This window comes from Vanessa atalanta, chromosome Z (assembly GCF_905147765.1).
Source record: "Vanessa atalanta chromosome Z, ilVanAtal1.2, whole genome shotgun sequence".
Taxonomy (NCBI): domain Eukaryota; kingdom Metazoa; phylum Arthropoda; class Insecta; order Lepidoptera; family Nymphalidae; genus Vanessa; species Vanessa atalanta.
This window is the reverse complement of record NC_061902.1, coordinates 5298160-5522079: the sequence shown is the minus strand read 5'-3', so window position 1 is coordinate 5522079 and position 223920 is coordinate 5298160. Positions and strand designations below refer to the sequence as shown.

General features: G+C 31.7%; 5 protein-coding genes across 18 annotated transcripts; 1 reads left to right on the top strand and 4 right to left on the bottom strand.

The window, feature by feature from the left end:
• Positions 1 to 4984: 4984 nt before the first annotated feature.
• Positions 4985 to 25889, bottom strand: LOC125076071 (arf-GAP with Rho-GAP domain, ANK repeat and PH domain-containing protein 2). The gene is made up of 11 exons (XM_047688017.1): positions 24101 to 25889; positions 23818 to 24013; positions 21455 to 21572; positions 19171 to 19292; positions 17331 to 17454; positions 13743 to 13955; positions 10345 to 10535; positions 7650 to 7886; positions 7028 to 7387; positions 6791 to 6915; positions 4985 to 5842 (listed from the first exon to the last, which is right to left on the bottom strand). The coding sequence occupies exons 1-11, from the start codon at positions 25627 to 25629 to the stop codon at positions 5710 to 5712; spliced, it is 3348 nt and encodes a 1115-aa protein (XP_047543973.1). The 5' UTR covers positions 25630 to 25889; the 3' UTR covers positions 4985 to 5709.
• A 1407-nt stretch (positions 25890 to 27296) lies between these two features.
• Positions 27297 to 92140, bottom strand: LOC125076315 (disco-interacting protein 2). Of its 8 annotated transcripts, none has more exons than XM_047688413.1 (18): positions 91946 to 92140; positions 71373 to 71450; positions 69356 to 69469; positions 45413 to 45541; positions 44952 to 45161; positions 44443 to 44564; positions 43331 to 43631; positions 42502 to 42813; positions 40377 to 40569; positions 34734 to 34946; positions 34286 to 34455; positions 33724 to 33984; positions 33402 to 33623; positions 33030 to 33238; positions 32584 to 32815; positions 32383 to 32492; positions 30691 to 32303; positions 27297 to 30100 (listed from the first exon to the last, which is right to left on the bottom strand). In XM_047688413.1, the coding sequence occupies exons 1-18, from the start codon at positions 92028 to 92030 to the stop codon at positions 29848 to 29850; spliced, it is 4827 nt and encodes a 1608-aa protein (XP_047544369.1). In that variant the 5' UTR covers positions 92031 to 92140; the 3' UTR covers positions 27297 to 29847. The 8 variants fall into 8 exon arrangements, with proteins under 8 accessions (XP_047544369.1, XP_047544372.1, XP_047544371.1 ...); XM_047688416.1 differs by having other exon boundaries at positions 33781 to 33984; XM_047688415.1 differs by having other exon boundaries at positions 43331 to 43592.
• A 2562-nt stretch (positions 92141 to 94702) lies between these two features.
• Positions 94703 to 136347, top strand: LOC125076294 (protein phosphatase 1 regulatory subunit 12A). Of its 7 annotated transcripts, none has more exons than XM_047688387.1 (20): positions 94703 to 95318; positions 108373 to 108503; positions 109674 to 109792; positions 111374 to 111522; positions 113463 to 113618; positions 114326 to 114512; positions 115057 to 115230; positions 115591 to 115669; positions 116222 to 116386; positions 116963 to 117073; positions 118868 to 118966; positions 119462 to 119690; positions 120498 to 120635; positions 122213 to 122390; positions 122516 to 122658; positions 124381 to 124440; positions 131800 to 131955; positions 133253 to 133336; positions 133539 to 133637; positions 135142 to 136347. In XM_047688387.1, exons 1-19 carry the CDS (start codon positions 95076 to 95078, stop codon positions 133635 to 133637), a joined length of 2700 nt encoding a protein of 899 aa, XP_047544343.1. In that variant the 5' UTR covers positions 94703 to 95075; the 3' UTR covers positions 135142 to 136347. The 7 variants fall into 7 exon arrangements, with proteins under 7 accessions (XP_047544343.1, XP_047544342.1, XP_047544347.1 ...); XM_047688386.1 differs by having other exon boundaries at positions 115045 to 115230; XM_047688391.1 differs by lacking the exon at positions 116222 to 116386 and having other exon boundaries at positions 115045 to 115230.
• Positions 136348 to 139627: 3280 nt separating this feature from the next.
• LOC125076097 (sushi, von Willebrand factor type A, EGF and pentraxin domain-containing protein 1) lies at positions 139628 to 195664 on the bottom strand. The gene is made up of 18 exons (XM_047688049.1): positions 195384 to 195664; positions 163232 to 163414; positions 162894 to 163103; positions 153835 to 153930; positions 148706 to 148828; positions 147915 to 148078; positions 146686 to 146812; positions 146048 to 146197; positions 145346 to 145522; positions 144902 to 145200; positions 144519 to 144753; positions 144184 to 144357; positions 143900 to 144079; positions 143474 to 143710; positions 143000 to 143179; positions 142462 to 142647; positions 142077 to 142365; positions 139628 to 141630 (listed from the first exon to the last, which is right to left on the bottom strand). Exons 1-18 carry the CDS (start codon positions 195466 to 195468, stop codon positions 141354 to 141356), a joined length of 3372 nt encoding a protein of 1123 aa, XP_047544005.1. The 5' UTR covers positions 195469 to 195664; the 3' UTR covers positions 139628 to 141353.
• Positions 195665 to 207658: 11994 nt separating this feature from the next.
• LOC125076304 (melatonin receptor type 1B-B-like) lies at positions 207659 to 210280 on the bottom strand. The gene is made up of 3 exons (XM_047688400.1): positions 210094 to 210280; positions 208571 to 208740; positions 207659 to 208385 (listed from the first exon to the last, which is right to left on the bottom strand). The coding sequence occupies exons 1-3, from the start codon at positions 210278 to 210280 to the stop codon at positions 207681 to 207683; spliced, it is 1062 nt and encodes a 353-aa protein (XP_047544356.1). The 3' UTR covers positions 207659 to 207680.
• Between the last annotated feature and the right edge of the window lie 13640 nt (positions 210281 to 223920).

Genomic DNA, 223920 nt, shown 5'->3' with positions numbered 1-223920 from the left:
ACAATTAAAACACTTTGTTTGAATACAGTGAACATTTATTGACCACTTAAGCTGAAATAGTGAATACGAAACAGTATACATATAGAGCTACACGTGAGACAATAATTTATACAAACATCCACATGGAATGTTATTTTGCACTTACAATGCAAGTACCTACATTGGGAAAAAAAACTGAAGGTATAATTATCATACAAACGTATTATTAATATATTGTTAATATATATAAATTCACAACATTTATATTATTAATTATAATAGCAGTAACTGTTTAAACTTTTAATATGTTACACATTCGAAATACAAACATATAAGCTTGAGCTATACATTTTGATTGGGGCGGGGGGGGGGGGGGGTTGATCAGTTGCTTGTCTTCTTATTTGGAATGAACCATCCATTTAGTATATAAAAATGTTGATATGTTCATCAGCTAAAAATGCCAATGCAATACTTATATTAGAACTCTTTAAAAATCACAAATATTTTTTTTAAATGAAAATAATATTTCTCGAGCAACAAACACACTGATCATGTCATCGTAGTCTAAGACACAGTACATATCATTTATATTATTGATCAATAAATACAAATATCTATTCGTAAGCTAAGCGTTCACGCATCGTTCATCGGATTGAGTTGAAACTTTGCAGTTGTTGATAGCACCATCAACGTATATTTCACACTCAGTCGTATCGAATAATTGATTACAAAAAAAATTAATAAGGCATTGCATTGCCTATCGTCAGCCAGTGCCCAGCATATATAAAAATAAGTATTTATAGTAAACAGATGATAATAATAATAATAATAATTGGCAAAATATATTTTTTTAATCATTTAATTGACTTATATTTGTATATTACATATTATTCTTTATAAACACCACAAGACTGGGTAGTTTATTTAAACATGTGACAGGCTTAAAGCGAAACATTTAATTTTATGTTAATAGAATTATAAAAAAATCCATAACCAACATATAATTAAGAAACAGTAATTAACATTTTTTTATAGTTTCAAAGTTCATTGAATAATACTAATCCGATGAACGTAGTCACAACAGTTATAATTATTAATTACTAAATTATGTAGTATATTATTAGACGAATATTTTATGAGATTTAATGGTTACAATGTGAAATGAAGTCGATGAAAGCATACACTATAAAACCCACCAATAAAACTGGGCAGATACAACTTATAGATTGAGTATATTCAATAACAAAATAATTTCAAATGTGAAGAATATGTGAGGAAGTCATGAAGAGCAGTCTATAATTTATATATTATATATTTTAAGCGCAAAGACACTTGGTATAGTGAAGCGCAAGCTAACGACAAATGAGAAATAGTTAAAAAATAAGCAAGGAGAAAGCATGTTGTATGGTTGAAAACAAAATCTGCTTTACTTAATTTTTGAAGGCGCTTTATAAAATTTGAGAAAACATTCATTTCTAATGCTGCTGTGTATAATTTCACATCAAATTGTAACATATTCTTACTTCTACAATATGTACATACTACAGAATCGTTTAGAGTTTAGACAATTCATGCATATAAATACAAAATATAATTTACCATCGATAATATAGTTGTCAAGTTCATATTTATTATAATAATATAAATAAACAATGTTACATACGAAATACGAATTGACACAATTTTAGTACCTACCTACTTAGGCATAGTGGTTTTAGCAAAGCTGTATGAAGATAATAATTATAAACATCTAAAATAATATATAAAATTTTAGCTTTGGTAAGCAGTTTTGTATCACATTTTTCAACCTATAATTGTAGATAATTGATATCTTTGTTACCAACTTTTTAAAAAATAAATTCAGTAGTATCTTGCTTTACTGCTGAATTAAATTGACAATCTTGCTTACGGACACAATTTTATGTTTTGATTTATTTTTTATCAAACTAATTTAGGATTTTTTCCGTATGAAATATACATAACCTAAGCGTACGATTGTACGTGACAACAGTGTCCGTAACAGCTTGTGATAAAATACACAGTAATTGATAATTATTGAAGAATTCACACCACATTTAGTGTAAATTTCACCAATAATCATTGTTACTTTTTACATTATTATAAAAGCCTCAAAAAAGGCGTATATATTAATAAATCTTTACGCACGAATATATAAAAAATATAAATTTGTGTATAATTCTAAAATTTTATCATTATTATTTAATTAAATTGACGTAATTGTTAGGGAGTAAAGAATGGCTATGACTGAATGGTTAAAGATATCAGATTTACATCACATGCTATAAATCTAAATTTACTGTTTGTAAATTTATTTTTAGTTTAATTGTTGTTGTTTTTTAAATTTTGAAAATATCATTCAAAATATTTGTGTTCAATTAGTACAGTATATAGGATACTAAATATTAAAAAGCCATTTAATAAAACTCTCGACTCGACGCACATCTTTATATATGTAAATCTTCTATATGTGTGTAGATTGGTGAACTCTTATATGTTGGACCGATTTCGATGATATTTTGAGTCCCTGTCCTGGTCCCATGATGGTTTAAATTACCGGTGACCCGATGAAGCAGTGATCGTAAATAATATGCTTATTATGACCGGACTACGTCGGGACGAGCACCTAGTGTAGGTATTATTTTTACAACAAATCACCAAAAAGATTTACTTGTTTTTTTTTTTGTTTCTAATAGCATGTGACATGATTTCTTAACATTTGATCAAAGCCGTTACATACTCTACACAAAATGTTTCATAAAGTTTAGACCTACTAGTTAGTGACAAGGCTAATCCCACAGATGGTCAAAACTTGATAAAACACTCGATATACATTACATTAAGGCACATGTGAGTATTAATAGAACATCATCTAAATTTTAAAATAAAATCAAAAAAAATTTAAGGTCCTAAAAAGTTTAATGCTAATTATTTTCCCATGGAGAATTTTGGTATGTTGACGATTAATAAATAGTAAAAAAAGCAGACTCTTCATATTACACGTGTTTTAGAAAAAAAATAGTCAAAATATTGAACGCGAATGTTTTAAATACATATTGTACGATATATGTAAATTAAAATTATCAAATTGTTTTAAATACATAATAATTTATATAAATATAATCCAATACTGATTAGAAAGTATAAATTCATATTGAATCGCACTTTGTTAGTCTAAAAAGTAATTGTTCAAGCAAACAGTTGTAATATTTAAGGAAAAATTGCCTCAAAAAATATGTCGGTGTCATTATTTGAGTTTTTACAAATTAGTTACAATTTATAGAACTGACATGATTTAAATTTATTTAGCATCGAAAAATGCTTGACATAAATATAAATACAAAAAAGCCACTGACAATATAAAAAAACAAACAGTCGGCATATTTTCGGTAGTAAAAAATTACAGAAAGTGATTTTTTTTTCTCTAGACGGACGCATATGTACGGAAATTTTGATGGGTTGTGAAACATTTGTTCACATTTACAAATTCGTTAAAATGCCTCTACGTACATAAATATGAGCCAAAATAAATATAATAAAAACTAATTTTAATAATGCATCGACAATATATAACTACTGATGAGTATTTCAATGCAAGATTTTATGGGCAGAGTCGACTCGCCCCAATAACCAATAAAACATTTCATTTAGCACGTGATTGTTATTTTTTTTTTATATTTTCTATAAATCGAATTCAAATAACCAGTCAATATAACTAATCTAATAAAGAAAATTATATAAATAGGCTTGTTTCCACTAATAATAAATCGGATGGCTTTGAGTTTCTAATGATTAACCATGATAATTAGTAAATAAAAAAACAACTTTTCTACAAAAATAATAAAAGATTAATTATATTTTTGGAAAATAAAATCGACAAAATGAGGCATTTAATCACGTGACATTAAACACCAATCAGAGTTGCGTGACGTCACACCTCGCGAAACAAGCGCGGAACGCTACGTTGTTGCTAATTGCTATCAATTATCATTATGGCAGATAAACTGGGGGTACTACTTGGTTCTGGATCTTTCAAACACTCTGCGATTATTGACAAACTTTGTTTTTTCAACATATATCTTCTTGGCATTCGAACTTCGTTGGTATACAACCTGGTTTCATGCGCACTTGTGTCTTTACCCATAATATGATACTCTGTTTAATTAGTCATATCATTTGGCAACTAAAAAAATAAGAAGAGTTTGAATTATTACATTTTATAAAACGAAAATAATATTTTAACTCAAACAAATCATAAAATCCTATTCTAGTCCTAACATTTTATAGGTTATGTGTGATATATTATATTTGCTAAATTCATTTCTTTTACTATACATTTATAAATAGATATATCAAGTTGTATTTAATACTTACATCGAAATGATCTTCACAGAAATAAATTGTGGAATTAGTAGTTGACAAAATAAGAGCATCTTGCCTCCATGCCATTTTTAACCACTTAATTCGTATTTATTTATTGTTTGGTACGTATATGAATAATTTGTCTGGCGTTTTTATCGTTGTACTTTCACATTAGGGCACCATACAGTATTTATAATACGAGGAATTCATTATTTATTAAAAAACACAATTGACTGTCATACACAAACACGGCTGTTTCGCGAGGTGTGACGTCATTCAAGACGCCATGACAGTCTTGGCCTTTTTCGCGGTCAATTTCAAGTTCATTTCTAAAAACTCAAAATACTAACATAAAAAACCTATTTTTCTTAAAATAGTATATTTTTGGGGTGAAATAGATGCTAAGCTATAGTTTTAAACTAATTTCCAAATTTTGTCAACTAGCCTATTCTATTACTTTTTCGTAACTTTATGCAGTGAAAATATCTATCTATATCTATAAAATTATTTCCTATAAAACTAATATGGTAACTTGATTACAAGTAAAAACAAAAATTAAAAATAATATAAACATTATGCATGAAGCAAATATTAATTTAGTAATAAATTAATTATTCAATAATTATATTTTTTTCAATATAGACTGCTATCATTTTAACTTACTACATAACTTTTGATTAATAAAATATTTTAACGGTAGTGATTGAAATTTTATATGAATAATTAAACTAGAAAATTCTATTCATTATCTTCGCTGGACTTATCGTGGTTTAAAATTTACATGAGTAGTCAGTGTCAAGTCGCACTAAATCGAATTTTTATATAATTACTCCGTTATTAGCTTGTGCGCTTTAAACTATTTACAAAAACTCTAACCCAATACAACCCAGAATTTGAGCCACGTAAAATAAACATAGAAATTAGCAATACAGTTTAAGCTACAAACAAATACTTCTATAAAAATGGAGTTTAATTCAATCTAAATAAGAAACCGGTTTAGTCCGGTTTTAATAAGTCGGTCGTGTTCCATATTTTCATATTTATACATTGAAATCGAACCTAAAACTGCTTTAATGAGTTCCTATTGTTTCACTTTTGTAAAATTTCATTATTATATTTTATTTAGTATATTTTGCCCCATTACGAAAAAGTTCTTGTAGAAAATAAAATCTAATAGATGAAAACGAGAGAAAGGAAAAACTGTTAACATCAATAAAATAAATAAAATCTAAAAATATGACAACTGAAATCAACAATACGTATAGCGGAATCACCATTTGGTTAAGAATATCTTCACATTTCGATATCTAGTAAATTATTATTTCTATCACTGTATAAAATTATGTAAGTCTAAGTTATGACAAGACGTGGAATCGGCAAAATGGTTTTATGTTCGGCGAACGTCATGGCAGTCATCCATTTCAACTGGTCCTCCGTGACTGCGCCTGCTAACGTACATCCAAACCACGGTCGATCTTTACTCCTGTAAAAGGAAACAAATAATATCATTATTTTTATCAAATAAATGTATGTCGAAGTAGGAGAATGCTCATTGGCTGTACTATCTCATGAGTGTTTGTGTCACAATTTAAGTTACTGTAAAGACAAAAACATTACAGAGTATACTTTTACATTTATACATGACAGAGTAGCTTGTCCCGGCTCTAATAATATTTCAAACTAATTTAACATCTCAAAATTCACTAAATAATATTAATTTAATAATCAAACAGTTTTCAATTATTAAAAATAATTAAAACAATAATTTACGGGCTCGTGTTTTTCTTAAATACGTGATTTTCCGCCGACATACATGTTATTTTTCCTACCATAAATAAATAATGCTTTAGATTACCGACTTTTATATAAAACATTTTAATTATCGTGACATAGTCCTCAAGCTACAATATAACATTTATAACTATTCCCAGACGTGAACGATGTCGCAACAAGCATTAGAATTCTAATTCAAATATCATATTTTTGTCATTATGAATAACTGCGATTGATATAATGAATGAAATATTTGCTATAAATCAAAGTTACTGACTTCTTGTTAAACATTCTTTATCAATACAATGATTTTGCGGAGATGTGGATGATCTCCGGAGAAGGGGATGAACAATCCTTAAATTTGCATATAATTTATTTACAATATACACTTATATATACTCTAGACAAACTATAACAGGAAAAATGCCAAATAAACAACATTTGACAGCAAATTGTCGCGATATCATTGGTCGAGAGCATTAATAATATATATTTACTATGGATTTGCGAAAAAAAGGCCGTTTCGAACGTCGACAAAACTGTTACCGGATTTATACTTTATTATTTTTCCTACATATATAAAACTCAGTAATTGTATTATTAGAACTATTTAGTATTCTATGTGCAAATTATTAAAAAGTAAATAGAAATAACTTACCGTTTCGGTTTATTGTTCCTAGGTATAAATGTAATGGACCAACGTGACTGTGGATTTCGCTTGGGTTCATGGCCGACGTACCACAAAATGTCTTTTATATTCCATTCTTCTATTTTATGAGAACCCTAAACATAACGTATTTAATTAAATACTTTTATCTGACAAATTATTTTAAGAGCTATTAGTTACAATAAAATATTCATCACATTATTGTCAATGTAAAAATGTGGAGCTCACCTGTTTATCTTTGAAGTAACATAGCTTCGCGTCATTAAACTCGAACATGTGCAATTTGAACGCTTTCATAGTTTCATTTGCTAATCGCAGCTCACCGCAGACGAGTGAGGTCGAATGTCGTAGCGCTTCTAATTCGTGAAGTATCTTATTTTCCTTTACCACTAAGTAATTATCTTTTCTATCTTCTTCGTCCCAGTAACCCCATCTAAGGACGACGTCTAGAACTACCTCGTCTATATGAACGACTCGACGCATAGAGTCGTTGCATATCACCTCCTCGAGCATAAGCAAATGTGATTCCATTTTACTTTTTTCGCATAATTCTATGCATATATCGGAGCTAGTTTTGTTCGGTGTTAACTAAAAACGTAACGATTAATTGCTTTAGTTCAAAAGTTGTACCAAAAAGAGTATAAGAATAATAATGTGTAGTATTTATATGGTCAAATTTTGGAGTCAACGCTTAGTTAATAATAATTCATTAGTTTGATTTTGTTATTACTTAATATTTAATAATATTTATAAATATTTTATATATGCATGATATATAAATATATAAGAAAGAAGTAAAAAATAATAATAGTATTTGAATCTTTGTTCTTTTATTGTTAAAATTACTCACGGCTACTTGATGGCATGTATTCCTGTCGTGAATGTAAATCCACGCTTTGAGGTCCCCGGCCGCTTTAGGCGGTGAAGGCACTGTGTTACTGAGTACCCGAACTAGCACTCTTCGTATAGCGGCTTCCCGCCTGACTTCAACCTCAGTAGGTTCCCATATGGCCTCGTAGTTGGCGATCAGATCTCTAACCACATACTGTTCCTTGGCCGACCAAGCAGTTTGTAGATTGTGGCTTGTCTGAAACAGGTCTTGGTCATTAAAGGATCAATCATTTTTTTTTTATGTATTAAGCAGGCGGACCGGCAAATAGTACGTAGATATTGGTGCTGTCAAAAATATTATCCATTCCCTATATCCCTTATGCCTGTACACTCTATTCCAACCATAACAGGAAAAAAGCCAAATAAACAACATTTGACATCAAACTGATGATTCGATATCATTGGTCGAGAGCTTTATTAATCTATGATATCACTAATCACTATGGGCTTGCGAAAAAATGCCGTTTTAAACGTCGACGAAACTGTTATCGGAATTTTGGAAGTAAAATTAAGTTGGAAATAAGTAATTCAATGTAATCGTGTTGTATTATAAATAAAGACATATTAATCATAAACTTTTAGTACTAAGTCTAAGGTTTGTTTATCTTTTTTCCTATTTCCAGAAAATTCCAGTAAATCAAACGAAACAACCCTTTTTATGTATTAATACTTTGTTTGTATTTAAAATAATTTATTGCTGAATTATATATAATAAGCAAATTAAAAAAAATAAAAGTAAAACATGTTTTGTGCATAAAATTGGTTTTATAGTTATAGTAAAACGAAACGTTCGAAGAAGTTTAGATAGGTGAGAGGGAAAAGGGAAAAGGGAAAAATGGTTTCAATGGTTATAGACCGGGTGATGATGACACAAAATATTAGGTCATTTGTACCAGTATGGCGGTTCTTCAGGGGTCTAATTACGTAAAGGCAAAAAGGAAAATGATGGTCATAGCGCTCGCACCGGCGGCCCAATCGCGTGGGCGTTAATCGAACGCGTCGGATAAATAACGAGTTTCGAACGATTTGTTCCACAAAAACGCTTGTATTTTCAAAAAAATTTGAAAAAAAAGAAATAGGCGGTAGCGTAATGCCATACTTCTCGGGTGTGACTTACAGCCCGCCATGCCGACGCGAATACATTAATTTAAATAAAACAATTCAACCATTTGTACCAGCCTAATTTTTGCATAGCTAATCATCGTCGAGTAGCCATTCACGAAAATTACCTTGCCATACTTTTCCGAAAGTTCCCAATGGCCGCCATACCACTGCAAAGGAGTAATTTTTTTTTTCGCCAAACGATTTGTACCACCCTGAAACTTTTTAACAGTTTCCTGTATGATCATAAATAGAAGTCTAATAATGCCATACCTGTGGGAGGTGGCGAATGTAAACAATATTTTTTCAAAATCCTAAGATTTTATTCGTAATTCGAACGATGTACCAGTATGGCACTAATTTTTCCTCTAAGTTTTAGGTTTAACGAATATAAATACAAAGTTTCAAACACCTAGGTGGCGGCAATCTTGTCTTATAAGCAGATGTTATGTTGTATAACATTCTTATTTTATTTTTTCGAGTATGGCACCACTTTGGCACTTCACCATAAGTACGGTGTAATTTTCCCAAAGCATAGTTGTTTTTTTTTCAAGTTTGGAAATGATTTAAAATGCCATATTGTTACAATTCGTTCCAATTTTTTTTTCATATCTTGCTCGAGTGTGACAGTCTTCCGCCCTATAGTTATAGTATGGGATTATTTTTTTTAGGTTGAATTTTATCCAAATGAACCGAATACAATGATACCATACTGTAACAAATGATTTTATGTCTTCTAGCTTGAAAACATGTCAAAAAATCAGGTTTTTCAAGTATGGCGCCACTTTTTCCCTCTACTACAAGTATGGCCAATATAATAATGGTCACATTGTATCGTATAATTTCCAAAAATACTAATGCCATACTGGTACAAATCGTCAATTTTTTTTTCCTTTTCACCTTTTAGCTCAAGTCCGACAGTCATCCGCCCCATGTTTACAATCTGTAATAAATTTTTTTACGTACAATTGCATCCAAATGACGAGAATACAATGATGCCATGATGTAAAAAATGATTTTACGTATTTTACAATCGTATTTTTAAAACGTGTCAAATAAATAAGTATTTCAAGTATGATTGCACTTTTCCCCCTGTAAGTCACACCCGAGAAGTACGGCATTACGCTACCGCCTACTTCTTTTTTTTTCGACTATCTGAAAATACAAGCAGTTTTGTGGAACAAATCGTTCGACACTCGTAATCTATCCGACGCGTTCGATTAACGCCCACGCGATTGGGCCGCTGGTGCGAGCGCTTTGACCATCATTGTCCTTTTTGCCTTTACGTAATTAGACCCCTGAAGAACAAATTACCTAGTATTTTGTGTCATCATCTCCCGGTCTATTAATTATAGATAACACTTATCCTTGATTGTGAAAAGCAAATTAAAGATAGATAAGTTCATACTGATATTCGGAGATAGCGATCTATCCGTAAACTTAGATAGGTTATTGAAAACGGCAGTAAGATAGCTAGCCTTCAACCACATCTCAAGCTTTCGTCATGAATACATAACATTTTTTTTTGTATTATAATAACATTTGCAAATTACCAAAGCAGCAGGCATGATAGTGGGAGCCCAGACTGATGCGAGATTCTCAGCGGCCATCTTGTTGGCGTGCGCCATTGTGTGTAGGAAGTGCAAGTGCGCGAACAGTTTGCGTGCTGTGTTGCGAGCTATCGGCGGTAACGACGTCATTGCGGCTCGGTACACAGCGTGACGCGCATTTGTGTCTTTGATTTCTGAAGATAATAAAAAAAAACTAATTGTATTCGTGATTGTTCCTGGTATAAAAAAAAATCAAAATAACAATAACCAACTTAACGAAATTGATAAAATTACTTAGAGTCATATAAATTAATAAAATTATAATATTTAAAATATACGAGTAAATTTTAATACTAGACTCAGCTTTTTTGCCAAAAAGAGTGATATTTCTTTAATAACTTCGGAATCAAAATCAACACGTCTTACATGGGGTTACATTCTTTGACACCTGTCTAATGTCACCATACTTACAAAAAATAAATCCTCCAGTAAGGAGGTGTAACATTAAAAAAATCAACCTAACTATCTTAGTATACCACACGGTCATCCTGCTTATTCATCTGACCCAGATATGTCGAAATCTTGGTCCATCCAACGCTTCATCAAATCAGTATTAATCGGACCCTCACCATGACCAACTTTCTTTACTTCATAAAGGTCATTCTGCTTCTTCTGTACCACTTCATAAGGCCACTAAAATTTAAGGTATAATTTGCTACCCTTGTGTGAAGTGTGTTCTCTTAATGGCAATCAAATCACCGATACCATATTGATTAGCCTTTTTTCTGTTTTTATTGAAACTTCTTCTTTCTTCACGTTCTCATCTTGTATCTTTTGTATAAATTCTTTTGTTTTCCGTCTAAGTTCAGATCTATTCTCACTATAACTTGCAATACTCTCTTCTTCAATTAACTTTAGTATCTCATCATTTTCGTCTTTCATCTTTACTCCAATAATCAATATGCATTCTTTACAGTTATCTATTACTTTTCTAATTTTTCTTTTGAGATATTCAATGAAATATTCTCGGTTAATTAATTCTTCAGTCTTCTCAATAGAAAAATGTCCCTTCTCGTGATTCTTCTTTATAACGTCGTATTGCATATTCTTCGGTACCACCCTTAGTTTTCTACCATTTTTCTCTTTGACAAGTATTCCATTTTCGATAATGTAGTCTTTAAAGGGTTCTTATCTCAGGATTATTTTTAATTGGTCAATCTGGTCGTCTTCTTCTTGTGATTTTTTAATACGAAGAGTAGTTTCAGTAAGTATAAAGCAAACAGGATGTCTGCTCAAAGCATCTGCATGTTGTAACATTAAATTTGGTCTATGTTCAATCACAAAGTCGTACTGTTCAAGTAGTAAAGCCAAACGAGCCACCCGTAGAGGTAAATGCTTTTTCAGCAGCGTCATATTTAATGCGGTACAGTCCATCACGATATTAAAATGTATACCAAGTAAGTAGACACGGAATTTTTTTATAGCTTCCGCTATTCCTTAAAAAACTCTAAGTAACTATGATAATTTTTTTCTATAGGTAAGGTCTTTTTGCTCATAGAGTGTACTGGATGCATTTGATTATCTTCTGGATCTCTTTGTAAGAGTACAGCTCCAAAGCCTTTCTCACTCGCATACCTATGAGATCCGTCTCATAAGTTCGACTGTAGATGGAGAGGACGGTTGAACTACATAATATGTCTTTAAGCTCTATGAACGCTTTCTCGCAGCTTTCATCAAAGTAAAATTCCACATTCTTCTTGAGTAAATCTGTAACTGTCCTGGCTGTTAAAGAGTAGTTTTTTATAAATTTTCTAAAGTAGCCAGTGCGACCAAGAAATAATTGCAATGATTTAATTTAGTTACTTTAAATTTTGAAACAACATTGACTTTCTCCCTTAAACGGTCCAATTGATCTTCTATCAATGGTAGCGGGAATCTTTACTGTATTATCTTCTTATTCTATCTCCTATAATCAATACACAATCGATATTGCCCATTCTTCTTTTTGCCTAAAACAACCGGACTTGCAAAATCGGAATTACTCGGATTAATAATTTTCTGCTCTGTCCATTTTTCTATCTGTTTGTCAACAATTTATTTTTCCAGAGGTGATAATCGACGTTGGTAAATTGGGGTTTCACCGGTAAGTACGATCTTCATTTCAACATTACTTTCTTTCTAAGCTTCATTAATTTTGTATTCTTTAAGAAACTTTTTTTTTTAGAAAACTCCGTCTCCTACATTTAAGTTTTCGCGTACATTATTCTCGTAATTCCATCTGACGAAGAATTAATATTGAGATCGTACAATATTGGATTGCCGAGAATTATGTTAACGGGTATAGTTTCGTCTTTTACTACATGGAGAACTATATCAATAAAACAATCATCTATTTGTAATATAGCTGTGAAGTATCCCTCCGTATTTATTTCCTTTTTTCCAATTCCAGTCAGACATATTTTAGAATTATTCTCGTATTTTGGCTTATCCTCTTCAAATACTTTTAATTGTGTAAACATAATTAGGTTTACGTCACTGCCGGTGTCAATTAATGCAGTCATCTCAATTCCATTAATTATAATCTTCTTAAAAGGAGTCTTTTCTTCTTCTTTATCGTTATGGATGTTTAGAGTTTTCCTCTGTTTTCCTAGGCATTCGGTACCTTTATGGCCATATTCATTGCAGCGAAAACGTTTAACTCCTTTTGTACAAGCTGGTGCAAGGTGATCTATATCGCCGCATTTGAAACATCTATTAATCGTTGATTTACGTCCTGTAACTTTAGCTGACGAACTCGCAGTCGCAGAATTATTCTGTCTAGCACTATTCTTACTATCGATTATTTTCCTTAAATTACTATAGGAATCTAGCTTAGTGCGGAATTTCTTTATGTCTCTAGCGCCGTACAGTATAGCTTTATTCGTTTCAGAATCAAGAATACCATCAATCACATACTCTATTAAAGCATCATCTTCTACACTGGCGTGTAAAGCCAATTCCCTCATATGCAGAAAATATTGTTGGAATGTTTCTTCGTTTTTCTTTTTCGCGAGGCACAAGCTTCTTATGGACTATAGCGCTATTTAACTTGGAACCAAATTCGTCTAAAAGATATTTTTTCAAAGTTTCCCAATCTTTCACACTGCCTAATGACCGTAAAATCAGTCGTGCAGTCCCGCCAAGTAATCTTTTTCCATAAACAAGCTTCTTAATCTTGGACTATTCCATGACTCAAAATCAACACGTCTTACATCGGGTTACATTCTCTGACAGCTGTCTGGTGTCACCATACTTATAAGCAAAAATATAATCCTCTAGTAAGGAGGTGTAACATTAAAAAAAATAACCTAACGATCTTAGTATACCACATATATATATTTAATTATTTAAAAAAAAACTACCTAGAGCGGATGTCATAACGCTGTGTTTATCCTGGAGCACGAGCGACTCGGGAAGATCTCTGAAGAAGCGCTTTAGCACTCCGGCCACATCGTGCTCCGAGTGCCGCCCTGGTGTGAGTTGTACTGACCACGAGTCCCGGCGGAATCGAGCGAGAAGCTCCGAAAGAACCGTCGCACTTCCAGAACGACGGTAGATACCTTCCGATAAACTACCTGAAAAGAAACATACGAATTACTCTTTGATTATTTAAATGTCTAGATAGTGTCCAGCTACGAACGCGTCAAAATAAAGGCCCACGGATGGCCACTAAGTACATGCACATTAGTAAAGTAGCACGTTTGGCGAGTGTCAAGTGTAGCTTTCAGATCATCCATCCTCATGCCCTTAGCACAGTTTTATTTTGACGTCGGCGTAGCATGATTTTTTCTCCCATACTTCTCTGTCTGAAGTCATCTCACTAGTAAAAATATTTCTAGCCATATCGTCCTTTCACACAATCGATACATCGTTTATTTGTTCGTCTTATACTTTCATATTCATCCAAGTCCAAGCTCAAGACCTTCCTCACAACATGGCCCTTCCTCCGCATTATTATGCCGGTTTCCACATAGCTTCTCGGTTACCGGTGCCACTTTCAAACTTCTTCTTATGTACTCATTCCATACTCTAACACACCACACATTCCTCTCAACAATCTCATCTCCGCTACATGCAGATTTCTTTCAATCATCCCTTTTCTAGCCCAACACTGATCTAAATAGAACAGCAAATGTGACCATCTATAAGAATAGATCTTCCCCTTAAGTTCAAGAGGAATATGGGGGTCACAAATTGCCAATTTTCCATAACCTGCCGCCATTTCATCCCACAGGGTGGATGGTGGATAATACTGTGCTGTATTACACACACTGTACACTAATAGAAAGTCGCAGGAAAGGGGCCCGTCAACAATCGCATCTCTCTGGTCTTGAAGCCATTTCAAGACCGAAGAGATCACCGAATTCGCAGAATATGTTTTCAGTCTTCGTTCTGCTGATTTTCAAGCCAATATTCTCTAGTTTCTGTTGCTAATCCTCTAATCTGCTCTGGATCTCAGGTCCATAGTCACCATCCAGAACAATGTCGTCGGCAAACAGCATGCACCAAGGGGCCTCTTCTTGTATGTCCGCCGTCAGGGCTTCCATAATCAGCAGGAAGAGATAAACACTAAGAGCCGACCCTTGACGTAAGCCTACAGCCACATTGAACTGGTCGGTGTTGCCGGCAGACGATATTATAGCACGGACTAACTCCACTTAATTCCCAGGCAAACTTTCTCTTTGATGGCCCACCATAACACTTCACGAGGCACCCTATCATAAGGCTTCCTCGATCAATATACACCATGTCCAAGTTCTTGTGAGCACGTCTGTCTCTCCCGATCTGGCATAAGCCCAAATTGATCTTGGGTAGCATTATCCCTCTATAGTTGTTGCAATCCCCCTTTACGTCCCCTTTGTTTTTGAAGATGCACGGGTACTAGTGAACTACTGCACCATTCTTGTGGGATGGTTTCTTCATGCAATAATTTATTGAAGAATAAAGTCAACCACAATCATCCGTCACTCTTTAGCACCTTCCATACAACTAGTATATGATCTGGCCCTTTGGAGCCTGAAGGGCTGGGCTCAGAAGCATGAAAAATGGGAAGGATTTGTCGGTCCCATTTTTCAAGATTCTGACTGCTGTCATTACCTCGTCCATTTGTCTTACTAATCCCTTATTTATTTGTGTCTTGGAGCATACCATTCCAGTATTCTCTTCATTCATAAGCTATTCAAAATAAGCCTTCCATCGGTCTTTTATTTAATATATATCTCTACATAAAACCTCACCAACCTCATTTTTCATGCACTTGATATGCGTTATATCTCTTTTCTACCGTGTCCCTCTTTCGTACTTTGGAAGAGATCCTTCTGGCCTTTAGGGCTTGTGCAGTGAGTTGTGCACTGTTCTTGGCTCTGGCAACTGCTACTGCCATTCCATTGCTCTTCCATTCATTGTAAACTTCCATTGTTACATCTTTCAGACTTGCATTCTCATTTTATACAAACTGACATTCTTTAAAAGCCACTTTGTTCTCTTTCAGTACATATTGCACTTCTTCTTCTTCCACCACCATGTATCCTTATTTATCAAACCTTTTCCTTTCGACTCTCCAAACACGTCTTTTGCGACCTTCCTTTTGTCTTTGGTATCACCTGACCATTTTATTCCAACATAATTTTATCGATTTGGTCCTAAATCTTCATTCCACATTTTTCATTCTCTAACATACGCCATCTTTTCTTAATCGTTTTGTCTTTGGAGGTGGCCGTGTCTTGCTGTTTTTGGGCGAGACACTTAATTCTACCTCCATGGCCACAAGCCTATGTTGAGCGATTAATGCTTCGCCCAGCAGAACTTTACAGTTTTGACACATCATAGACTCCTCCGCTTCACTAAAAAAGTAGTCTATCTGTGTAGCGTGGTGGCCACTCTTGTAAGTTATCAGGTGGTCCTATTTCTTCTCAAGCCACGTTTTTGCTATCGAAAGTTCGAAAGCACAGGCAGCTTGTAATAGTACCTCGCTGTCAGCCTTCCGGTTTTCAAATCCCCACCCACCATACACTTTTTCATTAGAGAGAGTGATGACTCTCTCCTACATGTTCATTGAAATCACCACCCATGCAGACATCCTCTGTCTTCTGTTCTTCCGCAATCAATTTAATAGCTATCAGTCTATCATTCACTCTTTTTACATCCACCACGCAATCTTTCAATCTACTATTTGAAACTACACCCACACTACTTTTCTTGCCATCACTTCCACAATAAGAGAACTTACATCCTCCTATTTCTAGTTTTAGTCTTTGCACCCTTCCACTGCGTCCCTTGCAGGCAAGTTGCATTTATCCGTCGCCTTTTTAGTACATTGGCTAGCTCTCTTCCTCAGACATCAGACATCGTTCCTACTTTTCTAGTTGCACACCGCAGATTTACCTCTCTTACACATCGAGCTTGCGCCGCACAAGCCCGTTCCGATGCAACAACCCTTGTCCATTTCCCACAGGACCCGGGTGCTATCCCTGCACGTCGCCTGTGGGGTACGCCCTAACCCTATCACTCGTACGATTCTTACTATCCATACTGCTAATGGTTTAGCTTAAATAATGTTATGAAAAACACTTATTTTTAGATAATATATTGAATATTAATAACATGAACATATTAAGTGATTATTCTAAAGGCGTCGTATATAGCCCGGACCAAATAAAATATCTTAAAAATATGTTCTAGATCTAATAAATTAACTATTATATTAAGCGTATTTCAGACAGGGTTTTGTCCGTAAGGTAGCCACAGCAACGAGTGGCCGTGTCTGCTGGTATTACATTATATATTAGATCTATTCAACAGACTAAAAAAATCCTATTATTAATTTTTATCTCTCTCAAACCCTACTTTATTTTAAATGAATACTTTTAATTTGACGGAAATAATGTTAAGCTTATTTTAAGATTTGAAATTGTTATTTTTGGTTGAAATATTCCAATATACATACATACCATGTGCATAAATGAAGCTAAGACATTTGTCTACTATGACTGGGACATCCTCCTTTGTTAACTGTTGGTGGTGGATGTGTGCGCCGTTGTTGTGTGCGGCCAGTTTCACCATGTACTTCCAACCCTGGAAACAATAATAGTAATAAATGTCTTTATGGCCCACATATTTTTTTTTTATGTCAAAAGGTGGCAAACGAGCAGGAGGCTCATCTGATGGAAAGTGACTACCACCGCCCATGGACATCCGCAACACCGGGGGGCTTGCAGGTGCGTTGCCGGCCTTTCAGGAAAGAGTACGCTCTTTTCTTGAAGGTTCCCAAGTCGTATCGGTTCGGAAAAGCCGCCGGCGAAAGCTGGTTCCACAGAGTGGTTGTGCGAGGCAGAAAATGTCTTAAAAATCACGCTGTTGTGGATTTTCGGACATCTAGGTGGTGCGGGTGATATTTGGAATTTTGACGAGATGTCCGAAGTTGAAATTCAGCAGCCGGGATTAATCCGAACAATTCCTCGGAACATTCCCCGTGATAAATTCTGTAGAAGGTGCAGAGCGATCCAACATCTCTACGCAAAGCCAAAGGATCAAGCAGATCGGAAAGGGCTTGATCGTCGATAATTCGAGCCGCTCTACGTTGGATACAGTCAAATGGAAGGAGCTGGTACTGGGGAGCACCCGCCCAGAGGTGAGAGCAGTATTCCATGTGAGGCCGAATTTGCGCCTTGTATAGACTTACCTTGCCTCCTCTTGCTTTGCTGAGCACACCGCTTTTTTGATGCCAATTTGGCTTTGCCTTCCAATTGACGCGGAACTGAACAAGGCTCGAAACATCGACGCCAAGTATTCCGATACTAGCTGTGGCGGCTAACGGAATGTTCTCGAATCGTGGAGATACGACAAATGGTGTTTTTTTAGCAGTTAACGCGCAAACTTGCGTCTTTTTGGAGTTGAAGTGGACTAGGTTTAGCCGACCCCAGTTCGAGACTTTGTTTAATGAAGACTCGATTTCAGACACAAGTTTGTTCCGGTTTTCTTCGACGTTTTCCCGAGAAATATTAGCATGGCCGGTGTATGAGGTGTCTACGGTGCTGTCGTCTGGTATAGCAGTGAATATTATTGATTTGCAACAAGTCATTGATATGCAGAAGAAACAGAGTGGGTGATAGAACGCAGCCTTGTGGAACACCAGCATTGACGAATTTTAAGTCGGAGCATGCACCGTCGACAACGACCTTGATGCTCCGATCTGCCAAAAAACTGGTAATCCAATTGCATAATTTCCCGGGAAGCCCATAGGAAGGAAGCTTCGAAAGAAGCACTTTGTGCCACACGCGATCGAAGGCCTTCGCTATGTCCAGACTGGCTGCTAATGCCTCCCCCTTGCTCTCAACTGCTTTCGCCCATCTATGAGTAAGGTAAACTAGAAGATCACCGGCTGAGCGACCCCGACGGAAACCGTAAAAAGTGGTCTTATCACCGATGTAAAGATTTGATTAAAATTTCATATTTGAGTAATAGAACCATTATTTGTTTATTAAAGTTTTACATCTAAATATTTCCGAGAAATTAGCTAACCTCAGTTATAACAACACTGTCGACGTATTTAAGAAATGAAGTAATACAATACTCGTGAATCATGTCTTATTAGTAAGAAACACTTATGAATAAGAATAAATGTTACTGAACGAGATTTCATCAACTGTTTTAAGCATATTTTATATAGCATTATGAGATCATTAAATTATCTCAATTATAGGACACTCGCATATGTTAAAAAGTGTTTATTATTTGTCGTTGACAATATTTTTAATTAGTGTCTAATAATTGTAAGTATTTTAAACTCACCTTTAGTTCTCTTTCATGTGGAAATCGTAAATATAAAGTAGTTTGTGGGCAATCTAAGAGTAAGTTCGGGCTTCCATCTGAAGGGCATGCCTGTTTAGTCTCGTCGTCTGCGTCTTGTGTAACTAAAAAATACATAAAAGTAATGAGTATACGATTCTGAAGCACATGTTTGTACGAAGAATATATTTATTGACATTTGAATCATCTAAAATACAAAACTCATAGTCTTGTAAAGGTACTATTGAACTTTATAAAGAAAGAGTATTTTTAATTAAAATGACACCTAAGTTATATCAGATTCGATTTTCGAATCGAAAAAAATTGTTTTTGATAATATTGCCACATTGCATCTAATTTAAGCAATACAGGAAAATAACACGTAAATCACGAAATAAACGGTATCCCAGAAGACTTCTTAAAGTTTCGACAAGAGTATGTAATGTATGTTTTTCTAAGCGTGTAAGATATTGGAATTACATGACTGACGTGACAAAATGATGATTCAAATGGTGCTTGTAAATAACTACTTGAATTCAGTATTCTACTTCGAAGTACATTTTATTTCTATTTCATTGTCGTTCATCTTTCTGCGATGTTTATATCATTTAAAGTGATGAGCTGAGTCCTAAACTAACACACGAATAATTCCATCGCTCAGATATTCTTTGATAATGAGATGTATCATTGCTGGAGTATGCGCCGTTTTCTAAATAAACACAACTATATGAAGGCAACGATACCTAGAACCAATGAATCATCAAGTCTCGTCAACTTACAACGGATGATTAATTAGTATCTACTCGAACTAGCATAAAAACTTTTTAATTTCTAATAATTTAATTTTACGTTACAAACTGCGTTGTAAAAAATATATATTTGCTTTTGTATGATAACGTCCTAAAAAATATATCTTTGTTAGCATGATAGGTCGCAAAGTACATGCAATATTTATATTTTGTTTTTATTAATATTTTAAATTTTATATTTGGTTTTGTCATACTCAATTTCAGATTTAACTTTATCTTACTTTGTATTTCCTATGTTTATTGTATAGGTACAACTATGTAAAATTTATTTTTGTTAAAATTCGCTTTAATATATATTTAATATGCTTGATTTGGTCATACGTTTTAAAACACCAAAGCACGATTCAATGTACTCACGAGAATCGTATGTCGGCGATACTAAATAAATAATGAATAAAAACAAATTAAGGGTCCTGTGATTTTAGGCCCATCACTATAAGATAGTTGCATATTGATATCACAAGCGACCCTCACCGGCTTCGCATGGTTGTAATTTATTAATAAAGAAAATTATTTTAAATAAACATTATTGCCGCAAACCGCAATAATGTTGATTTCTACCCGTGATTTCTTTTGTACAATTGGATCAACAGTTACGGAGAATAGCCGCTGCATACAAACAAATAAATTTGACCTCAATGGAACTATACTATAGTTATAGTATAGTTCCATTGAGGAGCTAATATAGTTATATTAGAACAGATAAGAAGTATCATCGATGCAATTATAGTAGTCGTATCGCCATTCATTCCGAGTTAACCTATATTATTTAATTATAAATGCCAAAGTAATCTGTCTCTCTATCTGTTGCTCTTTCGTGGCCTTAACCGACTTTGATGAAATTTGGTATAAAGTTTGCACTCCAAAAACGATAAAGGCTTTCTTGCCTAACACCTCACGACCAACCCCCAAAACGTGGGCGAAACCGTAGGCGACATCTAGTAACTTTATTTATTTACTACTTGCCTAATTTGTCGCTGTGTTATTCATTACGTACGTGGAAAAAAACAAACTAAGCAACGAAAGGTTCAATACGGTAATGAATAATTGCAAATAACTATTGTGATATTGCTCTATCTGCGTGACATTGCTCGTTTCATTGTTATAAAATTACCATATTACTGACGATTCTGATACATAAGTCTGGGATTAATACAAATTGTAAGCCATTATAAAACAGTATAGACTAGAATATAATTCCTATATAGGAACTAGTGACAGATGGGACGTCATCCGTCCGCTTGTATAGCTTTACCGTTACGGACAGAATCATTGTTGAATTGATACACCCGTTTAAAAAAAAACTGTACTTTGACCCCAAGATGTCTTATGACATTAGTTTTGCTGTAAAATAATAAATATATCTCGGACAAAAGGTTTATGGACAATCATTCATAAATGCAAAATTTTCGTTATGATGTATCTATGAATCTATATCTAAAAATGTTATATATGTTTTAAACTGTATACATACGTACCGACACATCTCGTTTTCCTGAGGTCGACGGTGCGTACGTCATCACTGCTGCTGTAATAGGCGAGCACCCGACGGATCAGCATGACCCACGCGCCGCGCCACTCACCAGTGACACCTTCCTGTCAATCAACATATTCCCTTTTGCATTAGATCTCGCCGTTGCGACCTTCTCATATACAACATATACTTTCAACTGCCATAGCAACAGCCAAAACCAAAATCATTACACACATAATATAACTCTAAACCTCTACGTAATAATACATATTTATTGGAAACTCTCAAATAATTATTTAAAAAATGTGGAAGAGTTTCCTTAATTAAATGTATTTTATTCATAATAACAGTTTTAATATCTTTATTAAAGTAGTCGATAAAATAGCTGCACATTTCAAAACAATAAATGATGAAGATTACAAACGTCTTGATTATTTAAGATCAAGATAACGGAATACTAGTTGCTTAATACTTTTGATCACGTTTACTAAAATTAATGTTAAACTTAAACAGCTCCACAAAGAGTACGATAATTGATGAATATTTAACATTACAAATTAAGATCTTGTTTTAAATGTGGATCGGTTAAATTCATTTATAAATAAATATTTTTCAGTATCATTCGATTATCTAACGCGCTCGATTCGTGAGAGATAGCGCGGAAAGAAAAAAAATATATATATATATATATATATATATATATATATATATATATATATATATATATATATATATATATACATAATACAACGTAACGTATCAAAAAACACATTCGCATCGAGCGTTTTTACAATTACATACGAAATGACTATAAACGTTGACTATATTATACGTTGAATTTTATTGCATGATAATGTTTAGACAAAAACCTCATCTGAAATACGCTGAATATAATGGTACAAATTTCATGTCGAAATATTCGGCAGTTTTTGCGTGATGCGCGTGAAAAAAGCAGCGATCTTTTTATAGACATAATATACGATAAGATTAAGTAAGTGAATTAAAAAATGTATTTGATATATTTCATCGTGTATGCATGCAGATAAAGTTCGCTAAATATAAAACACACCATAAAATCAATAAGACTGTGGTACAATCATTCGCATATGCATTTCTCATTCTCACAAAGCAAATATACAACAAAAAAGGGCAATGTAACTTGTATTTCAAAACATGCTATATGTTCTCACATTGCAGAAGTGTATAAATCAGTGTTTTCTTTTTCATTATTATAATTTGAAATACAAGCCAATACTTAAATAAAATCTCAATAAAGTATTTTTAGAAGAATTTGCCGTATTACTAATTAGGTACACAAAATATATATCGTTAAAGTAACTTTAGCTCTTTACCCATACTATTTTATAGATATTAAAGGCCAGTTTCGAATACGATGTGGGGACAATCGCATTGCCTTTGATCCAATATATGTGTCATTATATAAACAGGTCAATTACTTGCATACTGTAGACTGTGTAGGCATGAATCAATTCGAGTGCAGCACATAAAAAATGTATGAATAGTTTTGTATACGTATAAATGTTATTATTATAAATTAAGCTTAATAAATTCATAGAAACAAAAACACATAAATCCTTTATGTGTTTATGTTTCTATGAATTTATATAAAGGGCAAATATTGTTCAAATGCAATAAAATAACTACATCAACTAACAAAGGTAGTACATCGGAGCGATAAGGAATAGAGATAAATATTGTGTAAATGAAATGGAGTATTGTGCTCAATACGCGTGTTATTAATTTATTACGATAAACTTGTACTAATGTTCATCACTCTATATGTTAGTTTCATCTACCTATCTGTTATAACTGGCACCACAAAGATACATTTATTTATTATGAATTTGACAAGTTTTTGAAGCGTTTGTTTATTGAGTATTTTTAGTAAGGATTTTAGAAAGGGTTGAATAAGTAATACAACGACGATATAAAGTACTGGTGCTGATGTGAAGAATGCCGACGTGATTAATGTTTAATCGAAGTATTATACGAATGCCTAACGGTTGCGCGAGTTCATGACTAGCGTATATAATAGTACAACATTGATCCATAAAGGATTCGTTAAAAAATCATTTTACATTGTACATACAGACAAAGCATATTAGTTAGTAATAAAAATATTAATATTAGAGAAATTGAAATATTTATTTCAATTTCTCTAATATTAATATTTTTATTACTAATGTGTATAAAATATTTATTTGAGCCCAAATCTTTAAAAAGCTGTAACATGTGTTGTAATAACATATTATATTATATTAACATATTATTGAGGATAAAATTTGAATTGCTATCAGTAGCAAATATATGTAAATTTTGTAATTTCATAATATACATATACAATACCTTCAGATAGCACCAGCCACAACGAGTGTATTCTGCTGTATATTTTGTGGGAAAACCATTGGTTAGGTGTTCAGCAATTTTTTGAGTCCAATTACGTCTTTCAGAAGCACTCGCACAACTGAATAATATCTTCCGTGGAGTATTACGAACACCAGTCGACACGGTCAGTTCAAAACAGTAAGAGTTGCTTGTGGTGCTGTTGGAAATAAAGAAGTTAAATATCTAAAAAAAAAATATACTATGAAATATAATGATGTTGACAATATTAAATGAGAATTTTTACCTGGAAGAAAGTGGTAAAACAAGTTGCAGACAGTAAATATTTTCAAATGTGTACGCTTCTTTCAAAATAGAGTTTGTTGGATCTGTGTAACACATCAATTTTTGATCTGACAGAACACAATAGCGATTTTGTGAATTTTTAAACAAATCTTCTACTCCTGAAACTACCTTATTTAAAATTCCACTATAATATGGTACAGGTAAATTATTTATAGGAGGTCTTTGTACTATTTCAACTTTTTGTGATGTTTGCTTATTAGACTTGTTTAATACATTGTCAAATTTTAGCATATTAGAGAATCTTTGCATCATGGAATTAGAATGTTTTACATCCCCTTCTGTAGGTACTACTGCTCCTGAATCATTGCTGACATACCAATTAGCATTCTTCTCTTTATCGGTAGTTGGTGAAGATGATGTAGTCTTACACAAAGTTTCTTCTGGTAAGAGACTATCAAATCGTTCAGGTGGAGTGGGTGGATTAAAGTAATCACTCTCACCAATATCATAAACAACATCGTCATTTCCACTATCTGTTGATACAATTGTCCCATATGTATCTCCAATCAGGAATGACTCTAATAGAAGTAACTCATTACTAACCCCTTCATATTTTTGTGCAGAAGTGATACTGCTTGTCAATGGATCAAACTCATAAATAGTACTCTTACTTGGTCTTGGAATTGTTTCCATTACAGCCTTAGAAGAGCTAGGAGATGGATGTGGAAGGGTCCAATTTTCATACAAAGAGTTCTGTCTCATAACTTCAGTAGAACTTTCTCTTTTTTTTCGCCTCTCTGGTATCTCAGGGGCCGACCTAATGCTTACAACACTATTAGGTCTTGATGGCTTCGGAGTATCATAAGCATTTTCACTATCAAAATTCAAACAAGCATCAATACATTCATTTTCTTTACTGTCATGTGAAAAATTACTCACTGTATCTGCATTGGAATCAGAATTGCTAGAAAACAGTGACAGGTCATCAAGATGGGACGAGTTCAGCTGGAGTGGTGACACTTTATTACGATTTAAGCAGTCGTCTTCATTTCTAAATCGCTTCTGTTCTAGTAGTGGTGAGTGAAATTGAATATTGTCAAAAAAACTTACATCAACAGCTGGCATAGAAGTACACCTCTGGTTGTCTAAATTATCAAAGGTTTCTGTTTTCTTAGTCATACGTAATTTTAGGCCTGCAGTTTTCGTACTTTCTATAACGGATTTTGTGACAGAATCCCGAACAGCTTTCGATGTACTTAACGTTTTTTCTAAAGTCCCTTTGGCAAACTTAGATCCATCCAGAATTGACTTTTCAAATTTTTCATTAGCAGACTTAGCCGAGCTACTCACTTTTTGTGCTACATCTTCTGATATTTGTTTGGACACGGAACTGATCGAACGTAATATATTTGTAGCAGTGACCCTGTCTTGAATCACCGGTGCCTTTGTTCGTGGCAGAGGTACGGGTGTTCTTAAATCATTTTGGGGCGGAAATGCGCTCCGAGGTTTAGGTACAGGCGGCGTATCCATGAGGACAGACTTCCACTTTTTACAGATGTGATATACTATGTCAGAAACAATAACATGGTCGAACTAATAACATACTTTACAAACAAAATAATTAAAATGAGTCACATAACGAGGTACACATTTCACTTTGACCTAAATAGTTTTACTAAATTTTAATAGATTTCAAAAACACTCATAAGATAAGGCAAAAAAATATAAATATCAAAATTATCAACAGCAAAATAACAAAAAGAAACGAAGCTATGTATTGTTAGGGCAAAGCCAATAGATTGTATCGAGCGATAGCTCGTACTTCAAAGTAATCGCAGATAATACAATAACTTCAACATCAATTGTCAAATTGGTAATGGACCTGTCAGAGAGCCACAGACCTCACAATATATGTTAAGTGATTTCGGAGATTATAAAGTGAATCAAAACTCTCGTACGGTTTATTTATTATCTGACTATGCATTTGAAAGGTATAAAAAATAATTATTTATATTAATTATTACAAAATTTGTCATTTGATTAAAATATTTGCCTTTTACTACTCTTATCTTAGACTCAAACTGAAACTCCGAATTCTCAATTCTTATGTATATTTTCGCTCAACGCTTAAATTATAACTTTGATGTCAACTAATTATACTTATAACATTTGTTTTCTAAAATTTATAAGTAGATTATTTGTGTTAAAATTTACTTTACAATGTCATAGCAATAAAGATATTAATAGTCAATTGAGCAAAATTTTAGCCTTCTCGCTATATGAAACCTAGATTTAGTGATAAATAAATTCTTGCTTGGAATCAGGTTGTAAGTATGTAAGCGTAAAGTGGCATAAAAAGAGAAGGCTAAACATCAAAGGAATTATAGTCAATAGGTCTTTTAGGACTCAGGGGAAGCAATCTTTATGATAATCGATTTTTAAGAAAAAGGCATCGCTATAACTTGAGTAAAAGAAAGTATAATGGGTGGATTAGAAATTTATTCTATAAACGGCGCTGTCTCATTAGAGTGGTCCTTTAGAAAATCCTATATTTAATAAATGAAAAACTAGTTATCGCTACTGCTTTGTTGATCTAGTAGCTAGCTTTAAAAAGCTGTAGATCTTAATATATCAACAATCTTACTTATCACTAAAATAAAATAAGAAACATCTGCCCCCACAAGATGAAGAAAAGTCTGAACTGATGTAAATAATCTTACTATATTGAAAAATATTAAAAATGGTATTTTCTTAAGGATTTTCCTCAAGAATATCTAATTAATGGCAGTTAACCGCTGTTAAATGGCATATTATTCTTGTGCTTATTTAAAAATGTAGGCATAATATTAAAGTCAGCTCTTAATAGTTTTTGTTAGGGAATAGTTTATTGAGTCTATATAGTCACTAGAGTATTTTATATGAACAAAATTAGGCTGTATAATTATACATGTTATAATTATGTGGCTATGGCATCTAATTAGATGCCATAGCCACTCATTCCCAAACTTAAATAAACTATCAAATTTCGCGACGAGTGTCTATAAGTTAATTATCGTGGTTTATTGAGAAATATTATATCAAAAAACCTATTTTTTAAGTTGCTTTACTCACTTTCTTTTAAATAGATATAGTGGAATTTTTTTCCTAAGTATATGAGCTAGCAATATATTAAAAAAAAGGAGTAAAAAAAAAACATATTCAGGATGCACGTTTATTTACTCATGTATCAGAAAAAAATCACAATTATAAAAGCGGTTACAAAGTCCTAACAGACTATTCTTTGCAATAAAGTAAAACATTAAAAGAGCGAGAATCTTAAAAATTTTTTGATTCCCAAAAAGTTGCCAAAATGTTTACAATTTTGTGCGTTATAAACTTGTAAAGACATTTAACATTATTAATGTCATCATAATAATTAAAATTATTTGTAATTTTAATATCCAATATTACTGAGGTTTGATGATTTAATTATTCTGCAGGACCTCGAACCAATACATTTTGCATTATTATATAAGAATTACAAATAAGATAATGTTCATTAACCCGAGTTACATATCTACTTGTATACTTATTTTGTAACATGACTACGTTTCAAAATATGATAAAAATTATACTTTTATAAAGTAGAGAAGATTAAAGGAATTTTGAATACCGTATTAAATTATATAAATCAATTCATTTCTTATTAATCATCCATTGACATTGTCGTCCAAATATTAAACATAAAAATAAACAACAAAATTATATGTACAATTTAGCAATAAATAATTACAAAATAAAAGAATATCAGTAAATAATAAAATCTAATGTGTAGATGAAAATAAATTTGATTTTTCTTGATATTGTTTATAACATAGGCTAAACTGGAATGGAAATAAAAAATAAAAGAAATGTTATACACTAGCTTAAATCGACTACACTGATTTTCCTAAAGAATGCCTCCGGTTTCTAGCTATGTGGTGCTATGAAAAGTTGTGCTTTTAAATCTGCTGTATGCTTATTTAAAATGGCCGAGCAGTAGACATGGACTAGTACTATTACATATATAAATACTTGTTCTTGCAACTAAATTTATTTGTGATATTAAAATAATAATACAAATTGTGCATTGGGAATATCAAGTAGCACACTATTTTATAATCCAATAAAGACAAAATAAATCTGGCCATAAATTGATAAATATCAAAGTAACAAGTTTATGAAACGGGCCTGAAATAATCTATGTGATTATAAAACATAGATTTCCCTAAAATTAATGTAATTGCAGGATTAACCTAGGTAAAATTAGAACTATTATAATATTTCTATAAAATGCTTTGTTCAGTAATTGTCAAATATGCATAATACATAGATATCGAACAGGATTTCATGGGATCATTACAAACAATCACCGATAATGCTTTACGTAATATTTGAATTGTATTTATATGACACATATTTTAAACAGCTACTATAGCGAGATTATTGGCACAGATATGAAAGTAATGTGCGAAGTTCGTAGTCGAAAGAGACTTGTAGATTATAGCGTTTAGTACTATAATATATTATATTAAAAATTGTGATATAAATACACACAGACTGTCTTACAAGTATTTTAACACCACTCCTCCTCTGTTGTAAATACAGTCTTCAATAAACTACAGACAGGCAATCGGAATGCCAAACTACTTAAAGACAAGCTCACTGACAAACCTACTCGCTACCACATGAAAAGAAAAAATGTTGCATGTTTTAGTAAAGCATTTTTTGTGTAGCATCTCAGAATACCGACCTGTGAAATTTATTGTCAACGATAAAACAAACATGGAACTCAACACATTAAATGCAATACATTTTTGTCTATCCAATAATTACTAAATCTAAATATAATATTACCAGTAGTAATACAATTACATTTACATACTAACTAGCATTAGAAATTACTTTCTTCATAATAATCACAACAATATAATTAGATATTTGACTGATTAAATTCGATAAACAATATTGTGAATGGAGGCACGATTAAACTATTCAGATTGAGATTTCAAATTTTTAAAGTAACGTATTATTACTATTTTATAATGATATTATTATAGAGCGCATTATCTTTGCCTGCGAAAGAGATACTAGGACTACTGATTAACATTTTTACATTTAAATAAATGGGATGTCAAATACCCAATTGTTTACCTTATTAAAACATAATACAACAATTCTGGATGTTCAAAGAAAACAGTAACGCAATCTTTAACTAATTAGATTTCACGTAAATAAAATATTTTAATGAGCGAATTTAGAATCACGTCAGTCTCGTGATTATAAATTATGTAAATTTTTTTAATTAACTATATTAGGTAATTTACATTGCGACAAAACGTATTGGAAATATTAACAAAATATTAAAATTGTAGTTCGACACAATTCAATACATCTGAATAGCCCAAGCCCGTAATGTATTTGCAGTAAATAAACTCCATATAAAGCTTTGCTTTTAAATATTTATCAACAATTAAAGAAATGTTTTATTGCAAGAGACACGTCATGCTCTGATCGAGATACATAAATATGTCACATCGAGTATAATATTAAACATAACACTAGAACAGTCAAATTGGTTAGCTGCATTAAATAAATTTAAAATTCACCGGAAACTTACAATTAACGATGGGACTGCTCATATCACACCATCGGCCGCGTCACTAGAACGTCAACTAGCGTACAAGTACATAGTCAATCGTGCGAAATGATCATAATGTGATTATTGATTTACATGTTATATGCGATATATATTGCATCGATTTGGTCAGAGAGAAAACCGTCCCGGAGGTGCATACGTTGTTTCTCGCCGCGAGAATTGATGGGGACGACTCCAGGGTCGACGACGACCACGACACCCACGATGAGGTGGTGCTCTTCAAGGACAGTATTCGTTACCAGAGGGACCAGGTTCAGGGCTTCGCTGTCGTTTCCGTCAAGTTCCACCACTACCACAAGTAAATTAGTCCACGTAAAGACGGCACTGAAAAAATAAATTTGTTCATCTTAGAAAATTTTATTCTCTCATTTCTAAGCTGTAAACATATGTTTAAATACATTTATTAAGGATAACGTTAAAACAACATAATCTTAACCCAGTTTTTCCATGCATAAAGTGAAATGAGCTTTATTTTATACAGAATTCTAGAAATTACTTGCTATGATGCTGAAAGTAAAATTCAAATAACAGCTATTATAATTTATAGGCAATACCTAGCTTGTGATACGGTTATTCCAATATTCTAAAATTGATAGGAATTTTAACTAATATCAAAATGTTTGAGTTAAAACGGGCAACATAAAATTTTCGGGATGATGAAATTTTTATTGAAGGTTTAATGTAACCTTACATTCGCGTGGAACTGACCATATTACTTACGCACCCATTTTGACACAATTAATTGTTACGATAGTAAGTTAGTAAGGTAACAACAAAAGTGTTAACTTTTACACGATATAATTACTGTTCATGAACTAAGTGGACGTGTTATTTACACTTGTGTAGTTTTCATTAAAATACAAATTTGGATATATTGTAAAATACAATCTAAAAAAAAGTAACAATGTACGCACCATTCTGCAATCTTCTTATGGCACCTCATAACCGAGTTTTCAATGTCAATGGGATGGTATCGCATTCCACGGAGCATAATTGTTTCATCGAGAGCACCCACCACGAACACTGCGTCGTGGGTATCATGAGAATCTGCAGAAGCTAGACCAGACATGCTTGCACAGGCGGAAGCCAACGATTCCGTGTCGCTGTCGCGAGTCATTATAGAGCTGTCATCACCTCCGACACTGGTCGTGCTAATCTCTGTTCTTCTTAAAAATCCTAAGTATCCCGTCCTTGCATAAACTTCCCCCGTATTTCCAGTGACTAGTTGAGCACTGAAATGGTCGGCGTAATCGCTTTCGTCACCGTAGATTGTAAAGTAACCGCTTGCATTATGTGGTGACTGCACCCATATCTCACCCAAATGAGAATCTCCACATTGCCCTTTAGTTTCCGGATTGGCAGTTATCACTTTCACGCCCGGCAACAATTTGCCAGATTCCATCAGACAGAGAGAGTGTGGACTACCACGTTCCACCAGTGACACGCGGTCGTTACGCAAAGCCCTTAGGTCTACATATACCGTGGAAGGCTCTGGACTGGATGCTCCTTGTAGGCATATAGCTATATTGACGCGACATCCGAATGATGTTGACACAGCTCGTGGACTTAAACCAAGAGCCGAGAAAAGTTTCGAAAAGGAATTGGTCAAATTGATCCTTGGTCGTTCTTCAGCGACGACGACGCATGTTCTAACACAAGCTAAATTAATTCCTTTGCTTTTGAGTTGATTGACGGAGCTGCCTAATCCTTTCGTACATAATTCCATTACACCGTACGAACAGAATGTATCGCGGACTTTATACTGGGACACTGCACTTAACCAGAGTGCTGGATTTATTTCAACTTCAGATGGGGGAATAAGAATGGAGTGATGTCCTGAATATATGCTGCTGAGACACCAGAGGGCAAATCCGAGACCGCAATATGGGTCCAAGCACAGAGCTATATGCCGTGAGGGGTAAAGTTCACATGCTATCTTCATAGAGCGGCAGAGCGAAGTAACGGCAGCGTGTGACAATTTGATCCCAGCTAACATTCCCGTAGTTGAAACGCTGAAGTCTAAATATGCGAGCATTTCAGCAGTAGGGGCTCTGTACAAAATAGGTAATTTCTTCTTGGGCATGTCGTCAGTGTCGAGGGTAATAGGCCAAGCTTTGCTATCGAGGACATTACTAGCTTCTTTAGATCTGAGCAGTTTTATCACAGATTGATTGGATAGGACTAGCGTCGCTTTACTGACGTCAACGATCATGCGAACCGTTGGCAACGTGGTGTGTAGGTTTTGAGGATGGGGTGGTCTAATGGTCACCGGAACTGCGCCAACATACAAACAACCGTAGAATGCGCAAATGAGATCAAGTCCCGGAGGAAATATCAGAGCTACGTGGTCCCCTGTATTGACACGACCTTTTTCTAATAATAGATTACCGATTCTCTCTGCTTTCTTATGTAATTCGGCGCATGTGAGCACTTTCGATACAGCACCTTTTGAATTGAGCAATGTAAAAATCACATGGTCGGAAGTACTCTGAGCTCGCCATCTCAATATTTGTGATATGAATTGGTACTGTGAAAAAAATAAAAATATTTAATTGCAAATATTAATTAAAATAAATTCATTTAATAATAAAACACATTGTAAATACCTTTCGTGCCGCATCAGAGTCGTCAGTGTATCCCATATCTCGCCCTTGAGCTGATGCAAGGCGATTGCCTTGGACCAAGTTACCAACTATGACAGAAGCTGGGCCAACATCTGTAAAAAAATATAGTTAGCTGAAAATCATTTCTTTAAATTGATTTCAAATATAATGACGTAATACGAACATACTACTAAGTAAATATACCTGAATGGATTTCTCTCGGTTTGGGTAGATTTGTCACACACGTGTGCGGACACATTAGTACATTGGCTGGATGCAACGTTCCTTCGAGGAATCGCCTCTTACATTCACTGAGGTGTATACCTCCGAGCGGCGTTTTGGGGAGATAATTAGGTTGCACCAGAGCCAGGCAATATATTCCCACTTGGTGGATCGAGTCGACGGCTTGCAACACGCGGGACATCCATTGGAAAGACTGCAGATTAATAAGATTTGTTATTGTGACTTCAAACTATAAACGTCATTGGTAATCCTGAGTATGAATTATAAAAATGGAAAAAACTAAATTGATAAAATAGATGCAATAATTACAAAGCAAAGTAAAAATTATATTTATCGTAACATTGTCATATTGTCATAGCTAACAGCTGATACGATCAAGTCTGCCCGAGCACAATAGTACACTATACCTCTTCCTCTCCACAGTCAGGTCGTTGTTCCGCTACGATGCAGATTCTCTCGTCACGCAACACTCGCACCGAGAACACGGCTATACGTCCCCTGTATATAAATTTCATGGGCTCCACGGCAAGTACTGTCGCTATAATATCGTCCATGTTATGCTTCCTGCCCGTGACAGTCATCAGGCCATCGCGAGATCCACATACGAATACTAAGCCTGTTTGTTAGGAGAAAGATAGTTCTTCATTATTTTCGATTACCAAGTGTTAAGATCACGATGCGCTGTTGATATACAGATAACAAACTTTAAGTGCGATAATGACGAGTTGTATGTCTGATGTTAGTCGTTATAATATGACGAAAAAAAACATTAATTTTACCTCCAGGACCCAGGAATCCGAGTAGACCGCTCCGAACATAGTGTTCTTCTCCGATCGGCTCACCATCAGCGTCGAGAGGCTGAACCCTGAATACCGTATTGGTGAGACCTGGCAGGCCCCAATATCCTGAACCGGTCGCGCCAGAGAGCACACAGATTTCACCAACTTCATCTGTCTTGCAAAGATACGCGAGGCCTTCCATTTTCACAACTACGATGACACCTATTTAAAATAAATATAGTTTGAAGATATATGAAATAGAATAGATTGGCGTAATCAATGTAATTCTTTTATCGCTTTCAGTATTCCACTTAATATTTACGTCTTGTAGAGGTGTTTATTTCCCACGTTTCCAATGACACACCCGACGTCAGCTTACATGAGGGCATGACTTGTCCACAATCCTGCAGCGTGAGTGACGTCAGAGAGTTCTCCGCGTCGACCCTCACGACGCCGTACGAGAGGCCGGACATGGAGAGTACGCCTCGGCCGGCGGACGAGCCCCCGCGACCTGCGCGCCGCACGCACACCGTCAGCGACTCGCTGCTGCACGCGCACGGGCATATCGCGTCGCCGCGAACTCCTGCACGTGAACGTAACATTGTGTATGTCTGTGCCTAGTTTGTGCAAAATATATTTCATTAATATTCATTACAGCATTATAAGATGGAGTTAATAATTCGTGAAAATTTAAATAGAAATATATGATTTATTGGACATAAAGCGTTAACTTACCTAAATTAACCTTAGGTCGATATAATTTATATGAATTAACGTGTGAAAATATAATTGAATGTCAATCAAATACTTAAAATTACTTTAATACAGCCAATCAATAATGGCCGTTGTACCATATAAACGATACCTAATACTTGTAAACTTACCTTTACTCTGGAATACGGAGAGAAATTGATCGCATGAGGACAAAGACCAAGGATTCGCCCCGTCAGCCACCAACAGCATTCTCAAAGAGCTAAGTAAGATCTCTTTGTGGTCACGCGTCGCCAAGAGGCCCCAGTGCAAGTCACGTGACTTAACGATAGCCACCGATGCCCTGGTGAGTGTCACATTTCTTTAATTCATGACTCCGTCTTACTTAAAATGAATCACTCTAAGAGACATTAGTCACATCGCTATTCCGACGTATTGAGTCACTTCTTTGGTTTCATCATCTCGTAATGGTAAATTGGTATTAAATGACCATTCAAATTTAAATTAAATACAATAAAAAATGGCTCTGTGCCTACGCCAAGTGCAGTTTTGTTATAATAGATAAATATTTTGAGATGCATCTATGTAACCAAAAAAAACGATTACTAAAATATATCGAACCTGTATTTTGTGATCATGTGCATCCACGATGCTGGGCTAACTTTCATCAGGGCATATGGAATGAATATAACGTGCATTCCGTTTAGAACACTCGCAAGAACTGCATGCCAGAGCCCCGTCTCCCTCTTGAAGTCCAGAACGCAGACCATGTGCTCTCCCTCCGTGTAGTTGCAGGCCACGGAGAGCATTCGGCAATGAGCCAACATTGACGATCTGTAACCGATTACATATTTTTAATCTATGTTTATGAATAAATATACATTATGTTAACTATTAATGTCATTTTTAATCAATAACTCGTATTAAATTTAATACAAGTCAAGTCCCTATTCTATTATCCCCGTCACAAAAGTAGATGTCGCTGTAATGAATGAAAATTTTTAACCAATAACAGCGACATCTACTCCTGAATACTAATATCAATGCAAACCGAAGTCCGCCCATGGTAACTTATGGAAATTTTATTTAGTATTTTCCGCTAGATGTCAGAAACGCATACTTCCGCCAGGTGGCAACAGTATGAGACCGAATGAATTGAAAACTTTAGATAACAAAGTTAGTCAAATGCGCCGCAGACTCGACAAAGTTTACTTTTTATCGAGTTCATTGTTCTTCGGAATTCTGAATAAACTGTAACTTTCTAATGTTGAAAAATGTCTGTTATATTTAAACGTGAGATTTTTTGCCAATATCATACATATTATTTTTGCTGTAAATACATATACCTACAGCTAAATTATTGCAATAAATTTAAGACATTAAAATATATTCCTATTATTTTCTTGTTACTCTCAGTCGGAATTCACTTTAAATAAAACAATAATTTTACAGGCATCAATTTACCTCTTCCTTTTTATTCTATCAGTGATCAGAACTGTATAACTAGGTGCTGAAAAGTTGCTCTAGTTCTGCAACTAATTTTATGCGAATGAATATAATGTAATTATAATAATAACAAAATTTAAATTTGTAGTAAGTAAGTTACAAAGCAAATGTATTGTTTTTACTTTCAACACCTAAAATGAATATTTTAATCATCAATGTTATAAAATACGAAATCATATTTTTACAGTAAAAGAGAAATATATTTAAAAATACTGCGAGGATTAACGGCATTCCAATTCGAACTGTAAACGGATAATTTCATTCAACTGGTATTACTCAATCGGGTTTACGTGGAAAATGTGAAAATCATCAGACAAAGGTTTCAGAGCAGGCATTGATAGACGTAAAAATAAATTAAAGCAGAATCCGAATGCGCCATTTTTATTTACATAATAATACGAGAAATATAATTACTTGTTGTTGGAGAATTGACTGGATTGGCGATTAAGTCAGAATTAATTTTTCTGAACTTTTATAGATACAAAACATGTAGAACGTTGTTTTATAAAAAATCAGGTGTATTTAGTGTTGGTTTTCAAGGAAGAAATCCTATTATAATATCTAAAATAAGAATTGTAAGAAAATGACTAACGGCCTCCTCTACACGAATATTTTAAATGCGAAAATAACTCCTGTGTTACCTCTTCACGCTTTAACCGCTGAAACGATTTAGATGAAATTTGGTGTGGAAATAGGAAATGGAATGAGGGTCTCGAGGAAGGACAGACGCTACTTTTCACTCATCCCTCGAGGGTGTAAAGTTAAATATCGCGCCACTAAAGCCACTGGTTCAGTTAGTTCTTTATAAAAATGAATTGTTTAAATATAATGTTCATTATTTATTGACTTAAGGGAACTGTAAAGTAAAACTATAGTATTGCTGTTTTTAATAACTACTGCAACGAACCCTAATTTGCATTCTCAATCAAAACTTAATCGAATTAATTTCGCACCGAAAATCATCTAGTACCTACTCTACAATGCAGTAAAGAAAACGCTTGAGAGAACCTGAGAAATATAGCGTGATGTTTCTTTAGAATTTACATAACGATATACAGAGAAATCATTAAAATTGTGAAGGCAAAGTTTAAAAGACAGAAAGGCAAAGAGTGTAAGTTGCACAGAGCAATAGTTTTTTACATGACAACTTAAAAAATAATCAGCCACGCTTGCATCTACGTGAGAAATTTTATAATATGCAAAACTTGGCCTGGCATTAGGTGAACGTTCTTTGTATCTTCAGTTACTGTACGTCTGCCTACCTCTGTTACTCTTTAAAATATTAAACACTATTACTTTTCATTTGAAAATTCCTTAACACTGTTATGTACACTAATTCTAATAAAGAAAGTCATACCTTAATTATTTTTATCAGAAATCTCAGTAATTAATTTTATGTAGATTACTTCGACATAACATGAAGGAAAGTTATAAAATGATGTACATTTTTTGATGTCATAATATCTCGAGATTGTATTTATATAATGATATTTATTTCGAGGGTAATATAAATATTTATTACTAAAGAGATATACAAGAAGTGTTTTTTAACAATTCGTGTATAGCTACGTCATTTTTAAGAATAAAATTCTCACAATTTTATTAAACACTGTGACCTTGAAGACTACAATATCAACTATGTCATTCTAAAGCTGTTTAAATGTTGTATTTAATTAAATAAATTGTGTCTAGATTCAGTGCATTCGTATATTTTTTTAAATAAGCTATAAAGCAAACGTCAAATATTATAATATTCGGAATTAATGATTTCTTTTTTCTTCAAGGTTAATATATTTCCAATCAAATAATTCTAGTATGTCAACTAGAACATTATGTATATATATTATTTAAGATGGGAAGACAAATGGATCAATAGTATGATATACGTTGGCGTCAATGCGCCACCGACTTGCAAACTAACATATTAAGGACATTATAATTTAAGGTTATTTGAAGGTATTTTTGACCTAATGCCTTATAATATTTACACAATATATTATTTTAAGCTACGTATTCTATTTATAAACTTGTAGATTTCTGCGCGATATTTTACGTTCGTTGTTTTTTTTTAATATACTCAGCATAATTATGTTTAATCTATTTTAGAATAAATATTTATAACGAAAGTATAATAATTATTAAGAAAATGTTAACACTTAATTCATTGTCTCTTGACACGCAATATCATAATATAATATAGAAAAATAGTTTCTTTGAATTCGTTTAATAGCTTGACGTATTATTTTAATTAAATACCTTAGATGTTTTCGTTTCTCATCGGATATATTTAAATGTGATTTTCAACGGGTGTGCTATCCGTTTCAATGCCGCCTCGTCGCACGAGATAAAAGAGATGAAAATTGTGTAAGACCCATTTTGCTCAGGTTAACTTTGACTAGAGAATAAAGTAGTTTGACATATTTTTAAGTAAGTCACGGGAAATTTCATTAAGCGAGCACATTTATTTTATGAATATATTATTATAATAAACGATTTGTATGTTTTTACAAATGAAATTCATTTTATATATTGCCGACTCAACTTTACTATTATACTTACTAAAGCATTACTTACATTGTAAATTTGTACAACAGTCAAGTGTTAAGCCTTTCATGATATTTAACTTTAATTTTAATTTTAGGTTAAATTATTTTTAATACATTTGAATTTATTTATGCATGAGTATAAAACTTGTTAAGAAAACGATATGCTGATGTATACGTCATGAGATAGTATTTACTTTTATTGTCGTCTATCGAGTCCACTTCATTTTGAAACGCACCATACTTTCTGCCGCTTTTAATACTTATGTATTTTACGTATAATTCAATGACTATATTTTCTACTATAACAGATATAGCAATTAAATTAAAAAATAATTGTAAATTTACAAAGAGATACGACTGAAAATCATAAACGGAAATTAATACAACGACGAATAATATAAATAAGTCTACGTGTCGGATAAACAAAATTCTTCAATATGGCCGGTCGCTGATAATTGAATTATTTTCGTTACTATGTCTGTGTAATATCAGGACTTATGCCGGTAACCTTGCAGCAACTGCTACTTTATGCAAAACCGTGTTATTATACTAAAAATGTTCTGCGCTTTATTTGGGTCACGCCGCTTATTTTACTTCAAAGAACATATCTGCGATCTTCTCGGCGACAACATTTTTAGCAAACAACATTTAACAATACGATAATTTTATTTGGACTAATACATCGAATTTGTAAACAGATGTAACGATTGTATAATCTTAAGGATATTTTCATTGTGTTAATAAATGAAGCGTGTGTTACCACAACAGTGCACGTGAATGAAAAGATATTATATTACATTTTGAAATTTGGCATATTAAAAAATAATTCGACCTTTGCATTATATAAATTGAACCGAAAGAATATTAACTTATAAAGTTTGTAAAGAAGCTGCGGTTATTTATACTCTACGCGCGTCAGAAACATCACTTCATCGGCGTAATTAAAAATAGTTTTTAATTACATGCATTTAATAATTCATTACAATAAAATAATAATAATCTACTCATTGATAATAACATTATTATGATTATTAGACATTCACAATTTAAATTTGTAATAAAATAAACATTGTAAAATAAAAATTCACAGTTGTGATTTTGTCTACTTCGATCGACTTGACACTTCATTGGCGGTATGTCGAGGTTATTGATTATGTAGTTTTCAAGCCATTGCCTCTGTGCGCTCATTTTAAAAAATCAAGTTTAAGTATAACTTAGAAATGGTTTTAAACTCTAACTAAACCTACGGAACCTTGTGACAGCGCTAGTGTACAGAGATAGGTGTACACCAATGATGCTATGAGTAATCCAATCCATTAGCGATCTGGAAACTTCCGTCGAGACCATCGAGTGTTAATAACAAAAAAACTCTAGAACGTCATAGCCGTTGGTCGAAAGTAGTATTTCGCAAAAAAAAAAAAACAATTAATTTTAGACATCCTATAAGTGAACGATAACCAAGTTTAGGAATTTTAGTTTAGTAAATAATTTAATGAGCCTATAATTACAAATACCTACCATAATAACAAATGAAATAACGTATCACACATAGAAAATAGAAGGAGCGGCAACACCTAATGGTACGTGGTCACCTCCGCCCACAGACATTGGTACTGTAAGAAATATTAACTCTTATCCCTTACGTTACATAGTCAACGCGCCGCCAACCTTGGGAACTAAGCCTGTAGTGACATTTGTGTTACCGCCAAATCAAAAGATCGATCTATAATTCATAGCGTGTTCGGTTGTTTTAAACAAGTTTGTAGCCTCATCGCTGCGAAGAAAGTTAACAGGGATTTTCAAACTAACACACTACCGATATACAAAGTATACCTTTATTTTGCATTTATGGTATAATTGCGCGCTCCATCGAAACAGATCTGCAGAACAATTGAGACTACGGAAGAATTCAGAACATTTTCGGATTAACTTTTTTAATTGGTATTGAACGATATAACTTTTCACGTTTCACTGTTCATGTGTTGGTTGAAATTCTTTCACAGAACTCTCCTGAGCAGAAGAGACGGTCCTTGTTTAATAGACGGACATTAACGGGAAGTTAACTTTGATGTAGTTAATTGAGTTCCCATTTCATTGCGAGACTTTTAGAGATTTGGTTCTATTACTTGGATTATTAACGACGGACGCAACTACTTATTCCATAAACTTCTGTTCTCGGTACATGTAACTGAATGTGAATATCGATGCTTACCTCGTGACAATAACGCCCATAGCGGAACCATCAGCGGCCGATGTATGCTCTATATGCGCCGGACTATCTTCAGCGGGACGGGGCGGAGGGATCCAATCTCGAGGTGGCCTGGGAAGTTTCTCCGTAGACACCCATTGGAGTGATGGCCAGCCTCGGAATGACACCACATCGCCCGATGACGTCTTCGGGAGACCTGCGCAAGTTACCCTTCTAAATGGCAGATATATCATGCTACTCGTAATATTCTAGTCTCGTGAACAAGACATTCGTAGATAATGTCGAAATATCGAGCTCGACCAAATAAAAATAACCATAATAATATAAAATCTTATTCTTACTCGTAATATGTACAAAGAGTTATTTGATTTTTTTTATTTTTTTTTAATCACGCGATAACAATCCGTTTGACATGAAACTTTCATAGGTTGAAGTTTATAAGTTTCAGGATCGCAATAGTTTGTTCAAAGATATTATTACGTCCTTGTAGTCGGAAAGTAATCTGTCAGTCCCGGAGCGTATTCGCTTAATAATAACTCAACTGTATTCGCATATGGATACTGGAAAACTTTGTATGTGATTTTTAGATATCTAAATGGTTTACATATCAGTCCTATATTCCTATATAATTTTCTAAGACATCATACGCCTAAATTTGACAGATACGAAACAAAAATGATTATTTCAAGTTATTTTAAGGGTTTTTCAGTTCAATTTGTCATATGATATCTTTATCAATATAATAAACAATATAATAAAATTTAAATATTTCTTTTCTATTTAGTCTAAGAATTTTAAAAATAATCTATATTACCACAGACACGTTTTAGTCTGTATATACCGAAGAATTTTGTTTGATTCAACGCGCTGTTATAACAAACAACAAATCCGATTTAAAAAAATCGAAAGCCGCCGATATACTCTTCTGTATATCTATTATGTATTGAGTTACGGGCACGAATTAATAAATAACGACGGTAAACTGACCGAGTGAAAAAAATAACAAAGAAAATAACTTAATAACATAGTTATTATATATTTATTAAACTTTTTTTATCAATAATACCTACTCTTATAAAAATATATATATCAAGTGTCGTGAATTTCGAATACGTACAACTATTTCGGTCTAGTCTTTATATATTATTCAGATATCTCATCTATTAAGAAAGACTATATAATTGACATCCCGCGCGACTATAGAGCAGTGATGTTTAATGCGAGCGAAACCGCGCAGAGCAGCTATTATTAGATATTTGAAAACCGCAAAGTAACAAATGACATTCAACTGAAGTAAGATGTAAGCGCTTAGCTCGATACATTGAATAATAACACTTCTTTAATTATTAAAGTAAATAAATACTAAGTCGAAGGGAAGTCTAAGGGAAGGATTATACAAAATCATAGTTATATCGTGAAGTTGTAATTGCGTTTATTTTCGGATTCAGCGAGTAGTACAGTTAATGTATATTGATTTCTTAATTTTAATCGTATTTGAGTGTCATATCATTTTCAATTCTGAAGTCTAAAAACTGTCAATGATGCTTAAATTGAATTTAATAAGCAAATTGAAATCATAAAAATTTTAAGGAAAAATGACTTTTTCGCGACGTTTTATAAACTTGTTTTTGATACTTTTTCGCTTGCAGATTTAAAAAAAAACGTAGCGCTCGGGACGATCTCGCGTCTCGTTATGTTACCTGTGCAAATTTCATATAAAATTAACACTCACCCTTTGCACGCTATAAGCTAAAAGGGTGGACAGCGATACATGCATATGGATACGTACGGTATGGGACGCGGTATACGAGTATATGGTATATGTAATCCGTTTACTGACACGCGGATAAAGGTGTGAATATCGAGCTTGTTTCTAAAGCCTTTCCAGTGACTAACATTTGGACAGAGGTATTTTCATCTCGCTTTTACAATTGTGAAGTTATTTCATCTATGACAATTAAATTTTTGAAGTCTCAAAAATATTTGCCTATTGAAAATAGCGTATACCAAACAAATTGTGCTTTTATATGTTTTTGACTTCATGCTATGTGTGATTGAACCGTGTTGTATATTTTTTCTTAATATATAGTTTCGAATAGCGTCTGTAATATATAATTATGAAACGAACCTTTCAAGCAGGCATCAGATGTGAGGGCATACTGTATGCCGCAGGAGCCCAGCAGGAAACCCACTTGCTGCAGACCAGCGTCGCGTCTGGTCAGCGGCACCTCTATGGGCACGGGGACTATGCCCGCTTGCAGACATCCGTAGAACGCACACATGAAGTTTATAGGATCGTTGTTGGGGTAAACTAGCGCCACCCTGTCGCCTGGCTTAATTGAATTGTCACCAGTGAGCGGGCCGCCGCTACTGCTCTTCGACGTAAACGTTTTGTTCAGTACTGCGTGAGCTATTTTCAATGATCGGCTCAACAGTTTTCCTGTTAAAAACATGTTATTTTTATAGCAACCGCTTCTTTGCTGCATTTTTTTAGTTTGATGCGTATGTATCTTCGGACACAAGGCATTTCGTTTTTATATTTATATTACAAATCCACAAAAGATGTATGTTATGCAATATACTAATGTATAAGTGGTATGTTAACATATATGTATATATATTGAACAAACCACCGCGCTAAGTATAAATAAATATATATCAACTGACTGCAGTAACAATCACGCAGTGGTGTAAATCGAGCAAACATTGTAAGCGATCAACTTGCTTGATGAGATACAAAATCTATGCTAGCTTCAAGCGCTCTTTGGTCTCAAATGTGCCGTGAATATGGCGCCGGCTGGTATTTTTCTAGTTTAAGAAACATCGTCTGAGACGAAAGAAAAGTTTCACATAACATTTGTAACGCTGGATAAATCACTGTACAATCTTTGCTCGGCAATACGATGTAAACTGATGCTATTCGCGATAAACGTTTTTTCTGCCAATATTGTACTCACCATAAGTGAGGGAATTGCTAAGTTTTCCATTAGGGTCGAGTACGGTAGCAACGTTTGCTTTAAATGAAGCCGTGCCGTATCTCTGTAGGGCGGCCTCTAAATTCCTGGGCAGTCCAGCTGGTACGACGAGCTGTTCGCCAACGGCAGGAGTCATGGTCCCACCTTCTGGTTTCGGTGCGTTTGGATCTTTGGGATTAGCGGCGATCTCCAATTCAATGTCGTCATCTTCGTAAAACTCCGGCAGAGGTCGACGTTTGGGTCGCTTTAGAGTATTAAGTAATTGCTGTATTTTGGCTGATACCTACAAAAATCGCAACTCGCTAATAATTCAAATATGTAATTTTGAACAATTTCATTTTATTTTAATCCAAATAAAGTATCGCAAAGTAAAAATAAAAACATAACTTTTTTTTATTTCAGTATAAAAGTTTTATATGTATATAAGAGAAATGTTTTATTTCATTGAATGTAAATAAATAGTACATGTAAATTATTTGAAGTTGCGAGTTTACGTGTAATAGTTGTTTATATACATTTCGCTACATGTTTTTAGCAAATACTAAATACAATGACAGTAGTTTTTTTCTATTTCAAACAGCTTTTATTCTGATGATCGTGTAAGCTTTACGTATGGAATATTTAATTATTACTTTGTTTCTTTGTACACTTTTATTTACCGTAATAAAAAATATAACTTGAATAACTGACATTAGATCATGACATGTCTTGAAACCCCGTATAAGCTATTGTCATAGAGTCAAATAAAATCCGTAGTGTTTTCTTCGTGAAACAGACAAACAGACATATATTTTAATAAGTAATATTATTACAAATATATTATCATTACTCTTTGTGACATCAACAGTCAATAACTCAATTATTTTTATTAGATGTTTTTTTTTCTTTTTAATTTAAATATTTTTGCTGGATTTATTATATATGTATGTATATATATATATATATATATATATAGAATAATATTGTCTGGGTAACTTCTTGTATAATTAAACATAAATAAAGCGAAAAAGTAAAAATATACAAACTAATACACTTGTAGGCTATTAATTTAGTAAAATTTTTGGTTATACAAATAAATTAGAATTGAATTTTACCTTCCACCTGCCAGTGCCGGTGCCGGTGTCCTCTGGCTGCGCGTAGCATTGCACTCGGTCCGCGATGAGAGCGCCGCCGCGACGAGCGCCAGATGTCGTGTGGGTTACGTCCGGTTGAATGTCTGGCGACGGAGACTATTTACTTATTTTTGTTCAACAAGACCGATATTATATCTATTATTTTTTTATTGATTTAAACATTGCCGAGTTATTAAGTGTAAAAGAAACACATGTATGAAAATTAAAGAGTTTTTTTTTAACTCTATTTATACTACGAAATAATTGCGAAAGTAACTCTGGTCTGTCTGTCTGTTGCTCGCTCTTTCATGGCCAATCCACTGAACCGAATTTGGTGAAATTCGATATGAAGTAAACTTGAACCTCAAGAAAGGACGTAGGTTTTTTATGCCTAACACAGACGACCAACCCCTAAAACAAGAGCGAACCCACGATTGACAATTAGATTACTATACTTGTTTTAAATCATTCTGTAACTTCGCCTAACTTACAAGCTGGTAAATGTGTGATGTCAGAGAGATCAATCTCAGTTTTTTCTCGCGGCGCGTGCTTCTTTTCCCGCTGATGATGCAGTTGTGGAAGAGGGGGTGGATGTCCACGGGGATGAGGTGCGGCAGCACGGCGAGCTGGAGGCGAACCTAACTCAGGTGGTGGTGGCAGTTCTGAGTCGCCAGCGCACGAATCCTCATCAGAGCTTGATGCTATTGACAAGATAATTATTTTTCTTCACAACATCATTTGAGTGTTTTGATTGCAAGTTAATTAAAGTATTATCAACCAATCAAATTACTAGGTAAACATCAGCAAGTAGCAGGGAAAGTAAACGAATAATTTTATTATGACATTGAAAACGATTCTACGTATTCATGTAATAAGAAAGCTAAAGAGATTTTTTTCTCTGAACCGGTAGCTCGGATCGGGTTATGTTAAACAGTAGTTTCGTTACACTCACAAAGATCATGTCTTTCTCTGTCAGGACTCTTGGCCATCATAGATGTGCGCTTTGAAGGCATCGGGAGAGACGGTTTTGGCCGGTTCTGCATCTCCGCTAGCGCCTGCTGCACTGCCTCCTGTCTAACTTCTGTAAAGCGACATTTTTATTTAAAACTACATTAACCGGGAAACTTTTATATTAATTGTAATGTAAAGTTTAAAAGATAAAAATGTTTTCAAAATTTTCAAGTTCAAAATTATACCAACATAACATCAAATAAAATCAGAATAAATTTGTGAAAAATGCTACTCGAATCAAGCCATATAAATAAAATAATATGCATTATATATGTCAAAATACTAATACAAAAAAACAAGCTTTGGACACGGTTAATATATATACATATATTTTAATTTACTTAAAAATAGATAATCAAGACAGCGTTATAATACAGAAACAATAATATTATAGATGTTCTAATAATTAATAAGAAGTAACATATGAAGCATAATAAGACGTAAATAAAAATAGGTGACATTAAAACATTCCGTATTATACTACATGAAACTTAGAATTACAGCAGTTTTAATCACGAAGTGAAAAGTACGTACATAAAATAAAATAGGTCACCTAGTGTACATGGTACTTTGATGATTTTAATTGCCATTCATAGAATGCTTTTAAAAGAATTACAAGTCAATTGCTGTATATAAATTCGAAATTATTTCGAGGAAATTATTTCGAATGAAATAATTAATATACACACACTTGTTATAAAAATATCGCTTAGCATAAAGCAATCAAGCTAATTATGTACCATTACAAATGCTCTATGATCTCAAAATTGTGTTAATTCGCATGTCATAGCTTTACGTGAATATAACGCACACAATAATTTATACGTCGACTTACATAATCTAACTAGGATAATAAGACGTGCAGGTTTTAAAACATGCATTATAATTTACGTAATACGCGGAGCGTGTTCACAGAAATAGTGTCAAATTAATAATAGTCGTTTAGCATGCAAAACTCTCGTGTTGTACGTACCATGATTTAAGTTAAGAGCGACAAGTGGTGATGCTTCCAATATTAAGATAGTTTATAACAACTACACGAAGACGTCATCTTGTAAGATACATTAAAAAAACCTATATTTAAAAAATATTTACGTAATTATAATATTACATACATATGCTTATAAATAAAATTCATTCATTTCATTTTTAAACAACGAGAAACAACTTATCTTGACTGAGTTGACTTGACTTATAAGTCGTTTTGAAGTCGCAATAATTATTTAATTTTCAATAATACATATAGATTCAGTATTAATAATAAAGCGTTACTGTGTCGTTATTTTTTCGAGGTAATTACGGTCTTACTATTTATTTATCATGTATTTTATTTAAGATTTAGCCACGATTTAAGAAATGTATAGAAATATCTTATTACTTGCGCCGAATGTAAATCATTACGAGCATTACAAGGTCAGAACTACGCAAGAGTTTTGAATGCACATCCTCGTCATAATTTGTTCCCAGACAGGTTTGTTTATTTATTATGTTAAAGATATAAAACATATACATCTAGTACGAATTTCAAGCGTAAGCTATGTATCTCGTTCGCTTCGATTTAAATTATGAATTTCGTAACCTACCACACGTAGAGTATTCGTTCACAAAGCTTACTAGAGATACGTTATTTTTTTGATTTAAGATTTAATAGACACTTGCTTTTTATATTGAATTATAAATAAACGTAAAGTTTAAAGCAATTAAGATGAAACGGATTATTAATTAACAATACATCAAGCAACCATTTTGTAGTAAATTATTAGGTATTGTATATGTATTGTTTACTTCATATATACATATATATATATATTATTGAGGTTAAGCCATTGTTACATATACATATATGCATTTAGACTTAACTATTATATCTATAATTGAGTACGCGTAACGAGATAGGTTAGATGTGCGAATTATCTGCACAAACGGGTACGTTTTGATACGATCAATGTGTTGACAATTCAATTTACATGTCAATAAGGCAACCCTATAGTCTAGCAGAGAGCAACAAACTTTGGGAACATCTCATTCCGTCCAGCCATTTAAGCCACTTACTATTTAGGTACGTCATTAAGATAGGATAACAAGTTAAAAACTAAATTGTTTACATGGCTCATGCGTCTACATGCTGTTCAAATCACACCAGGCGTATGTTGTTGCTTTTCTAGATACACAATGTTAATGGATATATTCAGGAATTGGAATAAACAGATATATGTATTTAATAATCAATTTAATCAAAAAGTTCAATGATGTAACAAAAACTATAAACGGCATGCTATCTCCTGGTTTACTAGTCTAATCCATAAGAGATTTCTAAGCTATAATGATAATGAAGTTCTCGTGATCAAATATTGGTCAATTCAAATGCGTAGACATTCAATTGCAGACGTGGGAAACACAGGTGATCTCTCTGTGCCCTCAGTTTCATAATCTGATATAACAACAAACCAACACAACCGGCGATATTAAGTTTGAGACGAACTGCTTTATATATTCAAGTATATTATGTATAACCACTAACTCGGGTCAAATACTTACGAAAGATAATTTCTTGGCAGAAAAACCTATTATTGGCTTGACTAGGAAATTGAAACCAGGAACTATGGCTCTGCAACCTTATAAGCTAGTAAAGTCTAAACCAACGAGGCATTCAATTATTCTTAAACATTCTGTTACTTATCAAATGTTTTCTTATTAAAAAGTATTTATTAGTACAAAACCATCTAAATCCGTTTCGTAGTTTTTATAAAATTTGAAATTAGATTGAAATAGAAGGAAATTGAAATTTTGTAATTTTAAAGTTTAATAATAATGAATACTGTTCAAAAAGTTTGAAAATTGGACGAACGCTGAGTTTTTGTGTAAGCTACACTATAATCATTGCGCGACCGGACCGACTCCGATAAAAAAAGAAAGTGTCCAAAATGTTATCCGTAAATATTTACACTAAGAATTTTTAGAAAAGGTTGTGTTGTTAAAGTATATAATTAGGCGCGAATTAGTCGGATGAAGAGACTCAAACTATAAACATCTTTTTATCCTTTTAACATCTCCGCAAATCTGGTAAAATTATGCTATTGAAAATAGACATCCTATTTTCAGCAGCATAATTTACTATCACAACTTTTTGAATAACATATTTTAAGCAATAATACCTAAAACGTTTATATAACACTTATATTTTTCATAAAACAAAAGAAACATCTTTTACGGCATTAATTACCAACGCTAAAATAAAAAAAGAACAATTTTAAAGTATTCCATAACATTCATGGGAGTAAAAGAAACCCAGCAACTGTAAGCAATAAGCCACGAGAATAGGAGCGAGAGGCCTTTGTGAAGGAGAGCCCAGAAAGCCACGCAAGCCTTACAAATCCCTTTTCTCTAGAAGACTGCTTTTGTGTTCACTTTGCGATTTACAATTTTTATTTATTAACGATTTTCAACCTACGATTTAATGCTATTCCGAATTGTGCTTGGTAACCGTAAACGGCAAGGATTAAAAATTGTTTATTTGTTTTACCCGATCCGATTTATCTGATCTTCATTATAGGTGTGACGTAGGTAGACGTACTAGACGTGTCAAGAAAATTAACGTGAAAGACGCTACATTTATTAAATAAATCGAAACTAAAATGACCAAACCTCATTTTGTGGTATGTCAATATCAAACTAAGATACCCATGTTTTGATTTTGAAATACGCTCCCAAAAAATATATCATAATTTAACAAAGACAAGGCACGTTTTGTCTTGTTGGATAAGCTTAAATTGCCGTTAATATAATAGTTAATAAGCCGTGCTTAATCAACAACTCGTGGCTTGTCATTGAAAATTATATTAAAAATATTTCTGCACAAAAACAGTAGCCATAGTTAATAGAATATTTTTTTAAGTCTTGGTTTAAATTTTTTAATAAATATATATTTGTGTATTGAATATTATAGGTTTAGGATGGGTATTTTTCAGAATAGGCAAGCAAATAGTAGACAGCTACCATTATTTTTCTAAAAGACGATTTTTAAGACATTTTCTGCCTCGCACAACCACTCTGTGGAACCAGCTCTCGCCGGCGGTTTTTCCGAACCGATACGACTTGAGAACCTTCAAGAAAAGAGCGTACTCTTTCCTGAAAGGCCGGCAACGCACCTGCAAGCCCCCCGGTGTTGCAGATGTCCACGAGCGGTGGTAGTCACTTTCCATCAGGTGAGCCTCCTGCTCGTTTGCCACCTTTTGATATAAAAAAAAAGTAATATCTAAACTTCATCCATAAAATACATTAATAAGTGATTTTATTAAAATCACAACCTATTCATTGACAATGTGCTAGTTTGTGGCTACCGTAATTTTCCCTACAGGAGGTACACATAAATAGACTTCTATGAATGGAACTAAAATTATCACAACATACCATATAATTAGATATTTATTGAATATAAATATATTCTCGATGAAATCAATTATAAATTCATATATAAGTGAATATGACTTAAAAAAATGAATTCGAAATACTATATATTTAGGTATAAGTTTTATATATATTGGATTCGTAGTTATTTTCTGTTGGAGAACAAAAAAAACGACTCCTCATTTATTAACAAAGATTATTATATTTGTTCTCCGCACTCTAAGTATACACGATGATTCTCCGTAAAGCAATCGAATACAGTAAGAAATATAAAAAAATATGTGAATGAAATATTGTATAGGTAGTGGAAGCAGCAATATTCAATGGCGACTATTGCGTGTTCAAGCTAAGGAATTTCTCTTGCACGCACGACATATATCCAACATTTGTTACTTCTGTTAACTTAATTTAAAGTCTTGTTAAATATATTAAATGATCACTGTAACCCCAATAATGCACGACAAACTGATACTTATTGAGGAGTCGTGGTTGTCTAGTGCATAGATCACATGGTTTTGGGTCAAAGATCGGGAGTTCAAATCAGGACAAGCATTACTAATTTTTCTCATTTGCAAAATTGATCGCATACTTGAGTTGAGTGTAAACATTAAAAGAAAATCTGCGTAAATGCATTCAATTCTGAATTAAAAATATAAGAATCTACAATAGAATCTACGTCTAAAACGTTAGAATTGAAGGCTCCAAGGCCTATTCTATGCTTTTGCATATTAACGTGCTGAATAAAGACCAAGATGAAATATGGTATTAGTTAAAAAAAATATATATAATGGGATATAAATTTATATTTACAGAGCTTAGGAAATTGCAGCTTTAACTTAACCCTAGTATTTACATAGAAATTAAAAGACTTGTAAGATAACGACACACGTGTCCAAGCGGTTGTAATGTTATCTAGAAGCCCACATTAATCTAGCCGTTTTAAATCGTGCGAGCAATGGCCGAAGCGCAAAAAAGGTTTATTATATAGAAAATTATGACTAATATTAAAAAAAAAAATTTGATCAGTGCCCAAATATTTAAAAAAAACCGATTTGAGACAAGATTAATCGCGTTTTGTGACCATTTTCTTTAATTAAAACATTTATTTTAATTACAAAAGTGCTTTAATTGATCGAAATATTATTACCAGTAAATTCAATTTAGACAAATTTGATCGATATATTTACACCTTGATATAATTGAATTCATATATATTTATTTAAATGTAATTATTATATTTAATTTAAGTTTTCTACTTCGATAAATTATAATTGATTGAACAATATGATTTTTAATTATTTCTAGATGTTTTGCGTTTAAACATCTGCGATAACATTCAAATATGTGTGTGTGAGTACTTATGTGTGTAAATTGATGCGCAATTAAAGTGGTGTTATTAGACATCTCCCACGGAGCTCGAGGTTAAAAGCTAAATCCGTGTAATATCGCGAGCGATCAGGAGCTAAGCCGAATATATCCTGAGGTAGTTCAGAGTACTACAAACTGACCTATTTAAAATCGTCAAAATTCACGGTGCTGGAATCGACTTCAAATATTAACGAGCGTATATTTTTAGACGTTTGTTGAATTGTTGAACTTTTTCAGTTTTTTTTTTCTTAATTTAGATGAAAATGAGAGAGTGTGGGACTTTTTTTAAACTTATCATGTATATATCATCATTGAATTTCTGTAAAGATTCTTATAAAATATTATAAGATTGCCTCTTTAAATAACTGGCTACATAAGACATTTATCTATATAAATATATACATTAACGAAAGACTAATTTAAAAATGGAATAAGTCACTAGATAATTCTGAATAGTTCAGATGTTTTGTTTGATTTGACTATAATATGTGAGCTATAATTTAAGTATTGCGGTACGTGTACGAACACAACAAGCATCCCGACTTTCTTGAGGACATTACGTACTCTACAATCACAGCCACTTGGATCAATTTAACATTTAAGAAAGTATGTCAGTCGCTAGACAAGCACGGGGTCCAGCTTCTAGATAATTTTTAACTTAACGATTGAAATGCAGAGTTTAGTTACATTATATTATAGAATTTTCTGTATTGAAATAATATTACTACGGCACATCGTTAGATAGGAGCGTTAAGCAAAAATAAAATTATTTATTCCCCTTATTAGTAAGTATTCTTATAAGAAAACTAGGGATTGTAATATCCCAAACAATTTTAAATTTAATATTTATACGTAATTTATTTGTAAAAAGATATGTAAATAAAAATATAAGCATGCGTATAAAATACATCCAGTTCTACCTGCATATTAAATAAAATCTTAGAATTAAGATATTTCACAAAATTTACCTTTACTCCCTCTCTCTCTGCAACGGCAGTTTGAAATGATGTGAACGAGTGCTGGTTTCAGATAAATCATTGTAATTGGTACTCAGCCGCGTTTTATTGTGATCGGTTATTTGCTAAAGTCAATAAACGCCTATCATGTGCCAAAAATAGTGGGAAATTGAGAAGCTTCTTGTTTGAAGTTAAAAATGAAAAAAATTACGAATAAATTATACTGGTAACTTGCTTGCGTCTGATGCATCCACTTTAATATGAATATTCTTATTATAATAATGTGGAACAGCATTCTAATTCCTTATATATAATATATACATACAGTATTTAAAAAAACTACACTTAAACATTGTTTAACTTGTAAAACCTTTAAACATGAGGGCCGTCTTAGTCGAAATCGGGGTCATTTTGAACAAGGGATTTGGGGCCCTGCTGGACGACTCTTTTATTTCGTCTCTATTTACTTACCATTTCAAAATGGTATTATATATTTAAATTGTTTTTGTCGAATGCTATCCTTTAGGGGCCAGGGCCCCAGACGAGCGTCAAGCCACCAGAAACATTAAAAAAAATTACAGTATAAGTCTTTTTTGGAGCCCTGGGCACGTGACCCGTGAGTTCGTGGTAACGGTAAAGACAATAAATATAAATATATAATTTCTATATAGGAAAAACACAACCGATTTCATGTCATTACGGCATCGGCTTAATGCTTTATAAAAACATAACTTTTTGTGTAAACATAGAAGCGAGTAGGCGGTGTTGTGAGCTAAGAGAGCTGTTAAGCCGTAATATACTCAAAGGGAAGTTTTATTAGTGCTATATAAGTTATTTTATTATTTAAGATTCTTTGGAAGAGTGCTTCTCTTATTAAATTGAAAATGTAAAACTAAAAATATAAATAAAAAACAATCATTATGTTTTAAAATAGCGACCTTATATGTCATTGTTTGGAATTTGTATAAATTATTGAATTAGTATATTTTAATACCATGAAGTATAATTTTAAAACATTTTCGGAACATTGAGTAATACAAAATTACTTGTCCAAATTATATTTATAGAATGAATAAATTAATAATTTTGGTAGGGTTTCATATTGTGCGTCAAATATTATTTGAACTGAAGTAAAGGAGAAGTGGGCGAACGACATTAAAAGAGTGTTTATATAATTTGCATTATGTTCATAACTTAATAAAAATAAATCCTTTGTCGCGTTAAATTGATATTAAAAAAAAAAAACCTTAACGTTTGGTAGTCCCATGACTACAAGATACAATCATCCAAATTCGTTTAACCATTTTTGAGTTGTCGGTCAACATACGGACAGATATATAACGAAATATATTTTAATATCGAATAAATAGCAATGCATCATTGTGTGAAGTACATTAATGTTTAATGATTAATGATTTACTAATCGTTGTATTATTTAAGCTAGCGGCCTAAAACTATATAAGTTTTCGCGTATACGTCCTAAAGATTATCTCCATGTCAAAAGTGAGCTCACAAATACGATGACGTTGCATCGCCTTTAATGAAAACTTTTTTAATGAAACGATGCTACTTTTTAAATACAAACTGTATTAAATAACGAAAATCTTCTCCAAGCTTTAGGAAACTAATCAAAGCTAAAAATAAAAAAGATAAAAACTTTGCTAAAAAGTTTCATAAATTTTGTTAGATTAAGGTACAAGAATTTTAATATTATAGAAACTTGTAGTTTTCAGTGGAGATTTTATTTAATATGACAAGAGTTCAAAGAAAGCTCCCTAATCCATCACCGTGTAAAAAGTAGACAGCCTTAATCAATATAATAATATGAATAAAACAGTCGCAACATACCATAGCATTCGGAATTATTAAATATTCAAAAGGCAGCGTCTATCCCAATTTAAGCTTGGGTTTGTTTTTATATCAAAGTAAATATATTTATTTTTACAATTTATCAATTTTGTTAGGCTTATACTAGTCGAAGACAAATGAAATACTTTAATCACACTCTGAACTCACTCGTTTGATTACAGTGTTTTGACATGAATGTAGTTTTTCAATACTTGATGCTTTAATTGGGCTTCGGTTTTGACTCACCGTATTGGGGTCGCAACACGTCGACTCGCGGAGAACTGGCTTTCAAGTTCCACGCACTACCACAGTCCAACACCAATCATATATTCACAAACCGATAAGTAAATCGTGTTTTATTCCTTAAGGCACGTTACGTAAGACACATTTTCGACTACACCGAAATCCGTGTATTACTACTTTGAATAATCAGGATACATTTTGGTCCTGTACTTATAAGTTATGCCAAGTTTACACAATAAATTTAGACCGTACAAGTTTAATATCTATACAGCAAGAAATTGCGAAGCAGTTATTCATTTTATCATATCGCTGAGGTATTTGTTACGACTTGAATTCGGTATAATTTGACACCTGTAGATGCATTTAATTGCATTGCAGTATTTGTTTGCCATAGTTAGACAAACGAAAAAAACATACATTGCCATTTCATTCGCCTGAGATTAAGTTACGTAGAATATTAAAGTAATAATCGAAATCTGAATAATTTAAATAACCCCCAGTAATCTGAAGGTCGACAAGCGTTAATAACCAATAAATAAACGGTTCCCCTTGCAAAGTAAGTATTAACACAAATATTTAAATAGAAATAGAACTGGCTCAGCTTGATATTAAACATGTTTTTCTAGTTTAAAAGGTGTATTGCAATTTTACTATACCGGTGCCTTTGCCCCTAATTTATTTTATTAAATACATTATTTATATATAGTAAACTTCACTATAAAATCCTATCCAATAATTGCGGCGAGATCTCATTTAATAAACACCACTGCCACAAGTAATGGTGAAGGCCATTATAAATATATTATTACTTTTAATCCTGATAAAACTAAGATAGTAATAGTAATTTTGGCTCAGTGATGATATTTGTACACCAATAAGGGAAAAATACCGAGTAACTAAGTAAACGAGTGTTAGTAAATAGAACGAGCAAGATTTAAATTTTTCTAGACAGGCCCGAAACAAGAGACTGACAAGAATGACATCACACATAATATAATAATATGATCACCATGTCCATGGACAGCGATAGGTTCTTTATAGTGTTATGACTCACCCGAGTGGTAGCGACTCTCGTTGCGCGTGAGTCGTCTGTTGGTCCTTCCAGGCGGCGAACGAAGCGCCGCGGCCGATCTCACTGCGACGCGATAAAGAACCACACGTACACGTAACCACACTCACACAGGTATGTGGACGCCACAAGAGAAACCAATTTCAAATTTGGAATCGATTCATTTGCAGAAGAATGTTTTCCAATATTTTAATATATATATACAATTTATTAATTACGAAATAGCTCTTGTGTATAAAAAAATAATTAACAAAATAGCATTTCAGAAACAGAAATGTACGTAAATTTAACCACCAACCTTATCTTCAAGTACCTAAGGCGTAGTGAAATGAAGTTTTTGGAGATTGGTGATTAAAGTTACCTTTTGTTAACTACTACACTAGTCATTGCTGAATAAAATATACCTTGCCGACTAGGATCATATGTTTTTATACAATGGAGCAATCCTTTAAGTTATGACGCACGCAACCACAATTTACCGATCACGATTATTTTCTTTTCTTCTAAAATTACTATTAATTCAAATGAAACATATTTAATATATTTAATTGACGTTTCAATTTTTTTCTTTACAAAACTTTTTTTTCGTTATCATACTAATTTATTTTTATTTCGCCTTCTTACAGGTGACATTTGACAGCGAAAAAAAAATTGCAATTTTTTTCTTTGATGACATTTAGTACTTTATTTTAGATAGAGTCGTATGGGACGCTAAAAATATGGAAGCAACCATAGAGGTTGATGTTGAGAGATTAGATTCTGAGATTATAGATGAGCACCTACGATCTTCGACTGCCGTTTTACACGATATATTGAGTGACAAAAATAAAGGAGAGATCGGAAACTCTCCGCGTATGTGTCTCCAATGCGGGAAATTTTACAAAACCGTTACTTCACTTAACATGCATCTCCTTTTAAAGCATCCCGAAGATCAGGTCGTGGTAAAATGTGCTCTTTGTGACAAAGAATATCCTTCATTGATGAGCCTACAAAAACACGTACGTTACATGCATCGCTACGGTAATCGATGCAAAGCGTGTTATAGAACCTTCCCAACTACGGAGCAATTAAACAATCACATGTTAAACTGCAGCAAGATGGAAACTCCGTGCGAAGAATGCGGGAAGATATTCGATTCGGCGCTCGCTCTTCGCAACCACAGCAAATATAAACATCCGGAAAGTATGAACAACTCCTGTGAATTATGTCGGCGTACGTTCACGAGTAGTCGTAGCTTATCAAACCACATGGCAACTATACACCCTCCGAGCGCGACAAATTGTAACTGGTGCCGTCGCTCTTTCAATTCATTGCCGGCCTTACAGAGCCATATTTTATACAAACACAAAACTGACGGACCGAAGTGTGCCCTCTGCTGTAAATTATTTGGTTCGAATAATGGTCTTTATCGACATTCACGCAAAATTCATTTTACTAGTGAAAATAACTATCATTGTGGTATCTGCAAGAAGAATTTCAAAAGTGCTAATGCCGTTGTTAGGCATGTTATGGCAACGCACACAGACAAACAATCCGATATAAGAAATACTTAGTAAATAGCAGTGTTATTGTTATTATATAACATATATAATGATTATGATAATGACTTTAATAACTAATATTTAAATTAATCTTTGTTGGTGTCGATTTGTATTTGTTGATAAATTAAAGTAAATGATATGTTAATTAATTTTAATGTGCTATTTTCATCGTCAAAAGTTTTTTGAATAAAGAAAATTATCATTCATCAATTGAATTTTTTGATGCAGACATCCTTCATTAGCTGTTTAAAATATACACTATTTAAATAAATAAAATTAAAGTCAACCTTTAAATGGAAAATAACTGTTTAATTACTTATACACACATTATACACTAAATAATTCGAATAAGATGATATCAGACAATTTCAATGATACTTTAAGAGTCTAGAATTTTGCTACTGCACACATTTGCTTTAATAAATTTGTTTGTTGAAAAATGTGATATTGAAGTTCAATATGATATAATATATTTGTATATAAATAAACTTTTGTCAGTGAATTTTAAATTGCTATTTCGTACTTCAGTATAAGCCGGTGATTCACTAATTAATTCGTAAATTAATCTATGCTACCGATCCGCTCAGTGCTAATACATAATATCCGCAAACTCAACGTGCTTTTTGTAATGCGTTTATTCCATATGTACATCTAGTAATATCTTTGGAACTATTGCGAAATATAAACGGAAACTTTTACTAATGGTAACAGCTAATTACTAACTCTTATTTTTAGCATAGGATCTATAAGAGGTAGAGGAAGTAAAACGTGCCGAGGCGGTTTTTGTAGATCTACAAATCCTTTCGAACAAAATCATCCAGTATCAGTTATAGTCTCAGCAGCGCCCGGAATTTTAAAAAATTACGTACGTAGTGAAGAATTAAATTTTCTTTTACACCTTATCATTCGAATGATAGTTTAGAAGATATCATAGATTCCAAATTACGTGCAAGAAAATAATATTGTCCGCTGTGAAACGGATGGTCGGATAACGGGCCGTAACGATAAAATTTTGACCTTGACTGTTAAATACATCTAAATTTGAATTTACAAGCCGTAGAACTAAAACTTTCAATCTTATTTTAAAATAAAATTGCCTTATATTTTTCATTTGATAAACTTATATGAAACAATAAATAAATAAACGTTATAAAGTAATATACCCGCTTAATATTTTATTATAAAACGATCTTTAATTTTCTCAATTATAAACTTGCGTACGAAGCCAGTATGGGTAGCTAGTTAAATATTTATATAAGCATAAATAAACTGCTAATTATTTCAATGTTATAAAAATAAATATACCTACTTGACATAAAATAATTCTTCTTGCTAAGCGCGCTTCATATTTTCTTTATTAATATATAGCTTCCGTGATTAGTTCAGCAAGGTTTATATTATGATACATGATAACTAAATTTGACTATAATTTGACGCTTAATAGCATCAGTTAGTCTGCACACGTTAGTTTGTAAAGTGGGATGGATACAAGGGGACGTAATGATAGCAATCAGAATGAATTATTTTAGAATCACGAAAACCCTAAAGCAATGTTTAAGTAAAGTAACGAGACTAATTCAACAAATTAGTATTGTTACATTTTAAATCATATTTTGAATATAATTATATACACTTCGAAAGCTAAGCTAAAAGCGCAGTTCTTAAAATAAGCCGAGTCGAAGTAATTGCTATTGATAATTGATATATTAACATCTCATTAAGATGCTACATCTAATTAAGGCGTTGTTTATATAAAGCAATTTACTCGACAAAGATCCAGGCTCATTGAATAAATTACTTAACTGTATATATTTATTACAATAGCACGCTACATATTCTAAGGCAAGTTTACAAAATTATTTAGCGTACAACGAGAGCGCAACGATGATTGCATCGCGTGTTTGTTGTTAACTAGTATTTAATTCATTTATAAAAAAATATATTATTTTTATAGACAGGAAATCGATTCCAGTGGACGGACATCTACGTAACTCAAATCCACCACAAACATGTTTTATTTAAACTTATATAATATGCTTTTAAAAATGATATATAAAAGCTCAATATTCGATCCGTTATTAAAAGCTTAAATATGAAAGTATTAGTGTGAAAGCATTTTTATTTCAGCTATATTAGTTATGGTCTAAAGATTTTTTGTATGTTTTATCCAGTGCCACGTGAACGGCTATCGATAGGTAATAAATGTATAATTAAAAATGAAGTGTCATCTATTTATATGTTAGAAATATATAAACTTATTTAAAAATGGAAGAAAAGAAACGTGACTTTAACAAAAATATAAAAAAATAACATAAACACAGAATCGACTCCAGAAGTTTTTATATTTGGCCTGTATACTATCGATAAAATTTTAAGATATTATTCTGTGAAGAGTTTTACGATGTATTATTTTATTTCGGGACGCAACGAAATAAACTAAAAAGAAATCTCAATAGGACTTGATTTAAAATAATAGTTTAAATCAGGTAAATATTTATCAACGATCCTCTAAAATTAAAAAGAAAATAGTGGTATTAACTTATATGAACTTTTAAAAAGTCTGCTTTATTTATCTCAAATGTCGTCCGTTCAGAATTACAAAATCAATCTTTGCGGACGACACTTGAAACTACAAAGTCTCAAAAGTAGTAAAACATTGTCACTAAAAACATCTAACCGTACCATTATTTAGTTTATCTAAATTCGATTAATTATCTAATAAAACGTACTAATATAGACAACTTTTAACTGAATTCAGAAAACAAGAAGAAATACGTTATAACATTTGAATAATTAGACCACCAACACTAGAAACGCAAGCTTCAATTACTATAAATGCGAAATTTGCAAATGGCATTCACAATTTAAGCTGTTGAATAACACCAAGGTAGATAAATTCGGGATTTGTTACTCTTAAATATTCATTCACCCCTAAGACCTAGGGCCTAGTTAATAATATTTTATTAAGCGAGTTCCTTGACTTTAAATTATATTTATTAAATGTAATTAGAATAAATCACAAATTATTTATTAATTAAATTGGCGTCTGAAATTTGTCACCTAGTCGAACTAACGATGGGCGAAACTAACGACTAAAAAAAGAACATGATTAAGCTTAGAATGTAATGAAAGCAAAGGTGCGGCCATCTCGCACATGGGTGCGGAGAGTGTTATCACATTACAGCGTGTATCATCGGAGCCATAGAATAGTTTTATCAAGTTTACTTTTACCTACTTCATAAACAAAGAATGTAGCTGACTCGGCGCAGTTATTAACTTATAAGGCTGCGGATCTTAAGGTCTCGAGTTCGAAAACCCGGGTAATAAAAGTTGTGTTTGTTTTTGGGTCGGCGTTAAGTGGTTTCCCCTTTAAGCCTCGTAAATGATGTAAATCTCTTGTCCAAAATTATCTCTGATCGCTTCGGATTGCCATCTCAACGCACTAATTGCTGTGTTTTTTCTGTTATTAGTTTATTATAAAGAAAAACTGCAATGCTGTTTTTATGTCAAAACCTTAAAACAGTAGCTATCCATTTTCATTTAGATCCGACGTTAGAACGATCGAATGCCAATAATTCACTATCTCCAAATAGCAATCGTCAAACCGCCTATTAAGGATTTCCAGTTCAATGTTTAATCGCTAGGTATTGTCAAATTATTTCGTGAAATTGCTTTGTCATATTTTAAGATAGTCTCCTAGATAGATAGATTTAGATTATAGGTAAGTCGCGCAACAAATAGATTTTCATCGCGATAGATACGGAAATAATTACCCGTATAATTCGAATTTAGAAGTAATGGTAAATATTAATACAGTCAATCTCGAAGACCCTGATTACAAAACCTGCCTCGAAATATTGATGAGGATAGTGCTATGTTCCGGATTCCGGAATTTGCTCAGCGGCAATCGAGATTAAATCAAAGTGTAATTAATTAGGAATTTACTTTTCGAAATATAAAATACTGTGTTTAGTTAGACATAAATAGAGTATAACCTTCTATTAAATATTTAAAAAATATATATTAATTTAGATATTTTAATACCAATTAATCTTTACTCAGTGGGTAAAATTTGACCATAATAATAATTGAAACATTGTATTATTTATCTAGATAGTATACTACTTTATTAGTGTGCGTGTACTTAGTGGCCAACTTTTTCGACGCCTTCTCAGCTTTGAGTCAAACTAGACATGTAAATACTCAAAGATTAAAACAGATTATATGAATGTGTTTCGAAACACATATTTATTATTATTTACATGCAAAATGCAAAACGAAAAAAATAAAATCGTTTGACAAAAAGGTCTCAACTGCCTTGGCTTTTATTTATATATAACAAGATACTAACATATCAATTTAATATTATAATTTAAGAACACATTCGACATTAATATGAACTATTTCTTTTCATTTCAAGGAAATTCTCATAGAATAATTTAAAAGAGACATTATACCAAGAACGATTTATAACAGTTCAAAAGGCGACTTGTTAGGGATACTACACGAGCACGGATATGGAGTCATTCACATTTTACTGCCATGTAATGTGAAAAGATACATTGATAGTCGATGATGTGGACGTCCAATAAAGAATACTTCATCCTGATTCAAAAGATACTTCACAACGCAAAGAACCTATTCAAATTTTAAAATGATAATTACGAATCATAAATTCGAAAATATTATATTTATAAATCTTTAACAATTTATTAATATTTCTATATGCGCAATTATTAATAATGATATCCTTAACTTTAATATAAAACATAAATTAACAAATCTAAATAAACACAGTAGAAATACTACAATTGTATTGTTATAAAGTGATTAACTTTTGATAAAAAAAAATACATATACATTGTTATAATGCATAGCATCTACAATTAAAAACAAAACAATAGCAGATATTTGCAAACAATTCTTCAGACCAAATATATTCTCTATTGCTTTCGTATTATGAATGCCACACAATACTTTTAACATGGACTTGGAGATTCTAATATATAGAAAGTTTCATATATTATCGAAATAAAAGACATAAGTCTGATTACTGTTAAGTCGTGAATAGCATATCATTACTGATCTATGAAACCTTTCATATGCCTTTGTTTATTTTATTTAAATAAAGGTTAGTTTAAATTCCAAATGTATGCGTAACAAATTACACATCCGTGAAAATCTCAGCTGAATTGCGGAAATTCACATCCGCAGTAATCACAAACATTAATTCTAATTTCAATATAATTTACTTTGCCTAACTTCAAAGCGATAGTACGGTTAACTAAAATTATTTCATATATTTCTATTAATCATGTTTGTTCTGTACATCTCAATCGAGAAAACGTTGTGACGGATTGGATGAGTACCTCTCTTGAGTTGAAAATACTATAACGCGAATTTTATAAGTGACTTGAATATGAATAGTCCCATATGGCATATTCAAAGCATTGGTATAAATATTAATAGCAATGAAAGACGAGGTGTCGCCCGCGTAGATTTAAAAAAAATGGCATACTCTAATTTCAAAATGTATTGAATATAAAATCGTTTTGATATTTATTTTGATAGGAACGAATATTGGCGAAAGTGGAGGAATGGATGGTACAGTTCCTTATTTAAATTCAAAATATCGCAAAATCTTTTTCTAGTGAGTCTCTCCTCTACGATTTCGAGCGAAGGTATCTTTCAAATCTCTATTTTATAGAGCAGCCGGTGCGGCGATGGTCAGTCAGAGCGGACATTGCTTTTTTTTATATATGTATTTATTCAACTAGAATTGTATTTATTTCAATCATAAATGCAAAAAATAGTACAATGGTTCGTTTTTGTACATAGAATGTTTTTTGCCGAAGAGCACTTAAGACATTATTACCCTAATGAAACTCAGTACCTGTTTATACTTTGTATCATTGTATAGGATTTAAATTTTATCTCGGGAAATATAAGGGTTATTAAGGTAAGTCTAAACTAATTGAAAAATTCAACATCTGCGGGAACGAATTCGAGTGTGCCCACGGTGCTCTCCTTCTTTTTGTAACAAATATAAAACTATCAAACATCACAGTCAGACAATAAAATTCGTGTATATATATAAATTCAAGATTATTTTACTAAGCAATCTAAATTATTAAATGTAATGGGTATGGAGCTGCTCAAGTTATAACTTGTTCAAGTTATATAGAAATTTCGCGCTCCAGTATGCCACATTAATGTTAACCACATAAGCATGTGGCTGACATTATTAATAGATAATAATACAAAAAGATTGCCCATTGAAATAGAAATCAATTAAAAAAAAAAGTACTTAGATATTATTTGCTCGTGTCTATTTCTGACTCTGATGTTCAGAATCGATTTGAAAACGGAGAGAATCGAGGAGGTAGACAACAAGGCTCTCGACATGAGTTTATATCAACATTTTTTTTTTTATAATTTTGTAATTTAAAAATATGTATATAATGTGTACAAATGGCTGATCTGTTCAATTATTGACATTGTGAACGTCCACAGAAAAACGGCCCGCCATTATGATTACAGCCCGCTTCTGCGTTGTCAATTTACAACGCTTTAAGCATGTATAAAAATAGTTGTGCTATATAATATGCATGTATGCCTCGTGCGGGGATGATCACATCACTTATAAAACGAAGAAAATCGATTCGACATTCATACATACTGGCCAAAAGGCAATCCAGACGACAAAGACCTTTTATTTGTATGAATGAGTACTCACATTTGGTTGAGTCTGTCTAGATACGACACGTAGATATTGAATATTTTCTTATGTAAAACAGACTTACAACAATTGTAACAAAACAAATCACTATATTCTATAATTATTAACGAGTCCATCTATATTTTGAGATGTACAACATACATAAAATATTTGTGTACAACTGCAGATTATCGATGAAAGTGCTTTTCTAAAGATGCTCATACGCGGTAGCTGTAAGCGAACATAACCAAAGCCGAATAAATAATCGTTCTGTGTGTCCCACCCTTTACTACCTATATTTAATGCTTCTATAAAATGCCCGTCGTAAAGAAGCATTGCGCGACTACAAATAGACTGAACTAAATTTCTCTTTTATAGATTTATCTATCGAATGAGATTCAATAGCTGTACCAGTTTTCTTTGCTTATACAACACTTCCATCGTAAGTAATCTATAAAATTCATATTTTCACATACAACTGACCCCGCTCCCTTGTAAATGTATACTATACTGGTTAGTATATTGTAGTGAAGATTAACGATTTTCATTATTATTTACTATTTAAAACATTTAACCTATACTACATACTAAATTACATTTAGATAAAAAAGTGCATTATCGGTGTACAAAGAAAAATTAATATCATTCAAATCGTGCCTTAAACGTGTCTTACATAACACTAACAAACTCATTCATTTAGGCAGCCATAATAATATTCTATAAGCCGGACCGGAACCGAAATAAAATCGAATAAAACATTAACACATTAGTCCACTCAAAACGTCATGCCAGTAAAACTATGTTTTAAAAAAAGTATAAAAAAAATATTGAACGCCTAACTACAAAATCAATATAAAAAAGTGATATAAAAAAGAAAGTCCAGTTTAACTACGTGCTCCAAACGATTACAAGGCTAAAAGGGATTCGTCAGATTGGTAGTAGCCACTTTTGTTAAGTTGCAGTGTGTCTGTGCCTGTGTTGTGCGTGGTGTAGTGTGTTTTGTTTTTTTTTTATGAAATTATCGATAACGTTGAATATTTGCTTTAAATGAATTAGACTAAACATAAAATTAATTAACTTTAATCGCACACCTAATGCGACATTACAAGAACCAGTTCAAAGATAAAATCGTTTTATCAAGACGTAGTCTAGTGTTTAATTGTATATACGTGATTACAAGACACTTGATCATACAAGTCTCACTGGGGATCTTCAATGAGACGACATTGTTAATCAAATAACAATAAATAAAGTATTTTATTGGTACCGTCACATATTATGTAAACGGTAAACGCTGTGAGAATTAAATGATATAAGAGACAATTTGAGTGCGTTTCGCTATTATATTTACCATTTTTAAACTGGAAATAATATCGTATAAAAACATTTTTTTTACAGTTTGGCGTATTTTTCGTAGAGCAAATAATGAATCGTTGTTGACCAAGAGTAAACAGTTATGATATTATATTATATTCATTACTTTTTAATTTATGTCGATATTATTCAATTCATAGGGGGAGCACATTTATAAAGATAAAAAGTAAACAATTTAAAACGGAAAAAACGTAACTATTTTCTTTATATCCAACAGCGTAAGTTTTTTTATTAAAACGAAAATAAAACGATTATTTCAAGGATGTTATAAATACACAAAAAAAAAACAGTTTAGTTTATTTTTTTTGTTTTTTACCAAAGAAATTTTAGAACGGAAACCAATATTTCAATGCCACATATAGAATTTATTTACTATAAGTAGATGTCGTGAACTATAAAAGTTACTAAATATAAATTAGTTGATTAATTGTAAAGGAATTTATAATAAACTCAATGCAAAGTCTTATCTTGCCTACTAATTCACCCAATACCAGTTACTTATTAAGTAAGCTTAGTGTAATGCTACATTTGGAACGCAATGAAACTCAAATTTACCATTTATTTTTTTTAGGAATCTACTCGTCTGAACATTAAATTTGTACAAAAGATAGACTAAATAAAAATAAAAAAAACTAAATAAAAAATATATATGGAAGTATGAAAAGCAAAAAAACATTGGTTTTTGGTTTCAACTAAAATAGACCTTAGAAGGATATTTTATTTTAATTTTGAGACTTAAAGGCAAAACAACCGAGCGGTAGCTGATTTATATGTAATTGGTTAAAAAATAATATCTTGCTTGCTAGAAAAGTACTATGATTTACAGTAGGTTCGCGTGCTAATATGTAGTTCAATTATTTGCTAATATTTTTTAAATGTTTTATAACATCTTACTCGAAAGCACTTAAAGTTCCATTATCGAGCAAGAGTAGTTACTCTTTACTGTTTTTCAGTTAAAAAACATCACAGCTACAGTTGTATCAAAACAGTAATACGTTAGACATTGCCTACATAAGAATATTTTCAAACTAACTTAACCTTTAAATTTAACTACGGACAAAAATATTATGAATCTATGATTGACAGACTTCTAATTTCACTCACTGAAAATAACAGTGTTGTACAAATGTTTAGAAAAATAGAATAGCAACTGCTTCCACCTTCAAGTCTTAATATGGACGAATATAAATTAAATTATTTACAACAACCCAGCTGGCCACTTTAGTAATAACCGTTAGATTAAAACTATATTGTTAAACAAACAATCAATAGTGGGACAGGTCGTTAGAGATAAAAGTACGATAAGATATATGTAAGTTCTGTCAGAATATCCAACGTGATCCATATATACTGCACTAGTTGTCGCTCGCGGCTTCGCTCGCGTTTTAGGGGTAGGTTATCATGTGTTAGGCAAAAAAGTAGCCTATGTCCTCCCTTGGAGTTCAAGTTTGCTTCATACCAAATTTCGTCAAATTCGGTTCATTGGTTTGGCAGTGAAAGAGTGACAGACAGACAGACAGAGTTACTTTCACATTTATAATATTAGTAAAGATTATTCCATAATATTCAACAAAAATAAATGAAACTTAAAGGAAGCAATATATGTAATTAATACTAAACTCCCTAAGCGTGAATATGAAGCATTTCGTAATTAAATTTATAAAACTTGCTGACCTTTACAGGTCGTTACCGTTTCATAACAATAAGGAATATAATGAAAAGATATTTTTTATATTCATCTTTAACATTGTTGCTAGTTTAGTCTATGATTTTTAATTGTACTCAAAGAAAAATTCTTGTTATTTATAAAAGACAAAATTTACTTAAAAAAAGTATTGATTTTAAATTAACTTTTTTCATTATTCTAATCGAAAAACAGTGTAAATAATTATTAACGTGTGAAAAATAGCCTGTTATAATATGCAACGTTTTAAAAGCAAATCTATGTTTCCGTTTGCACAACCCGCATGCACCCTAAGCCCGCAAAACCACCGACGCGACCGAACCCCCCCCCCCCCTGTTTCCGGTTTGTCGCTGCTGGAAAACTGTCTCGATAGCTCGGTAATAATATTAGGTTGGTAATTTGATACGTAGTGGCGTTCCTGCGCAAAATATCATCAGCTTTCGACTAACTCGTACATATCACTATAATTTATATACATCTGTACACTCTATCACTTGTAGTAATAGAGACTTTGTTAGAGCGGGACGGAAACAGTTTCGTTTTTGTCACTATCATATGTTTATTGTTAGCCAGATATACGGACATCGTTCGTTTGTTATATCGTTATTTGTTATGAAGCGAAAACAGAATACGTATTTAATGTAAATATAGAACAATCCACAAGTAAAAAAGTAAATATTTAATAATTTTCAACGATTACATAGGAAAACAATTTAAGTATATTATAATGAACTGATTATATTACAATTTTAACAAGCTTACTATTGATTTCCAATGATTAATTTAATTATTTAATCGCGTATCAACGAACACGTTTATGATATCCAATTAAACCAAATTATGTCATACAATTTGCAATTGGGTTAAATTGAAAAAGTGCCGTGTATGGAGGTTGGGTTTTGTTATTAGTGCTTTTTCGTTGAATGCCGGCAAGTGCGTTCCACTTCGTTCTACTGACATACAAAACATCTCACAAAAACACAAGTCGAATAGGCCCGTAATATGAGCATGGATGTGGTTGACCGCGTCATGTTTATTTGTCTTCACCATTAGTCATGATCAATAATATTTTATTGGAGAAATCGACCATTATACCAATTTTTAAATGACATGTTTTTTAGCTTATTTACTTTCTAAGAGGAAATAATTACTAGGCCGTGTATTTTACTTTTAAGAATATAACAAAAATACACAAATAATACCGCTCGGACGCCAACAGAGAGGCAGAATTTGTAAAACAATATTGTTTGCCTTAAGCAATTAGTCTTCTAATCTTTTGGTATTGTAAATTGATTAAACTGTACAAATCTGGCGAGTTCGACTCGGGCCACGCAGATGACACAAAGAGTGATATTTGTGGAAAAGAATACAAAGAAATTCAAAGACACAAATATATCATTAATTACTGGTGTAGTTAATACATTAATTGTTGTAAAACTAATAAAATAATTGTGTAAAGTTCTTTTATAACTCTCGATTTTGCCTTTATTTTATAATCCGATACAAAATTTATCGGTATTTTTTATAGTGTTATTTACAATAATTTTATTTTTATACCCCATGACACCCTCAACTGGATGGAATAATGGGCGATCTCAAAATTAATTACTTTAGAACAAGAAAGTATTAACATTACAGTTTAAAGTCAGGTTATATTTAGTAAGGTGGTATTTTTGAGTCAGTTCTGACAGTTAATTGGAATATCTTGAAAAGGAAAAAATATATCAGATTACGTAATAAACATAGATATATAGACTTCTCGATCCGGATTAAAATTGAAAGCATGATAAACAAAGGCTCACCATTCAAGTTGTTTGAAGGTGCTATTACATTGTTCAAGAAAAGCGATAAAACCAGCTAGGTCTCGTTTCAATTTAACAAAGCAGTTAAGTGACTGCAAGGGGTCAGCGCACGCTACTGAATAGAATTCAATAATACCATCGCGGGTTAACTCGAATAGCTCAAATATCACAACATCTTTAAAAACTTTTACACTTAAATAGAAAATAGTTTTTTATGTCACGAGGGGCTAAAAATATAAACACTCGCCTCCATTTATCAGTTCTAAGTTCAGATAATTATGTGGGTAGATATAATGTTATCAAGTCATTTGAACTAGGGGGGCTATTACGGTGTGATCGGATAAAAAGCGTTAGTTCACGTGCTCTACAAAGCGGAACGTATTTACATGCGACAATTTAGCGACGATACATATTCAAGGTCTCTTTTAATGTTTACTGCAAGTTCATGTTAATGTTTTTTCTAAAGCAAAGGAAACTGAAGTTGATATCTTAGTATTTTTTTAAGTATAGCGTTGCCATGGACTGAATGTATACCTATGAAATTTGCCATAAAATGTTCTTTACGTAATTTTTACAGTAGCAACTATTACTCAACACACAGCTGTTTACTATTCTAGTCCGTGACGATAAAGATTTTTTGAGGAGTTTTTGCAGGTAGATTCAAAACGTACGCATTATTTTTACATGAAGTCATAAGTTATACTCGCAGTAATTTAAATAATAATATATTTCTTGACACCTTGAGCCTCATTAATAATTACATTAAAAATACTTTCATAATAAGAATGAATGACCGATATTGTTATTGTTTGTTTTATTGAAGTGTAATTTTTGTATAAGTGGCAACTACCAATCTGTTAATTCCCTTAGATACCTGAATGGTATCTCTTCTCATTGTGAGTGACTCGTCGATGCGTCCGTCGGTTTCTTGTATGTTGCCGGCTGCTACCGCCGTCTCCACGCGGACCACGAAGCGGCTGATTGCCTGCTGTATAATATATCATAACGCCTGAACATCATTTAGAGATCTTTCTAAACAGTTTCTTCTTCTTTGTAGAATTTCATATTTTTTGCTTAGCCATAGGACGGGTCAAATGTCATTAGCACTTTATGTAAAAATTAAAATATATGTAATTACGTGTACATATTGACATCTTAAGAGGTGAACGATGTAAAATGTTTTACCAATACGATTGACTCGAATGTATGTATGTATTTGAAATATGTATTACGAAATTATCTTTTACTTTTTCTTTTACTTCTAATTGATATTGTATTTTATAAAGTTACTTCGTTTTTAGTTGCGCAACAGATTATCATAAAGTTCGGTGACCTCGACGTCTGATAAGGGCCGAGGTGAGGACGTTATCAGGTGGCGCAATGCAGGCCCGAAAATGTCGACCTAAAGCCTAGCATTTTGAGAGGTGAGCGATCAATACGCGCTGTGCATGATGGCAATCCCTTGTCTCATGCATAAGAATAATATTTTGATTAAGATTAATTACAATATGAAACGGCTTATGTACCACGTTTTTTAAATACAAACAAATAAATATAAGAGATTAAAATAACGCTACTTCTAAAGTGAACAATTCGTACAATAATAACAAGTCTCGAATGGCAGACAAAATGGCGACTACAATAATGCACTGAATAAATAGGCAGTTACAATTCGAAACAATGACACTGCTGTGACTCAAGTGCTAACAATGAGAAATGAATTAGTTTTATATTAATTTCGTCTTATAAAAGATTATTTCTTCATTGAATACAATTTACATCGAAAATCTCTAACGCATTGTTTTAACAGATTTTAACAATTTAAACAAGGTTATCTGGTAAAAGCTTTGAAAGTGTTTTGTCTATACTTTAATCGGTGTCTTTAATCTAGCTTTTATAACTTATTCTTAGACAACGTGTATCCATTATTCGAGCACTTTCATTGCGAACGTGAAAATATTAAAATTTCGCATAGAGCAATAAACGAACAGCCGGAATAATTGTATACGCACCTCATCACGTTTCACCTCGGGCCAAGGTTTTAACAATTACGGTTTGTATTTATACGCGAGTTGCACTGCAAGCACAAAGCTGAACCATTAATGAGTGCCAGGTATCTAGTGTAACATTACGTGCCATTACGATGATATAGTATCGTGGTGATAAAGTGTGGTTGTCGTGCGTGTGGGGTCACCAACTAACTAAACCATAATGTAAAATATAAATATAAACTAGTATACATGTACAAAATTAATATGATATCGTAATCAACGAACGCTGGACCTCGTTTATTAATTGTTTAGATTTCCACCGACAGATTTTTTACACCGCGTGAGAGCGAAGGTCGACCTCGTTATTTTAATGATTTCTACTACCGGAGCATTAAAGTTACAATGGCAATAATGTTAGCAATCAAATTAATATTATAAAGAACGTTTTTTAGTCTTATTTAACTAATACTGATGTTAAAATATCCGTTCTGACAAATGACAAGATATAATATGTGTTAAATATAGTTTATGATGGTTCAATGTACGCGTGTTCTAAATTCGAACAATCGGAGAACAGATTCAAGATGGCCTCTTCGTTTGACCCTCGTTGGTGAAATAAGACTTGAGACGTTAAGGTTCCGATAGTTTCGCGAGTGTCCAGCATTCATCGACGGCGACCAATTGACACTTGACCCCGGCAACGCTTCTGTCGCGACCTTGGACTCGTAAGTACTGGAGATATTTCGTTTAACATGTGACGCCATCAATTAAGTATAAGTAACTCGAATTTCGAAGCGAAACCAGTACTCACGGGTCAAGAATAACATACCTATTACGATTAGTTCAGGCAACAGTGTTAGAAGCGTTTATTTGCATCATTAAACATCAATATCACCTTACCTTGGGGCTGATGTTGTGCGACGTACGGTGCAAGAAGTCGTGTGCGCTTCTTTTCATAACCCTTTTGTGTGATGTCACCTGTGAAAGATAACCATACATCAGCTCTTAGGCGATATTGAATATTGTCAATATGATATAACATAAAGCGAAGCGAGTATTCTGAAGAATACTTCAAAATAGATTAACACAAAACTTTCAAATCGTTGTTATTGTAGTAGCTTATTGTTTTGAAAAACTAATTTCAAATGAATAAAAATATATAAATAATAGTATCCCTTCGATTATATAACCAATTCTTTTAATGGCACAAAACATGAAATTTATATTTATTTTAAAGTATATATGTCGCCTCAGTAACAGACTCTTAGCTTAAGACGTAAGTACCAAAATATTTGAACAATTTACAAACTGGATAATTCTTTAAAAATGTAGTGGAGAGAAATCACTCGACGAGTTTACTTTGCTATATCGAAGTATTTGTACATAGCTAAACCTTGCCGTCTGTCTAGTCGACCATCTAACGAAAACGTACAAAAACGTCATATCCCAACAAATATTTAGATGACGTCATGTAAAGACGGCAACAACATTATTATTTAAGATATTAAAATTAATTATTCGGTTTTTTAACAACCAGAACCATAAATATGTATATATGATTTTATAACTTAATTTTAACGTTTATATTCATAAGCTGCTAGTAACATCGTGAGGGCACTATGCAGGAATGTTTGTGACAAATCAACTTAGTGACCCCTCTGGCGATAGTTGACGAGCTGATATATACATAAGTTCCATTTCTTACGCTCTGCAGAAATCAAAAGACAAATCTTGTAAATAGAATACAATAAGATAACGTCGATGCGAATTGCAACCGCTTTTATAATGTTGCATAAATTAGACGAGTGTTCCTTTAATATCGATAGTTGATTTTAAAATAAGAATTTATGAAATGTAATTAGTATATCTTTATACTGACTTAATTATCGATGATACATACGATGATAGTTTATCGATAAATGATTCTTTTTCGTACCTAATGTACCTAAATTTGACAGTGGCAAGTGAAATAGTAATAATGGATGTTTTTATACAAATTTGTTAACATAGTTAAAGTTGTAGATGTATAATCATTTACATTCATTCACGAGATTTGCTTTATAACAATCGATACGTCTGGACGATTTTTATAAGTTAACATTTTAGTTTACACAAGTCGCGACACATAAGTCAGATGATTCAATAGCATCGAAACATTCAATTCTCACTTGTAGTGAGAAATAAAACTAATCTAGTCATACGAATTTAATCATACAACTAAATAAAAAAATCATAATTTTATTATAGATATATTTTAAATATTATTTAAAATATATTAAAGTACGACAGTCAAATTAAATATTATAAAAAGCTTTTTTCTTCAACAAATCTTACTACTATCTACTTGGTGGTAGGGCTTTGTGCAGTCCGTCTGGGTAGGTACCACTCATCTTATCAAATACTCTACCGCCAAACAGCAATACTTAGTAATAGTGTTACAGCTCAAGCGTGAGCGAGCCAGTGTAACTGAACAACACAAGGACATAACATCTTAGCTCATGAATGATTATTATTTCTTACAGTGTCAATGTCTATGGGTGGTGGTGACCACTTACCATCAGGTGACCCACATTCAGGTCCGCCTACCAATGTAAAAAAATATATATTCTTCCTGATTATACATTCTTAAATGATACGATTACTATCAATGTTTTAAATGTGTTAAACAGCTCATGCTTTCAACTTCAATGTTTTGATATGAATTTAGTTTATTGTATGTAGTATATGTATATAAATATTTTACGTTATATAATCAAATTTAAACAAAATATATCATCTTTATTGCTTCTGTACATGCTCCAAATATTGTTGTGGCAATATCCAATTTCAATTTCCAATTTATCGAGTTTTTGCAGAAAATACATACATGGCACAAATATTCTTTCTTTATTCTTTTTATAATAAAATAGTGAATGAAATATAGTTTTGTATAAAGATAGCGCGATTGATATGAAGTAAATCAAAAAATACTTTCTCGCATATCGCTATTATCGTTTTTAAATAATATTTTATAGGTCTCCGTTATATTAGAGTTCGAAAAGTAGAATCTACTAAGAAATCTTTATAAGAATCACAATAGTCACTCTCTTTGTCAAACAAAATTACATAATCATATACAATTAAATGTAATACTTTGTTTCCATAACATTCTGCACGGTTATTATAAAAATTATATAATGTTGTATCGGATATATTATGTCCTAAGAATTCATGTTTTATAAAAATAATATTGAAATCTATTAAATGGTGAGTTAAACATTCAGTAAATATGTTTTTTATTAAACCCAACCAATATCTAATATTTGCGTTTTATTTTTAATTTAATAAATTTGTGTATCTTGTAAATAAACGCGCTTCAATTAATCAAGATTTCAACTTTATTGCGTTAATATTCTCATTCAAGTGTTGTAATCCACCAATGGTATCGATGTTAAATTAACGATTTATTTTTTAAATCTATTTTTAGTATTAATTTAATAATGAAGTCATATTAACAATTTTAAAGTTCTTCGTCATTCAATAAACGTAAAAAAATGTCATATAGCTAATAAACTAATAATAAATAATAACACGAACCTTTATATCCTATCAAAGAAGGGCAAACAATGCTTTTACATATTATTGCAATAAACAATTTGAAGAGGTAAGTGAGAAGCAAATATTTTAAATGTTAAATTAAGTATAAAAACACAGTTTATGTTTATATTTATATAACAAGTTAATTTGTTTTAGTTATATAATAGACAACATTAAAATCGGCTATCAAAATAAAACGTCGTGAAATTGTTATTTCTTTTTCCCTTTAAAGTACGTTATAGTATTAAATAATATTTTTATATTATACTCACAATTACCTTTCATTTAGCTGGTTGCATCATAGTATAAAATTACGGAAAAAAAAATACAAAACCGCGACGTTAACACCAGATAATAATAAAAAGTTATCAATAACAATATAAATATTACCTTTTATTGTACACACTCAACCACTTTATAATATTAGAATCATTTTAATAAGTACAGAGTGACACTTCTTCCATACTTGTGGTTAATTAGTCACTGTAGCAGAATTATAGATTCAATTAATTGGAACGTTTCCGCAGTACTGCCAACTTTCGAGATTTCAATATACTTATTAATATAAATCAAAGGCAGGCACACATACAATTAAATAATGTTTATCTCACAAGCAACATAAACTTCGGAATTTTAAATATGAAACAATAAATAGTTGTATTTTTAAGATGTAGGCTTGCCTCCAAAACAAAAAAAATATTGTTGTTACCCATGGTGGAAGTGCAAAAATCGTTTCAAACGGAATTTAATAATCAAACCAATTTGTTCAAAAATAGTGTCGCAATTGTGACCCATCAGTCGAAATGATATTATACAATGAGATCGAGACAGCCCTTTAAGTCGACCGGTCCATTGAATACGTTATCTGTTGCGGCTGATTTGTGCAATCACGGTAGTGACTGAAGCGTATTTGTACATAATAATTATAATGTAAGTGAATGTCCTACAAGTTGGCTTCGGTATGGGTTTTCGTTAGCCTAACATTCACTTGTTTTGTCCAACGTATATCGGTACGTTTATTGAAAATTTTTAAAACTATCTTAATTGTTACAAATGAAATTGTTTTTTATTACTGAAGTATTTAAGCTGATAATCCGTTACGAGGAATACAGGCGACATGAATTGCGTGTAGTATTGTTCGTGGCAGTTGACCTGAATTTTAAACTGACTTCCGATTTTATAGCCTCATTATATGCAACTGTTGTCTGTCCGTTTGATTATTTGTTGTTCGTAGTCCAAACAATAACACATTGACTTTCCAGGTATTGAAATCGTAATTAAAATATCTAAGAACGTAAAGTCGCCTAGTTTAGTAGTTATTATTATATTCATCATTTAGCTTTCGAACTACTCTATCTAATGTATTGAGTATTTTCAAACTAATAAAACATTACTAATGTGGTTACAAAACAATTTTAAATGTTTGACACCCCTGTGTTTTTTTTAAATATTATCAAATATATAAGTAAATGTAAAAGGTTAGTTTTATAAAGGGTTCTGAATAGACTGGGTGTATAAGAATGTTATTACACCTTATAAGTCATTAGGATGATTATTGTCACGAAATATTTTTGCGACTGCATCACATTTTATCTTTATTCATAATGACTGTATAGATTCTTCGAAGCCGATCGATAAAAAAAATGATAAGATATTAGTTAGAATAAACGAACTACTGATAAATATCAGGAGTCATACAGAAAAAATAACGAAAATCTATGTAACCAAATAATTTCGAAGAAGTTTTTCCGTCATAGATTTATCAGAAAAAATTACTAGTTTTAACATTAATATTTGGTTGTTTTGGAAATGTTGCATTGGTATATTCTCGATAACGTAAATATGTAAAAATAGTGTCTGTTCCGAAGCGTGCTTGAAATACATTTTTCAAGTACATACACAAGAACAAATATTAGCAGAGCGTTACTAATGAAAATAACATGAATCAGGTAAAATATTAGAAGTGTATACTCACAACTGATTGAAAGCAGCAAATTCTCTTTATATTTGCTATTTTTAAGTAAAATTGTTCAGGGAATTTTAAATCCAGGATTTGAATGTAATATTACCCATCTGAGTCTTTTTAGTTTTGCAACACATTTCGATAATTAATATTCTTTTGATAATTCATAATACATAGAGGAGTGATATATATTTTTATGATGAATAAGACAACGCGAGAGACTATTGATAATATTTTAAAGAATAATATAAGAGAGCATGGCACTATTTTATTTCTGTACCGATGATTATAGGAACCGAGGAGCAAGTCAAGGAGGAAACATGTCAGCTTGCAACATCCTAATACTTTGAAATACTAATTGCACAGAAGCTTGCGCAGAAGCAGAAGCACAGAAGCAGAACAATAAAATCCAAATCCATTCCAATTTGGCAACATAAAAAAATAAAGTAGCAAATCAATCAAATCGTCATTTTACAGAACTACATCAAAATAAAGCTATCACCGGTTCGGAGTGTAGATTCTACGGAGAAGAACCGGCAAGAAACTCAGTAGTTACTCTTTTCCAACATTTGAAATTCTTCTCAATTGAACAAAATGCACACAGCAATTTAAAATCGCCTTTTTATTATTTTTTAAGTTACATAGAACATAAACTATTATAAAATTTTATATTGCCTTCGTTTTGTACTATTGATAATAAATTTTAGCCTCTGTAAATAGAACAAGAATTTCAAATTTGAGCAAAAAAATACAAATTTATTTCAATATATATACACAAAAGTTTTAAAATTAATGAAATGTGATAATTTATTTGACATCTTACATGTACTAAATTTTAATTAAACCAGCGAGGGCGTAATGCTCGATAAAATGTTCTATTAATGCTCGGGTGTAATTACAGTTACCACAAAATATTAAGTGTGGTTTGATAAAATCAATAACTTCCATTAGAGAGTTATTTATGTTTCAATAATAACTTCAACGTATATTATATTATCAAACTGAACAGAAACTGCGGAAAGCTTAAAATTAAACCTTAATGTTAATTATAGCGATTTCGGTTGCACGCTACAATGAACAAATATGAATATGTTCAAGTTTCTGCTCTTCTCTCATAGATGCACACAATAGGATTTTCTTCAGCTGAAATGATTTACTTTGTTACGGAAGTCAAACTAAGACAATACAAAAGGCAACCCGCCTTTAAGCATTGACTCAGTACGATGCCTTAAAAAAGCTTTATGTTATCCCCCATCGTTGGATATAAATTAACACAATAATATATCTCATTCATATTTTTTGAACTAGATAATGCTGTATTTAACATTAAGTTACAATATTTAAGAAGCTCATATTTAATTACATTTTACGCTAATCTAAGTTTCTCTGAATAGCAAAAATGCATTTAAATTATGGCGATTGGGCTTAGCCAAAAGCAGACTACGTCATGTATACATAAACCTATGTTAGAAGTCCCGAAGCAGCCACCCTGTTTCATTATCGACCAGCCGTGAGGTAGGACAAAAGGAAGATCGGGTTTGGTGACAATATATAAAAATATTTTAAGCCAAAAACGAATGCTTCGTTTCATATTTCGACATATTTACAATATTTTAAAGTTAATTAAAGTCGAATGTATACTATATAAATAGAATCAAACATTGACATACGTATAAATTGTTTATCTTTTTACATATGTTTTTTTGTTTTGTTTATGCGTTTTTTAGATTGCCAGAAAAACTAATAATTCAATTGATATGGAATTTACATGTATATATAATTGGGCATCACAATATTTTTCTTTACCAAAATAAATAACAAATTCATTTATACATTACTTGTTACTTAACTGTATTGTAATACTGGTCAATTTAATTATTTAAGAAAACATCATGGGGAAACCCTAACTGTACTCGTGCTAAGTGGAGACAGGTAGTTAGTTAATCGTAAAGGGAGGGGAACGAAACTATCGTTCAAAATGTCCTCTACAAGTGTTAAATAAAAAATTAGTCGAATTTCATTCAATAAAATATAACGGACTAATTTATACTAAAATCGATAATTTTCGACTGTATATTAAGATGTATGATATTTTCTTATTAATTATTTTACCAAAGGCGGAATAATGATACTTATCTTTCGAAACGTTTTGTGTAAAAACAAATATCTTAATGTCCATCATAAGCTGTATTATATACTTTTTTATATCATATAATAAGTCGAACTTACAAATGGACCAGCTGATATTAAGTGGTTACCACTACACTTAGACTTGGTACTGTAAGAAATGTTAATCATTCCTCATAGTACCAGTTCGTCACCAAACTTGGTGTTGTTGTCGTGACTATAGTTACACTAACACATTCACCCTTTAAACTGCAACACAACAATAATATACATTTCTGTTTTCAGTATAATATTTGGTGAGAGGATGGGACCTACCCAGCCGGGCTTGTAAAAATCCCTACAACCATAAAATGATGTTAAGTAACAAATTACTAGCTACTGTTAATTTTCGTTCTTCTACCTTAAATGACCACCTATTGTCTATATTCCTAGTCTATTTTCTATGGACACATTTCATCGGTGCAGTTAATAATATGTATATTTATATTGCCAAGCAATGTTACGGTTAGAATGCTTGTTGTAGCCAAACCTAATTGGGTATTAAACCATTGACGTAATAGCGTAGGGGTCTGAATCGGAAGATATAATAAGGAACATGTAATGTATGTTGTATACATGTCTACTGTTGCATCTATTTAATTGAATATTATACTAACGGTTGTATGAAGTATGTATCCTAGAATCTGTTACACATATTAGTTCGGGTTTTGCACGTACTATATAGATTTCCAATCAAATCGAACCCTTTAAAATATGTTTTAAGGATTATCAATTTAATATTGCCAAAGAAGAGAAACAACTCTTTCATCCTTATTGATTTTGACATATATGTACTTGTGTAAAAATCTATACGCCATTTGAAAGAAATATCTATTGTACTAATTTCCTATATAGGTAGATTGCAAGCGCTTACAACTATTTTAATAACTGAGCTGTGTCGTATGTTTCTGAAGTTTACAACTATTTTCATTTCCCATCCCTGCATGAAGCTTAATGCGTCGTTTTAACTTATTCAATCAGGAATTATCAGTTGTTTATCGCAAAGCGTTTATTCATAAGTTGAATACAAAACGCTTCCATTTTTCAAGGAAATTTGAAAATTAATAGCACTATAAAATTCAGAGTAAATTAAAACACTAAAACTTGGTGCAAAAAATCAACGTTCTATTCAAATATAGTGTCATTAATACGAACATATTCGCTATAATTTTAATATCAAATTAATCGAATGTTATGTTAGATGTACTAATATTTAATGTTTATAATAATATAAATAAAGAATAAAACTTTAACACCTATAAGCGGATCTCAAGTAATTTTCTTTGAAAATAAGTTGTTCAGAAAATAAACATGACTAGTTAAACTTTTCAATCCGATCCATCCAATTAGAAATTTAATCCTAGCCTTATTAGAGTCTTAAGATCGTTAACAGTTTTTTTTTATTCAATTGTAAATGCAATCCGTTCAAAGTAATGATTCAATCAAACACAATACTGCTGCAGAAAAGAAATGTAACTATATAAAATGCACGGAAATCTTTTTTCATTTTTCCTGAATAAATTCCAATTCGCAATACAACAAGGGAAATGAAAGAGTTCGATTCAATTCAACGTGCAATAGAAGAGTAAATGAAAGATATTTAAAGTGATTGAACATGTTTGCAGACTCTTTGGTTGTAAGCGAATGTTTTGATATGAATTATTTTCCTGACTAAGGAGCAAAACTGAGTTAATACAGTGAAAACTACACATTCCTACTTTGACCTACTTTTAAAAGAGATATCTATGGATTTTATTGCATAAAAGTTATTTTATTTATCGATGGCGAGTTTGTTCGCTTTTCGAAATTGTTTCGGAGAACAAAGTAAACATCTAGGAATTACTTTTATATTTATAGCAAATATTCTTTTGATCGGAAATATGAGCGGAATTCTAAGCAAATAACTCGTATCCATAAAGGCCATTTTAACTGAAGACATTAAGAAAAACAATTACGAGGAAAGTGTTTAATCCATAAGATTATTCGAATTCCTGGTTCCTTAAAGCGTACACTAATTTCCCTATTCTCTACTAACTACTAAGAATAAATACTTTCTCTGTTAAACAGCTGCTGTTTAAGTTAAGCGTGTTGGTGTCCGTTAACTATTTCGCACGTGCTTGTTAATCGCGCTACGTAAAGCTGCTCATATTGAACAGAGCTATGAAAGTTTAAATTAGATTTGTCCCTAGTGAGTTGTTGAAGCAACTGTCAGAACAAGTTTTGACTACGGCCGAGTTTCTCTGACTGTTGGATACACAATGAACATAATATTCAATTATTAATAATTAACAACTTGTTCAACTGTTCGAGATACATTCCGCATATATTTTGCAAATTTAAGTAATTTTTTTGTAATAATGTTTGTAAAATTTTGAATAGCAAATACGACTCAATTTTGACCATTTCAAGGGGGTCATTCATTTATTACGTAAGACGATTTAGGGGGGAGGGGGGTCGACCATGTCTAATGTTTTCTTACAAGGGGGTGGGAAGGAGTCTCTATAGTTCTTACGCAAGATCAAAAAAAATGCGCAAAGTTAAAATTATTTGAATAAGGTTTGATTGTCTCGTTTCGGATGCGTATAAAACGATATTTCCATTTCCATGACAACGGGCGGGCCAAAATATAAAGATTATTAGTACCTACCTTTGAAACATAAACATTAAAATAAACCAAACATGTATTCATTTTTTCTTTAGATTCTTATGTAATAAGTATTAATAATAGGGTGGGAGGGGTCAAAACCAACGAAAATAGTCTTACGTAATGAAATGAATGCCCCCAATGGCTAATCTAATAAGATTAATACTTATATGTATCGATCTTTTTGATAATTATTATTAATATGTCACGTTTGTAGCAACTGCGCTAGTAACAGTTGCAACATAAGGGTAGAGAAACGGATATGACGAAATTATAAGAGTTCCTTGTTCGAATGCGAAACCGCAAAATAATAAAACTTATAAAAATATAATAAAACCGTAGCCTGCGCACAAAAATAATACAATACCTTAAAACTAAACACAAAAATATATCAGACGATTATTATGAACGCAGAAGAAACTCAATGTCTTTTTAGTAACCACGGCTAAACCACTGAGCCGAGCGTAATTAAATTTGACTTAGAGGTAGCATGGAAATACAAATTTGAGGCTGATAAATCAATGGGAAACCTTACATGAACTATCCGCAAAGTATTTTGTTTAATATGTATAAAAATATCGTTCTCGGACGTCATATTACATAACAAAAACGAATCGAATAAACAACAAAAGGCTTTTGACTCCGCTTGTGACACGTCACGCTTACATTCAGTAAAATTCAATTTCAAACAAATGACACGGCTAAAGTGATAAACACAAAGCTCAGAGCATACCTTTATTAGAATTCCACACATTTCTCCACTTTTCCGTTCATATTCGTTCTATTTTAAAGCATATTATTTTTCCTTGTAGATTTATTTTCATTTAAAATTCTTTACTTTCTTCACACATCCTACAAAGTCTGTTAGGGACAGAAGTCGTTAAGAATTAATAAATATGTATGTATCTAGACATTGAGACTATTTTTCATTATTGAGGGGTGTTCACGAAATGTAGCTAAATTTATATTTATTGAAGAAGAGAAAAATCACAGAGCTATTCGATTTCGACCCATTCATTTTTATCATATTTCTGAACATAAAATAACCATAGTACGTCAATTGAAATGCATTCTAATTAATAATACGAATTTGTAATTGTTATAAATAATATGTGATGTCTCGGTGTAATGAACACTGTACTTGCTGCCTGCTGGCTTAATTAATCAAGTGTTCATAATTGCAATTACGCGTCGGATGAAATGGTTTGGAGTCGATATCATAATCTATTATACAGACATATTTAAGAAAAACGCAGACTGAAACCGTATGAATTAAAAAATATACACTCCCAGCATTAATACCTATTGCAACATTAAAATCGGAACTCCCTTTAATTAACTAATAACAACAAAATTATAAAGAGCTACGTTTTGTTTATGTATTTGTTGTTTCCGGTTTAACACAAAAAAAAATCTAATCAGATTGTAATGGACCTTTTATTTTAGTGTTAGGATGGGCAATTAGAGCAAACACACTATTCGGCCGTCCGTCGATTTATTTTAAATATGTCAAAGGAGTTTGAAATAAAATTGTCGGTTGCACTGGGCAAGAGAACGCTGTCTCTACTCCCATAGAATACCACTATGTTTGAAAAATTTGCAATTCTGTAATTAGTTTACTTAAATTATATCTAAAAGTACCATTGCTTATCAAAATATAAACAACATAACATAATTATGATAAATATTGTTAATTACAATCGTACCTGTAGTAGTAGAAATATTACGAGATATTTAAATAAAAACAATAATATATATATATATAATAATATATATATATATATATATATATATATTTTAGGTCGCGGGAAGCCGCTGGTTGCGGGCTGCACAGGACCGGTCGTTGTGGCGATCTTTGGGGAAGGCCTATGTCCAGCAGTGGACGTCCTTCGGATGACATGAATGAATGAATGAATTTAAATAAAAGCGTGAAAAATGAGCACACGTGTTGTACGTATCCATTAGTACAGTACGGGTGGTTAGTTCGATTAGGGAACGTGTATATGTCATCGTTTAAAAATTGGTCTGCTTTTTATCCCTATTTTAACCATGTGAAATCGAAACAGATATTAAAACAAATAAAATAAAATCCCAATTATATTAATATATGTCCGTAACTTTTGATATTTTAATGTACCTAAATTAAGCAATCATCATGTATTTCAGAAATGATTATAAGTTTTTTGGGCAAATAGAACTTCTATGAGAATTTAAATATTAATAGTTCGGTTTGTTTTATCAATGAATATTACTTATTTAATATTAATCTATGTGATAAGTACGTGTGATGAATTATATCACTTCACGTTGCTTAAGCCCAACAGTGTCAAACAAACCAGACAGCTTAGTAAAATCCTCTACTCAGACAAGTGCAATAAGTTAGGATTACTTTATTATTAATTTCAATAAATGTAAAGATTAAAATGTTTTCATTTCCTAATGTCACATTAAAAAAGAAAAACATTTTAATCTTATTTAAATATTATTGTCATAATATTTTAATAATTGTACCTTTTCTCATATTGAAAAATATAACACAGAGTGATACGAGGGCCGGTCCGTGTAATTCCGGTATCTGGATGATTTATTAACAACAATAGTGCATGAATTGCCTCAGCAGCTAAAGTAACTCTTCGAGGCTACAATTAACAAAACATGTTGTTAAATGATCGCATTATTATTCCAGATAACGCGAGAAATCGAGGTTCAAACAAAAATATATCTAAATAATTTTAAAAACCGTCTACGAGGAGACTTTTTTGCTTATACAGATCCTGGTCCTTCATTATACAGTGTCCAAAAGTGATCAAGTGAATATAAACACGGTACAGAAAACTTTTTAGATGACTCTGGGACCTGGATCTGTCTTGTTAGTGCAAAAACTTTGGGAAAGGTGAAATTTTCAAAAAACTTGTTATTGGAAGATATGGAGTCCCATAAAAGTCTAAATGTTATCAAAAACTACTAAGCTTTGCGGTACCATTCACTCCATACGACTATAACCTTAGAATAGGAATTATCACTGGATAGTTAGCTTAGACGAAATATGAATCAAGAGTACCATCCTTCATGCCTACATCGAGACATTTGTTATTAAACGAAAAATAATTTCATAATCAAATAACATAGAAACTTTATAGGGTTTTTTTTATACAAAACATTGCATTTGTGATAATTTTTTAAGCAAAATCTAATATTCAATAAATCGATAATATTTTTGCTTATAGCATTATGCTTACAAAGTAATTTCGTATTTATCTATTCGTAATGTCAACATAATCGAAAACCGGTTGATATAAGTTATTAACAGCGTGCATATTGATAGCCACTATCGTAGTTACGATATGAGAACGACTTATAAAATGCTAATGTTTTTTTATGCAGGACGCATACGCTACGTGCACGTGGTTGCTGTAAGTACCACATTGGCGTTGCATAGATGTCAGACCAATTCAACTTATCCGTGTCCATTCATCAGCAAGTGAATTCTGATGAGTATATCGTACGTGGAAACATTTCAAATGTAACCGAACTATGAAAAATTGTATGATACTCGATTAACAGTGATTAATTATTATTTTACATTCCTTTGCATTGATTTATAAGTTATTTTGTTTATTCGGTTGGATGATTATCGTCTCTAACATTTCTGATTATTATTAAAATATATTAAAAATATATAGGATGTATTTATTTTTACTAATAAAAAGATATGATATTTAATTTGTCACTCGCGTGATTTGCTCCTTCATGTTATGTATACTAAAATCACAGATGCAAGTTTAATTCAGTCCTTCAATAAAGCATTACAGAGTTATATTACGTAGAAACAGTAAATGTGTAATGGAGATTAGATCCTTCAATAAAGACTTATTTTTATCCCGACATGATGGAAGAGAGATACGGTAAAAAATAAGGATCAAAAATCTTTCAAGAAAATTCAATACATAATAATCTTCAATAAAGTTTTATAAAATTTTTAGGGATATATTATTTTTTTTTTAAATAATATGGTCGACATACCATTAGCTTAGGTCAATTTTCAATCTGTATCAATAACGACGATATTATAGCCAGGCCTGTAGTCATATACAATCTACTTCATAAAATTAGAAAGAAAAACACCGACTGACAACGCATTGTTTATAACGATGGGTCTAATGGAAAGAAATTATGCACAGGTATTCCTATACAACATAAATAAGCACCAAAAAGGACTTTTAAAAATTCACTTCCTCGGGTCGTTTAATTAGGAGATAAAAGTTTGTATGCAGATTCGTTTCTGCTTTTTGAAATATGGAATTCGGTATTTTTACTTGTGTTTTTGATTTTAAGTCCGTTAAAGCGTTTCGGAGAAATTATCAAACAAGAAGGCAAAGTCAAAATTACTCGACTGTTCGTTGCAATAGTTTCTGGTTTTTGTAAAAGGAACGTAAGTAATCATTTATTGCGTAACTTAAAATATTTAAGACAGGAAGCTCTCTATTTAAAAATAACAGTTTCGTACACATTTGAAACACAAGGAATCATTTTGTAGTACAGTTATTTTCTTATATTAACAGTTGGCTATTAATTTAAGTAGTTTCTGAAATTGAAATGTTGAATCTTGAAATTTTATATTCATTTTAGGTAATAGTGCAATGGCGTCCAAAATGAAGATTACATAAGAGAAAACATAAGCAGAGACGAGTTGCTACAGTAACGACCTAAAATAAGAAGAAATTATAGAAAAAGAACGTCGGAAATACCAGCAGAAGAATGAAAAAAGGATCAAGAATAATTAATTAAATTTATTATTAGTTTCAGAAGTTTATGAAAAAACAAATCTTTGAAATAAATATCAAGTATCTATCTCTATGGCATGGCTAATATCCATAAAAGGGGTTTACTAATAATAGTTCGATTTCAAAATCAGAGACAAATAATGAATATTGCTACCGGTGGCAATTCTTTGTGCATGTTCGTCTACAAATGGGTACTTTCTAAAACTAAACATCGATAATTACTTTGTTCCTGTGTCAAAGTATTAAATTGCGCCTTGTTAACGGTTAAATTGTTTGCCAAAATTTACGTGTTTATTAAATTTTTTTTAGAATACAACCTGTATTCTTGCCGCTTTTTTCACACTAAGCGATTAATATGTTTGAGGGATTTCTGAACGACTGCTTGTTTCTCAGATATGTTTAAAAGTATACCATGTTTGTCAAAAAAAGTCTCAGTGTTTCTCTTGAATCATAAAATAGGGAACCCGTTTTAAAATGCTGATCAAAGTCAACTGATTTGACTTTAATTGAATGTTCGATGACAGTTGATGATGGGATAGGCGACCAATATAAATAAATAAGTAAATCTGACTTCGCTGGTTATTTCGAAAACCGCCAATTGAAAACAAAAGACAAATACTAAATTACAGACAGTTACGCATTTTCACATCCTTTCTCACAATTAGATTATATGGACAAAAGTAAAAGAAATACAGGCATAAAAATCTTGCAGATTTGTTGAAACTTAAAAATTACCAAGAAGAGTATCAAAAAAACTAATGTGCTATTGTTTGATGAAAGTTGGTTTTTGACAAACAAAATGTCCAAAGAAATTGATCATTAACACTACAAAAGCACATTAAAATCTTAGATCACATGGTTGGCGGCGCAATATGTGGAAGCCATAGATAGGCACTGACGATCACAAAACAAATTAAATAAATAATGATATCGGAAGTTTAACCGTGCATATTTACTTGGGGGAATACATTTTCTAATTAGCAGAGAATGATCTCATAGTATACGACTTTTCTTTATAAGTCCATACAAAATTAGGAATGTGTATTAACTATTAAACTTAACGATAGTTATACACAATAATGTATTTATAAAAGAATCACATGCTCTTGGTGGTATCGCTTTGTGTAAGCCTGTCTGGGTAGGTACCGCCTACGCATTAATTATACTACCGCTAAACACCAATACTTAGCATTGTTGTGTTCAGATTTGAAGAGTGAACCAGTTTAATTACGGGCACAGGGAACATAACTTCTTAGTTTCCAAGGTTTGGGTTATAAAAAATGGTTAGTGTTTTTTTCAGTGACAATGTCGATAGGTGGTGCTTACCTGTACCCATCAGGTGACCCATTTGCCAGACCGCCTACATATTACAAATTAATAAAAAAATAAGATCACAGGTATATACAAAAAATTGAAATTTAGTTTCTGGAATATGGGCGTTTTATTTCAAACACCGACACTGCGGTCCGTCGTGTCAGTTTTTTCAATTCAGTAGCGCTTATATAATGTAAATTCACATAAAACGTAAGGTGCATTTAACTAAATTAATAAATTAGAATCGCACGGCGAGATGCTATATAGAAAAGATTCTAATAAGAAAAAAATATAGTTTTTTTTTGTTCTTGACAAAACACGAGGATCTTACAGGAAGGTCTTGATACTTAGAATTTGAGCGAGCACCACTCAGTTTTGATGTGCTCAATTCGCGTTTTAATTAATCATGTGTTCAATGGTTAAGTAAAACAGACAAGTGCAGGAACCTACATAATATGTCAGATTAAATTCTACCAACGTTACTAATTCGTAGTGGTGCAGCGTTGTGGAATAAGCTCAAAACGAGACATTCAGAGGAGAGGACGCCTTTGCCTGCCGTTATTATACAAAGATAATCAGCCGGGTATCAAGACCACCCGACGATAAGTTACAAGCTAAGCACTGCTTATGTTACATATATTAATCGTTTAATACGGTGTGATCTAAGTCCAATCAATACGACATTTGACAGTTAATTTGTCTTTAGTGCCACTGGTTCACTCACCATTCAAACAGGAACACATCAATTCAAATAATTGTTGTTTGGTAGAATAATTGATAAGTGGAGAGAGATAGACCTGCACAAAGTCCTACCAAGTATAAGAGTCGTGTCATAAACTTCTGATAAGATAGCTCTTATTTCCTTACTCACTAATATATGATTATATTGAATGTAAGTATTGAAAAAATAATAGCGTTAATGACATTAATAAATCACACAGTAATTATTTTATCAATTATTATCAAAATAATATTATATAAGAATAATATACATTTGCTGTGCTGGAAAAATTGCAACAAATCAAAGCGAAGGTTTTGATGAAATGAAAAAACAAAATATAAGATCAAATACGCTACAATATATATTAAGGCACACTCAACATTTCATACGAACAGTACTTGAAAGTTATTTTTTAAAACTCATTTCTTAAAAACTTGCCTCGATCGGTAAATATATGACTTTAAGGCGCGTAAAGCGCATTCATATTGTGGGTAATAATTATTGATTGCTAACGTATACGCTAACATAATGAACAAAGTATGTACGTCAGTAGTTACATGAACAATACATAAATAAAAACGATTTAATACAAGGATAATATTTATTTAAACTATCCTAACTATTCTTCGTGTACGATTTGTTTCGTTCGGCTCGGTTCGGTTTCCTATATACTTTGTTTATGGAATCAGTCTTTGACTATGTTCTGGGAATATTTTATTTCGCGGGAAACGTTTTTTGTCTGTATTTCAGCCCACACAGTGCAAACTGTCAACGTGGGAGTTTCATTTAACTCTTTGCGATGCGTGCGCAGACATACAATGGTATTGGTGATTATGTCCATAATTAATGACATTTTAATTTGTACCCTACAAGTACGAACCTTATGTAATCGCCTAAGTATACAATTATGTATTAAATAGTAAATATAAATATGTTTTTGTTTTCTTTTGCATTTGAGTGCGATTGTTATTGTATTTGCTAGTGACATTACATGGAGTGTTTTGGCATAGTCCGATGAATACACAAATTTTACCGCGGGGGTATGGGATGACAGTAATATCTAGAGGCGTTATGACATTATCTGTTTTATTTTAAAAACTTGAAAACGAAACAAAGCATGAACTGATTGACTCAATGCTTGCAATAAAGTTGGATATATAATTGTTTTGTTTCTATAGTTGTGTAATTTTAATGGAACAAATAAATGTTATTTGAACGATAGAAGTAATTAATTTAAATAGTTTCCTTTAACTTTTTCACTTTAGTCTGAACATTTATTACAATGAATTACTTGGAAACGCAGTTGGGGCACAGTTCTACCAGTATTAGTCACCACGTCACGACGTCAAACAAGTTTGTGTTGATACGTCATACCTAATATATAAAAGGGCCTAAACGCCTCACAGAATATTATTGCGCCAAAACAACCTAGCTGACGAATGAAAAAGTTATGCGTACGGTTCACTGAACGTACGTCAAGGACTTGATAGTGTGGTGGTTTGCAATGGGTCATGTACCACTACACTATGCATGGTAACTTACTTACAAATATAGAAACGAAGTTTAGCTAAGTTTTAAGTTCAGTCTAGCTATTTGTTTAGCGAAAATACTTTCTGTATTCTCTCTCTCATTCTCAGTCTAAGTTATAGGGATTTTCAACTTTATACCTTTAGCAAATAGGATGGTATTTGCTTAATTAAAATAAATAGCGTGGCAGTACCAATATAAATAAATATTTATATAGCATAGATGTAATCAAATACACAGTTTTTGTTAAAAAAAAAAACTTGTTATTCACAGTGTATTTTTATCCAAAAAAACGTTGCTGATATTCTTATAATTGTATAGTTAATGGTGATAAGTATATTTTATTTCAAGGTATTTCTAAAACTCTGATGAGTCCACTGAGAGAATACAAATTAACTAGTTAAAACATTTTCTACATAAGGTAAAACATCGTTTCGCTTTTCTCGAATTTCGCTAAGCTTACTCTTGCATTGTTTTGGGAAAGACATATTTATAGATAATTTTAAAGGTCTAATTTGTGTATTTAGAACCAAATCGTTAGAACCGTTTATGAGATACAGGAAATTAAAATGTATCTAAATATTTATACAAGAATTACTCATTAAATATTATAGGATACTTAAAGACACTGTTATCTGAAGATGTGGTAGTCTTCGAGTAATTGTTATGAAAGTGTAGGTAAAAAATAAATGAAAATAATTACACCCATTACTTGTAATAATTTACCGTAAAAGTATGTTCTCTATTAAGAAAAGTTTTTCTAAAGAATACATGTAAATACTTTTAATTAAATTTTCTTTATACAGTTGCATTTTAGATTATTATTTTTTCATTTACTGCCCAGTTTCGTTATTTCTGCTGATATTGTTTTTTTTTATTTTAATTATAAGGACATATTTTTAATGTAAAAGTGAAATATCATTTAAATCTCTATTAATAGTTCTTTTAAAGTCAAATTGAAATATTATCATTAGTTATATTTTTTTATACTATTACAATATTGTAAGCAGTCATGCTATATTTAAATGCACCATCACCAGACTAATGAAAATTTACAGAGTAAAATTTTACTAAAAAAACGTAATAATATATTTTTTTTAATTTATTGAAATACAAAAAAATACAAAATAAACATTTGAAAATTTTAAAAGTAATATTCGCTTTGCTGATCTCTGCTAGCATTTTGTTTTCAATGGAAAATTCGCTTTGCATACTTATACAGCAGTATAAATGTACTTGTTTCTATGATATGACAAGAGAACTATGGCTCTGTACGAGTCTCACTTAGACAATTGGTAGATATTTTTAAAGAAGTATATATATAATTCAATGTAAAAATTTGAACCTAAGACACAATTTATTTAACTGCTTACCCAAGTCCAATTAGTGATCACTTAGCCTTTATACATCGCATTGCACACCCTATGCTATTTTTATAAAACCGTTTAATATTTGTAATATTAATATCTTAATCATCTATCATCTTACAATAAATTTAAGCTTTTGTTATCTTATCAGGTTTTTTTTATTTATATAGACTACACTGAGTAATCGTTATTTTTAGTCTTTCTATTATTGACAAATATATATTGTATGTATGAATAAAGTCTTTTATAATTTAAAATCAATTAACTTGATTATAAGGCAATATTTCTTCAGTGACAACTATCTAATTGTTTTTGTGAATCTCTTTAAACAAATAAACAATAATTTATATTCTTGTAATATAATTATGTTAAATACCACGTTTGTCACTACTGTATTTAATACGATTGAACAACAAAGGCAGCCTCATCATTGCTAATGTTTATTACTTAAATAACATGAAAAATAGTAATAATAGATTTGAATTGGACAATATTGTATTAAATATATTATCATATTGAGTAAGTTGAGAATGAAAGACAATGCTATATAATAACAAGCTACAAAGAGATTCTACATACATACAATCAATTTATACTTTAAGAGTTGTTTTATTTTAAAAATTCTGATTTTAATATATTTGCATTAAATAAATTTTACTCATTTCATTTAAAAGACAACATAAGTAACTGTAATAAGTCAAATTACCTTTAATAAGTAATATATTTATAAAAATTTTCATCTAGTTAGTTTGATGTTAATTACATAAAAAATCATACACATGGGTCCATTAAATTAAATTTTAACAAGTACAGAAAATTTAAATAACAGCAAATTTAAATTAAAATAACTAATATGATATTGAACTGATTTATTAATAACATCAATTAATTATATAATTAAAACAAATAAATAATCATAATTTGAATTTCTATAAGCAAGGATCAGACACACAAAAGAAAAATAAAGATATATACATCATTAGCACAAGTACGGATTCTATGTGGAAGTCGTGTGCACACAAGCGTCAAACAAAGTTGTACTTTGCAATTACGAAGTTGCTTCGGTGTTGAGCGTCTTATTGAATAAAAAAACATTACAGACGAGAGTAATGCATTCCTTGTGAGATCATGTGTGACAAAGCGTGAAATAATTAAATGTTATTAACTTCAATGTGAGCAATACCCAGAATACGGTTCGGCATCTTTGGGCTCTCAATATTTATCCGAAAATATTATATCAGCTGTCAATGATTACGTCAGTTAAAAGTAGAGCTGAGTTCGCGTAGGTTTAAAATTAAAAATGTTTAAATTTAATGCAACTTTTTTTTAAACTAAAGTTTAAGTTAGACCCACAACAACTCAAAATTAACAAATTATCGATCTGAGATTCGCAGACTTGCTACACTCTTACCTTCCGATAACTCCAAGTCCAACTCTGCTAACTTATCTCTTATCTCGTCCGGCAACTTTGATATATCAACACTTAAGTCAGCCATAGTGAAAAAGCACTTTTTCACATAAAACAAATAAAGTTAACGACAAAAGTCTAAGACACCATCGTGACATCTGGCCATCTTGAATTTTGAATATTCTCTGTCCAGCACCAGCAAAACTACTAAACTGAGTCAGTTGTGACAAAGAATAGCACCAGATGTCGCTTTTGTAAAAAATAAATCGCAAGTTAGTTCTCAATACCAACTCAATTAAATTATTTCCATAAACAATATATTTCAATTTTATTTTCAAATATTTAAATTTAATTTAATTAATAGTAAAGAAATATAATGTGTACACTATCTACTAAACATTAAAATTATTACACAAAATTTAAGGTAAAAAATGTTGCCAAGCTTAGAAAACTGTTGTCAATTTATAATCTGTACAAGTACAAACTGTATTGAAGTTAATAATTTAATAGTTCAAAATAGATAAACTACCTAAATTTTATATATTTAGTATTAGAAAAAATCTCTTCATATATGTATCTTTCAACCAATTTGAATAAATATTTTATAAATTCAGAATAGAATAAAATAATTACTTTGATCTTACCACAAAATAATTAAAATATTATATTGAACAAATTTACACACAAACACTAAAGTTCTTAGATGAAATATAGTAAGAATCACGAATAATAACTAAAACAATAAAATTTACTACTGATTAATTTATTGCAAATAATAAAGTAAACAATTTTTTTATTTATGAACTTTGATGTAAAAACAATAATCTATATATTACATACTATTAATGATGACGAATACGTCTTCCTGATCGATTTCGGTCACAATACAGGTGTATTATTTACTCCCATAAAATTAGAAACGACATGCTTAAATCAGCTGCAGGACCGACAGTTTTACGTGATTTTGGAGTGTACACACTTCTAACTTCAACACCAGGCTATCTATGGGCTAATAAGATTGTTCTCGAAAACACCTAATAGCTTTTTATAGACATAACGTGGATCTTGAATATAAAACCTAGGGATCTGCAGCCTATTAATATCTAACGGCTAAACCAACGAGGCAGTCAAACTAGAGACAGAAACTGTGCTAATAGCCTATATTATTATAAATTTTGCATTTAAGCGAAAATAATTGCATTTGCCTGTTTGTTACGCTTTAGGCTAAATCACAGAACTGATTTTGGTGAAATTTGGTGCAACGCAAGCTTCAATTTCAAGGAAGGACACAGGCTACTTTAATTCTTTAATTTAAATCCTCGTTCAAATTTACCCCATTGGAAGTTGAAGGGTTGTATGTGAGTTCAGTTTCTTCAATTATGAAGATTATAAATCGATAAATAGGTATACCGATATAAGGGACGAAATATAGTAAGACCTATTATGATGATGCCAATCTACAATACAAATAATTCATTTCGAATTAGGCCCCAATACATGTTCAATTGTGAGGGAACAAAACTATATAATCTTAATTTGAAGATAGTAATGTATGTATTCATTTATTTTTACTTTAAAAAGAAATCCTTCGGATACCCAAAGTAAAAATCTATCCAAAACCATAACGAAAACCGACAAAAAAGTTTTAATTTTGTTTTTATAACGTGTTCAGTCTTTGTAAAGCGGACTTTTTTACTTTTTAAAGCCAAAAAATTGAGTCCAATTTTTTCCTTGAAATTGTTTTTATTTCCTTTTTTCCAATTCCTAAGAAATTTTATATCCGTGACTGTAACTATCCGAAATACAATTCAATAATCCGAAATAATTTTATATCTGTAACCATACATAACTAACTGGTTAAATATTATTCATTTATATGAATTATAGATACGGTTATCCGTATCTATATACATATCCGAAATTTCATATGTATTCGAAAAAAATGTATTCTTTTATAAAAAAAGTAAATAAGATAAATGTCTATCAATTTATACAATATGTTCTGACATGTACAAATATTTAGCCTATAATTAATTAACCTATGTAGCCATTAATTCCTTATATTTTGTGTATTTTTTAATTTCGTTTTGTTTAATTATGTTTAACTTTATTCATAATTGTTGGAGATTTCCCTTAGTATATATTTATTGATCTCATTAATTGTATAATGTTACCTATTTGATTTTATATATGTTAGTTTTTTTTTTAATTTTAATAATTGTGTAATTAGTATCAGTGGAAATTTAGCTGATGTACATAATATTGTATATTTTTATGCCATAAATGTCATCTCATTGTTTGTTTCCCTAAAAAAAAAAAGTAACATCCCTGATCTCTACACTAGACTAATTCTGCTTCCTAATAATTTAAATTTTGATCTATAATTCGAATAAGTATTATTATTGTAAAATTACCTAAACAATAATAAAATAGCTTGATGACAATGGATTTTCATGCTGCTGCTGCTGAATTCAAAGTGAGTGAAGCTGCGTGAATTTTATGAGTAGAATAGATTTAAAAATGCAAAGCTTGAAAAGTAATAAATTACAATATAAAATAAAACTGTTCCTTCTTTACTGTTGTTTTAATTCAGTCTGCCAGGATTATTATTCCTCATCACCTATTAAGTCTTTTTTTTGTTAATGTCTATCTAGCTTTTAGTAAGTTAGTTTTCTACGTTCACATTTATCATGACATAGACAACATTTGATTTGTTAAATGGTAACATTGGTTCCTGGAAAATCATCCGCTAGGTGACGCTAGGTGTTTTCTTCTTCCCGTCATTCTCATCCTAGTTTTCTTTTTACTTTTAGTTAGAAGGTTGTTGGCTCTAAATTTATTCTCGTAATGGCTGCCACGCTAAAAGTGTAGCTTATTGGTTATGTCATGTTCAAAGTGTCTTTAGATGGGTGCATAAAGCGAAAAACTCAACAAGTGTTTCAAACAATGATCGCATGAAAGCTGTAAAAATATCAATCTCCCTAGACCGTTTCTTCTTTCATGTTTCCTTTTTTGGCAATTAAGTTATGGACTCGGCGTTTGTGTACTGTATGTAATAAAAACATAATCTATGCAACGTAAAAAGTGTACATCGGGACCATATTGAGTGTCAAGTGTATTGAGGGTATTTAAAATGACGGATCCGAGAACGTCGTCAGCTCTGTTTAAGAGAGCCGAACAGTTGAAAAGATGGGAGGAATCCGATACTAATAAACAGTCATCGATGCCGAAAAGAGCATCGAGGATACAGTTTTCATCGGGCATCGTGTTTTTGGCGGCATGTACCGCTGGAGACAAGGACGAAGTACAGAAATTATTAAAAATGGGCGCTGATATAAACACCGCGAACGTGGACGGTCTGACGGCTCTTCATCAGGTCAGTAAAATTTGTTATCTTACAAATAAATTATTCAAATATAAAGGTACTTGCTTCTTTGTCATCACAAAATTTCATTCTTAGACTTTTGGCCTGTTAATGTATTAACAGACGAATATTTGTAAATTTGTAGTAAAATAAGTATATATGACATATGCACTTTTATGACATTGTTTCTGAATAATTATAGGTCTAAAATTATGAAACCCCATACCACTTAAGGTGTAAAAAGTACACTATTTAGTCCACTATAGAAAGAACAACCATTCAGTCTATTTGATATATCATGCATTAGGTATTGTTTATGCAAAATTTCTAAAATTTGATTTATTGATTTAAAATTACAGTTAAACTTTCTAAATTTGTTTTGAATACTTTCATTAAAAAACTTTTATAAATTCATATTCAAGTCATAATTTGTATCCATTTTTGTATAGTGTGTCGTGTTAGGTAAGTACGCTGGATAATTTAGTTTACTTAAAGCAAAATTATTTGATTCCAAGCAAAATTATTTAAATGGTTCTTGCAAGCTGTTTTTCCTGTTAGAAATTATTATATTCAGTGTTACAGATATGATTAGACAGACAGACTATTAATACTGCAGATAAGATATTATTATTCTTATTTAGATTTGTATTCATAAGTATTAGTCTAAAGTAGTTATTTTACATAATATTCAAGCTTGAAATATACCAGACACATCACAGTACAGGATCTACTCACAGTTTATCAACTCATATCACTTATTTGAATCATCTCAATCATTTCATTATGATTAAGTAACAGTCATCCACTTTCGTATTTATTAAGTTAATCAAAAAATGTGGTCTGATAAGATATAAATTGATTTTATTTTCTTTCGTTTTAAAGCAATATATGGATCTTATAAATTATATAGGCATATATTACATATGTTTTGTATGCATAGCATTTTTTACATAAACCCCTCACTTTAAGCGCTGAAAAGTGTTTGTGTGGTAACATAACAGTGTGTCTTCTTTTTTTAATAATGGCGAAGTGGTATGTTGTATTATGTGATATAAAAATTCATACTGACTGAAATCTATTTTGCAAAAAAATTCAGTTGTTTGTTGTACACGAAGCTGGGCACTAGCCTAGATGTTATAATATTTATTTTATCCTCTTCCCTACCTCTATATTTAATGTTCAGGTATAGTTCTTATTAAAAACATGTAATAATCTTGTTTTGTGGTAGATTAACTAATGATATCCACTCAGATAGGGCAGAACAACTATTACTAGCATATGAGAGGAAAGTTTGTGTTAATATTATGAAAATAGACTCATGGCATTTATAATTGCATGCTCTACTTTTTATTCATAAGCATTAACACAGATTGTCATAAACTATACTGTGAGAATTATTTTATATATTTCTCTTAAGAAGAATAGATGATTAACATTTTTTTTTTATATATATATACAATCCCATAACAAATTTGCTATGCTTTTTTTGGGTTTATGGACACCTAAATTCATTTAGATAGACTTTTATGACAAAATTTTGATAAATAATTCTATGTATCTTCAAATTGAATTGAAACAATTTATAAATTATAACTACAATGCTACTTAGGGCCTGAGTTGTAAAAGTTATAAACACATTTCACATGTTTGGTTTACTTGTCATTTGTTAAACAATATTTTGGACGTTTTGAGATATAGGGCAATGTTGACTTTATTAATTTGTCAATTACTTGCTGATATAAGATATAAGACGCACAAACACAAATGTATGATGTGGAATAAGTAATAAATAAGCATTATTACATTCAAGTTTTATTTTAAGTTAAGGATGGTGTAATAAATGTGGCAACAGCGGTCTTATTGCTTCCAGTTATTTTCTCCAAACAGAATTTGTTGATAGGTTTTTCGTAGAAATAAAGGTTGTGTGTAACAAGATTCTTATATGAAATATACCTGTTGTCAAGTTTCCAAATGGCATGTTTTGAGAAATGAGGTTTAATAACTTTAAATCTCATCTTCTAAACAAATTATAACATACTTTGTTTAGATTTAATAATTTTAATTTATTTTATGTTATATTTTGTTTAATCATACTTAAATATTTCTAATAATAAAAAGATTAAAAACAAACAAACAAACAATTAAGCACAAAATCATGTTTATTCATATAAGGAAACAATATATACACATAGCTTTAATTTAAGGATAAATAAACATTAACAGCTATTTAAAAATATTTATGTATTTAGAAAAATGTATATCTCATATAAATAGTAACAGTTTGGCAGATAAATAACTTTTATACCATTGGCATTATAATGAAGAAAATTAACCTGTGATGTCCAATTCAATAAATCATCATAAAATTAAAGTTAATTGATATTATTAATACAAGTTATGAGTAATTTTTTCGATAATAACTTCATATAGTTTAAACAAATTGAAAGGCTCTTTACATTTATAAAAATCAACATTATTAGCCACTCTTCCCGATTTTATATGATTATTAATATATGTAATTTGTCACATCAAACTTATTCACATTACTTCTTTTATTAGGATTATATTTTTCAATGTTTTTTTCAACTCTGAGATTATGTATGTATAAAAAATTGATAAAATGAGAGTATTTTTTAAACAGTAATGTATAAATGTTTGAACAACTTCTAGATTTGGCTTCATATTTCATACATGTCTTGGTATGGTTGGTTTGTATTACACATTTAATATGCACTTTAGCATATTATCTTTATTTTTCTCGAGTACGTGATAAACAACTGTGTGCAAGTATCATCATCGTAATTTGTTCAAGAGTTACTGGATACAGAATACACAAACCACTTTTACTTTTAAACAATATTATAATTCGAAATGAAATCTATACATATCTATTTTAGAAAATAAAACACAATTGAATTTCCTTTATTTTGATAGCCTGTGTGTGTGTTTATGTATTTTTTGAATCATTCTTCTGAAATATTCTAATAATGATGATATTGAATCAAACAAATACCGCACTGGATGAAGCATAATGATCAATCAATCAATCAAACTAATTTCAACCTCCAGATTTATCATAAACTTAATGCGCCTTCAGTATCACAACTGTTCAATTCGAAATTTACACGCAAGCTCCGTGAAGATTACCATATTAGCTTCTAAATAAGAATCTCAATTCCCAATCCCAAATATTTAAAACAAACAATTTAATTTTTTGAAATAAGCGTGTTCAACCGAGCACCTAAAACCGTCCATCCGTATCATTTAAGCATGAAGAACTAGTTGTAATGTAAACACAGAATAGACATACATACATTTTTTTTTTTCAATGTACCAAAAAACCACGACACATCGGTATATACATATATGTATGCTTAGTATAACGTTGAATGAAATATGTCTCAATGCAATGCGTTACGTTTTGGCAACGGCTCTTGTAAAATTTGATGGTTAAGGATAAGTTTTTGGAAGGTTGTAATATTAAAATGACTTCCGCCAATCAATGTTTCGCCGAGAATGCGGTACTGCATGTCACGTGTGTTGAGCTTAGCACTCGGAATAACTTTCGATTGTTTCGACCGACCACTAAACGTCAGCAGTCCAGAATTAGAAGCTGACAGTGTCCACGATTATCCGTATAGTAGAACACGTTTCTGCCGTATTCCATCTATACGTAATTCATTAGAAACGGAATGAGGGAACTAGGGATTAATAATTATTGCAATTGTGAAATTTTAAAGGTTATATTATTTATGTTATATTGTTATTCGTATAAATGTATTCAGTTAGTATCCTATGAAGCGAACTATTAGCATTTAATATTGTATACATTGATAGATTCATCGTATTACATACATATATTAATAAATAGTTTAAAAAATTAGAAAATATATATGTTAAATAAACGTTGGCTTTAATTTCATTATTCTGAATGTGGTAATTATGGTAACATTTGCATGAATGTCAAAGTGTTACGTCAACAAATTTTCCCGGTAAGGATTACTTATTAATTGAATCGAATACCATTTGTTTGCTCTGTAACCGTAATTATTATAACATACTACGTTATAACGAGTTATGGATCGGTTTTAATCTAGTGTTCATCCATAACGTAGAACAGTCACATGTAGGTGTAACATTTACTTACATATTATATTATATTTATATACATAAAATCTGTCTATCTATTAATAAGCTTGACGTTCATATAAAACGTTTTTTGTTTCGCTGGGTATTAATGAAAACCTGCTCTAGACGTACAGAAAAAAACGTAGTCTTTATCATAGTACTCGTGATAATTACAAACGTTATAACTTAAAAAGTATTGAGGTCAATACATTTTTGGCCTTACATTTTATTAGTCTGTGATATAATCCGTATTATTGTTTTGTCTATAAAAAATCAAAAGATTTGTAAATTGTGATCGCTATAATAATAATGGACATGCTTTTATCTTCGTTTAAATCGTATATCAAACTCCATGCAGGAAGTTAATCCGAAAAAATGAAATAAATATCTGATCGACTGTTACAGCATAACATTTATTATTTTTATATTAACAAAGTTATATTCTCATTTTTTCGCATAAGAAATGTAAAACGAAAATCCAAAGTTATTTTAACGAACCGAAATTGCTCTAAAGATAAGCTAAATAAGCAGTCACTGGCCACAGGAAAGAATTAACAAGTCTTAATAGACGTAATTAATATGACCCCAGATTGTTCGACGAATAACCTGACATCTAACAGCGAAACAAGTAACAGTTGAAGACGTCCTTATTGATCGATTGAACACTCAACAATGATCTTTAGTTAGTTGCAATATTGCCTCTGTCCAATTCAATAAGTCTTTTAGTTTTGTATTAGATAGTTTTTGATATTTTTTATATTTTACAGCCAATAATGTACAGTTAAAAAGTTATTTTAAAAGCAACGAAAATTAAGATTGCTTTCATTTTATTTTCTATATTTTAAAAATACGTTTTTGCTTTTACCTATTGAGGTTGCTTGCAATGTGTGGCCTGTAATTTCTGTGCTAAACATATGAAATAAATCGGGGCAGTAGGACCATCAAAAATTTAATAAAAAGTTTGACTCGGAACTTTGAAGCTATGGTTTATAGAAGTATAGTTTTGTAACCCATATTATTTTACTAATATTATTATAAATGCAATGAATGCAATGAAAGTTAGGATGAATGGATTGAAGGTTACTCAATAACGTCAGCTTGGCTAAACGTATCCGAATGGAAATTGGCACAGATATTGATTATTGTGTGGAATAGGAAAAATTCCGAAAAAAAAATCATTTATTCCGGAAAACTACCTGAACTCGCGGCGAAACCATGGGCGGCAACTAGTAAAATATATAGTAATTGAACTCACAAATTACTTCGTGTAAAGTGCAATTAACGAACTACGCAAACCCGGTATGTACGTGGCTTGACACGAATTAAATTTAGTAATTAATTAACTGCCTTAAAAGCTTTGGGTTTTGGTCGCTGTTAAGTTAACGCTTACAAACACTGTTTCTGTCATCATTGATTTGAAATCCCTAAAAACATTTTTAAAGTAAAGCCTAATAAATGTTTATGTACTTTTAATCGAGGGTTTCAGAAATATTAAAGTATTTCTTAAATCTATCGGTTCACTAATTCGATATACATAGCTGTATATATAAATAAATTTATGTTGGGTAATAGCAATGTTGCATATTTAGTGAGATATACAGTTAATTGTTGGGGGATTTCGTAGTAGACGCTGGAAAAACTGAAACACATACAGTTAAAGAAAAGTTTTTTAAAAAACGTCGTATATGTATGTCTTAATAATAACATATTAAGAATACCTTACTGCTTCAAAATTATATGACATTAAATACTCATTTAACATACATTTTCTTAGAACGTAGTGACTTGGTTGACTGATCACATCTACAATTTAACAATATTTATAGACTTGTGCATTTGGTACAAGTAGTTCCCGGTGTGAAGCATTGGATATATTTGAGTCTCAATAATAATGCGTGTATCCATTTGCAGAGTTCTGTATTCGTATTCGATATACGTTGAATATGATTGCATCACTAGTTCGCATATAATGTGCTGGAATACGATACGAAACTGGACCAACACATATACAAGCGACTGCTGCTCTCCAAATAACTAAATAAGATACGTTTATCTTACTTGCACCGTATAACAGATTATTTTCTAAAATCATTGACATCTGTGCTAGTCTTTTGCGATGTATGTTCATAATTTTGTTTAAATATATATCTGGTTTTCATGTGAACACTAGAAGTTCTAAAATATCAGTTATTAATAAAAAAAGGTATGGTAGCGTTTATAATCCAAATATATAAGCGATGAGCCCTGTCTTCACACGTGTGCAATTTACTATTAAAGAAATTGAAAATGCGCTTAGCTAATTTATTTATTAGTAAACAATAAAAATTGTAGACGTAAGAGTCACTTTAATTTTGAAACATACTGAATCAAAATTTGTCTATAGCTTATAGATTCGAATGTGGGTAATTTTACATGCTAAGGTAAAAAAAATAATATATTTTGGTATATATTATTATTTTACCTTAGCATGTATAGTATTTAAATAATAACTTTTATTATAATGGATCAAATTGAAAGTCAGACTTATAATAATTATGATTAAATATTTTTTAACTATGTTATTTATATCACGACGACTTACAGGACGACCTCCGTGGTCGAGTAGTGTGTACACCGGTTTTCATGGGTACGCCACTCTGAGGTCCCGGGTTCGATTCTTGGCCGAGTCGATGTAGAAAAAGTTCATTAGTTTTCTATGTTGTCTTGGGTCTGGGTGTTAGTGGTACCGTCGTTACTTCGGATTTCCATAACACAAGTGCTTTAGCTACTTACATTGGGATCAGAGTAATGTATGTGATGTTGTCCAATATTTATAAAAGAAAATAATTGATTGTTGTTTAAAATGCAAAAAGTAAAAAAAAATGCAGTATATTTATAATAGAAACATAAACAATTAATATTGACCTAGTAGAACATTGAATTGAATTCAATCTCCAATAGAAACTACTGATACAATTATGAAATTAAATTTACATTTTATTCCGTGCATTTTTTCAAATGAAGCGAATTATTCTTCACCGAAGAATGTAAAATATTTAAAAAAAGAAATATTGTAATCCTACTGTAATAAGGTTGAAAGATTTATTTTTACGGTATTGGAACGTTTTTTTGGCACTCGTCTTAAAACCGTAATTGCGGCATCATGACCTCATGTCTTCAAACTATAGTATTATTGGCTATGCCGTTGTGAGGTCTTAGGAAAAGGAACAAGACAAAAGTATTTGAAAATAGTATATGTACGTAATGTATACTATTTACTAGTTATTATTTTCTTGTTATACTGAACTTAAACTATTGATCGTTTTATACTTTGTTTAATTATTTTTATATTCCTGTTCCGTGTGTGAACACAGAACCGCATCTGGAACACCGTGTGTGCCCTATTTATAAAGAGGATTGATTTTGCCTTATTAATATACGTATAAGGGACAGATATACTTGATATTTAGACGATTGTGTTAATCAAATTAAATGAAAATAGTTATGAAACCAACAGTAACTCAAGAACCTAAATGTCTAACTAATTTTTAATTTAGGCTAACCTACTATTACATCATGTCAAGTTTGATTTAGTACATTTTGATTTTCTATGATGCCGATGAATAAGTTGATTATTTTGTTACTTTTAATTAAATTACATAGTTTCACGTCGGAGACAAGTATGTTGAGAACGTCAGGTTTATTATTGAGGTTAATCCCTCTCGGGATAACAGGCACTTTGTCTTATTTTATCGAAATGTAAGCGAAAGCATCTAAAGCGTCTGGCGCTAGTCTGCTATTTGATTTTATCATTTGTCATTATGAAATATTTTTAGTAACCATTTAATTTTTTCAAAATATTTAATAGTTCTTTACGATAATATAAGCTTGTTTTTAATCGCACATAGGGCTGACAAAGAGTTTCTATTCGTCCTACGCACCCAAGTATCATTGACTTTATTCTATTATTTTATATAAATATTTAAATAAATATTAATGATTCTATGATAATACATAGTATGCTGTGACGAAGCTCATTTGCTAATTGAGCCCGAACTCGTTGTCTCAGTATCTTTCCTCACGAGATCTTTTCTCTTCTGTGTTAAAATCACACCGACACAAACAATATTGTAAATTTGTCTTGGATTGGATTAATAATGCTCTTAAATTTATGACTATTGTACTTAAATTTATAAATTTTAACTATTATAATAATAATAAAAAAAAATGTTTTATTTTAATACATATTTATATTGAAAACTTGTTCTATTTATCTTTTACTTTTAAACATCGATGTTATTTGCGCTACGTAATCGGACCAATTGCAAATTATTTTAAAAAGAGTTCCGTATAAAAATACAAATGGGTGTTTTTTAAATAGATCTTTGGTTTTGATTCACGGTTCCTTCCGATAAACGACGACAATAATTACTTTTTAAGAAGCCTTAGGCGTAACAAATATTTTTGATAAAATATTGGTTAAAGTTAGTTTTGTTTAGTGTTATATATTATAGATGTAAACAGTCGGATAGGTCCATTTGCCATCACAATTTGAATTATTATTTTGGCAGCGTTTGATCACGGATGCGTTTTGTCTTCGCTGTATGCCGCACGTTGTTTTATATCAGTATTTATAGTACACGATACTCCTCTCATTAGATAGTCCGGGAAATTAGGTCGATGACTTCGTGAACTTCTAATTCCGTAAATTATGTTTCGTTGTTACAGTTATTACTTCGACTACCTTCTTTGCTATAACACAGTGTACACAATATAGATACTCATTTTCATTTAAATGGAGAATGTTATTGTTATTGATCAATAATACGTTTATAGAAACACAAAAACAAACTAAAATAGTTTTTTCATGTTTAATTGTACCATAAATTGTATTCGGATCGTAACGTGCCAGCATTTCATTTTTATTACATTTTAACATCGGCGACCTAAAATGCAACATCACGAGTGAAACTAAAAAGGTACACGCCCCAATTATTGACCTAATGCCTGAATAAACACTTTTTTTTATAAAATTTGATGCTGTCATTGACCGACCTAAATATTTCGTGGAGGAATGATGTATTGCCGATGACAGAGCTAGCGCCACGTAAATTTAGAATCGGACTAGGATTTTTTCGAGGTCACGCTAGAGACAGCGGAGAGATTCGTTGATATTAGTTACGTCATAGGCTGCACACGCGCCATGAATGTTTTATTTTAGTGTTAATTGTAGACATAGGCACGGAGCCCACTGACGGCAAGTCAGTTTACGTGTTGCCAAGGGCTAAAGATTTAAATAAAATCTGGTGCGATTATTTAGAGAGTAACGTGTATTTATACTACACATGTAAACAACAAAAGTTAAACGAAACTACAAGTGTAGCTTCCCCATTATTGACATTTTATTGTATGCTATACAAGTATAAGTACATACAACTATTTTCCAATGTAAAGGAATTGTTGGTAGAATTTGATGAATATGTATTAACTTTAATTAAATTAATTCATTAAGTAGAAGAAAAAAAACTTCTTACAAACTGGCCCGAGTGTTCGACCTTTATTCGTATAGTAAGAGCAAGTCGAGACCGCTCAGTGATGTCACTATTATCAATGCCGGTCCGTGCATAAGTTTACTTGCGAAAAATTTCATAACATATATTGAGATAATAATAGTTATATTTTATTCTTCTTTAGATGCTTTAATATGATACATTAATATGATCAAATGATGACTCTAGTGTTATTACTGTTGTAGTAATTCACGAATCTTTCGAGTCCATTAATCGGATTTATAAAAAACAGTCAAAATTACGTAATACATACATATGTATATGTATTTATAAATAATATAATATTTAAGTAAATAAAATAAATAACATTACGCAATCTCACTTGTTATATACGGTTTTATATTTAAATAAAATATTTATAATATTTGGAAACTTTCCAAGATATGTCAGTTGGTAGAATAATTAGACATCATATAAACGCTAACGATATTTTAAAAAGATGTAAGGACAGTTCGTCGTCGTCATTATCTGTATGTTCGGCTTCGACTTCCGTATGTAAGACTGACTGGAATTACTCATATATATGGTTACATTCACAGATTCTATTTACCACACGAATTAAAAAATTTAATTAATTGAATTCTATTTTACGTTGATGACGAGTTCTGAAACCAGCGATATTAAATACAAACATCGGTGCTATCCTTATTGGACAAACTCGATTTGTGTTCGTAACCGTAGTAAGAAATTATTTTTTAAACAAGTGAAATATTCTTGTTATTTTTAAACGACTCGAGGTAAAGGAGGAGGTTATGTAAAAATGCATGTACATTATTTATATGAAAATATGGGACATTTTGAATATGCTTCTGAACTGGGGCAGTAACTAGTCTGTATATTACACGTAATTCTATCAATAGACTATATAGACTTACCTAGCAACTACTTAATTTATAATACATGTAAGATGTATAAGATTATGTGGCAAAGTTAAGTTGGTCTATGTTACATATATACAGTCAATACGTTTACTAAATTAAGTATACGGTCAGACAGATTGGTTATGATTAAGGTATCATTAATAAATATCATATCATAAATTAATTAATATGTTAGGTACCTTCTTAATTTAGTTATATTTATATTCGTTATATTTTATTTTAAGAAAATGTTGATTTAATAATAGTATAGGGGATGTGTAATATGTGCTTAGTTATTGCCATTTTTATGTTACCCACGCTTATTTCTTTTATATACCTATTATCAAAATTTACTTGAAAATTATTGGAGCGATTTGGATGATTTAAACGTTATTTGTATTGAGGTAGGTCTCCACGTTGTGGTGTTTTTTTTTGACATATAACGTACAGTTTTTCTGAATAGAGGAAACACATGGATATTGTTTTATATATCAAGAACGTGACGTCTGGTTTCCACTACTTTAACTCTGTTATATTTACAAAGATTTGGTTAAAATGAAGTACTCTTTATCGATATTTGTTTAGTAGTAGTTCTTATTTATATAGTAATGCTTACATTAACGCTCACTTACTGACATTCGCCCACTTCCCGATATCTATCGTATATACAAATGATTCGTTTACATCCTTTCCTCATTCCTCATCAAAATTATTATAATATAAATTTTAATGGTTTTTTTTGAAAATTAAAACACAATTTCGACCACGACGTATAAGAACAAAAACATGTAAGCATGGATTACTTGTTTAGTTTACGATGATGATATAATTATGTATATGTTAGTATTTTTAGTGATGTTACAAGATATACACGTGGGGCCTTCAGTAAAATATATTACAGAAATAGAATTTATGTACGTACAGGCATATAGATTATTTTGATTACTTCCTAAGTATTTAATTTACTTGGTTTTAAATCGAAGTGTTGTTTAATGATTCTTATCTGAACTACATATTATCACTAATAAGCTAATTAATATTGCTATAGTTGTTAACACAACACTATGATTATATTACGGGTATGCTTGTATAAAGCCTTCATAAAATAAGGGAAAAATGTCTTCGATATTAACAGAACCTGCACAAAAAGGCGAAGTATATCTCATCTGTGTTTTTTATTAAAATTTGTTACCATATATCTCTCTTTTTTTTTTAAAGAAAATTAATAAATATCTATTCCTTAAATGGCGAAAGTTTTCGAAAACGAATAACTATTAACTGTGTTGTATATATTTATATAAAAAGTTTAACGGTTGCGATTTGGAAAGTGACAGAATTGCTTTAACTACTTGTTTTAAATTTATAATGTCAAATTTCTTCCAATGATATTCATTAAGAATGATGCAAAGCGAATTTATTTCTTCTTTATAAAATACTTATGCTAATTTATAAAATGTATTAATATGTCAAATGTTTAAATACTGCTAGTGCGAATTTACTTTGTCTAATATTATATTTATATGGATCTTAATTCGTGTCATAGCATCCAGTGACCTTGCGAAGTATTTTTTTAATAGTAACCTTACGTATCGTCTTCTGTTCATGTCAAAGTGTGGAAAGACAGTTACATATCACGAACATCTGTAACTTCTGGGGAAGTGCCAATTTGCAGAGAGGGTACAATTTGGAAATATACTGCAAATATAACACTTGAGTTGAGAACAAGTATTTATGACTTGTCTCGTTCGACATACGAGCCTTTATTAAAATAGCACCCCTCTGCGGTAATTTTATATTGTTTGATACTTGAAACTTAATCGAGTTTTACAAAAATAAATATGAAAATGCTAATTATAATTGCTTTGAAATATTAAACACTAAGTATGGCGCGAGCGATTTGATATTATTTACAAATGGATTGTATTTTGTATTACGCTCAAAGAAGCAACGGTTGTAGATATTCCGCTATGCCCAGCGATATAAAAATTATTGTATTACCCAATAGTTGCCTCTAGAGTCGCGATACGCGCCAGCGATTGTGGCACTGACCCTGTAGTAGTTCCGTACTGTTGCACAATGCACTTAATGTACTATTGTAATGCATAACAGAGTATGTAGAGCTTGTTTTTGCAATTAGGTGGAGATGGTTCCGAGGAAGACTTTGATTGTTTCATGATTCGATTGTTGAAAATACTCGAAGAAAATCTATACAGTAATTTAATCACAATATGCATCACGCATACATAATAAGAGCTTTGCGGAAACGATTATAACTTTTTGCAAACTGCGAATGCGTGCGCTATTTTTTATAGATACGGTGTACCGATTACAGTAATATGTTCATACGTATGTTAAAATGACAGGAAATATATTTTTGATTAAGAACACGTGCTCTCTTGGATTTAAAAAAATTCTAAATGATTTATATATTTATACATTCAAATATTACGCAGTACTATTTTGTGTATAGTTTTTTTTTTTGTTGAAATATAACCATCGTATTGATACCATGTGTTCTCACATTTCCAGGCTTGCATTGACGACAATTTGGAGATGGTTGAGTTTCTTGTCGAACACGGTGCCGACGTCAACCGAGGTGATAACGAGGGCTGGACCCCGCTGCATGCAACGGCTTCTTGTGGATTTCTTAGTATAGCCAGGTAACATTCAATTTATAATGAATTAATTCAATGAACGTATTACGATATAATTTACTTGGTGGTAGGGCTTTGTGCAAGCCCGCCTGGGTAGGTACCACCCACTCATCAGATATTCTACCGCCAAATAACAATACTCTGTATTGTGTTCCGGTTAGAAGGGCGAGTGAGCCAGTGTAACTACAGGCACAAGAGACATTACATCTTAATTCCCAAGGTTAGTGGCGCATAGGTGATATAAGGATTGCTTAATATTTCTTACAGCGCCTTTGTCTATGGGAGGTGGTGACCACTTACCTTCAGGTGGCCCATATGCCCGCCCGTCAACCAATGCCATAAAAAAAATAGATTTCCTATGACTATACATATATTGATATAAATATATTTTTATCTTAGTGAATGTTATTATACTTTAGTTGCAAAGAATAAGTACATATCTGTTGTGAGAACATATATTTCTATGAAATAAATATGACACGGCTTTCTGACGTTGCATTCAATAAACGAGAGTTGATAATTTATTAGTGCAAACAACAAGGGCTGAGTCATTCGACCCGGTTACGTTAGGGAGTTCCTGTGTTTCGGTCATCTATGTATTCATTTAATTTTTGTAATTGTTCACACGCCGTCGACATATTTGATGACAATAACACTCATTGTGCTTATTCACATTATAATGGTCATTTCGTTTTGTTTAATACAACAAAGGTATGAGAAAAAAAATGCAAGCTTTGCGTGTGGTATGTGTTTAATAATTGAATTATTTATTAAGGAAAATAGACAAACATTTCACACACAATAGCTGAGTTCGTACAAATTAATAGGTTTTTAACAGCACGTATAATTAACGAGGATAATTATTGATCCATCAGTCGAAGTACTTCAAAAGCTATCAAGAATTCAATAATGCAACTGATAAAAATAATATGTATACAATAATTATATAAAAGATGTGTGTTCGAATAATCTTTGAGTATTTAATTGATTTCTCGTTAATTCCTGCCCTTACGTATTAAATTATTTCGATTCAATTGTTAGTTGATGGTACAAGAACTACATAATATCAACTAAATCTGATATAATGTATACGAAAGCTTATGGTTGAATTAAAGTAACATTATTTGGTATATATTATTTTGATATAATCATTGAAATATTTTACTTTGATTGTAGGTACCTTCTTGAAAATGGCGCTGATATTGCTGCGGTGAATTACGACGGGGAACTGCCCGTCGATATCACTGAAAGCGATAAAATGGTGGAATTATTACAAAAGGTTATTGACGAAAAAGGTTTGTAATATATTTTAATATTAAATAGTGAAATAATCACTTTTGGTATTTACGAAGAATAATTGTATTTTCCAACATTCATCATTGTGGTCAATGATCTAACATAATAGATAATTTAATTTAAAATACATATATACATAATAACATATGCGATCGCTTTTGAAATCAATTGTTCTAAGGATAAGTGGTTTATAATATTGAAGATTAAACGAAATTTCGTAGGAGCTAATAGGACCGTGTTATGCTAGAATGTTCCAACCCACAGCAACACGAATTAATTGATTTTAATATTTAAAAAACCTGAACGAATGCCTTAAAAAAATACTTCATAACATAATGTAATAGGACGACTGTGAATATCGCTATACAAATGTCGCTATAACACTTTTTCTCTTATAAATCTTAATAACTTTTATTAGTTTTTATGTGGGTGCATTTAGCATTATGGTGGTCTTGAATTATACAAACTAGCTAGCTATTGAGGGATAAATAATAGTATTAAAAATATAAATTGTATAACTTTAATTCAGCAATTGTTATTGTTATAATCTTATCGAAGTCAGATTAACTAATTTAGCTTTAATATGAATGATCATTGTATTGCATCATATATATCCGTCCGGCGACCAGGGACTAAGGGCTACGTATCCAATTTAACTCATAGGTGATATTAATTCGTATTTATCATAAGCAAATGTTAGCAATTTAAAAACATCTTTATGAGATGATTAGCATTAGCAGTCCGTAAATGTCCCACTGCTGGGATAAAGGCCTCCTCTCCCTTTGAGGAGAAGGTTTGGAGCATATTCCACCACGCTGCTCCAATGCGGGTTGGCGGAATACACATGTGGCAGAATTTCGTTGAAATTAGACACATGCAGGTTTCCTCACGATGTTTTCCTTCACCGCCGAGCACGAGATGAATTATAAACACAATTAAGCACATGAAATTTCAGTGGTGCCTGCCTGGGTTTGAACCCGAAATCATCGGTTAAGATGCACGCGTTCTAGCCACTGGGCCATCTCGGCTCATTATTATGAGATGATACAACAATGAAAACAATGAGTGAAGCATCATTATTGACAATGTAATCAATAACTACAACAAATGTATTGGAAAACAATTAGCATTTAAAGTTGAATTACGCAATGCGTCCAATAATAATATTGTCTTTAATATAATCTATTAATTGAAATGTTAATTGTATATGATGTTTAAGAATTGACGTCCTAATATTGAGAAAAAATTGAAATGTTGTTTGTGTGTATTTTAAATGCTTCACGAACGAAATAGTGATCATTATTTCAATGTTCAATAAGTCTGTTACTATTCAAATGCAATTTCAATGCATTTCAGACGCTTAACAGATTAAAACATCCTGGTTCTCAAAGGCAAATAAGTGTCCTCAAAGGTCAATTATAATATTACTTTTTTTATGTAATTTTATTTCTGATTCAAGTATTGATGCGTTCAATTAAATAATTATTTAATTTAAAAAATCGAGCTGCTTCTTATTTCGATTTTTTTTTTTGGTAATAAGTATATAGTGGTATAATCTAATTGAATATTTTTCATTCCAGGCATCGATTGTGAAAAGTCTCGCACTGCAGAAGTCGATACGCTGTTGTGTGATGCGAGGAACTGGGCTGCGAATGGTTACGTCGAAGTAAGAGACCCGAAAACAGGCGGAACTCCTTTGCACGTCGCGGCAGCAAAGGGTTACATAGATGTTAGTATCTTATTTGCATTGTTATTGTTTTATTTCTAATGGTATTGTTGATCCATCGTAATTGGACTATATCGCTTTGGAATTTGGGATAAGCAGGAAGGATACATATACGTGGGATTACTGGTCATCCAGTGATTTGACTGGTTGTTTGAATGATATGAAAATATCACGTCTTTAAAGAAACCTTACTTCATTAGTCTTTCAATTGTGAGCCTATCGTTTCAATACACATTCGTCTGAATAATATTTTGGACTAAGAAGTGAAGTATAATGTGAGTAAATCCCTTTAAACAGATATTTCTTACTAGTTGTGCCCGCGGATTTATCCGCAGTTATTTCAGTTTTGAACTGTTAAGTGTTACTGAAATAAAATAAAATGTTATTGCTGGATAACCAGTTGAACAGAATCAGATTTTATCTATTACAATCAAACAAATTCATTCATAATACGTACGACTCGGTCCGCATGGTCCACGCTAAAATAATTTTTAATGTTATAGTGAAACATCCCTCCTTATAATTAAGTAGTTATTTTCAATAATTCTTATACTTAAATACCATTTTAAATCCTGCCTTAATTACTTCAACTTCAATAACATTGGAATTTCGTACAAACTTCCATCCCCATTTTTTTTTATCTCGCTCGATCTCGCATTACGCGTTTCCCCCACGTGGAATTGGCGGTATGTGGGACTCGTCGGTGCCCTGGACGCAGACTACGCCCCGTACACCGGAATACCAGCGGTACCCTTTACGTCTCTTCGGCGGGCGTCACGGGATCGCTTTCGCATACTACCGTGGCGCCCTGCGATCGGCCCGCCTATGCAAACTTCCATCCCCTGTTTTACCCCAAAATGGGATTGATTTCTAAAGATACGTTATTAGTACACCTCCACACCAACCACAGAGTATACATTTTAAATTTAAAGTCTTACTTCAAAAACAGGTCTTTCATATAAACTTCCAAACCACGTTTTACCCCCTTAAGGGTGGAGTTTGGTAAAATTTGTCTTAGCGGATGTTATTGTTTCTGAGATTTCGTGATTAATCAGTGAGTGGTATTTCGCTTTTATAAATATATAGATTAAAAAACAAAAAATACTGAAGTAACCTTTATAGTTTATATTATAAACTAGCGATCCGCCCGGCTTTAGTGCACTGTAGATACTAAATATACTACAGAATGTTTTTATAGACAATATTCTCAGCTCTTTCAGTCAGTTCAGGGCAAAGAAAGCCATTATTACTCGTGAAAAGTAAAGAATCAAAAATAGTTAGTGATCGCTTGAATGGTAGAGAATTTGGTGTCCTGCTGCAAAAGTGTTGCCACAAATATTGTCATAAAAAGCTCTATGAAAATATAAATTTGTATATTTTCACAATATTTGATTAAACCATGTCATATTATTATTAATCTCAAACAGATACATCTACATAGTTTTTATATACATTGATGTATATTCAATTGTGAATTTACTTTGTCACGAGGGAAAATATTGCTGACCACGTTTTTTAATACCGAGATTACATAATTTTTGTTACATCATTCTGGGATCCCAGGACCATCTCAATGTTAGAATATGTAGTAGTCTAAATGGGTTAAACGAAATTAAAAACAAAATAAAAGTTTGGATAATTGATATTGTTGCACACACGATACACAGATTTACAGACAAATATACCATATTTATAATATACCGATATCGATACTAATATACAGATTTTAGAGTTTTAATATAAATTAAAATATATACTTATTTATTTTTTTACTTCTGTACTGTACGGTGTACGGTACTGCATTGGTTGGAGAAATAGATATAAATTATAATTTGTGTAATGTTGATTAATTTATCTTTAAATGTTTTAAAATAATGACCATGTGTTACATTCCATAACATCATGCTGTGCATATATTTATAATATTTTTTTTTTCAATTTAGGTTGCACAAACTCTTCTAGAAGAATGCAATGTAGAGCCAGATTGTGTTGATTATGAGGGCTGGACTCCACTTCATGCTGCAGCACTCTGGGGGAAGAAAGAAGCTGCTGCTCTACTGTTGAAGCATGGCGCTGACCCCAACTTGAAGAACTATTCGGTAATTTACTTTTTCACCTTTAAAATATATCAAATATTTGATGGGTAGGTGGTTAGCCTAGTCTTAATTCAATTACCTTGAAGACCTAGAAGATGACTTTACAGCCTTGCCTTGAAGATATTTGAATTGTAATGCTCAGGAGACGTAGATGCCGGAAGGACGCCACATTTTGGTTGAACCATTTGAGCATGACAAATGATGTAGCAATACGCTTCGTGCGAATGACTGAATTGAACTTCATTGGTTAACGCACGGATGGAGGCCCACGGTGCCTAGTTGTTCAGTGGTAGAAATAGTTTTAACATATGGACTCACTCCGTAGAATAAACTAGAGAAGAACAATAAAACATTTTTGCGTGGCAGAGCCACACCATAAGCGGATAATACACAAGCAGACCTGAACTTGATATAATGTGTGAAGAACCGCTTACCTTTCATCAGCTTGGAAAAGTTTAAGAATGAACGGTTTTCTCATAGAGAAACACCACCTTTGCTCCCACCACAACTTTCCATCATGTGGTGAGCGTTAAAATCCCCCAGAATTACCGGTTGAGCCAATGGATACCTCTGTTGGATAATGTGTAGAGTGCGGTGCAAAATCTAACCTTTGTTGATGAATCATACAAACGCTAGCAAATCTGATCTCCAAATATGCAATTGAATTTTCAGATATTTTACTGAACTAACATTCTGTTTTAAATTTATAGGGTCAAACATGTATGGATCTGGTCGACCCGAGCATATCCACCTGGTTAGCTGAAGCGTCACTAAAAGCGCCCCGGCGTGTCAACAATAACAACAATAACAACAACAAGCGTAAAAGAAGTCCACCTCGGCACGACGTTAAGCGAGTCGAACTGCAGATTACTGGACAGACTGACAACGTTATTAATGGTTAATTATTTTACTATTAGCAGATTACTGTTTGTCGATTAAATTCTCGATCATTCGTTTGCTATAATATCACATGCCTTGATATTTAATGTACTCGGCTGGTCTGGCAGGTCTATATAGACACTTGTAATCAGTTCCAGACATTACGAATACCAATGTGAGCTTTGTAACTGTACTGAGATATGATTTTGAAAATAATTGAAATATACTAAAGTTTTGCTTAAACATAGGTGTATTCTATATTCGTTTACTCCACTAATCTGATGGGATGGAAGACAGAATTATTTAAGAAGAATATTAAGAGAATTATTAACAGAATTAATGGCTTCAGGTGTTTCCCGAGTCACAGGAACGTGACGCTCCTTAGTCTTTAGCGAAAATTTCCTGTCGAAAAACCAACAGTGTTTAAATAGTCCAACATGGAATTCGAACCAAACAATAAGGCAGTTAATATTTAAAAATTGGCTTTTTAATAAGTTCATAGTATGTTAGTATGTTACGTATCTGTTTCTTACATATAAGTATAATATAGGTATATTGACAGAGAAACCGCCCGCTGCACCAGAGATTATCCCTAAAATCTCAGACGGCAAGCCACCCAAAGGTCGTGCGCCATCCCCTGAGGCTACAGAACCTGTTACTGATAATGCATCTATGGACGAAGCGCCTTCTTGGAGAAGATCTGCCTCTTTCCGGAACAGACAACAAGATAATACTCGTAAGTAAAATAACTGTTTATGAAATTCATATATTCAATCATGTTTAAATGGATAGATAATATATTTACAAACAATATGTATGTAAAAGATTAAAAAAAAAAAACAATTATTAGTCTGTGAAAAGTTTGTGTTGCGTGAAAAACAACTTTAAAGCTGGTCCTGTTTTATTTTTGTTATTTTTAGTTAATTTAATTTAATTGAAATAATATGCTACTTGTCGATTAAATAGTAACAAATTACTATAACATAATTTTTTTTACTTCAGTTTTTATTGCTGTCGGTATATAAAAAATAATAGTATTTATTATTCATGAGATGTATTAGATAAAGATGTACTTTTTTTAAATATTATGTTGCAGGTGACAATAAACCTGCTAACAATAATGTGGACAATGATACAATACTGAGGAGGACTCACAGCTTTGAAAATGACAAGACGTGAGTTTATTTGTATATTTTGCCAAAATTATGCTTCTGTTTTTTCTTCATCTCTCAAAGGATCTAGATCTTTTTTGTGTACTAAAATTTCATCTAAATCACAGTCATTCAATGCTTGATTGTTTACTTTCAGTTTAGTTTTCAGTCTTCTTGAGCTAAGGGATTTATAATTTTCATTATGAGTTTGTGAATAACTGCTTGAACTAAGCAAAATTTTTATCTTGAGGTGCTGTTTATTATTTCATCGGATGAAAGATACCTCATAGACTTCATAATAAGAATATTTTAGTGAATAAAATTTAAATCATGTAATAAATGGTTGGCCTCCACTTAAATCGACTTGGCCACTGAGGCGTTTGGCAAAAAAACAAATGAATATTTTCCATATCTTAGTCGCATATCAATAATTTAACTACGTACAAATCATAACATACAAGTAAGCCATAACACTAAGATCGCATACAATCATTCACTCTCTTCAGCACGTCACGTTGACATTTCTATGTGTCTGTACATAAGTTCAGTAGCATGCTTGTGTGTGTCTGTGAACAGTTTCTATCAGCGATACCGCGACGTGACGGCGCGTATAAAGGCTTCGTCGTGTCCTTCTATACCGCCGCTGCCGCAGTCGACGTTGGCTTCAATCGAGCTAAGAAAAAAAAATCAGGAGGCTACTAACAATGCGACAGAGAGTACTAACGAAGATGTTCAGACCAGGTGCTGCGACATTACGTTTACGTTGGTTTCGGATTTGGTTAATATTGAAAAACTTTACGAGTCGCGGTCCAAACGTTAAAACATAAATAATATGTGATAATTTAATTCTACGGCCCAACTGGCAAAAGTAACTTGCGTATAAGTCATGTATGTCACTAAATTTATAAAATTGCAAGAATGTTTGCATATTTTGATTTGCATATCCATCCACATATTCAGCCATGCCATAGACGCACAATTTATTTTATTATTTCCGCTAGAAAATATTATTTGGTTTTATTTTATTTTTTGCATAAGCGTATACATAGGGTTTGTTTAAATTTTAAATAGATTAATTTTACATTATCCAAATTGGAAACCAATGCGAATGCACATTTTAACCCATCAATTTTAATTTTCTTAATAAAACTCTTCATTTATTATCTATATCCTAATATACTTTGTCCTTGATGATGATAATCAATAGATTTTAGCCAGCAGTGTTGCAGCTATGACACATATTAATAGAATTTGTTTGATACCTAATGAAAAATTGTTTAATCACGTGTCACTAAGGTTTTTATTCTTTATGTGTAGGATCAGTTCATCTGAAAGAAGGGAAAGGGATGCTAATACGTGGAACATTCCATCGACCACCAGCCCCACAGCAAACACGACAAACTCGACAACAACGCAAACTATTAGAAGGTACATCATTTTTTATCTGTAATACAAACAATAATATTTGTATAGTTACTATTAAATTAAGTACCGAATGACGTGTTAACATGAATATTGCAGTAATTAATATATATTGTAAAACTTTTATATTTATATATCTTTTGTTTTTTTCGGGAAGTTTTTTGCTATAATTCAAAGACAGTAAGAGTTAAGATAAACGAATCTTAGGTTTACATATTACTGATTCGCTATTAACTATGCTACACTATACGTTAGAATATTTTACTTCTTACAAAATGCAATTTTAACGAATTGAATAATTTAATTTTATAGATTATTTTTGATATCTTGGCCAAAAACATTACTAACCACACACCATATATTCCAAAGCCAAACAGCAATACTTAGTATTGATGTGTTCCGGTTTGAAGGGTGAGTGAGCCAGTGTAACTACAGGCACAAGGGATATAACATCTTAGATCCCAAAGTGGGTGGCGCAATGGGGATATAAGCACTATGGGCAGTGCTGACCGCTTACTATCAGCTCATTTGCCGGTCCGCCGAACTATATCATAAAAAAAGTCATTTCAATTCAAGGTCAAATTATTTATTTATGTTAACTCTTCCTGCCATTGAAATCGATTACAGGTGTTTTTTTTAATGACGAATTTGTTATACTACTGCACTGCTAATGTTAATATTGCTATCTAAGAGCAACAGTGAGATATCTACTATTTTGTGTTTTAAGGTTATGATGGTATATTGTGTAAATGAAGATTTCAGTGCAATAGTGGATTTTCCGATAACTCTAATAGTAAACATAATAGAAAAGATACCCTGGTGTAACAAACACTCCATTGTTTTTCCAATATATTTCAGCTAAACAGTGAGATATCTGAGTTGAGCATGTTTTGTATGTGTCCTACTGTTGCTCTGAGATAGCGATGTCTCAAAAATAAAACTCGTTACAGTGACTAGATAAATTTCACTAAACATCATTCTCTTCAACTCTTTGATGAAAGATCAATATTATATTAAACCACTTTCATTTATTGAATTAAAACATGTTTCCTGTTCCAATATATCGTATATTGGAATATGGAAAATTTTTATTCAAATATTAAGGGTTGATTTTTTTAATGGTACGTCAACTCTGTCTGAAGAACTTTTGACATTTTAACATGTTTTGTAATTTTTTTTCCTAAACGTAAATTATTAAGGAGAATAATAATTCTGACAACGGATAACTTATTTTCTTACAATCGACTCTTATAATACAATGTACTTATATATTATTTTGTTATAAAGTTTGATAAATATTTTTGGTGAAGGGTATTTGTAGGTAAAGTACACGCTTAATAATATATTGAGATGAGTGAGTTCAGTTACACGTACATACACAAATTGAAGATATAGTACGTAGTATAAAGACTATTTAATAATACGCCCTTATTAAATTGACAGGGTATTATTATTTTAATTTTAAAATAGAAATAAAAAATGGTTTATCTTGATCTAAGTCAGCATTAATGAAGTCATACAGAAGGAATAGAAATTCTTGAGCAATAAAACTGTTGCAATCGCTGTAATTGTCTTAATTAATCTTAATAATCGTGGAATGGGCTGGCAGAATATATCAAATATTAAAAACAATAATTTAAATTGACTACCTCACTATATTATAAAGCGTGTCATTGACTTGTGAACGCTTCTATTTACGGCGTAAATACATTGAATATTATAATATAATGCGTTAACGTAGCAGTTACACTTAGCGATCTTGGTGTGTTTATTATTAATTAGTGGTTGTGTATACGACAGCTCCTCGGAGAGCGTAGAGTCGAACAGTAGCAATTCAACACCGAGCTCAACAACGCCCACCAAACTGTCGCCTGGAAACATATTCAAGAATTTCTTCAAGTACCAACGATCTTGTAGCTTGATTAGATTTTTATTTGGACAAGGGATCCCTTACCGTTATAAAATATTAATAGTATAACTTTTGTACCGTTAATTATATAAAGATATAAATCCTTGATTTGATTGTAAAATAGCGTGTAGTTACTCGATGAGTGGGAATTAGTTCACAGTATATACGTGAACTTAATATTCTCTTGTCCAAATAAACAAGTTTGTGTGTGGATTTTATATTTTATAGCGCTTCGTCCTTTAGTCTGCTCGAAAGATTTATTTGCGGATTATAGAATATTATTATTTATTGTGCATGAATGTGACAAAACAAATATACATTTTGTTTATAATATTTACATAATGATATACATTTATATTATGTTTTTGCATGTTTTTTTTTATTATACTGTAGAACACTTTGATAACCGTAGATGAAACTCGCTTTTGTGTATTTATCCCGTCTATTGTATGTGGCGAGTCTGTGATAGAATAATGCGATTGTAGGTCGTTTGTGCCTCCGGTGCGAGATGAGGAGAGCGAGACACAGAGGAAAGCCCACGCGAAACGGGTTCGCGAAACGCGACGTTCGACGCAAGGGGTGACCCTCGACGAGATTAAATCGGCTGAGCAGTTAGTTAAGAAGAAGGCAGGCAACGGAACGACAGAGTCGCCCTCGCCTGCCAGCATTAAGAAGACGGAGGATATTACATCTGTAAATACGGATACCACTGCAGTATGTATTTTGTGTTGTTTATCCTTTGAAGGGGTGAAGTATAAATTATTGGGTTCGACTTAAAATATAGGTGATGAACAGAAAAATATTATTTGCATCTTTTTTTTTTTGTAAATAATAAGTAACAATGTACATAAGTTTTTACTGAATTATTTCATTTAGGAATTGGTGAAGTTTAGCAGATCAAACTAAGACATCGAATTTCATGTTTTGCTTGTCTCATGTTATCATATACAAACTAAACCAGTGAACTAAAATGGTTGCCCAAAACATAAAGTACTGATATGTTTGATTTGTCTAAGTATACTCGACACCTGTACATAGATTGCGTTTGAGTTATACAGTAACTTTATCCATGTAGTTCGCTACTCTCCAACGGTTATACTGTGAGACTGGACCGCCAGAAGATCATTATCTTGCACAATTTCAATATTTGTAATTTTATATATTCATATTTGTGCAAAATGCGGTCCAAAAGCATCCAACAACGACAAGTATTAAAATAGATTATGTTTTGTACGGACCGTTTGAGGGTAGTTTTTATTCAACTCTATTGGCCCATATTTGTTCATGTGTGATAATAATACGTACATCACTGTACCACTGCCACGTCAATAATACATGTTATAAAAAAACTACATAACATACACTACACATTTATATAAATACTTTTTTTAAGAATAATTCAAGTATAATTTTATGTTTTAATTTATTATCGAATTTATCAATGGGTTTTATTTAATTTTATGATGATTATGCCGAGGCAATTGTAATGTTTCGCGTCGTTTTACGGTATGGGTATCGTAGGCTCGCAGCGCTGTGGGCGGCGGGGACGTCGCGGTGACGTTAGCGCTGGCGTGCGCGACCGCGACAGCGACCGCTACCATCGCGGCCATCAGTGAGCGACGCCCTTCGTGGCGGCTGCGGCTCGACCCCACTAATAAGGTCTTATAGGCCCCACGATACGATCATACACGACTATCAATTGCTGTTCTCTTATATACGAACCACAGATTCATAATGTTGACGACGATGTTGCCAGATCAGAAAAGTAATGATATTAATATAACAATTCGGTAAATTCAAATTACATTTGTGTTTATTTGAAATATATATTCAATTGAATTAAAATTAATAACAGATTCATAAAACATACAATTTCATTAAGATTTTAATGAAATAATTTTGTTAAATACATTTAAACGTATAAATTTGAAATGAAATTTGTGACGAAATTGATAGTCGTGTTTCCGCCACACGGGTCCTAAATCATTCGGAACTCGCGCATGGTGTGAAAATGATACAGGGCATTACAAAATTGATGTTGTCCACGTTCGGCTCTCGGTGTTACATCATTTACAAAACCTCAGACTATAAAACAAAAGCCAATAGGAGCGCGATGAACATTACAGTGAAGCAACAAAATCGAATACAATGAAATGGAAATTCCCCCTATCACCGTAATGACGTGTCGACGCAAAATTTATATTAATTTAATCATTTTTTTTTTGTTAATTACTACACAAACCACTGGGAGCTTGTGATTCCTTTCGATTTTGTATTCGCTTTTGTTTATTCTCATCTTCGCAGTTCGTGTTCCGCTCGCTCCATTTGTTTTTTTTTTTTTGTTTTATACTATGAGCAAAAAAGTTTTGAATGTCGAATCATAGCAAATATATATTTTAGACAAATATTCAAAATCCCCGAGAGAACACTTACACGTATAGTAAATGTTAATATCGGTTATAATTCAACATTCGAAACGTATTTTGTTTATGCTAAGTGGTTAAGCGTATCTACGTATTTTGTACTTTCATTTACATTATATATAATTTTATTGTTTGTCGATCCAGCATGAATCGTTAGTTTTTTGTTTTTAATTCGGCGTTATTTCATTTAAGCATAATCTGTATTATTTGCAAAAATGGTTTTAGAGATTAAATATTTCGTATTAATATCGTTTTATTAAGAAAAAAAATACTCTGAGTCTATTTTTAAAACCATTTATGTAATCGTCCTTCGACGTTATCGTTCATTCTTAACACGTAATTACTAATATTTTTTATAAATCCTTCGTCAGTTTGTCTATAAATCCGTGCCTTGAACATTGATAACACATTTATTCATGATCGTAGCATGTCAGTGAGTGCATTAATTGTATGTATATGTGCTTTATATGTGTGTGGTAAATAGAATTGTCTTCCTCTCGTAGTTCTCCAGATAAAACGGTGAATAACGGATATGTTGCTTAAAAATGTTATGTGCAATGCAAATAAATTATGAAATCGTAACGGAATGTTAAAATGACTACTGAGCTGATTATTTGATGCGGCAAAGTGTAGCCTTGTTTTGATTTGTTTGGTTTTCATAGACTGGTTAAAAAAAAAAAACCACAAGAATGCTCGCCAGCACTTGAGCCCGTTTATTCTTATTTTCAAATGCAACTGATACAATATATTGGAAAAGTTATTTAATTGATAATATAATTCTTATAATTAAACGATGTACGATTATTGTAACAGTTCGAGCTGGAGGATGCCGGACGGTCGTCACCGCGAACGACGGCACCCGCTGCGGAGGCGACGGTCACGTTGCCACTGCGTCGTCCGCCGACAGCCTTCACTGTCGGCACTACCACCACCACCACGACAACTACCAACTCCAACACAAACTCGCCAACTAAAGAAGAGAGTCGGGCTGGTATGGAGGGATATCTCTTTAGTTTTCTAGTTTTCATTATTTACTAAAGAAAAAAAAAATCTACATATTCTTATATACTTATTTTTGAAGTATATACAGGGCTTGACAGTGCATTTTTTATTCAGGAGAGGAAGAGAAGGAACGCGAAAGCAGTTCAGAGAGTAAGTCATCGTCATCGCCAGCGAGCACGCAGGCAGCGCTCAACGTGATCCAGCGCAGGCGAAGACCGAAGCGACGTTCCACTGGAGTCGGCCATGTTGATATGGACGTGAGTTATTAAAATTCTTAAGTAAATTAAACGAATTAATACATTCTGTATACGAATAAAAGAGCGAATATTTTTATACAACTTTTATGGAAGTTAAAATAATTCCTTATTTAATTTATGTCGTAGATAATACTTTTTGATAAATTACCAATCTTTGCAACAAAAGTTTATCTGACTAAATAGCCAAATGATGACTAGCAAGCCATCACATATGACGATACTTTAAAATTAATGTATATTCATTTAGAGTTTTCTCAATATGAATTCAACGTACTTATTGTAAACAATAAGTAGCGTTATGCAGATGAGTTAAATACTTTAAATGTATATATTATTTTATCATTTTAAATAAATATAAGATAGACTAAAAAAAAATAATATATTTTAGCAAATGTAGAAATGCTTAAATTTATTAATTTTCTTGCCCTATACGTGTGTGGCTGACATGTTTTCATTCACATTTCTTCGAGTATTTTACCAGTTATTTTTGATTTTGACATTTGACAGTGACTGAGAAATTTCTATATCATAAAAGAACAAATTACATATACTACAGCAATGTTACAACTGAATCAAGTGCGTTTCATTGCCAGTTATATTGTATAAGTATTTAATATAAGCCGTTCATAATTTTAATATTCGTTGTAGTCAATATTTCGATCGGTTTTTGTTAAGACTAGAATACTACTCTGTGCAAGCCCCTGTGGGTAGATACAAACCACGAATCAGATATTCTACCGCCAAACAGTAGTACTCAGTATTGTTGTGTTTCATTTTGTTGGGTGAGTGAGTCACAAGTGACTGTGATGATGACATGGAATGGTTAATATTTCTTACAACGTTTACGGGTGCTGTTGATGTAACCATCTACCATCATAAAGGCGGGTAAATGAGCAAATGGGCCCATTTGCTCATTTACCCGCCTTTATCATAAAAAAAATAATACTCTATGGTTATGGTTAACTCTCTATGGTATTAAGCTATCGTTCTCTTAGTATTTCCCTTGTCAAATTTTCATAAATATAATTATTCAAATTTTTTTCGTAGTTTTTGTTATATTTACTTTTTATATTATTATTTTTTTTTTAAATCCGTCAACAATGAACTATGTAGTTAATCTATTTAGATTAAATATTCAATGCGTCATAGTCTCGATATACTTGTATTGTGCCCTAGAAGGATCTGTATCATAATTGTCAAGTTTCCTTACATAGTTTCGGGAAAATAACTGTGACTCATATGTGCGTGGGTTGTGATGTCGTATGAACTCGAAAATTTTGGCTATATGGGATGGATGTGGCGAAATTAGTTTCGAATTATCGGACTTATGTTATAATTGTATGACTATCATGTGTTTCAATACGGAATTAAAGGCCCGAGATGGCCGATGACCCTGGAAACACCACTGATTTAACATATCAGATTTTTTTATAGCAGTCTGGTAGAATAAACTGAAAACCTCCACGAGGAGGAGGTTTAAGTAATTTACTGACGTTAAATAATGTGGTTTGATTATTTCTCTACCAATTAATATCCAACAGATTTGACACTAGTCTGATCTAAGTAAGATTATCATTGAATAATTCATAAAATAAAATTACATTGTAGTATTTATACATATATTGAGGTTATTTCAACATATTTATTAATAACATTTTGTATTGTAGTTTCTCATGTTCCATTAGCTTGGGTCAGCTGCTAATGATACAATAATACTTTTAGGATATTGTCAACGACCGCGGCGGGGGCGGTGAAGGTGACGGGGACTCAGAAAACGTTCAGGTGAGTGCTAAACATATAAATCAAATTCGGATATCGTCACGTTCTACGAAGTTCGTCTTAAAAATAAATGAATCACTCCACTTGGATATAAACGTCAACGTTGATTATCTTTGATATAAGTAATAAAATCATCTTGTTATGTTAATTATAAGCATTTCTGTTTCGGCACTCACGAAAACGTTATTAATATAATTCGGATCAAACGCAGATGTTAGAGTACTAAAATTATGCAAATACTAATAATATGTGTACGTAAATTTCGAATAATATCAAACGAAGTTGATTCTATTTGACCAATATGAACTCTAATTTTTAATTTAAAATATATCAGGGGACTGGCAAATGGGCCACCTGATGGTAAGTGGTCCATTGTCTATAGACAATAGCATTTTAAGAAATATTAACCACCCCTTACATCGCCAACGCGCCACCAACCCTGGGAAGTAAGATGTTATATTCCTCGTATATATAAATATATATATTGCCATAATCAGGGTCCACACGAAAATCGATAAATTAAAGCCTAATACAATTTTCAAACATTTTGTCTGCAAAGAATTATAAATAAATTCAAATAAAATGTACATTTTTATTTACAAAATTACACGTGACACAAAAAATGTTTAATATTCTTCTCAAACAAAACACCTAATACAACATAAAAAAATTGAATATTCTCAAGAGTTTAATTCAAAGTCGTAATAATCGATTACTCTTGTAGTTATAAATTAGCGTCTTGAAATGAGTAATACAGTTGATTGCAGAACATATCGTTAAGAAAAAGCGCTTTCAAAATAACATTACAATAAATTTAGGTGCCCATGTGTCTGTCACTTTAATGTTTCGAAAGCTTTATATAACAAGATATTGTATTTTGTTTTGTAAGAAGATGAAAATGTTCATATGCCTTTATAAACAAATTAATTGTTCTTAATATTTTTATAGTAAAATGACATTAGAATTACTTAAGATATTTGGACGACATCAAAATGTGGAAACTATTTAATAACAGACATCAAAACTACGTCGTCGTTTTATTTATTGTCGGGTTTAGTTCGATGGCTAAAGATTGTGAAGTTTTGATTTTGATATCCGTCGAATTAATGAAAGTTATTGAGTTTTTCTGACAAGAAGTTCTCAATGGCAGCCCAAGTTGCGAATCAGTAGTAGGAGGTTAAGACTTGCACTCTGAACGCACCCAAATCCGTAGATTCTGTGACTGAACTCTATTCGGCGCGGAATGTTAACCCGTCAGATTATGAAAGAGGAGGAATAAAAAGGGTAGTTGTATTTGCGCAATTGATCTTGATCATGAAGACATTATCATCATCCTCGATAGTGTTGCCAGTCAAATATCAAAATTTAATTAATATATATTTTTTTTATATATAATTATCATTTATTTCATTTGGTGTGTTTTGCACATATAAGCCAAAAAAATAGTAATGCGATGATTTATTTTTATAATTCAAAAGAAATGTATGTTCCTGGAAGCAAAATATTACGTATGCACCAATTTAGCCACGAGTAGTGATTGCCGCATTGACGTAAGCAAACAAAAGAGCGGGGTATTTTCGGCCGTTACACTGGCCACGACGAACACGTTTGACCAATATACATTAGGGATACACCATTTTTCTGCCACTGTAATAGATAAACTAAAAGGGACAAACATTTATACTCTCAGATAAATTTATATTGTTTGGAAGCAAGCTGCGATGCGATCATATATCTGTGTTAAATTATTTTAAATATAAATAATATAATATATACACCGATGATGTATCAAGTTTACAATTAACTGATCACTCTCGATAGATAAACAGCTCAGAACCCATTTCGGGAATACGTAGTTTATATATTCATTTATATTGGTTTATTATCTCCTATTTTATAGAATGAAGAATTCTTGATAGAAATTCATGCAAAATACACTAAACACAAGATTAATTATTTAGACTACTTGTACAAAAACTGCGTTTAATAAATATATCAAAACGAATGCTGTGTCGTAATCGACAAATTGGATTGAATCCAGTCGTCTCGGAGTTTTATAAATGTCTCATGAATACGGACGCGGTTGTCGTTGTGTTGTACTCCTCTTTGACACATCGAGTCTCATTGTTTCTGCACACGTGTGTTCCTCTGTACGAGTAACAGCATAGGCGATGTATAAAGTGTGCCACGCACACGTCGAACCCGTCGAAATTCGATAATATTAACACGGTTAATGTATTATGAGTTAATGTTCCATCGTAATAACAATGTTCTAAAACTAGATTGTATATTTAGCTCAAATTTAAACTCAGTCGGTGTTCTGGTGTACATCTACTCGCGTTTGCGAGAAAAACATTTTGTTATTCTAACTTATTGAATCTTTGAAGACCGTTATTATTTTAAATTAAACCTCTTCTAATAACTTACCGGAATTATAGCATGTTTATGTTATTTATAAAATATGTAAATAAATATTTATTACAGCATATAATATATGTCAAAGTACTATCTACTTACAGGTAACTACCAAAAAATGTATTTTTATATCTTCATTTATAATATATTATTATGATAACGAGATAGATTGCGTGGAATATTATATTTGGATATATATATATTAAAGTGGCACGAAAATTAATTATTAGTTAGTTAGTTCTTCTGCAAAATCTTAATCCTATTTAAATTAAAAATAATTATAGTTTTTTTTTTATATAAAAAAGTTCATTAACATAATAAAATATTACAGCTCACATGTCGACTTTTTACAGACAGTGGGAACAATAAAATAATCGTCGAAGTAATAAATAAAAAGTGATTTATCGACAGAGACAATTTGACGAATATGTTTTGTAACTCTCGGTGGTGATAAATTATAATAGCAATATTTATTGGTGTCGTTGCACCGACGTGCGAACAAAGGAGCTGCATTTAATATATAGATAGATACATGGAGCTAAACATACTTTTATTTTTATCTGTGGTAGGAGTTTGATGCAGGTCTTTCTGGGTACAACACACAATTATTCTACCGCAAAACAGATGGCTGCACGTGTTATTAAAGACACTGAGATGTAATCTTTTAGATCTATTAGGTGGCGCATTTTGAAGTCTTAAAAAAATAATACGTCATGCGAATTTTTTCTTGATTTTTTTTTAAGATATATTTGTCTGAAAATGTTGGTCCAAATGGAAAAGTCCTAGAAAACAGTTTTGTTTTTATTTTCGATGATAAAGAGATATATTAATGACTAAGCATCTTTCAAGTCAAGTGGTCTTAATTGAATCCATGTCAAAATGTATTTATATCTTTCGTTCTCCTTGATATGTATATTCCTTGACCGCCAACCGCAACCTTATTTCTTCACTAACAATGCATAAACAATATGATAATTATCGAAGTACAGTTAATATTGATTATACCTGATAACAATGTAAAGATTGTATGTTCTTAAAGAGATGTCAGCGATTTGTTAAAATTATTTTATACAAGAAATAGATCGTTCGTTTTAGATTACATTATTAAAATATAATACTTAGCACGACAATCCAGTAAATGAAGAGTTTTATATAATTTATATACGAACTCTCGCTCAAAATACCTAAATTAAACCGTATAAGTTAGTACTTGAGGCATGTTTGTGATACAACTAAGACGATATAAATTTAACAGATACGAGTGTATACGTATGTAAAATATAAACATTATCGAAGGTAACAGTTGTAAGGTAATATTTTTTTTGGGTTTTCGATTTTACTACAGTTATTTAAATGTTTCACCTGATTTTGATATTTAATATGATAATTATTTTTCTTAAGTAATTTGTGATATCAGATCAAGTATGCCTAAAAGATTGATTCCCTGATGTGTTCTTGGTATAATCTACTTTCCGCACCGGTGGTATCTTTAAATTTAATTCACTACAACATGACGATTCAAAAGTGCTTTTATGAGCATACTCGAATAAAGAATATTTAGATTTGATTCGATATAATTTTTCATTAAAAATGTATCTTTTATTACTTGATTCTGCTTTAGCGGAAGTGTTTTATTATGTTCTGTCGTAAAGTTTTTTAGTCTACGCGATGAAAGCTAGTTTCCGTGTCGCCCACGAGAACTGTGATGTACTACTGTATACTGTGTGTGTCATATCAGTTTTATAAGATGTTAGTAGAATATGATTTAGGTATTGTTTTCTGCTATTCAAATTTCAATAAATATTCAAGTAAAATAACTGTGTTACATTTGAATTTGAACAGAACGTATTTTCAAGCAGTGTCGAGTCCTAAGTATAAAGATATAGTAGCACATGATACACATTTTAGTTTTCAATACTGTAAATTTATTTTGCATTGAATTTGTGAACTTCCATTTCGTTAGCGCGAAATTTGCTAAATTTATAAAAAAAAAACAATCGTAAGTACTATATACACACGAACAGATACATAAGTAATTATATAATGCTTTCGAAGCAGAAGCAATAAATTAAATATATATATTTTCACGAATCAATGTCGTACATTAATATGACACAAGATGAAAATGATTAAAAGTGATAATGAACTCTCTAGTGGAACTAAAATTTAACCTATTTTCATTTAACTGTCTTTTTAATCGATGTTTCGCAGTCTGTACAAAAATAAAGTCTTTTGTAAGATCGTTTCACAACTATTTCTGTGGATTTCGAATGCATCGTTGAAAATTCCAGTCAGCCACATTAAGAGCTAAGTTAGTATTTGGGTCAACGGAATTCTAAACCAGAGCTCCGTAAACTTGAAAATAGAATTTTATTTTAGTGTGGATAGAGGTCTTTGTGATCAATGTTTTATGTATATTTAACAATTATTAATTATATGTTGCATTTATTTTTTGTCGTTATTATTTAAAAATAAAATAAATAATTATTTTGGTCTTCAAAAGTTTTCTTAGTTTGAGTTTCGTATAAGGAGATCGGATGACTATACTTGTGATTATTATTTATGTTTGATGTGATTTATGAAGTTTATCTGCGCAAAGCGCTGCCGTTTATTTTTAGCGCATGCGTACCTGCACGAGCGGGGCGGGCGCACGCATTAACGACAAAGTATGACCTTCGTTTCCCATGCTGGTGCTGAGGGAAACTATTACTGATCGACACAGTGGTAGTTAATTATAGAAATGTTTTTATATTTATGTTATGTCATATTATAATCGAGATTAGGACTTGTATTCGCGCTTAGCTTGTTGACGACAGCGGCTTTGTTATATTTACAGGTGATGACTTTCTCACGTGTTCACTTGAATATAGCCCTCTCGTCTGATCTCTTTAGTACGTCACGGGCGTCTCGCTCGCACTATCTATGAACCACTGTTTTGTGTGGGAGTTAACAATATTTTCACATCGTGTAGATTTATAAGTCTTGGAAAACAGTCAGTGTGTTTTGAAATCGCGCTACGATCACTCGTTTTTTTCGTATTTAAATGTGCGATTGACATGTGAACGAAGATGAGTCGGAAGCAGGACAGATACTCGTCGCGACCGCGCAGTCTCACCTCGCACTATGGGTCATCACCGAGCATGCTCAGCTCGATGATTGGCGGACAGTACAATCCGTATTCGAACAATTATTCGAATTCGTATGGTTCTGGCTCATACAGAAACTACAACCCTTATACGGTTGGCTTAGGTCGACCCTCGAATTTAAGCATATACGGCGGTACGAGTTCAGGATATGGAGGTGTATATTTAAGTGGAGCATCATTGGGATCATTGAATTTGATGACGCCTGTGTTAAAAAAATTAGATAAAAAGTTGTTAGCGAGCCAAAAGAACTTTAAACCCAAACCGGTGCCGTTATTGCCAGTTAAAGTCGCGGCCGAAACGCCCGTAGAGGTACCAGCACAAGCAGAAGTACCCAGCATACCACCAGTGAGGCCAGAAAGGAAATCGCGATCATTGAGCAGGAGTGACCTCAACAAAGAGCGATCGCGGTCACTCACCGATCTTGACTCTGTGTCAGGACTCAATTCCCGCTCCTTGAGTCTTAATTCAGTTGCTTCAGATGGTTATTGTGTATGTTTTTTTTAATACTATCATATAACATACATAACAAAATTAATATAAATACAGACTAAGATGAGATGTGATGTTTTGAGGTGCTAGCCAATTTGTTGTACCTTAATTACTGAATGAATAAAAAAGTAATTAATATTATCTTTGTTACGGTCATACATTGATAATAGTGATGATTAGTTTAATTAATTGTTATATATATTTTTGATTTCGAGTAAGACAAGTTAGCATCACGTGGTACTGTAAGGAAACTCACGTGTCATCAAGCATCATGATGCATTCCGTTTTCCATTTAAATCAATTAGTTTTATTTTACAATCAGTTTATCATTATTATTCAATTATCGACTTAAATGCTGTTCCCTCGTCTTCGCACCTTAAAAAATGGTTTCTTTTTTTAAACATGATGCTAACTTATATATTTATATGTCCTCATGTGCAACTGCGTAGAAATATCGTGTTCTACACGTGTACGCACATGCACAGGGGCACTCTGGTTCCGCACTTGAGACAGTAAATCTTCAAACTCATGAGAGTTTAAGAGCAGAACCATCAGCTTTACGTTATTATAGGCACCTGAAATAGTGACGCTATTATTGATTTTTTTATATTGATAAAGGAGGCAACACCATACCATATTTAAACACGAAATAGATCTCCTATTTTTGGGGATCGTCTCCTTAACTTAACAGGAACGAATATATTTTAAATAAATGAATTGATTGATTGAATGAAAACATGAATATGAGATGAAAGAATTAAAAGATTTTTGTTGAGATTTTGTGCTTAAAAGTTTGTATTTAAAATTGTTTATCTGTAATATTTTCAAAGGTTGAAGTTTTTTTAGATTAGCCTTATAATATTATGATTGCTGGTCAAAATTACTTTTTACGGAGGTTACGATATATACACGTATAGAGATAAATGAGTTTAAAATTTATGAATATTTTTTATTTGCGTGTGACGCAGTAACTTTTTCTTATAAGTAACGTATTAATAATCTTCTGGAAAACAACATGGCCTGGAACAAATTTAATGTCGTAAATAAATACCAAGAATATTGTTTTTATTGAGGAAACTTCTCTACCAAAGGCTTAAAATTTTATTTATATTTATAAGTATAGAGCTGTTTTGTGTTTCCTAACTAAAAAATAACTACAAAACATTCATATACCTACACGTACACGACCATAAAACTTATACTAGATTATGTATAAGTGCGAAGCGAGAAGGTTTTAGTGTTTAATACAGAGCAGGCACGGTTTATAATATAATAAATCTAAAGCTATTTTTTATATCTTTGTGGTTTTCAGTCTGGTAGCGAACGGACTGAGGATGGTGAAGAACGCGACTACAAAGCCCTTTACGAAGCGTCGCAAATTGAAGTGCGGCGTCTGCGCGCACTACTCTCGACTTCGGAGCAGCAGTTGCGCGACGCTCGGGCGACGATCACGAGGCTCTCACAAGTGGTACGAATATAAAAACCATAAGTATACATCGCTACCGTTTAAATAATGGCGAATGTTTCATCGTGTGAATTTTGTAGTTATTGTATTGTTTGATCATTTCGAATGCTTTTTTATTCTTAAATTTTCTCTATTATTATTATCTTATCGAAAAGTTACTTCTGAAGCGTGTACTAGCTTAGCGTTCACATCTTTCAATAAGAAACTTCCTTTTTACCTTTGCTATTTTCTCAAACAAAATCAATTCAACATAATTACTTGGTTTTGTTCAATAGGAATATTGTTGTAACATAATTAATATGTATCTCCGAATGGCTGGACTTATGTACAGTGTACATGTTTGGCTCGTGGACCACGACCGTGAATCTTGCAGCCAGCATCTCCGTACATACGTGTCCCTATTTAAAAGCGCTTGACTAATCCCCGCCCACAACACAGCCACTAATTACGTACGCAGATGTCGTTTGACAGATTGGCTCGGGCTTAGACCATTTCGAACTGTGTTTGTTTATCTATCCATCAAATCTGTTTTGATACGAATGCTCGTCAGTTTATAATGAATGTGTTTAATTAAATAACATTTAAATACTTTGTTATGTATTATGACAAATCATAAATGCATGGGATGGAAATTTTGCAGCGGCGAATGTTGTATTTATGTATGGTATTATAATATCTAAACGTAGAAAGTAATTTGTTATTTACGAATTTCGATGTTATTGTCGTTGTAGCAAGCTTTGCGATTTTAATGTTTTGTTCGAAGTATCTTTTTGAATATGAAATACTGTGCTTGCGGGTTACTTCGCCACTAGAGGACAGCTTTGATCCAAACTGTTAGGGAACGTCGTAAACTAGGCAAAGACATATGTATTCATGTTCACGTGGTTCTGTATAAATTATAATGATTTAGACGCTAAAACTTGTTCGTTCGCGAGCATTTTGACAGTTGAATCGAGATAATTAGTTATTAGACACGTTTAAGATCCTGTATGATTATTTCATATTTTTCCATACAGGTATTTTAGTATCTTAAATATAAAAGTACTAGTTTGACTCCATTTTTTCGGGGAATTTTCTTTGTGAAAAAGTATCGAACATAAAAATTAATCCTTATAAATCCTTTGCTCAAAATATAATATATAAAAAAATATGAATGCGCTTATACCTTTACACAAAGGTTGGTTGGTTTACATGCTAGGCTTTGTATGCCATTTGAGAGGAATATGGACAGAGTAACCCGGAAACACGGTACACTAGAGGCATATCTCGTATCATTCTTCAACTGTATCATTCTTTTCAGAATCAAAATTCGCTTTCTGAAATCGAGAAACGAGAAAAAAGAGCCATGGAAAGAAAACTGTCGGAAATGGAAGAGGAGTTGAAGGTAAGTCTTGTGATAACAGTTCTATAAAGTAAAACACAAACACGACACTATACAAAGAATCCAAGACGAAAGTTCGATTTGTAATAACCATACGATTTGACAGCTTCTGGTGTGTTTAGTTGTAAACGGCGGACCTCAAGATGGCGATAGTGTCGCCGCCTCAGTGACGTGACGAGTTATAATGTTCGTGTTCGTTTTGTAGCAATTGCAAAAACTAAAAGCCGAGAACGAAAGGTTGAGAGCCGAGAATCGTGCCCTAACGCGGGTCGTCAGCAAATTGACCAACTCTGCCGCCAAATAGGTAAATGTGTGGGCATTCGCTCGGTGTTGGCACTTAGCGGCGTAGTCGGGATCTTCTATGAACATACACAATTAAATTATATATGTATATTGTATATATAAATAATCAATATAGCGATATTACCATAGTTCAAACGTAGTACGTATGTAATGTTGGAAATCGATTGCATTTACTAATCTACATACATAAAGAGTGTCCTCGTAACGATTAGATGAGCATTTATCTCGAATTTAGACGAGTTCGTCTTCCGACTGCGCCACTCAGTGTACACACACGCCACGATCCACGGCACGATCCACGCCATTGTAATATATTAACCGTGTGCTATGGCGAGCATGTCTTGATACGTATCTAACAAGGTACGACTACTAAACACGAAGCTTTGTTTGGCGTTGCCGTACCACTGCCCGTTCTCTTGTACCCGATGACGTTTTTACACTGCAGTAGATTTAGTCAGCTGCAAGTATCTATTACGTAACCGTTAGATAAATATATTGATATCATTCTTTGTATTTATAATTAAAATATATATTTACAATTACAATACTCAGTTCAATTTGTAATTATAAACAAAAAAAACAAAAAAAAAAACTCTCTGAATTATAATATCAATATAATTTTGTGGACACTGAATTTGAATTCAGTATATAAGTACATATGAAAGAATCACTTGTGATAACATTCGAGTTAGTTGTTGTACGTAAGGTGTTGTTTTAATCGTGTTGCATGTGTGTCCCACCCACAAGAAAGGAACACGTAACACTTCACATTTGTCATTTCGAAGCCATAGAGCGGTTGTATCGTCGCCAAAAAGTGTTAGCACAATATTACACTGTATCAGTTGCTAATGACGCTTTGTTAGTCTGAGAGGGGAGTAGGGCGTTAAGTATTGCCTTACAGCTTTAGAGTTAAATTAATTCACAAATATAATTGTGTTATTCTTAGTTTTGCCTAACATATATCAATATTAAAATCTAAGTCACAATTAAAGTTGTGTCTACGGGTTTAGGTATATTTATACGATAAGTACATAGCGAACGATGTCATCCTTGTGTGTAAAATATGTTTCTGAGGATCTGTATCGCCGATTAGTCTTGTCGTCCATCTCCTCCCCCCATTTGTCTCGTATCAGTATTGAGACGAATACTCGTAGGCATACACTCTAATACCACCGCAATATACTTTGTAAATATTGTCTTTCTTTTTAAAGTTTGGTTCTTCCGTCCATTTATTCGATTGATTTGATAAACGTTTGCTCTTTACCTTTTATGTAGTTCATAACTCCATTAATTTAATTGACTTGAAATCCCATTTTTAATCCAACTATTAATTTTCGATATCTGAATTTAGTATATACAAAAAAAATATTTTGGCTGATAAATAATTAATCTTTTATTTCGACTGTTTATTCCTGCCTTATTTAAAGTTTCTAGTATTTAATGTCAAGTCAAACATGTTTTGATTCTTAATTTCCTTTATATAATAATGTGAATTAATTTTTCAGTTCCAGCAAGCGCTGCAAATTGAGAATCAGAGATTGAAGGATGAAAACGGAGCCTTGATTAGAGTGATCAGCAAACTGTCTAAGTGAGGGTTGGACGCTGAGGCCCCGAGGCCTGTGTTGTAGTAGTAGCGGTTCACACATACACTTTCCTAAAAACTATAATAGTTTGTATATAACCTTTGGGAACCTTGATCGTGAGATGTAGTCAAATCACTGCGAATATTTTGGCTGAAATAAATATTTTATAGACACTTGTCTTGAGTGTATTTGTATGCGGTTCAGAGCCAGACGAACAATGCTCTCCTTCCAATTAACACGAAGATTTTCTTATGTATTATTCGCGTACTCTCAGCATTGGTTTGCAAGTAGACCATTCGAAATATATTTTTATCCATTATGTTGTAATTTGAAAATCGACGACGTTCATAAGATAATATTTTTATGGACTAAAAATTGAATTTTTTTGACTGTTATATGGATCTGAATATTAGATGTACCAGATAAGATAACACTGCAAACTTAATACTCTGAATTCGCGAAGGAGCTCGGCCTAGGAAGGACAGCAGAGGGCATGGACGATTTAACAATACAGTAAAATGTTATACTGCTTCGTACAGAATTAAACTTTTTATGATTTCTACAGCCGAAACTCAAAATAAAAATGGGGCTACTAGCCTATAAGTAGTCTTACTAATTTCAAAATGGCAGCCAGTACTTAAAGATGAAGTGAATTATGTAACGTTTTAATACTGAAACGGTGTCTGCGACTTCAACAAATGAATGTATGATGTTTAAAATCAAGTTGTTCCCGAGGTAGACTTTGTGTTGATATTTGATATATTCCTAAACGACGTAAGTGTAAAGTAGGTTAGCAGTGAAACTTTTATAGAGGGCCTGTCGCCCGTCATTATATTATTATTTAGTTATATGTATCTCGAATTAAATATATATTTATACATAAAATTACATGTATAGTTGGTTTTATAAGCAATAGTAATGAAATAATTGGAAATGTGATATATCGACTTTTACTAAACTTTGAATGCAATTTGTAGTTTTGTTCTTATATAGAAGAAATATAATCATTTTTTCATATATTTTACGTAATTTATCCGTGTGGGGTATTGTTTATTATTAATATATGCAAGTTTGGTCAACATTTTTGTCTGTCGGTTTAGCGTAACTAGCACTTTATTGTATTGTATTGTATTAAAAAAATTCTATGTAATGTAATAAATTTTTATAAACACGTAACGATGAATGTTATTGAGCTTTTATATTTAAAATAATTTATTCGGATTAACAAATAAATGTTACAGATGTGAATTAATTATTTTTATCGATATATCGAATAATTGTGTAACGTATTCGATGGGGGATCGTCGCGTGACGCATTGGCGGTTCCGGGGAGGACGAGTCGTAACGTGTTATACGACAGTAAGTTCTGTAGCTTCGTTATAAATTTAGGAATGTTTCAAGCTGTTGTGTACATTCAGATTTTTAAATTTCCTTAAATATTACAAATACTGAACGAAATTTAAAAATCGAAAATTATTGCGTCAAAAATGAAATTGTTTTTTGTAAACTATTTTTTTTACAAAATTCAATACTCCTTTTTATAATCCTTAAATTTTTGTTCATTAAAGTTTTTATTTATTTCCAGAGGTAAAAGTTAAACAAAATAAATATGTTCATTGATTTATTTTTCTGTTTTTATTTTTGTTTCCTGTTATTATTATTTATATATATTTATAATATATCGAGCGTGTATTTAATTATAAACGATTGCGCTCGTGTGGCATTTCCGTAAGTGCCTTAAGTTTTGTGTTCTACAGAACGGGAGCTCCTTATACTGGGCTCTGTCCTTATCTTGATAATTGTAGACGATTTGCTTTATTTATTAGTAAGTGGGCTTCCATATTAATATTCGGTAAATTAAATGTTTCGGCAACCAGGTCTCTTATATACTGTATTTTACACTTGACGACAAAAAAATTGATTGAAATTATAAAATATGTAGCGAGCCCATATAGAATTGTTAGTTGAGCAAAGTTTGATTGTAGATTAATCTTCCGCTATGAATGAAAAAGTGTTCATTGATTAAGTTCCTCGCGTCATACTGACGTTGTTATACAAACATAGTGTCGTTTAAATACGTGATTATTTTTTGTTAAGTGTGTAAAATCAAAAATAGCACTTGAATAAATATTTATATTAAACCTAAATACATAGTCAAATTAATAGTAAGACGCAACTGACAAGAATAATCTTCATTACATTCGTTATTTCTTGAAATGAGAAATAATATAATTGACTTTAATATAAAGCTAGTTTCAGTTCAATTAATATATAACAATGTGCATTATTTCTACTCACAGATATTATGACATACATTTTTCTTTTAACTGGCAACATTTCGCGTATCACAGGTATTGCCACCTGAAAAATTGACATCTAAGATTATTGGATAAGCTATTGATCGTGTTATTAATATGACGGTCCAAAAATAGTAGCATATACATAAAAATTCATGCTTTTAATTAAATTTAAGCTTTAGATGGTCTTTTTTGCATTACACATATCATTAAAATTTAATATCACCTGTATTATTTATCCCTAATTTATCGGTTAACTCATACATTCATACAATACATAGGATACAAGATTTTATATAATTTCATTTCTAAGTTCGTGTAACAACAATTCCCTTATGCCTAAATTTAGGTAAAATTTCGCTAATACATCGTACACATTAAAACATACATACAAAATTGTACTACTTTACCAATACAGATTAAATAATATCTTTTGCATAGTACTTTTTTCAACCACATGACGATATATGCTACCTGTCCTATTCTGTAGAGTTGATATCATTTGGTTTTCTTCTTATTAAAAGAAGCATATTATAAATTGACAATTTGTAATCTATAAGGTATATATAAGACTTTGTCACTTTATGTAACGTTTGATTCATGAAATATGCTTGTTAATACGACAAATTATTGTCGTATTGTTGTCGACAATGATTGTTATATTGTATTTATTAGTTATGACTGTTCGTTTGTCTTTCATATAAATTAAATATGCATATCATTACCTTTATTCGAATCGAATTATTTTAACAAAAATAAATATCACTTGCAATAAGTATTCAAGCAATGATTAACATAATTACAATAATTTGTAGTCAAATTCAATATGGATATTTTTTTTACTAATATGGATCGATGTTATTCATCTACCAAAACCGTAGAAAATGGATATGGGTTTATTTTAATAGGAGTTAATGTAAAAAATAAAGAGTCGTGTTTTTTTAATATTTAGTTTATCGTTTTTACTACTAGTATTTTTTCCATTTAAAGTGTTTGTTTGATTTTTGAAATGTACATTTTAAAGATCAAATAGACATTATTTATTTTCAATCTGGTCACAATAACTGTGCACCCGGCGTCGATGACGTAAGCGGCGTAAAAACAAATATCACTAGAAATTTTACAATTCTTGTAACAAACAAAATAAAATGTTATTAAAGTACGACAAAAATCAGCGCGAGCGTGAGTGATATTTAGGTAGATCTCGTATATTTAATAAACATGCATTGAAGAGGTAGGGGGAAGCTGCTCGTTGCTTCAAATCCGCGCCGCGAAAGTTATCGCTTCGCCCATTGCACCGCCCGCACCGTTCGCGCCACCAGTCCCGTGGAGAGGCGGTTAAAATTACAATAATAAATCAGTTACGATCATTATATTTAGAAGTAAAACAATATTATATCAAATACCTTTATTAAACGAACATGTCAAAACAGATTATCTTAAGCATAATATGGGATACAGTAAAATATTTATCAATAACTATTTTTACAAAAATATAACAAATTAATATCCTTTGTAACCGCAGTCGACTCAATCCACTTACATTAAAAATCACAATCGTTACAAAATAATGGTAAAAATAAAACAAGGAAAACTGCGGACTAAATGACGTTTTAATGACGATTTTAGTGTTCGCCCAGTGGTCGAAATTTCACTTTAGTTATATTATTATTGAAAATTATATGCATTTGCATTGTCGAACATTATTTTCCTCCTTACTTCAACTGTTTTTTTAGATTAATCTTTTTCAAATTGAGTAGGAAAAGGTACCTTGTCTTGTCTGCCTATTACTGTATAAATAATAAATAAATAAGGCATGTACGGTACTTCTTGGTCGTCTCCTAAATATTGAATGTATAATCGTTAGGCGTAAATTGTATAAAAACTATAATTATTAAATATTAATTTAAATATAAATCGTGTATTAAGTATTTATGTATTATATATTTCTTTGAAGTTACATTATATTTAAATTATTCAAGCAATTACAGATATTATTCGAGTTAGATTTTCAAAAGCAATGCATTTTTAATTAAAAGTCTTATTTTACTCTGTAGTTATTGTCTAATGTTAAATATATATATATATATGTATTTATTATGAATGAATGCTCTTATTTTTTAGTTCATAATAAATCGTGACCAATATTATAATGAAAATTTCGACTATGAATATCAGTACTTGTACTTAAAAGTATTCAACATTAGAAACAACTGATACGTTATTATAATATTTATTTTTATTAAAACGTGTACTTGATTAAATGTATTTAAAAATCCATTAGATTGAAAATGATAAAGTTTCGTTTTCAATGAGTATTGGTTTTTAAGTGAGGCTAGTGAGAGGCAAAGGGCGAAACAATTTGTTTTCCAAACTACATTTAATTATTTGTGTTACAAAAATTGAAAAGAGATCTTAAGTATTGTGTCTCACTGGTTCTCCAAAACTTAACCATACTTGCTAACAATAAATAAAATTTTCGAATGTAATTTCGTCTTTTATTTCACCCTCGATAAATTAACATTATATTTTCGTTTAGCGAATACATTTTTTAAATCGTTACCTTGGCGTCGAGACCGCATACGATACTATTTTGAAAATGAATTATTTTTTACGTGTTATTTCATTCGAAAGAATTTAACTCCATTTTATTTTTACACAATATGTTTTAAATTCTAAATATTTTTACTTTCGACGATAATTAAGACTAATTAAAATAGGACAGCGCCTCCAATCGCCCCTGTGGGATAAAAGTGCGACATCAGGAGATGGAGACAATCTTGTAGTATACTTTTAAAATAGACCACGTTACATAATTTTATAATAAAATGATTTAGTTATAAATAAAATGCTTCAAAATTAATAAAAAAATAGTCATCGATGTGGTTTATCACCTTCACGACTATAAATAAAAAGTTAAAAAATACAGGTACTATTAATATTATAGGTATTTATTATGAAAATAAAAACAAACCCACTTTTCCCTCTTGAGCCGACTTGAGTCTTCGCAATTCGATGCAACCGGTGCGGCGTCAAAGCTCAAAGCAAAACTTAAGAAAAACTGAATACTATACAGCAATCATAATCTAGCATAAATATTAATATACCTCATACAATTTCCAACTCTTTTTACATCTTTGGTTAAATACCTAGTAAGGGTTGGTGATCACTTTGAACACATACGTTTGGAATAATTAAAAAACTTTTAATCGAATTTCAAGCTACGTCTAACTTCAGGTCTAAACGCACTTTAGATTCTATCGTTACTAATGGAATAACATTTAATTTTCAACTTATTCGATTCTAAAATATTGTTCATTCCATTTAAACTTATTTTAAAAACGTCTTTTTAGTATAGTAGCTATGAATTCACTATTGTAACAATAATCCTTCTTCTAAAGGTATTTCGTAAATGCTACATAATGCACTGTTTATAAAGTTATTGCTGTATCCATGCACTGTGGTTTTGCAACTAAAGTGCGCTTAGGCTGGTAATTTTCGTAAAACATTGGTAACCATTCTGGCTGTTCAGGTAAAAGTTTCATGTTAAAATAATGGGAGGTAACATTTTGGCAGTTGAATTAGCGTTTAAGTTGATAATCAGTTATTAAAGGTACCTAAAACGACTAGGTGACGTTTTTGACGAGTCAACAGTCTAAAACTGTCCTTTTGCCTTCATTTTAAAAAATTCATATTGGTTACCCAGTTTTAGGAAAAGAATCTTGTACAATCAATATAGCACTGATTTATTAATAGTTCATAGATCACTACCTTAAAGCCTAATCTTCAAATTTTTCTTTACAATTAAACACTACGAAGCAGTTGAATTTCTGCCTATCAACGAACTGCGACCCCATTAATAGTGACCACTGCACTGGGTCCGGTCGGCTCAGGTTCGTACGCGGAATCTGTGTCACTTCGTCTTCCGTACGCTGCATTTTCTGCAAGACTCTCACTGTATGGGGAATCATAAAGGTTGTCAGTCACGTGATCGTAAATATGTCTTCCGTTTGTGTCGTGAAGTGTAGCGTAGCTCATAACAGCTGCATTTTGATCTTCTTTTCGCTCAGCGCCTTCGATGTTTTCTGTGTTCTTGACTGGTGTCGCCTTACGGCTATAAATAAAGTTGACGTTAGACATTAATAAAAATGTAATGAAATTGCTACCATAGCGTACAGTTTTCTGTCGCTTTAAAATATTTTAAAAATCAGGATACAAGTAAGCAAGTAAAGTACGATACGTTATAAAGTATGATAGTAAAGATATGTATGCATATTTTACATCCTGTACTGTACTTTTCGATCTTAGAAAGTTTTTAACTGGTAGGTCTAACGGGAAAAAAATTTGGAGATGAATTCTTATGGAATGTAGGCGAGCACACCAAGTTAGAAATACGAAAATCAGTATTCAGACATCTGTTCATCAGTAAAACTAACATTACAGCGGTTACCAATGGCATATCACATCGGATGCACGGTGGACAAATATACTAATATATGACATTTTATAATATTTTTAAATCTAATTTAATCTATAATGAAGATGAAGAAATTAACTTACAGTCTCAGATAGATAACTCCTAGCAACATCAATAAAAATAGAACTACACCACAGCCGACGCCGACGCTCAATGGCAAGGCACCACTTTCTGCTGCTTCATTAGTTGTCAGTTCGCATCTAGGATCTTCACCAGACCATTTCCCGTCATCTAAACATTTGCGCAGGAAAGGTCCAACGCGCTGGTACTGCGGCAAACAGTGATATTCGATTGAACTTCCAAATAGAGTCGAAGTGTTCGATATGATAATACGTCCGTTTTCGATAGTTCCTGGTGATTTACAATCTATAGCTGTAAACAAAATGGAAATTTATTTAATAATATTGTATATTAGGTATGAACAAAGTTAATGTAAAATTTGGGTTAATTATTTTAATTTCCACTTACGTATGCATACTGGTGGAGTTCCGTTCCATTGTCCTTTGGGCAGACAGGTTCTTGTCTGATTACCTTTGATGCTATAACCTCTTTCGCATCTATAGTGCGCTTCTCCGCCTATGCTGAGAGTGGACGTGACAACGAGTAAGCCAGTATTACCCTTGATCTGAATTGATGGATCCGTGCAAGTTATTTCTGTAAAGATTATATTTTTGTTACTACATATTTTTTATTTATTAGTTAAAGACAATGCCGACTCAAGATGTCATAGACTTTTAGTTATTTCTCATTTATTATTTTAACCCATGTTGATTCTACGTGCTAAATTTTAACAAAAAAAAAAATACTATTGTTTTGTTACTTTATATTTTATTTACAATATTATTAAGGTATCGATTCCAAATACAAAATATATATATATATATAACCATCGGCTACCATCTGTCTTGCTCCTCAGAAACTTTAAATGCTTTATTAGATGATTTTTTTATGACATCAGATCAAAAAATGACCTAAAATTATAAAAACTTAATATAAACGATTTTACCTTTACACACTGGCGCTTCCGAGCTCCATGTGCCATTGTCCTGGCACAATCTTCGTGATACACCATCGAGCTGCCAGTGTTCATCACATTCATAAAGTGCAGCAGCTCCATAATAAGTTGCGTTCGTCGCAAGTGTGACTTTTCCATTCTGAATGCGCCCAGGGTTTCCACAATCAACATCTAAAAGTTTCACCAAAATTTTTAATAAGGGATAATATCACGCATAAAATAATTTAATCGATTACTAATATACTCGATACTAATAAACACTAATATAATAGAATGACTGACTCGTTCGTCTAGAATAGCCCGGTTTAAACAGTAGGATCAATATCCTTCTACTTTAAAAATGTTTACAATTAATAATAAAGTAATAGTTTGATTAAACATTTGATTGCACTAATCCTTACTCATTCTAAATGTGTACGTCACATATGTCTAATGTCACTATGATATATGAAAAAAGCAACATACATTGACATCTTGGTGTAACTCCACTCCACTGTCCTGTATCCTCGCATGTGGAGAGGCTCTCGCCCACCACCTTATACCCACGCTCGCAGCGATACTTGACGAGCGCTCCAATGCGATACGTATTGCCGTTATTTGTGCTCCCTGATGTGCGGATTAGCGTCCGTCCGTGCATTCGATCGTTGCCGGTCACTGATACTATACTATTCTCGGCAACTATTGGCTCGGTACATCTTATTTCTGTTAAAAAATAATATTTTACTGACTTGCTTTATATAAAGATAATGAAACTATTCCGTATATATATATTTTACAGTCTTGCCAATGGTCAATATTTATATTACAATTAATTATAAAAAGTGTCAAAAATGTTGATTATATTTTTAAATTACATCATTGCGTAAGTTTTAGTTACAGGATAGTTGGTACCTTCACATCTTGGAGAAGAGTCACTCCATTGATGGTCCTCTGTACACACTCTTCTGACTGCACCCACAAGCCTGTAGTTAGTCGTACAAGCGTACTGTATGACGCTACCCAAATGTGTAGTTCCGTTAAGCAATTCTGATAAGCCGTAAGGAAGAGGTGGTAATTTGCCACAATCCACGTCTAGAAAATCAGATAAATAAAATAAAAAAGAAATATATAATTTACATATTCAAAGGACTAAAAAAAAAAAACAAATACAATAAATTTTGAGATATTTTACGTACAGTCACACTTTGGTGATTCACCGGACCATTCACCATCAGGCTGGCACGTTAGATTCGGCTCGCCGACAAGCTTATGTCCCTTCTCGCAATGGAAATCGATCGTAGAATGTACGTTGTAATCATACGCCTCCATATAACCTCCGGCAGGCACTTCTGGATCCGGGCAGGAAATTACTGAAATGAAAATATTATATAGACCAAACGATTGAACATTTCGCATCAACATGATGTAATATAATTTTATTGTACGTATATTTATTATTGTTATTATATATACTGACTTTTCGAATCGATTGTATTATAAACTTATTAAAGAATATGACATTGATACTAACATTCGCAAGAAGGTATATCGTGTGACCATTTTCCATCTCGGTTGCATGTTAACACCTCAGCTCCAGCAAGCCAGTAGTCAGATTCACAGTTGAACTGAGCGACTGATCCGTAAGTTGTGGTTCCGTTGAGCAAAACAAACGAGCCTTTATGAACTTGAGCCGGTGTCCCACAGTCCACATACTTGCACGAAGGTGGAGTACCAGACCAGACTCCGCCGAGATTGCAGGTCACACTCTGCAAATTTTCTAAGTCGTTATCACGTCATTTAGGCATTATACATACATTCAAGTGAAAAAAATAGACTAAAACTGGATTTGAACCCGATTGTTTTATTTAATTCAATGAGTCATAGATTATTTTTTATGGAATTTTTGTTTCCTACCGGTTGTCCAAAGAGAATGAAGCCATTTTGGCACATGTATGTCGCTAATGAGCCCGCTTTGTGCCCGCTGACGCTCACGGTAGCCCCGGTTACCGGCGGTGGTTCCGGACACCAATCAAACAGGCACTTTGGTGCTTCACCATCCCAGATACCTTCATCGCCGCAGTGTCTTTCTTCATTTCCAACAAGTGTGTAGTTTTCTTTACAAGAATAAACAGCTCGAGCACCGTGAGTGGTGCGACCATCTACTAAGCTGACGTCACCATCTTGTATAGGCGTTAAACCACCACAGTTCACATCTATTGTAGAAATATTTAGCATTATTAAAATTTGTATACAAAATATAATCATTAGATTCAATGTAATTACAACAAAACTCAATCCACTTTTATAGCCCTTACGTAAAACATGGTGACTGAAGAGAGATATTAAACAGGTACTTACATTTACAACTAGGTGCAGCTCCTGACCAAAAACCGTCTTTCTTGCACTTTCTTGTCTTGTCTCCGATAAGCATGTGACCATCAGGGCACTTGTAAGCTATCGAAGATTCTACTTGATAATTGTTGCCTTCGATCGTCGTATTCAGAAGTTTATCAGGACTCCCACAGGAAGGCGGTACTGTAAATAAAACATTTCAATCGCGTTATTACAAAAACAGTGTTATTTTTAATATACATCTTTTTTCTTATCGCTATTTGCACACCTATAGATTGATATACAAGATATATTGCAGTATTATGTAATCGCCAGACGCAACAACAATACATTCTAACGATAATATTTAAAATAGTGTTCTTCGCTTTGCTTTTTACGCAAAAACATAAATATACATTTTATTTTGTTTATTTAACTTACATACATGAACACAAATAGCTGCTTTTATACTAATTACAAAAATTAAACAATCACAGTGCATGCATCATTCTATTTTAATTACACAGTACTATATTAATTAACAAGGAGATTAAGTTTTGACATGATATACACATTCACATGGTTTTAAAATTAAATATTAAGCTTGTCATTATATCGAGTAAAATATATAAAGCAAATGAATAATAATACTTTCAGAGGGCATCGCGTGACATCGCAATTCGCACGAGCGGTAAATAAAACAGATATGTACCTATGAATGACACTCACGGTACTGGCAGATCCAGTGCAGGTAGTCGAGGTTGCAACCCACGTCGTTCCACAGCCAGGCGCGTCCACCGTCCAGCACCACGCAGTTCTGTTCCCCGTTATAGTTGTTTGGTTGATCCTTCCCCCATGTCGGTTTCGAGACCATTTCACCTAAAATTTTATTATTAACATTAATCTTTTTGTCTTTTACAATAATTATTAATATATGCAGTTAACCGGAGTGCATTATTGTGTTTGTAAAAATAAGACAAAGTAAGGCGCACTCTTCTTTAAGGAAAGAGTTTAGAGCTTAATCCACTAAGCTGCTCCAATGTGGGTTGATCGTACACACGTGGCGGATTTTCATGTGAGTTTTCTCATATTGTTTTCCTTTAAAGCCGAGCACGAAATGGATAAATAAGCGCATGAAAATTCAGTGTTGCTTGCCGGGTTGAATGACCTTATCATCGGCAAAGATGAACAAGCATTGGACCAAAACCTTGAAGGAAATCATTTTAGTTTATCTGTGGAAATAATATTCTAAAGTAGATATATTAATGTGTTTATGTACAGTATCCTTCTGTTCAATATGAGGATTTGTTTTGTAAGTTTTGTTGAACGCTGAGAAGGTTAAAGTTATGTTATTACACGTGACTTACCGTCGACCCATTTCCAAGTTCGAGAGGTAAGTCCAGGTTCCTTTTGTGCACCGATCCACACAAGTTGTGTTTTTAACTGAGTCTTACGTCTTTCTAATTCCTGAATAAGATAACTGGATGTCGCTCCCTGGTTAAAACAATCCAACGTTAAAGACAGAGATTCGTTTACATAACAATATTACATTAGCAGCCTGTAAATTTCCCACTGCTGGGCTAAGGCGTCCTCTCCCTTTGAGGAGAAGGTTTGGAGCATCACGATGTTTACCTTCACCGCTGAGTACGAGATGAATTATAAACACAAATTAAGCGCATGGTGTTTGCCTGGGTTTGAACCCGAAATCATCTCGGCTCACATAACAATATTATATTATATTCTAATAAAATCAGTAAAACAATTTTTAACTTGATAGAACAGATTACACAGGCAGTATGTACAAAACCAAAGCCAAATAAATACATATCTACTAATAATGATTTATTGTGATACTACTCGGAAGCTCAGATCATAATACAATAGGCAGATGGAGCGCGCGGAATATTATGAACACACATTCCCGGTAGTGCAAAGCGACGCGTCTTTTGTTAAAACGACAAAATTGTTGTCAATTTAATCATAAATTATTAATAACTAATGACATTTTTAGAATTATGTTTTGCGCAACGGATGACAAGAATATTGTAAGCGAGGCTTTAAAATTGTTGCGCGTAAAGTATGTTGTGGTTAAGCTTAGAAACTTTACCAAACGCGCATTAAGTAACGTGGCGACGAGGCGTGAGGAACTATGTTCCTTTCCGAAATTGCAAAGAAAAATATATCATACTATTAAAAAAAAGAAGAACAATTTGTCGTAATTAGCTTACATTTCACATAGGTCCGATGTACGGTACCCACCATAACGTACTAGTAGTAATAGGAATGTGAATATTAGGAAAAATAATTTCGTGGGTTTCTGGTAAAATTTTTGGAAATGGATCAATTTTGAAAAAATATTATTTTAAAATAACCTTTGTAGGTACCTGGAAATATGAGCTTTTGAATATTTTCACTTAACCCATTAAATTAGTGTACATTAATTTTATTTATAGATTTAAATAAAAAAAATGTCACGTGTGTGTAACGTGTAATTAATTAACTTTGGTTTAATAAGTAGACTGTCATATAATTAAAGTAATTATATTCGCTGCAATTTTGCATATCTCATTACTAAGTATCAAATTAACATATTTACCTGAAATCCGTGTATAAGGTCGCCGCCGTGTGCCTTGCATTGTTTCCTTGCTTCTTCAAAGGATGCACCTTTCGCCACATTAAATTCGTAACAGTTTCTAGAAAAAGCAGCCAACTCTATGTCTGCCGAAGCACCGACGGGTGCACATCGATCGTTTGAGAATTCTACAGTAACATAAAAATAAAATATTCAAGTCTTTAATTTTTGAATTTTAACTATAGTTAAAATTCAAAAAAATAATTATTTGGTGGAAAAAAATATTACTTATATATATAGAAGTAATATTTTTTCCACCAAATAAACCGATGTATAGCGAAATGCGGATACCACACATGTAATCTGTTAATTATATATAATAATTAAATTTTTATAAGAAGTTCAAAGTAAATTTAACAAAGTATTCAACTATGTAGTTTTAAGCATATCGATTATCAGAAATATTAAACTGTTCTCGAAGAATCAGATAATTAGTCTAAAATCTACGCGACTCAATAATTTATATTCATATTTATATGGATTATATTTCGATAACACATAGTAAAAAGTATCAAAAATGTTAGAGATTATTTTAATAAAATTATTATTCTTAACTATAATATGCTATAAGCATTAAGCATCTCTATACAAGATATTTAAAATATATAATTTTTCAAAAGTATGTATCCAAAGAAAATATTACAATTAAATGCAATTCATTAACCCCCATTTTCGCAGCTTGGTATTTTTAAATGTATATTTTTGTTAATAAGTTGCTGATAATACATTGTACCATATTAAGTAATTGTATTGACCTTCCGTTGTAAAGACCTCGACTTCGCATAATGATAGAGAGCCTTCGACTCCGACGAGTTGCAGGAACACATGTTGTCCGATGAGAGGTCGAGCGCAAGTGAATGTCTTCGTTACTCCTTCATCTGAACAAGTCATAAATTTATATAAATATTAAATAATCATTTATTAAACTACTCGTATAAAATATGTTCGTTGTTTTTTCCATTGGTATGATTATATTTATTTGATTAATAATTCCTGTTAGAGCTTTCTGAGAGCGTACCCGCTCATCACATGCTCTACAGTCAAACAGGAATACTTAGTATTTTTGTGTTCCGGTTGTAAGGCTGAGTGAGCCAGTGCAGGCATAAGGCATATAATATCAGTATTACCAAGTTTGGTGGCGCATTTGCGAACTATATTTTATCATATATTTTCTACCCACGCTATCTATTGAGGGAAACTATATTTACAGTTAAATATTTTTTCAATTAATTTATAATATTCTAGAAGTTTTTACAATGTCTAATCTGCTTTCTTTGCTTCTTAAGAAGATAAATTCTTTACTTGACAAATAAGTAAGTTGTATTATTATTGACTGAGAATTGGTTGAACGAACTAAAAAAAAACGAATGTTGATTATTAATGCAGACCTCAGCTGTCTGGGCTATCGAAACCTCTGGAAATAGAAACACCAGTCCAATCTATTTCAAGAAATCGATTTTGAGCGCCATTTTATGTTTTAGCTTTAAGTTCTAAACGTACACAATAGCAAAATAAATTAAATGATGATTTAAGTAATAATAATAATTGTCAGAAAGTAATGGAACAGTAAGAAGAAAAAAATTAAAAAAAAAGAGGGAACTTGCACACTTATTACATAATCATATTACATACACGTTAAAATTATGTTGGCACTAACTCTATATAAAGTTCGTAGTTAACAATTTCAGCGCAACACACCAGTTTTGAATTAGAGTTTAATGAAAAATCGTCGAGCGAATCGAAACATACACGTGCCGGGCTACGGCAGCGTTTCGGAAAAAAAAAACAACTGAAAGTTGTTTGTCAATATACTTGGATCAGAATTCAATGGGTATCGAATGTAGCGCCGACGGGTTGATAGTATAATAATTGTTATTGGAACACATCGACAGATTTAGTTTTACAATTTAAATATATATTCATGCGCATGTCAACGTATTCAAACTTTATCAAATATCGTAGCTCTGTATTGTGTACATTTCGTTAAATAAAAATATTTTTCTTTTTTGTACGTATCTATTTTAATAAACATTACTTTCTCTACGTAATTTTTAAATGGTGGATATCATAAAAATATTCTTCATAAAATTTACGTGTAAAAGTAAATAGATTTATGAATTTTCTCTCTCCGAGAGACGGATTAAAAAAAGAGTTATGAAACTGTTTTTTAACTGGTGGGACATTGTGTTAGCCTGTCTGGCTCCGTTCACGTTCCGTTCATCCGCCACTCCAGTTATTTTACCGCCAGACACCGATATTTTGTATTTTCGCTTTAAGCTAGTTTCGTGCAGAATATTACTATAAACTGTACATATATCTTATTTTTCATAAGTACTCATCATTATCATCTTGCCTTTATACCAATTTTACTTGGGGTCGGCGCAGCATGTCTTCCTCTTGCATATTTCTCTGTCGGACGTCATCTCACAAGTAACATTCTTTCTAACCATATTGTCTTTCACACAATCCATCCATCGTTTCTTTGGTCGTCCCCTACCCCTATATCTATCCAAATACATTCTCAAATCCTTTCTTACAACATGGTCCTCATTCCTCCGCATAGCATGCCCATACCAATACAGACGGTTTCCAGATAGCTTCTCAGGTTTTTCATAAGTACTATCAACAATAATGTTGCTTATATGAGATACTCCATTTTCTCGTCTACCGTCCTAGTTTATTTGTTAAAAAGGAACAGTGAGCCACTGTAATTATAGAGGTAAATAACAAATTTGATATTCGCTGATGACGTATCGATAATGTAAGAAATAAATTACACATAAGTAAATATTTGAGGGCAGAAGTGACTGACTACTTAACGTCAGGCTCTGCCAGCCTGCATTCCATTGCAGCCTGCAAAAACCCTTCAGTTGTACAAAAAAATGTTATCATTACTAGATTATAACAAGTTATATTTATTTGACATATAATTTTACAATTCTTTTAAGTTTTCAATCCTTGTTATGGAATGTGTATAAAATGTTTGCGTTTATAATTTAAAAACGCCAACGTTGTTGTGTACATTTATCGTTAAAACACGTTATTCAAATACTGTTACCGATCCTATCGGCTTTTTTATCAGTGACAGTTTTAAAAGGAAATGATATTTTAGTTAGAACTTCAATATAAATTTTTCGCGCGTGTCGAATAGGAGTTTATTTAATTTTTAAAAAGTTTTTACATTTTACTGGAAATCATATAAAATGTTAAATCTTTTTGAACTTCTAGAGTTATTTTATTGATAGAATATATTATTATATGAAATGTCGCTGTTATAGTGAATCAATCGTATTATATAGTAATGTAGTTACAAAAGAAAAGGAAAAGTTCTTTGTAGCTTGATGAACTCGTTATTAATTGTAAGTAACAGTCAATTGCTGTCAACAGCTTGGCCGCGTTGTTTAGAAAGTGCCAGTTGATCTTTGACTTCGCAGAAAATATCCGTTCAAAGTAAGTTATCAAAGAAACTCTTGGTGGACTATGGTGATAAGTACATGAAACTACAAACTGAGTTGTTCGTAAGAATTGTAAGTCGAATTGTAAGGCGTGGGAAAAAAAAATTTTTCATATCATTGTTGTATTGTTGTAAAAAGTTCGTTTTGTGTTAGCCTGTATAATATGTAATCCAGCGTTATAACGTGCTAGACACAAAACAATTATGTTTACGACGTTGTAAAAATCATTTGTAACGCAACTGACCAGACCTAGCGCATCTATACGGACACGCTCTACGCATATACACTGGATGTAAATACACCTTTACAACTGCGTATAGCATGTAGGTTTTTGTTTGCGTTATTTAGTACGTAACGAGTTTGAGGCGTTACTTACCAATAAAATGTGCATCAACCTTAAACATTAAACAAAAAAAAAACAATTTGTAATCAAGACTGAATAAAATCCTTCACGAAATTAATATCGAAACTAGGTCGATTAATTGCAAAACATTTATTTCCTAGTGCAGGTCATTAGCAAAATAGAACAATAAGTATGTGAGTGAGGATGTTACGATCCATTATATTATATTTTATAGTCTGAACATTTAATTGTCTGTTTTGACGAAAAGTTCTCAAGAGTACTTGGACTAATTAACTACAATGTGGAACGCATCGAGTATTCAATTACGTAAAGCTATTAAGTTTGTTTATTATTATATAACTGGTGCGTGTGCGCTCCAATACACATCGTTCAACATTCACAACGCGACAAGAAAATACCCACCTCACCAAATCGCATTCTTGAATAAATTATAATGGCGAACATATATAAAAGTGTTCATTTAAAACAATATATCTAAGATGAAATTAGTTCTCATATGAACAATATTACCCCCGTCCTGATTATATCTGACGTCTCAATACTACTTGAGATTAAACTAATATAAAAAAATTCTATTTTTTTTAAATTTATTTAAATAAATAAAAAAAATAGATTATAGTATTTCAACGTGTTTTTTCATAATGAACAATGAATAATAGATCTAATAACAATCAATTTATATTTAATTATAGAGTACAGGACAATATCGAAACCCACTAGGTTTAAATGACTATATCGGATTGTTCGCACTGTACGTTGCTCCGGTCATAGTAAAAAAGAAACATCGAAATGACAATTGTATAAATGTAACATTATTATAATACGTCTCACATATAATTACGTCGCTTTAGCCGACAGCGATTCCCATGCCGCGAGCGAGAGCCTGTGAACATCTGCGACACGATTTCCACTTTCTTCGGATTGATTGATGTAAACGACAGAGATTTCGTATAATAAAGTGCGAATCAACAGAATTTTTTTTTGGTATTTAGATATCATCGATATAATTTTTGTTTAATTATAATTATTGCCAGTAATATTAGTAATCATCTTCGGTATTAAATTGCTATGATTGTTGATAAAGAGTGCTTATAAAGTGCTAATAAAATATAATAATACTTATACCTATGTACACTTATGTTCTGATGTTTTATTTTGCTTTATTTGCCCAACTAATATATTGCTAGCGTGTTCCTAACCTATTTTTACTTTTTTTTTTGCATCAAAGATTTTAATTGGGTAGCGCCGCTATTCTGTTCGTGGATTTGCAAATATTTGTGGCAATTGAGTTTTGCTTTTATTATGTATACTAGTATACAAATGCTTGTAAAATATTTTTATGTACTTCTGTTACTATTGAACATTTTTTTTTATTGGGATTTTTAAAATTGAAATAAAAAAAATAATCAAGATATACAGATTATACTAAATTATTCATTTCATTTTACTTTTTATATCTAAACCCTACGACATGTTAAGACGAAGCGAAGACTAGTATTCTATAACAAGTTTATTAGGCATTTTGCACTTTGAATTAATTATTTTATTTATTAGAAAATTTAAATAAAATTGTATAAAAATTAGTCATTTCTTTAACAAAAATTGCGGAACCTAGATTACCTAATTAACGTATAGTGTGTCATCTCAAACATAAACACAGTAATGTGAATAAAAAGCATACAGCAAGTCAATTAACATAGATGACATTTATTTCTAAAAAGTAATGAATAAAATCTCGTGCGAACTAAAAATCCAGAGGGACCAATAGTAAAATAGCTTTTCCTTTTAGCAATTTACTCTAGAATTATTTATAGCGAACTGACTCCTAAAAAAAGGATATTGATTATGATTGGTTTTACTAACTATATATTTTTAAATGACGATATTATTTTTTACTCTGAATGTCAACACTTGTGAGTTTTCTCAACATAAGGAAATCTAAGGAAAATATACGCTCATCAGAAATAAAACATACCATCGTATACATATTTCTTTCTTTCTTGTCTTTGTGACATAGAATACAAAACATGTAAACATATTTATTTGTAAGAAGTTTCCAACTCACCCATAGTCCCAGGAAACCAAGCGCATAGAGGATTTCGCTGCAAATCGCTGCTGCTGTTTCCTACCCGGATTTCGAGGTCTTGCAAGGGTTGGTGACCTGGAAAACAGGATTATGGCTTAATTTGTATAACACACAAATAAAGGCGCCAGTGTGTATCTCACTGTTAGATCCGATCCTGTGACCCGATAAAATGAATACTAATTCAAAGAAGAGTTCAATAGAGCTCGGGGTTAATTGGTTTTGGTTTCCGGTTACATTATAATGTAAGTTAAGTTTTATTATGATAAATAAAAACTATAAGTGTCGTTGGGACACCCGAATGGAAAGAAGTGGCTTTCGCTAAAGGTATACCATGAATTAAATAACAGACAAAAAGAAATAAATTAACAATGTTTGAGAATAAATAACCAAAATATAAGTTTAAATAATATTATATAAAACTGTATGCAATAGAACGAGACAGGGACAAAGAGAGAGAGAGAGAAAGTTCACCTGGAGGGGGGTTAACGCTTTTACATTAAGTGACGGTATCTACCACTTCACAATATTTCATACAAGCAATCCGCGGAAAAAATACTTAGTTCTAATAACAATAACTACACATAAATAAGTATACGTATACTTAGGAGATATGAAAAAAAAAGTAACTAAATGTATACGCAGTGTCACTTGTTGGCCCATAAGACAGCGTTCACGATCAGATGAACGATTCTCTGACTACAAAGGGCGCTTATCATTAAGTTATGAACAGAATTATATCGATCCATAGACTAGGGCAAAGTAATAAAACTTAATTCCATTAAATATCCACAACAATTAATTATTAATTAATTATTTACTCAATTGTGTTCGCTCTTTACCAAAGCACCAGACTTAATCGCACTATTACGCTGCCACGCACATGGTGAAATTGCTTTGTCTATTACTGGAATCGTTTTATACGAGTACTTGCATTACATTATATAGAAACACTAATACAAGTGATTAGTATTATACGTACATAATATTATTATATATAAAGTGTGTGTTGGTTTTGTCAATGGATTATTATTATTTTCAATTATAATTTTACATACAAACCCATCGCGGTTTGCGCTGAACACGAATATATTAGATTACTTATTTCGAAATAGTGCGACATACTCGTTACCGTTCATGACATGCACATGACCGCGGCCACTCTTACGACACGACGGACACGTGTTGCGACACCGATCTATCAACTGTGACGAATTACGAATCGACTCGCGAAAATGAAGCTTTTTATATGATACAATTAACTTTTGTGTAATAATGCAAATTATTTCTCCATCTTACATACATTAACAGCTTGTAAATTTCCCACTGCTGGGCTAAGGCCTCCTCTCCCTTCGAGGAGAAGGTTTGGAGCATATTCCACCACGCTGCTCCAATGCGGGTTGGTGGAATACAAATGGCTGAATTTCGCCGAGCACGAGATGAATTATAAACACAAATTAAGCACTTGAAAATTCAGTGGTGCCTGCCTGGGTTTGAACCCGAAATCATCGGTTAAGTATGAGTTCTAACCACTGGGCCATCTCGGCTCTTTCTCCATCTTGTTAGGCCATAATATACGTAATACATGCGAAACATCTTAGCGGGTCAGACTGACTCGTAAGCCTTAACGGCAAACGGCTTGACGGTCTCTAATGTTGTGTTGTCAATTCTTTGCTACCGCTCTGACTGTCTTGTCTATGTGTGGCAGGTATAGCGTTGGTGAATTTTTCAACTGAACGTGGATATCCAAATACGAAACTATGAAATAGCAAAAGCACTCAGTTTTGGACAAGAGTTTTTTAAAAATCAATATCATATCATACTCATAGGCAGAAAACAAACGCGTTGATATTAAAATATTCCTTCCTCTTAGAGTCGCTAATAAGGATCAAATTCTGGAAAGTATTGATAAGTTTGTAACGATACTATAAAATTATATAAACGTGCTAAGAGAACTCGATAGGGATACATTTGGGCATTAACACCAAATATTACTGGACAAGACCTTAGATCCAGATAGATGATCCTAGTGTTCCCATGATACGATCACTGTCAGGGGAGCGTCGGAACACCTGTGTCCCTGCAGGCGATCCTCGGCAGCTACTTTCGCTTCAAAGACATTTCGTACATAGAGCAAAACAGTGAGCGAAAACAGAGAGAGGTAAACTTTGGTGTCTTATACGAGCACAGGAGAGGGAGCGAAAGCGTATGTTGAAATCATTCCGCATTCTCTTCAATCTGTCTCGGGGACAGCAATAACAGCGGTCTTACTAAGTAAGAACCCCACATAACCCAGCTATGATGCCGCTGAGTTTGCCCAGTTTTGCTTTGCTCGATAGAGAGGTTCTGGAGAGAAAAAGGCCTCTTTCTGTGGCATGTTAATGTCCTTGACAGAGGATGCTGAGCTTTAGTGAAACGCCTCTGTTAACCTGTTTCGCTATTGGAGGTGTCGAAGCCACTCGCATCTTTTGTCGTCATTGAATAGCCACGTTAAGCTTAGAGAGAGTTAGGATTAAAAGTTAGGACTGTGCCACTAGTCAAAGTTATTTTGACCGGGAATCAGTTCAGACCGTAACATACATTAATACGCTTACATGCATATAAAGCTAGGTACTATAGTATAAAACTTAGTATAACTTGGAGAAAGTTATCTGTAGTTTCTCAAGTATTTTATAGCGACAATTATAACGTCAGCAATATTCAGTTAGTCGTAAAAAATATTTATTTACTGTAACATGTCTCACGACTAAGGAATTACTCAACTGTACCCCCTAATGTAATTTCTTCGTAATCACATTAGGGAGTACATATATTTTAATGTAATTACGAAGAAATTACATTAAATATATAATATTATTACTTTTTTTATTGGTCATGGATTTCTACATAAACAACGCGTGTGATACAAGAGACTACTTTATATGCCGATGCGTGTATTGGAAGCATCATTTAATTTTGCGGCTTTAGTGTATGTAGAAGCAATTAAAATTTCATTAACAGGCCGTTACATGTTCTGATTAAAGAGTAAAATATGAATATTAAATGCTTCCAATTTTAGTATATCTTCTCTATGTGATTTCGTGAATGTTGACGTTTGCAATTCATTACTGATATTTTGGGTGAAATGAAGTAATAAAAGGGAAAAAAAAATCGTCAGTTTTGTCTTACGATTAACATGAATTTTTAATATATAATTTATAATTTGTTACTAGAATCTATTGTCTGTTGTCGCTGTATGTTTCAATTAAAGTATTATGTGATGGAAACTGTGTACTTTACCAATATGACGCTGAATATAGTAATGGTCAATATCACTGCACCCATTGTTTTATCACTAAATTTTAAATTCCATATCAACTTAAACTATTTATCCAAACAAGAACTATTATATTGTGTATTATGTTACACAAACTCCTAATGAAAACCTAGCGGATACTGTATGTCTAATAGCGAAAACCACGGGAATGTCGATTCTACCCAGTGACTTAGAATGTGTATATAGGATGAAAACTAGAAAACATCAATCCCAAATGGCATCTGCATATGATGAAGAACAACCCACAACTGATTTGACGTTTGCTAATATAGCTTCAACACCAAAAGGAGAAGAGCCATCACGCATATTAGTTCGTTTTAAGAGCAAGGAAATAAAAGAAAAAGTAATCAGTTCAGTAAAAAAATGGCAAAAATCGAATAAAAGGGGGCTTCTTACAACATCGGATATAGGAATAAGCGGTGTTTCTCATAAAATTTTCTTAAGAGATAATTTGACATTCGCAAATCAGCGTCTCCTTCGTACTGTAAAGGATAAGGCTCGCGAACGAAACTTTTCTTTTGTTTGGGTTAAAGATTGCAAAATTTTAGTGCGTGAATCAACAAAGTCACCTGTTTTTCATATAAACTCCATACGCGACATTAGTCGTTTTATATTATGACTATTTTTTATAATCTATGTTTATTGCGAATATACTATAGTAGCAGAAATAAAAAAATATTGTATTCATTTTGGTACTTTTAGAGGCAATTGCAAAATTGATATCGGTCAATTAAAATATAAATATATTGCAATTATTATGAGGAAAATATTTCATGCAAACATTTAAAAAAAAAAAAAAAGTTATGTTATTTTATATTATGTAATTTTATATATATTTATTTATACGCTTAATACTAAAAAATGGGTAAAAAAGTTACAAAGTTGAAATTATCTGTGCTGAATGCTCAATCACTAAATACTGGAAGAGATGAATTATCACACACTATAAAATATTTTGATCCAGACATAATTACTATCACGGAAACATGGCTATCTGATAATGTCACGCTAAAAAGTTACAATATCCCAGGCTATAATTTTTTTCATGAACCACGATCAGGCTCGCAATGTAGAGGAGGAGGAGTAGGCGCATATATACGTTCAAATTTGAGAGTAAAAATATTGCCAGTGGATTCTACGGCACTTGAGCAACAGTGGTTTGAAATTAAGATTAAAAGATGCATAATTGCTGTAGGAGTCATCTACCGACCACCTAAATTTAGTTTTAGCACTTTTTTATCTGGGCTAGATGACAATCTATCATTTTTAACACCAAAATATGAATACGTATTTGTAACTGGTGACATAAACATTGATTTAAATTCGCATGGTATTTCTCAAAATGAATTTTTAACCTTAATAGCGGAATATAAATTGAATCAAATAGTTAACAAACCTACTCGAGTCACGAATACATCTAGCTCTCTAATAGATGTTATCTGCTGTAATGATAGCTTAAATATAAGTGAAATTAATGTTCAATATAATGATGATTTGAGTGATCATGCTTTTATTACGGCAATTATACCTCTGGAAGTAAATAAACCAATTCCAAGAGTTATTCAGTACAGACCATTTAATAATTTTAATCTTGATACATACCAATTCGCATCATCTATTACACCTTGGGACATGATATTACAGTTTGACCATGTCGATACTATGGTAGATTGTTTTAATTTTTTAATTCTGGGCCTTTTCAATCATTTTGTTCCTTTGAAAACTAAGCGTTTCAAATATCCCCCTTCCCCATGGATTACAGATACAATTAAAGCAATGATGATAGACAGAGATAAGGCTTGTAATATTGCTAAAAAAACGAACTCTGATCGTGATATAAATTCATACAAACAATTGAGAAACACTGTATTTGAGGTAACTCAAAAAGAAAAATCTTTTTATTTCACAAATAAAATTAATAAATTTATTAATAATCCGAAAAAAATGCACGGTGAACTTAAAAAGTTTTTAGGCACTCACACTAACACAATTCCAGCTCATCTATGTGATCCAAATATAATAAATAAAGCATTCCTTGACTCTGTACCTAGTGTTTCAAATAATAGTAGCATTATAAATAAGTATAACCAACCGATTTATTCTGGATGTGATTTTACAGAACTTTCCACCGAGAGCATTTTAAAAATAATTAATTCTATAGTCTCTAATGCCGTAGGTATTGATGACATATCTATTAAAATGGTAAAACTTACCCTCCCATACTCGTTAGTTGCTATTACACATATAATAAATACTTCTTTACGCACGGGATACTTTCCAACATCGTGGAAAACTACAATTATTAAACCTCTTCCGAAAAAGACAAATGTAGACTCAGTGAAAGACTTACGACCGATTGGAATTTTGCCTGTTTTATCAAAGGTTTTGGAAAAGGCAGTAAATGAACAAATTGTTTCCTATTTTGAAAAACATTGCATTATTCCGAAATGTCAATCCGGTTTTAGAAAGTCACACAGTTCCACTACAGCGTTATTACACATTGTTGATGAAATTCTTTCTGCATCTAATAATAATATGGCTTCAATTTTGATACTATTAGACTACAGTAGAGCATTTGACTGTCTTAATATAGATTTACTTCTGGCCAAATTGAAATTTTATGGTTGTTCTGATCTAGTATGCAAGTGGTTTTCTAGTTATTTTAAAGATAGATTTCAAATAGTAGAAGTCTCTGGAATTAATGGAAGGCCTACAAGGTCTAGCGCTATAAAAGTTAATAGAGGTGTTATCCAAGGTTCTATACTTGGACCAATTTTGTACTCAATTTATACGGCAGATCTTCACGAATGTGTCAAAACTAGTTTAGTCCACATGTACGCAGATGATACACAGTTATTATTGAACATCAATCCATATATAAATAATGATAAAACTATCCAAAATGTTAATGATGATCTTTCTCAAATTTTCAGTTGGTCGAAGAACCATGACCTGTCATTAAATCCACAAAAATGTACTTACATAATTTTTGGTACTAGGCAACAAATGGTATCGATAGGTCAAATATGTCATAGGATTTATATAGATGGTCATTCATTAGTTGAGTCTAAGCTAGTGAGGAATCTTGGGGTGAAGTTGGATGGGTCATTACGCTTTGAAGAACACATATCATCTGTTACTTCGAAGTGTTACGCTTTACTCAAAATGATTTATAAGTTTAGACCATTTTTGAGTGAATCAGCGCGATCTAAGCTTGTGGAGTCCTTGGTTCTGTCTCAGTTGGATTACTGTGATATTCTTTATGGCCCCCGCCTTTATAAAAAGACTGAAAGGAAAATACAGAGGATACAAAATTCTTGTTTAAGATTTTGTTACAATATACCTCGATATTCACATATTACACCTTATTTAAATTCCAAGAATATATTAAATATGAAAAATCGCCGTACACTTAAATTAAATAATATCACTTTCAACTTAAAATATCGTAAAATTCCCAATTATTTGGCGGATAAACTTAAATGGTCCGAAACAAATGAATCCAATTGTAGATTGAGTCGAGTTCCGCGACTAATACTGCCTAGACCACATTTGCAATCATTTAGAGGTAGCTTTCGCTTCGCAGCTTCAAAGTGTTGGAACGATATCCCACCTCCGATTAAGAACAGTACGTCTCAAAATAAATTTAAGGCACAATGCAAGCAATGGCTTCTATCAATGCAAAAGACGCAATGTGTCTGGACAAATGTGTGTAAATAAACCTAATATATTTAATTATTATTTTGATTGTAATTTATTAAAATATATATCGCTATTTACTTATACATTTTAAATATTATTATTTTTATTCAATATGAAATATTTTCCTTTTACTAGAATAAAAAAAAAACAAACCTCTCTGTTTTAATAATGCTTGCATGTTTTTTATTTTAGCCTATTGGGCGTGTAAATTGTATTCACTTTTATTATTTGGTAATTATGTTTTCGTTTACCTTTTACTGCAATTACTGTAACGTTTGTGTTGGCAGCATATGTACAAGGCGTAGACTGAAAAGCAGCCTAGCTGAGACTACGACCTTTTCACCAAATCATCAAATCTCATATTGTTAACTTTTTTTTATGGTTTTGTACCTTAATTTTGTTTTTGTTTCTTCTTGGTGAATAAAGTTACTTATTATTATTATTATTATTATTATTATTGTCATTTTATATACGCATATACTCTGAAACAATATTACTGTACAATATATGAGAAGATAACTTCATTTCAACTGTTTTGTACTAATCACGTTTAGAAAAAGAAATATTAACGAACAAAGGAAACCTTTAAAATAATGGGATCTTTTTATTTATTGCTTAAATGTTGGATATGGATGTGTAAAAATGCTCCCAGCGATATAATTATATAAAAATATAAAAAAATAGCGGAGAGGAGTGTGTTTGAAATGTACTATACTACGTACTAATGTTAAGTTATGTAATTTTTATTTAATATATCACAAGGATCACTGTGTAATTCAGATGTTATCAACTTCTATTATATGAAATATTCAATCAATCTTCAACTAGAAACATGTTAAGAGTATATTTATTTATTAAAAATAGTAATCTTAAATAATTAAAAAAATATATCAGTGAAGTCATCAAACGACGATGAGAGATGGTAGTCAAAATTTAAAGAAAGAGAACAGAGAAACAGAAAAAAAATTACGACTTTTTTTAACGCATGGGCGATATAAGGACTGGTTAATATTACTTACCGTGCAAATTACAATGAAAAGTAAAATATAAATAACAAATAGTCTGGAAATTAACACATTTTGTTCTCAAACTTTACCATTATAACTATATTATAGATACGATAGATAAATTAGAAATGAAAACGCGAATATAACCACTTGTAGGACCACTTTAGGTATTTATACAACTGATTGAACATTAAATCTTTTACAACTCTCAGATTTTGCCTGAAGCTTTGATTTTACAAATATTCTTTAAAAATGTGTGTACATCTATCATATTGAGTATATTAAAAATAATACCGCAGTACCTAAAACTACTGTAAAATTAATAACCAATAAAGTAATCACAAAAAGTTAATACCCATCAACAGAGTAAAAAATAATTGGAAAACTATTAATATTTTAGAGCGACTAAATATTTTAGTAGTGATTTATTCGACGAGGGAGGTGCGTTTGTTTTCCCCACACACATTATTAACTTTCCATTTCACGCTCTTTGACAATACATACACTTTTGGATTTTTTTTTATAATATAAATATATTGAAAATTTGTTTTTTTTTTTAGCAATTACGCATCGAGCGTATCTTGTACTTATAATGTACAGACGAAAAAAAAAAAACGTTAACGATCTTAATCACTTACATATGTACGTACACGGTGGCTATGTGTCAAAATGTTCTATACAAGAAACACAACCGTAAATTTAATATTTACTAATAACAATTAATTAACTCTTATGACGTTTTGTACGTATTATAGATACATATATTCAAAGATCTGATATGAAACTTCATTTAAAAATCTAGATAGTAATGTTGTTAATAAAAACAACAGCAATTGAATGTTTTACGGGTACTATTTGAGAGTAACCATTTAAAATTTGTTACAATGCAGTATTATAATTCCCGTTACACAGATTCTTCTAATGGACCGAAGAGATCGTATTTGTCTTTACACTTCCAAATAGTTGAAAAGTACTGGCTTGTTTTATGGTAAATATTAATATAAAAAATTACTTACCACAGCAACCTCTTGTCGTAACTCTGACCACTTTGACAGCATAGTGTCGAAGGAGATCAACTTGCCACCAGGGTGAGGCCTCCCGCTGGGTTTCTGTGCAGCGCTTACCGTCGTGCTCCGTGGTTTTCTCACCATCATTTCCGTTACTAGCGCTTCCTCCTCTGACCGTTGTCGATTGGTTTGCTGGTTTTCTAAAGGCGACGTTTGTACCTAATGGGATAATGATATTTTATTATATAAGTAAATATTTATATAAAATATAAGCTTTCGAGAGTACAAATGAACTAAAAATAAATTAGATAAAAACTATTTTTTGTATATATGTATGTCTAACTCACCACAAAATGGCGGTTCTGCTGTCCAGTCGCCTCGCAGCGTGCATTCTCTTTGGTGTGCTCCAAACAGCTCGTAACCTTCATCACATTCGTATGTAGCCACGGTACCAGGAACTATCTTAGTGTCGGTGGGCAATGAAACTCTTGCATTTGGTGGCACTGCCGGGTGACCACAAAGTCGATCACCTAGAAAAATACAAAAAAATACTTTACTTAAAAGTACACATTCCCGGTTGTTTTGGTATTTTGTTATAATACATATAAGTTATTAAGCTTCAAGCTAAATATAATAAATATTAAATACATAAAACATGTTAAAAGAACATTATTTTTCATATTCCTCAATAATGAACGAGCTGTCTACCTGAATAAAGAAACTTGCTGGTAAGAATAATTATTAAAAAATAATTTAATAAAAACCATCAATTTCCTATAAACATACGTATATCCTCTAATATGAAGTTCATAGAAATCGTTTTAACGTATAGTAAAAAATGTTCGAGGTAATGACAGACATGAAAAAAATTAAAAATATCTAATATAAGAAGTTCAATAATAAATGAAGAGTTAAATTTACTTTTTCTAATCAATCGAATATATTATATTCATTAAAGAATTTCTGAAGACAGTGTTTACTTGCGAAACTCAATGCCAAGCTATGTATATACCATGGCATAAATACAAGGATCGAAAACCATATTTTAAAATACTTCGTAGCCAAAGCTGAAAATACTTGCATAGGAAATAGATCCGTGTACGCCTACAAATAAAGAGCATAGTCGTATTTGGAAAATAAAGACTTGATATGAAAGTTTTTATTCCGCAAATACGATTGTACTGCTTATTTATTTATGGACTTCCACTAATATTTGTTATTATTTCCCGAGTACCAGGGTAACATATCCTTGCAGCGAATCCTTGGCTTTAAGATCTGGTGCAAGTAAGTATAAATGTTTGTCTTATACATAAACTAATCTATTACATATTGTCGTACATATCGCTAGTGTCGAGTTTGAAGAAAGTGTTGTTACGCAATTTCAAATAAAACGTGTACGTCGTAAGATGTGCTGTAATTGTAATATATTTGTGTGTGGTAGTAGCCGTTCACTTGATTAAGTGTCCGTGTAAATATTCTTGAAAGTAAGATAAAACCGCCATTAATGAAGTTATGAAATTTTATTAGCAATAACCGAGTGCTGCTAAGTCACAAAAAATACTGATTTTATATTAACGAAATTATCACCCGTGGACTCGTATACCTAAGTTTAAAATTAAAATATTATTTATTTAAGCAAGCTCTTATAAGTACTTTTAAATCTTCACGTTACAGAATTAAATTAAATGTAAAGCTACATGTTGTATTGCGAAGATGATTTTTAATTAATTGCAAATATTAATAATAATGTCCTGTATGGAAGTCAATTAAAACGAACTCCACGCTTTGTTAATACTGCGGATGAGAGAGAGGCCAGGGTAACATATGTCCTTCTTTGTACTCATGAAAACGTGTATGAAAAGTTTTATGATAATCGGTTGAAAAGTTAAGAAGTGAAATGTTACCTTTTATCAATCTATCAATACGTAAATAATTAATTTATTACACTGTCCATTCAAATGAAACATGTTATCAATTTCATTTTAACAAATAAGCTAATTCAGCGTTCTATTAATTAGTACATAAGCAGTTACAATTTGAGTCTGTAAAGTTATCTGAAATTAAGTTATTATTTTACCACACGGTTTCAATTTACATTTTGGTGCATTGAAACGATAAATGAAGGACAGGCTGACATTTTGTTCGGTAGAAATGTTGAGAAATACGAAATCGTGAGAGGATTTTGTAAATATTCTGAAATCATTTGCTCTATTTTCTGATATTCGTTAGAAGCCATATTCGAATATCGTGTCTAGTTTTTTATGGAATATGTAATTATTATGAAAGATGTTTAAGTATTTTATGTAAATATTATGTTAAAAAACACTTAATTGGTATTGATTGTTGATTCTTTCATTAAATAAATCTCATTTTTTCCTTTTATATCGGGGATGGGGTTAGGGGGTAGTTTTATAGTAGTGAAGCCGTGTTTATCAAGATGCAACAATTTACAAATGTTCTAAAGATATTTATAAAACAAAATATTTACTAGACTTTAACTATAATATAATATAAATAAATATTGGAAAACATCACGTAGCTAAAGCACTTGTGTTATGTAAAATCAGAAGTAACGACGGTACCACACAGCTTAATAAGCATTCTGAACCGTCGTTTTACAGTACTGAATTAAATTTAAAGCTATGCTTCAGAAGAATCTGCCTAGAACCGGTAAAAACTAAAAAAAAACTCAAACACAAACCCTTTTTTTTCATACAATTACTAAGCGATGTCCACCAAATACAATTTTTTCCTATTTTTTTTATGTCTACAATATAGTTGCGTTGAGTAGGCTTATCTATATTAATATTACAAATGCGAAAGTAATTTTTTCTGTCTGTTGCTATATTACGGCCAAACCACCAAACCGAATTTGATAAAATTTCGAATTAAGTAAGTTTAAACTTCAGGAAAGGATAGAGATACTATGACATATACGTGACAAATATAAAAGCCTTATTTAAAAAAAAAATTAAAATTTTATACTTTACAAAATTTATCGGCAGATTTCTTTTATAGAAATGAATACTTGGCTGAGTTATCTTACTTGACATTACTTAACGTATCTATACAGTGATTAACAGATTTTAAGAGAATGATGAATCAATTCTACACTGGCGAAAACCTGGTTTGCCCGTCCCTTATAATTATCAATATGGTTAGAGAAAAACATTTTTACATATTATTGATTATAAAGTCCATTTAATTTATTTCTTACATCGGTAAGAATTAATTTAACATTATGAAACAGTTTTGTACAATTCATAATCATAACTTCCGTTCAACGAATCGTTCAATCAGATTTGGTAATAACCGTTAACATTCAAAATGTAATAGACGCTATGAAACACCGTAGAAAATTCTATTCAGTTTTGGTTATTATAAAACTGAACATGTCCGAGAAGGCATAACACGTGGATCCTAACCAAGGGTCGTGGAATGAAATCTGGTAAATCGTAACTTTGGCTTACGATCGGCTTCTGAGGAGGCCTTTGTCCAGCGGTGGACGTCTTCCGGTTGAGATGATGATATAGTGTTTATAGTTAAATAATTTCTACCACCACCTTTGTACAGTGAAACACGGGCCGTTGCTTAATAGTAATAAAAAAAAAAGATTTCAATTCTCTAATTGATTTGTATCTTGATGGATACAATATTTTATTAAGTCCAAAACTATTAGCGTTCGTGAGATTACTGTTATTGACTCTGACTGTAGAGCCATGTCAAAGATGTCGATTTTAATTTGTTAAAATAAAAAAACTAGAACAATATTTGATTAACGAAGTTAACTAGTGTAGAATAAACGGAATTATATTAGGTCATGTAAAACAAATATTTGTTGATACGACTGTAAGGCACAAGTGAATTAGTTATATGTTATATATGTATAGCTGTAGTTAGATAACATTGTTGTGATAGGTTTCACAATGCGTGTTGTGTTCGTATGTAAAATATTAATGGGAACCAAATTTGGTCCATCATTACGTATTCTTGTGGAGTTTGTGGAATACTTACACTGTCACGAAATTTTTATACGTAATTATTACGTAGTAACATTATTTGTCGCTGCGTGTGAACTCGATGCGCACTTTTTATTTTTTAATTGCACTTCCCTATAAGTATTCGTATATAAAACTTCGTGACCAAAATAGAGTTCGCCATTGTTACGTTTTAGATTTTCTAAAGTAACTATTAAATTCTTGACTCCTTTCTAAAATTCTCTATAACAAAATACAATATTGTTTTTATTTTTTATTATCTAATTACAATATGAATTACTATACATTTTAAGCAGCTTATACAATTTTTTTAAATAAATTTGTGTCGATTTACGTTTCTCACGCAGATTGACGTTTTATGAAACTGCCGTTGTTTAGAAATGAAACGGATTTATTTATTACCAACAATCATTTCCGGTTTAATAAAACTTTTTAAAACCTATACCGGATAACTATCTATTGTATTGACAAATCGGAAAAGTTTCTTTGTTTTGAATATCAAAATAACACCTGTACTAATGTTTTAAGGCCGCGGAGTTTGTTTATTTGAAAGCGCTCTAAGTTTTAGAAGCTTGATTTGAACAATCCATTTGCTGTCGATATAGGAACCATTACTGAGGGAGGTAGATATTTAATATCTCGCTACGACCGACGGGGATGGAGCGGTTACGTTCAACGCAGTATATGAACATGTAGGATAGTATATGTTTGTTATGGGTCTGGAAATACGGCGTTCTGCACGTTGTGCAACATGCAAATCGCGCACCTAATGACTTGTACAAATATTTGACACGAGTGGGGATTGAACTCGCAGCCTATAGTGCAAGACTACATTCTGCTAGCGAGCCGTGAGATCATTTTCACATGCTTCGCACTTTTCGACCAATGTCTATTGGATATAAGTAAATACTTCTTGGTTCATGTAATTTAATCTTTTTAAAAACGGCAAGATTAGGTAAGGTCAACGAGGTGAGCTATAATTAGTAGGTTTGTATGTATTAACGAGAGAATGTTCAAGGTTGGAGGTATAGTTGCTGTTCTGTGAGCAAAGATTCAACTACTAAGCTTGAGATCAAAATGTTTCCAGTATATATTTTGTTAGTTCAATATGCTTTTTTAAATAATATAATATTAAATAAAAAGGATACAATAAATATACAGCATGTTTATTTTACACGTGATTTTTTTTGTTATCAATATTTTTGATAAATTGTAGACGTGAACTTGATGACATTAATGACACTTATTGATGTGAAACATCTTGCCTCGCGGATTAGGTATGTACCGCATCGTATATCGTAAGTCGTGACGGCAATTGTACTATGCTGTTATCCCTTGTGTTTGCGTGGCGCGTCTACCTTAAGCTTCATTGCTATATTATCCTTATACATATATTTATTATAAGAAAAAAATATTTATTTTTTAAATATATAGTTAGGTTAGGTTAGGTTAGGTTAGTCTATAAATACAACTTTTAGATTGAAGAATAAACTAAAAATTCTTTGAAATTATACATTGGAAAATTGAAATTATTGCCTTGTTATACTATAATATATATTTATTTTACATATAAAACTTCCACTTAAAACACTGTTTATTGATGAATACAGTATAAATTCCGTTGCGTACTCAATAAGGTTTAAGCGTCCAAACGGCGAAAAGCGACTTTGTTTTATACCACATAGGAGTATTTAGAAAAATTCTGAGTTTTTTTTTTTAATTTATTTTATTCCGTGATATTCATCAATTTCCCAGCTGCCGTGAGAGTCACATTTTACATTAAAATTTGTTCGTACAGATTGTGATGTATTTCGTAAAATCGTGCAGGTCGACACTCGTCTCCGACGAGACGGTATTCAGAACAGTTGACGAGGTCGAGTGATTCCTTGCGCGTCCGAGATGTCGGTCGCTAACGGTGACCGATTGTTCTAAACACAAAAACCTATACGCGGCATGCGTGCCCTACTTAGTCGTGTGACTTAAGGAATAAGCAACAAGCGTGTCAAAAATATTCCGTAGGATGTCGTCATTTTAGATACCTATTCATTTATTTAGAAATCACTTACAGTATTACCAAATTATTATTTTTACTTCCGATGATTCCAACGGTAATAGAGCATGAGGTTTTTTAAATATATAATGACATGATTGATACTAGCCACCTTTGTACAGGAATACAATGAATTTATTCCGTGATATTTTTTTAAGCAATAAGATAAACATTCGTTAATGTGTCGTACAACATGCCCCGTGTATTCTTCGCGTGTTTATTTAAATATCTCGTAATATTTCTAAAAGTACTGGTTTTAATTTAAAAGTTCAAAACACAATTATCTTGATATGATTGATTTGAATTCAATTTCATTGCCATCTTTGAAATATATAATATATACGCTGACCCTGACTTTCTTGTTAGAGATATGTTAGAGACCAACAAACCTTTTATAGAAACTATTATGTAACTTTTATATTTTTGACAACGTTCGCTTTTAAATCACATGAACCGATTATTTTATCTCCTCTTTAAAAAAAACACTCAACATTTTAACATACTATATAACCTATATTCAAACTAAAATAATATGAATGTTCCATATCGATTACATTAAAAGTCTTTGCGTGAATCAGAATAAAAAAAAAAACAAAACTTACCTTTGACTAATACTAATATGACATTTGTATGTTTTGAAAAATGTGACCGAAGTTATAAATTTCCGATAGATTACTAACAAATTCGTCAAGTACGTAATAAAAACCACAATTCCTGAATAGTTGAGGTTGGTTGGAATATACAAATACACTTATCTAAGCGTACCTAATAAGCGTTACAACATGCTAGCAGTATACCGTCTTCGCTTCAGTACCTCTCCGAAAATAAGGCCAAATATTTCGAAGTTTCGAAATGATAATCACGTATTTATACACATCCTTTTCATAATATTTATTAACATAGATAAAAATTGAATTATCCAAAAAATATAATAACACCACACTTTTATAATACAAACTAATAATATTAAACAAGAACGATATTATTATACACGGACTATAATATATATATATTATAGTAAACGAGTTATTGTAATTATTTCTCACTTAAAGTAAAATAATAATAATAAGAAGGATTAGAGTTTATTATTTGTTCTATCGTCTAGCTGTTTATTAATTGTGGGAAAATCGCCACAATAGACGCTATACCCTTGAAATCTCAATCTTTGGATCTCTCGACTGTTCATTATATCAAGTATTTAATGTTGGCATTTAACATGGAACGATGTATATGTATTTTAGGTTGTATTCAAAGTTTTCTCACACTACGTACCTTAAATTACAACCATTATTTGTAATGTTCCATGTATATGTTAACTTTATTAAGTACTGCAAGATTCTTGTACTATGTAAATGTTCAAAGTACCCGTTTCAAATAAATAATAAAATAATATGTCATTTTTTTCAATAGAGTATAAAATGTTAGTAAAACTATTCTACTCTGTACACATGCTTTGATACAAAAGTTCTAACCAAATTTACGAGTTTAAACATTTTATAATAATCGATAGAAGGTCAAATGATCTATCCGTCCGAACGGACAGCATATCCAGATTATCGAATTTAAGTTGTAGTTACTCGTTTCTATTTCGCACGGGTCTTTGTATTTTTTTAAATTATGTTATTTTTTTTGTTAATAATAATAAATAATAATTGTATTATACAACCATTGGCGAGCCGAGCCCGCCTGAACTTGTCAAATAAAAATTACAATACGATTTACAACTACGAATCACGACTATCACTTCTTCATATTCATAGTTAAACGTTGTATCATACTTATACAAGCACTGGGTATAAAAATATAAATGGGTATAAAATAGGGTATAAAAAAGTAAATGACAATTTTTACTCACAAAAAGCCTTTAACATTGGCGTGCTATTTCTTTCTATCGTAAATTGAGCCGAGGTAAATTGAATTAAACTTATCGTTAATTTTCTTACATTTTTAAAGAATGATATAGTTTTGTTATTGATCTGCAAAAGATGTTCCAGATATTGCCTTAGACAATTAAGAGATCTAATACTCTTACATGCAAAGTTTCAGTGGATCATTTATAGTTTTGGAAGTCTGCTTTTAAAGTGCCTTTCTCGATATTTTCTACTTAGTCGGGGAAGTTATCCACTTTATAGTTTTAATTTTAAAATGACTCTGTCATATAACGTCCAAATCTCTGGAACTGACAAGATTAAATGTTGCACAGGGACTACTTATGGAACTGGTGGATGTAGTTGTTACAGCCTTATTTAATCATCTAAAAGGGTGGAATTGGGGATGAAACTTAGTATGAAAGTTGGTGAAAGTTAGAAATATGTGAATTTGTTTGTATTCTTATGCATGACGCAATGTTTTTGAAAATTCGCCCCTTAAGAGGATTTGGTTGGGCTTGAAATTATGCAGATAAATTCATCCTTTTTTTATAGGCAACGCAGCTTAACAAAAAATTCTAATACTTAATAAAAAAACGCTGGGTTTCTGTATAATATTTTCGATGGGATTATTCTGTCGGGGAATAATAAATATATTCGATGTCAAAAATGTATACTTTTACGATATAAAATATCAGTACATATAACTACTGACAAAAGGGAATAGAATACATGTGTGTATGTGCCACTATGTAATATTTAGATTAATTGGTAACGAATTAAAAAAAAAAAAACCTTCGTGGATACCTCCAATATTAAAAATATATATATTTATCTTCAATACTTAATTTTCTTTTATACAATAATGTCTGCCCATGAAGTTAAAAAACTACCACTTATGTTTACTGACGATAAAAAAATCTATATATAAATAAGATTTTATTAAAATAATAACATAGAACCTTCATACGATACGAACCGTTACGATGTCATAATAACGGCTTACATATGAACTAACCTGCAATAAAAAAACAGGAGTTTTTTTTCTGGTAAATGTGATAACGTTTAGTTTGAACATGTTACTTTTTAATATGTCGTGCGTAGTCAGCGAAGTAAATCGACGTCGTTTTAAATGTACTGCTTAAGAATTTAATTACTTAACTAAAGTGGGTCAGCAAGACATTAATTAATAGGCGACTATATTCAAAGGAAGATACTAAAACTATTTGTCATTATGTCATTCACGACCCTGATGTCTCGTCCACCACTGCTAAGACTAAGTCCTGTTTTTAATTGTCGACTAGCAACACCATGCTTCGTAACAGACTAATTATAATAAATAAAGAAGAAAACAAATAAACTAATTTGTATACTGTACAGTAGAACGAATTTTAAAGAAAAATGTTTAACTGTATTTAAAAATATTAAATATAAAATTAATAAATTTGATATAATTTTTTTAGTAAATAATGATGTTAAAATATTTTTATTTTATTTATTGATAAGTAAATCATTAGTTAAAGCTTTGTGCAAATCCTAAATACGACGAAAGTCTTGTCACCCTACAAGGAGCGTTCGGTACATGTTATACAGATGTCTTCAAATATCTCTAGGCGACGGATTTATTGGTCACTTGTGACATGTGGCCAAGGATTTCAAAGTAAACCATTTTTTACGACAGGAAGGATTTGGGGGCAGGTTCATGTTCAAGTACGGTTTTTGTTTTACTTTTTGTGTGGTCCACTTCTGGCTCTTCGTGCTCATTAGCATTTAGCAATAATACATACATTTTAAAAGATAGAGGTAGATGAGAGACATTTTCAAACAATTTTGACTGTAATAATAATAAACTACTGTATGTTCCTCGAAATTTATTGAAACTGTAGTTGAATATATCAAATGCTTTCATATTTAGATAAACAGAGCGATAGCATTTCCAGTTTCGATGTAATATTTATTTTTGCAATAATTTCAGGCCTTTGAAATACAGTCACAGTCACGGTTGATTGATTCTTCAAAGGCATTCACAAATACAACTTGTTAAGCGTTTTAATACAGAGTAAACGACGGCGAAAATGAGACATGCCGATATTTGGTATTGTATAACTTTTCACAGAGAATGTTCGCTGTCAAGCAATGACACGAGTTTATTCATTATATAGTTCTTACTTGTATATGCAATTAATTAAGTAAAATACGTAATTCATACATTGACGACCTCCGTGGTCGAATAGTGTGTACACCGGTTTTCATAGGTACGCCACTCCAAGGTCCCGGTTTCGATTCCCGGCCGAGTGGATGTAGCAAAAGTTCATTAGTTATCTATGTTGTCTTGTGTCTGGGTGTTTGTGTTACCGTCGTTACTTCTGATTTTCCATAACATAAGTGCTTTAGCTACTTAAATTGGGATCAGCGGAATGTAAGTGATGTTGTCCAATATATATTTATTATATATATCATCACACTCTATCTCATATATACAAGACAGAGATAGAAGTTCAAACAAATTGAATAGAAATTGTTATTTTATTACTATTTAGAAGTATGAACAAGTTGAGTTTGAAATACAATCCTATAATAAAGCAAAAGCCGCCTATGAAAGTACTCTAATACTTTTTATATTTATTTGAACGTCAGAAACAAAGTATTAGAAGAGAATATTACAACTTCGTAGTGTATTGTCGCGGTTCCGAGTTACGAGATTTCCTTTATATAAGATCTTCCCGATATTCGATACAAAGTTTAAGTGGAATGAGAATTGATTTAAAAGAAGCACATTTACTCACGGTTCAATCAACATTATCACCTTTTATAAAATTTCCTTTGAGCCAATTAACTTACATTATCAGTCACTTAAAAGAGTTGCATGATGGTTTTTAATTGATTGTCTGGTGAGGTTCGTCCTCAAAAAGTTCAATATATTTGATGTTTAAAACATATCATTTAAAAAGCAATCAATTTAAATAAAAATCGTCCTTTAGTAAAGCATATTTTATACGTAATTTATGAAACAAACAAACGTTTTTAATAACACATATTGTTTCATTTTTTTTATATGATTACGTAAAATTTATTACTAAATTGAATCACGCGTTTGTAATAGTTAAGAGTAGAATAGTTAGGTATATCCTTAGATATTTTTTATATACTAATATTATAAATGCGAAATTAGCTCTGTCTGTTACCTCTTCACTCACTCAAACCGCTGAACTTATTCAGATTAAAATTTTTATTGAGATAGTTTTGAGTAAACAGTGATCACCAAACTTACCCCTCGAGTGGGTAAAATTGTTGATGATAGTTTATCTGCTATAGATAAGGTATTATAAATTTCGCGTGGGTAAAGGTATGTACTATGTACTTTTATAATGTATCTTTTGTGAAGTAAAAGCGTCGAGCATTTCCTACTAAAACGACTGTTATGTCCACTGTAAATATATATTACAACATTAACAGCCTGTAAATTTCCCACTGCTGGGCTATGGCCTCATCTCCCTTTTAGGAGAGGGTTCGGAGCATATTCAACCACGCTGCTTCAATTCGATTTTGTTGAAATTGCAGGTTTCCTCACGATGTTTTCCTTCACCGTCGAGCACGATATAATTATAAGCACAAATTAAGCACATGAAAATTCGCAATTATAGGTTAAGATTGGCGGCTTTCTAACCACTGGACCATCTCAAGCTCAATATACACAATATATATGTATATATAATAATAATACCCTATTTGTGTGTAGAACACTAATACAAGCAATTTTATAGTTTCTTATTGTGAGGAATGCTAATGTAAAGGACAGATGAGTCGTCCTTAAAAAAATATTATTGTCTCTTTCGTTGTATAGGTCCGAGTCTATACAAACAATGCGAGTTGTCGGCTACATTTGAAATCAACACAAATACTTTATCACATGTGCTGGCCGCTTGCAAAATACGTGACGAATGAACATATCGTGTAGAAATATTCTCAGAAGGTTTAAGTCTTTTGTTCTTAAACTGTAGACGTAAATCTTCATTTTGAAATTTTGTTCGGCCGTGGATTTGTACACTTTTAAAATTATTAACAAATTTTAAAATACGAATTATTAACAATTATTTACCGATGTTATTACGATTTACGTTATTTATTTGATTACGTCATGTGTTAGTAAAGCCGACAGCCGTATTGACATTTTTAATCGAAAAGTCAAGGTTTTGAACTGGTACCGAGTGCAACGTACTTGTTCGCCTACGTACTCGTACACAGCCAGTTCCCCATACCTTAGCGGACTTCTAAAATATTGCGTGGCTATTATTATTATTAAACTATACAGTTAGAATTGCGTTGTTACTTTTACGAAAAGATTTATAAATTAAGCATTTTTGAACATACCCACTGAAAGTAAACCAATTATTGGCGACAAGGCCACGCTATTCACACCCATGGTACTGGGGTTCTCTGTACCCGGGAACGTTTCTAGCTTGGAGGTCTACATAGGTGGATCAACCGTCGGGGCGTCATCGTAGCAGGCGCAAACGACACCGTGATGCCTTTCGAAGACGGCAGCGGGTACCGCTGCTTTTTTATAGGGTGTTCTATCACAATTAGCGTTGGTAAGTCCACATACCGTTCAACTTATTTTGATGCAAACACGTAAATTCGTTTTTCAAGCGTATACTACGACGTATTAGTCAATGTCTGAACCTGTCTTAATAAATGGAATGCAATGCAAAACATTGGGAACAGCACTCTGTGAGAGTGATTTTGTGAAAAGGGACGGCAGGTGTGGAGCAGGAAGCCAAGGTACCGCGCGCTGTTTTATTTGACCAATGAGCCGCGCGCGCATTGGTCAAATAAAATCCTAGTCAACGTTAACGCCTATTACTAAGTTAGAATGTCAGGTGTTATATTGAGATGTCAGGTCCCTTCATATGCAAATATTATAAGGCTCTCTCGTTCTTGTTTAATTCGTTAAAAATAATGAGATCAACTCGTTTAAACCAACGGATCAACAAACTCAATAAAATATTAGAACATAATATTGAAAATGTTCGTTCAATTTTCAATGTAAATTTAATACATAGATTATTATAAACCCCGTCTGCAAATAAAACATATTAATCCTCCTTGTATTATTTTAAGGCTTACAGAAGCGTGAGTTTCCATCAGGTAGTGATTATTATTATATTATTTTTTATTACTGCTCGTTGATATAAAACTTATCGGTACTTTGAATTATCATTTTAGTTTGTATGATAACATGTATACGAATTTTAGTAAAGTATTTAAGTTTTGTTTTGTTTGGTAAAATAATTTCATATTTTCAAAATAATTTCATAGGCTTAAAAATAGTTGTGTACAAACCCAAATTAGAACGAATTTTGGATATTTCCTCAAAATAAACCACTTAAAATTCTCCGAAGTAAAATGTTGTATGAGTTTTCACTATTCGTAACGGGTTAAAGAGTATTTTAATAATAATATCAAACTGTGCATGTTAATTTCCATCCAATTCAGTTCCAATGAGAATGCACATTAATTAAAAAATATATTAAATATAATTTTAACAAAATCTGGTATGTTTGGCCTGCGGCACAATCGCGTATTCTTTTATAAATAAATATTGGACAACATCACATACATTACTTTGATCCCAATGTAAGCAGCTAAAGCACTTGTTTTATGGAAAATCAGAAGTAACGACGGTACCACAAACACCTAGACCCAAGACAACATAGAAAACTAATTAACTTTTCTACATCGACTCGGCCGGGAATCAAACTCGGAGTGGCGTACCCATGAAAACCGGTGCACACACTATTCGACAACGGAGGTCGCCAAAATATTTCGTCGTCGTTAAAATATACACGGTTAAAATGGAAAAATAATAACACTTTAATTGACTTTAATTAATATGCCCATATAATTCAGTCGTTAAAAAATAACTACTGTTTTTACTATTTATTCCTAACCGGCGCGAGCGGTAAGTTTAAGTTGAATTTATTCATGTAAAATAACGTTCTAAATGTAAGAAGCCTACATGAACATAGTACACATTGATTTTGATTGACATCGCAGCCTCAAATTGGAGTCGCTGGAAGCATCGATAACACTGAAATTTAATACGTACATTTTAGGAGCAGGTTTTGTCATTATCACATACGCTTCATTATAAAATGATGTCCTTATATTTATTTGATGAACGTTGGTCAACAAAATTGAAATGAAACGAATATCATCCCACACAAATATATTTTTGGGAAATTGTGTTATATATTATATTATATTAGTATTTATAGCATACATTAAATATGAACTGCGTTAATTGGAACAATATAGAAAGTTTATTAGGATTATCGGTGAAAATATATTTAGTCACCTTTCGATAAAAATAGCTCGAGGTAGGCGTCGACTCGACGCGAGCCAAAAACATATATTTTTTTATAAATATAATTAAAAATGTGTCAAATGTGATTTTTTTTTATGATATCGATAGGTAAACGAGCAAATGGGCCACCTGATGATAAGTGGTCACCACCGCCCATAGAAATTGACGCTGGAAGAATTATTAAATATTCCTTATATAACCAATGCGCCCCCAACCTCGGGAACTAAGATGTTATGTCCCTTGTATCTGTAGTTACACTGGCTCACTCGTCTTTCAAACCGGAACACAACAATACTGAGTACTGCTGTTTGGCGGTAGAATATCTGATGAGTGGGTTGGTACCTACCCAGATGGGTTTGCACAAAACCCTACCACCAAGTGAAATGACGTTACGTTAAACCTTTTATTAGCGCATTTAAATAAAAACTTGTTTTTAAAAAGGTTTTTTACTTTTTAGTAATTAAACTCGCATTCGTATTCACAGTAAGTCATTTCATTCGATACCCTTATTATAGGCAAACACTAAAAACCGACTCCGACTAATATGTTAGTTAACAGTGACGTCTCTTTATTTTTTGACTTATTCGCGGGATCTACTTTCATTTGATACACATATTGTATCAAATAAAAGTGGTCGCTAAAAAAATTATCCTTCATCTTTGGTGTTCCGCCATGCAAGAATTAAAAATGACATCACAAGGTTAACATTCATTTTCATCCAAACTAAACGTGTATACAAAATATCAGCTCAATCGGTTAAAGATATCTGCCTCTAAATTGACTTGCAAGATTTCACTCGAACACACTTACATTGCAAGTTAAATAAAAGCTTGTGATATATTTATAATTACCGACTGAAATCTTTCTTGGTAAAAAGTTCTGTGTAAAAATTCTTAACCTAACCTAAGCTAACCAATATAAAAGAAAAAGATATATTTTTTATGGTACGGGTGGCAAACGATATCAATTATTGGCAAATATTTTCGAGATACTTCCCGGATTAACTCGCCTTGAGTTTGAGTTTGAGTTTGAGTTTGTTAATAAAATCGCAAAAACAAAACATCTTACAAGCCATTGCGGTCCTTAAAATGTCAATATACCATATTAATACGAAAGGAAGAAACAGTCATATAAAACTATCTCTGTGTTTCATTTATAATATTAGTGCGACACTTTTATTATATCCATATTTTAAAATATATTTTTGATTGGATATGATTATACCCTTATATGTGTCATTTAGAGCCGATGTGGCCGAGCGGTTAGAACGCTTGCATCTTAACTGACGTTTGTGAGTTCAAACGCCAGTGAATTTGCATGTGCTTTATTTGGGTTTATAATACATCGTGCTCAGTGATGATGGAAGACATCGTTAGATAACCTGCATGTGTCTAATTTAAATGAAATTTTGTCACATGAGTGGCAGATCCTCTCCTCGAAGGGCAGGGTGTGTTAGGGTAGTGGCACATTTACTACCTGTTAAATTTTCTCCCACTTACTTAAAAACATCTACCCTGTTACATAATTTCTTCCTCCATATAGACAACGTGTTTTATTATAATTGAATGTTTTATTTTTTTAAAAAAGCTTTCGTCTCGGAGCCTTTATTAGTTAAACGCGATCCGCTACACAATAGAAGACCTAGAATATTGTAGAAATGCTCAATAGAATTTTCTTTCATGTTTTTATTTACTCCACAATTTTAACCACATTATGGTCGCAAATATTATAAAAATAAAAAATAAAATATTATAGTTACCTACTCCGAGCGATTTTCAAGATTTTATAGATGTTTTGAGCAAGTACTATTGTGTTGTAAGTCGAGATGTTTTGTTATGGTGGTTATAGAAAAAAACCGTTGCGTGTCGCCTGTTAACAATAATACTGTGAGCATTCTTTATGGCGGCACATCAGATCAATTAGTTACATATTAACTGTAGCAGCGTGGAGCTAAGTTTAGGCGTTATTAACGCTCAGAAATATCTGTTCCGTCAATTAAAGTGATCTTATCTATTAAGATTATTTGCATGTTATAATTTCGCACGCATGCTTGATATATGAATAAACTAATGTTGACAATTAACGTACAATTTATTGTTATTTATATTAAAGAGAAAAAGAAAATATGACTTAGTTAGAAGTCGACCACATACGTCGATACCTATATATAACTCATTGATGACCTTAAATGTAACGACCCGTTAAAGTTCGACTATTTGACAGAACGATCCATTTTCTACTTACAGAAGAGTCGGAACTCATTTCACGCTGTTCGACGGTTTGTATATACACAAAACCAACGTCGAAAAGCAATGAGAATATATTATAACAGAAATTCACGAAAAACCAAGTTTTACATAATCAGATTTGAACATGTAATTCACATGTAACTTTATTTTGACGCATGTAAGTTCATTGACACATTATTTATTCCGTTGGCCATCACAACGCGTATATATATATATCACTATGTAAAATAATATATAGGCACATATACTTAATTCAAATACACTCGAATGAAGCCGGATCCTCGAAGCAAAAAGGTGATAAATATAAACGAAAGAAAATAAAATAAATATCAGTATTAATATTAAATGTAGCTGCGGAGATATAAATAACTTATAAAGGAATGTCAGTAATTATATAAATTAGTATTCATTGTCAAAGTCATTTTATATTGTTTTAGAAGAAAACAAATTGAATTATAATTGAAACTTCATAAAAATCCTTTATATTCAACGTCAGTATTTTGTTTTATAACATACCTACTATTATGTTTGTATATATCAAATTACTGTACACGTACTTGCGTATATTAATTGCATATAATAAGACAATTGTAACTTAATTGAACTATGCAGATCAATAATGCTACAGATTCGTGAAACTATTCGATTAGGCTGATATTGTATTCTAATTGGATGGTTAAAAAATGACGAGGATTATACCTACGTGATTATAAACAAAGAGAAATATTAATTTATGTTTATTATTTAAAAATATTAATAAACTAAACTAAACTAATAAATAATAATATTGTAACGTAATATTTATAACATTGGACAAAAGGCCTTAATGTTTTTTTATTTTTAATATTTAATTTTAATAGAGTTTTATTTTGCATTTGTTGGATCGAATTTAATGATATTGCGCAAATTTTCTCTTAAATATAGTACAAATATTTTTACACACATACGGATACACAGACGCGAGTTCCCATGCACGCACATACATGTGCGCTCATGTACGCACGCACGGAGACAAGTACAAACAAATCACAGATTCAGTCTTTGAGAATCTCAAATTGTCAAGATTTGTCAAAATATTGAATAATTAAGATCCATTATATTAACCTTTAAGGGAAGGGAATTATAAATAATAACAACAAAAGTGGGTATTTATGATATTTTAAACCTTGTTCAAGTTCAAGTTGAAGAGTGATTCTATTCGCCAAGCAATATCAAACTCAATTTGTTTGCCATAAAGACCCATAATGGGTATTATATCGACTAAAGAAACTTCATTAAGCGTGGAGTAGACGAAAGCGTAGGACGTCAACATTTTGTAGTTACGCCGAAGCAATTATTTATAGTACGAGATACGGTATAAAAAATAAATACTCTCACCTATTATTCGATGATAGCAATGATTATATAAATCATATGTACATTTATAAATCACAAGTGGTTTGTCTAGTTAAATCTCGGAATAATACTGTTACATAATAAAAACTTTAAGTAACTTTTTCGATCAACTTTCCTGATTTTTTACTAATGAAAATCAAGTATTTCCATTTTTGCTCAATTTTTAAATGTTAAAATTTGCAAAACATGCATGGAGATCCTGGATTGATGTTGTCGAGTAATAAAGGGAAATTTGGCAACGTATTATTTCCAATTCCTCGTGTAATATTCTCCTGAATATTGAATATTTTTCATCAAATATATCGGGATAATTAATTAAAGTTTATATTATTTAACAATATGGGCGACTGATATCAATGCAGATATTATTTAAGATATAATCATTGTAATCATCGAATAATAGATGAGTGTCTATATATCTTAACCGTATCCTAGACTATTATCCATCACCTTGAACGATATACAATAACAATGTTTAAGATATTAGCGATACAGTTTATATGACATAATACGGATGTTACGTCCAAAACACATTCGTTACTTCTTTGAAGTTCTATTCGGTTTTTCGAAAAATGTATTCAACGTTTATTTATTATACTTTACTATAATATTGATACGTATTATTATTCCTTATATACTAGATAACTAATAACACAACCCATACTTTCGGCCGCGAGAAGTAATTAAATAATGTATTAGTAAGTTTCAACGTGATGAAATAGAATTGTCTAATACCGAAAAAGTATATGATATTTATTTGTATTAATACGTCAATAAAACGAAAACGGATCGTTTGTTTAAAGATAATGGTTAAAAGTTTGCAATGAAAAACGAAAGTTTCGCAATTTTTATGGCGCTTCTAAATTAGAAAACAACGTTTAGGTCAATTTCGTGCGTCGATAAAACCAAGTCAGATATATTAAATGGAAATAAGGTCTCCGTTAAACGCTTATGTATTGTATTAGGAATATAATTCTTTGAAATAAGCGACAACCTTAACATTTACTAGTTTCACATTGTAATAAAAAGTAAAGCGTTACACAAATAGCGATTAATTTGATAAAGTCCATTGTTGCGACAGAGTTGTGCAATTCAATCGAATCGACATCGAATGCGCCTGCGCAAGTCGTAATTGTAGGTGATTTAACACGAAGCTGTTGCACTGAGTGACGTAAATTTTGCAAATTCGTTTAATACCAGCTTAAAATATACCGTGTTTGGTAATTATAAATATTCATATTTTTCTGAATCTACAGAACCATTAGGATAACATCGTAAATATTTATGGATTTGTAATGTACTTATTTTATTTATTTCACGTTATGTAATTATCTCAAACTAGTAGATTATTATTTTTTCTCGTTAGTAATAAGTTGAAGCCGAAATTGTGTTAAAGAGTAAATTGACTGTGCGCTGAAATATTCGGCAATCGTATACGCCGTCCGCCTGCCTGAAACCTGTCAATTCATGGCTTTGTTGCAGCTCTGGTTTCACGCTAGCATAGGGTAGGTATAGGCGCTTTCAAACTCGAACATTTAACAAAGATTTCCTACGTTGTATAACTCTACCCAACATTCTCTGACGGAATTGTATAATTATAAGTTATTTATTATAAATGTATTTATAACTGATATTGATTAATCTACTCAATTAAACTTCAATGGAAATTATTCTAAGTAACATTTACCTGAATGCTATTCGCTCAATGCAAGTACTTACGGTCTAAGAAGCTAGTACAATAGAAATCAATTACGTAATTAATCAGCTAGCTTTGACGGCATCCACGTAATTTTGTATTGATACGATAACTGTCAAGCGATGTAAAATTAGAGTGATAAGTTCGTTATGTCTCTTTTCTCTGCGCATCATGTCATGACACATTCAATTGTTTTTTTTTTAATATAATAAAAATTCATTTAAAGGAGCCATAATACTTATTTCACGATATTTAAATAATACAATTGAAACCACAAACTATGACGCAATTAGAATAACAAACATGTTTAACAAAACAAAAAAAATAAATGAATAATAACCAATAAAATAATAAATGACGGATACGTCACGGAAAATTTACTTAAATTTAAACAATTCATAAATATAACTGCAATTTAAAATTGACATAGATAAAGCTAGGGATATTGACTAATTACTTGAATAGTTACCATAAATCGTTTTTAAATATTCGCAAAAGCAATTTTTGATTGACCGCTTAAGCGTAATAAGCAGTTTTTTATATTCGCCGTTAGAATTTTTGATGTCTTTATTGATTAAGTCCAATTACTGTAACTGATCTCGATATATTTTATGACTATGAGCTGTGTTATAGTGATAACTCTATAGAGCTGTGTAATTAGAACTTTTAATATTACTCGTGTAACAATTTATTTGTTATTTATTTACATAAGAATTGTTTACATTAAGGGCTTAAATAAATACAAAAAAAAAAATACCTATCTACTGATAACTGTACAAATCACTAACTTCCATCGAATAGTAATTTCGATTTCCGATGCTCTTGACTATAAATAAACCGTCAATGGAAGGAATAAGGCGAGGCGTTATACTTTTGATAAAGGTTTATGCAGCTTTGAAAGTATTATAAATATTTATATTTTTTATTAATATTGTCAACCATATTTGTTCCACTTTATCTATTTGTATTCCCAAATTTATTCATTATATTATTATTGAAATAATAAAATGAATAAATTCGGGGATAACCGTAATTTATTAGTAGCATGTGTATCAGTGATGTTGCATAAACAAATCAGTAAACCTCGCCACTGAGAGCCGATAGACGCAATGTACACGCTCAACTATGCAATTTACCAGAAGCTCGGGATAAACCAATTTTGTGACTACATTAGGTACAAGGAGTGCACTTTGAATACTCAAGATGTCATCGATCAAATATATGTATAAATTTGTTTCGTAAGATACAATTTTGTATTATTTTGTTACGATAAGTTAAAATTTTTTTTATTAATGGCTCCAATGTAGATAAGTTTTTGTAAATGACAAAACTAGATAAAAATAAGACATTACTAAAATTATTTGAATTATTTTATAGCTATGAGTATACTGAAATTCGTCTTAATAATGACTCAGATATTATTAAAATTAAACATAGAATATATGATATTCTATAAAAATCCTCCCAAAACGGCATTACACACATTAACAGCCTGTTAATATCCTACTGCTGGGCTAAGGCCTTCTCTCGCTTTGAGGAGAAGTTTTGGAACATATTCCATGACGCTGCACCAATTCGGGTTGGCCGATACATATGTGGCAGAATTTCGTTGATATTAGACACATGCAGATTTCATAAATATAAATTAAGCACAAGAAAATTCCGTGGCGCTGGCCTGGGTTTGAACCCGTAAGCATCGGTTAAGATGCACGCGTTCTAACCACTGGGCCATCTCGGCTCTTTTTAGACAGAACTGCATATCTCGCTTCATTATTTAATTTGCTTTGATATCATTATCAGTAGATAGGTATGTGTTAGAAATCTAGTTTGTAAACTTGAACTTTCTAATACAACAAACTATTATGAGTTGATGGAAAATTACACCAACTTAATATTAGAAATGGAAGGGACACCCGGGACACAAACACTCGGAGATGAAAGCTTAAAGAGCTTCCGACAAACTTTGTAATCCCGGATTCTTTATTCTGTGTAACTGAAGTTCATTATTATTGTAAATTCCAATCGATAGAATACGTAATGGAATCCGTTATATTATTCTTAGAAGGTTAATTTTTCACTTATAAATATAATTTCAATTAAAATGATAAAATACATGAAAAAAATAAAATAACGGATAAGCTCATCATTCAACAAGATTAGAAAAGATAATTTTTAAAATGTTATCAAAGTTTTAAGGACAAAAACATGCTAGCAAAATATTTTTGTTTCTTGATTAAAACTCTTAATATTCTATACTTTTATCCAAGTATAGTGTTCCTTGTGTCTGACCGTTTGTAACAGTCATTTTATTCAAAATGTATTAAATCGATTTAATTGAAATTTGGTACCAATATTAATTACTTGTAACCTGTCGAGCGTGTAACGCAAATAAATACATGGACAGCCATTTGTAATATTGAAAAAAAAATAATGTTGCAAGCTGTATCGTGGACAGTCCATCGTACATCATTATTTATAATTTTATCATAAATGTTTTATAAGATAATAATTTTAAATATCTTTATCTCCGAAACTACTCAGTCAATATTGCTGTAATGTTTATGCAAAACATTGGATTGTCGTACTTTATTTATTATAAATATACATGTAAATAAAACTTATCGCTTACGAAAGGTGTGGCGAATATTGATTTAAATCGAAGAAGGCTGTTCCCGACGTCAACATCTATGTATTTGTCAATACGCCGGACGTAAATACACATTAAGAATAAGTGCAATCTCCTTGTCGCTGTCCATGTGCAACCCGTAAATTTTGGAATTATAAAGGTCAAACAGGTCTATACAGGCGCAGACAGTATAGCAACCGCTCTCCAAGCAAATATCAAATTTCTATTGGTTTCTATGATTGAAGTTGCAATTTAACGAAACAAAAGCACATCGCCGCATATTAGTACTGCAGAGATGGCTCTTGATCGAACTCCGTCTCGGTATATAACGGCTATGTACATTCCCAATTGTATTCCGATCCATTTTGACTATTCCTTGTAACTTAATCGTAACCGATGGACAATCCTACTTATTTATATTGGTTACGATACGATTACGATTCGATTACGATAAAAGGACAAATTGTTAGTGAATTTGCTAGTAAAATAACTATAAACTGTATAATTTCTTGCGTTGCGCGGTATAAGATGAACTGTTACAGCAGAAGAGAACCGGGCCGCGCCGTTCTGCCGCGCCGCACTGTCGCCAAGCCGTGCGCGCCGTACGATGCTGAAGGATTTGCGACAAAATCTCAAGCTTTCGTCTAAAAATGTATGGTTATCTCCTGGTCTTGTAAAGTCACGTCCTCTGTGGCTGACGATAATTAATCAGCATGTCTTCATAGTTCACATTCAATTTGTATAATATTGCATGTATGATTTATACAACAAACAACAACCTTGTAAACAAATGTTATTCTTGCTACGTACAAAAGAAAGTATATGTTTATGAATGGTACCCGATCCGGAATAAAGATTTTGTAGTAAATTGAAATCTACGCAGACAAATAGACTAGTTTAATTATAGTTTAGTTAGTATTCTGAAGTCTGTGCACTTGAACGTGTAATTACATGTTCGTTTGCTGAATTTTGAACTAATACATATTAAAATTTGTGCATATACGTTTAGCAGATGTTAATATCGAAATTGGATTGATATTGAAATAATGAAAAACTTTAAAGTAGATTATTGTTACACAAATTTAAATATACTTTTTTGATATTACTAATGAATGATCAAACTTGGACTTAAAAATCTAAATAGAATAAATATCTTATATCTACTAATTTAGTTATAATGGTATTATTGAATTTGTTAGTAAAATTCAGCTAGATTCAGCGTGGATCGATTGGGATAAAAGGTTGTTTGAAATATCAATGTATGTTAATTAGTTAATTTATCGTATTGAAAATGAATACTTCGGCTCTACTGACGATATTATGATTTTATTATTAATAATTTGATCTGATTACCAGTGTAGTGGAAATTAAATTTGTATGTTGGACTTAGTAAAACATAACAATTTGCGGATAACCTGTAATTAAATTAATTATACAAAGTAGGAAGCAGGTTGACGGAATAGATTCAAGCGAATTCATATTTTAGTGTGATTTGGATTTTTTTGTTAATAAAAAAAATCTATAATATGTTTAATACGTAATTATATAAAAGAAGTATGTATATAGCGCGCCACGCACTTACAAGATAATAAATACCGCCGGTTGAGAGTAGGGACGATGACATAGGAGAGCATGTCGTTTAAAATTTCAAATATATCAATATGTATCAAACCGGTCTGGATGTAACTATGATTTTATTTGTCGAGGTAACCGGAGCTTTAGAAATATGTAATAATTTTTCCTTTTAGCATTCTGTCTATCAAATGATTGAGAATTGTGCAATTCCATTTCCATTTTTTTTCGCAAAAAGGTTTCAGTATGGATTTACTGACCGTACGAAATGAAAAAAAAAAGACTGACAACGACTACATTTTTATAACTAATGGTTACTACTATATGGCTACTATTAATATCAATATAAAACGTACTTAGAGTAAGTAATAGTATAAATAAATATATTTTATTAAAGTACGTTTTATGTAGAACAAGCTATTTGCCAACGAGCGCTACTGTAGCTACTTTTATATATTTTATGGTATTTAGATTATTAGCTTGCTATGAATTGATGACGATGATACAAACTTTTACGAAATTACTCACAAAACAACAAACGCATGTCCTTATGACTTAATCGTCAAAGTCCTTCGTGCTAATTGGACTAAATTTAGCATATTTGATTTTAATTATTTGGATAATTGTAGCAAAATGTTAACATCTAATTGTAAGCTTACTGAAATGTACCGTGACATGAATAATTAATGCGTTATCGATGAATACGAAAAGCTCGAATACATTGTGGTCAATTTCGTTCCATAAACCAAATATAATACAAATGATATAATATGTAATATGCTTAATAACACGAACAGAATACTCGAGGTTATCACCTTTCATATATTCAAATGAACATACAAAGTTTCACACAATCATATCGAATTATTTTATTTACAACCAATATTATGAAGTGCTAAGAATTACATTTTTGGGTTTATAAAAAATAAACGTTAGTCATCACAAATACTGTTTTGAATCAAATAATTTCATATTTCAGAGAGGATTATTTGTTTGTTCACCAGGTTCCCGTAAAAGGTTTTTCTATCAATGGACATAGATTTTCCACGTAATAGAATCTATAGAGTTAACTAACCAAAGTAGGTATACATATGTATAATAGATATATATCTACTACATAGCTGATTTATGAGTACATACTACATAGTATGGGTATCTGAGTTCATTTGCAGTTAAACATTACATGGAGTAAAAGTGCAGAAATATTTCAAAACATACCATTTAATTCAATTAAAATTCAATTTATCTAAAGCGTTCAATCTTGGCTTTCATAGTAAAATGTATCGCTGGTTTTATTTCTATATCTCTAATAACTCTCAGTAAATTCCCTTTTAAGATACATAATTTTTCAGATTTATAGGGGAAGGTACTAATTTGGCATGTTTTATAGATAACATTTTAAAAAGAACAACCTTACAAAATAATTTCACCCTACACGGACAAGTCAACTGTATTTTTGATAGTCGATAACTGAAAAATTTTTACAAAATGCCTATTCTCTTTTTTCAAAAGCCTCATGTTTTTTGAATAGCACATGCCAGCAATAATGTTTCGAGAAATAGCAAATACTACGAATTTACCAACATTGTCATGACGCTTGATAAAAATATTATATGGTCTAGGATGTCTATAATAATATGGTTAAGTCAGAGCATTATTAAAAAATGATGCAATCGTGTTGAACATTATATGTATGTGATTTAGTTATATATTTAATTTATTTATGTCTAATTTTTAATAGTTTTAATACGTCGTGTAATTGGAAAATGTATCTATTATTGTGCCTCATTTAACAATAATAAATTAATTAAATATTGTATTGCTTATCTTTGATATATTTGCAAACTTTCAAAATTGATCGACGTTTGGTGTTGGTGAAAATCGACTTTATAGATTACTACAAAGTTAGTTACTTATATTAGACTTTAATTACAAACTGCTAAAGCAAAAAAAAAAACTGTTCTTAATAAAACAAATTAAAACTCCTTATATCATATATGTCATGTATATAATTTAAAAAAAAAGATGGTGTCCTGAATTGTGTGGTCTGATTATAGGAGGAATGAAGACAAATAAACTTTAGATTTACGTGTTTCATGCGATTTGCTAATAGCTCATCTACATTGTGCACTACTAACATTTCATAATTAATTTAATTATCAAAAAACACTATTCCAATTAACCAATGATATCCACTTTATTCAACCTCTCGACCAATGATATCGCGAGAATTCTATGTCAAATCTTGTTTATTTGTCTTTTGTCCTCTTGCGATTGGAAATTGGAATAGTCTACCAAAGAGAACTCATCATGGGATTTACAATTTTTTTTTAAACTCAATGTTACCGTCGTAATATAATATTGCCTTCAGCTGTGCTGGTTTCTAGTATGATATAAATGGACATAATTATAAGAGTGGCTAATTTAAATTTGCATTGTTCGCATTGAGCGAGCAATATTTACATAATTATTATCAAATTTATGGACGTACCATACCTCATATGTTGCCATTATCCATACGTTAACCGAATATTTGACGTTTAAATGATGTTTTTTTTTTTACGAAAATACACAATTTCTAATAATATATTCCAATGTATACCTTATTAAAAAAAATAGGTTTCGAGTTTATAAAATTGTATCGAATATTTTTTCTTAAGAAGTTAATTAATATTCTAGAATATTAATGTTAGTTATTTTTTACACTTCTATAATTGTCACTGAGTAGAAATTCGGATAGACATAAAATTAGCGATACCCTTTCATGAAGTGAAGCGTGCAATATTTCACAAAAACGAATTGCTAGGGTCACTTGTCCAACACATGTTGCGGAAAATAGTCGACTGGGCGACCTTCGCTCACTAACCACGGCCGCCGAGCTGATATATTTCAAACTTATAAGTCGCCGAGATTACGTGGGACTTGATATTAATATACAATAATAAGGTTGTAATCAATCTGAGAAAACTTGTCATATTTAAAAGAAACTTCGTATTTGGATATTTAAATTTTCAATATATATCAGTACCTAAGTTCTTTTAACTTAGGAGTAGCACCTTCTTGATGTTAGTAACGAAATCACGATTCAAAGTTGACGAACATAGTTATTAAAATGTTGAATGGGCGTAAGACGTTGATTTCTAGATGGACTAAATGACTTACTAGTTACTTAATACGCGTTAATTTGACTCCGATAACTTGGTATTTTTTTTTAAATGTCCGAATTTGTTAACGATAATAATAACAAAGACTTGATCTAGAGTTCCACCCGTTTGTATGTACTGTTAATACATAGCAATAAAGGAAATGCAACTGTATTTATTCCTAGAAATGGCGAATTAATCAGCTGCTAGAGCGAAAACATAATATAATATAAAAACACTTCAGATTTGGACATTAAAATAAATTTAATATTATATTATCAGTGCAATAATAAGTATGTCGGAGTAGTTCCGTTGCATACTTTATATATTTTATCTAAAAAAATTGTAATTAAATATTTGTAATTATAGAGTGGATCTAACTCCAACTACCCCGCGTTCTAGACGTGTCAAAACACGTATTTACATAAACATAAATCTTATAAAACGTTGAAGACTTTGCAACTTCAATGCGTTTTATTTGAAACAAGGTTTTTGTTTTTTCCTTCACAATAGCCTGCAGATATTCTTACGATCGCCACTTAAAACTTTTAGCGTTCAATTTTGAACTTTAAAAAAAGGATACAGGCTTCTCGTTCGAGTTCGAGTCATTCGAATTTATATATTAATATATTTTTATATTTTAAATTATATTCAAACTTTGATTGCTATGAAGACTCATATATATACGATGTTACCAATGTTCTTTCAAATTAAATTGATTTCTTTAATATATAATCATATATGTAGATAAAGTGCGACGTCTGCTCGAAATGCCCCATCATTTCAATTTGAACTGGCAAGACAAACTCAATCGAAACTACTTACTTGCAAAAGTCACATTACATAAATTACATTTTGATAGTTATAAAAAATAATTATTTAATTTATTAAATAATTATTTAAATAATAATAATATCGAACTACAGTTTCAAGTGGCGCCCACTTGAAGTAATTTACTCTGTTCAACTAATTCATATTTACTAGTACTACATTAAAATATGAGTAGTAATATGCGTTAATATGCTTATAATAAAGCATTTAAGCTTATTAAGTAGAATAAGGAATTTTATTATTGAATTTGGTAGATCGTTTTATCAGTGAATCAACGAATTAACCCTGGAGTGAGTTAATGAATCGAGATCATCAGAAACACGACCTGTCATGTATAAATTATGTAAAAAATTACTTATTGTTGTATAATTTATTATCAGTTATGGATATTAAACTGAAAAAAAATATATGGCAAAGAAAGTGTATTGTAATATTTTAAATAACGATATAAAACTTTATTTTTAAAACTTATATTAAAAGACGTTTTAAATAACGGCTCGATGAATATCTATTATTTTTCAAAGCGAATTCGACATTGGATGTATGTCACAATCTGGTATTAAGCGTTATAAAATTCAAAATAACAGCAAATCTACCGCCAGAGAACGAGTAAAAGTTTGTTAACGATTCTATATAACGGTCTACTCGCATTTTGTGGCGCTTGCGCCGGCACGCTTGAATGAAGCTGCGGAAAATAATAACCTTGATTTGGAAATAAAAACATTAAAATATTATAGTTGACCCTGTTAGCACGACTGCTTTTTACTTAAGTTTTTTTTTTTTTTAATTATTACTAAGCAAAATAGAAAAATATTCACTAAGTAGTAATTATTTTTTATGCCTGCGATGTCTAATGTTTAAAATCTCTAATATAAGGTACCTATATATTTCGTGCTTTCGTTTGCACGGCAAACACTTTCGACTCGAAACGACAAATACAAAAGTATGAATAAAAAACAAACTAGTATTCAAATTAATGACGAAACTTAACCTTTAATGTTTCTTATCCGTCCAGTCTAAACATTTTAAAATTAAGTGAGTATTAAGCAAATATATGACACAACTACGTAAATAGCTAATTAAATGTATCTCACAAAGTAATGAATGTAAAAATCAAAATTACCAAAGTCGTCGAATAAATGCAATACGAAATAGTTTCAAAAACAGGTCCAGGCGTGACGTCACCGTGTAGTCTCCGGCCCGGTGACCGGCTTTAGAGCTGACCAGTGACCACGGTGTCACAAAGTATCTGCACGTTGTTACGAACGTCGTTCAGTAAAGTTTATATTAATGCAATTTTGTATTGTGTTAAAATGTTTCTAAATAACTTTACAAAGTTATATATTATAATACAGTATCATTGTCATGTAACTGAGATATGGATGATTGTCTGCGGAATTGAGATGTACATCAATCTGTTGTTGATAACAATGCTAGTGATTGCCTCTGTGAAATGACATGCTTATAATGCTTATATTATATTATAAGCTACATTTAATGAGAAATAACGAGTCTCGTGTAATATTTTCAAACATGTATATATATTTATGTTGTTTACTATAGAAATAAGGCATTAATATAATTTATAATTAACATCGGATAGGTGTGTCTTTTTAGAGATTTCTATTGGACTGGTCGGTCATTCACTAGAATCTATAATCAAGATGATTACATCCAACCGGCCGGTCTTTTATGCCCGAGGCCGGCTCCGAGCTTTCCCCAACATTAGTACGCAATCTTGCGAACAACTCACACGATGTTTGTTCTTACTTTTAGTGCTTATTTGAACGTATCGGCCGCATCTTAATGTATGTTGAATATACACCGACTGTACGCGAATAGTTTAAATTATAAATCGGAAGATTACGAAATATATTGTATAACTTTTTAAATTATAAATACTTTTTTGCTAGTCGCTTTTAATGAAAATTCATGGGTGAATGGGCGTTGTCACATTTTGTTCTGTAAACACATTAACTTTTAATATAAATACAGATTTCACATCATATTGATTTTGAATATGTGAGTAATAAATATTTTAATATATATGTACTTAGTAACTTTTATCAGGAAAAAAATATATACATTTTCTGACATATAACATTTTTAATGCCAAATCTGGTCAAAAGCCGCTGCTCGTGTTGTGTGTGTCATTCGATGGAAGTAGATCTTAGAAATTTCATTTCGAGGAATTGATACAGCAGATTAAGTAAGTGAGAATATAATGGACTTTCATAATACATTAAATGTCAGGTCCCCCTTTCTACCTACTGAGCATCAGTTCAGTCCCCGATATCAATCGACCGCTGAAAATTTGATTGATTTTGTAGTTAATCACTTGGATCTGCCCGTCGCGGCCTCGCCCGCGGAAATTCAGTTTCTATTTTCCAGCGTGACAAGTTTGTTAATTCTAAATACGTATATATTTAGTTTCGTTGTGTGCTAATATATACTTTGAACGGATCGATTGGAAGGAGAGGAATAATATGCTAATAAAACCTTTTGAATAACAAGACTAAGGTTTCCCAAATTTTAAATATATGTCATATATGCCGATCGTTAATAGCCAGTCAGGCTCTACCTTTTAAATGTACATAGATACCGGTAGTTTAGAGCAATCGAGAAGCGTAATTAACAGCATAGTTCATGTTGAGCTGTATGGCACGTACATTTAATTGTACAGAAGTTACTAAATACCTAACTTACTAGACTCGCTTTTTGTAAAATGCTTCTAAGTAAGAATACATCTGAGGATGTACCGACGACCTTCATTATCAACGTCGAACATTCTTGTGAATATTTGTATAATATTTTCCTGGGTCCGATAAGCCACGTTATGATCGGATAATAAATTAAAATAATAATATTTTTATGTTCTTTTTAAATTATTATAAGTAAAATTTAAATAACCAATACCGGTATATCCTTTATTCAAATTAGATTGCATAAACGTTACTAAATTAAAACAAAAAATCAATTAAATCTATATTATAAAATATATTACAGATTATGTATTTACAAAATCTATTGTACGAAATGAGTACGAATCGTAAAGGGTCCCACTAGCCCATTAGGCTATATCGTTCAGTGGAGCAGAGGGCCGAGCCGGTTTCAAACACATACAAAGATTACTCACACACGCACAGTAACAGGATAAGTGAAAGCATCACCGGCGGCGCGGCAGCGTGTTAGCCGGCTGTGTATCGTAGGCTCAAAACAATGTCATTAGTTTTTGCATAATGAAAGTAAAGTTATTGTTAATAAGGAATTAATAATTTACAATTCAATTATACTTACTTCTACTTGTATAACGATTTAAGCGGTTTTAGACTTTTACAATTCAAACGGACAATTTTAATTCAAAACATGTTTCGTCGCGCCTTTAATTTCCGTTTTTAAAGGTATCCGATGAGTTTCAAACATGGTAATGAAACGGGCTCGCCCGTGTGACAATATCTTTAATATTACCAATTTTAGATATGAGAAAGTTTGTGTGTGTGTGTGTGTATATACGGATTGTAACAAAATTGTTATATACGTTAATTATATACAGAAATAAGGTCTTTAGGTACATACCATAGGTATTAATTTATTAATATAATACACATTGCTAAAATTTTAAGTGTGTTTATGTATCGCGTTTATGCACGTTTTTACTTTCAGACAACACTATCGAATTTTAAGGATAATTGATGTATATAATATCGAATAACAACAAAAATATATTATCTATAAAACTGATTTGAGTTGAATGATTTAATAAGTTTATTATAAACGAAACGTATAAAGTGTATATATAATATAATAAAGTAATTTAACTATGTAAAATATTACTCAAATAAATAACTTAATATTAACTTATATTATAAAGACGAAAGTAACTGTCTGTTGTTTTCATGGCCAAACTCCTGAACTGAATTTGATGAAATTTGGTTTGAAGCAACTTAAAACTCCAAGGAATTACTTAGGCTTCTTGACGCCTAACATCTAACGACCGATACCTAAACACGAGCGAAGGTGTAAGCGGCAATAATATAACAAAATCTTTTCATAGTACATAATATAACGATCAGTCTACGTTTGAGGAACTCAACAATGGAAATCTCATTCCGTAACGTTGTACTGTGTATCTTTAGTGATATTCCTGTTAGCATATTGCACGCTACTTATTATTATTATTGTAACAAAATACATTTCTGAAAATATTCTTCATCATTTTATCTCTTACACGGAACGATCTTTGCAGGTCTTTGCAAACGAAATACTCAAAAGTTAACCAAATATTTAACTTCTAATTTCAATAATAAAAATAATAGAGACGTTTTATTACGTCAACTTAAATGAGTCAGTAATTTGTTACGGTTGTGGATTGCATCTAAACGGACTTATTTTAAGATATTATATTAACATTTATACAAAACTCATTATAAATACGCTTATAAACAGTTAGATAAGTTTTGTAATGTGTAATTTTGTTACTAAATGGATTTTGTAATAATTGTTATTTACCGTAACTCTAAAAGCTTAAAGCGCAGATAAAACTTATAATTATATATATTGTTTTAATTTATTTATAAGCGTTTGTTAATAGAGTTCTAAATAAAACTTTCGTAAACACTCAGTTTTTGTCATGTTAGGGTTGAAATCCCGCACTATGGTTTTTCACACCATAAAGGAAGGAGTTGCTTGCATTGTTCAACTCACCTTGAGCCAGAGCCGGCGCGAGGGCACCGCTCCAAATTACAAGGCACACACATAGAAACATTTTGCAATTGTCTCTTTCAATCATAAGCAAAAAATGTATTTTAATAACCTGACACTAATACATATTATTGTAACACACACGTTCACACACAAACGGAGAAATGTGATTCAGATTTAATATCTCGCGCGAAAGTAAAAGTTTCCCATTTGCTTTTCGTACGTGGAACGGCGCGCGAGTTCCGGGTCGTTTGCAAAACAACGTATCGGACATGCGCTCGAGGCGGACTGTCATGGTTGCCGCGCCCGCGGTTTGCCCCCACCGAGCACTCGCCTTTCACCGTTACAATTCGTAGCCCGAAAGACGGGCGTTGAGCAAGGCTATATGACGATTGACATTCAACAAAAACAGCACGATTAACATACGGAAATAGCCTGTTAACATGACAATCGTAGTAAGAACAAGACGACTGACAGACATACCTTTATGGGGATTTAAAACTCTACCGAAAAATGTTTTATAATAAAAATAGGAAACAAAATGAATATATACCTACTATATACTCGAATTTATATTAAACAATAAAACTGTTTTAGATTTATGAAATTTAATTTAATAAATTTTACGAACGTCGAATACAGAATATTACTATCAAATTATAAGCTCTATCAGATCCTCAATACATACTTTCATTAAACAAAAGTAGTAAATAAGTAAGAACACACTTTTTAATTATGTTTGGAAATCAATTTTAATTTTATGATTTCTGTAATGTCATACACGATTTATATTAAATATAAAGAAATAAATAAATGCAAGAAATATATATATCTTCGTAAATTGCATAAGCAAGCTAATGGAGAAAAATACCACAGGGAAATACAAGGAACAGTCTTCAGTACTTACTAATGATACCGTGCTTTACAGAATAAAGACATAAGTAATAAATAAAGATTCTTAATATAAATATGCACACAAAACTAAAACATAATAAAAAATCTAATAACAAATATATTTACTGGCACGAATATGTAAGGACAAGTTCAAGTAAATTGGACTGCCTCGTCTAGTGGCTATATGTAAGGCAGATATAACACAGATCCCGAGATTTTGGGTCAAAACCCAATGACTAGCCGATAAAATGTTATTGGTTATTTCCGAAAAACCCAATTCGGTTGAAAAATTTTCAGTATCAGCTCGAAGTCTGGAACATCAAAGTGTGAACACTCCCATGCCTTGAAAAGCACGTAAAACCGTTGGTCGTGGGCCTGAACTATTTCCGGTAGTGTTGGATTTTTCGCCCATCGGATGATAAAAGTTAGGGAATAGAGTGTGCACCTGTGTTTCCGCACACACTTGTGCACATTAATTTATCCTGTGTAGATTTCCTGGTTTCCCTTGAGATAGGCAGCGGTGATCGAAATAGATTAGGACGACATCATCATAACCTTTTTTTATGGTGGACGAGCATATGGGCTACCTGATGGTCACCGCTCATAGAGATGGCGCTGTAAGAAATATTAACCATTCCTCACATTGTTAATGCGCCACCAACCTTGCGAACTAAAATGTTATGTCCCTTGTGCCCGTAGTTACACTGGCTCACTCACTCTTCAAACCGGAACACAACAATATTTGATGAGTGGGTGGTACCTACCCAGACGGGCTTGCACAAAGCCCTACCACCAAGTAAAACCTAAAGTATAATAGATTTAGAGATGAGGGCTGATTTCATTGGATACAGTTCGATATATTTATTTATTTATTTATTTATTTATTTATTGTTACATTGAAACCGAAGATTGAGATAAATATTTTAAAAGAAATTAATAAAATCAAAGCGCTTTTGTTGTCTTTGTTCCCAGGTTGAATTTGTTAAATAAATCTTCAGGGCTAAAGTAATTTTACCTCTAACTTAACTTATTCGTAATATAATAAGATTAAACTTAAACTCTTTTAGGATTCCGCACCTCTAAACCAAAACAGCTACCGTTATAATATAATTTCTTTGTTCGTCTGTTCGTATGTCTGTCTGATAATATTGTGTGGTGGTACGAAACCCTCAGTGCGCGAATCAGAATCGGTCCCGTTTTCATCTAAAAATAAACCCCCGCGCAGAACTAATTACGCTATTTCCTGGTTAATCTGGTTAGTCTATGGTAACGTCTTTAAGATAAACTAATAAAAAGCAAATATCTCATTATGAACAGCACGTTGTATTTAATAACATTTTGACATCAACATTCCTAACTCACATTTAAATGCGAATGTGAGTTTGATTGTCATTATAAAAACTTGCTTATAGATTGTCAGGATACCTAACAACTGCCTTTGTCCCTTGAGACCCCAGTCACCGGCGAACCCGCGGATGAAAGTTAATCACTACATAGTATAAAACATAGTCACTTCCCGCTGTCTGTCTGTCCCTATGTATGCTTAGATCTTTAAAACTACCCCGTTGCGTAAAAAGACCGAATCAAAATCAACGTTTTTTTTTTAATAGATAGAGTGATTCAAGAGGAAGGTTTATATGAATATTACATGAATAGTGGAGATAATATTATTTTAAAAACACAATGATAATTCTAGAGGTATCTAATGTGATGTTTAAATAAACACATTTTTTTACGAGAAATAATGGCTTATTTGTGAAGCAATACAGCATTAATCCTTATCCAAATAAGTACTTTAAATATATTGTACATTTAATATAGATCAATATGGCCCTTGACATCAAGTAATCTAAATGAATGTTTTTAAGATATTACGGATTTAAAATGCAGGGACATAGCGGTTTCTGTGTCTAATGACAAAAAACCTGTAAACGTTGTATATAAAGACATTCTGTAGTTTATTTACTATTATCATCGCACCCGTGCGAAGCCGGGGCGGGCCTCAAGTATTATATAAAAGAAAACAAACTAAATTGAGACGAAAAAAGTGTTAAACTTTTTCGTATATAATATAACAGTATTAAAAAAATATGGTCCCTGATAAAATAATTTCTGTGAACAGGTTCTGAAATTGCCATAGTCAAAGATTAAAACTCATTTGTCATTTGTCAAATCATTTGAAAAGTAATAAATTTATTTGTGCTAAATCGGCGTAAGTTTAACATTACTAATAAATACCACCAATATTACGTAAAAAGGCATCATATGTATTTTCTCGTTACGAAAATTAAATATTGATATTGGTACATAATTTAGATTTAGACAAATGGTTACATTTATCTTTTGTTATTTCAAAACAAATTAATATTTTTTATATTCATTCAGCATTGACAGTTCTAGAACAAAAGCTAATAGAGTACAAACCAAGTATATCCACTCCACTTCATATTCAAATCTGCTAGTCTTTGCTTTATTGACAAGTTGAGTAAGCGAGCTACGAAAGATAAACATCGCACATAGAATTTGCAGCGGAATAGTATTCCCATCATATCTTATCGTATTTTGTGTATTTCGGACGTAGATATTATCGAACGTTCATTTCATTAAATGTTAAAATCAAACCTTTGTATTTAGATTTGAAATCTGAGAAATGTAATGATATTATTATTATTATTTTATAAATCTAAACTGCTTACTAAAATAGTAAATCCGAAAACTTCTGCTCAAGTGGATAGGCATAAATAATTGTTAGGGTTCCGTACCTCTAAAGGAAAAAAAGGGACTCCTATAAGATCACATTGTTGTCCGTCCGTCTGTCTGTAAATGACGTCAAGACCCTTCTTCTCAGGAACATTTCTCTGTAAAAATATCAAGCCTCTAAGTCAACGAAATCAAAAGATATGGCCATTTATGTCGCAGTTCCCATTCATTATCAAAAAGGAAATCTAAACCTATAAAGTACTTTTCATTGACATTTCAGGTAAGTATAGGAAAAAATACGAAAACCGTAAATTTGTTGTAACATCAGTGTCTGTTTAGTCAGATGTAACTGTAACAGATATTCATCTGTCTGGTGGTACGGAATTCACAGTGCGCAAAGGCAATCGCACTTGTCCGATTTTTTGTTAATATATTATTTTATATCTATTAATAGATATATATTAGTTTACTACCTTACTAAATAGATATAATGGAATTTAAAAACTCACATAAGTTTGTAAATATTCTTGCATGTAACTTATTATCTGTAAGAATATCTAATGGAGCTTAGAATAATTCAAAATAAATCCACAATAGTCAATAAAATAAATATTTTTATTCATATTATCCTGACTTCTCTTTTATCAAATGAGATAGATATTACTCTAGACGCTAAAAATAATTCAAACGAGTTTTCCGTTTTCCTCAAAGCTAAGTATTCACGAGTAGATTAATATTTTGATTACACTTTACATTTAAAGTATTTGTAAAATTAAAATCGTTTACTATAAAACTTGAGCTATACAAATTTTAAATCTAATAAATATCTAAGTGAAGATGCAAATCGTGAAAACTAACCTAACCTTGTCAAATTACTATTTATATGCTAAAACGTTAGATTCAGATTTTTGCTAAAGCTCTGGGACATTCTTGTGCACAGTTGAACTATTAGAAAGCAGGTGAAATCTTAGAGATTAAAAGTTCTATTGAATGAAATTCGCCTAGAATTCCCGCCGCAGTCCTTTTATTAAATCAAACGATGAAATTTTTTGCGCCATTATCGAAATAAAATTATCGTATCGCTGGAATTTCAAATACCAGTGTTGTAGTACTTCTTAATCAATCAAATGAGTAACACTTCAGAGCTTATCAAGCCAAATTTACTTTTAATATTCGTTTAACTGAAATTCGGACATTCGAACTAACCATTCTATAAAGATTAGGTATCTCTAACCAGCCTATAAAGATTATGTTCTTTGGTTATACGGCTGTCTGATCGGCAACTTAAAAAATTAAAATACCTAAATAGCCTAGAAAATTAGCATACCGATACCAGTAAACCGATAGTTGATGGGCGAGTTGAGTTCTTAATAGTAATTAAACAAATGAAACACAAATAAATGTTGGTGTTTAGATAATAATAGCAAATGAGCGGATGCTCTTTGAATTAGATCTTGGTTTTGCAATAGACAAAATTTGAGACGATTGAAAAACAATTCGTGTGATAGTAGTTTACATTTTAATAATCCGTCTACACATCCCTTTGGCCAAGACTGATTTATTTTGGAACTCGCCGTTCGGACGTCTTCGACAGAGGTTGTGTTGACTACTACGAAAAGATTTTACGATTTAATGAATTAAAACGACACCTGGCTTGTAAACTGGTTTTCGTTACCTCAGACGCGTAACATCTGGACTTTTTGCTTATCATATGACACTTGTTTTGTTTAAGGATTGGTTTTTGTTGTTGTGGCATAGGTCTTTTGAGACCGTGCTTTTTTTGTTTCAAGTATATATATGTATATACCTGATATAATATAAAATAATATATATAATTAATTTAGTTTTCGGCGTTGGACGTCGACACTGAGTTGTCATCCGACGCCTTGTTTGGCCGAAAAAGGCCTTGCCGAAAAATGCCATGGTCCTCGCTATTTTTAACAAGCCTGCTATTCGCGACAAAACTGCGAAAGTACGTAGTAGTGGCCTCACCACACGACCGCCACGCTGGTGATGATTCCACCTCAAATAGTTCAGGAAATGTCGTGGTCCACTGTGGTAAAAAAGAAAAGCACACTTCCTCCCTGATGTTACAACCGCCGTTGCGCCTACGGTGCTTAAGGCCACCTCAAGCGGCTAAGCCTAAGTTGACCGCTCCTCGTACATCTGCAGTGGTGTTAACATTACAATCGGAAGCGGAGCAGAAAGGCATCACGTAGGGCCAGGTCTTAGAGCGCGGAATCAATGGCGGGCTCAAAGACGCAGGTATTTAATGGACGCGGATGCTTCGGCAAGTACCTGCACGGGGTAGGATACCTGCGCAGTGGGAGGTATCACCCTCCTACCAAGAGTGTGGTGCGCCAGTGGACACGGCGTATCACATTCTGACTGAGTGTGCTGCGTGGGGCCAAAGAGGCATTCTCTAGCGGTGACTATGGGCGGAGATCTCTCGTTGCCGAGCGTCATCAATGCTATCGGGAGCGAGGTGTGCTGGTCGGAAATACGCTTCTCTTGGGAAATCGTCATGACTCAGTGAAATGGGAGCGGGTGGTGAGCGCTGTTGCAGACCCAATCTGCCGAAGAAGACCGGGGAGGAGGAAACAACGTTACGCCCACTTTCTCCCCCCGCCTCATTCGCAGGGATTAGGGGAGTTCTCAATACCCCGGGAATCCACCTTAAATTGGAGGCCGGCCGACCGTCAGGGCGGAACGGTAGCATGTGAAAGCGAAGTATACCTGTACCGCTGGTTTTTCAGTGGGTATTTCGGTGTATTAAAGTCGTTCTGGGCACCGGCGAGTAGCGTGAAACGCGTAATGCGTTTTTCCAGCGAGAAAAAATAAAAATTATCTGATTTATTTTATTTCAAAGGATTAAAATTGCGATTGAACGAGAAAATGCTAATTGGGCTCTTATCACTACGAGGTCTTTATTGGAAATAAAATTTTTGATACATTTGCATAAAATAAAAGTCTTTTCATAAAATTAAAAGAAATTGTAATTTTGATGGGTCTGTACTAATTACTTAAATATAAAAATGTGAAGAATCTTTTTTTTTAAATAACAGGTATTTTCTGAAATAAATTGATAATATAATAATATTCAATATAAGCAGCAGGCGTGAATGATTTAAGCAATTTTGCACGTTATTATCAAATAGTTACGGTGGTATTTACCGTTATACTCTCGTTGCCTAGGTCTCGATCGATTGCGTTCACTTTCCAGTTCCTGTTACACTTGATAAATCAATATCCCCTAGCTGTAAACATGGAGGCGGAAACACGCCACCCCATGTGGCATTTAATTGATCAATTAGTTTCTACATGAGGTGAGTATTAGACAATATACGTTTTTCTTTTTATTTAAAAATATTCTATCTTGAAAATTATTGCACCATTAAAATTTTAAAATGCCCACCAAATAATACGATATGAGAACACTGATATTTTTAGGAAATGGATATTTCCGAATTTGACAACTGTGAGAGAGCAATTTCTGTACAAACAATTTATTTTTCTTTTGTTCCATTTGAAAATTTAAATAATTATCAATGATTCAAATAATCGAACTAAAAAAATAAAAAAAAACTAATTATTAATACAATTATTATAATCTAGATATTATGTGACAAGGATTAACCAATTAATACCATCGTAATGCCATCTCACTTATAATTATTTATTATTTAAACAACGATTAAATATTGTTAACGCTGTTGTCAGATTTTTTTAAATGTATCTTACTAGACTAGCGTTAGCGTTTAACTTATTTATTATTATTATGTTATTGAATCGTCAGAAATATTATATCTGCCCCAGAAAAAATAACAGACCTACAGAAATCATACGCCGTCAAATCTATTGTCAGCTAGACAACTACAGAAGAAACCAGAAACTGCTTTTATACTAAGAGGATACAATATATCGACCATACAATACGTATATAATCGAAACCGTTTTAAAATAATGATTTACTGCAAACAGAAGTCGCAAATCATCTCCAATCTCATGATTAATTGGAATAGTAAGTAAGCAAGTACAGCTCTTTCTTACATGCTCTCCATAACATGACATTGTCATGAATATGATGTCGTTGTGACGGTGTCCGGCGGTCAATCTCAAGGAAAAGTACACAGGAGATATTGTGCACAAGTGTTCGCAAACACAAGCACACTCTGTACTCCCTCACTCTAATCTTACGATGGGATGACACGACCGGAAAAGTTTAGGAACGTGAAAAGCTTTGCGTGCTTTCCGACGCCCGAAAGAGAAATACTTCTAACTAATATGAAATAGTCTAAACAAACCTTATATTTTTGTAGTGCATATAATTTGTTATTAACAGTTTTTGATTGACCACCACACCACTTAACTACTTATATCCTTTAATTTTCATCTACTTTAATTTTCACTTCCAAAGTTCCGGCGACAGCTTAAAATAATATATCTATCATGAATATCGTCGTGAAATTTTATTTATTTGCGTTAGTTTTTTGAATGTGTGAATATACTATAGATACAATAAAGATCTTCTGGTTGACTGTCTTCAGCTGCAACCAACAGGCTCAAGCTCAGCAAATTCGGAGTAAAATGATGATAAAGACCATAAGGCTAATATTATATTATCGTAAACTGCAATACAGCATTTACGAATATTAATAAAAAAAAGGATATAAAAATATTGATGTAGATGTTCTATTAATATAATAATACAATAAGAGCATAATATCTTAATAATTATTATCATATGAAGATAAAAACAAAAGGAGAGATCCATCTCAATGTTGTTCTCTGAATAATTTGGTCGTTCAAGAGTCAATGAGTACGAGTTTGATGTAAATGTACCGCAGCAACCAAAGCGTAGCCGTCATATTTCAGGGTGCATGCAACAAACTTGGACACCTCCTCGATGGTGGTCAAGTCTTGAACCATCTGTCGTCGTCAAGTACAGCTTGCCCCACCCCCCACTCCCCTCCTCAAATCCTGCAGCCAAAATTGACGAACACTTTAAAAATAACCTATTAAAGCCATGATTATAATATTATTTTCCACAGCATATTTGTGTAAGAAAATAAAATAAATTCGAGCCCCGCAAAATGGTTAACTGCGAACGCGCCTAGAACAATTAAGCATATAGTAACCGGAGTCCGTAATACACGAACGGAGAACATGTATCATGGTTTGAGTAGCATTCTTAAATGAGGGAGAAAAAAAATAACACTCCGGCTGGCTGGCTGAGGTTGAACGCCTGTCGAAGTCATAATAAGCAAAGTCATAATAACAAAAGAAAATTTAATATAATATGATAAACTGTTGCCATGCATGTATGTCGTTTTTTTAATGTTCGAATCTTTCACATAACTCTACTTTTATTGCAAACAAATTGTTAAATATTTAAACGGTTAGGCTATGATGAAGGTTTCGTAAATTATAATTATTTCAAAATGCTAAATATCAAAAAGATGTCAAAAATAGCTCTTAACTTTATTATACTAAAATACATTCGCATTGCGATAACTGTATTTTCTATTTAAAAACTATTAGTCGTAGCTATATTTAAATAAAAAAAGGATAGTATTACTTAGTTCAGTTCAGTTGCAGTTGTTTTTTTTTTCAATATCCAACAGCTTAGAATTTTATCAAGTAAGCATTTATACCTATAATATATTATTAAATAACCTTAGAATATTTTGTTGTAGTATTTATTTTAACGACTGTTTGCAAACAAAAAATAATAATTGAACTCGACCTCAAGTTTTACTAGATAACATATTATGTTAATTAAATATGTTTCGTGTATTATTTTATATATATAAACGTAATATAATAGGTTAAAACGTGACAGACATATTTATATACAAATAGCAAGAGTAAAAATAAATTGTAATATATACATATATGTACATACATGAAATTTAAATTTAACAAAATGTCACTTCCTATATAAAAATTATGTACCAGCAAGTTTGAAATGTTTCGTGTAAAAAATACAAAGGGAACTTTCTAACAGTAGAAGGTTAAAAAAGCTCACTATAGCTGTAATTAATTATCTTATAAGCTTGATATGAGAACAAACAAATACCCCACACTATCTACCCACCAGGTTTTCCATTGCAGTATTCAATGCACGTATTGGATGTTATATCGGACGCATGTTAAACAACTTCGATGGACCCTAGATTGGGAGCGCATTGACAGTTTCTAGGGCCAAAATACAAAGCTAGTATTGAATTGGAGAAAATAAAACGATATGTTTGCTGACACATCTATTTTGAACTTTATTTATTTTAAACATTTATTTATACAGACAATAATGAAGACAGTAAAATAAAAGCTATTTAAGCATTAACATTTTTACCTGTTTAGTTAATTTATTAAATACAATGTTCTCGCCCGGAACACGAAACAAATAAATATCAACAACTCAACAACTATAAGTACACAAAGTAACTATAAGTAAGTTGAATACAATACGCTTTTAAAATTTATACATGGAAATAAAATTAAAATTATACTTTAATTGTAATAAATAAATAATTAAAAATAATCATCGTATTAACTAAATCAGTGTGCGTTTGAGGCGAGTTTATCGTTTAAAATATTACCTTATTATTAAAACACATATTAAAACACCTATGTCTCACTTAAATACATCGATAATTTTAAATATAAACATCTAAAGATTACATAGATAAGTTCAGCCAAGGAATATCTAAGATGAAGACAAAATTATGTGTGTATCTAATTCGTTTGTAATCAATGGTCCAGATTCGGAATTTTTTTATTGTATATTCATTCTCCGGAACAGTCTTCTTTAGATATAATAAATAGATAAGATATAATATTTTACAGTAAAGCAAGCGCTTATTTAATTAAATTTATAAGTTAAATAAATGCATTCACTGCAGACATGAACATTTATCTAAATTTTCTATTGACGACAACAACTTGGGTTCACTATTAATATATACATACATAACTTTACACTCACGGCATATACATTTTCTATTCCAAAGAAATGGTCAATGTTATAAAGATTGTTTTTTTTTTTTATGAATTATAAACAAAAATCTAGTATTATTAAAATGTCAGCGAAATGCATTGTAAAAATATACAAATATTAGAATATAAAATATCAGTTCAGATCGATTTTAGTAAAAAATAAAATTTAGGTAGCAAAAATTTTCCAATGGACGGAAATGATGTGTGAAAAAGGAAAAAAAAAGCGTTCATTATATTCTTACAGACATCGACTACACGTATACCTAGGTATATAAAAATACTCATTCGTTAAGGTACAACGCTCTCACTAATATATGTTCCATTACATAAATATACTCTCATTTCATTAAAGCACATGTATTCATTCTTATTACATAAATGCTAGGCAATAATTGTTATTAAATATTAAAGTTTACGATATATGTAAGTACTATATTTTACACAATAGTATGTGTCACCACTAGTTCCAAATACATAAATATTTAATTTAATTTATAATTCAAACATAATAATAATAATAAAATATTCAAATTTAGAAAACAATTTTTTTCTTGTTATAATAATTTCGAAGAATATAAGTGTCATATAATATATTTGACAAAAACACGATGAACTTGAAATCGCCTCTTTGTTATACAAATATAACATCATGTTTAGCTATGATGCATACGAGCCACATAACTCAATACTCGTAATCTCCGCGAGATACGTCCGGCCTATCCATCCCTGGCGTAATTGTGTTACATAGAATTTAAAAGGCGATACAATCGTGTTTCAAAATAAATATCTTATTTTAATATATTATTATGCTTTAACACGACGACTGTGCGTGATTTCGTACTTACAATATCATTATTTCTAAAGCCATTTCAAATTTCATATATACCTATGTCGTATTGTCATTAATACGGACATTGTAAGGCGTCCTCTATGTGCCAACGGTTGGTGCTGAGCAGTCTTGGTGGCGAGGGGTCGATGTGCTTTCGGTTCAGTTGCTCAGTAAGCTTTGGCCGCAACACTACGTACCAGAAACTGCTTATTATTTTAACGCTCCTTGTTTAGTGATGTCATGAAATTTGTGATATTCGAAAATTCTTTGATGTTGTCGAAACTTTCGTGTCATTTTGCACAATACCCATCTACGTCCACACTATGTCGTCCGAAATCTTAGACTATATATCTATTTTTGATCAAATATCCTACATATATATATAAAAAATACTACATATATTTTATCAAATAGTAATTTTTACAAGGTATAGAATATAGTTTAGATAAAGATAATTATTTTTTTTTGAAAAACGGTTTTAAATTTTAAAATCTTTATATATAAACTTTGACACATTTATACAAAATATATTATTGTATAAGATTTCCAAACTCTTCCTTTACATTACCAATTCATCATCAAAAATACTGATACAATCTTTTAACAGTAATAATGTACTTATATGCACTTAGATATTAAAATTCATTCGATCAGGTTACGAAATGAAAAACAATTTTTAACCAATAAAATGTATGTTGAGTGCAATAATTTGATCTAAATAAATATTAATTAAGCAGCTATCTTTTAAAAGAGAGCGTAATATTTCGAAAACTGCCTGTATTTTTTCATGTTGTCCGAATGTAATCGAATATCTGCCATATATGATTTTATCGGTTGTCGTTTATTTCATAATTATACTGCGGATGTTTTTATGGCGCTTACAATTCCTGAGTCTCCTGCCAGTAAGTAACGCGCTGTGAATTACTCATACTGACGGCCTGATGCATAATATGGACCCTTACTTCGCCGATCGTAGATTTGTATTCGATTGCCCGTCTGTGTCGATTGGAGAACGAACTTGATAAGGAACTTTTGCAGCAGCAGTAATTAAAGAGATGCGCATACGCGCGACGAAAGTTCCTATTGAATATACCGTAAATGGAGCTGGTTAACGCGGAGCGGAACAAGCCAATGGCCATCATGTTGTAGTAAACAGCGTCGCTGGTGTTAGGGAATTCGTGAACGATTATCACGTAGGGAGTCCAAGCAATCATGAAGAGTATATAAGCTGTTGTGTTAATTGATGTGGTTGAATATTCGCGTTCATAGAGGTGCGATCGCTTGTATTGTATTTGGGACCGAGCCCGCCGCTTAACTCGCATAGAGGATATAAAGAGAAACAACACGGTCAAGACGGCCGGCATTGCTTGGACAATAACCGTCGTGAAAATCCTGAAGTAGAAGTTGCCGTAATGTTGCCGTTCACAGTAGTCATAGTCAAGGTCCATATAAACGCCGGCAGCACCGAGTCCCATATTCACGAAGAAGATTAATAAGCATACGACATCAATCCGCATAGATAGGAACACAGCATATTCATCGGGCGTACGGCAAATTCTATAAAAATTTTCGACTGCTACGAACTAAAACAAAAAGAAAATATTATTTACTACATAAGAGATTAACAAATGATCATGTACACTAATTAAGAATCTATAGATGCAGTAGATTTTGTATCGTTCAATCATTGGGAATATAAGAGCGTTGAATACTATTCATTTTATACTATTTTTACTCCTGTATAATAAATATAGCATTATTGTCTTACCGCGAAATAGATACCGTAGCAGTAGGTAGACGTTAAGCCAAGAAACTGTAGAGCCTTGCAGACTTGAATATTGTCCCATTGGCCAGAAAGTATGACGACTGCAGATACAGAAGTCACACCCGCGGTCATCACGAGGTCTGCCATACCGACGCATGCCAAATATACGTTTCCTAGGACAATTAATTTGATAAAACTACAAAAAAAAAATTTCAAGTCATATTATAATCAAAAATATTATATCAATAAAATACTACTATAAATAATTATTTTAATTCAATTAGTTCGCCATACAGTCAAATGGGGCACCTGTATGCGAGTGATCACCACCCGTAGACACTTTAAAAAAATTAACTAACCCTTACATCGTAAATGAGCCATCGACCTTGAGAACTAAAATAAAATGACATACATTGTGCCTGTGGGCTCATATAGCTGTTTTAAATCACTTATTACATTGCAAATATTATATAATTATAATATTTATAAGTTAAATATTGTGTTATAGACTACAATATAAATGATGTAGAGGTGTAATAAATGTACATAATTCCCAAATAGCATAACATAACATAAAGTCAATTCAAAATCTACGACATATCAATTAAAGTATTTTTTGTTTAATTTTAATGACATATCGAAAAGATAGGAAAGCTGTAAAGTAACATTGATTGACATGGATGTATTATTGAGCATATAAAGTTAAAGGGGATATAGAGATTATGTATTTATCTGACTTTAACCAGAAGGGCTTTTTTTAAACTGAGCTGACTTTAATGCTTAATCCCTTTATTAAATTCATTTCAGTAAATCAAATCACTTTCATATAAACTTTTAAAAAATATTTGTATCAAATACTTTGTGTTCTATCGTTCCATACGTTATTAATATTTAATTCTATCATTGTATCGTTTCAATTGGTATATTATTTTAATAAGCGTCTGTTAGAACGGCTACGGAGTAAACATTTCTCTTTTGTATATTCCGGACAATTAAAATGACTAAACTTAAAAAAAAAACTGCAAATAAATGTTCTATTTGTTTCCAGTATGTACTGTTTGCAAGTAATAAATGCTATAATAAATGATAAACATCCAAAGCTCTTGAATTTGCGGCGCTGTTTTTTTTCACGCCGCCGGCCGTTTGATTCTAATAGCATTAAGTGCAATTTTATGACCTTTTTAAAGGAAATGAAGCCGTCTAATTAAGCTATATTTTTAATTTGTAGTTCAAAGGAACTGAACATAAATGAGCGTTAAAATAAAAGCTATACTAGTTCTTAAAGTACTTCCAAAATAATGCATTAACGTGTATTAATAAATATGATAATTGTAAATTACAACAAAGCACCTTTAAATTACTTCGCTTTGCCTTTTTGTCGCTTTGCTGACAGTTTAATTATTCACAAATTTCACAAAATCGTTCTGTAATTATCGCACTGTAAGCATAAAAAAATCGCTTTGCATGTAATCCTTAAATTGTAAAAATATCATTGTTATTTACACTCGAGCTTCTACAATACTTACCGGCTTTCCTTAACGTGTGCTCTATGAAAAAGGAAGCGACGAAGAAACCGTTCATGGTGGATCCAAAACAGGAGCAGAAAAGCATAAGAAGAAGGCGACCGATCTTGGGCCATTCATGGCTCAACGTCACCGGGGAGTATGCCCGGACCAGGGCTCCGCTTCCGTTAAAGCTTCCCACCCCAAGCATGGGGGGTATTGAATCTGTCGACACAGGCAAATCTCGTGTCTTAGTACAATTGAACATCGTTATTTGATTGTATTTTTTTATTATTCAACACTTTTCAATCAAAAGTTGTCACTTTAGCTTTTAAGAAAATTGTAAATTAAAAAGTTCACTTTTTTGTGTGTTTTGTTTATTATTCTTTTCTTGTATTTATTTGTATTGTTTAAAAAAACACAGTTTTTACGAAGTTTTTAAGATTTTGCAATTTTCAATTTAAATTCTGTGTCATTATTTTTAAATACTGCGACACCACTATTTTCAAACATTTACAATAATAGTCACAGTTAATTTGCTTTAATTTATAACACAATATTTAAAAACACACAACGCGATACGTATTCGCATTTACGGGTAAGCGCGCGGCTACCGTTGCACCGGACATCTTATGCACTGACTACGAGTGACTGCTGCGTTTTCGTAATGAATGGCGGTATGACTGAACTCCACGCTTTGGTTGAGCGTCGTGGCCGTGAACTTGTATGCATAATGCCGTGTTTACACATGGGATACAGGAAATCGGTTAAAATTTGACGTTTAAAAAGAATCCTTAGAGAAAGCTATTACGGACAAAGCATTAACTTCAAATAGTCAAATATGGACCGACGTTTTTTTATTGCGTCACCTGGACTTTAAAGAAATTAATCACGAATATATATAATAAATTGGCAAATAAATAATATTGTGATAAGAGTTTGGTTAATAATTGAGGTTCTAATTGAGGTTATAATTGAAAATTGTGCGAAGGTCTCGGAAAGATTATATTATATTATTTTTTGTTAAGTATAAAGAATATAAATTTTCGGTTCTACTTTGAAACTTGCAATAGAAAAATATTTGTGGCATTGTAGCATGTAGTAATAAGAAAGGACTGTGCATAGGAATCTTAAAAAAACTACAAATCATTATTTTTGCACACCCACACGCCATATTTATTAATGAATGTCAATATTTTCCAACAAATTAGTAATTATTTTTAACTAGGTAGTACTTTTTTTTTTACTTTTGTGATATAAATAATTACGATATTAATTACAAAAGAGAGCTTATGTTACCTTATTTATTTAGCTAAAATGGATAGTTTGTGGTTGAATAATTTTATAAATGCTTGACAATTGACTTCGTGGATGCTTGCGCTGAACTGACTAACTCGATATTACCATAATTCATTCCCTTTATTTAATAGCTAATAAGAAAATGTCTTCGTTTTTGTATCCAGTCGTGTGGTTCTTTTTATTCCGAACTTATGATATTTTTAAATGTATAAAGTTCATTATAAAAGTATTCGAAATTGCTCTTTTGAAATAAGTTAAACTTATCAACCACTTGGTAAGAGATCGGTGAAGTATTTTTGTACAGAATTTGTTAATATTTTATGCCGATATTTGTTTAATATCAAGACATTTAACATCTTGCATTGTTGTGTTTTGTGATGTAACATAAAACACTTGTTACTTGTTCATGTCTATATTCGGGGTTAAAAATCTACGAGATAGACTTTCAGCGCTCTAAACACGGCAAATAGTTCAAACGTGTAGGAGATAAGGATATCAAAAACGTACATTTTAAATAAATAAGGAACTATAAAAAAAAATCCTTAAATTAGTGACCTTTAATTAATTGGGTCTATTGTTATTTAAAATGTGTTATTATCAAAACCCTATTTAATATCTTATATTTTTAGTTACCAGACAAGGAAAGTTATTTATTTAAACAAGGAAGATAAATGGATCAAGAATATATCCCAGAGAATCCCATTTACATCAATTTTAAGAAATATTAAATATTCCTTACAACACCGATGAGCCGTTATCTTGAGAACTAAGTTATCATGTTGTTTGTGCCAGCATTAAGCTGGCTCATACACCAAAACCGAAACAAATATCAGAATGAGTTGTATAAAGCACAGCACACAGTCACAGTTGTATAAAGCTACCATAACACAAAGTAGTTTATATAAATAACGTTACTGTATTATAATGTTGTTACTGTTTATGATATTTAATGAATAGAATTTAAAAATAATGACTTCGAAGGAAAATGTATGTTAATGTATGAAAATGTTGTATAATGACAATGGATACTAAGAATTACTAGCTCTGAAAAAGCCTTTCGACAAAGTTTGTCTCATCTTTGTGTGCAGATCCATTACTATTTTTAACGCGATAGCTCCAAGATCGAAGATAGTGTTTAAGAAGCTTCGAATAAGCGTACTGATAACCAAGAGTTCCGATAAGATAATCACTATATTAGGAACTATAACTTCAATAAAAAAAATAATTCATAATTGATCAACTTAAATTAAGTCATAACAGCAAACTCAAACATACTCATTTTCTATATTTTTTTATAATTATTAAGTATTGCGTCATAGTTTGCACATTATTTAGTGAAAAGAATGTGGCAGTATTTGTAACGAAGAAGCATCCTAGCACAGATGTTCCTGTAGCTGTACTAGTCTTTAATATAAGATTTTACGTATATTTTTTGTGGCATTTGCTTATTAAGATATTGTTGTCAGAAGGATTCGTGACATCGGGCCCAGCATTCATTAATAAATTGAAATGATGCCACATATAGTCCTCATAGTTCCTTTGAGACATTAAAAAAAATGTTTGCCGGTTCTTGAATAATTACCAATTGTATAATAGAGAAAATTTTGGCTTTATTGTTTTACTAAAATAAAATAAGTTTCAAAGTTCCCTCTAATTGGAACTGAAACCTGAAATTTATAACAACATCTAATGATGTAACTTATGTTTATAACTTCGTCTACGTACCGACAGCCCCACAATGATGAAAACTGAAAGCGGCAGATGATGCCGCTTTAAATGAAAGGTACTTCGTCAAATTATTGACTCCAAACCTGAAATAAAAAAAAGTAATGATCTTTTATTTATATTATATTATATTTATTTATATTTTTAATATACATATTATATATATTGTAGGGTGTCGTTACTATAAATATAATTATGTTTTAATATTGTCAATAACACAATCCTAAATTGGTATTCATGATGAAATGGGAGATCGCATTGTTACCAAACAAGACAGTGAATCGTAATTAGAACAAGTCGCTATATTTAACATTTGAATAATTGAATCTCTTAGTAATAAAATGACCAACTACTTATAAGGTATTACGGAAATTGTACATAATATTATGGCCAGGAGATTCTTTGGCTTAGAAATATTGTTTTTGAACATATTTCCAAAAAACGCATCATGAAGTAAAATATTATTTAAAAAATAAAATCAATTTATTGCCCATTTCAAGTTCAAATATTTATTTGACTGACTTTTCATATTATATCACGGTGCGTCTATATAAGACAATGATAAAGAGCCAATCCTTCTGGCAGAGCTATCTATGGTCGCTAGACCGACATTTTAATATTGTTTAAGAAGAAACGATAAAATAACCAGAGCACCACGTAACCACCCAGTACTAAATTGTTATACGATTATAAATCAATAGGATTAGAATATAATTGATAATAACTGTTATTGGAAGATTGAAGTAATTTGTTGCGGAAAAGGTTTAGTCTGTCATTTTTATTCATCTTTTAACCCCCAAGAATGTGGAATTTTCTTTTCTTTTCAGGAATAATCAGTCAGTGATAAAAATTCAACTTCGTCGACCATTTCTTCAGCGTCCTGCACCGGTTGTTCGCACAATTCGGCGCTATGACACACATCCCAAGCCAACATCTTTCGTTATTAGCTTTTTTTTCTAAACTATCTGTGACGTTATTTATTTATTAACATTTTAATATTAAGTAACACAATACTATGGGAAACTTCGGCTTATTTTTACAAAAGGACTTTATTAATATTTTCTATATTTTTTGTTACTTCCCGATTCGCGCAAATCGTGATACAACCCTTTGCGGCTTGATAAATCAGTGCCAGACGAAACTTTGTACTGAATTAACCTGTGACACTTTTCGTCCCAAATACAGGACACGGGGTTTAGAGATTTCTGTATGCTATATTAATCGGTAACGCTCAGCCGATAGCCGATATATGATGTATGTATGTATTAGACTTAGTGTCGAGATTATTTTATTCTATGCTAAGTAAAAGATTTTTGAGAAAAGAAAAGAAAGGAAATAAATTAGATTTTCATTTTAATGGTACCACGTCAGGATGCATACTATAATTACTACAAAAACATTATTCATTAAATAAGAATTATATTTAAATGCTTTAAAAAATCAATATCTCATAGTGGCACTTTTAACGGCCTTTTTTTTCGTTTAAATACCTATCATGTCTGCTGCTGATTGTTTGGGTCACTAATCTGCAGCTAACCTTGATTGCAGCAGCTATCAGGACGGAACTTAGAATGGGCTATCACACTTGAATTATCAAATTTCAGATCCCTAGGTTACCATGACAAGACTGCAAGAATTGATTACAGACACGGAGACTGATGAAACTTAATGAATAATGTAATATTAACATGAATGCTATAATGCTCTTCTGAATATTGCTTTCTAGTTACGTTTGAATGTTATGCTTTGGGTTAACCGTTACATGATTTAATTTTCTACTGCAAAGAACAATGTCCATTTCACAATCGAACAAAGTATCGGAAACATTTTCAATTTTGTATGTTTTAAATAACTAAATAAATAATAAGCTCCATTATTAAATTTAACGCTTTTCTCCCAAATTAATGGCCAAAATAGAGCAATTTCAATATTAATTAATTTTCCTTTTGTTATCTGTTACATTTAATAATACATATGTATATAATTTTATAAAACGATTGACGAATTAATGCAAAAAAAAATATATTATATATTTAAATGAAACAAAAATAAAAATATATAATCTAATTTTTATATTTTGCTGTCTTTTCTATAAGTCTCACGCACACTACGATATCTAGTAAGCATGACTGACACTCACTCACACTAATGCACGTTTATTATAATTTCCAAATGGAGCGCCTTCGTGAGTTAATATATCTAAAATACGTTCTGCAGCCTCTGTTTTGATTTTATACGTCATTTCAATAAATATTTATTAACTCCAACTATTGGAAATCATCTTCATTTTCATGATTAATTTCAATAATGCAAGTAACGCTTTGTTTTACATGCTCCTTGTATTATGACAGAGTTATCGTTAGTTGATATGCCTCTAATTTATAAAATTGTAGGAGTCAAAAGATACAAATGTGATTCGTCTTCTATTAACATTTTCACTTTTTGTACTATAATTAGACAAGTAATTATCTATGTGAAGTTTATTCTTGGCAATTTCTACATATCCAAAGCATCAGTTGCCGGACGGAAGTAAAAAAATTTTTTAAATGTGTATCAAATTTATTCATAGAAGTCTGGAAGTTGGTTGGTGCACTCCCGTGCCTCGGAGAGCACGTAAAGCCGTGGGTCCTTTGTTAAACTCTTTCCGTTTGCGTCGGATTTCCCTTCCCATCGGGTAATAAGAGTGAGGGAACAAATATACCTGTATATGCGCACACACTTGTGTCCTCTTCTGTCTAGTTGGCTTGACACCCTTGCGCCGCCGTAGTCGAAATCGGTCAGGACGATATTATTATAATTATTTGAAAGTGTTATATATTGTATTTATTTTACCACTAGTAGATCGTATTAAAATATATTCAAATTAATAGAAGAAAATATATTTAAGATAAAACAGTCACGTTTTTTTTTCAGCATTCATTTGTCGTGTCTTTATGTTCTGTTGAAATTTTCCTAACTGGGCCCGAAATACTTTATTGGTAGTGGTGCTGATGTTAACTCGTTTAGAGACTACGAATTGAATTGTTTGAGGTAGCATTTCTAAATAATAATTATTTTTACGTACAATATTTTATGAAAATAATAATATGTTCAATTCAATTCAACGACCTTTTTTTCTCGTTTTAAATAAAGAACAATGAAATAAAATAAATCTGAATAAAAAGTAAACGATGAAAATGATGTTATCACAATTTAAAGTAGAGTTAATCGTTTTTTCTATTTTAATAAAATAAAATCCAATATATGAACTAATATTTTCTGTTATATTGATATTATTCCAATAAAATTTTCATGGAACCCACTTCAGCTGAATAATATGTTCATATTGGTTTAGAATTTCTATTTGTGTATTACGTTATTAGATATATTCCAATTTCCATCCTTCTAAATTATAATCGTATGTACTCGATATTATATAAGTTACTTATTTTCATGTATTATTGCTTTACATCCTAAATATTTCTGAGTAAAATTAAACATGGGTCAGTAAATACGTTCGGATGATTATTATATACGCTGTTATTAAATTTTCTCTCTGAGAGACAGTCACATGCATGTAGGTGGTGTAATGCTAGTGCCAGTAAAGGAAATAGTTTCAAATTTTATTGACTGAGCTCTTGGTTAATTTAAAACTGCGTATGCCGTGTCACAAAGCGACGACAGAGTTACGAATGTTTTAGTTTCGTCTGAAGCTTGGCAAGCATTATCCAATAATGTTTTATATTAAAAACGTGTTCTACTCGAAAATATCACATATTTGAATTACATTATTCCGAATTGTAACAAAAATCATAATAGTAAACTTAACTTAATTGACAATTTTTAGTAATTTTCCATAAAGTTGAACCTTGTTGAAAGAATTTATCTGACTAAGGAGCCCTTTGTTTTGTTAAAAACTTTTCCAACTTCACCGATATTTTTTTTGCCTTACGAAAATTTAAATCTTTTTTTTTTAAGCAATACTCGTCAATCAATAATCACACCTTTCAACATTACAATTGGCAAATTACAATGTTAATACTTAATGAGCCAGCTGATTAAGTATTAACGATAAGAATTAATTTCCTTTGGAGGCATTAATGTCAATTTTATACGTGAGTACTAGTTTTTGTATTTTGGACCATAATCAATTAGTCATTGAAAATTTTGGAATATAATATCATACATTATGAATGTTGTATGTTTGGAATCTTTCCTTTCTCTTATCCCAACATTTTTTAAATTATGATAGATCGATATTTTTGTATTTTGTATTGGTAATAGGAAATAAATCCTTTTATTGTACGTTTTTTATATTTTAGGTGTAAAGTTAAACAAATTTATTTCTGCAAAAGATTTACTCAACAATAATTACAACAAAAAAGGCCATTACTGTATTCGTTATTTATTTATTCACAAATGGATGGTAACGTATAAATTAATCGATATTTAAGTATCAGTTCATGCATAGTATAAAAATCTGCAACTAACGTAAATGGATGTTTACTAAGGCTATACACACAGTGATTGATAACATTGAGTATTTATGTAAATATGCCTTGTTTACTGGTTTATTTATAGTTTTTAATATTCGACATTTGATAGAGAATTATATTTACTAAGTAATAAAATTAATGTTTGTATAAAATATATGAAAGATTTCTTATGGTTAATTTTAGATATTATAGATATTAATATAAAATATATAAGCGAATACATGTATGAAATGCGTTTATTTTAAATTTCCTAATAGCGTTTTAGTAGGGTGAGAGTTGAGTCACGGTAGCATGAGAAGGCGATTTCGTGACGCCCGTTTAAGAGACGGAGAGTATACCGCTAGTTTTTAGTGGGTGTTCGGTGTATTAGGGCGCACTAGGCGTCCTGGGCACCGGTGAATCTCACATAGCCCCCAACTTCACGTAGGGGAATATAGTTTCGATAATAGTATATTTTTTTATTTAATTAATAAAGATATAGCACAATTTCATCATAATGATAGGAAATAAATAAATAATAATCATTATTACGTACTTTTAATATCTTTCCAAGAATTTGTGTTTCAATGAAGTTTCATTTTCAATCATTTTTGTCAAGTCAAGAGTCAATGTTTTTTTTTCATTCTTATGGATAAAAATGCATCAGTATAATATTCATTATTAATATTATAGATTAAAGTGGATATAACATGAAAAACCGTTTTAAAGTTTATGAATTCGTAAATTTTTCGCTGAAAATATATTGCTATTTATACAGATTAAAAATCAATCGTTTGGAAAACTGGAAGCTAAGATGGAAAATCACTAATTTGGAAAGTATGATATTTAGTTTTATTTTGGTTGGGTTTCGACGGAATTTATTGAAGTTGAATTAATCTATTGATATAATAAAAAACTATAATCAGATAAGGTCCAAAATGTAATCAGGCTTAATTTTCAGTGAATCCTATCGATCGTGAATGCCAATTGGTTAACTCGTTTTTGAGACATCTAACGATAAAAAATATAACGGTATATATTAACACAAATACGGTCTTACGGCAAGTTATCAGAATGGATTCCTAGGAATCAAAGCGAAATCGAAACTCAATTTTTGAAATAACAATAACTTCGTAATGAGAAGTTAATATCATATCTAGATTTTTTTAAGTATACCTAATGTATATTATTTATTCCAATAAAAGTATCAATTTGCTGGCTAATTTTATAGATTGAATTTTATTTATTTAAGGAAATTTCTGATTAAATTTATAATTGTATTTATATAGTTTACTAAGAAAAATGCCTGTCTATTTTATATGCAAAAAAAGGAAACCAATTGATATTGTTGGGTAAAAATGTCGATAAAAAAGCTCTTCACTTCGAATAATTTAGTTAATTGAACAAGAAAAATTAAAAATATTTAATATTTGAATTTGAATTATATGGAAAAAAATATACTAATATATAAGTTTATTTTACCGGAACATGTACGTTTTCTCATTCGGGACTGTTTATCAGTACTTGACATTAATGCAACAGCCTAAGCTCTACTAAGTATTTTGTTACTTAGCGCTTTCCCTCCCGTTTCGCGGGACGTAAAATTTAACTTAAATGTACGACGTTACATTAATATTTAACATATTTATGCCATAGTTTCTCTTAACATTTGATATTCCAAAAAAAATATCCTACAGTAAAATGTCGGTAATATGCGTTATTACTAAATTAAAATGAATTGAAATGGCAAAAACAGATCCGTACTTGCCCCCGATAATGGATGGAGAATGGAATAAAAATGCTCATACTAAGTTTAATTTATTTACGCTTTAAAATCAGGAACGTGATTTTTGTTAACTATATAGGTCCTGAAGACTAAAATATGTATAAATTACGGTTAACAAACTAGAAAGCTAGTTAAAAAAGCAAATAGCGTCATATTTTAAAAATTGTTAATTAATCGAACATACAAAATTACAAAACCAATATGTTTTAAGTCATTATTAGTCTGTCCGGTATTAACACGGCATATGAGTTAATCTGTAATATCAAAGTATCAGCATGGTTAAATTCAAAAGAGGTCTATATTGTTCATCTTTAAACTATATATTGGTGACTGATGTAAAAGAAAGTATGCAAGCCAAATAGTAAGCCGGTATCTCTTTTAAAACAAATAAAATACATGGTGAATTATTATTGATATTTGTAGATGTAAAAATCCGTAATAATATAAATAAGTTGAAGTTTAGTGTTTTTCGTACTACTCTCATTATATCTATCAATTCGATTTTAACTCTTTTTAGAAGTCGTACATCTGGTTTTCTCATTTCTCACTTATCACCCTACCCGAGGAGGAACGGCTGAATGCCGTGAAATGCGGATAGAAAACATTTCTGTAATATAACAGTTTTGAGGAAATCGCAGTCGCATGAGGCATGCTTGTTGAAGTATATGAGTACCAAAAGGTTATAACAACTTATACAAATTTAAATAGTTCAAATGTAAACTTTTGAAACAAACATTGCAGCACTGTTTTTTTTTTTTTAAATTGACATTACCGTATTTCATTTCATGTTTTTTTTGAATTAATTTGATCCGTAAATTAAGCCACGACGTTGAAAAACGAAACGTGGCTTCGTAAATCCCAAATGGACAAAACAACGCCAACAATTTTTCAAAAAAAACTTTTTTCAATTGATCGAAATAGTTATTTATTTTATTTTTATAAAATATCAGTTCGGCTACGAGCCTTTTTTGCTGATTGGTGTAGGAAACAAAATATTTGGTAGAGCTTTTAGTTATTTTGAGTGGGTGTTATATTCATATTATATTCAATTTATATATATACGGCCGTAAAGCACTAATTACTATTGTTGTATTTTAGTTTGAGCTAGTGTAACTATTTATATTAGCAACGTAAGAAATTGTAAAAAAAACTTACGGCGCTAGTGTCTATGGGCAGTGGTGAGCTATCTAGGCTATAAAAAAGAAAACATAAAATCCTTATTAAAACATATGAATAGTTCAGTTAGTAAAACAATATATATATTTAGATCGGTAGTTTCATACTTATAGCATGTACTCTGAATAAACAGATGAAGGCCGCGTGGCGAGATGTTTTAGCATATAGCAAAGTACGCCCGAGCAGATCTCATAATTGGATTATATTGATTGTATATAATTTGTTTTAATCGCATTATGTACAAAAAATATAATGAGGTAAGATTATAATCATACGCCTGAGGTCATGGCGGATGGGGTAGCAATAGATAATTATATAGATATATCTTTGAGCGATATATGTAACATGCTGTCCATACACGGTACACTTTATATAAAGTTCATAGACCCTTGAAGTTGAAATTGAAGTAAAAAATCCTTTTTTCTTTTTAAATATGACGAATATAAGATCTCTTTTGAACCAACAGAATAGTGTATCAAAACCTATATTGCACATATTTTCATGAACTCATTAGTTGTTTTGTATTGTTAGTTTTGCATAAATTAAGGCGTTGAAAGAAAACATCATTAGGAAACCCTGCATGTGTCGGATGAAGATCTTCCACCGATCCCCATTAGAGCAGCGTGGTAGTATAAACGCCAAACTTTCTAATAACATCTAATGAGATCGCTCTCTAAGCGATAAAACCGTCTTTCGTATTTTATCTTTTTCTTCATTACTTTGTTTTTAACATATTTGTATTGCATTGAAAAATATAAAACTCTAAATGATGCCTATACTAGGTATAATTAATTTATAATTCCTTAAACGGAAAAATTGGTTCAGTATACTGATTGGACTCATACTAATATCAAGAAGAGATAATTTCAATTAATATTTAAATTCGAATATGTTTTCAGGTGTAGCGATTACATTAAAGCGGACATACGCAAATGAAAATCGTCAACAACAATAAAACTATATCTTTGACCATATGGGAGATTTTTCGATCTTCTAATTGTCTACAGAGGAGATAACAAAAGCGCATCGCTAAATAAATATTCACACGCATTAGCTATTACGGTTTAAAAATACCTATTTATATATTATAAATTGTAAGTCTTAAACTAAAATACGTTATAGGCAGAACCAATATAAACAACTATTTTTTACAAAAGATATGCTTTTTTATTCATACAAACACCTTCAGCAGTAATTGATTATATTAAAATTAAAAAAAAAGTAAGAAAGGTGCTGTTCTGTTAAGATATATTTCATATATTGGGTGTGTAAGCTATGTGTGGGCGGAAAGATTGCGTGATACTTATTTACTTTAAATAAGTTTAAATTAATAGTTACTAGATTAAGTTGGAAGGTAATAAAATTCCTTTACTAAGCTTAAATAAACTATTAATTATTTTTAACTTAACACAAAGAGTAAAAAAAAATATATTCATATTAAAAATTCATATTAATTTTATATTTACAAAGTATTTAAATCTTGTCTAAAATATATAAGCGTACAAAATAATATTAATATATAATAATATTTATTAAGCGAGTCCGGGAAAATAACTAACTTTAATATATACATATGGATTTCATTGTTTAGTATTAAATAATGTCCGATCCTGCTCAACGTTCTGTAAATTTTAATAAAGCCATAATATAATTTTTATTAAAGGCACCTTCTAAAACCACACAAATTTAATTTTAATTATAAGTAAACAATGTTTATTTGCAAAATTATAATAAATCTTATGATAAAAATTAAAATCCACTTATGTTTAAATCTTATTATCTTTATACACATTGTAATTAGCTCATTTAATATCAGCGATTTTTCGAAACGTCAATTAGTTAATAAAAGTTTGCTTAGCATGAAAATAGCTTAGGTTATCGCAACCAAAACTAGTCAATAGACCTTTTATTTATTTATATATCGAAAATAAAATGTATTTACAATGTTTTGTACGATAGAAAATTTAAGTCTTAATAAAAAAATATACATTATATATTTATTTTGTTGTTTAATAGAAATTTAAAGCATTTAATAATAATCAAAATAAATCTTACTGTCAACATGTTGGTACTCGTAGTCAAATTTAAACAGATGGCGGCATCAAAGTTTATAGTTATATTAACTTAGTTTTAAGTGTATCAAAAACATTAAAACAAGTATTATATTCAATACGATAACAAAATTGTTTAAACATAAGTTTTTAGTCACTTTCTTTACACTGTTTGGGGTTATTATCACAAAAATACACGAATAAAAAACTCACTAGTGCTTCAAAGGCACAACGACGGTACTTCAAAGTAAAAACAATTATCAAAAAGTAATCAAAAACAGTGTGCGTTTAATAAGTCTCATTTATTAATCTACCGCATTTTTGATTTATTCATTTTAATCTCGGCTTTTTTATGGTTGGTGCCGATCAGTTGCTAGGGCATGGAGGGAGGGTAAAGGATATAGGGGCAAAGTTGCGCTGTTTCGTAAAAATAAGTTTTTGCGCAGTTATGTGGACGTGTTTCAGGTTGTCGTCGGCGACTGCCAGCCGGCTACATGACGTAAGCTGTTTGAAGATCAAAAACACAAATAGACGATACTCCGGTCACTTTCATACTTGTTTCATATATATATGCAAATCATCTCTGAGTTCGTTTTATGTTCTTTGTACTAAGTTTACTATCTATTTAAGTTTCTTACATTTTGTTGAGTATAGGTGGATAATAATATGACGATTACTTCTCTTGATACATATCTAAAGGATGATCACCACCGCCCATAGACCTTGACACTGTAGAAACATTTCATCATCATTAACCATCTATTACATCACACATGCGTCACTAACATCGGACTCTTAGATGTTATATATCTGGTGCCTTTATACTGGCTTAATCACCCTTTAAACCTAAACACAATAATACAGAGCTTTGCCATTTGGCGTTAAAAAATAATGATGAGTGGGTAGTATCGATCCAGGTGAGCTTGCACACATAAATGTGAGGAAATGATTGCTCAACATATATTTGTCGAAATTCTTCAGAGAACTATTGTAAACACACAGAAAGCAACTGGTACGTACCGCCGAATGGTGTACCTTAGTGAAGTCTACGGATGTACTCATAGTAAAAAAGTATCTGTAACTAAGCATATATAGCGGTATTGTGATCTCCAGACCCAGTCTAAAACTTTGTACGTGACTTCAACATAAGGAGAGAAATAATCCCTACAGGTGCAAGGGTACTTCAGGAGTAATTCAGTAGCATCCAACACCCTCGCAATACATGAGAGACAGGCACTAGATTACGAGACGATCATCCTACACCTACAGAGTGAGCTACAAATTTCATATTGCACAGCAAATTGCATGATATCGAAATCCATGTACCACTCGAAAAGCTTAGTATTTTATACCTATGACA

What these genes read in the sequence shown, in the direction of transcription:
- LOC125076315 (XM_047688413.1), bottom strand. Translation starts at nt 92,030, where the DNA reads ATGGCTGACTTAAGTGTTGATATATCAAAGTTGCCGGACGAGATAAGA. An exon ending in CATCACACATTTACCAGCTT is followed by an intron (nt 44,565 to 44,951) that starts GTAAGTTAGGCG and finishes CTCCGTCGCCAG; the next exon opens with ACATTCAACCGGACGTAACC. An exon ending in ACCGAGAGAAATCCATTCAG is followed by an intron (nt 32,493 to 32,583) that starts GTATATTTACTT and finishes ATTTTTTTACAG; the next exon opens with ATGTTGGCCCAGCTTCTGTC.
- LOC125076294 (XM_047688386.1), top strand. Translation starts at nt 95,076, where the DNA reads ATGACGGATCCGAGAACGTCGTCAGCTCTGTTTAAGAGAGCCGAACAG. An exon ending in AAAGGTTATTGACGAAAAAG is followed by an intron (nt 109,793 to 111,373) that starts GTTTGTAATATA and finishes TTTTCATTCCAG; the next exon opens with GCATCGATTGTGAAAAGTCT. An exon ending in TAAAGAAGAGAGTCGGGCTG is followed by an intron (nt 122,391 to 122,515) that starts GTATGGAGGGAT and finishes TTTTTTATTCAG; the next exon opens with GAGAGGAAGAGAAGGAACGC.
- LOC125076304 (XM_047688400.1), bottom strand. Translation starts at nt 210,280, where the DNA reads ATGCTTGGGGTGGGAAGCTTTAACGGAAGCGGAGCCCTGGTCCGGGCA. An exon ending in GCACACGTTAAGGAAAGCCG is followed by an intron (nt 208,741 to 210,093) that starts GTAAGTATTGTA and finishes TAATTGTCCTAG; the next exon opens with GAAACGTATATTTGGCATGC. An exon ending in GCTACGGTATCTATTTCGCG is followed by an intron (nt 208,386 to 208,570) that starts GTAAGACAATAA and finishes TTTTTGTTTTAG; the next exon opens with TTCGTAGCAGTCGAAAATTT.
- LOC125076071 (XM_047688017.1), bottom strand. Translation starts at nt 25,629, where the DNA reads ATGGATACGCCGCCTGTACCTAAACCTCGGAGCGCATTTCCGCCCCAA. An exon ending in CACATGAAAGAGAACTAAAG is followed by an intron (nt 17,455 to 19,170) that starts GTGAGTTTAAAA and finishes TATTGTTTCCAG; the next exon opens with GGTTGGAAGTACATGGTGAA. An exon ending in CTATCATGCCTGCTGCTTTG is followed by an intron (nt 7,887 to 10,344) that starts GTAATTTGCAAA and finishes GACCTGTTTCAG; the next exon opens with ACAAGCCACAATCTACAAAC.
- LOC125076097 (XM_047688049.1), bottom strand. Translation starts at nt 195,468, where the DNA reads ATGATTGAAAGAGACAATTGCAAAATGTTTCTATGTGTGTGCCTTGTA. An exon ending in AGCAGAACCGCCATTTTGTG is followed by an intron (nt 163,104 to 163,231) that starts GTGAGTTAGACA and finishes TTATCCCATTAG; the next exon opens with GTACAAACGTCGCCTTTAGA. An exon ending in AGCTGCACCTAGTTGTAAAT is followed by an intron (nt 145,201 to 145,345) that starts GTAAGTACCTGT and finishes TTTCTACAATAG; the next exon opens with ATGTGAACTGTGGTGGTTTA.